The following is a 213,768-nucleotide window of genomic DNA, read 5'->3' as shown; positions in this document are numbered from 1 at the left end:
ACTATCTGGGAATGGTTTAAAGGTGGGGTCTGTTATATTTGTAAGTTTTTATTTATTAAAAAAAGTCTGAAACAAATGTGTTAGGATGTGGATTTCTACATTTTTGTTTTTAAAATAATTCATAATATTGTTTGGTCCTTGCCCTTAGAAGTTTATAATCTGTCTCCTGCAAAATATGACCACGTTAATTCATGCATATATGTATGGTTTAACAATGTATCAGTTTCATATGAATTTTACTGAAGTAATGATTTGTGGCTAGGCTTCCTTTACACACAATACAGTTTTAAAAAGACCCAGTTAAACACTCCTTTATTGCATACTAGGATCTTTTCTAGGCCCTGGGGATAAAAAAAATAATTGAAACAGGGCCTTAGCCATTTTAGAGTTCATTGTCTAGTAGAGTAGACATGCTGCCAAAGACTGAATGTTTGTGTCCCCCCAAAATTCATACGTTGAAACCTAATCCTCAGTGTGCTGGTGTTCAGAGGAAGCATCTTGGGGAGGTGATTAGGCCAGGAAGTCGAGCCTCCATGGATGGGATTAGTGCCCTCCTGAAAGAGGCTCCTGAGAGCTCCCTCATTCCTTTTGCCCTCTGAGGACACAAGTGACAAGATAGCATATATGAACTAGAAAGCCAACTCACCAGACACAGACCTGCCAGCACCTTGGTTTTGAACTTCCCAGTTTCTAGAACTATGAGAAATACATTTCTGTTGTTTATAAGCCACCCAGTCTATGGTGTAATTTTTATAGCAGCCCAAACAGACTAAAACATATGCCTCAATAAAATGAGAAAAAGGTACAAATTTAGTGCACAGGAGGCAATAATTCATCTCTGGCAAGTAGAAAGCATTCTTGGAGTAGGTGAACTGTCAATTCTCAATGCCTGATTTAAAATATATCTCCAAGTGACTCTATTGTTCAGACAAAGAAATTTTCGTAACAACCATAGTTCATTGTTTATTTCTACAAGTCTTCATATTCAAGGCAGGTAAGAATTCTTTCCTTTAAGTATTCACAGCATAGGTTGGAATCAGGTTTTGGGGAGCTTCAAACTTCTATAATTTGAGGGGTCTTCTGTTATTTATTTATTTATTTATTTATTTATTTATTTATTTATTTATATTTTAAAAATTTTAACGTTTATTTTTGAGACAGAGACAGAGTATGAGCAGGGGAGGGGCAGGGAGAGAGAGGGAAACACAGAATCCGAAGCAGGCTCCAGGCTCTGAGCTATCAGCACAGAGCCCCACATGGGGCTCGAACCCACAAGCTGTGGGATCATGACTTGAGCTGAAGTCAGAGGTTCAACGGACTGAACCACCCAGGCGCCCCAGTACTTCTATTTTATTACACTGTTTTACACCATGATTTCTTTTACTTAATTAAAATAAAGCAAGCATACAAAAATGCATAAAACATAAATGTGCAGTTTAAGTAGTTATGGAAAAATAAACATCTATATAACTGCTACCCGCATCCAGAAAAAAGAACTTTGTGGAATTTTTGGTTGACATTGCATTGAATCTGCACATTAACCTAGGAGAGAATAGACATCTTTACAGTACTGAGCCTTCTAATCCATGAACATGATATAGTTTTCAATTCATTCAGATCTTCTGTAATGTCTCTTAATAAAATTTTGTCATTTTGCACAAGTTTTGTATATCTTTTATTAGACTTATCCATATGTACTTGATATTTCTGATGCTATTATAAGTAGCATCTTTTTAATATTCCATCTTCTTTGCCAATGTATAGAAATTAAGCTGCTTTCCCCCCCCCCAAAAAATAATGTCTGGATTCAGCAAACTTTCCTATTCATGAAATTTCCTACTCATACCAATTTACCTATATATTCATTTAGATTATCAGTGCACTCAATCACATAATTTGCAAATATTGAGTATTGTTCCTTCATTTCTAACTTATTTGCTTTTCTTTCTTACTCTGCTACATGGCTAGGACTCCAGACCAGTATTAGAAAAGAAGTGGTGTTAGTAGGCATCCTTGTCCTGCTCTCAGTCTCAAAAGAAAGATTTTCTGTGTTTCACTACTATATATATATAGTTTGAGACAGATAATTTTGTCTTTTTCTAAATGTTTATACTGTTTACTTGCTCATAATATTCTCTTATGTTTTTAACGTACACAAGATTTGTACTGCTGTTTCTCCTTTCATTCTGGATATACTTTCTCTCTCTTTTGAAACAGACCTCACTAGAGTGTTTTATCAATTTCATTAGGCCTTTTAAAGGACCAATTTTAGTTTTCTTCATAGTTTCTATTTTTTTCCTCTCTTTATTATTTTCTTCTACTTTATTTTGCTATTCTTTTACCAACGTCTTTACAAATATGTGAATTAGAAGCTATATCATTTCCCTGTGAATACTCCTTTGCCTATATCCCACAAGTATTGGTATGTATTATCATCGAGCTCAAAATGTTATTTAAATCCATCATGGTTATTTTGTTTTTAATGTTTATTTATTTTGAGAGAAAGCACGAGCATGAGTGGGGTAGGGACAGAGAGAGAGGGAGAGAGAGAATCCCAAGCAGGCTTGAACCCACAAACAGTGAGATCATGACCTGAACTGAAATCAAGGGTCAGACACTTAACTGACTGAGCCACCCAGTCTCCTGATGTATAATTATTTAGACGTACATTTCTTAATTTCCAAACATATGCAGATAATCTGCTACCCTTACTGATTTCTAACATATTTGCATTGTCATTATAGAAATATGTATGACTTAAATCCCTTAAAATTTATTCCAGTTGGCTTTTTAACCAAGAATATGGTTGATTTTTTAAAAATATTCTGTGTTTAAAAACACTTTATATTCTCCTATTAGGTTAGTATTCTATTTATGTCCATTGGTCCTAGTAATTGTGCTATTCACTTTAATGTATCCCTAGAAACTTTTTGTCTGCTTGTTCTACCAATTAGTAAGTTAAAATATCCTATGCAGGCTTGTAAATTTGTTTATTTCTCCTTTTCATTCTGTCAGTGTTGGCTTTACATATATTGAGACCATGTTATTTAGCTGACACAAATTTAGAATTGTTATATGAACCTGGAACTGAATATTTTAACATTCTGAGATGAACTTCCTTATCTCTATGATGGTTTTATTAGCCTTAAATTCTATTTTGTCTGGTTGGTATTAATATAGTTACACCACCTGCCTTTTACTTATTAGCGTTTGCATGATATACAGTTGACCCTTGAACAATGTGGGGTTTAGGGGGCTGACCCCTCATGCTCATGCAGTCAAAAAGCTGTGTGTAACTTTTGACTTCCCCAAAACTTAACTACCAAGAGCCTGCTGTTGACCAGAAGCCTTACTGATAATGTGATAACATGAATAGCCGATTAACACATATTTTGTATGGGTGTATGTATTATATACGGTATTCTTATAATAAAGAAATGTTATTAAGAAAATTATAAGGAAGAGAAAATACATTTATAGCACTGTACTATAAAAAATCCCCATATACTTGAACCTGTTAAGTTCAAACCCACGTTCCTTAAGGATCAACTATTGTTTTCATCTTTTTACTCTCAGTCTTTCTGTATCCTGTTAACTTAAATGTGTCTCTAGAGAACATAGTTTGCATTTTTTAAAAATCTAGTCTAATCTTTGTGTTAGCCAGGGCATTTAGTCTATTTATAGTTACAAATTACTGATATACTTGGGTTTAAACCTACCATCATCCATCATATTTTGTGCTTTCTATTTGTTGTTCCTACTTGTTTTGCTTTCTTTTGGAGTATTTTAAAATAGTTCAGTTTCCTTGCAGTGAATTTGGAAGTTATAAACTCTTTTTCTATTCTTCTGATCCTAAAATGTACAGCATATATCCTTACTTTTTAAAGTCCAATATTAATCTTTACTTTGCCTTCTTTCCAGAAAGTACAAGGTTCTTTTGAGGATCATCTCCTCCCTGCCCCCCGCCTCCCTCTCCCCCAGCTTCTTTTGTTTTCTTTGTTTATTTTAAAGTTTATTTATTTATTTTGAGAGAGAGAGAGAGAGAGAGAGAGAGAGAATCCAAGCCGGGGAGGGACAGAGAGGGAGAGAGAGGATCTCAAGCAGGCTCCACAGTGACAGCATGGAGCCCAACGCAGGGCTTGATCCCAGGAATTGCGAGATCATGACCTGAGCTAAAAATCAACTCAAGTGACTGAGCCACCCAGGGTATTTTTAAGTTTTTCTCTTTGATTTTTGTGGTTTTACTTCACTAATATGCCTTTTCTTTTTTAAAAAGAAAAGTACTTCATTTGGCTTCTTAAATTACAGATATCTTTTTAAAAAAAAATTTTTTTTTAATGTTTATTTATTGTTGAGACAGACATAGCACGAACGGGGAAAGGTCAGAGAGAGAGGAAGACACAGAATCTGAAGCAGGCTCCAGGCTCCAAGCTGTCAGCACAGAGCCCGACACAGGGCTTGAACTCATGGACCATGAGATCATGACCTGAGCCAAAGTCGGATGCTTAACCGACTGAGCCACCCAGGCGCCCCTACAGATTAATATCTTTAATCAGTTCTCAGAAATTCTTAGCTATTATCTCTTCACATATAATTTCTGCCCTTATTCTCTCCATTTCTGGAACTCCAGTGTATCCCAATGTATCTTCCATGTCTCTTACTCTATCTTTAATATTTTTAATTTTTAATTTTATTTTTTCCTTCCCTCATTGTGTATTGTTTCTTTTAGCCTATCTTGCAGTTACTCATTCTCTTTAGATACGCTTTAAAATTTATCCACAATTTTTATACTTTTAGTTATTCTGTTATTTTACTTTACATTTGTCTTTGGTTAAAATGTGTCAACTTCTGTAGTTCTAGTTCCTGGACAAAATTTATAAGCTTGACTTTTTCTTCCATGACCATAGCAAGCAGAGTGATTTTTTAGATCATGTTTGTTATCAAGTCCGTGTCTTTTGTCTGTTGTTTCTACTGGTGTTGGCTTATTCTTGATTCTTCTTGCATCCTATTATCTTTGATTGTTTGCTGTTCATTTTATTTGAAAAATTAATTATAGAAATAATTTGAAGTATTGGATGATGTTATGTTTCTCCAGAGAGGAGTTTCATTTCCTTCTTGCAGTTGCATACGGGTGCCAATAGTCCTGCATCAATGCTTGAGGATTTCTGAGCCAACCAAATGATTCCAGTCCCCATCCCCATTTTTGGACTATGCTTCTTGGGGTCCTATCATAGAGTGGGCGTTTTCACTAGGGTTATTGCATATTGGACTCTAACCCTAGATCCGTGTGACTGCCAAGTGCTTGGTTTTTCCTCTCACCTCCTTAAGTTGCTTGGTTGTAAATAGTAATATTTATGTCAAAACAACATTCACTGATACTTTTTAGAGTGTAACATTTTGGTCAGCATATCACTGCTGTTTCCACTGTGATTTTCTTCTTACCAGAGCATGAAGCATACAGAAAGCAACGTAGTTCCCAGATAATGCTGGAGCTTGCTCGGGGTACAAAAATATATGTGGCTGACTACTACCAAGATGGAATGGTATTAATCATCAAAAAGGGACTGAACATAGCTTTAAATCCCCAGGATCAGAAAAGAATTCTTGGAACATCCCTTCATCCATAATCCAATGAGATCTCAAATGTTCCTGTACACTGTTTAGTTGCATGGGTTCAGGAAAAATAGTTTACTAAAATTCTTTTTTTTTTTCTTAGCCACAGAATAAAGTGCTACTTCTGTCTGAGATTCTTCCATTAAATTTTTTTCTACACTGTATGCCTCAAACTTCTCATCAAGACTAATTTGTTGCATTATTTCTATACATAGTCTTAAAGTCATAGCAGATGTGAACATCTAAATAATTGGCTCTAATTTCGCTACTGACAACTGTAACATTCTTGTTCATTACTGAGGTCAATAATCATAGTACTTTCAGAGAATTTCTTCAAATCTTTTGAAAACATGGGACAAAAATTTATTATACTAGCTTTCTTTAAGAACACAGGGTCTGCTTAGTTCTGAACTTTTTCATTCATTCTCCTTTGACCAACCCAGAGCAGAAAGGAGAGTAGAAATAAATTCACAGACACTGAATTTTCAGCAAACAGCTGGAGAAAACCCCAAACTCCAAAATTCCATGAATGCTACAAAAGGCAAGTGAGACTAGAAGCACTAGGCAGCAAGCCCATGAAGGAAGTCAAGAGAACATTTTGAGAAAGAACTGAGATTGAGCAGAATCCAAACACTGACGAGGGAGAGACAGAGGATAGAAAGTGCCTAATCAGAGATAGGAGATCTTAGAAAGCACCAGTAAAGTACTTTTCTAAAAGCAATAATATCTTTGAAGGCAAATTGTCTCCCTGTGGCCTGTGAATAAATCAAGAAGTCAAGGACTCTGTGTGGAACCCCTTCAGAACCGGATTAGGTAATGAGAAGCAGAGTAAGGGTGGCTTCATAGAGTTGCCATATTTTAAAGAAATAGTCTTTTGCCATAGCAACAGTAGAGAACCCATGAAAGATGATTTCCATAAAGCTACCCTGGCCTGCCTTTCTACTCCTGATTATAGTCCAAGAAAATTCAAGTCATTCAAATAGGAGGATTATGAAAGTCACTTGCATAATATCCACTCAAAAATACAGTGAGAAAACTGTGAGGTAGAGTAGACAATTTTCCTACAGAAGATGAAAATTTACCAGAATATTTTTATAAATGAAATTTATAATTCTATATCCCAACGTGAATTTGAAAAACTTACTGAAAGATTCATCCTGTGAAGTAAAAATCACAAAGAAGTAATAAAGATAAGACTCAGGTAGCAGGGAGCTAGAAAACAGGTTATTAATGTCTACTTTTTATATGAATCTAATCAGAGAATTGATTATTTTGACATTTTAGGAATACACAGTAAAGAATTAACTTTACTCAGAAAAGAGGTCTGGTCTTTACCCTCATGTCCTAGGAGGTGATCTCCAAGGAGAGTGGTTTTGTTTACCTGGAGCTTTGGGCCAGACTGGACAGTTTAACGATGTGATTTATGATGGGGGCTTTGGGGCACATGGAATCCTCTCTACCTCTGGAGGGGTTGAATGCTAAAAATCTGCCACAAGCGCAGTCAACCACACCTACGTAGTTGAGCCCCAATACAAACTATGGAAACCAGAGCTCAGATAAACTTCCCTGGTTGGCAGTATTTCCTATGTATTGTTGCACAGCATTTCTGGGAAAGTAACACTGTCCACAACTGACAAGGACAGGACAACGACAAGGACAGGACAACGACAAGGACAGGACAACTGGAAACTCCGCGTACGGAACTTTGCTGAACTCTGCCCTGTGCGCCAATTCCCTTGGCTGATTTTATCTGTATCCTTTTGTTGCAACCATAACTGTGTGTGTAACAGCTTTCAGTGAGTTCTCTGAGCCCTTTGAGTAAATTATCAAACCTAAGGGTGATCCTGGGAACCTTGAACTATGAAGTTGGTGTCAGAGTAAGGTTGTCTCATATAGACTTCTTCCCTAACTTTGCAGGAAATTTTTGAAGTTTTTGCCACAAAGCATATAATTAGATTTTGTAAGTCATGCCTAGTGATAGGGTATATTTTGTATTTATATGGAACAGACCCTGATGACTGTACGTGTGGACTATTTGTGTGCTTCTGTGAATTTTTGTAATACCAATAGTTCTTGCTACATTTATTTTAATCCTATCTTATCTTTGATATAGATAATAGGTTTGGTCCATTAAAAGGCCTGTTTAAAAAAAAAAAAATGAGGGCGGGGGCGGCTGCGTGGCTGTCGGTTATCCATTCATTCATGATTCCGCTGTTCCTGAGTTCGATCCTAGCACTGGGCTATCTGCTATCAGCAGGGAGCCTGCTTGGATCCTCTGTCCCCTTCTCTCTGCCCCGCCCCCTCATGCTCATGCACATGCACATGTGCACATGCATCCCCTCTCTCAAAAATAATTTTTAAAAAACGAGGGCAAATTAATGATACTATTCTGATACAGAAAAAGATAAAATATGTCTATTTTTGCCATTGGTATGTAAGATTAACAATTCAGTCTAGCTAGAGAAAGTGTCACTCCTATACCTAGCAACAGTGACTTCAGGACATATGGACATAATGAGAAATTAACATTCTTTACGAGTTTCCTTTTCTTCTCCTGTGTTCTGTCACTTTAGCCACTTTTGTTACCTTCAATTCCCTTAAAGACCTTCCACCTGCTTGGCAAAAATCAACCTTGTATCAGTCCAATTTTAGTTGACTGCCACTTCCTCCAGAGTGTTTCACTGCAGGTTCTTCTACCCATCCCTAGTTAATATCCAGTTGTCAATACTTTTTTCTGCCCTCTTGTTTTAACCCCAAAACCAGCCTGCTATTTAACAAAGAAAATTGATGCTAACCATCAGAAATTCCCTAGTTGTCTTGTGCCTACAAACAAAACAATCTGCATTCTGACAAATCTCACAGACTTCGTTTCATTTTGTTTTGTTTATTTTATTACCTCTCCTCTCCCACAGTTTTTTGTTCCATTAATTAGCTTTCCCTTTTTCTTTTTTTTTTTCAACGTTTATTTATTTTTGGGACAGAGAGAGACAGAGCATGAACGGGGGAGGGGCAGAGAGAGAGGGAGACACAGAATCGGAAACAGGCTCCAGGCTCTGAGCTATCAGCCCAGAGCCGGACGCGGGGCTCAAACTCACGGACCGCGAGATCGTGCCCTGGCTGAAGTCGGACGCTTAACCGACTGCGCCACCCAGGCGCCCCTCCCTTTTTCTTTCAGTCTCTTTTTACAAGCTGCAAGTTTCTCCCATGTTAAAACAAAGACCCCATACAAGCTAATACCCCTCCTTACCTCTAGGAGGCCCTCTAGATATTTAACTAAGCTCTTGGATTTCTTTAATAGTCAAGCTCCTTAAAAGAGTAGTCTTTGCCTCCCATTACTTCCCATGCTTAAAACTCCTCTTCCCTTTCCCCATCCCCATTATTTCCTGTCGTCTACAAGATGGTCTGAGCCCTTTATAAATTGACCCCTGCCCGCCTCTGTAGCCTCTTTGATACCACTTCTCACATTACATTCTATACTTCTGCATTACCCAGCCACCCTGAGCAAACCATACTGCTTAAAGCATGTGCGCTTTTCACCTGGTATTTCCTTTTTTGTGGCAATTGCCATCCCTTCCTATTACACTGTCCCAACCTATTCATCCTTCAGACCCTACTGTGGGATCATCTTATCTCTGAAACCATCCTTTTAGAAGTTTGAGGGAACCAAGAAAACAATACTAGGACTCCTCACCTTGAAAGCCAGCTGGGACTTCTATTGCCCTTGCATTGAATCTACAAATCAATTTGGATTCTTAAACAATATGTAAAATTTAACTTTTTTAAAATTTTTTTTTAACGTTTATTTATTTTTGAGACAGAGAGAGACAGAGCATGAACAGGGAAGGGTCAGAGAGAGGGAGACACAGAATCTGAAACAGGCTCCAGGCACTGAGCTGTCAGCACAGAGCCCGTCACGGGGCTCAAACTCACAGACCGCGAGATCATGACCTGAGCCGAAGTCAGACGCTTAACCGACTGAGCCACCCAGGCGCCCCTAAAATTGAACTTTTTATTATACATTACATATTATATTTGTTTCTAGTTCTTTTACTTTTTTTTTTTTAATGTTAAACTAATCTTGTTTAAATCTTGTTTAACTAATGATGTTACCCTTTTTCTGTGTTGTCAATATTTTGTTTAGGATTGCTGCATGTATATTCATGAGACACTGGCCTGTAATTTACTTTCCTTGTAAAGCCCTTACCAGGTATTATCATCAATACAGTTGCCAGTTTTAGCAAATAAAATATGGAAATACTCAGTTAAATTTGAATTTCAAATAAACAAAATGTTAGAGTATGTGGGTATCCTGTGCAATATATTACACTGGAACATCATTCATTGTTTATCTGAAATTCAGATTAACTGGACAACCCTAGTTACCACTGTTTTGTTTACTTCACAACACAAGTTCACAGTGTTTCCTCTTTTTGTATTCTTTGGAAGAATTTGTGAACTTCTTAAATGCTTGATAGACTTTACCGGTAAACCAATATATGCCTTGAGTTTTCTTCATGGGAAGGGTAATTAGGGACTAAAGTTATTAATAGATCAAAACCATTCAGATATTCTATTTCTTCACCTGTCAGTTTTGTTAAGACGTGTTTTCAAAGAATTTGTCCATTTCATATACATTTTCAAGTTGATTGAACATGATGTTTATCTTTTAATGTGTAGGATCTTTATATTCTCTTGATATGTTGATTCTTCTGTGAAATGTTCTTTTTATTTCTAGTAATATTGACACAAATTTGACAGATTCAGAATGTTTCCATTACAGAGATCTTTCATCTTGTCCTTTATGGCCACACCCCCTTGACCCCTGACAACCACTAAGCTGTTCTCCGTTTCTATAATTTTGTCATCTCAAAACAAAATATAAAAAAATCCATGGAAGTATACAGTATGTGACATTTTGGAATCGTTTCTCTTCATTCGATACAATACTCTGGAGATTCAACCAGGTTGTTGCCCATATCAATAATTTGTTCCCTTTTTGTGCTGAGTAGTATGGTATGGATGTAGCACAGTTTATTTAACCATTCACCTGATGAGGGACATCTGGATTCTTTATAGTTTGGGGATACTATGAATAAAGCTGCTATAAATGTTCATGTACAGGTTTTTGTGTGAACACAAGTCGTTTTTCTGGGCTAAACTCCCAGGTGTGCAATTGCTAAGCTGTCTGTATTTTCGTATTCAGGTGTTTAAAACTGCAGCTGTTTTCAGAGTGGCTGTACCATTTTACACTGTCAGCAGCATTGTATGAGCGATCCAACTTCTGTGTATTCTTGTCGGCACTGGGTGTTGTCAGTTTTTATTTTAGCCATTCTGATAGGTGTGTAGTGATCTTTCGTTGCGGCCTTAATTTGCATTTCCGTAATGGTTAGTCATGTTGAACATCTTTCCGTTTGCTTATTCACCATCTATATACCTGCTTTGATGAGTTCCTGTTCGTCTCTTTTGTTCATTTTCTAATTGGATTTTTCAAAAAGCTGTTGGGGTTTGAGAGTTCTTTATGTGCTACAGATATTAGTCCTTTGTCACATATGTGGTTTGCAAGTATTTTCTCCCATTGTGTCACTTGCCTTCTCATCCTGTCTTAATGTTCTCCACAGAGCAAATTTTTTTAGTTTTCATGAGGTCCAGTGTATCAGGTTGTCCTTTCACAGATTGTGCTTTTGGTGTTAAGAACTCTTAGCTCTGGATCACAAAGATTATCTCCTGTGTGTTTTTTTTCACCTAAAAGTTGTATGGTTTCACATGTTACATTTAATTATATTATCCAAAATGAATGAATTTGTGCCTGAGTGCGTAAGGTGTGACACTTAGGCTAAGGTTCATTCTTTTTTTTTTTTTTTTTTTAATTATTTATTTTGAGAGAGAGAGAGAACCAGTGGGAAAGGGCAGAGAGAGCAGGGAGTAGGGGGCAAGACAGAGGATCCAAAGTGGGCTCCGGGCTGACAGCAGTGAGCCTGATGTGGGGCTTGAACTTATGAACCATGAGATCATGACGTGAGCTGAAGTTAGATGCTTAACCAACTGAGCCACCCAGGCACCCCTCCCTTTCTTTTTTTAAATCTATGGGTGTCTCTTATCAGTTGTGCAAAATTCTTGGCTATTGTGTCTTCAAATATACCTTTCCCCCATTTTCTGTCTTTGCCTTCTGAAACTGGAGTTACATGAATGTTAGAGTTTTCCACGATGTCACATTTATCTCTCATGCTCTTCTCTGTATTTTATGCTTTTCCTTGTTTCTCTCTGTGCTTTTGACCGGTTATTTTCTTCTTACCTATCTTCCTTTACTCATACTGACACTGTTTACCTTTTTTTTTTTTTTTTTTTTTTTTTTTATGCTCATTATTCAGAGTGCCAGGATGGCTCAGTCAGTTAAGCATCCAATTCTTGATTTTGGCTCAGGTTATGATCTCACGGTTTGTGGGACTGAACCCTATGTTTGGCTCCACATTCAGAGTGCAGAGCCCGCTTGGGATTCTCCCTCTCTCTCTCTCTCTCCCTCCCTCCCTGCTTGCATGCTGTTTCTCTCTCTCTCAATAAATAAATAGGCTTGAAAAAAAAAAAAAAGAACTTGTGGCCATTAAAAAAAATAAATGCTTATTATTCTTTCTTATATTCCTACTTTATTTTAGGATTATTTTCCTTATAGTACCTACTTCAGAAGTCTCTCTTTAGAGCTAGTCTGTTGATCTCACAATTTTCCTTAATCTTAAAATATTTTTGCCTTTATCTTTAAAGTTTTGCTGGTTGCACACAGTTCTAGGATGGATCATTCTGTCAGCATTTGACAGGTATTTCACTGTCTTCTGGCTTCCATTGTTGCTATTGAGAAGTCTGCTATCAGTCTATTTTCCTTTGTAGGTGAGCTTTCTTTCCTCTTGCCTTTTTCAAAATCATTTATCTTTGATATTATGCAGTATCTGTGTTGTGGATTTCCTTTTATTAAACTACTTGAGTTACTTTATGCTTCCTAATTTTGAATTCATGTTATTTTTTATTTTAATGTTTTCTAATATTTATTTTTTTGAGAGAGAGAGCTGGGGAGGGGCAGAGAGAGAGGGAGACAAAGAATCTGAAGCAGGCTCCAGACTCTGAGCTGTTATGACAATACAGAGCCCATTGCGGGGGCTTGGACCCACAGACCGCAAGATCATGACCTGATTCAAAGTCGGACGCTTAACCAACTGAGACACCCAGGCGCCCTGTTATTTATTTATTTATTTATTTATTTAATTTATTCTAGAGAGAGAGCACGAGCTGAGGATAGGTGCAGAAGGCGAGAGAGAGAATCTTAAGCAGGCTCCATGCTCAGCACAGAGCCCAACATGGGGCTTGATCTTACAACCCTGGGATTGTGAACTGAGCTTAAATCAAGAGTCGGATGCTCAACCAATTGAGCCACCCAGGCAGCCCTGTCATTATTTAAAAATTCAGCTACAAACTTAAAATAATACCATTTCTTGCTCTCCTCTAGTCTTTTTTTCCTAGGACTCACCATTTTGGAATATTGATAAACATTGTTCTATTTTTGAACTTCCTCAGCTTCATTATTTATATTTTTATATCATTCTTCTGTGCTTCATTCTAGGTAATTTCAATAATATCTTCCAGTTTAATTTTGTTTTCAGCTATAATTGGTTTAGCCCATTCATTGAGGTTTCAACAATTATGTTCTTTATGTTTGAAGGATCCATTTGGTTATTTTTCAGATCTTTCTTATCATTCCTGATAGACACCTGTTGTTTCCTCATCTTTCTAACTTCACCCTTTTTCTTACTAAAAAAAGTATTCTTACTATCCTGAATCTAATGATTGTAATATCTGAATTACTTGGGTGTTCAGTGCTGGCTTTCTTCTTCATGTGCTTGGTCATCTCTGATTTTGTAGTTATATTTATTTGATCAATCTGTGATTTTTCTCTTAAGGTTAATTTCGGCTATTTTCCATAGTGAAGATTTTCAACGTTTATTTATTTTTGGGACAGAGAGAGACAGAGCATGAACGGGGGAGGGGCAGAGAGAGAGGGAGACACAGAATCGGAAACAGGCTCCAGGCTCTGAGCCATCAGCCCAGAGCCTGACGCGGGGCTCGAACTCACGGACTGTGAGATCGTGACCTAGCTGAAGTCGGACGCTTAACCGACCGCCACCCAGGCGCCCCATAGTGAGGATTTTCATATGTTTCTGCCAAGAGAAAAAGTGTGCTGCCGACATACTACCATTATAGTTTCTTTATTCAATGTCCCCACTTCATTTTCCCTTGTTTTGTAAACTGCTGCTTTGGGCATTTGTTCCCATGGTCCTCAGATTTACTTACCACTTAAAGGTAGCAAATTCTGAGTTTAGCTCATGGTTGGTGCCTCTCCCTGGCCCTTATTTTGCTGGCAGGAGGAAATTCCTTAGATATTTCCTTCATTTTTTGCCAAACTAATGCATTAAAAAGAATAATTTACCAAGAACTAATTTTTGGAGGAATGTAAAAATACCCAAGTATCTAGTTTATCATAATACAGAAAGCTGCAATCACATGTTCCTCTTTTACATGAAAGATGCAAATAATCCAGTTTGGGATCTGGGGATTGCTTTCAAGTAAAATCACTACTAATAATTGATTCATTCATTTAATTCAAATTTACAAGCGCTTACGTGCCAAATGCTGTTAAAGGAGGAGAAAGAACCATGTCTCTGCCTTCTTGGGATCTAGTTGACAGCATATGTACTAATAATGAACTAACTAATGAACTAATAAGCAAACAAATACATATAGTATTATAGGAGGTGATTAATGTCATAAGTGTTATGAAAGTTGGGCAGTGATGTTTATATGTAAGCTTAAACCTGAAGTGAGGGAGCCAGCCATGATGAGAAAGAAGGTAAGGGCATTCTAGACAGAGGAACAGCTTGTGCAAGGGCCTTGAGGCAAAAAATTTTTTTGAAGTGCTTGAGGAACTGAAAGATTATCTACAGAGTTACACCATAGTGAGAGGGAGGGTGATTGGAGATGAAGTTGAAGAGATGGGAAGAAGGCAGATCACAGGTAATGATAAGGTGTTAGATTCTGTTTTATGTAAATGGTAGGCCATTGAAAGGTTTTATGCTGGGAAGTGATTGATCTGATTTGTTTTGAGAAGATCATTCTTACTATTCTGTGGTGGATAGACTGTGACGACCAAGAGTTCCTGGAACTGGGAGACTAGTTCAGAGTCTGTTGCCATATTCTAGGTAGGAAATGACTGTGGCTTGAACTTGAACTTGTGTGGTGATAGCAGAGATGGAAATAAGTAGAGAGATTCAGAGAATATATTCTGGAGGGAGAACAGAGAATGTGTTTTTTTTTTTAAATATAGCTGAGGATGCAAAGTGGCTGTGTAGGAGGAGATCACACCTAAGTAGTTATGCTACATTAACTCATATCTGAAAGGCCATCATCTCACGACAAACTTCTCAGTGATATAGCCCTCCTGAGCTTCTTTAGATGTAAGTTTTAAAATGTCAAAGTGAATATTGAAGGGGAGAGCATAGGTAGAGGGCTGTGAGGAATACTGTGATCTTTCCTCAGAGGGGAATCCAGGAGGATTAAAACTAGAATGGCCAAACACTTAGTGCTCCTCTGGGTTTTCTGGTGAATTTATCGTAAATAAGTTACTCCAGAAATAAGATGACTTGTCTTGCTTGGGGTTGCAATGCAAAAGGGGAAAAATGTTGTTTAAAAAGTTATGAAACACTGGCTAGGTGTAACCGTTAATATTTAATAGGATTGATAGGAGTTTATTTTTCTGATGTAATAAGGCTGAGGGAAGATTGCTACTGGTGTTACTTCAGCAGTTCAACAATGTCCGGGTTGGCATCTATGATTTTCTTGCCTTTCCCTCATGCTACTCAGAGTAGCATTCTCATGATTTAGCATTCTCATGATTGGTTTGAACCAGCCATGTCAATACCCTATTTGTAATCAAGATATGTTTTAAAGGAACAAGGTTATTGGCTAGGCAATTAAAAAGTTCTGTACAGGGGCGCCTGGGTGGCGCAGTCGGTTAAGCGTCCGACTTCAGCCAGGTCACGATCTCGCGGTCCGTGAGTTCGAGCCCCGCGTCAGGCTCTGGGCTGATGGCTCGGAGCCTGGAGTCTGTTTCCGATTCTGTGTCTCCCTCTCTCTCTGCCCCTCCCCTGTTCATGCTCTGTCTCTCTCTGTCCCAAAAATAAATAAACGTTGAAAAAAAAATTAAAAAAAAAAAAAGTTCTGTACAATGGGAAGTGATTGATCTGATTTAAGAAGAGTGATAGAAGGAATAGAACAAGACCATGCTGCTTAAAATTCTTGAAACAGATAAAAAATTCTTTCAAAAGTTTACAAATTATTTATTGATGGTAATGACAGCTAAAAATAATCCCAGCTTTGTAAACCTACGAAATAATATGTTCAGGTACTCATTAAATTGACAAATTCACTCAGTAAATCTATAAGCCTAGAACATCTAGATAGCGGTGTGCCAGGTCCTGTGGATATAAAACAAGATACACATTCCCCGTCCAAGAAACTTCTAAACAATAATTCTTTCTATCATACTTTCTTTATAAAACTCTGTCATTTATTTGCACAACTGTGTGCAAAAGAAACTTTTATCTGATGAAGAAATTAATAGTAGGCCTTGTAGATTCTTGCCCATACCTCTCTGGCTTTTACCACTTCAGTGTTCTCAGGCAGATTTGTAGCTGCCAGTTTCTGGATCTCTTTTCTCCCAAGCACGGAAGGCAGCCCTGTCCCCGTGTAGTCAGGGCAATTTGCAGATGCCTGACAATTATTCACTCCCCATCTCAGCAGCCCTCACCAAATGATACCCCAGCCCTCTTGCCCCCCAGGTGGGATAACTTTGAGGTGTGTGTTTCATACCATTTTCCTGCAGTTTTCCCATGGGATTATGCTTCAGTCATTACCAGTGTGGTTGCTGGCTTGATAAGGTACCCTCTATTTATTGCCTTCCCTTCTTTGTCTTACTTTCCCACCTCCTGCTGCTGTTTCCTGAATCCTCCAGAAAAACTACCTGCACCCAAATCCTTGTCTCAGGCTTATCGTGGGCATTTCCACCAGGTTGTTTTCTCCATACCCACGCCTCAGCTAAAATGCTTAGTTCAGCGGGTGGACACATGATTCAAGCCAGTTGGAATCCTTCTCAGGGAATTTTGTTCAATCTGAAACAGGGAGAAAGGAGCTCTCTTCCCTCTTTTTTTTTCTTCTCCCCATTGTATTTTCAGGACAGTGCCTGGTATAAAAGTAGGATCTTGCTAAATATTCATTGAATATTTAATAAATACAATTCCTATAGTTTCTTTGCTGCCAGCTGCATTTATGACCAGACATTAATTTTAAAATGTATGAAATACTCTTGTGGTAGATCACAGTGTTATGGCATAGTATTGCAGTTGAGAGCATGGACTCCAGAGCCAGAATATGTGAGATTTAAGCTCTGCCAATTGCCAGTGGTTCAACTATGCTGGTGTGTCTGTTGTCTTTCAGCTCTTTCTACCCTCTCCTCTGTAGTGTAAGGGTACTGGAGTCCTAAAAATCATTTCCCAGATTCACTTGCCAGTTGGGTCTCCAGTTCCATTCTGCTAATGGGAGATTAAAAGGCAAGAAGAGGATGGAGGCATTTTTTTCCTTTCTTTGGGCTCCAGCAGCTTCAGCAACACTGTGCTCCTCTACTCTGGCCCAGGAGGTGGGGGTGGGGTGTGTGTGCATCTGAAGGCTGCTAGCTTCTCGGGAAGCAGGTAGAAATACTAGTCCTAATAATGCAACAGCTAAGTTCCAAATGCCTTAGAAGCACAGTATGTGTAGGTTTTGGATACTACTGTTTTCTTGGTTCCTCCAGTGGTAGGATGCTGGCTCTGCTTGCAGTTCCCTTTGGATAATGATACCTTCCTCCTTGTTACTTTTCCAGACTTTCTGTAAAGATTCTCTCAGTAAGAGGTAATAACATTACCTCTGAAATACCAAAATTGGTTTTTCTTTTCCTGACTGGATACTGACTGATCATGTGACCTCGGGCAAGTAACTTTTTGCCTCAATGACTTCCTCTAAAAAAATGAAGATAATAGTGTATTTATCTCATTGGCATTATTAGGATTAGATGAGTTAATGTTTTTAGTAATGTTTTAATACTTAGAACAGTGCCTGGCACAAAGCAGACACTATGTTAAATAAATGGTATTGTGTATCATATGCTATTGTTAAATACAGATGGTGTTAGCCATTAAGTTTATAAAATCTGATGTCCCTCTCTACACACCTGTCACTTTGTGCCCCCGCCCCATGATCCTCCCTTGTTATTACTACTTATCACTATCACTTCCCTACCTGTGACCTCTGTGCCCTATCTTCTTTGCTCATCTCTTCTCTCATAAATCAGCACGTATGGAGGCACCTGGGTAGCTCAGTCGGTTAAGGGTCTGACTTCAGCTCAGGTCATGATCTCTCAGTTCATGGCTTTGAGCCCCGCATCTGTGCTGACAGCTCAGAGACTGGAGCCTGCTTCAGGTTCTGTGTCTCACTCTCTGCCCCTCCCCTGCTCACACTGTCTGTCTCTCTCTCTCTCGAAAATAAATATTTTAAAAAATTTAATAAATCACGTATGTTTTTCAGTGTCTTTTTCTCTCATTTGTTTTAGATATGACATAGACATCTTGAGGTCCCATAGGTTTAAATTTTTTATGAGGTTATTGTATTTTAAGATGTGCAGTGCTGAGAGCGGTATGCAGGGCAGGAAGTGGGCCTGGCAGTGGAAGACTAGCACTAGAACCTGAAGATGAATCCTGAATCTTCAGAGTGGGATGTCAGAAATGCTTGAGAAATAGATTCTTTTAGTTAAATCTTGTCCATATTAAGACTATTTTACATTTGTATGGAATTATTTCATTGGCTACTGTTTTGGGATTTTGAGAATAGCCTTGTTTTTTATTTCATACTCAAAAGGGAGAGCAGACTCAGATTTTAGGGTTACCTTTACTCCATTCCCAAGATCCTTGAGACCAAATCCCCCCTGAAAACAAAATAAAAAAATGTGGGAATGAGATAGGCCTAGACGTTACTGGACAGACAAAATACTGCTGTGTCTTTAGAAGGGTTGGATCATTGTCCAGAGAACTGGTTACAGAGATTCCTAGAATGGTTGTTGAAGTTGTCCACAAAAAGGTCACTTCAATTTTTACTGTGCTGTAAACTTTCAGTTTGTCTTACTAGGCACAGAGTTTGTACAGGTATCCCCCACTTTATGAAAGTTTGTTACACCATTTCACTTTTAGGAAAGACCTACATCAGTACCTATTTTCACTGACCAAAAGAAACCCTAAGGGGATTTTCACTTTACAAAAAAAGCAATTACTATCCCATAAGCCTTTCATAAAAGTAAAGTGGTGTAACTTGAATTTTTGGAAAGTAGGGGATACTCTTCCCTGTATACTATTTCAGCTTATGGAAGGTTTCATAGGAACGTTTTACTATTGGATAATAGGGGAAACCCGTATTTTTTTTTTATTATTAATTAGTCCAATCTGCAACTATGCATAAGTGCATTCTTCAGTCTAATTAGAATTCTAGCTTTTAGATGGATATTTATAAAACTACATCTGAAAACCTGTTGCTTTGTAATAGATTATTAAATACGATCGAACTACAAAGCACAGTAACAAAATTATTTTTATTTTTTTGGTAACAAAATGATTTAGAGGACAAAATTATGCCACACTTGTATTCATATTAATATGAAATTTTAGTCATTACCAAACTCAAAACTATCATTGGCTATATATAAGATCAGTATAGTATTGATATACCGCAAATTAACTGGAAACACCTACAAAAAAGTAGATAATTTGAAAAGAATCTACAAGAGAATTATTTTCCTATTGTATGAAAGCCATAGATATTCACGCAAATATGGGCCAAAGTAACAATGCTATTATAATTCAAGAGCTGCTGACACTCTTAACTACTATTTCCTAAAATAGAAAAGTAGTATTCACTTCCTCTCAAGTGATCCCTACATTTTCATATTGTCTTCTGCAGCTCTCATTGTTAAAGTCTAAAGTTTTTACCATTTTGATATAGTGCTCTGCTAATGGAAAAACAAGTCACTGACTTAAAAAAAAAACATTCTATTGAGGTAAAATGTACATACATTTTACCCAGTATAGTGTACAGCTTAATGAATTTTTTTTGTTAATATATATAGTTGTGCAACCATCATTGTAACCCAGTTTTAGAATATTTCTATCACCTAAATAAGTTCCATCATGCTTTTATACAGTCAGCCCCTCTTCCCACCTCTAGCCCTAAGGCAACACTCTTCTGCTTTGAGTGTATATATTTACCTTTTCTTTTTTTTAAAGATTTTGAGTGAGTGTGAGTGTGTGTGTGTGTGTGTGTGTGTGTGTGTGAGAGAGAGAGAGAGAGAGAGAGAGAGAGAGAGAGAGAATATGAGCGGGGGAGGGGCAGAGTGAAGGGAGAGAGAATCCTAAGCAGGCTCCTTGATGTCAGCACAGAGCCCAATGAAGGGCTCAAACCCATGAACCGTGAGATCATGACCTCAGCCGAAATCAAGAGTTGGATACTTAACCGACTGAGCTACTCAGGTGCCCCTGTATTTGCCTTTTCTAGAAATTTCATGTAGATGGAATCATACAGTATGCTGGCTTTTGTGTCTGGCTTCTTTCACTTAGCATGTGTTTAAGGTTCATCCATGTTATAGCTTGTATTAGTGTTTCTATTTCTCATTTCTATTAGTGAATTGTATTCTAGTGTATGGATATACTACATTTTTGTTTACTTACTCCCCAGTTAGTGCACATTTGGATTGTTTCCAGTTTTGGGCTATTACAAATAAAGCTGCTGTAAATATTCACATACAAGTTTTTTTGTGGACATAGGTGTTTATTTCTTTTAGGTAGATGCCTAGAAGTGGAACTGCTGGGTAAATACATTTTTAATTTTTAGAAGCTCCCAAACTATTTTATATGCTGACTGTACTATTTTACATTACATACATAATATATGAATGTTCCAAATTTTCCACATCTTCACGAACACTTGTTATTTTCTGTCTTGTTAAATTACAGCCATCATAGTGGGTCTGAAGTGGTAATCTTATTGTGGTTTTCATTTGCATTTTCCTAATGATTAATGATGTTAAACATATTTCAGTATGCTTAATAGCCATTCATCATTGGCTTTTTTAGCATAGACTAATTTAAGACCTGGTAGCCTATGTACGGAAGGGTGAGTTTTTGCATGTACGTACACACACACACACACACACACACACACATATCTATGTAACTAGCATCCCAAGGTATAGCTCGCTGGGCATATGGTTTTATACATATTAACTTTTATCACTTTTTGAATAATGAAAGACCCTTATCCCTCTTACCATTTGCGCTATTGTTATATATTCTACTTACACAGATTATAAAAAACCACCAAGACATTATTATTATTGTGATTTTAAACAAGTAATAGTCTTTTAAAATTTATATAATTACCCTTGTGTTCTTTTTCTTTCCCTGAGGATATAGGATTATTTTCCTCAGTCAGAACTACTGGCAGTGACTTCTTTCAGCTTTTGTTTGTCCAAAAACTTTATTTTGACTTAATCTTGAAAGCTTTCCCCTAGATATAAAACAAGGTTGGCAGGTTTTTTTTTTCTTTAGCAATTTAAAGATGTAACTCAGTGGTCTTCTGGATTTCATAGTTCTATCGAAGAGTCAGCATCCAGATTTACTGCTTTTTAAAATTTACTCTTTTTTCTGGCTCTTTTAAGATTTTGTTTGTCTTTAGTTTTTAAATTTTATTTATTTATTTATTTATTTATTTATTTATTTATTTATTTATTTGAGAGAGAGAGAGGGAGAGAATCTCAAGCAGGCTAGTGTGAACCCTGACAAGGAGCTTGATTCCACAGCCCTGGGATCATGACCTGAGCTGAAACCAGAGTTGGACTCAACCGAGCTACGCAAGGGCCTGTTTTCAAATTTTTTATTATGATGTGTGCCAGATGATATCTTATACTAAGAGGATTTGACCTTTCCTCTGTTAGGCAGAATCAACCCCTCTAATAGGTAGAAGGATAAGGAGTTATCTTAATCCAGTGAAGGAATAAGCTGTATGTATCCAGGCTATGCTGTAAAGTTTTAGTAAGACCCAGTTCACCTCTGGCTCATTCCTGTTCTTCAGATATCGTTTCACGGCTTTTGATTGAGGGCTTGGTGGTCTGAGAGACCTGAGAGACTATGGAAGATTTCTGCTTTTTGATGGCTTTGAGTTTGTCTCTCTACCTTCCCACCTACACAGTTTCAAAAAATGGCAAATATCTCAGGAGGAGATCAGTCTTCTGTTTGTGACAGAACCTCTCCCTCTAGCCAGACTTTTATGCAGTAAGCACCATAAAACCTTGGGAGATTTCACTTTGTTTTTAGAATCCTCTGGCAAAATTTTCTAGCCTTCCATACCACCTCAGAATTTAGCCCATGTAGGTAGAAAATAGGTCATTATGTATACTTAGGGGTCCTCTGGTTTCCAACTGTGTTAACCCCACACAGCTCCAAAAGCATGCTGGGTTCTCTTTCCCTTAGTAAAAGCCCTTCAACCTGGGATGAGTCCGATTGATCCTCAGTTCCACACTGAAAATCTACAAATTGTTCTCAAAAGTCATCAGTACACCTAAAAAGAACTCTTCTGTGTCTGGAATTTCAGTTTGAATTATTTTCTGATTGCTTCGATAGATCTACAATGTACTTAAAAACATGATTTTTGCAGTTTGTCCTTTTTCCTAATTATGGCAGTGGAGGCTTTTAGAAAATAAATTACTTTATGGCAGACATCTAGTTCATATTGATTCATAAAAATAGTCAATAGTGTTTTTTTTGAAGAAAAAAAGAATAACTTTGTTTTCTTACCATTTTTTATTGAAAATGCTGGCAGTAGAATGAAAGACTTAACCTGCATTTCCCTTTCTTCAAAAACATACTGTTGAACTACATCACTAAACTGAATCTCTGGAGTCAGTATACAGTTAGGCCTCAGAACCAGTGGTCTCCCCACAAGTGGATGTGCCTGCTTGATAATACTCTAATATGCTTATCCTTCCCCTCTCTTTTAAAAACAACCTAAAAATATTAAATTTCAATGTAAGACTAATCTTTAAGACACTAATGTGTGTGCAGGGTAGTGGTTTTCAGTTTTTTTACATTAACTTGGCAACTTGAGGGAACAAGAATTATTGTATATGCAACTAACCTTATGGTAGAGAATATTTAATTTTAGCTAACTGTAGGAGTTAATTAAGAAATAAAAAATAATTATTGAGTTTATTATTTACTGCTTAGTGTGTGGTGGGGAGGGAATTTATTAAAAAAAAAGAAAAAGTATATAATATTCTCTTTTATCAGGATTTCCCAATCTGGTTTGATGACTAGATTATAAAACGTCCAAATTTTTAGGATAACTGAATGAAAAAATGATGGGAATTTCGATAGCACAACTCAGTGCATTGCTACACAATCCTGCTAGATTGACATTTTAGATGAATTCCAGTTTATCTACAGAAATAGCTATTTTATATATATATATATATATATTTATTTATTTATATATCTCTCTCTATATATACATTAGAAGGAACCTACATTGGAAACAACTTCAATCCTCATTCACAATTAGCTTATTGCTAAATATATAAGTTGTTACAATTGTAAGAAGCTGAACTCAGATAAAGTTTGGCAAATAAAGTTATATATTCGCATTGTCTGGGGGGAAAGAAAAACCCCTGGTTAAATAATTTTACCAGGAGAATAAAGTGACTAAGTAATATTGTGTAATCTAAAGTTTGGTTTATATAATTTATTACATTTGAACAGCTATAAACTCTTCATCAAATACTGTTTTGAAATAATTAGGCTCACTACTAATTGGTACTCATAACCTAAGGATTTCCTAGAACTTGAGTTATCTTTTAAAATTTTAATTATAATCTCTTGACCACCTAACAATTGCAAAAGTTCAAGTATTTCTTCCCACATTATGAACACGTATTCACAGAATTATAGAATCATACAACTTAAGAGCTGAATGGTACCTTAGAGATTATCCCCGAAACCTCATTTTATAGTTTGTCAATCAAAAGCCTAGAAATGTTCAGTGTACTGTTCAAGATCACAAGCCCTTGCTGGATTTTAATTTATGCATTCTTTATGAAAAACATAAACACTTTCCTTGTCATCATCTTTTAGGAAGATACATCATACTAATAATAATAAATTTTGAAAATTATTTTTTAAATACATGAAATTGATGTGTTCCTAAAAAGAAATGTCTTTAAATTTAAGTTTTAGAAAACAATCTTCTTTTCCCATTTAGAACCATAACAAGAGTAGAAACAGAGAAAGACCTTTAGTATTACCTATTTATGGGACATTTTAGTTTTCTGATGAAGTCAAAACAGTATACCAGGTAATCTGTAATAGTGAACCAAACCTTGAGTATTTAACTCATCTTTACAGAACTGGGACCAGATTTTGTGTGTGTGTGTGTGCTACCAGATTCTGTGTATAGGTTTTATTTAAAAAGAAAGAAAGAAAGAAAGAAAGAAAGAAAGAAAGAAAGAAGAAAAGGGTGCTTCTGTAACCAACAATTGTGTAGATCTCACTTACATTTTATTTATCACTTTACAGTGGCCAGGAAGTACAGCCTAAGAATAAAGTCTTAGCATCCAAATTAAAAGTAAATTGAATATGGAAATGTTTTCCTGTTCTCCACTGTGAGGGAGTAAAGAATGGAAATTGATGTGAGCAGGGTTGGTTCCTTCTCAGGGTTGAGTAAGATTCCAGGCCTCTCTCCTTACCTGTAAATGGCTAACTTCTCCCTGTGTGTTTTCACATTGTCTAACCTCTATGCTTTTCTCTGGGTCCAAATTCCCCTATTTATAAGAACACCATTCATTGGATTAGGGGCCTGTTCACCTCCATATATAAGATATACTTCATCTTAACTGATTACATCTGCAACGACCCTATTTCAAATAAGGTCACAGCCAGAACTGTGCTATAAAAAGCACATAAAAATCCAAATTAACAAATCATACTACATTATTCAAAGAGCAATAAACATTACACTTTAAAAATTTATTTATAAATTCAGTGGCATTAGTACACTCACAACGTTAGCAACCAGTATCCATTTCCAAGGAAAATACATTTTTAAAAATTTAGTTTTTCATAGTAACTCTAGGTAAAGAGCTGCTAGTTGTGAGTTATTATTGACTACGGTTGCTGTATATAAAACCAAACAGACACAGTCTAACAAATGCCAGTGAATTTACTGAGAAAACAAGAGAATATTTAAAATGTGTTGAAACCCAACAGTGCAACACGTGGGCCAATAGGAAAAAACAGACCTCAAAACTAAATGCGACACAGAAGTAGCATACTACGATGTCAGTGAAAGTCCTGCTACTTTAGGGAAAGCAGCCTGTGATGCTAGTAAGCAGTAAGGTAGCTTTGGTGCGCCCTGACTGAAACGAAGATTCTCAACCTGGGGCTGGAAGAGTGTGTAAAACGCTGCAAAATGCGCCTGGCGAATATAAGCAGTTGGTGGGTGCGGAGCCACTCATTGCTTTTATGGGCGTCTCAACAGATCTTTGATTTTAAACAATTTTTACATTTTCATATAAGAGGCACAAGACCGTGAATACCGAGGTGACACCTAGGCTAGGCAGAAGGGGCGGGTCAACGCCAGGAATCCGATTTCTCTGAGCAGCGCTCCCGAAAGGCTGAGCCGGGGCCAGCCAGGCGGGCCCAGCCGGGTGTCCAGACCCGGAGGGAGGGGGGCGGAGCCAGGGGCGATAACTCCCACCTCCGCCCCTTCGGGACCCCAGGGCGCCCTTGTTTACCTCCGGGTAAGGGGCACCCGAGACAAAGGGGGGGGGAGGGAGGGACCTGCCGAGGGAAACTACCGGCGGAAAACGCCTCACTCAAAAGTCGTTTCGTAACACCTTACAAGAGGGGGAACAGCCACCCTCCCGCGACCCCCGCGCCCACCCCCAGGTTCCCCCCTACCTCCGGTCTCGGGTTCTACCCTAGCCTCAGCGAAAACGGGAGGAGCTAGGCAATCGGCTCGCTCCTCAGCTTCTATTTGTTATTTTTTGGACCCTGCGGAGGTCACACGGCCCAGCGACTACAGCTCAGGAGACAACGCTGCAGGGCCTAATTGGGGCTGAGGAGACAGGACCTGGTCAGTGGTCGGAGAAGGGGTAGGGCAGGCTGCTCCTGTTACCTTAGCGCCTGGAAACCTTGCCGCCGCCGCAGACCCCTTGAGGACAACCCTGTTTCCTGACTTAGTATTTTTAAATCTGGCGGGGCTTTCCCTTTCAGGCCAACCACTCCCCCCGTTTACCGCCCCAGCCAGTCAGAGTCAGGCCCGCCATTTTTCAAACCCTTTTCCCGCCGCCAATCAGGATCGAGCAGTACATTCCTCTCCTGACCGGTTCTAACGGGTCTGGGAGTTAACGACCTGGGCGACCCACCGAACCTGCTAGGCTGGGGCTAGAGGGACGGGCCTGGCGAGACATTGACCAATCGGAGGCCTCTGTGGCGTGGGGGCGGGGCCTGCGAGGGTTTGAATAATCACCAGAACCAATCAGAGAGGTGGGGGTGTGGTCTGTGGCCCGGCTCGTCAAGTTACCGTGGCGCGGAGAACTCTGCAAAACAAGAGGCTGAGGATTGCGTTAGCGATAAACCAGTTCACGCCGGAGCCCTGGGAAGGAAGCGTCTCTGTTGAATCCGGCTCCTCCGCGGGACTCTGAGGAAAAGCTACCACCAGGCAAGAAGCCCCTTCAGCCCCACCGTGTTGGTGGGCCTGCCCTTCCCCCTTTCCTCATACCCTTCTAGCTGGGCCGGGTGCTGTGGCTCTCGGGGGTTCTACTCGGCGAGCGGAATCTGGGGTGCGGGCCGGTGAGGGCCAGGGACTGTGGAGGGCGGGCGGTCGGGGCCGGCGGGAGGGCGGGAAGCTCATCCGGGCCCGGTTTCAGTCGTTTTTTGTGTTTTTGTTTTTGTTTTTGAATGTCGGTCGCGAGGCGACAACTCTTTGAGTGGGGCCGGCGACGTGGAAGCCGGAGGAACGTTTGTGTCAGGAAGGGTGTTTCGCCGGCGCCCCCGGCGTTCCCTTCCTCAGCCGGGGCCCGGGCGGGGGCCGGGCGGCGGCGTTTCGGGCCTTCGGGAGAGACGCGGTGCCCGCGCGCGAGGAGCCCGGCCGCGGCGGCCCCGGTCGGTGCCGGGAGGAGGGCGTGTGCGCGGAGGCGACCGCCCGGGGCGGGCTGGCGGGGGAGCCGGGCGCCGGCCGCCTTCCTCGCGAGAGGGGGCGGGCGCGCTTTTGGGCGGGAAGCCGAGCCTCGCCGGCGTCCGCCCACCGCTCGTCTTGTCCCCGCTAGGTAGACGCCGTCTGTCACCATGGGCAAAGGAGACCCCAACAAGCCGCGGGGCAAGATGTCCTCGTACGCCTTCTTCGTGCAGACCTGCCGGGAAGAGCACAAGAAGAAACACCCAGACTCTTCGGTCAATTTCGCCGAATTCTCCAAGAAATGTTCCGAGAGATGGAAGGTGAGACCGGAATTCGGACAGAGCTAAGGGCTTTTCAGGTGTGTTGTTTTCTTGGCTAGGACCTTAACCAGGTAGGTCACTTGTCACCTTCAACTTTCCTATGGAGGGGGGGGGTGACCCGCCCAGATACTTTATTTAGAGTTTTGGGCAGATGGCTTTAGGTTTTTGTTGGCTTCTAAGACTGCTAAAAGTAGAAGGCTGCTAACTAAGGAAAATGTGGCCCTTAAGGATGATCTCGAACTTTTTTGGGGATGTATGTAGCTTACGGTTTTGCTGTACTTTGACTGCTCCTTTCATGCCCATAGACCATGTCTGCGAAGGAAAAGTCGAAATTTGAAGATATGGCAAAAAGTGACAAAGCTCGCTATGACAGGGAGATGAAAAATTATGTTCCTCCCAAAGGTGACAAGAAAGGAAAGAAGAAAGACCCCAATGCCCCTAAAAGGCCTCCGTAAGTTCATTTTAAAATCAGTCAGATTGCCCCTTTAATTTTCCATTCAGTATATTCACTGTTGCTTCCTTTCAGGTCTGCATTCTTCCTGTTTTGTTCTGAACATCGCCCAAAGATCAAAAGTGAACACCCTGGTTTATCCATTGGGGATACTGCAAAAAAATTGGGTGAAATGTGGTCTGAACAGTCAGCCAAAGATAAACAACCGTATGAACAGAAGGCGGCTAAGCTAAAGGAGAAGTATGAAAAGGTACGTTCCTAACCTTTTTAAAGCCAAGGTTAAGGTAAGATATTTTCCAAATAAGGATTTTAGAAATAGGTATGAACTACAGAGTTAGGAAGTTTAGTTAATCTTGTATTTATGGTTGTCAGCTGCCTATGGAGAAGGTCTAGTGAAAAATAACACACTTAACATAAGCGAATTGAAACTTCCTTTCTTTTAACTGAAACCGGTGTTGATAGCGTTGGTAGATTCCTGTATATGGACTCGTGTGTAGTTCTAGGTCTCTTAGTTTTAAGAAACGGAGGAACAGATATGTTGTTTTATGTAGATGTGTCTGAGATGTGAGGTTTTAAATGGATCTTGGTAGTGAAAGTTCTGACATGTTGTATATATAACCCCATCATTTTAAATCATTAGCCTTCTAAAGCCTAGAGGGAACAAATGCTCTCAACTGAGGTAGACTTTGAATACCTTTTTAGACAGGGTTATTGGTCAATAATCTTCAATTGTTTATAACTTTGTGGTTTTCACAGTTGAGTAATGACACCGGATGCTGATTTTATTTTTTTTGACAATATTTCAGGATATTGCTGCATATCGCGCCAAGGGCAAAAGTGAAGCGGGAAAGAAGGGCCCTGGTAGGCCTACAGGTTCAAAGAAGAAGAATGAACCAGAGGATGAGGAGGAAGAGGAGGAGGAGGAGGAAGATGAAGATGATGAGGAAGAGGAGGAAGATGAAGAATAAATGGCTATCCTGTAATGATATGTGTGGAGTGTGCGTGTGTGCTCAGGCAATTGTTTTGCTAAGAATGTGAATTCAAGTGCAGCTCAATATTAGCTTCAGTATAAAAACTGTACAGATTTTTGTATAGCTGATAAGATTCTTTGTAGAGAAAATACTTTTTTAAGAATGCAGGTTGTAGCTTTTTGAGGGGCTACTACATACAGTTAGATTTTAAAGCTTCTGATGTTGAATGTTTCTAAATATTTAATGGTTTTCTTAATTTCTTGACTTGTGTATTGTAGCACAGCAAACTTGTAGGAATTAGTATCAATAGTAAATTTGGGTTTTTTAGAATTTTGCGTTTTGTTTTTTTAAAAAAAATTTTGTAATAAAATTATGTATATTATTTCTGTTGTCTTTGTCTTAATGTGCTGTTTTCTCTTTAAAAATACTTATGGTCTGGAACTGTTGACTTTTTCTTGTATTTCTGCCTAATAGTTCTTAAACATTGATTTAGTTGATTTAGTAAAATATTTGGTTTAAAAGAAAGTTAAACATGCCCATATTCTGATTTACAAAGTGTTTTTTTAAAAACTGGAATTTAATGAACTTCTGAAGTTGGTGTGGTTTTACAAAATGAGTTTTGTTCTTGACACTGCTATTCATTTATTAGCTAACTTGTCCCTTGGGTTTTTTTTTTTTTTTTTTTAGCTGACTATCTTTAGGGAAACTTTAAAATGAGGCAGAGGAGCTGGTATATAGTGAGTCCATACCTAAAAACATAAACTTAAAAACCCTCATTAGTAACAGGTTAAGTTTTCTGTTATGAACTAGTTCAAAGCAAAGTCTTCAAAATTAGTGTGGTCTTAAGCTTTAGAATTTTGGGTGACCTAACAAAGCTTTCAAGGTGGTTATTGTGATCTGCCATGACTAAATTTCCTCAGGATTTGTATTTACAAGGAAGAGCAGTTATTTGAGAAATGCTCATTTGAGGGAACAATTGCTTCTATTTGAATTTAGATAGCTATTTTGAATAGTTAATCAGAGACTTCTAATGAAAGTTGACCTGTTGGCCAAGTGATCAGAGAACAAATCTATTTGTTAAATAGTTAAATCTGACAATCCTGGTTACCTATCAAGCTTAAAATAGCCAAAATTCAATTACCAATACTCACTTCACAGCATTTTAATATTAAAGGAAAGCATTAAAACTATTCAAAACCTATCTAAAGAGATGTTAAATAGTTGCTTCTAAAACTGAAATAGGGTAAAAGTCTGTTTTCTTAATGATTTCTAAGTCTGTAAGTTAGACCCATTAAGCAGATAATATCAGATTTCTTATCTTTCGGGGTTTTTCTGACTGCTTCAGTTCTGTACTTTGTAGTATAAAAACACCTCATGTGTCTTAAGGTGTGAACAACTCATTCTTGTAATTAAGAACTGCTCCACAGTAGGTTCAGGATTTGGGGTGAGTAATGTTTGGTATTTTCTAAGTGTGGATCAAAATTTCAAATACCTCTGTAAAATTACATCAGTAAATTTTCAAGACTAGGTGACTTCAAGGAGTGGTTATGTTGGAAAGCATTGAAATAGTGTTTAAGAAGTAAGTTCCATCCCAGACCTGCTGGTACTTGGAAGTGTTTATGAAAACTCTACCCCCTTCCTTTTTTTAATAAAAAAAAAAAAAATAGATTGTGTCTTGATAGAAAATGTAAAAGAGCTATGTTAATGGGTAACTTACACCCTTACTTGATTCCCAACTACCTGGTTCTCCCAAGAGGCAACCACAATAATGCAATAATTTATCCTTCAATAGAGATTTAAGCATAAAGAATCCTGCATATACATGTATGTAAATGCTACACAAATGGAAGCTTTATGTATTGTTCTGTCCCTTATTCTTATCATTTTAGAGATTCTATCAATACAGTATAATACTGTATTGATAACACAGTATAACAGTATAATACAGCTGCCACTTTTTATAGCTGCATGGTATCCCCTTGGATAGAGTATAATTTAATCTCTTATCTAGATTATATCTATCTATTATATCTATATAATCTAGGTATTATAATAATACCTAAAAGTATTTTAAAGAACAATATTGTGAATATTTTTATATGATTTCAAGAAATACACATTTTAAGATTTGCTGAGTATAATAGCCAAAACCTGTACAGTTGACCCTTGGAACAATATGGGGGTGATGGGCACCAACCCCTGCCCCTAATGCAGTCAAAAATCTGCATACAACTTTTGACTCCCCAAAAACTTCTAGCTATTGACCAAAACCTGTACTGGTAATATAGTTGATTAACATACTTCATTATATGTATTTTGTATTGTATTCTTGAAGCAAGCTAGAGAAAAAAATGTTAATCGTAAGAAAACCATAAAGTATATTTACAGTATTGTACTGTAAAAAATCCACGTGTAAGTGGACATGCACAGTTCAAACCTAAGTTTTTCAAGGGTCAACTGTACTTGGTATTTGCTAGGAACTGCTCTTATGTTCTGTTAACTTACTAAAGCCTGCCAAAATTGCCCTCTATAGAGATTGTACTAATATGCCACAGCAATGAATGTTTTAGAGTGTCTATTTCCTCACCTCAGCAACATAACAGTTACCAACTTTTTTTTTTGTTTTTTTTTGTTTTGAGAGACTGAGCAGGAAAGGGGCAGAGAGAGAGGGAGAGAGAATTCCCAGCAGGCTCTGAACTGTCAGCACAGAGCCTGATGTGGGGCTCGAACTCATGAAATTATGAGGTCAAGACCTGAGCCGAAACTGAGTCAGACGCTTAACCGACTGAGCCACCCAGGTACCCCAGTTATCAAACTTTTTAATCTTAACTATTCTGATATATAAAAAATGGTTTCTCCTATTATGAGTTTGAGCATAGTTTTACATTTAAGAGCCATTTATGTCCTTTGGTCTTCTAACTGGTCTTCGTATTAGTGATTTGTGAAGATTAAGGGAAGTGACCCTTTTGTGACCTGCATTGTAAATATTTGTCATTTGTCTTTTGACTTTATGTTTTCTTTCTGCAAGGATCTATTTTTATGTAGGCAATTTTACTCTAGTGGTGTGGGGAGGCCTTTCCCACTCAAAGATTATAGAAAATTATCTGCCTTACTTAAAAAAATTATTAATTAGATCTTTGATCCTTCTGGAATTTATTTTGGCTAAGGACTTAAGTGGCTCAAATTTCTTTCTTTCCAGATGGCAGCTACTATTTTTGGTCTTTTTATTTGTAAAAGGTGGGTTAGAAGATCCTGAGGTTTCTCACATATCAATGCAATCAGTTGCAAACTTGCTCCACAGATGACAGCATGCCTTTTTGTAATTATTTTAACTGCATTATTTACTAAGTAGTAAATCATAAGCTTGCCTTAATACTAGTACAAATACAGCATTATCTTAAACCTGACTATTACCACATATGTCACTAAAAATACTTTACAAAGCAGCAATGATTTTATTTTTGGGGGAATAGCAAGAAGAAAGAAAAAGGAGCTGTTAGGTCCCTGCATAAGATCCAATCCTTTTAAAATAAAACATCTCTCTAGAAATAACCCATTTTTGGATTCGTTTTCATAAGATAACTATTGGAGACGATGGCGTTTTCAGAGAAAGAATATTGGCAATAAATGCAAAGATGTATAGAGCATACACAGGGAAAAGGGCTGGATGTGGTGAAGTGATGAGCATACAAGAAAGTAAGCTCAATGAAGGCAATTAATTTTTTTGTTTTTGTATAATGCTCGATACCCTGTGCCAGAAACATAGTAGGTCTTCTATAAATATTTATAAACAAAATGCCCAAGAAGAGGCAGCTACTGTTTAACTTAGTCCTGTTGTTGGATGGAAATATGAGTGTCAGATTCCCAAATACCCTAAAATTTCAAGTGGAAACAAATCTAGATTTTTTTATTTTTTTTTTTTATTTTTTTTTTTTCAACGTTTATTTATTTTTGGGACAGAGAGAGACAGAGCATGAACGGGGGAGGGGCAGAGAGAGAGGGAGACACAGAATCGGAAACAGGCTCCAGGCTCTGAGCCATCAGCCCAGAGCCCGACGCGGGGCTCGAACTCACGGACCGCGAGATCGTGACCTGGCTGAAGTCGGACGCTTAACCGACTGCGCCACCCAGGCGCCCCTAGATTTTTTTTTTTAAGTGAAATGTGAATCCTAAATGTTGGCAATGAATTCAACAGGGTCAAAGAAAACATCTACAGGTAAGATTCTACCAAAGGGTTAACAGTTTGCCACTTCTGTAAATTAAATAGGTAAATGTAAGATTATTACTAATATTGAGTTAGGCCTCTTGATAAAAGTTTATGTATGCCTTCCAGCTGAGCATTGTTTTTGTAGTTGTATAAGAAACCCTTCTCACCCTGATAGGAAACTCCTGTAGCTTCTTATCGTATAGTAAAGGTACCTATAGACATTGTTTCTGAGGTCTTAGTGGAATTCCATTTTGTTCCTGGGCCTCTCTGTTCTTTTGGACTTACAGTGCGGACTCCCTCAGTGAGCCTCCTCCTAGGAATGAAATAGTGGGCTCAGGAGCAAAATTGTCCATTAAAAGAAAAGAAAAATAACTTTTAAGCAACATGTAGCATCAAACTTGAGAACTGGAAATGACCTTTATATCAAATGATCCAGTCTCCTTCCTCAAGAAGACATGGAAATCAACTAGGATAATATCCTAGGGCATCAGGTAAGACAATAAAACACTAATCCACTTATATTTGCTATGTTATCCTTTGATTCTTAACATTTTCCCAATGAAGATGAAATGGCTTATATAAAGGACAAATTAAAATACAGGGGGCACCTAGCTGGCTCGGTTTGGTTGGGCATGTGATGCTTGATCTTTGGGTTGTGAGTTTGAGCCCGTGTTGGGCATACAGATTACTAAAGAAAAAATACAGACAAAGGGAAAAACAGGGTTATGAGGAAGAGGAGCTTACCCTTGGGACTCAGAGTTTGAGTAGGTCTCTGTTTCTTACAGGTTTGATAGCATCAGACAAGTCATGTAACCTTTCAATTTCCTTATCTATAAAATAAGAAATTTGGAGGATTAAATGAGGTAATACATTTAAGACACTTAGCTTGGTGGCAAGACATAGTAAATAATAAATATTAGCTAAAAGTATACATAACAGCATGTAGGTATGGGTTAATATAGTTGCTATGGTTAATAGTATCAGGTTCAGTTCTGAGATTTTTCAAATCACTTTATTTTGGTTTTTTTTTATCATGATAAATGTACTCCCTATGTACTTCCCATCCCCTATTTCACCCATCCCCTAACCCACCTCTCCTCTGTTAACCATCAGTTTGTTGTGTGTTTCTTGGTTTCTCTCATTTCTTTTCCTTTGCTTGTTTCTTAAATTCCACATGAGTGAGATCACATGGTATTTTCTCTGACTTATTTTGCTTAGCATTATACTCTCTAGCTCTATCCATGTTGTTGCAAATGGCAAGGTTTCATTATTTTTTATGGCTGGGTAATATTCCATTATGTAAGTGCCACATCTTTATCCAATTGTCTACAAAAGGCCACTTGGGCTACTTCTGTATCTTTGCTGTTGTCAATGCTGCAATAAATATGGGGGTGCATCTATCCGTTTGAATTAGTGTTTTTGTATTTTTCTGGGTAAATACCTAGTAATGCAATTACCGGATCATAGGGTAGTTCTATTTTAAATTTTTTCAGGAACCGAGTTCTGAGATTTTTGACACTCAAGGTAGAGAGAAAAACGTTACATGGAAAACAAATTCCTCCCATGTGGTTCTGGAGGTACTGATACTGGAGTTATGTCCTTGCCTTTATGTCCTTATGTCCTTGACTCCCAATACTAAGTTTGAGCTTGGACAAGTTATTTAATCTATCACATATAGATGTGTGACTTCCTGTTTCGTTTGCTTTTGATTTTACGAAAGTGTTTGCTGATGTCTTGGGAATTGCCTTTTTCACTTAACATTATCTTACTGACTTGTTTATAGTTACTTCATTCAGATTCATTGCTGTGTAATGTTGATGGGTATTTAGGTTGTTCTTGGAGGTTTTGCTATTGTAAATGGCAGTGCTTTAAAAATTCCTGTACCAGTCTCCTGGTATTCAAGTGCAGTCCCTCCCCTCCAGTAACCTGCCCTGTAAATTCCAGCTGTCCCAGCAGCCCAACTCTATTATTTGCCTCTTCAGCTCAGCAATACCACCACTGTTTGCGCTCCACTTTCCTGTACCTTGATCACAAAAGTTCTCCAAGGCAGACATGGTAAACCTAGTATTCACCTTGCATGTTTCCTTTCCCTTGAGTATCATACTCTGCCTATTAACCAATTCCTCAAAACATGTCATGGCCAGAAATGGAAGTCTTTTCAGCTGTATTTTCTACTCAAAATTTTAGTTTTTTGTTTTTTTTTTTCTATGTTTAAGCATTAATACAGTTGGGAGTTTATTTGGCCATGTGAAAAGTCCAAGAGAAATTTCATTCATTAAAAAAAATTTTTTTAATGTTTATTTATAAGAAAGAGTGCAAGTGGGGGAGGGGCAGAGAGAGGGTGACGCAGAATCCAAAGCAGGGTCCAGGCTCTGAGCTGTCAGCAAGAGCCCAATGCATGGCTTGAACCTACGAACCGTGAGATCATGACCTAATCTGAAGTTGGACACTCAACCAACTGAGCCATCTAGGTGCCCTGAGAAATTTCATTTAAAGATAATGAAAGACTACATTATCCTAAACATGCTTCAAGACACACTTAGTTCTATCTGAGGGTTAAATTAGACCACTGAAAATTACATTTTACGCATGGAGGTGAGGTCAAGATCATTTTTTCCGGTATTGAGAAACCATTTTACCCCCAATTTAAGAAGCTGCTTAACTTGTGAGCTTCATTTCTTCATTTGTAAAGTGTGTGTAAATGTTAGCTCCTATATGAAACACAGGTACACACAAATAGCCTTTATGTAGGGTTTTCAGTGTAGCTGTCTTCTGATTAAAAACAAATTTTAAGACTTTGAAGCCAGATAATAGCTACTGTTTATATTACCTTGACTGTATGCCAGCAACTGTCCAAACCACTTTATGTATGTTCATACAATCCTAATAAAATTCCTTGAAATAGGCACTGTTATTTTCCCCCATTTGCAAATGGGGAAATTGAGGCATAGATAATTTTCCAAGGTCATATGAGTAATTTGTAGTTGGACAGAGATTCAAAACAGACTGGTTATCATACTATATTCATTCAGATGAGCAGGTTGTAATATCGTTCTATTATGAAAATAAGGAACCTCCCCATACCACCTCAGCTCAGATGTGAGGTCAAATATGGGCATTTCAAAATCTTAAAAAAGAATTGCAAGGCAATTATTGGATTTAGTTTAGACTCAGTCCTTCCTTTAACCTCAATTCCAGGAATAGCGGTCCACAAAAATCATTCTCTGACTTCTGTCCATTTTCCTGCAACCAATTCTGATGAACGATATGCATTTTCATAGTGCTGGGTACTTTTTAAATCTGCTTTCACATGGATTAATTTTCACGTACCCAAATGACTGGCCTACTAGGTATCTGGCTCAGGTCAAATATCTGTCATGTTTTCCATTGAATTATAAGTGGATTTTTTTTTCGATTACATTCTGTCCAGAAATGAAATATATTCCAAGATCCCCATGAGACTGTTTCTGAAAAAATAAATGAACTCCCATTAACTCCAGTCTGGTCCAATGTGACTTTTTAAAATTTCTATGGTATAGCAGCTGAGAATTAGAGGACGTGACAATAGCCAAGTCAATTGAGAGAAAGTTTCCCAAATGAACTCTACGACTTATTGGAATGTGAGCAGCCACATCCTCTTTTGAGATGTCGCCTGTTGTGCCAAAAGGTCCTATGGCCTATTTTTTGGTAGGCTTCACTTCTGTCTATACTCACTTATCGGTCACGTTGCAAAGAGTTTTGACTTAAAGAAATGTTTACTTTCAATAGGCAATCAGATAACAGAAAACACTGCCAAGAAAGATAGATGTTGCTGGGGTTTTTTATAATTGGATAAGTGATTTTTGTTTTAATTTTTAAAATATTTTTTATTTATTTTTGAGAGCGAGAGCAACAGCACAAGTGGGAGAGGGGCAGAGAGAAAGGGGGACACAGAATCCAAAGCAGGCTCCAGGCTCTGAGCTGTCAGCACAGAGCCCGATGTGGGGCTTGAACCCACAAATCGCGAGATCATGACCTGAGCCAAAGTTGGACGCTTAACTGACTGAACCACCCAGGCACCCTGGGTAAGTGACTTTAAAAAAAAAAACAAAAAAACTGCTATACATAGGCAACCAGAGGCGAAAATAAACCTTTGTTTCTTTCCTACAGATAGGTAAGCTCCGTGTATTCTAAGCACATTCTAAGCAGAATTATAACCAACATTCAAGCACATAGTCAACATATAACTATGGTATATATTTTAGCTATTATGTTAGTGTATCTGGTAAACAATAAAATAATTATTTCAAACATGCAGTGTTTGGATTTAGAAATGATTACGAATACTGAAAAAAAACATGGATTAAAATACAGTATTTTATTTTTTTCTCACCTAAAAAACAAGCAACCCAGAATTAAGATATACATAAACTTCTCAAATTTATCCCTAATAAAATCTGAATATTTATACAATTTCTACAGAAACATACAGTGTATCAAAATCTGCATAAATCAAATTTATAAAATGTGTAGAAATGCATAGTGATATTATCAACTTACAAAGCAAGGATATGGGAATTATTTCCAAAGCAGCCTACAGTAGAAAATAGTCCTATGGCAGCAGCTTCTGATGTTTTTCATGTTTGGTACAGTTTCTGATTTCAATATATAGAATCATTTTCATAGAGTATTAACGAATTGCACAAAGTACCCATTTAAAATTTACATGCACAGTTTATGTGCCACCTTTCTTAGGCCTATGCATAGTTAGCAAGGTTATAATCTATTCAACAAGGAAAATGGAGCCTATTTGCAGAGATACAAGTAATTGAAGTACCAATTGTCTTAGTTTCCTTTTTATAGTTGATTTATTTTGCAATTATATAAGCATATATAAATGTATTCCTTTTTAAACATCCCTAGAGATGAATGAAAGTTAAAATGGTTGATCACAGATCAGTAGCAAAATACAAATTGACAATTCAAAATTATAAATAAAATTCCGTTCAGGATGTTTAAATCTGACTCTCTAAATTTAAGAGCTAAGCTTGGAAGAAAGAACTCTGTAGGCTTTTCTTCTTTCCTTTTTTAAGCTGTAATTAAAAATAGTTCCCTCTGGCAGTAGTTTGTGAAATTCCTTTCATTGTAATGATATCATGATTACAGGATCAAAAATGCTTAATTTACTTGCCATTCCCCACTTCATCCTTTTTCTTTCTTTCTTTCTTTTTTTTTTTTTAAACTCAATGTAGCATTTTAATCTTTTGGGTAACAAAAGACTTTAGAAATTAAAACTGAATTGACCACTTGCACTGTTTGGTTTTCCTATATAGTAAGTCCTATCTTAATAAATGTTTAAATCCAAACAAGTCTTCTTTTTCACTGGAGAAATACTAATAGGAATATGCTTCCTAAAAAAAATTAAGAAACACTAGAGAACCAAAACCTAACCTAACAGAAGTTCATATTTGTTAATGAACTGTATTTTTAAATAGATTTTAATTTAAAAAATGTGTAGGGAATTTCATTTGGATGAAGATATACATGAAACATCCATTCACTCTTGGCTTCATAGGTTGCACAGCTTAGGTTAATAATGCACAGGAGTTTTTGTAAGGCTTAATCTAAAAAGGGCTTGGAAATTCTTACCTTGGTCAGAATGAAACTCTGATGTGTTTACAGTGGTGTTTTGTTATTTTTGTTACCCCCATATTTCAAGATTTCGAAACTGAGAATTACTTATAGTTTTCTATAGTGACAGGTACTGGGGAAAAGTAAATCCCAGATGTCAGTGGACAATTTTTCTCTAGTTGGTAGACCCTCTTGACTGATCTTGGGAATCAGTATCAACAGAGAGCATTGGGAATGCCAGCATGTAAGGAAGTTAATGCCATACAATCTTCAACCCTATGAAATAGCCTTGGGATGTTCCATACTGTATTTTCTTTCTCAAGCCGCACAACATTCAATTTCAGAGCAAATGGTAGCATGTAAATTCATTTCTGAGTAATAAAAGTATTCCTCATACAGATGACAATTCCATCAATACCATCCTAAAAATTTCATCAAAAGCTCTTGAAATATATACTGAGAAATGAAAGAGGCACTAAATGTGTTGAAATTCACCTTTCAAAAAAGCAGCATGACTGTGAAGGAAGGCCACCTTGGCTAAGAACCTGTGGCAGTGCTTCATAAAGATGTAAAATTAAATAAAGACACAACAGGTTGATAATCACCAAGTTATATATGAAAGTCTGGTTACTCCAACCTTTTTTCAAGTGTGTTAAAGAAAAAAAAAATCAAACTGCCTTTCAGACCCCTGAGTGTAATCCCAAAGAAGACAACAATGCTTTTAACTCTGTTCTAATTAAAACAGAGCTAAATGCACAAATTACCAACATCATCTTAAAACAAAACAAAAAAAGATGTAAACATCTACAAAGTTTAAGGTAAAAGCAGTTTTGTAAACAGTAACTGCAGATGATAATGTTATTGTAAAATCACAGTTTATCAACATCCTTCAAACTGATCAGGAGGTTCTGGGTTTGGAGCTGTACAGAGTTAATAATAGTTGCAGCAGGTTTCAGGCGGTTTTCAGTCCTGTATAAATTTATGTGTCAGTAGGTAGGTTATTGGTTTCTTTTATTCTTTCTAAACACTATGGATGTTATTCATTTCCCACTTTTGAGTCATTTTACTGGAGTCACAATTGGAGATGAACACTTGATGTAGGATGTCTGAGCGATCTAAGCACTTTCCTGAAGGAATGTGAGTAAATCTGTGCAGGTTCTGGAAAACAAAGGAGAAAGGAGTTTTAAATGTGCACTTTTTTTGATATCACTGACATTAGAAGAAGTCATTACCTGGCTTTCACAAGGAGATGGTTCTAGAAAATTGGACAGGCTTAAGCTAAACATACCTCAGACTTTGGAGTTTTCCTGATTGTCAGTCTTCTAAGTCCTTTTACTGTTAAGTCATAATGTACTGCTGGTACCATAAATTCAATGGTATACAAACTTCTTCAGTTCCCATCCTGGCTAATGACAAAACTATCCTTCGTGTCCTCAGGACAGAGGACTTTCATGCTACACTTCCCTTCATTCATTCTGTTTGTAGCAGCAATTGAGGACTGATAGTTGCAAAGTCTCTGATCTATCTCCTTTCCCACACGCACTGCATATGCCTTAGTTTAGCCCTCATCATCTATTGTGCATTTCTTCAATATAACTCAGGGCTTCGCATACTGTAGTCCTCAGACTAAGACTGGGCCCGTAAGGTCAAAACTATTTTCATAATAACACAAAGACCCTATTTGCCTTTTTCACTGCACTACCATTGATACCGATGGTGCAAAAGCAATGGCAGGCATAAGTGCTGGGGCCTTAGCATAAATCAAGCAGTGACATAAGTGTTGCAGTAGTCTCCTTATTCATGGCCATACATCCAAAGCTAAAAAAGAAAATGCTAGTTTTACTTCAGGATGTCTAATGATGAAACAGTAAAATGACTAAGTTTTATTCAATCTTGACCCTTGAGTATACTTTTAAAAATATTCTGAGCTGAAATGGAAAATAGGCATAAAGCATATAGTGAAGGCATAGGCATATGCATATAGGCATAGGCATATAGTGAAGTGCAATGGTTATCCTGAAGGAAAAGGGAAACGTGGGCACTTGTTTGACCTGAGTGTCCAACTAGCTGCTTTTTTCATGTAATGTCATTTTGACCTGAAAGGAAAACTCTAGACAAACTGTGATTATTCAAACTTGGGACTGGGTAGACATTTTCTGGACAATGAAGTAAGCCTGTCACTTAAAAAACAACACATCTGACAGTATTTGTTGCCACTGATAGAATTTGAGGTTTAAGCAAAAATTAGAGTTGTGGAAAACGTGTACCCACCACCATGAACTTGACGGCTTTACCATGAAATCAGTGGTTGTATCTGTGATTTTTTTTTTTTGATACTGTATGATGAAATGTGTCAACATATGGAAGACCTACATAACTTGGTGAATCAATATTTTCCAAACAAGCAGTGCATGCATGATATTACAAAAGCAGACATGGGTAAAATAGATTTTAATGTAATATAGGGCAAAATGTTCACTGACATGGTTTCAGAGTCTATACTGCAAATGATTTTTAAGAAAACTACCACTTACCTAGTTGTGGGGTGGCATCAAAGAACAGCTACAATGACCTGAAAAGCCTACTAAATGAACCCTCTCTTCTCCAGCTACATGTTTGAGTCTGATTTTCCTCATATATACTTCAACTAAAATGATATATCACATCAAATTGAAGGTAGAAACAATATGAGAATTCAGCTGTCTTCTATTAAGCCAGACATTTAAAGGGATTTGAAAAACTATAAAACAATGCCATTCTTCTTTGTTGAAAAACTGTAATTTGTCATTCAAATTGTTTATATGAATATGTAGTAGGGTTATTATTACTTTTACATGAATGAAAACATACATACAAATACAACAAAAATACATACTTACAAAATTTGTCAGGTTTAATTTGCAATCCAGAAGATATTGTTAGTTATAACCTAGATAAATAAAATCTGCGTGTGTGTGGGGGTCTCAATTTTCAAGAGTGTAGAGGGAATCTAGAGATCAGAAAGCTTGAGAACTGCTGACTGAGCTGATCTGCTTATCAGTCCATACTTTGCACAATGTTTCTAGAATTATTTTCCTGAAAGTATCCACTGTTTCCTAACACTGTGTTCCTCAAATAATGTCATTCACTTTCCAAAACTTACAAAGTGAAGTTGAATGTTCTTTCATGTGGACTCCAATTTAGGGATACCAAACTAAACATGATCCCTAGAGTTTTCTACAGTTTTACTCCATGCCTTTGTTCACCCAGTCTTCTTATTTATCCTCCATGAAAAGCCTTTTTATATCTCAAGACCTGGAACAATAATACTTCCTATATGAAACTTGTCAGAAATAATTCCTCCTATTAATCTCTTCTTTGTTAACCTAAAATATATACATTCCATTTTTTATCCATTAAACTACTTTTGGATGGTAGTTTCTGGTCTGCTAGAGCCTTCTTTTACTATTTTACTAATACCATTTTACTAATACCCTATCATTTATTGCTATTATTCATCTTTGTGGAAACAAATGCTCTGTTCTTCACGATTTATGTTCATGTTCTCCTTCCTAACTTGTTATAAGAAAAAAATCAGCAACTGACATATACTTACCACTTCATGGTAATTATCTGGGAATGATGATAACTGGGAATATTAAGCTGGGTCATAATACCATCACTACATAGCAAATAAGGGCTTGCCTAACAGACATGGTACGATAACTACTAAATGAGCAAATGAAGTTGAGAGTTGCCAGATTCTTTTGGTTTGGGGCAGCTTTCCCAACTTTGTGTTTCTCAATAAACTGATGTAGTCAAGTCTAGACTCTGAAAATTATACATCAATCCATTAATATGTTGGAATCTTCAACTTGGCAAAGAGCTTTGACTATTCACAGGTGAAAGAGCAAAACTGCTCCTGCAGTGTCAAGTGAATAACTAAACATGACCTTTAAGCAAGCAATAGGCAATATTTATCCAGTTGTGTTTAGCAAATAACGCTAATAAAGAGAGGTCACGAAGGCCCAGATTTCCAAGTGTTATTTGTTTGTCTCTATCTCCACCTGCTGGACAACATGAAATATAAATGCAATATTTTAAAAGATTTTATATACATATAATTTCAATTACATATGTAATTTTTAAATAATTTTACTTTAATGAATGACTCCTTTAGATTTAACAAATAAGATTTCGATATTAGAACAATGGTGATTACTGCCTCACAGAACAGATTTTTCCCGTGTTACTGAAATTAGCACTGGGTCTTCATAGACATTCTGTGACCTCATTACAGGACGTTATACCAGAGAATGAAAGTGATGCTTCATTATGGAACAAGGAGTCACTCAATGCTCAGGAAAACAAATGACTAACTAGAGGGAAATGCAAGTCAACCTGAATGCAGGTTTTAAGATTTATACATCTAAATTTCGTATGGTAGATGTTATTAAAATGAAATCAAAATAATATCATTTCAGGAGTTGAAACGCACAATACCTTGAAGTACTGCCATTCCTTAAATTCATTTAGATTACAGTGTGTAATCATAATTTTTGATCCATCAGGCCCCTTTGTCAAACACTGGTCATATTGCATAAGTTGGTTAGCTTCGTTGATTCGAAAAAGCTATTAAAAAAAAAAAAGAAAGAAAGTAACAGAGGCACTTTCTCTTCTAACATACATTATTTTATTTTAAAGATTTTACTGTTAAGTAATCTCTACAACCAACGCGGGGCTCAAACTCACAACCCCGAGACCAAGCCTCTCATGCTGCACTGACTGAGCCAGCCAGGTGCCCCAGATATACATTATTTAAAAGAAAAAAGAAAGAAAGGAAAGGAAAGGAAAGGAAAGGAAGGAAGGAAGGAAGCAAGGAAGGAAGGAAGGCAAACTTAAAATTAAATTCAGTGACTATCTTACTTTTCTATAATTTTTCTGTATGTTCAGAATTTTAAGTCCAGAGAGAAGAACTATATTCATTTTGATATTAACGAAGACTCCTATTAACACCTAAAGGATTATGTTCTTTAGCCTCTTGGATATAGAATGGGTCATTAACACATTTTTATTATGTACCAACAATGTAAGCAGATGAAAAAGTAGAAACAGAGCTGATGACATTTCACAGTCTAAGTCAGAGACAAGAACAATACCCATATAAGGAAATAAAATATATTAGTGAAATATACTTACTGGCAGTAACATCCTAGCTTATAAGGGGGAAATGTGGAATACTGAACAATATTTGCAAATAAAATTGTTCAGAGAGTTGGCTTACATGATTCTATACTCACACAGGAATATATTCTAATCTCTTATATCAGACATAAATTCTAGGTTCAGATTGGTTCTGTGAAAACCAATAATGCTGTCATCCTCCTCATCTAAATAAATGTTTTAGCACTGTCAATTTTTTTTTATAGAATGTTTTACTTTACCCAAACAAAATTATCAAATTAAAAAGCAAACTAAGCCCCGTGATCAGTAAGACATTCTGCTCCAATGCAGCAGACCTATAAAAACATAGAAATATGGTTATTTACCTGATTCCCTCCCATCCGGTGGCAGGGTCCTAGTTCAACAAAGCCTCCATTTGTTTTCCCCATGCTATCAATGCAGTAAACAGTTTCAAGGCCTCTGATCTACAAAAATGAACAAAGAGCCAAAGAGCAGGCAACAGGTTAGCTGTAATGCATTCTAGCTTCAGAGTAAGAGGGTTTCATGCTAAATACTGCTGTTCATGGTGGAAATCTGGGTGTGTGTAATGCCAGGTTTTGACGGTACTATCAGTCTTTGAGTAGTTTACAGCATACCAGTCATCTCTGAAATCATTTATGATCTTGAAGTCAACACTGGAATGGGCTCATCCCAACTATGGGCACTGGTCTATAGATTTTGATAAAATACCACAGAGGAAAGAAAATTAAAAAGATATCATTAAATACAATTCCAGATTCATGCTGATTCATGTGGATGAGAAGCAAATAGAGTACAGTTACCTATTACCTCAGTGGTAAGAGACACTGGCCCAGAATTGAATATGTAAGGGAACTCTTCCAAATGGCTCTGTGACAATTTTGGCAGCTGTCTCCAAGGGGCCTAGGGAGCAAAGATTATGGCAAATGGGCCAGGCAGTGAGACTTTTCCCTGACAATGAATAACGTAGGTGAGAAGCAAACACAGGGGATCATCTTTGGGACGCACATTTTGTGTAAAAATCACCTTTTTTCCTTTCTTGGAAATACTATATATTCGTATCTCAATTATAAATTACTATAGTATTTGGATAAAATGTTAAAAAAATGTTTATTCTTTCAGCAAATATTCACTGAGCACCTATGATGATGAGTGCTTTAGCAGATACAAGGAGAATCAAGTCATGGTCCAGGACCCTCATGTCCGTGAGAGACTGAGGCTAAGTGTCAATCAGGATGGAGGGTTGGGCATGTGAAAAAAGGAGGCTCTTGCCCTGCCTGGAGGAACTGTAAAGACTGCCTCAAGGAGACATGCGGTCTAAACGGGTAGGGGTTTACCTTGCAAAATGGAAGGAATGCTGAGAAGTGAGGTGTAAGGTACAGGGGCCAGGATGGGGATAGGGGTTAGAGTGAAGCTATATTTGGGGGTGAACTTCTAAAGGGAGAACAGAAAATTTCATCTATCCATTCACTCATGTCTTTATCTGTTCATCAAATATTAAGTGACTACTGTGTCAGGCATGTGGCAGGCTCTGATACACCAGTGAGCAAAAGAGATAAAAGGTCCTCGCCCCAGCGAACTTACATTCTAGGTAGGGAAAGAGACTATAAGCAAAAAACATAAACACGTTTGGAAGCAGTAAGTGCCATGGGGGAAAAGAAAAAGAAGATCAAGTTAAAGGTGGTGGCTAAGGCTGTTTGGGGGACGGCAGGCAGATTCTCATTGAGAAGGTAACACAGGTTGCTATAATATGCTCTGATAGAACATAGAGATGAAATAAAGAGTATGGGGAGGTACGTATTAAATCAAGATGTGCACAGCGTAAGTGTCGGCTTCTTTTATTCCCAAACTCTAAACGTCAGGATTCCTTAGGGATGCATCCCATCTTCTTTCATCCATCTCTGTTTTCTCCCTAGGTGAGTTCATTCAGTTGCATGAGACAATCTACCCGCTGATGGCTCCAAATGTACATTGCCTCTTTTCTGGGCTTCAATATCACGTAGTCTGTTATCTACTTGACAGCCGCACCTGGATGTCCAGTAGGCACTTCCCACAATCAGAAAGCCAATAAAGAACTTGCTATTCCCCCACGCTTCCCCCTCATCCCCTCCATCAGCATCCCAATCTCAGCTGCCACTGAATCAGCTACTCAAATAAAAAAACACAACTAGTCACCTTGGCCCTTATCCTTCACATACTCGTCTGTCAGCGATCTGCCTCCAGATGAATTATGTACCTTGCATTTGTCGGCTTGTCTCTGTTCCATTTTTGACATCCTCGTCTCAGCCACCATCGTCATTTCTTACCAGAACTACTCTACTAGTTTCCTAATTGGCATCCTTGTTTCTATTCTAAATCCTCACAACAGGGTGATTAAAAAGCAAGGCATCAGTCAACTTATGTTACCTGCTTAAAACCCTCCCACGGCTTCCCATACCTATAGGATAAAGGCCTCCCTCCTCATTAATCTCCTCTTTTCTGATTATCATAAAGGCAAAGCATTTCCTGACTCAGAGCCTTCAACCTCACCTTTCTTTACTTGGAACACTCCCTCCTGGCTCTCTGGTTGATCACTCAGATTTCAGATTAAATGTCACCTCTTCAAAGGTGGCTTCCTTAATCTGTCCCTAAATTCTCTTGACCGTCACCTGTTTATTTTCTTTGAGGGCCTTACCACCATCTGTCATTATCTTCTTTGTTTCCCTTTTGTTGTCTTTTTCCCCCCAAGGGGAAAGACCTGATGAAAGGGACCTGCTTGTCTTATGTCTACAAGAGTGACTGGTACATAGTAGGCCCTTGACCACTATTTGTTGAATACTTAATTACACAATGATACATAAGTTTGAAAGTTCATGGCATGTTTAATATACCCATGAGGCAGCAGCATTAGGCTCATGGGTGGGGGGACATGAGAAATGAGATTACAAACGCAAGTCTGAAGAAACAAAGAAATGACAACAGCAACCAATGCCTGACCTTACTTATTTTCAGTTACCATCAATCCATTCACTCATTTGACAAGCATTGTTTGAGTGTCTATTGTGTATGGGGAGGTCTCTGTGTTAGTCCATTGGGACACAATGGTTAACCAGGTCCTGGGTCGAGAGACTGGCTGAGAGATAGGCAATTTTGAATGTTATAAGAACCCACGGAAAGATCCAGAACTCAGTTTTTCTGACAGAGTGGGGAAGGATAAGAGAGGCTTTTCAGAACTGGTGCTCTCTAGATTGCGAGCAATAGGGTAAGTTGGAATTGGTCAGGAAAAGGAGTCAGAGTGAGGGGCAGGGAAGTGGCAGAGGCTGCAGGGAGTGGACAGTGCTCCAGGATGGAGAGCCAGGAGTCCAAAAGCTGAGAGCAGGGGACACAGTGGTCAGGTGGTCAGGGGAGGTGTTAACAGTCTGGTAGAAAGGTGGGGGAGGACAGTTTTTAGAGAAACTTTTCTCCAAGGATTTTTCTCTTTCACTCACACATTTCCATCTTTCTCTGCCTTCTCCCAAACTCAAGTCTCCAAACATACATAGTTTTTGAGATCTGAATACCAGCTGGTACTTACTTCTCCCCATTCAACATTTTTGGGTGGCAAAGGGTAGTGTGAAGTTATGTCATAAGCTATTTCTTCCATGAACCATTTGAAACTTTTGCAGTTGTGATCCTCTCGAAATTTTTTCAGCTCAGATATATCCCCATATGGTAATGCCTTTGATTCAGGACGACTGGCATAGAAGTAGTCTTTATATTCATCCCACCACACCTCTACAACTCGAACATAATTCTGTGAAAAAGAAAAGATGATGAGAAAGGAAAAGATCTGCAACGCTGTAAGCAGCCCATCTTAGACACATGAAATATGACCAACATATAATAAACTCATTTCAATAGGACCTGATATTTAATAAAACAAACGCAAGTGAGTTAACGACTCTAATATGTCAATTGCTAAGGGTAGAATGTAATGCATGTTCAACTAAGAAGTGATGGACACAGAATCTGACGTCAGATTCTGAGCTCAGAATCTGAGCTGTAAGATCGCATATTCTAAGATCATATATTCTATCCTGCTTTTAGAGGAAGAAGGTGAAGCCCAGAGAGGGTTTAGGGGAGGCTGGTGGAAAATGGGTGCTCCTTTGCCCAGAACAATCTCTTTCATTTAGAACCACACTACCAGCATGTATAGGGAAAAGGCTCATTTCAGGAACCAGCATGAAAAACAATAGCTCTGTTGAATAAAACACATTTTGTTTGCAAGTGGCTTTTTTGGTCACATTATGACTGTACTAGAACCACTTTGCTATAACCCAGAATTGATAGGATACTTTCACCAGTTGATGCACCTTAAGGGAAAGCAACTAAAGAACAATAAAATAAGTTAATACTGTGATAACTGACAAAGATCTATCTGCTAAGGCTTAACTGAACAAATGCCTGTAGGCATGAATGTTGTAACAGATTGGGTACATTCTCAATCTAGTCCCTTGGTCTTGTACGTTATTCATCAGCATATTTTCTCTGTAAAAGGCCAGAGATTAAGTATCTTTGGCATTGCAGGCCATACAGTTTCTGTAGCAACTACTCAGCCCTGTTGTACTGAGAAAGTAGCTGGAGACAATACGCACACAAAAGGATGCAGTGGTGCTCCAATATCAATCACTTTATTTACCGAAAAGGGCTGGATTTGGCCTAAAGGCCATAGTTGCTGACCCCTGTGTTACATCAGGAGTAGAAAATACCTTGCGTTCAGACTAAAATTCTCCTAGGCTGTAACTACCAAAAAGCGAACATGCTCCCACAGGCATGCTGTTGCAAAAGCCCGTAGGTTCAAAAAAGTTTTAAACGTGTAATATTATTGCTGAATATGTTTAAAAAATTTATTTTATTTATTCATTTTTGAGAGAGAAATAGCGCGAGTGGGGGAGGGGCAAAGGCGGGGGGGGGGGTGTGGTTGCGGAGAGAGAATCGTAAGCAGGCTCTGCATTGTCAGCGCAGAGCCCAACACAGGGCTCGAACTCATGATACCATGGGATCATACCTGAGCCAAAACCAAGAGTCGGATGCTTAATCGAGCAAGCCACCCAGGTGGCTAAATATTTTTAATTTTTGCAAATTCATCCAGAATTAGACACAGCCCGTGTCTAACGAACACGAAGCTAAATACTAATGAACATGAAGAATGAAACGTGCATACATAAGGTTATAGCAACACAAAGAAGGAGCATTTATTTGTTTGGGATGGAGAAGTCCAGAGGGCCACCATGGAAGGGCACTGGACAGCTGTGTCTTGAAGGAGTGGTTAATTATGTGTGAATGGTAGTCAGGGCAAAGAGGAACCCAAATGAAGTATGGCAAATCATGGTGCATTTGTAGTCCTAAAAGTAGTTTACCACAACTTACCTTGTCGTGTTTTGCGAAAATTAAGGAGTTAATCTAGCAAAGCATTTAGATTCGTGACTGGTACGTAATAAGTTGTCAAAAAGTGTTAGCTACTATTATTATTCTTTTCTAAAATTCTTTGAATTTTATCTTTTGGCTGACAGTCATCAAAAGGTTTTAAGCAGGTACAGGTATGAGATTTAATGATCAGGGGAACCACACTGGGGGTGAGTGGAAGACAGATTAAAGGGGATTGAGCCTGATGGTGGAGAGCCAAACAGGAGGCAATTCAATTATCTATATGGGAGAGATCTGAGGACCTGCATGAAGTATAGGAAGGAATGGATTTCGGAGATCATGTCTGAGGTAGACTCTTCAGGGCTTGGTTCAGTGGGAGGGAAGGGAGGACTACCCCAACATGACCAGTAAGTTTCATTCACGGGCAAACAGAGAATATAGGAAAGGGAACTGCTTTTGAGAAAAAGTTAAAAAGTTCAGCTTTGACCCCATTGAGTTTGAAATGTCTGAGGGTCATCTGAGAACAATTCTGAGAGGCAACTGACCATTAAAGTCTGAGGCTCAGAGAAGACACACGAGCTGAATAAGTCGACATAAACCATTATTAGCACACTGTGGTTGAAGTGGATGATGTTAAAGCTGGAGGAAAAAAAAGCACCTGGCACACTCTAGCACTCACTGAGTGTAGACTGAATGTTACATTTATCAGATAGTTTTTATGATATGTACAGTTCATTTTTAGAGTGGATAAATATTTCCCTCACATCTCTCTTCCTTGTAGCACAGGCCTTCATGAATCAATGTGATCTTTCATTCTTTGTGATTATGGGTCCAAATCCAAGGGCAAGTTCTTTCCTGTAATGCCAGTCAGGCCTGGTGTTAATATGGTGCCCTTTGCTTTAGCATGGACATTTTAATCTCATCTCCTATTCTGGCTGGGGCTCCCTTTGGCCATTTCTATGATAATTTGGCTGGTTAGAAAGCTTTGTTCATTCTTTAAGCCTTGTCATCTCTGCTTCGATTATCTATTTCCCTTTAAGGAACTATCCCAAGTTGCATCTGTAGCCAATAATAAAGTTCCTTCTGACTTCCTTTTGACTTGGTTAGGGGCTCCAGAAAATGAATGGAATCAGAGTCCTATGCTCTTAGAATTTATGGAAACAGCACAATTAAAAAATCTTCAAAGTTGTTTGGTCGAGAATAAAGGACTTCATCTCCTAGCCTCTGTGTGAAGCTTTTCTGGTTTGCCCCTGGTTTGAGGGACAAAAGATGTTAATCTTTTGCAAGCACTGTTCAAAAATTTGATTTTGTTTACTACACAAACTTCTAATATGATTAATTTTTTTTAAACAAAACAAAAATTATATTTTATTCAAGTGTGAATAATAGAAGCTGATATTTTCGTTTCAACTACTTTTCTACAGAGTGGTAGTCCTTTTTGAATTTATTTGAGATGTCTTTGTGGAGAACATTCAATATAGAAATCTTAATCTGAGTGGGATACAATGAATAATCTTAAAAAATAATAAGATCCCTGACAAACATAGATACAAAGAGCCTCAACAAAATATCAGCAAGCTGAATTCAACAATACATTGAAACGATCATACATGATGATTAAGTGGGATTTATTCTGGGGATGCAAGCATGGTTCAACATCCACAAATCAATGTGATACACCACATTAACAAAAAGAAGGATAAAAATCATATAATCACTTCAATGAATGCAGAAAAAGCATTTGATAAAATTCAACATCCATTTATGATAAAAATTCTCAAGTGGGTATGTATAGAGGGAACATACTTCAACATAATGGAGACCCTATATGACAAGCCCATAAGTTAACATCATACTCAATGGTGAAAAGCCAAAAACTTTCCCTCTAAGATCTGAGACAAGGATGCCCACACTTGCCTCTTTTAATCAATTTAGCATTGGAAGTCTTAGCCATGGCAATCAGACAAGAAAGAGACAAAAAGCATCCAAATTGGAAAAGAAGTAACACTCATTATTTGCAGATGGCATGACACATTACATAGAAAACCATAAATACTCTATCAAAAAGCTATTAGAAGTAATAAATGAATTTAGTAAAGATGCAGGATACAAAATTAATATACATAAGTCTGTTGCATTTCCATAAGAAATTAAGGAAACGATCCCATCTATAATTGCATCAAAAAAAAATCTAGAAATAAATTTAAGGAGGTGAAAGACCCATACTCCAAAAACTGTAAGACACTGATGATTTTACCATATATTAACTAACTAGAATTTAAATAAAAACTTGAAATAAAAAAAAAGACAAAAAAGACACCAATGAATGAAACTGAAGGCAACACAAATAAATGTAAAGATATACCACACTCATGGATTAGAAAAATCACTATTATTAAAATGTCCACACTACCCAAAGCAATTTACAGATTAAGTGCAATCTCTATCAAAATACCAATAGTATTTTTCATAAAATGAGAACAAATAATCCTAAAATTTGCATGGAACCACCAAAGACCCCAAATAACCAAAGCAATCTTGAGAAAGAGGAACAAACCGGGAGGTATCATGCTCCCTGACTGCAAACTACACTACAAAGTTACAATCAAAACAGTATGGTACTAGCACAAAAACAGATATAGACACCAATGGAACAGAATAGCGAGTCCAGAAATAAGCCTATGCTTATATGGTCAATTAATCTTTGACAAAGAAGGAAAAGGGGAAAAGACAGTTTTCTCAATGAATGTTGGGGAAACTGACAGCTACCTGCAAAAGAATGAAACTGGGCCACTTTCTTACACCACACACAAAATAAACTCAAAATGCCTAAAGACTTAAATGTAAGGCCTGAAACCGTGACATTTCTAAGAAAACACAGGGCTAAGCTCTTGGACAATATTATTTTTGGATCTGTCTCCTCAGGCAGGTGCGACAAAAGAAAAATAGACAAATGGACTACATCAAACTAAAAAGGCTTTGTATAGTGAAGGAAACCATCAATAAAATGAAAAAGCATCCTACTGAATGGGAGGATATTTATTTGCAAACGATCCACTCAAACAGGGGTTAATAGCCAAAATATATAAAGAACACACACAACTCAATATCAAAAAACAAACAGTCCAATTAAAAAATGGTCAGATGACCTGAACAGACATTTCTCCAAAGAAGACATACAGGTGGCCAACAGACATATGAGAAGATATTTAACATAACTAATCATCAGGGAAACAAAACCACAATGAGATATCACCTCACGCCTGTCAGAATGGCTCTTGTCAAGAAGACAAGAAATATCGAGTGTTGGTGAAGATATGAAGAAAAGGGAACCCTCATGTGGCTGTTTTCGAGAATGCAAACTGGTGTAGTCGCTGTGGAAAACAGTACAGAGATTCCTCAAAAAATTAAAAATAGAACTACTCTACAGCCTAGCAGTTCTGAGTATTTACCCCCAAAACACAAAAACACTAATTCAAAAAGATATATGTGCCCCTATGTTCACTGCAGTATTACTTACAATACAATTTACAATCACAACAACCAAGATGTGGAAACAACCTAAGTATCCATTGATAAAATTGATAAAGAAGATGTGGGGTATATAGATATATTCTCTCTCTCCCCTCTCCCACACACAGGATGGAATATTACTCAGCCACAAAAAAAGAACGAAATCTTGCTGTTTGTGAGACCATGGCTGGACCTAGATGGACGACATGGCTGGTGTTGTACTAAGTGAAATAAGTAAGGCAGAGAAAGACAAATACCATATGATTTCACTCCTCTGTGGATTCTAAAAGACAAAGGAACAAACCAAGCAAAACAGAAAAACAGATTCATAGATACAGAGAACAAACTGATGATTACCACAGGTGGAGGGCAGATGGGTGAAATAAGGGAAGGGGAAGCCTGTGTGTACAGCACAGGGAATATAGTTAATAATATTGTATTATTACAATATTATTGTAACAGATGGTAGCTGTTACAGATGGTGACAGATGGTGGCTAGACTTACTGTGGTGATCATTTCATAATACATATAATGCATAATGTATATAAATGTTGAATGCCTGTGTATACCGGTAACTTATATAATATAAAATAATATATATAATATGTCAACCATACTTCAAATAAAGACAAAACAAAACAAAAACAATAAGGTGTTTCATGAATAAGTTCAGCTCAAATTAAAAGGGGGAATCGGCATGAGTGCTTAAACGATTTATCCCATTCAGGGAGCTGACATTTAAGTGACCACCCCAGCATGTGGAACATAAATGTGCCACGTGTGGTACAAAGTTCCCTAGGCTTCTCTCCTTTTACCCAAAGACTCACCTTCAGAGTTGGAGAAGACCCAACATAAATGGGCGGAGGATTCCCTTGCCAACCCTCAAGACGGTAGATGTGTCCAACGCGCGAACAAGGGACAAACAGTAATTTGCCACCACACTGCCATATCTATCAGGGGGAAAAAAAAAAAAAACACGTGCAAGTTGTTTCAAATGATAAAATATAGTTGAAAATTTGTCTTATCAAGGTAAATATAAAATCTAAATTAGATACAGTGTCCATGGGGAATGCATAAACTAAGTAAGTCCTAAAATGATTTGCTTGTTTTTCAAACTCTTATAATAACAAAGAAGGCAATCGGGAATGCAGTCATGTTCAGCCACTAAGGGCCTCTTGTGTACCTGCAGCTTTAAACACCCTTTCCCCAGCATAACCTTTCAAAGTCACGCAGATTCTTGACTCCTGATATTATTCACTGTTTCCACTGCTAATGTATTTCCCACCTGGGTGATTAGTATAATAACCTCCAAACTGGCTTCTTCACCTCCAGCTTCTCTCTACTCAATGCTATCCTTATTTATAGTAAGAGATTATTCTAGCTAAAGGGCAGCTTTGGGTCATGTTATTCCCTTGCTTAATATCTTCAATAGGTTGCCACTGCTTATCAAGTTCAGTAAAAATCTCTTGGCTCAGCATTAAAGGCTCTCTTCCATACAGTCCTAACAAACTTGTCCACTTTATCTTCTTGGATGTCTTTCTCCATGCTGTCTGATTCTGCTAAACTGCTCCTGTTTCCTGAGTATAATCTTCATGTGCCCACTTTTGTACCTTTCCCCATTCTATTTGCTCCGAGGTCTCTCTCCTCTCCTTTTATCTCTGCTTATCAATACCATGCCCACCTTTCTAGTTTGCCTCAAATGCTACCTCCAGTACGATGCTGTTTCATTTTGAAAATTTTTTATGTTTATTTTTTTTGAGAGAGAGAGAGAAAGAGAGAGAGAGAGCAAGCTGGGCAGGGCAGAGAGAGAAGGAGAGAGAAATCCCACGCAGGCTCCGTGCTGCCAGCGCAGAGCCCGTCATGGGGCTTGAACTCATAAACCATGAGATCATGACCTGAGCTGAAACCAAGAGTTGGACGCTTAACCGACTGAGCCACCCAGGTGCCCCCACAATGCTGTTTCTTAATCATACCAATCGAATGCTCTTTACCTTCTCATCATATTATGAATTTGAGTACAATTCTAATCTCTTCTTATGAACTCTAAGTTCTTTTTTTTTTTTTTTTAATTTTTTTTTTTTCAACGTTTATTTATTTTTGGGACAGAGAGAGACAGAGCATGAACGGGGGAGGGGCAGAGAGAGAGGGAGACACAGAATCGGAAGCAGGCTCCAGGCTCTGAGCCATCAGCCCAGAGTCTGACGCGGGGCTCAAACTCACGGACCGCGAGATCGTGACCTGGCTGAAGTCGGACGCTTAACCGACTGCGCCACCCAGGCGCCCCGAACTCTAAGTTCTTTGAGAGCAACGACTGGGTTGTTCTTCCGTCTCTGGACATTTAAGACAAGAGACAATAAATATCTGTTTAACCCAAACTGTGATACAGTTCTCTTTCTTTTGGGAAATGGGGGTGGGGATGGGTCGGAGCATGGAAGGTATCCTTGTTCAAGGGCTGCCTCAGCAACAGGGCGGGTGCTGCAGGGAGGCAGCTCCAGGGTCAGTCTGAGGATGCAAAGTCATGGTTGGGATCTGTTTCTTTCCTGAAGCATCATGTCCCATAGAGATAAAGGGTAACTGTGTCAGTGGATGGTCAAATGTGGCTCCCATACAGTGCAGGTTCTCCAAAGGGCTTTTATAACAAACAAAGACTTTAATGCACAGAAAGCCTGGGGGGTGAGGTGGGGAGTGGGAGGAGGAGGTATTTTCATTTTTGAAGTTTGCTGGCCTCAATGTTGAGATGAGCCATATAAATATGCAACAAGTCTGGATTTTGCATTTTGCCCTATTTCCCCCCAAAGGCATGCATTTTTGTTAGTCATTCTTTATAATTCGGAGAAATGCATTAAATAGATCTTTTCCCAGAAAAACCAGCCTTATCTGAAAGTCACCAAAGTCAGTAATAACTACGTAGAAAACTGCATTTGTTTAAAGAAAACGTTACCTTGTATGAGATCTCAAAGTTTTCACCACCCCAAATCTGGAGACCTGGATCATACAGACCCAGTTCAAAGAAGAACTCTCGTTCAATGGCAAATAATCCACCAGCCATGGCAGGGGACCTAAGAAAAGAAACAGTGCAATAACTAATAAAGATAAATCCCAGAATCCCTTCACTAATAGACAACAAGCCTTTTTGGAACATAGTCTAAATAATGCACAGAAGAGACAAAACTGATGGCCAAACATTAAGAAATTACAAAGCCTTCACAAAACAATCGGTTTATAATTCTGTAATGAATTTACAATTTGTCTGAAATCCAATTGATAGTTCAGTACAAATTAGGGCGTTGCATCATCTTGCCATTAGAGGGTGCCTTAGTTCCTTTGTTGGTTTGAAAATTAAGCCTTGAGAGTTAGCTAAGACAGAATTTTCTTTCACTCCTCAAAATCCTGAGCCATACAACCATGGCCTGCTAACTGCTCCTACAATGATTTATGAGTCATTCTAGGATGAGTGAAACCATAGACCATGGAAGTAGTCTGTCATTTTTTAATTTTATAGCTCAGGGGCATGCCAAATAAGGGTGTAAATCATTGTGGAACAGCCACAGTTCATTCAGAGTTTGCAAATGTAGCAAAGAAACGACACCAGGGAATTAGACATTAGCTATTTACTGTGTCAGGAGGCAGGAATGCAAAACGGTGATCTGCGGAGCTTCCTGAATGGAATCTTGAATTGGGCACTTTCTAGGGACGAGCCATTCTCATCACTAGAGCAAGTGATAAGGGGAATCATTTTCATCCTGTTCCCCACCCCCAATTAATTACTATGTATCATGACTCTTAAGTAGACTCTCCGTCAGAGTACTTTCTTCCTCGCCACCCCTAAAATTTAATGTCACTAAATCCTACCGATTCTACCTTGAACATCTATCTATCTTGAGCCTGTGTTCCACTTTCCAACATCACTGCTGCTTCCATCCTAGACCAAGCTACCACTGCTTGGACTGCTACGGGAACACCCCGACGGGGTCTTTTCTTCTACGCTGCCCCCATCCCAATCTAATCATACAGCAGGCAGAGTGGACTCAAGCTGGGCCCAGGTGATGCCAGACTCTCCCGACTCCTGAGTGGGCTTCCTCGTCCTGAGTTCGTTCTTCTTCTCTGCTCTGCTCACATCTCCAACAAAACCAACTCTCTTCTATCTCAGGGGTTCACCTCTGCTGTTCGCTCTCCTGCAACGTTCTTCCTCTTTCTCCACAGGGCTGACGCCTCACCTTTCAAGCCTCAGCCTGCAGGGGGGCCTTTGCCAGGGAGGCTGTTGTGGCTCCTCCCGGCTGGATGAGGTTCTCCTTCCGGGAAGCTCCACGCACCCTGGGATTTTTCTTCACGTGACTTACTGCAGGTGCTGTTCCTGAGTTATTTGTGTAGTTATCTGTTTAATTTCCGTCTCACTCGTTACATTTTAGGTGTCACGAGAGAACGTACTTTTTACAAGTTTATCCCGGGAAAACAATGCCTGGCACATAGTAAGCACTCATTAAATATTTGTTGAGTGGATAAATAATAAATCAAGTAATACTTTCAATATGCATGGAAATCACATCAAGTAAAAGTCATTCTCTTATGCCTTCTCTTCTTAAGACATGCTGCCTAACCTGGTAATAAGCAGCACCAACATGTTCTTGGTTACTTCCTTGTCACATTTATTTAACTGTCGTTTACAATTATTATAACTATGCTTTTTTGATCTTTAAACATATTCCCATTTATCTCCGTATATCTTTTCAAATGCATCTTAACATGGAAACCACTTTTAAAAAAAATGTCTTTATTAGCTAAACCCAGGGAATGAGCAGAAATGTAAATATAATCACTACCCTTTATTTTTTACACCCAGAAGTATTCATTAAATCAAGTGGGTAAGCAGTAAATTCCTGAGTTGTTTCAAAAAAGAACTTGAAAGAGAAATTTGGAAAGTGTCAAAGACTAAAATTCTATAATTTCCTTATGTTTGCCATCTCAGTATCTTGTATCACGGCATGCCCAGATCCCAGCAGCATTTGCATGACATTAGAAACACCTTACCAAAAGAGTTCTAGCATCATCAGTAGTATAACAAGGAGAGAGAGACCAAAAGCAGAACCATAAGATCAGAAACACAAAATTAGACACACTTAGAAGCCTCTGCTAACATCTGACCAAACATTTCATTTGGAGTCACTTTGAAGGACAGTAAAATGTTTCGGTTTAGAGACCAAACGAATACAGCAGCAGAACTGTTCTATTTTATCCCGTAAGAAGGGACAAAAGCTGATTCTAGAATAAAGTTTCCTTTTAATCAAGTGCTCTTCTGAGAAGGAAGTGATAAAGGATTTCGTGTAATATTTTCCAAAGTCATTTTTTTTTTTTATTCATCAGATTTAACCGGTACAAAATTAGTATTTACGAGTTAGCATACAAAACACAGAGAAGAAAAAAAAAAAACCCAAAGAAATCTCTTGCTATTTCTACAGCAGGGATCCCTTTCTACAAAGGGATCAAAGTGGACATAAAACCAGGATTGTAAGTAATTTATGCATTTTAAATTTACAGAATGAAATTATGGTCAAAAGAATAAAACTCGATGTCTAGTCTACTAGGAAAGGAGGGCTAAGGTTTTTTTTCACTCGTATTCGCAATAATGCCATATAACCTCCTCCTGCCATCCCCCCAAAAGTGGAGCTTGCATTTAGAGAAAAAAACAATTACAAAGTAGTAAAGGTGAATTCAAACTTCAGAACTAATGTTAGGGGAAAAATCTGAGACAGCACCTACAGTGTTAGTAACAAATTTTTTAGCTTGGCAAAAGGTTAATAGGTTAGCAGCAACTGGAGAAAAGAAAAACATGTAAGTGATTTAGTGATTACCGATATGGTTCAGTTTTTGTCTTTCTCATTCTCTTCTCTCGAGGGGTCAGAGGCACCCGTTTCCAGAGCATACTCCAATCCCATGCTCCTCGGGCATACCCATCTTCGTCACCACCCCCTTGGGGTACAATTTCATATGTGTTGCCATTTATGACATCTATAATCGGCACAGTGCAAATGGTTCTGTATTGTGTTGATGATGGCAGCAAAGATGAAATGGAAGGTATGTATGGACCCACATATTTATACAAGTACATGGGGAAGGAAAAAAAAAAGTACTTAGATAGACATTCCACGTAAGAAAATAAAGTAGTAGTCTTTACCGATAAGGTTCAGTTTTATGTTTTCTTTTGGCCTTTTCCTTGTGGCTTAGAGGAATACGTTTCCATAGTAAACTCCAGTCCCAGGCCCCTCTGGCAAAACCATCTTCATCCCCACCTTGCTGTGGTTCAATGGAATAATCATTCCCATCTATGTAATCTATTAGAGGCACAGTACATGTAGTTCTGAAACATTTACAGAAAATGAAAAAGCATTTAAGAACCCAAAACTGACTAATTTAGCATGCCTAGCTGTATTATCTCTTTTTACTGTTGATTTTTTTTCCCCCATTAGGGAACTTTAATATCTAATGGGAAACAGAAGTAAATCAATGTCTTTAAAAGTCAAGGAGCCCTTTTCTGTAAAGGAAGGACACAGCAGATTTTTCCCTCAGCTTACAGACAAATGTTGAAGTTAATCATGTTTCCTCACATTTACTTTGGTCCTACGGGCAATTTTCTCTTGGTGGTTTTGCATTATTTACAAGATTTTCCTGACTGTTATTTTCCTCCTTATCCCTCCATTTAAAAAAAAATGAATACAGGGGCGCCTGGGTAGCTCCGTCGGTTAAGCGTCCAACTTCGGCTCAAGTCATGATCTCACAGTTTGTGAGTTCAAGTGCCCGCATCGGGCTCTGTGCTGACAGCTCAGAGCCTGGAGCCTGCTTCACATTCTGTGTCTCCCTCTCTCTCTGCCCCTCCCCTGCTCATGCTCTGTCTCAAAAATAAACATTAAAAAAATTTTTTTTAAATAAAAAAAATGAATATAAACGTGACTATGAGCGTGAATGTGAGTGCGTGTGCGAATGTGTGTGAGCGCGAATGTGTGTGAATGAGTGTGTGCATAGAGAAATAAAACCCACTATGTTCTTAGTGGTTCTCCCAACTTTCTGTTGCTTTCTATTCCTTTGGAAACAGTTACTATGAAAACCTGTTCCTGTTCCTTTACGTGATCTTCTTTTCCCTCTCCTTGGCAAAAAACACTGCCAAAAAGAAAAAACAAAAAACAAAATAACTACCGTATTATATTCCTGCATTTTTTAAAAAAGAAGAGGGAAAAAAACTCTTAAAAGCCCTTAAAACTTGCTGACAAACTTAAGTAGTGGCCTGAGAACTTGGAGCAAAAAAATATCTTATATTTGGGCTTCATAAAATGCTAGTTCTATACGACTAATTGGATGGAGGATCAAGTCTGCAAAGACAATTTGGCTTGTTTCAATAGTCATCCTATCAGAAAGGATTTTAACATGCAGTTCCCCAGAGATTACAGCTTTACATAACCATGTTAAGGTGCTTTTTAGATGTTTAGAAACCATCTAAAAACCTATAGAATTCTGACATGGGGGAAGTGGATTTGAGACAGATGCGGTATTCTCTGCGGACCGTGGATTCCCACGGGACGGTGAGGGTGGGGGGTCACCGGGGCGTATGTGGGAATGCCACAGGACCCTGCGGAAAACCACCTCCTTATGGTGCCTGAGGACTGCTCGTTTTCACCTGAAGAGGTGAAGGTGTGTTATCTTTCTTTACGATTCTTTACGATTCTTTCTTTACGATTCTTCACGATTCTCAGATTTCTAAATAAATAGTGTAAAGCGTCCCGGAGAGATCTCGGCTTGAGAGTTTATTGGCTGTTTGAATTGGGGCAAATTAATTAACTCCTCTAGGCCTCAATATCTTCTTCAATACAATGGAGCTAATAATATCTATCTTGCAGAGGTGCTGTGAAGATTGAATCAGCGTGTGAAAAATGTTCATGACAGGCTTTCAGACCAAATCCACGGATAATTAAACCCCCCAAAGTTCTTCCTTTGATTCACACCATTCGCCCCAGGGACAGATTTTATTTCCCTCGATTCTGAAACAGTCAGAATTCTGGACTAAAAGCAGCGAAGGCTTTTGGAACTAGGAGATTAATGCTGCCTTCTATTGTTCAGACGCTTCTGTAAATGTGGTGATCGCCACATTTCTACCGCATGGCTATTTCTAAACTTTAAAGTTTCTACAGGAACCCAAAGCTTTGACACGAGTAACAGCTGCTCCTTTGTATCTAAGATCGTAATTCAAAAAGGCATAAAAAACCAAGAGGTATCGTCTCAAAGCATGCGCCTTCAAGTCTTTAGCACTGTTATCACAGTGTAGAGGGAACAATTAACGTCACTCTCAGGCAAAGCTTTTGGACCTACAGGGTTGTCTGTTCACTAAGCCAACCACAAGATGATTCTTAAGTGAGACACCCTACACTTATCCCGAATGCTGGACTGCCTGCATCCGAATCAGCCCAAAGGATCCGTCTGGCTCCAGCCCAGAGAACCACCGGCCGAATGACAATGCTTAAAACGCAGCGCTTGAGGCGCTGAATGGAACTAGAATCAGGAGAAGGAGAAGAATATTATTTGTCCTTCTCGGGCAAGGTTTACTTTTCACCCAGGAAAGAAAAAAAAAAAAAAAAGCCAAGTAACGTTACCTGTCCTTAGATATGGGAGCTACGAGCGGTGCATACCAATTAACTGCCACCTCACAGTGGGCATCAAGGTATATCAAAACCTTAAAAAACAGAGGCAGGGAGAAAGAACACTCTTCACATATGGTACATCGCATATCACACACAATTTAACATTAGATGCTAGTAATACATTAGCATTAGAGTCCATTCTGACATAGAAGGTATCGGTTTAATAAAGCCAGCATTTCGTTTCAATTAAAAAAAAAATCTGAAGGGTACTTAAAAACGGATACGATCTTTTAGTTACCAAATCCAAGATGTTAACATTTGAAATAGCGAATGTTTCCTACCTGCCCAAGTTTAGCCTTCTGGGCACCAATACTTCGTGCTTGAATTAAACCTTCTCTTCTTTCGTTTCGAAATACCTTCACTAAGCCATTCCACAGCTTAATATAGTCATCTAGTTTTTCTTTTAAGTGTTCTATGGATAAAAGAATTCAATCAACATAAATTATATTTATGTACATAAACCGGTTAAACTCTAAATTTTCTCAAAAAACAGGAATAGGCAACAGGTACTTTGGGCAGTCCAGCTGGTCAAACAGATTGAATGTTTACAGAGAAGCAAGGTAAAGTGTATTATTTGAGTTCATTTTTTGCTTAATATGCCTACAGAGAGCTGGTTAGCCTGACAGTCATCAAACACTTCTCCAAATGTTAAATATATGATGACTATGTCAACTGACATGAAAACTTAAAAAAAAAAAATCTGCATATTAATGTCATATCTAAAATCCTTAAGGCAAACATTTTGGTTACTTTAGCAGAAGTAATGGTTCCAGAATTCTGAAGATACACGGGCTATAAACAACATTCTATAACTTTATTGGAATCTACATAGGGTATAGGTTAAAATTGGTCTCCGGGCCATCTTTCTCGAGCTATACTCAGTGGTGAAGGTTGAGGTCTTGGTGTGATAAATATAGTCATCAAGTTGCCAAATAATAACCAAAGGATCCAATTTTCTCTGTATTGTGGGTATCAACAAGTATATGTATGGCTTCATGTACATGTGTATGTATATATATAAGTACCATGTATACATACGTAAATATTTAAATATAAGATTTATGTGTAACAAATAAATATACACATATATTTGCAATCTGGTAGAGGAAACTTTGTCAAAACAAAGACACATTTGCCAAAGTTTTCACCTTGGTTTCCCAGTTGCAAGAGAATAACTTTTTTTTATTTTTTAAAACTGACATCCAAATTAGTTAGCATATAGTGCAACAATGATTTCAGGAGTAGATTCCTTAATGCCCCTTACCCATTTAGCCCATCCCCCCTCCCACAACCCCTCCAGCAACCCTCAGTCTGTTCTCCATATTTATAAGTCTCTTCTGTTTTGTCCTCCTCCCTGTTTTTATATTATTTTTGTTTCCCTTCCCTTATGTTCATCTGTTTTGTCTCTTAAAGTCCTCATATGAGTGAAGTCATAGGATTTTTGTCTTTCTCTGACTCACTAATTTCACTTAGCGTAATACCCTCCAGTTCCATCCACGTAGTTGCAAATGGCAAGATTTCATTCTTTTTGATGGCCGAGTAATACTCCATTGTATGTATATGCCACATCTTCTTTATCCATTCATCCATTGATGGACATTTGGGCTCTTTCCATACTTTGGCTACTGTTGATAGTGCTGCTGTAAACATGGGGGTGCATGTGTCCCTTCGAAACAGCACCCCTGTATCCTGTGGATAAATGCCTAGTAGTCCAATTGGTGGGTCGTAGGGTAGTTCTATTTTTAGTTTTTTGAGGAACCTCCATACTGTTTTCCAGAGCGGCTGCACCAGCTTGAATTCCCAGCAAGAGAATAACTTGTCTGTGTCACTATGAGCCCTTGAAATTGGTCCATCACAGCCACAACTAGCTCTTGGATCTCTAAAGATGTTTCTTGGGGACACAAAAATTATTTTAAGTTGTTTAAAACTTTGGACCATGAATACATAAATAACAAAGAAGATATATTTAGAGATGACCTAGTCAGACTGTACACTTAATACTTGACTCATTTTTAGGGAGCAATACACTTACACATGGGTGTTCAGGATTGAGAAGAAAAAATCAAGCTTTTTCTATTTTGGCATCCAGTTTTCATGAGTAGTATAAACAAAATTCTCACGCTGAATTATATTTTTTCCCCAGAATAATCTAGGTAATTTTTCCCTTCAATTTAAGTGACTTTTTTTTTTTTTAAATCTTACCTTCTTATTTTTTTTCAGCTTGGTACAATCCTAAATTACTTTTTAAAAGCACCCTCTGAATTGCATTTCCACGTTTTTTTAATTTAAAAAATTTTTTAAATTTACATCCAAGTTAGGTAGCATGTAGTGCAACAATGATTTCAGGAGTAGATTCCTTAGTGCCCCTTACCCATTTAGCCCATCCGCCCTCCCACAACCCCTCCAGTAACCCTCTGTTCTCCATATTTAAGAGTCCTTATGTTTTGTCCCCCTCTCGGTTTTTATATTATTTTTGCTTCCTTTCCCTTGTGTTTATCCGTTCTGTGTCTTAAAGTCTTCATATGAGTGAAGTCATATGATATTTGTCTCTCTGCATTTCAGTGCTCTTTTGACTGTGCAATCTAAATAAATTTAAAATAAATTGTTATGGCCAGAAATGAGTTGATGGCCTGTGCTTCAAATTTAGATTCTTAGTTAAGATGGTCCAAAAGGTAAGCTGGTCACTCAAATGACTTCTGGCTTCTTTGGGATCTCACACCGTGGTAGATTCCAATCATGTTCAAAACATTCGCCTCTCCTCGGGGAATAATTATTCTCCCCAGCCTGCTGAAAGTAGGCTTAGACCATGTGGTTTGCCATGGCCAACCTGCTGTGGACAAAATGATGTGAGGCACTTGTGAGCGGAAGTGTGAAAATCCCACTAGTGTTTCACCATTCTCTCTTCCTTTGCACAAGGCGGGCAATGCATGAGTTCAGGCTGCCTTGCAGTGAAGGTGTGGGGCATTGCTGGGGCTGAGCCACAGAAAATGCGTAGTATGAGCCAGAGAACTGTATAACTCTGTGTTGTCATGAGCCACTGAGAGTGTGGAGACTCATTTTACCTCGGCCCCACTTGGCCTCAGCTGGCTGACGTACAAGCATAGAGGAGTGTGCTCTATTTAAAGGCCCCAATTCTTGTTTAGAGAGGACACTGTGTTTTCCAGAAACCCCAGTGTTATAAGCAGCCAGCTCCTTGTGAGGTTTTATATTAGTAAAGTGTTTTGTCTTTAAAGGAAAAATGGTAACTCAAACTTTTGCTTTCTGAATATATCGGGGAAAGAACAAACCAAATGTTTGCTCATTAAGGATAGGGCTGACAAATTTTACGTTTGTTATGAAATGGGGAAAATTAAAGGCCTTCTGTACTTCTGTTCAAGGGGAGCGCCAGCAATGCCTCTCTGCACTCTGCAAGATAAGCAGGTCCTGCACTTGACTGCTATTAAACTGTGTTATAAGAGGCTAAATGTTAGAGCACTAATCACACAAAATAATTAAAGTCAAATGGACAAAAAAAACTGAAGTCCAAATTCTGTTCTCCTCTCCTGAAGCCAAGCAGTTATTTTAGGATGGGAACACATTTTGGTGTATCTGCACTTTTTATTAAAGGATATGCTAAGCCTCTACTTGTATTAATAACATAAGGCTTCTTAAAATCCACATAATCACATACATGAGATTTCCCAAAGTCATTTTTGTAGATGTAGGTTTTCGTAAATCTAAAATACTGTTGGTACCAACAATATCACTTCAAAACGTATTTTCAAATATTTATCTTGAGACAGGAATCATATTCTTAATGAAAGCCCTCCTGTCATAGAAAATTGCAGTCAAGATGTCTAAGGTAGAGGGCATTTGATAGGACTAAACATTTTAAAAGATTACACTTTTTAGTGCAATTAAAAGTGATTAGTTGAAAAAAGTGCTTAGTTGTACAAAGATGAGGGGAAAAGGAAATAGGCCTTATTTCTATTTCTTCTCCGTGCTGACATCTGTGTAGATCAATATTCTGATCATGTCCTTGCAAAAACAGCAGAGGTTTATCTAGACTGCGAGAGTTACAAATTAAGTTTTGGAGAAAGCTTGTGTAAAGCCATTCTGAATGGTATTTTCAGGCTACCCATGTTCTGTCTTCACCTCTAATATATTCATTTGTACACAAAAATTCTCTGCGAGACTTATTTGCCAAAAAAAAGCAAATACCTTGTTGTTATTGAGTAGCCTGAGTGGTTTGGTCAATTTTCAAAGAATCTAATTCAGTTTTATGACAAGCAAAGACTAGTAAATAGATATCCAGATCTGGGTTTCAGCAGCACCATTCTTTTTTTTATTTAGCATGCTGATTTGGGGTCTCAACTATAACATTATCTATCTTCTAATACTTGTGCCATTAAGAAGATATATTCTGCTTACAATAAATGTTAATTTAAAAAACCCACTTATCTGGGAAACCACTGCTCAATCTCTCTCTTGCCAAGTTGAATCAAGGTTAACCAACACCTCCCTAAACGCTATAATAGCTGGCTCCTTAAAAAGAAGAAAAAATACAACACAATTTCCTTTTAGTCAACATTCTAAATCAAATACAGAACAAAATAAGCTTTAGTAGATACTTCTATTATATATAACAATGGTCCGCGGAGTCTGGTCAAATTCAATATTTGTATCATTGTTCAAATGCAAAAATTAGGCTATTAAATAGGTGTATGGATTTCAGGTTGACGGCTATGGATGGAGCATCTGGTAGCAATACAACATAACACAATTGCACTTTTCAGTCTTTCAATAAATGATCTTCATGGCCCCATTTTTGCAAAATCCGAGGCCCAGAGAATTGGTGTCGTGTAAGATGGTAGTTAAATACACAGATTTATGAGCCTGTAGATTTGGATCTGTTAACTAGCACCTCTGTGACGTTTGACAAGTTACTGAACACCTCTGAGGCTCCCGTGTAAAATAAAGATAATGACAGTATCCATCTCAAGGATTATTGCCAGGATGAAACAAAATACTTTATGTATGATGCCTGGCACAGTGCCAGCTTGGTACCAGATGCTATCAGTAGATGCTAATTATTAATTTTTAAAGACTAATTATTTTAGAATCACACTTTGCAAGTCTTCATAATTAGCTTATTTCATAGACAGAAAGTCAATTTTCCACAGCCATTACCTTTATTACTGAAATCATCAATTAGCACAATTTCTGCTAAATATTTCCTTGGAGTCCTTTTGATGACACTGTGGACCGTTCTCATGAGCGTTGACCATCCTTCGTTGTGGAAGACAATGACAACGCTGGAAGTGAGTAGGTTTTCATCATAATGCCAATACTTGCACCTGTGAAAGGAACATTTAGTCATGTTTATTTAGAGGCAATTGGTAATGCGCGGTTTCAAACTTACTACGATTAGGTTTTCTGGTTGGATTGAATATTACTGACTTAAATGAGGGAAGTGAATGAAATGCAACCTTTTATATTTTAACAGAAACGCAAAATGGAAGAGAGAAGATGCTACGAGATGAAGTCACTCACAGAGCAGCTCCCTAACCAACTGGCACTTGCTGTGTGGTAAAGAGAATTAATTTCTGAATGTATGCGTCCCCGCCGGGGGCACTCCAGATTTTCACAGCAATCAGAGCTGGGCTTTTTTTTCCCCCATGACTTAGATCTCAGTTTACTTGCCTTTTTAAAACTTGAGTTTCTAGTGCACAGATTTATTTCACTTGCTGTGTATGAACTAAATACAAAGATTTGAAAGCTGTCCTGTTCTAATGTGGCCAAAACCTTCAGGAAAAAAAATGAAATAGGCTGACCTATGGCATATAGCAGACATTAAAAAATTAACTGTTGAATGAATTTTAAAAATCCTAGTAATCTGGGGTGCCCGGGGGCTCAAACATCCGACTCTTAATTTCGACTCAGGTCGTGATCTCATGGTTCATGAGTTCTCTCTCTCCCTCTCTCACTGCCCCTCTCCCACTCGTGCTTGCTCTCTTTCTCAATATAAATAAACTTGAAAAAAAAATAAAATTCCTAGTAACGTTTAGTTATTAGATTAGCTAAAGAAGATATTTAGCTATTTTACACAAAACTGACACAACTACAGTAGGAATAAAGTTGCCAGGAGCCTTTTTCTAATTGAAAGGAAACTCAGAACAGGGCCTGATAAAGACTCCAGGAGCCAGGGAAGGTTTAGTGAGTTTCACAAAAAATACACACACACACACACACACACACACACACACACACAAAGCATATATACGTATATATGTGTGTACATAGACACACACATTTATATTTCTGTTTGTTTTTTTAACGCCAAAGCTTTTCACGAAGTAAATAAGCTTGTTCCCAAGATTAAATTTAAAGCCATAAAAGCAGTAATTAACCTTATCAGCTTGATAACCTATACCGGGAATTAGAATAGGAACCATTATTTAAAATAGGTCCTGGTCTGATTCAGATGGAAACAACCTTTTCTCCAAGTGTGTATTTTCCTTTCAAAATTGTTCTAAATTATCTATGTTCTTAAAGGTTGATTTTTATAGAAATGCAGATTGAGTCCGGTAATCCACTTAAATCTTATTTCCTATATCTGCATTTTCTCATTAAAGGGGTATTAATTACCCATTATGCTCATGCTCTCATCTAGACACCAGAGCTACAGCACTGAGAGGACAGCACGGTCTCTGCCCTTACGGAGCCATGGTCCTACAGGGGAATCAAGGCACAGAGCAAATATTTGTACTTTCCAAGAGTGTCGATGCAAAAACCAGGGTGCCTAGGACAGGTGGACCTCACTTAGCCTCGAGACATGTGGTCAGGAAGGACCCCTGGAGCTAGTGATTTGATTAAAGATGATTAAAAAAAAAAAAAAAGTACTAAGCCCCAAGAGATGGGGAGGGAGTGGGGAGGAAAAGATAAGAGCACAAGAATGAATCGTGTGCATATGATTGCAGGTATTATGGGAACTTGGAAGATCTGTATCTTTGGAACATGTAATTAAAATACGAAAAATAAACATAAGTTAAAGAGGAAAAGTTACAAAGAGGGGCATTTGCGGTAGAGGAAATAACAGCATCTACTTATTATGTGCCAGGCACTATTCTGTGTTTTACTTTTATTAACTTATTTAACCTGCGAATACCACTATGAGGTCAGTACTATTAATATCCCCATTCAAAAATTTTTTTTAATGTTTATTTATTTTTGACAGAGAGAGAAAGACAGAGCATGAGTGGGGGAGGGGCAGAGAGAGAGGGAGACACAGAATCCGAAGCAGGCTCCAGGCTCTGAGCTGTCAGCACAGAGCCCCACGTGGGGCTCAAAATTACAGACCATGAGATCATGACCTGAGCTGAAGTCGGACGCTCAACCAACTGAGCCACCCAGGCACCCCTTAATATACCCATTTTATAGATAAGGGGACTGAGGCTCAGAAAGAAATGATTTGCCTAAGATCACACAGCTAGTAAGTAGTGAAGGCAGGAAATAAACCTAGGCTATCGTGAATTCATAAGAAATCTTATTAAACATAAACGTAAAAGAAAAAATACTAGCTATTCCTATGTATAAATGGCTAAGAACTGATCTAAGAACTGTTGATGATATTGAATATCATTTCAATACAAGGCACCCATGGAGCATATTGTTATGGGATGGGAGCCCTCTCCTCTCCTCCCCTTTGCAGCCAGGAGATGGACCCAGGAATGGGGAAGGACAGGTGGGGTATGGCACCCTATAGCAACAAGTTAAACCAAGAGGGCTTTCTAGTGTAACCCAAAGTTGAGAGGGTCCAAATATTCATTCAGAAGAGCAACTTAAAAAATACAGCAGTGGAGGAATGCAGATCTTGAAAGAAGATGTGATGAGTGCTTCTGGAGAGAAAGCAACCCAGGCAGATAGGTCTAATTTTAGACGGTAGGAATAACAGTCCCTCAAAACAAACTGTAACTCAGATGGAGGCTCAGGCAACCTTGTTCCTTCTCTGAGGACAACCACTGGGCTTAACACAGCAGAACCGGATGGCACAGACACCAATCAATTTATAACAGACACGAGAATTGGTGACAATATTCAAGACATGGGAGGACATTTGGGACTTGCTGATTTCTAAGGCAGAAGATGACAACTTGGGGAAATAAGCAGACAGGGACTCTGAATGGCAGACAGAAAGGAGTTGAAAACACACAGAGACTAGAGGAGGGAAGGCAGAGGTAGAGTGAAGACGGGAGAGAGGGTCCCATGAGGGGCACCGTCACTGTCCTGGGGAACTGCATAAGTGGAGACAGTTTAAAGATCTGGGCATGCTACCTTGCCTTCTTCCACAGGACAAGGGGACGAGAGAACTGGAACAGAGAGTGTTGTCTCGCCTCTCCATCTCCTCTTGCCTATGTACAGTTTGGAAATAACTCCAAAGATGTAAATGAGATTGTGTGCCAGTAACATCTCTTGGTGTATACTTTTCCTATTTGTCTCAACAATTACAAAAGCATTATATAACTTGTGCAACACAGAAGTTTATTAAGGTGGAAGTTCCCTCCCTTAACCTCTCCTCAACTATGTCAAATCTCACATCCTAGGAGAAATCACTGTTAATCGTTGGCTGTGTATTTTTAAACTTTTCTTATGCAGGCATATAAATGAGTATGTATGTGTGAGTATATACACACACACACAACATATTCAGATGAATATGTATAAATTCTTCTTCCATGTGAATATGTACAGATTTATCATATTATCTAAATCTTTTTAACTACTGCATAATATTCCATAGTATGGCCGGTCCATTATTTAACCATCTCCTTACTTTTCCACAGAAAAGGGAAGGAGAAGCTTTTCTAGTGAGGATGGGTAGAAAATCTGGAGGGAACAAGATGGGAATAAAAGCAGATGGAGAAAGGGACTTGTGCCTGGCCTCCAGTTCTGACCTTTAGGAGGAGACCACCCCACAGGGTGTGGCTACAGCACAGAACAGAAATAATTCTGATGTGTATTCAGGCAGAGAGAGTTAAAGACAATTCCCTTTTCCACCTATTTTCTGCAGGCTCCTTTGGCTCTAGGTTGGAGCCAGAGAGCCTAGGATGTCCACATGCTTTCCATGGGAACATGGAAGGTAGCTTAGAGTTAAGATCCACGGGCCTGCTGGGAGTCACCATGGTAAGGGGTAAGATGACATTTAGCAAAGTGATGGGGTAGAAGGCTTAGCCAGGGACTGGGCTGTGGGGTTCAGAGGATCCACAGTATCAGTGGAAGCCAATGTGGAGTGAGTCCCTGGAGTGGGGCAGATGTCGGAAGGGACCACGTGTCCCAAGGGCAGCAGGAGAATTGACCAGAAGTTACTACGGCAGGGGTTCCTTCAGCAGCAAGTGCAAAGACGTCATACACCTGGGAAGACAGGAGAAGGCAGCAGGGATGGAGGGTAAACAGACCAGAAGTACCCATAGCACCTCAAGGATGCAGGACCCTTCTATCATCTGGATGCTACAGAAGAAAGGAAGACGAGATGAGACCCTATGGAGGAGAAACAGCCCAGAGAGGGAGTTTGAACTTCAGGCTGATTGGCCACTAGCCGAAAGGAGACCTTTAAGCCAATGCAGATTGGGTGACTTTTAATTACTAGCTTTCACTGGCCACCATCAGCCTGAATGCAGGTTCATGAGAAAGTTTAGCTCTTTGGCAGCTTCTCTGATTTTCCATTGTGAGATGAAGCCATTGAGTGGAGCGTACAGAAAGAGACCTTATAATATACAAAGCCTTGATGTTAAGACTTATTATTGAAAGAAGCCCCCATGGTACTGTAAAACCCCCTATTTTGCATCCTTTCTCTCACTTTACTGGTGGAGAATTTGTAATCAGTTCTAATAAGAAGGACGGCCAACTGAAACAAGAATGCCACATTTAAGTGGATGGGTTATGTTATAGACTTTGGACTAATGTCTGCTCTCTGGCGCCTCATCTTCCAAGAGAGCTTAAAAATCCTCTAACATCAAGGACAGTAGTGCTTTAGCATCATCAAGAGACTGTTCTGGTCGCAAATATTCACATTCAGATTATGGGTTTGCAATGATTAAAGCTATAGTTATTCTTTAAAGTCATTTAACACAGTGTTCTCATGGGGGCCATGTGGGCCAGGTGCTGGCGATCAGAAGAAAAGATGGGAATAAAAATTCTCACAGTGACTCTTCTAGAACTTAAAAAAGTAAATTTCAACCCAAAAGTGAAATGCCTGTGTATAATTTACTTGTATTCCCTCAGTACCAGCTGTTTTTAAGATCAGTAGTTTGATACATGGCCTTGTTGTGTCTAGACTTTATCAACAAATAATATCGAATTCAGCAGACTATGAAAAACAGCATTTTAGGCTGCAAACCTCTGCAATCCATAGAAACTATCATTAATCTACAGGGGTGTGTGTATGTGCGTGCATGTGCACGCACATATATGCACGTTTTTAGGCATAGGAAACAAATCCTCAATTTAGGAAACACTGTTTTTCTTTATACACTACCTACTTTTATTTTTAAATCAATTAAGAATCTTTCCTGTCTCCGTCTAAAACCTTTTTTGCTCATTCCCATGATAAAAGGAAGTGGAAAATTGCTTATGATTTACATGAAACAGTGCTGACACCCAATGGTTGAATAAATTAGTAATGTAGAATATAAAATTTAACTCAGCATTCAGAAACCAATATACATTTTCAATGAAAGGAGAATTATCACTGTTAAACCCAATCACTCAAACTCAACAGGCTGGGGGGAGTGGAATTTTATCCAAGTGTTCAGTTTCTACGTACTTTGATTGGAAATGACACAAAGTAAGCCCCTTAAGAACATGCTATGGTGGATTTTATTCCTTGCAGTTCATTACACGTACCAAAATAGAGAATCTGAGCATCAAAGAAATTTATAAATTACACTTCCTGATCACCATTCTCTGGATATGCTCCTTTCGTCAATGTCTTTCCCAGAAAAGCCTGCTATAATCCAGATGTGGAATTGCCGACATAAAGGTGCAATCTTACAACCCTTAATCTGGCTACAATGCCTTTACAAATACAACTTAAAATTACACTGGTACTGGATATATTTTCTGCAACGGTATCACACTGCTAGCTCACAAACCCCTACAACTTTTCTCCCCCAATTACTGCTAAGCCTAGTGTTTCTCATTCTGTGTTTTTGCAGTTGAACTCAGCATAAAATACCTTGTTTACATTTATTTTGCATTTTTGGTTGGGTATGAGCTCCAGCAGGCTCTGCTCTCTTAACCATCCTTCCTTGTTTTCTATGTGGAAAATTGGATTAGTATGGTTTCTATCTCTGGAGCCACTGTTTATATGGACGAATATGAGAAGGTCAAATATAGTGCTTGAAAGCTATGTGTAATCCTTAAGAGGTTGCTATCACTCTACTCATCAATTTCATCTAACTGTACTATCATTCACACTATATTTCTTTACCTAGTCCACAGGGATCTGAGAACTTTACTCAGCTATCCTACTAAATCAAGACAAATTAGGTATCACACAGTCTCCTGGTCCACTAATGTAAACGCATTTTTTTTTAAAGATACAGTTACTAGTTGGTTTGATTCCTTTTCATAGACTCACACTGGTACCTAGTGAAGGTGACTTTTTAAGTATGAATAAGTGGTCTCTTCTAGGATCTTAAGAGTCGTACATCAGTGTCAAGTTTCCAGAACCAAACATTCTCTCTTCTCTTTGGAAAATGTTTAAGGCAGTATTTTCCCACCTCCAGTCCCCTAAAATCTCTCCTCTTCTTCACAATACCTCCGGATTATTGATGGTACTTCCTTTCAAACTCATCTGGTAAGTTCCTCAGTATCTAGTGCTAGACGATGCTTTAAAAGCCTCAACTAAAATTTAATATACTTAAGTGCCTCCTTATTCTGTGCTCATTATATTTGAATTTAATTCCCTCTTAACATGCTGTTATAAAACTTTCAATATGGAGATCACTCCTTAGGCATAGCAGCAAATACTTGCCCAAGCTGGGCCAGAGGCCCCTTCCTGGACTTTGAGCTTCTGAGATTCTAGTTGGGCTCTTGAATGATCTTGTGAGGCATAGGCCGGGTAGCTATTTTCATGGAGAAAGAGAGAAGTAGAGATAAGAGTCTATGAACTTCAGAAAGAAAGAGCATATGACTTTGGTTCCTAACTTTTCATTTCCTAGTTCAGTCAAGTGTATTTCCTGACCTTAGGTTCCATGAGATACTCCTACATCCTTTCTTCTTTTTTTAATGCTTATTTATTATTTTTAAAGGTGCTTTGTGGGAGATTTTATTTTTTTACACTCAAAAGACATTTTTGTAAATTCTGATACAGTCACGATTATACTATCAGAGTATTTCCTTGTTTATTACTTCAATAGAAGGATTTTACTTAGAACATTAAGAATAATATTTTTTCAAATGTGTGAAAGTAGAGTTTTATTTTATTTAAAAAAATTTTTTTAAATATAATTTATTCTTGAGAGAGAGCGAGAGAGCACGATCAGGGGAGGGGCAGAAAGAGAGGGAGAGGGAGAGCTCCCTGTCAGCATAGAGCCCGATGTGGGGCTTGAACCCATGAACCGTGAGATCATGACCTGAGCCAAAACCAAGAGTTGGGGGTGCTGACTGAGGTACCCGGGGCACCCAAGGCACCCAAGAGATACTCCTATATCCTTTCAGTTAATTGCTTGCCACCCCTCACCTCCACCATTTTTTCCTTTTTTTTTTTTCTTTTAGCTTAAGCTACTTGAGTAGATTGGTTTTTGGCAAATAATTCATGTTTAACATGCTACTCTTGATATTTTGGTAAACTTTCGGTTATTATGTATATTTCTTCACAGAATTAAACTTAGAGATTTTTCACTATCATTGAATCAATGAATCAATCTCTTAAAATTTGAAATTACCGGAGATGTTCCTCAATGATCATTGTTGAAGTCACAGAAAGATGAACTACAGATGGCCTTACTACAGGCCAGTATTATCTGGTACGTCCTAAAAATAACTTGTATGAACGTACAAAATTGAGCTTAAGAGAATTACACATGCTAACCAAATAGGCTGATATATTAAACTGATGTGAAAAAAAAAAAACCCACAAATTTTCATGTAACGTAGTCACCACTAAATAATCTGCCTACAAATTCTGATTACAATTGGAATGTTGCTTGGTGAGCATGGAATCTGACAGTCTTACTGGTTTTGAAAGCTCCATGCATCTTCGTCCACAATAGGGTTTGCTGAACAGAGTAAATTCCTATTGGCTGACTCAGGTCCCTTCTCCCATGGATAGCTGGGGGTATAATGATCACATAGTTTCTTTGGCTCCTCTATTCTCATCCCGTGGAGATGAATTCCTTCTTAGCAGTGTATTCTTTCTTTTACAAGGCACAATAAAATTGAAGCTTTTAAACAATGGAATACCTTGATGCCTTCAAGAGCTTGTATTCCTTTCCTTGATTACTAGAAGCTCTAAGATGATCTACTTCCTTTTCTTCAATATTCTTATCAATTCCTCGTATTACTCGCTCTTCCCTTGAAGGTCAAAATTAAGCCTATCATAATAGAACCCACTCTTCCTTAACCATCTACAACATGAAAATGTCAGCACAGCTAATCGTCAGAGGTTCTGCTCTCAGCCAAGACACAATTTTCATGTATTTTATTAATACTTAATACATATCGGATGATTTGATCTCAAAAAATTTTCTAGGAATACCCCTTTTCTCCATGTTGTACTATATTACAGAATACCACCCATTCTCTTAGTGAATTAGATATTAATGAACAAGAGAATAATAATCTTTAACTTCTGCTCTATTGGGGTTAAAGGTCAAAATCAATGAACACAGAATTAATGGTCGGGTCTACAAAAGTTTTTTCAAGTAGACCACCTTTCAGGATTAAATTAGGTAAATTGAAAACACACAGCTGTCTGCCACACTTGTTTTGGAGTTTGGTGCATGGTGCCATAGTTGGAAGGTGGGACACCAGAATGGGTATGAAGGAAAGGAAAATGGGTTGCTTTAGCTCAGAATACCCATAATCTCTATCAGGTCCACCCTCCCAATCAGCTCAATCTAAATTAAAAAACCCCACAGGCTTGCTGTGTGTGCCAGGTTTTAGGACAAGTGCCCCCAGTTCTGTTCAAGTAGTGTATTTAATTCTTTTTTTTTAATTAAAAAAAATTTTTTTAACGTTTATTTTATTTATTTTTGAGACAGAGAGAGACAGAGCATGAACGGGGGAGGGGCAGAGAGAGAGGGAGACACAGAATCTGAAACGGGCTCCAGGCTCTGAGCTGTCAGCACAGAGCCCGACGCGGGGCTCGAACCCCCAGGCGCCCTCGAGACACCCAGGCGCCCCTTAATTCTTTTTTTTTAATGTTTACTTTTGAGAGAGACAGAGAGAGACAGCATGAGCAGGGGACAGGCAGAGAGAGAGGGAGACAGAGAATCCAAAGCAGGCTCCAGGCTCTGAGCTGTCAGCACAGAGCCTGATGCAGGGCTCGAACCCGCAAACCACGAGATCATGACCTGAGCCGAAGTTGGACGCTTAACCGACTGAGCCATCCAGGTGCCCCAGCAAGTAGTGTATTTAAACTTTTCTTGGGATGGATCTCATTTCCCAGGGTAGAGATAAGGTGCGCAGCTTTTTATCATGTCTAAACCATTAACGTGTTAGAGGAAAAGGGGGGAGATTCTTGGCAGAGCAGAATGACTAGGACCAGAAACTCTCCAGCTCATCTCAGCTGATTCTTAAGGCAAGAAGCCACATTAGTAAAGTACTAATGCTTTACTAAATGCTTTACTAAAAGCATTAGTAAAGACCGCTGCTTTACGTAGCTTACGTAACAAAGAACAGGGCCATTATCTATCTGCCCAGACCACTTGTGAGCTCCTGGTACCCAGGGCTAAATAAATCTGTATTTATCTCCATTCTCTCTAACCTCTGAGGTTGCCAGTTTCCTGGCACCCCAAGTTAGCGGGAGACAGCTGTCTAGTCATTAGCCATGACAGCTCAGCTGCCAGTGATCCTCTAAACACAGCCACAGTATGGTTAGAATTCACAGCTCCAAAACCGCCGCAGGCCTCCTACAGCTTACATCATCTTTGGGCCACTCAGCGTATGGTCTCTGTGACAACCTTAGATAATATGTACAAAGCCTGGGACGGAAACCTTTGAGCGTGGCTTTGGAGAATACCTCCTTTTCAGCTCTTTCCACCGATGTTCCTCCTCAACGAGTGTCCTGACAGACCAGCCAGGCGTGAAGGGCATTTTCTCCATTTTGCGATACTCTCCGAGGTGATGGAGGAGAGAAGGTCACAGTGGACAGGGGTCCAGAGTGGTTCCGCAGGGATGAGTGTATGTCCCTTTGGTGAAGACGCTGGTGGCCTCAGCCCAAGGATTTAGCCCAAGGACCTCAGCCCAAGGATTTAGCGAGCACGGCCTGTGTGAGCAGCAATGGACAGGCCCTCACCTCAGCGAGCCACACAGAAGGAACCTGAGTGACCTTGAGCAACCCAAGGTGATTCATTCCCGAGCATGGGTTCAACAATCCCAGTGGACTCTGGGAACTCGGTGGGAGAATTTGAGGGCTCTACAATTCTAGCAGAGTGGACAGTACCTGAGCCAAAGAGTGTTTTTCTGCTATTAATTATTGTGATCTCATTTTATCCCAGAAACGTAGTTCTAACAGCTCTTCTAGTTTCCAAAGCACCACGATACACATCATTATCTCCTCTGCGTTGCACAGTAACCCTCCGGGGTACACAGGACAGGTATTAGTATTATTCAGTTTCTACATCAGGCCATTGAGGCTCCATGAGGTTATAGGACTTGCTTAAAGTCACCGTCAGTGACAGAGGAGAGATTTAAAAACGAATCCTTTGACTCTAACTTTAAGGTTCTTTCCTTTAAACCAAAGACTTACAAAAGGATTACTCGTACAATATATACTTAAAACAAAAAAAAAACAAAACAAAAAAAGGGGAAATGACTTCTTTCTTTTCACTCAATACCCAGGGGCTTCGTGGTCGCTAACAAAATGACTGCACACAGTTCTGTAGATTTCTGCCTGATTTTAAGGATTGAGAATACTAAATAAGACATCAGGGCAAGCTAAGAATGCTGAACTATGTCACTGGGTAACGGTCTTCAAATGTTCTTTTTTTTTTTTGAAAAGGAAAACGTACATGGACAGATGTGTCCACTTAATGATCTGAAATGTCAAACCATAATTTAAGAAAAAACCTGGCAAGGAATCCCATGAATGGACATATGTTCATGTGCATATCTCTGAAACTCTCTGGGAAGGGAAAATGAACATTTCACAGTGTGAGCCATATGTTTCTAGCTATATTGGACTCTAATTTCAAATATGAGCTTACATGCCATATTCTGATTTTATAGAGGCACCAGCTTATCAAATACCAATACCTCTGAGCTGAAACAACTAGTAACAGGAGTAAGGATCAAGTTGGGTGGGTGCCAGTGTGTGGGTAATGACACTAACAGCATGAACCAACACAGGTTTGCATTTGCAGCTTATTCATTTATGCTGTGCCTTATTCCACAAAGGACTTTGAGCAGCTTACAAACACAGAGAATGCAAAAATATTATGAAAGTTAAAAATAGGAGGGGGAAAATGGATAAAGAAAGGATGAGGGGGAAAAAAAAGGAGGAATCAAGAACAACGTGTTAAAACTACATACCAGTGGGCCAAGGACTCCTGTGTGCACAATTCTGAGGCACAGTTCACAAAGAATACCCTATGAATAGCACTGCCCTGAGCTAACCAACATGGGTGCCTTCCAGTCCCTACTTATTAATGGACAGGCCACAATTTGGCTTGAATTTCCTAGCAGGGAAACCTGGTCTAATCTGTGTTTAACAAACCAGTTGTTCAGAAGTACAATATTCTTGCTGTGAAGACCAGATGGGAGTTTTTTCTAAGGGGTCCTCCTTATGGCAAATGCAGCAGTGAGTTTCACTGGGCTGTTATTCATGAAGGCTGTCAATGGAGACCAATGGCATTATACCAAAATACAAGTTAGTAAAAACAGTTGTGCAGAGACCAAGTTGGGAATTTAAGTTCAACACAGATTTGAAAATCACACTTTGCAAACATTCTTTAAAATGTTTATTGAGTCATCTCCTCTTCCATGTTTCATCGTTCAGTGAGTATATGCCTTCTCAATGTACTCTCATTACAAGAAGGAAATCACATCGACCATATGGAGGACTTGTATTTCTAAGAGCAAATTTCGACACTGCTAATGACTAAAGAGGTATGAGCTTACAGTGGTAGCATGGTAACTTTAGGTTGGAGTTAGTAAATAATTTCCCAACAAAGAATTGCAAGATATTGAGAGAGTTATCAATATAGGCTGTATGGTATTTACTTGTGGAAGTCTTAAACATTGACTGATACTAATGTTCCTACAGCAAAATGAGGAGATGCACTAAATCATTTTTTAAAGACTCCCAACTATAAAACTATGATTACAGATGTGGAAAAGAGTGCATAATGTACAACAGTTAACATTTATTAATTCACAGAATATGCAATTTCTGGAGCTAATAAGAATATATTAACTCTTTAGTAATTTATCTTATTTAAGGTATTAGGAAGGTAGGTTGTTCATTTAGCATGTAATGTAATGGACACACGAGATGTTTAATAAGTATTGTGGTGAAGAAATCTGGTAATACTATTTTGAGAAATCATTAAAGTAGTCTACCTCTTTTCCTGCATTAACTGAATTACCTTTACTTCTCTCTTACATCTTTGCTTGGTTGTCATCTTCTAGAAAATCAAATCCTCTATTAGGAGGCTGATGAGTCACCAAAAGTGAGTTGGAGTTAGTTATCAACAAGTTTATGGCTTAGGGGCGCTTCAGTGACTGAGTTGGTTGAGCCTCTGACTCCTGATTTCGGCTCAGGTCATGATCCCAGGGTTGTGGAATCGAGCCCTGTATTGGGCTCTGTGCTGAGTGTGGAGCCTACTTTGGATTCATATTCTCTCTCTCTCTCTCTCTCTCTCTCTCCCTCTCCCCTGCCCCCACATACCTCTCCCCTGCTCGTGCACTCTCTAAAAGAAAAAAGTTATGGCTCAAACATGAGATAGAATTATAAAGTAAGAACTGAAAGGATATGCTAATTCCTACTCTAAAGACGGCAGAGGACAGGAAACCTCAAACCACAATTCTGGAAAACATTTTAGTTTTGGTTTTAGTTTTAGTTTCCTTGGCAGGAAACCCAAGAACTGAACACATGTGAACATTAGAAGTGAGGTACAGTCAATTGTCATCTGGAGACCGTACTCTTACCAATGGGTTACCTTCTCTCTTCAGAGTCCCTGCGGATAGGATAGGGGAAGAAAAAGAAGAAAAAAAAGGGGGGGGGTGGAGGAAGGAAAAGGAAAAGGAAAAGGAAAAGGAAAAGGAAAAGGAAAAGGAAAAGGAAAAGGGAAGGGAAAAGAAAAGAAAGCCAAACAAATCTGTTCTGTGTGAGATGGAAGCCTATAGAACAGCATAGACCAGGGATGCTGTAGACCATGGAGGGGAGACTCCAGAGTCGAAAAACACTACCAAGTAAAAGGAAACAGCAATTAATCCTTTGATTTAGTGATTCCACAAAGAAATCTGTCCAACTGAAGTAATCAGCAGTGGGCACAATAATTGACCCACAAGCTTGCCCAATGAAGCATCCTTTGTAATAGTGAGGAATTGGAAACCACCCAAATGTCCCCAAATGAAGGACTGGTGGAATAAATTCTGGTCATCCATGCAGTGCAATCTCTCTCTCTCTTTTTTTTTTAACCCTACCGGGGGTAGGTGATTCTTATTTTCTTCTTTTAAATTTTCTATTAAACATATGCTTTCCTTTTTTGAAACCTTTACAAATAAAATTGCTACTAAAGTAGCAACTACAAGTGAAAGAACGTTACTTGGCAGCTTTGTAATCAGCAACCCCTTGGCAAGTTATCTGTCCCGATAACTCTTTTCTTATTAAAACTATCACATTAAGGCTTTCCCCGGAACCAGAGCTTTACCTGTGTAACAGACTTAGACCAAATTTCGGCACTCGCTTTGTAGCCGGAATGCATCTCTTCTAAAAAGTGAGGGCATATTTTTAAAAAAACATTACTATTTGTACCCATTCACATTTTGATTCAATAATAGGCTATTTGAGGGATTGGCAAATCATACTTAAGGTGCCTCTGCATTTCATTTCTGCCAGTTTTTTCCTTCCTGATACTAGTTGGTTACTCCACCAAATTCCACCTGACTATAAAGCCCTTCTAGATAGTTGCTATCATGTCATGATAGAGCAAAAGCCCCCTTAGAGCAGAGCTGCTACGTCTAGACAAATGGGCCTAAGTGGGAAAGGAAAACACAAAGATATAAGAGATCTGTTGGAAGAAATCTTTTATGAGGGCCAGCGGTCAACTTAGGGAAGTTTATAAGTCTAAATAGGAAAGCCAGTTCTCAGTTCCAGTATGATGTTTCAAATATTACTAGATATGCTTGATTATCACCATTTCAGAAATAAAGTATTTCACGTGGTGCAAAAATGATACCTCTTTAAAATCTGCCAACAGCCTTAGAAATCCTGAATATTCCGAAGCAATTCAGGAAAGTCCAATTCCGTTTCTCAAGAGTAAAACAGTTTGGCTTTTCAATTCCTTTCTAGAGCTATGAGTGGACATCACTTCCCAGGAATCTAAGGAACTGTAGTGATTTAATACATCAACTGCCTTTTTAGTTCCTCCACTCTCCGAGGGCTCCTCTGATCCGCCGTGCCATTTGCTGACAGCCTGCTTGCATCTGAGGGCCCCAGATTAATGTCACGGTGCTAACCTCCGTGGTGATCTTTTGTACTGAAGCCTTCATGAAAGAAAGGAAGCCATTTCTGCAGCTTCCTCATTACCTGAGGTACCAGAACGCAGAACACCATTTTCCTCCTAACATTTTTATTTACAAAATGCTTGTCGCCAAAATAAAAAGCAATTTTTTTTTTTCAGTTGCTGAACTCAAGACCTTACAGGAGCAATTTAATTGAATCTCTTGGATACCTGAAGTCTTGCTTTTTGAAGCTGATGCCAATCTATTGAAGCTTTTTTTCTGGGGAGCACAGACACTGTAAGGGTTACTGCCACCTTTTAAAGGAGAAAAAAAGGGGCGCCTGGGTGGCTCAGTCAGTTAAGCGTCAGACTTGGGCTCAGGTCATGATCTCACGGTTCGTGATTTCGAGCTCAGCGACGGGCTCTGCTTCCCATTTGGTGTTTCTCTCTCTGCCCCTCCCCTACCTGTGGGCTCGCTCTCTCACTGTCTCACCCTCTCTCGAAAATAAATTAAAAAAACGTTAACAAATATTTTAAAGGAGAAAAAAGTATACTTCTTTCTATTTACCTCCAAGTTATTCCCACCTTAATTTTAAGAAATTTCTCTATGAAATTATCCATATTCTCACCTATTGGCAATGGCATTGTTAAAACTAGTGACTATACTTCAAAGCACATTTTATTAGCATTTTATATTTTCAGGTTCTGGTAGTATGCACACACTTACATTATCTTGTTCTTTTATCCACAGGAGTTATGTCAACAACTTCCCCCAAATCAGCTGTGGGACAAGGTCTCTCTAGTTTTACTGGACCCCAGGAGTATATAAACCCTTCCCGGATCATGCCTGCAACTACTTCTGATCCTCAAAAACCATTCATTCCTTCCCCTGCCATTATTACAATTGGACTTCATGGCCATGGTCTTTTAGACTTTGTTGTTTCTCTGAGACCAAGACTGAGGTAACAGGTGTGATATTCTTTTAACTATGTGCTTCCTGGAAAGAATTTATGTCACTTCTCCTGAGGAGGGGAGATAAGATTAGTAAGTATTCCTGATACAAGTCTAGGCTAGTTATTAGGAAATTAAACAGATTGAGTACAGCATCTAAACATTTAGGTAAGGGGATGCACTTGCCTGGGAGTGTCCTATCTCATTAAATGGCCACCAGTACCTTTGAAACTCAGATTAAGTGTGCTCATCAACAGAGAGTATTTCATCACTTTGTCTAATAAATATTCTGAACAGTGCAGAAAACCTCCCATGTTTCATTGCCCATGCCACTGACTGCAGGAGCCTCTGTTGAGCACATCCTGGCAGGATTCCAGATTCCTTCCCAAGATCATTTTAGTAGTAAGATGTAGTAAAGGAAGTGGGAGTGAGGTGGGGAAGGAGGGGTGGGAAGGAGACAAAAAAGATTAACTGTGGAGGTATATTTATAATAACTAGGCCAGTTTATGTCCATTCTTTAAATAGAAAAACCTAATATTCTATACTTTTTGGTCTTGACATTTCTAAAAGCCATTATCGTATTTCCTTTCTGGCATAAATTAGCAGGTAAAAAAATTTGGTTTACTAGAATTACCATTTTCAGTGTTCCTGAAATTTGCATTTACCATTAATGGGATAGTGAGCACGATGTTCTTTGACGATGTATGAAATATTTCTGTGAATAACCTGAGCTCCAGATTCATATATACAAATATATTCAAACATATTATGCGTGGAATCTGTATTTGTTAATTTGCGTACTCCCTAAATTTTATTTTCAACCCCCAAATCAATTCCTGGGACATGGTTACAGTCATTTGAGAACATGTGCACAGCAGCCAAAAAAAACGTGAATTGCAATTGAGTTGCCTATGTGAAGACACTAGAGGGTACTCTGCCTTCTTGTCGTCACTCTGACAACTGTAAACAGTGTCCTTTTCTTTGGAGGGTGGGTGATGGGTATTGAGGGGGGCACCTGTTGGGATGAGCACTGGGTGTTGTATGGAAACCAGTTTGACAATAAATTTCATATTAAACAAAAAAGATGTGGAAACTCTCAATGTCTGTCAATGAATGAATGGATAAAAAAAACTTTGGTATAAATATACAATAAAAAAATTATTCAGCCATAAAAAAGTAAAAAAAAAAATAAGCAGTGTCCTTTTCATAGTCTATTTAGGGCCATCTCCTTCTCAGTTTTGTGCTTTTTGTTGGTGATTTCATGGTTTAAAATGGCTCCCAAACATAGTGGTTAAGGGCCGTCTAGCGCTCAGAAGTGTGAGAAGACTGGGCCGTGCCTTATGGAGAAAATACTGGTGTTAGACTGACCTCCTTAAGGCATGAGTTCCAGCGCTGCTGGCCATGAGTTCAATGTTAAGCTGCAACACTATATGTTAGATAGGGTGTTCTTAGAAACAAAACACACATATATCAAGGTTAGGTATTGATCAGTTAATGAACCGATGTGACCGGAGTCTCACAAGAACCTAACCCTGTGCTTGCCCTAGGAGCAGTGCCTCTGTCTGTATGTATTCCTAGCCCCATGCTCACGGTGACTTCAGAGAACACAAATACCTTGGTAACAAGGACTGACTGCATAGCAAAATGCACACGAACAGAAATTCAAGTTCACCAATAAGGACGGCTACAAAAAGTCCGCTATAAAGTCTGTCATGCCTTTGCACCGCCCACTATAAAGGGAAAGCATGATAGGTGGATGAATTTTTGTCTTATGGGCTAATGCTGCCGGCTGTGTTGTAACTGCAAGCAACTTGCAAAGATTTAAGAGACAGAGACAATCACATTCTCTCAATTAAAATGAAATTCATGCTTTGAAAACAATTATGATGATGCCAGAGAATAGGACTTTAACCAGGAGGGCCATAAAAAGGCAGGGTAAGTGAGGAACATTCTGTAAACTACTCAGGGATACCTTATATAATAAGGAGGTGCCTGAGAATTACAGGAAGCTGCCAAGAGAAGCAGGACCGAGTCAGAGAAAGAGAGGTCTTTGCCACTGAGCGGTGGGAGTAACCAAGAGCCTGCCACTCAGAAATCCATCTGTTACACCGACAAACCTACCCTTTAAAGAACAGTGTGGTCTCTTGCTTAAATGACAGTCTACGCTATAAAGAGATGCTTAGAGTTAAAAGAAAAATCGGGTTAAAACATTTCTAAGTTTAGAAATGACAAAGGTGCTTATTATTATGAAATATTTACAGACCTAAGCCCTACAGCCCTGATGCATCTTCCTATTTTCTTCACCTAATGATACCAATGATAGATTCATCACCCAGTACTTTTGAGCAAGTGCTTCTTTACTGTGTGCTACATCAGGGACTCCCTTTATGTTTTCTCACTGTCTTTAGGACTATTCCTCCTCTCGCACAGTAGAACGGCAGGATGAAAGACAAAGACGAGGCTGGAAGCACACACCTAGCATGACGGGACCTATGTAGGAGACAAAGCTTCTTACCCACCAAGGACGAGGGTGGCTTCCAACCACTGGGACCTCCCTCCAAGCAGCAGGGCTCATGTTACCTACTGTTTTATGCCTTCACGTTCTTTGGCACATTTCATCCTCACGATAATGTTATGAGCCAAGTATTTTACCCATATTTGCTAGAAGAGGCCAGCAAGGTTCTCTAAATGTCAACTATCGTTCAACTCTGTGTGGGATCTCCAAGAGGTACTTCCTGTGCACTCATGAGCTCAGCACTCTCAGGTACAACATAGTGCCCCCTTTTGCCTCTAGCTCAGGATCATCAGGGGGTGCCCTGTGGCGAAGGGGACTCAGCTCCTGTGAGGCTGGTCCCACCGGTGCACCTGCTATAAGTCAGGGACGTGTCGAGGGCACCTGCCAGGCTGTTCCAAGGCCATGGTTTCGTGTTGTTTCAGGACCCGCCGGATGATGATCTGCCACCAGCTTCGACACACCCTCGAGCGTGGGAATCTGCTGTCCCAGAGTTCTGCAGACATTCTAGCGAATGTTTTTTCGTATCGTCTCCTTGGTACTTGAGTATAAATGAGTGCAGCGGCCAGGCAGGGAGCACGATCTAAATGACAGGCACTGTACAAACACTGCTCCTCTGCTCTGGGACCACACTCAGGTGCCTTTCTGTTCTCTCCTTGTGATGGCTGCTTCTACATTAGATTTGAGCAGAGACCCTTGTTGCAAATAGTTGGGATTTTAAACGCCTACGTTTGAGGGGACAGTCACTCTGGAACTTGGAAACATACGCTCCTTTTGTTTCTAAGTATAAAAACGTTAGTACTATAAAAATGTCTCAAATATTAAATTTAAAATGACTGCTCTGGGGGTGCCTGGGTGGCTCGGTCAGCTAAGCGTCTGACTCTCGATTTCGGCTCAAGTCGTGCTGTTGTTGCGTTTCCTGCGTTCGAGCCCTGCGCTGGGCTCTGCGCTGACAGAGGAGAGCCAGCTTGGGATTCTCTCTCTCCCTCTCTCTCCGCCCCTCCCCAACTCGTTCTGTCTCTCAAAATGATAAACTCAAAAATTGAAAAAAAAAATAAATCAAAATAACTGATCTGATAAACAGACCTTCCTGATCTTTTACCTGGTGTGGTAAATAATCCCAGAGACTTGCATGCACCCCTGGCCGCCACATAATCCTGGATGCGTACTCTTTGGACTTCCGGTTCCTTGTCCACAAAATGAAGAAATGGTACCGGAGACCCCCCTGGCTCCATTTAGCTCTAAAATTTTGAGTCTACGAAATTCGTAATGTCTTATGAGCACGATTCTTGAAGTGTCCAAGCCGTGCCCTTTAGAAGCTGCCACGTGGCTCTGAAAGTGCCATCTTGCGCACTTGGCTCCCGACCGTCGTGATCAGCAGCTTATCCGCGCCGTCTGAGGCGTGAGAGGAAATCAGACACCCGGAGGCAGGATGGTGACGGAAGGGGCAAAACCAAGGACGGGAGTGTGTGGGAATCCAAGGTAGCGTGAGAGGAGGAGGAGGAGGAGAAATAAGGGCCCACACCGCCATCGCTACAGCCATAAACAGCGCATCCTTGCTGCCTACGTGGTGTTAGCAGGGTGCTAACCGTACCATGAGCCTTAGGTCAAGTAGAAGAGGCTGGTGAGGGGTGGGAGGGAGGGGAGGATGGGGTGGGAGGGAGGGGAGGGCGGGTGATGGGTAATGAGGAGGGCACCTTTTGGGATGAGCGCTGGGTGTTGTATGGAAACCAATTTGACAATAAATTTCATATATTGAAAAAAAAAAAAAGAAAAAAAAAGAAAAGACTGCTGAGGCCGAAGCACAAGGTACGGAGGGAAGTATAGGGAGTGATGAGCTTATACAACAAGTTTTTGTTTTTGTTTCTTTAGGTTCAAAAAAGTGTGAATATATGTACATAAATGTATGGGAAAAGAACTTGACGAATATTCAGCAAACAGCAGCTGCCTCTGGAATGGGAGAGAGGGGACTCTCACTTCTTAATCGAGGTGGCAAAATGGGTTTCCTCGACTCCCCGGAGGTGACAGACAAAGGTCAACAGGAAGAGACATTCGCGCAGCAGGACTGGATCCTAGAGGTGCCAGCAGGGTTGAGTTTGGCAAAATAAAACGGCTGAGTGCCTCCTCGCTAATCCGTCCCGCTCCCCTTCCTGCTCCTGGGGAAACCAAAGAGGGCTGAGCCTGGTATCCTGGCAGCCAGTCTGTTCCCTCTGCCAGGCTGGGCATAGCGTTGAGGGGCTGGATATCAAGTGCAAGTGCTGCCAAACAGAGCATATACTGCTAAGGTGCGGGAATCAAAGCAGCGCTTGCCTCTGCTTGGCTACCGCATGGCTTAAGCTAACAGATCCGGTATCTATTGTTACTTTCCAAGAAGAGCTGTCGCACCTGGCACCGGCCCAGGAGCTGCCAGGCTCCTCAGCTCTTCCAGGAAGAAGAGGCAATGCCAGGACAGAAAGCACTCTGCTAAGCTGGAGTGGGAACAGCTGCACACCAGCTGCTTTGCTGGCTGGTTCTATTCAGCTTTTGTATCTAGAGAAACATTGTGGAAGACCCAGGGGAGAATGTAGTAACATAGAAAAAAGTAATTTGTAAAGGGAAGGGGCCTTGGAAGATGGTTGGTGGTTTCCAAACTGCATTCAGGAGCCTGGGGTTTCAAGGAGGTGCAAAGACCCAAAGCGGAAAGTTATGAAGAAAGTCACTTGAAGGAAGGATTCTGGGGGTTGTGTGGCCAAAAACACTGAAAATCCCTTTTTACAGATAAGGAAAATTGAGACTCAGAGAGGGCTACGTGGGGTGTGTTCTCAAAGAACTCATTCTATATGAGGACAGAGATATGAGAATCAATAACAAAAGTGTATACACATATATTGTACTTTATAGTGAACGCTGATGAGTAACAGACTTAATTCAACTGTCTTGTAGAGTTAGCTTTTTCTGATTTCATTGTGTATCTATTTAAAGTTTTACAGTCATGGGGCGTCTGGGTGGCTCAGTCGGTTGAGTGTCTGACTTACGCTCAGGTCATGATCTTGTGGTTCATGAGTTTGGGCCCCGCGTCGGGCTCGGTGCTGACAGCTCAGAGCCTGGGGCCTGCTTCGGATTCAGTGTCTCCCTCTCTCTGCCCCTCCCCCACTCGTTCTCGTTCTCTCTCTCTCTCTCTCTCTCTCTCAAAAATAAACATTAAAAAAATTAAAGTTTTATAATTATTAGAATAGGAATAATAAGCACCGTCTGATTACTCAGGTATTATACAAAAGATATTCTTTCAAAAATGGAAGGGTAGGATGGAGTGAAAAAAAAAATTAAAGGATCCCCTCCAGTCGCTAGATTTTCCTCATTAAAAATTTGGTCCTGGGGTGCCTGGGTGGCTCAGTCGGTTAAGCATCTGCCTCTTGATTCTGGCTCACGCCATGGTCTCAGGGTTTGTGAGTCGGAGCCTTGCATTGGGCTCTGGTACTGGTAGCCTGGAGCCTGCTTGGGATTCTGTCTCCCTCGCGCTCTGCCCTTCCCCCACTTGCTCTCTCTCAAAAGAAAAATAAACCTAAAAAAATTTGGCCTAAGACTAATTTTAACTTCATAACTTAATTACAATACATAGGATAAAATACCAATAAAATGGCTTTTTTTTTTTTTTTTTGGTCTAGTAATTTGCTAAAGAGTAAGGTTTTGAATGGAATGGCTTTGCACATGTGCCGAACCAAAGAGCTGGCAGTTTGGAAGCTAACTTAGCTCATCTGTATAATGTCTGATCAGAAATTATCACGTTACTGCTATTGGCCTCATTTTATGATGCACTTAGATGACGTATTGATATCTATCCTAGTATTTGCTCTAGACTTTAATAAATATAAATAACTTCTGGGCCCTCTGCTGTGAATTCCTGAAATATCAAAAAATGCTCAATACAAAAATATTATTATAACGAAGTATCTGGCCAATACATTGTTGAACTTTGAATCCTTGGTCTGAATTCCTGTTTACTCCCATGAGATAACTTCTGAATCATTTAAATGATTATGATACTAAGCTACTCCAAATTTGGAGGCTGGCTGCATCGTACTGTCTAAAAACATTTCTGTCCCAGGAATGGTAAGGCTGGCCATTTTTTTTTTTTATTACTTTATCCATCAGTCCCACGTAATTAGTCCGGTGATAGGATCTCATACTATCAGGTCATCTACCCTTTTGCAGATGTTCTAGCACTTCTGTAATATAAAGTTCTTTATCAGTTAATTAAAATAGCGTTCAATTAAGTTTTGGATTAGGTAAGCATCATAATTATCTGAATCATCACTAACCATGGAATCTGGTAAAACTTCCAATGAATCAGGTAGAAGAATTCCAGCTTAACTTTATAAAATAACATTATGATCTGTCAGTGATCAAACTGAAGACTTGAACATGACAATTATTTTTCTGAAGGCTCATTTTTATTATTTATCTAATTTATTCTAAAATCTATGACAGCGCTGCTTGAAGTATGATCCACACAGATCCCTAGCATCCCCAAGACCCTTTGACGAGCTTGGTTAGGTCAAAATTATTTTCATGATATTATGACCTCGATGCCCTTTTCACCGTGTTGATACTTAACTCTGATGGGGCTTTGGCTGATACAACGGCTGGGATCCCAGCACAAATCAAGGTAATGGCACCAAAAGGTACTTGTGTTCATGATATTCCTCATCAACACACAAAACAAAAACAATGCCATCTACACGGAATGTCCTTGATGAAGCAATAACTCTTCCTAGAGTTTTAATTTATTAATTTTGTTAAGCCCATGCCTTCTTAATATTCTGTGAGACAAAACGGGAAGTATGCTAAAAGGACTTCTGCTACATATCTAACTATGATGGTTGTGGCAAGGAAAAGCACCTGTGTAACTGAGTTCCAAGGTGAACTCGTCAATTTTCTCACAGCCTGCAATGTTCACTTGAAAGACGCAGTGGATTAAACTAAGGTCATTCAGACTCGGTTATCTGGCATTTTCTCAAATGTGAATGAAAGGAACCTGTCACTTCAAGGAAAACAACTGACATCATTTGTTTCTGAGGATAAAACTTGAGCTTTCAAGCAAAAGTCAGAATTTTGGAATTATGCCAGCCTCCCAGGAGATAAAGCCATTTCTGATGAGACTGATGAGGCTATATATGATGAAAGTGTCAAATTTCATTACATTTGAGTATTTGGAAAATCTGCATTACGCGGGATGCTAATATTTGGAAGATCTGCGTTACTTGTGATACCAGTATTTTCCCAGTGACAAACGCATGATGTTACATCACTCGAGGGTAGAAGACTCACTAACGTGCAAGATACACTAACAACAGAGTATTACTGTTCACCTGTATGGTTTCAGATTCTACACTGCAATTACTACTACCTGTTGCGTTTTGGTACAGTGTCAAGGAAGAATATCGACAATTATCTGAAAAGGCTATTAAAAATACTCCTCTTTTCCAATTACGTATATGTGCGAGGCCAGATTTTCTTCATATATTTCAACCAAAACAACATACGAGCATAGACTGAATGTAGAAGTAGATACTGGAGTCTAGCTACCCTCCATAAGCCAGGCATTAAAGAAATTGGTAAAAATGCAAAATAATTCCACTCTTATCATACTTTTTTTTTTATTTTGGAAATTTTATTTTTCAAGAAATGTGTTAACATGTCATGGGTTTATTATTAATTGAATAAAACTTCTGCTTTAATTTCAATATGGTCAGTTTTGATAGGTAGGTCCCACGTAATAAAAGCCTAATAATTTGGGGCTGTTAATAATTTCTAAGCATGTAAAGGGGGCCTGAGACCAAAAGGTGAAGAACTTTTGGTCCATAGGATCCGAACAGGCCAAGTCGCTCAATAGGTATTTTGTTATATGTTTTACTTTTACATCATTCGTTCTGATACCTGCTGATACGTAATTAAAATATCAGTGCTTTAAAAAATAATTAAAAAAATAAAGTATCAGTGCCTTACAATGGTCCTAGTAAGTATATTATAAAATTATCTTCACAGGTTAATATATAAGCATTGTCAATATTTTTCCTATTCCTTAGAATAATTCCCTCCAACGAGTATTAGTAATTATCCAGATTTTTTGAAAAAAAGGGCAGGGGGATAGAAATAAGAGATAATTCAAGAGGAGAATGGGTTGAACAACTTAGAAAAACGTTCAGACAAAATGCACCAAATTCTGAAAGTGTCATCAGTGGCCACCACTGACTGAAAGGTGGGATTAGATAAAAGGCAGGATTGTTTTGTTTTGTTTCAAATAGTGGAATAAAGGGTGGCTCCCTGCATCGAACCCCCCGGTATTTGTTACACGGAAAAAAAAAAAGTGAGAGAAAGAGGTATCCCTATATCTGTGAATGATTACTGTAATGCCACTGCTCATCTTCAGATATATTCTGCCATGATGTAGCCCAAGACCCCTCCCAGAATCCTCCAGTTCTAACAACTGATTGCATTTTACCAAGGACCAGGTTTTCCTATTGTTTGGCTCATTCGATCAACCTGTGCTTATTCTTATCCACAATGCTATAAACGTGATCTTGGTTCCTTCCATTGTATTACCACCCACCCCCCCACCCCAATGTTACCTTAGAGCCTCTTAATCAGGGGAGAGATTTTGCCCTACCCGGGCCATGTGGCAAACTCTGGAGACATGTTTGTCTTGTCACAACCAGAGACAGGGGTGTGTGTGCTACTGGCATCTAGTGGGTAGGTGACAGAGATGCTGATATACATCCTACAATGACAGCCCCCGTGACAAAGAATGTGATAGAGCGGAGACTGAGAAACCCTGACTTAGAGGAAAAAAAAAAAAGGTCTGCAAGAATGAAATAGAAAGTCTTTGCCTTTTACCTTTTCCTAACTTTCTCCATTTTTCCCTTTAAGAAAGTTAACACACTGTGGTGTCCTGTAACGTAACCCCTTGGCCATTGATTAGTTGAGCATCGCCAACAAGGCAGCGTGCTCCAGAAGCCAGATTTTGAATCCCGGAGCCACCATTGTACAGTTACGTGACCTTTAGATTACCTAGTCCTCTGAGCCTCAGTTATGGCACCTAAAAATACAGTGGAAAAAAAAATATATGAGGAGGTTTCAATATGGTGATAAAGATTGGAGACAGTGCATTAAAGCCCCTGGCACGCTGCCGGACATCCAGTAGGTGCTCAATAAATGGACAATGCTATTGATCCTGTCATTTAATGAGGACCCTCTGTCTTCACTACCTGCTACATCAGAGAAAGAAGGGAGCAAAGCACCGTCACAGTGACAGAACTAATTCCGTGCAAGTGGAAGACATGCTTACACTGCATTTCAAGGGACTGAGAAATCTTTCCAAAAAAACCCCCCAAAACAAAAAAACGCCCTACATATAAACAACTATAAATAAATGCCCAATGGCTGGAACCTGCCCTTCTGTGTCTTTTTAGGTCTATGTCGTATGTCCCCCAGCACACCCTTAACTCCAACCCGTCCTGCCCCGGCCCCCCACCCCCAATGTCAGGCATATGACTGTGGAGGCAGAGGCTAGCGTCACATGACAGAAGACAGAGAAGGTTAAGAAGTAGCCAGATCTAATCTAGACGGTTTCACTGATTGAGTTTATGCTTCTTCTTTGCTTGATTTTAAGTAAGACGACCTGGGGGCACCTGGGTGGCTCAGTCGGCTGAACGTCCAACTCTTGGTTTCCGTTCAGGTCACGATCTCACGGTTCAGGGGTTCAAGCTCCATGTGGTGCTCTGTGTTGACAGCATGGAGCCTACTTGGACTGCCTCCCTCTCTCTCTGCCCTTTCTCTGCGTGCACGCTCTCTCTTCTCTCTCTCTCTCAAAATACACACACTTAAATTTAAATAAGTACCTGATGGTACTTTCCTAATAAGATGTGGTTCACACACACCTCCACAAAAACTTCTATGAAAGAGTTTTTCTGTTTTCCTTCAATGCTCCTTTCCTATTCTCTCATTCAGAGAAGAAAGAGAGGGATAAAGATCTTCCCAGGAAGGGACCCGCACCAGCAGTCCTGTAGCAGAGTGTGTTGGGGCTCTGGAGGGAGCTCCTGCCTCACAAAAGATGAAACAGCAGCCGGCCATTCACATTTGCTTTCGGTGAAGACTTTACAGCTCTTTCCTTTAAAGAGACAGCAGTGCATCTCCAGGGTCTTAACATGCCGTTTAGATGCTCAAATCTTTCTTCTCCAGAGCCCTTTAGCCTGGTTTTTGATTTGCTCACTGGGACCTGCTATCCTGAAGAATGAGTGGATATTTTTCTTTTGGTTAGAATGGCAGTGCTCATTCTGAAATAAGTTAAAAATGTGATTTTCCTCCTACACATGGACTACGTTTTGGAGAGTGGAATCTCCCTGTCTGATGGCATGAGGAGGAAAGCAAAACTATGGGCCATTGCCTAGTGATACGCTAGAAGATATTACTGAATTTAAACTGCGGTTTTACATAATTTTAACTCACGCAATTACCTTGACTGCTTTTTACTTCTTAGCATGTCCACCTTACATGTCGCAAGAATGATAAAAAAGCAATTCTATTCATGACATACTAAGTGCATTTTTTACATGGTCAGCTTAAAGTGAGCAAAGGTAGGTTATAAGTGCATTTAAAAAAAATTTTAATATTTCTTTGAGAGAGACAGAGAGACAGCACGAGCTGGGGAGAGGCAGAGAAAGGGGAGACACAGAATCCGAAGCAGGCTCCAGGCTCCGAGCTGTCAGCACAGAGCCCGATGCGGGGCTCGAGCCCACAAGCCGTGAGATCATGACCTGAGCTGAAGTCGGACGCTTAACCGACTGAGCCACCCAGGTGCCCCTATAAATGCATTTTAAAAGTTGCATAACAAATTATTCATCTTACTACTTCTACAATCCTTGCTTAAGAAAAAAATATTGGTACTTGATGATCCTGCTTTACAGCTCTGCCCAGGGACTTGTCTTTACCCTGAGGGAGTGGTCAAAATTGCTCCACAGACTGAGGAGTAGATATCGGTTTGAAACTCAATCAAGAGGAAGGAAGGTTTTGAGCTGGTTCAACCACTTTTAAAGACTGTCATCTCTCCCAGATCCTACTTTTTGCTTCTCTCCCAAACTGGTCCTTTTTATCAGATATCCCAGAGGTATCTGCATGCGTATGTGTGAAAGGCGTGAGGCTGTCATCTGTGGTTTTTATAGCTTATCGTGGCAGTAGTGAGTTCTGGCTCTAAACTGGGCAAAGTTTTTCCCGAGTGCGTGGCCCAACGAGAGTATTCCCTTACTGAGCGCTATCTTCCAGAATGGTTGTGGGGTTTCCAGAATAAATAAGGGGTAAGGTTCTTCTTTTCCTTAAATGTTGATTTATGTGTGGCTTAGCAGTTAACCAGTTTCACGTACATAATTGATCTTAAACGTGGAAACACCTTACAATGACTTTGCAATCATACTATGCTCCTATGTCCAGAAGTTTAGCTTTAACTACCATTTAGGTAAAAATTCAGACACTTCAGCTACACTACTAGATAGGCAGACAGACAGACAACTCCCGGTAAAACTCTGTTTTGCAAAATCATGTATTTAAAAAAAAAAAAAAGGAAAGGAAAAGAAAATAGGACTTAAAGGAAAAATAGGGACAGGACCAGACCACTCAAAACTGAGGGAATGTTGGGACCACATTCCCCGAGGAAAACAAAATCAATCAGTGTAGTTAAAAATCACCACTGACGTGTGCACTTAGCACCAAAGGCCTCCTTTGCAGGCTTTAAGCCCACGGCTTGTGTTTTCCTTCCTGTAGGTCCCGGGACCTTCACCAATCAATTTCCTCTCAGCTTCTTTGGATGCACCGGCAGCTTCCCTGGACAGCTTAATACAGTGGCAAGTGTAGTGCATCTTGAAGCCATTAAACCCCCCATTTCTTGCCCGAAAGAAAAGTATTTCAGCAGGATTGTGGGCTTTGTTCTTAAGGTCTTCATAAATATATTGCTACGGTGGCCACTTTGTGAGGAGCCTCGCCCTCGATCACTTCCAAACATTAACATGCAGGAGCTCTAGGAACCGTCAGGACTTCCCCACTGAATTGATAACCATTTCTCTTACCGAACACACGAGAGCCCACATGCATTAAGGAGGCACACGCTGTAACGAGCAGGCTGTAGCTAATGGTCCTGGCTGCATCTGCTAGTCTGAGCTGCTAAATTACCAGAGCGGGTCATGCCAACCCTCTGCGGGAAGGGCTGTGTGTTGTGACAGCCACACTGCGCGTGGCAGGCCTGGATCAACGTCTGGAACTCTCCTTGGTGAGGAAGTGATAACCTTGTGGCAGAGGACAAGGACTAAACACTTTGAAATGACTGGTAGCTCCAAAACTGAGATGCTTTAGTAGGAGAGGGAACAAAAACCATCCCTGAACCATGGCAGTGCTCCTCATGGGTGGGAAACTTATCATAAAGAGGATTAAAAAAAAAAAAAAAAAGGCAAGATATTCCTGAAATTGTCTGTCATTGGGATGTTATGGGATATCTAGTGGTGCCTCCATATTTTTCTTTTTTTTAAATATTTACTTTTGAGAGAGAGAGAGAGACAGACAGACAGATAGTACGAGCAGGGGAGGGGCAGAGAGAGAGGGAGACACAGAATCTGAAGCAGGCTCCAGGCTCTGAGCTGTCAACACATAGCCCGACATGGGGCTCGAACCCACAAACTGCGAGATCATGACCTGAGCTGAAGTCGGACGCTCAACCGACAGCCACTGAGGGGCCCCTCCATAAATATTTTTCTAACTAGCCTGCAGGGAACTTATTCTGAATTGCTGGTTGGGGGCGGAGGGCTGTGAAAAAACAAAAACGAGCAACCTGAGTCTATAATTTTTCATCAGGCATATCTTACAGTTTTGTAAGGCTCGTGGTGGGGATGCGAGGGAGGGGGGCGCAGATAAGGGCAGGGGAAATGAAGCTAAGTCCGCTTTTAATAGAGCAACTTGGAAAATGACTAACGAATGGGAAGGACCTTCTCAACCAAATGAGGTCTTGGCAGGAGAATCTCGCGACCAAGGGAAGTGAGCCATCCCAGGACTCCAGCAAGGAGAGAGGGGCACTCCAGATGGCTGCTACTCTGGTAATCGTGGCTTAGAGCACATTCCCTCCATTTCCAGGTTTTGTAGGCTCACTTTATGAACGTGCTACCTTCTCAACTGCTGTTGAAATTGGGGTGACATAAGTTACCCCCGATCTCTGTAATAATTCCGCTTGGGCTAAAATCCATGTCGTCAGCCAGGAGCTTAGACAAAAATCAGCTGTGCCACCATCATTGAGAAAACTCCAAAGTGCAAAGCGTGTGTGTGTGTGTGTGTGTGTGTGTGTGTGTGTTCATAGGTAGGTGTTTAGAGGAAAAGGAGAAACTAAGCAACACAACACAACTTATTTTTAAAGTTAATCTGGAAAACCTCTGAACTCATAAAAAGTAGCTTCTGAGGGCAAGCATTTTCAAGCCAGTTAGAAAGTGATATTTTTGGGACAAAAAAGAAGGCATATGTCCATCACGGGTCATCTGAAACCAATTTCAAATGTGCTTCTTATGGCCTGGATCTAAGGTTGCCAAATTGTGGTTTGAAAAATGAGACATATCTTGGGCCATCTATGAGAGAAAAGGACAACGTGTTAATAATTGTGATCAGTGCAGTGTGAACGGGGTCCACCATATATTATGATAATAGAATTTGGGACAAAGTGCTGAAATACATGTGCATATATACACATATACACAGGTATATACGTGCATATATAGATATACATGTATATATAAATATATATATGATTTACATATTATTCTAATAATTCGTTTTGACCTCTTATGACCAGCTCCTTAGAGTTTTAGGTACCTCTCACTGAAACCTACGGGTTGTACGTGGAAACTGAAATTTAAAAACAACTATATCGTTTCAATTAACTCAATGTTTTAAAAATAGCATCTGCTTTTTCTGAATTTTTTATTTTAATTTTTTATTTTCAAGAGAGGGAGAAAGAATATGCACAAGCCAGGGAGAGCGAGAGAATTCCAAGCGGGCTCCACACCCACAACCGTGAGATCATGACCTGAGCTGAAACCAAGAGTTGGACACTTTACCCACTTAGCCATCTGGGCGCCCCCAAAATAGCATCTGTTTTATAAATTATAGCACTATATTTTAAACAAACACATCAGTGAGTGAAAGCTATTAACACGAACAGAGAAAGAAAAAAGCTCATGATCACAATTCACCTTAAAATTAGAGTAGAAGCATGAATATTTTGCTATCAGGTAAGAAGACAACTGTTTGGTGTATAAGTCATGAGTGTAAATGTAAAATATCTTTAAAAAAAAAACCCTTCAATTTCCCACAGACAAGCTTAAGAAAGGTATTAACAATTAATCATATTAACATTTGTATAGCTCTTAGAATTTTTGGAGCACTTTAACATCTCTGTAAATGCAATGAAGATAGCTTTCTACAAAATAAAAATGCAATTGGTGTGTAGGTAGGAGGAAAGGTTAAATATTAGAAGCAGATGAGTTTGCTCAGCAAGTCAAAATATTTGATTCATTTGTTTGAAACAAAATAGCTCAGATGATATACCTCTGATTGTCTGCCTTCTTGGGCAGAAAAAGGGCAAGAATAATTTCCATGTATTTGTATCAGCAGCTAGTTCATAGTCGGGGAAAGAAAATCCGGAGCTTTATTTCAAGGAAATCGAACATATTCACAAACAGACTTTTCTCCCTCTTCCCAGGAACAGGCTCCTCATCCTGATGGGTTGGTTCTGCATGAATTCATCTAAAGCTGGGGGGCAGGGCGCCTGGGTGGCTCAGCCATTAAGCATCTGACTTCAGCTCAGGTCATGATCTCACGGTTTGGGAGTTCAAGTCCCACATCTGGTGAGCTCCAGCCCCGCTTCGGGTGAGCCCTGCTTTTCTCTCTCTTTCTCTCTCTCTCTCTGCCCCTCACTCACTAGTGCCCTCCAAATGAATAAACAAACAAACAAACAAACATACATATATATAAAGCAAGCAAGCAAGCAAGCTGGAGGGGAAAAGTGGTTTAGATAACTGAGCTCTGGGCAGAGCAGTGAATAGTGCCATCCTTTGTGTTACTGCCCTTGGATTTATCTTTGATTCCTCCTTCCACTCCGTCAAGCTGCCAAGGCCCACTGATTCTAACTCTTCTATTCTCTTACCTCAAGTCTCCTTCTTCTGGTTCTGTAATCTTCGCTGAAGTTCCGGCTCTGATGCTACTAACCCACCAACGGGTCTCCACTCCCAATCTACTCTTGACACCTTTACCAGTCTGATATTCCTAAAGTTCTCTTTGTAACCTTCAGTGGGTCTTTCCTGACCACCAGTCGGTATAGACTTTGTGAATGGCACTGTGATCTTCCGCACATGACCAAACCTATCATACCAGCTTCTCTACATATACTTCCTGATCCCAGGTATACTATACCACTTGCTTTCTTTCTTCTTAGTCAATGCCTACCTTTACGTCTTCTGAACTTATAACTCTTCCTGGGGAAACCCTACGCATCCTCCAGGCTTTGTCCTTGGTGTCCGCCCCATCAAACTTTTTCTGACTCTCCTGTAACTTGACATGCCCCTCACTCCTCTGAACCATATCATTTTGCTCAGCCCTCTCCTATGACCCTTATGCTATGTATTTCTTGCCCTTCTCCCCAGGGGCGGATGGGGAGCCCCCTGAAGGCAGGGACTGTATTTTGTCTTTACTGTATCTCCTGATGGGTTAGCACAGTGTGTTGCTTATTGGAGATACTCAATATCTGTTGAACTGTGAAGAAAACGGAATGTGTTTTTTATAGAAAATACGTGTGAAGGCAGGTGAAGTCATCCTTGGATCAAGTCTCTAAAAAAGAAGCAGGCCTCCAGTTCACTCAAAATACAATTACTCACTCTTTTAACGAGCAATCAACAGCCAGTAAATTACTCAGCCAGTGCATGTAATTCAAAGCTGTAACATACATAAGTATGAGTCATGTTGGCAGCTGGGCAGTTCTGTCCTGCTTCTAAGGTAGAGAACATTCATCTGAAAAGCCTGTGGAGCAGGCACAAGAATGAACAAGTTAACCACAGGGTCAGATGTCACAGCTGGACAAACAGCCCCAAAGCTTGGTTTCTAAGTTTGGCAGGTGGCTCATTTAAACGTCCGATGGAAGCAAGAAAACAAGGCTGATAAGGTCTATCTGCCAAAGCTGCAGAAAGTCAGCAACACCAAGCCAGTCTCTGGTGGGCTCTGTGTAACGTATTTTCCGTGAGGGATGAGCGTGAGGGACCCTGTGTCTGTGTGATATGGATGCATGCTACGTTTTCAGTATGTTTCCAGTAAAAGAAGAAACGTGCTAATATGCAAATTGGATAAGACGCCAAATTTAGGGATGTTTTATTTGTTGTCAGTCTGTTTATAAATTCTTAAGACTATTTACATCCTAATTTATGAATAACTCTTAGAAATTATTATTCTACACTGAATTTTCAGCGTTCAAAGAGGAACGAAGCCTATCTCTCTTTTTTAACTCAAGTTTAAAAAATAATCTGGACTCAGTTAAAAAAAAGTTTCCGGGGGTTATAATGTTTTGAGTATTTTGAAGCATAAAAAAAAAAGTTTTCTCACTAACATAGAAATATTTAAGAGGGGCTTAGGAGCATTTGATGAGATAGCCTTGGGTCCTTTGGCTTGACTGGGGACACAACCCTTACAAGAATGATACACAGAAACATGCAATATCCTATTTCTAAGCACTTATGCAAGAGAAAAGAACATGGAAAACAATCAGCCTATGACATGAAAGAAGGAAGGGAGGGAGAGGAAAGTAAAGAAGGAAGGACAGATGCAATGAGGAGAGCAAGAAAGAAAGGATGGGGGGAGGGAGGGTGGGAGAGAGAGAGAGAGGAAGGAAGGAAGGAAGGAAGGAAGGAAGGAAGGAAGGAAGGAAGGACGGACATTATAGGAGAGCAAGGAGGACCCAGAGAGATGGGAGGTTCCAGTCGCAATTGCTGTGTCTAAAACATTTATCAAAGGAGAGGTGAAGGCTTTGCCATCATGGAAGGTACAAGTAGAAGTGAGATGAAGATAAGGCCGTGTGTGACATTTACATTTTCCAAAAAGCAACAGAGGACCTCAAAGTTAATAGTATCTGAAAATATTAAAATTTTGACATGAAGATATGTGATCTGAAGAAAGTGCCACCGCAATAATACAAAAATAATAATAATAAAGTCAAGAACACTTCAGTTTCTTTCTTTCTTTTTTTTTTTTTTTTAAAGAAAGGCAGACTGCCACGTGCAGCGCCTCATTTGGATGTGTCTGGAGTCTTGGAAGCTTGACTACCCTACGTTCTCCTACAAATGGACCTTGAGAGCTTGTTTGGAGGTTCTAGCAGGGGAGCGCAGCTACTCGTATACCCTTGACCGAAGAACGGTCCTCCTCTATCAGGGAAGGTCGTCCTCTTCGACCGAGCGCGCAGCTTCGGGAGGGACGCACATGGAGCGGTGAGAGAGGAAGGGGACACCCGCCTAGCCAGCCAGATCAGCCGAATCAACCCTGGCGATCAATGGGGTGACAGATGTCGCAGCCAGATCGCCCTCACATCCCAGAACACTTAAGTTTCTAACACCAGGCCTGTGAAAAAACACTTTTAACCTATTACGTCATTTAATTCTAGTGCCAATCCTGGGAGACAGGTGTTGTTAGACCCATTTTAAGGATCAGGTAACTGAGGGTTAGAGAGGGTAAGTAACTGATCTAAGATCTCACATCTGGTAATGGAGCCAAGGATTGAACCCAGCAGATTCCATTCATTCATTCACTCATTCATGGTCTCAACAGATATTTACTAACTGGGTGTCAGTTACTGGAAGCAACTGGTGAAGAAAAGAGATACATTCCTTACTACCTTATCATGTAGTAAGAAAGACAGTCAATAAACAACTAAATAAATCAGGATCTATATAAATTTGATCAATTATAAAATTAGACAAATACTATGAATGAAATGGCCAGAGAGCGGTATTAGAAAATAAAGCATGGCATTATCAACTAGGCAGCATGGTTGGAGAGGTTCCACTGAGACCTAAACGATGGCAAGGAGCCAGCCACAAGAAGGGGAAAAGCATTCAAAGAGGAGGGAAGAACACATCAAAGAGACCGGAAAAGGTCAGCCTGGCTAGAGCATGCTGGGCCAGGCGGCACAGTAACGAGAGGAGGTCGTCAAGGGAGGGAAGGGTTGAGGCTGCTGGTTAGAAGTCGGGGTTATATTTAAGTGCACTGGGAAGGCAAAGCATTGTTGTAGATAAGCTAGATCTTCATGGTTCAAAATACCACACTGGCTTCTGTGTGAATATGGAGGAGGAGAAACCATGAAGGAGACTCCTACAGGATTCCAAGGGAGACGATGGTGGCTTGGACTTGGGTGGAGGACTTGGGTGAATGCACCTCAGAAATAATCTGAGACATATTTTGGTGACAGGAGCTAGAAGCCTTGCAGATTAGAACGGATGTGAGGGGTGAAGGACAGGGAGACACAGAGGCGGACGCTAATCCTGTGTGCTTCTGCATTATAGGACATTTGATTTTCTTAGCATATTTCTCATATGGAAAAACGAGCTAGATTTATATTGGTGTTTTTAACAATCTTTTATAAATAGTTCACGTGCTAAAAATCTCTGTTTCTACACTTAGCTCACCCACTGACTGTAACGACGCACTGAGGCATATCACCTGTGAAAAGACATACGGTGAGGTGAGGTGAGGTGAGGTGTGGTGGAAACATAGGGCTTTCACACCAAACCACCTTGCGCTGAACCACGGGGCAAATACAAAGAAGTCAGAGCTCCAAGCTTCAGACTTTACTTACACAGGTAAGAACTCTCTCACAGTTTGGTTGTGCGAATTAAGAGAAACTATAGTAAGTCCTGGCAGGGAGTAGAAAGTCAATAAATGTTACTCGCTGCCCACCCCCTTCCCTTCCCTTCTCACTGATGAGAATGCCATCAATAGGTTCTCAGAGAACCTTCTACAACACAGATCAACAGTATGATTAAGTGCTATATTTTAGTTAACTGGGACACACTCCAGATAAGGGACTGCAGAGCCTCTTCTGGGTCCTAAAGAATACTGGCGTGGCAGTTCCAACTCTGTTAACAGCCACCCTTAGCCCCTGACTGGGGAGGTACAGGACACCCAGTTAAATTCAGGCTTCAGATAAACATCAAAGTATAAGTATGTCCCATACACTGTTTGGGATATATTTAGACTGAATGTTTTTCGTTGTTCATCTAAAATTCAAATTTAACGGGTGTCCCTCTATTTTTATTTGCTAAATCTGGCAACCTTATGACTAGGCAAGCCTCTACTTTGATTTGGAATAAATTGAACCCGGATGATTCTTCCTTCACAGTCCTTTGAGATGTTCTAGCTCTTCTCTGGAAAAGAGGTTAGGTATCTCGCCACCATGGTTCTATACTTCTATTCCTTCAACTTTCTTTGCACATTTCATTCACCCCATCTCACTCTTACAATAAATATATGAATGTCCAAAGTCTACTAAGTAGGACTACGTTAGGTATAGAATCTTTTCAGTGACAGTGACAAAAGAATGCTGTTGTGGGGTCTGCACGTGTGTGCATAAAGGTGTCAACCTCTTAAGATAAAGATATATGAACAACACAGCAGAATACATTGAGAGTTTTCTAGTAGCATGGAATTAAATTTGCATCTATGTTAATGGAGGCTACTTAGATCCTGTATGAGTAGAATCGGTTCAGAAAAAGGTTTGAGTTCATCCCATAACCACTGTCTATCACAAGTTAAGAGCTGGAAATCCTGTATTTTAAATCAAACTACATGAAAATAATGTGAAAGTTTATCTGTTTGGGCGCTCCTTTTGCATATGCTCAAGAGTTTCAATTTTCAGTTGCAGCACTGAGAAAAAGAATTAAGGGAAACATCAGTATCTAGTTAATTATGGAAGACATCTAAAGCAGCGTTACTATTTGTTATTATTCCACAACAAGACAAGGAGCTTGATCCAGAATGAAAATCAACACATCAAGAAAGTTTTGTCATTAAAAAATTGTCACTTGTACTAAACAAAGTATTTAACAGTTGGTTTACACTTTGGTACAAGTTCACGTTCTCATTGTGGATTGGTAACAAAAAATTCACGGACCGGTGCCAGTCCAGCGACATTTGCGTAGCACTGATGTAAAACCCGCAGAATTTTAGATGTCATACCTTCAATCTAATGGCATAAATGAAGTGATCTCCTCCTTCTGGCCATTTTGCGGACCGAAGAGCCTTTTACCTCCTTGAAATAAAGGCAAAACTATTTTCTCCATCCTAACAACCTAACTAAATATCTATCAAAACAATAGTTGCCCCAGTTTTAGAAAGAAGAGGATGTGTGCTTACTCTTCTTGTCGTAAGTCATTGACGCTGCGGTCCAGTGAGATCATGTCACTTGCCACCATGTTAAATCCAAACTCTTTAATGCTGGCTTGAACTGCATGTTTGAATTCTGGTCCCAAAACCAATGGCTTGGCTTTCTCTCCAGGGCCACCAACCACTCCATGAGGCTCAGGTTCTTTGGGTTCAAAGTTACCGAGGATCCCTGGGCGTAGCACAGGATCTCGGTAGGTGAATGTCTGAGGCTTAAATGTGAGATACTGCCTCTGTATTATGTCTTTCTGGTTATCTCCTCCAGCATGGTGCTCTTGTTCATTTCTCGCCTTGTTTTTTCTTCTAATAGACTCTAAGTCCACTTCTACTCCTTCAACATGAGGCCATGGTACCACAGGTTTGAATCTGTCATCCCCAGGAGCTAATCCATTGCCTCCTCGGTTAGGCATGGGGTTATTGACATCTCTGTCTTCCTATACAAAAGGGAGGGGGATATACAATGAGTACATGAAGGCAAACCACAGCAGAGTTTATGATACGAATTTTCATGTTCATAAAAGGTTGAGGCAACAATAAAATGATTTAAAATGTTAAACAGAAGCAGGCTATTGATCAGGACTTCCCATTAAAAGATATCTTTTGGTGGGGGGAGGACATTCCAAGAAAGACTCTTTCTTTGCCTTACCATTCCAAAATAAATGAATGGATGCATTTTTTTTTTTACTTCTCCCCTTCTAAAACAAACTTTCTATCAAAGACTTCTTAATAAAGCACATAGTTATGGATTAAAGCAATGGGATTCTAGGAACTTTGACAAAAAAAGGACATTTAATAGGTCATGTACAATATGTGGTTTTCCCAGATGTCTGGTATATGATAAATAGAACTATTTGTCAGTAATACAGCCATATGGTGGCAGTGGTATTAGATGCCACCCATCACTAGGCTGGCTTCGGGCCTCTAATGGCAGAGGGAAAGGCAGGGATATGCAGTCAACAGTCAGTATTTTCTACCAAGTGAGAGTGTAGCTGAATTCAGAACTATAAAAAAATGAACAAAAACGCTAATGACTAAGCAAGTCAGTTCAGGCTTTTAGACCACACCCAATACCTAGTTTGCCCCATTCCGGAGGCAGCCCAAGTCAAACCAGCTTTTGCACATCAGGATATTCCTTAAGGGCTGCCTCGCTTTTCTGTGTGGACCTTCCTCATCACCAATGCCAAGCTTTCCGTCAGAAATCCTGAGTGCTTCTGCTTCTGAGCTTTTCTATGTGAAGTTTTTGCTAAATCACTACCGTTCTTTGCACAGAGCAGTGTTTCTCAACATTAGCATCACCTCAGTGGCTTTAGACAATCCTGAGGTCTGTGTCCCACCCCCCTCAGGCTTTGTGATTTAATTGGTCTGGGCATTCAGAGTTTTAAAAGCTCCCCAAGTGATTTTACTATGCCTCCAAGCTTGAGAACCTCTACCTTAAAGGAAGAGCTGCTAGCTATAATTAGACAAGAGGATTATTGAGTATGCACAGCTGGGGAGGCAAGGTGAACTTAGAACTGCAAAATAGGCTAGCAGGTCGGCCGTTTCACTGCACACTACAATTATCTGATTCCTTCACAGATTCATAATCGAGTTAGTGCCATCGGACCAAGACGTGTCGACAGTGGTAGAGCTACCTTGAAGAGTTAAGTTAAAGACTTTAAAGAGTACAGAAGGTGCCAGGTATGATGTTGCGGCATAGGATGCTATCTGCTGGCAGTTTTAGAAACAAAGATCTCTTCAGAAAGCCAGTTAATCTGGGTTGCCCGGGGGGTTCAGTCAGTTAAGTGTCCGACTCTTGGTTTTGGCTCAGGTCATGATCTCAGGCTTCATGGGTTCCAGCCCCGCATCGGGGTCTCTGCTCTCAACGTGGAGCCGAGTTTGGATCCTCCGTCCCCCTCTCTCTCTGCACCTCCCCTGTTCATGTGCTCTCTCTCTCTTTCAAAACTAAACCAAGAAAAAAAAGAAAGAAAGAAAGAAAGCCAGTTAATTCAAATGTGAACTTAGTTCAAGAGTTGGTAATAAGGGCTAACGATTGATTTGAGGGGTGTCAAAAAGGAATTTAAAAAAATGTCTTTGTTTAGGTAATGTAAGCACATGATAGAAAATTCAAAGGATCCAAAAGGGCATATAGTGAAAAACAAGTTTTCCTGACCCCCCCTTCTATAGAGGCAACCATAGCCAGCACTCAGTGAATCTTTCTAGAGAGGTTATATGCATGTATAAACGTACATATGTATATGTAACACAACATTTTAACATGGGACATAGATTTTAATTGGCTCATTAATTAAAAAGGAAACCTGTACGATGTTACAAGTGGTTCAAAGGTGAATCCAAAGAACAAATATCTAAATATCAAGAATAGGGCGCCTGGGTGGCTCGGTCGGTTAAGCGTCCGACTTCGGCTCAGGTCATGATCTCGCGGTCCGTGAGTTCGAGCCCCACGTCGGGCTCTGTGCTGACAGCTCAGAGCCTGGAGCCTGTTTCAGATTCTGTGTCTCCCTCTCTCTCTGCCCCTCCCCTGTTCATGCTCTGTCTCTATCTCAAAAATAAACGTTAAAAAAAATTTAAAAAAAATATCAAGAATACTGCAAAGAATTTACAAATAGACACAAAACTGGTAACATGGGTTAATATCTATGAGGCAATAACCAATTGTACTCCACGGTACACAATTTCAATTTCAGGGGACAAGAATCTTTTGCATTACCATCAGTTTTCCATCATTTCTAGCACTGTAAAACAGCCCAAAGATACTGAAAGGGCAAGATAACCTAGAAGCTGAGCCAGATAGTACACCTAGTAATCTTTTGGGCCCATTTCAAAGCTTTTCCAGAATGTTCCTCCTGTAACACAAAACTAATTATAAAATTCACACTCAGCCTGATTACAGAAATGTGATACCTTTCTTCAGGCATGTGTAGGTAGATAAGGCTTCTGGATCAGCCTTCTAATCTTCACACACCTCAGGAGCAAGGACTTAGCTGGAGCCTAACCTGTGAGCCCTACTGATTCTGATGATGGAAAAAGTGTTCCATGTCTCCAATTCATCTCCTGGCTCTTTCCAGAAGAGAAGTGTTGTGGCAGTGTTGTAAGGAAATTCAAATAGAAAAATCATTACAGGGGCGCCTGGGTGGCGCAGTCGGTTAAGCATCCGACTTCAGCCAGGTCACGATCTCGCGGTCCGTGAGTTCGAGCCCCGCGTCAGGCTCTGGGCTGATTGCTCAGAGCCTGGAGCCTGTTTCTGATTCTGTGTCTCCCTCTCTCTCTGCCCCTCCCCAATTCATGCTCTGTCTCTCTCTGTCCCAAAAATAAATAAAAACGTTGAAAAAAAAAATTAAAAAAAAAAAAAAAGAAAAATCATTACAAAACTCTAAGATACTGGACCCAAACTGTTGATGTTGAACGAAGTATAGCACATACAGAAGAAAGACAGTCTCCCCAACCCCGACTTTTCACATCAAGACTCTAGTGAGTCATTAACTGGAAAGGTAAAAAATGAGGAGAAGGAAATGCCAATAAATACAGAAAAGTAGATTGGACAGGTCATTGGATGTCAACATCCACAACCATAGCATCCACTCTGTATGTTGCCTAAAATTCCATAAAGGGAAAAGTGCATATTGGAAGAGTATGACACACAATAGTACCTAAAATCTTAGTATGTGAATAAATGCATACTACGGTTTAAGCTGGCTTATGCTAATGGAAAACTTGCAAATTTAAATATTTCTCAAATTCGCCCACCCCACCAAGAGAATATTTAACGGATTTAAATGTCATGCTTATCTTCCTCCAAAAGTTGATCTTTTCTTTGATTTAAGGGTTCTCTTATATTCCACTCTTGGTGTCCTTTCTAGTTCTGTTAGAAGTCTACCTATCACTCCAGGGGCACCTGGGTGGCTCAGTCGGTTAAGCATCCGACTTCGACTCAGGCCATGATCTCACGGTTCATGGATTCGAGCCCCGCATCGGGCCCTGTGCTGACAGCTCAGAACCTGGAGCCTGCCTTGGATTCTGTGTCTCCCTCTCTCTCTGCCCCTCCCCAGTTCACACTCTGTCTCTGTCTCTCAAAAATAAATAAAAATGTTGAGAAAAATATTTAGAAGTCTACCTATCATTCCACCTTTATTCTGGGTTAGGTCATTCTTTTCCAAGCATCACGACCCGATTTACACTGACCATTCCTGCATCCCATTTCCTGAGCCCACATCACACTTCTATCTCCAAACCTTACAGTTGGTTGCTTCCTAAATTTCTACTTGTATCATTCTTATTATATCTACTTATATCAATCTGGCACTAAATTTCTACTTATATCAATCTAGTACCTAAGTTTAAGATACCCCAAACTGAACTTACATTTACTTCACATCACAAACCCATTTCAATTACTGTCTTCCCTACTTTGGAAACTGGAAGCACCATCCACTCAACTGATCAGATCCAGAGCCTGCATTTCATCCGCAGCTTCTTGTTCTCTTTTATCTACCCTACTGGTATCCAATCAATCACTAATACCTATTAATTCCTATTGTCTTTGTAGCTCCTGAATCTGGCCACTTCTGTCCATTACCCTCACTGCCACTGTTTGAGTTCAGACCACCCTCACTTCTTAACAGGATTACTATAAAAGTGATAACTGATGACTATGAACACTATGTTCTAAGTATTTCATATATATATGCATATATATTTCATATATTTCATATATATTTCATATATATTTCATACATATATTTCATATATTTCATATGTATTTCATATATATTTCATACATATATTTCATATGTATTTCATATGTATTTCATACATATATTTCATATATTTCATATGTATTTCATATGTATTTCATATATATATTTCATATATTTCATATATATATTTCATATATGTATTTCATATATGTATTTCATATATGTATTTCATATATGTATTTCATATATGTACTTCATATATATACTTCATATATATACTTCATATATGTATTTCATATATGTATTTCATATATATATTTTTTTTCACCAAGAGTTGGTTCTGTGATTACCATCCCTATTTTACTGATAGAAAATCTGACAGAGGGGCGTTTGGGTGGCTCAGTCAGTTAAGCGTCAGACTTCAGCTCAGGTCATGATCTCATGGTTCGTGAGTTCGAGCCCCGCATTGGGGTCTGTGCTGACAGCTCAGAGCTCGGAGCCTGGAGCCTGTTTCGGATTCTGTGTCTCCCTCTCTGTCTCTGCCCTCCCCACTCATGCTCTGTCTCTGTGTCTCTCAAGAATGAATCAACGTTAAAAAAAAAAAAACAAAAAAACCTGACAGCGAAGTTACTTAACATCAGAATCAGTACATGGTAGGGCCAAAATGTAAATCGAGAAGTCTGGCTCAAGAGTCCATGCTCTTAACCACTCTACTGTAGTGCTTCTCATTTTAATGCACGCACTTACTGTCTCTCTTCATTATTTATTCTACACAGCAGCCATAGTGACTTTCCTAAAATTCAAATATGACCATGTTACTTTCCCAATTTACAACACTCCACTGCTGGCCCACTTCCCTCAGGAGAGTTTATATTCTTTAACCAGGTTAATAAAGCTTTTCAGGGTCCAGCCTGCACTTACTTCTTCACCATACCCTCTAGAGGAGGAGTTAGTTAGCTTTTTCTGTAAAGGGTCAAGTAGTGAATGTTTCAGACCTTGCAGACCACAGGGTTTCCAATGCAATTATTCAAGTCTGCCATTATAATGCAAAAGCAGCCACAGATACATAAATGAGTGGGTATGGCTGTGTTCCAATAAAACTTTACTTACAAAAAGACAGGCAGTAGGATGGATCTAAAGCCACCACTCCCTCCCAACCCCTGCACTAGACTAAGTTCTGTGAAAAGGTAGGCGCCATGTCTAAAGTGTGAACCATCGCATTCCCAGTGCTTACCCTGGCACATAATTCCTCAATTATATTTACTGAATAAATTAATGAGTCCCAAAATTTCTCCTTTGGTTATGAGAGAGACTCTAAGAAGAAAAGGAAAAGAGAGAATGGAGAATATGGAATGGGGAAGAGGGGCTTGGATCCCTCCAAGCCAGAAAAACTGAACTTGCTCACTTCTTGAAGCCTGTTATGTCATTAAATCTGAAAGCAAATAGGAGAATGGTCTAACCCCAAGTCAATTAAAAATAGTCATGTCAAATCTTAATGTTATAGGATTCAAAAAATGGCCACAAAGCAGTGTAACACTCAATTTCCCCGAGAAGGAAAACTACATAGTACTTCTTCCTGAGAGTGAATGAGAATCAGTAGATGACTTTGCGACTCACTGGCACTATATCATCTTCATAAGCACAAGCTGATTTACTCTATGGTCAAAAATCAATAAATCACTGTTGACTAGACATGGAAAAGAGACTCGGTAGATAATTGCTTAAGATCACTATGTTCCTAAAGGTGGAAACTAAAAAGGATAATCACTCACCATCAGACGGAAATATGGGATTATCAGAAATCAGGTCAGACTATTTACTTTCCATCTTACAATTTACAAAGTTCCCCCTTCACCCCCAGATTCTACTTATGTGTGGTATTTTTCCAAGATGGCCATGCCTTGGTAGGAATATGAATACAAAGGGATTTAGAGAAATAGTCTTGAGATATAAGCTTGTTTGGATTTCAAATTATAGGTGAACCTAGAAGACTTAAGCTCTCATTGACAAGCTTCTGCAGTCACATGGTCGCCTGAGAAATTATAATTTAGCTTTAGGAAGTAGTCACCACTAACAACATTCACACTATTTGGTTATCATGCTGCATGAGCCACAGAACTTAAAAACATAAGTCAAGGGGCGCCTGGGTGACGCAGTCGGTTAAGCGTCCGACTTCAGCCAGGTCACGATCTCGCAGTCCGTGAGTTCGAGCCCCGCGTCAGGCTCTGGGCTGATGGCTCGGAGCCTGGAGCCTGTTTCCGATTCTGTGTCTCCCTCTCTCTCTGCCCCTCCCCCGTTCATGCTCTGTCTCTCTCTGTCCACAAAAAATAAATAAACGTTGAAAAAAAAAAACATAAGTCAAATTTAATTTTACGGTTTAAAAACCCTCTTGATAAAAAACACTTTTAATTAGAAAAATTACATCAGCATCTTTTCTCTAGCTCCACTTTCTTCTCCTTCTAGGTGAGTAACGGGGACAAAGATCAGGGACAGAGGTAGTAAAAACAAGGAGGTGCCTAAGTTCAGAAGACACAGGGTATGCCTGTAGGCTGGACCTCTCCAGACTCTCATCATATGTGGCAGAAGGTGGGTGGGAGAGTGGGTGCTCCAGCCTCAGTATCCTTGTCTCTCTCTGATTAGCTAGAGCTGGATTCTTAGCTAACTCATCCCCGCTGACGTTTTGTGCTGACTGAATTCATTCACTCTTGCTCCTTTCAAAGGACTGATAGTGACTGCATTGGGGGGCGGGGTCAGTGGCTCTGTTGGTCATGGGGGGGGGCAGGGGTCAAGTGATTTGTCTCTGTTTAATTAGAACTGAAACTAGAAAAATCCAAGGTTAAACCGAGACCTTACCAGTCCTTCAATTCCTAAGAGGTTCTCCCTTATGGCAAGAGACCTATTCCAAGTATGTTTGAAGACCCATAAACTAGGAAGAGATTTTAAGGCCAATGGCAAGGCCTCTGTTAGCAACTCGGGTAGAATTGAAAATGCAGAAGGGTGTGAGGGTGTGTATCACCCTTCTGAAAGAAACAGACCCACATAGTAGGGATTTCTATTCTCTACCCCCCTACAAGCCCTTTGTAAGTACCAGGCCAGGTTATAAACCAAAAGGTAACAGAATAGAGAAAACAACGTTTGACATCACAATAACGGCCCCACTGAAAGAAATCCAGGTCAGCACCTCTAATACTATGTTAGGCTTTGGCAGGGTAGCTACTAGTCACAGGCTAAGTACTGTACAATAAGCCAGACTGACCCAGACTTCGTCTAGGCACCACAACATCGAGACTAGACCGTGGAGACCAGCCTATCACATATAGCTAACGGTTAGTCCTTTTATTTTCTCTCAAAACTTACGATACCTACGGCAACCATAGTTACAATGGGTAAGTTAGTGTGGTTGTTCTAACCACCTAATGGAAAGATTTTACCAGGTTTATATGGGGGCATTTTGAGTCAATTCAATGCCACTCCTCCTTAACCAAATAAGCAAAATACAAAGTGCAGTATATAATACAGATCTATCCTGTACTATTGTGAACACTACTGAAATTAATAGGTGTTCTCCTAAAAAGTTGACTAGGTCATAATTTGAACATTTAGTCATCATAATAAAAGAGAGATTTCCGTTATAAAAGAGCCTCCCAATAAACTCCATAGCTGTGCAACTAGTCGGTTTTTGCAGATTTGGATTTCCATGCATATCACATGTTATTTCTGCGTCGACATAATTTTCTGAAGATCTCTGCACATCTTGAATAATCACGGTCAACTACAGAATATCTGGATATGGCAAATTTTAAGTCTTGGGCTCTTTTCAAAATTCAAAACAAAATTTAGCTCGACCAAAGTAAATGATCGAATTGGTGAAATTATAAAATCTACTTTTAAAAACCAGGTCAATGCATTGCATTTTTAAAGGTATCAGGCTAAAGTACAAAGTCCTCGGTAATAAACATTTTCAACTTTCAACATAGAAGTTCAAACCGTAATTGAAAAAAGGGAGAGTTCACATAATATCCTTCTCCATATGAATACTATTATCTCTAATGTTCTATGTCGCAAATGTGAAATGACCATTCAGCACCAGTAGTTCAAGCCAGCAGTTCTAAACTCAGGAATCAGCTCCGGATAAGTGCCCCCGCAGTCCTATGAATATTTCGAACACCGCTCTTCCTGAATTGCCTTAGTATCTGTTTACATGCTTCTCCCAGTCAGACTGAGGGCTCTTTGAAGACAGTGAGTGTGGATCTGCGTGTCCCCACACAGGGTAGACAGTTCATGTTCGTCACAGACTGAGTAAAGGGAGAACACTGAGCTGTGGGTCATCTCTTCCTATGTTAACGGAATGTAAACGAACTTTGGAGCCACTGTCTTGTGCCACTGCTTGGCTTGATTTAAGCTAGCATTTTGAGAATCCAAATGAAATAACTAAAAACATTACTTTCCCTACAAAAACACTGCAAATCTAAAATTCGAATAATCCTTTTTTTAGTTGCTTCTCTTCTTCAGATTTGGATAAATCATGTCGGCAAGTGAAATTTGTTACTTCATGGAAAATGAGTACTTTATTTAAACACGAGAAAGTAAATCTGCTGGTGTTCATCTTAGTCCTCTAAGCCAATTTATCTTGCAAACGGTTTCCAGCTAAATTTGGTGCTTGTTTTAAAACAGTAATAAGATACGGCTTCTAAATCAGGTCAGAAAAATATCAGATAATAAATACTCAAGGGGGAATAAATTAAGAGAAATAAGCAACTAAAGGACCCAAATATAGGTTAATGTCTCCACCAGGAAAAGAACAAATTGGTTATCCTTTTACAAAAAAACAAAACATTTTTATTTGGAAGACTGTTTAATGGTCCAGACAAGTAACTTGTCTATGAAACGTGAATTTTAAACATCTTTATGCAATCCAAATATTTTTTATTTTCCAGAGACCTTATGAAAATGCATGCCTTAGCTCATGAACTGAGTCATGTATATTTACAGGCTTAAAACAAATACTTCTCTTGTGAATATTTAATATTAAATCTTTAACTGATTTGAACTGAATTTTAAGAATCGAACATGAATATCAAGCAATGGTCAAGAGATCATTTTTCAGTATATTTCAAAATATACTGAACAAAGCCATAGCTGTCAAAGTTTATGCCATCATTTCAGTGGTAAGAGCGCTGATGTCAAGACAAGGCTATAAATACAAGGTACACCAATATCATTTAAAAGCTCCAACTCCCATAGGTACTAAAAGGCAGATTATAATACCTCTTAGAAATCATAAAAGGATGTAGAGAGTAGATTTTAACTCTCTCTGTTTGGGAGCTAAGCAATTACTGAGTTTTGAAAAGAAAGCTCCTAAGAGGAGCTTTTTCATTCTAAAAATTTTCATTCTAAAAATAGCAAATAAGTTACATAAAATATTTTAATAAAATTGTCAATATTTTACAATAAATATTCTAGTACATTATTACTACAAAATGACCCGTCTAAAAATAAGAAAGGTATTGAAAAGGAGGAAAAAAAATGAGAGCAAAGCAATGAGAGAGAGATTATAAAATGAAATCTGTGCAGATTTTTAAACACATGAATAATTTATGCATGCATATATATGATATATGCACATGGAGAGAGGAAATACACATTTAAAAACCAAATAGCTTAGTGGGATAAGAAATAAGAAATTAATCAGGCTGAATGGACCCTTCAAAAGAACATTATGACATTTCATCAGGTGGAGAAAGGAAGAACTACTTAAGAGCTGAATTGATTGAAAATGAGGTCCCATCTGCTCCTCTTCTGCCCACTCACTTGATGTTCTAGAATCTTCTTTCAGTTTATGCCAATTTTACTTTTTTACCTAGAAGAGCTAAGAATTATTCTTTACTCTCTTTCTTCGATCGTCTTCAAAAGAGCAATCCCTACATCAATCCTTGGGGATCACAGTGTTAACACTTTTTCTTAAACCGAGGAAAGTGTTTATTTAGTCCTATCCTTTGATTCATAGTTCCAGTACAATGCACTTCAGAATCAGATACCTGCCAAAGCTAAGCAGTTTAATTCTTAATTCTCCTTCACATCTAGCAATCCCAGGGAAAGCATATAATGATTTCCAAATCCTCCTGAAAACTTTATTGGAAATTATGTCACCAACAGAACCATTAATAATTCTTATGACACCAAGGAAAACATTTTACGGAGTGAGAGCAGAATGAGGTCAAATGCGGTATTTGTGTTGGGAGAGAAGGTCTGTAATACCCTTTTGAAAGCTGAAAAAGCAATGTCCTATTATCCCTCTAGGGGAGAAATTCTAGAATGAATACAGCACTTCCACACGAAGTGTTACTACTTTCTGCAGCTGGAAATGCATAAAACAACAGCCTTTCCTCTAGTGCTTCCTTGCATTGCCCTGAAGCTTGGCTTTCATAACAACTCAGGAAAAGGTACTTTAATGCACAGCTTCAGAACACATACATTTTGATTGGTGTCAGATAATCTTCTCTTGTGAATCTTAGGAAGAAAAATCTCCTCAAGAGCAAGAGTACCTCAAAGTTTTCAGGGTGGAGCTATCATTTAAAAAATTTTTTTTAATGTTTATTTTTGAGAGAGAGAGAAACCAAGTGTGAGCAGGGGAGGGGTAGAGAGAGAGGGAGACACAGAATCGGAAGCAGGCTCCAGGCTCTGAGCTGTCAGCACAGAGCCCGATGCGGGGCTCGAACTCATGAACTGCGGGATCGTGACCTGAGCCAAAGTTGGATGCTTAACCGACTGAGCCACCCAGGTGCTCCATGGAGCTATCATTTTAAAGCGCGATACAACATTTTACTACCACGTCATGACTAGATATCCACTTTAGGAGGATGGGTCAAGGAAACGGATTTTTTTTTTTTTTTCCTGTGAGACAGGAAAAATACATTCAGAGTAGACGGAGGTTATTTACGTAATAAACTTTGTCGCATTTTACTTCTCAATTATCAATTACTGATTTCAAGGGAGAATGCTTATCCCATGATGCTCTGGTTTATCCCAAGTGTTTCTTGGCATTCAGATTAGTATTTACATGTGTCATTAAAGGTAAAAGAACCGTTCTTTGAGTTTTCCAAATATTACAGGGCTACCGCCTGCCAGGCACTGCGTGCCCTACCACGGAGAGAGACACAGAGGTGGAAGGGAGGTCTGAGCGGGCTGTAAGTGACTGAATCTTTGCTTCAAAGCAGCGCACGCTCCCCCAGCACGAAGACGGTGAACGGTTGGTAGGCAAGGAGGCAGGGGTAGAAAGTGGAGTTTGGCAGCTATTCTAGACGGAGGCAAAAGCACAAAAGCACAAAAGCACAAATGGTTTGGTGTAACGGGTGCAGGGGACATATGGGGAGGTGGCAGGAGAGGAGACTTGAGATACTGGCAGTATCAGAGTGCCTCTTAAGACGTGCCAAGAAGTTCAGGCTTTATCCCCTTAGAAATGGGAGCCCTGAGAGGGAAGCATGCCAGAGCAGAGCTGAATTTTGGAATGAGTACTCTGATGGAGCAAATGAATGGGAAGAGGTGCCAAGATGTTTTCAGTGGGAGAAGAAAAACAAAAGCTTAGAAAATATGGGAGAAAGTAACGCAGGAGAGAATTTCAAGGAGTGGACAACGGGGCTAAAAACTGCAGGCAAGTAGTTACATCAATGAGAATTCCAAGGTCTGAAGGTACGGGCGATGGAGGTATTTTAGTCTCGGTTCTGCAGCATGAGTCACTCACCAGCTCTGTGCTCTACAACGCTGGCAGAGGCCCCAGGAGTGTGGATCTAGAGGGGCCTCGGGACTCCTCACAATCCTCTCCTACCCAGCTGCAGATGGAACTATCCTATTTTCTATCATCCAGAGCACCTGAGGCATTTCTGTGATCCTCCTGTTCTGCCCAAGACATTCCTTTGGAATAGTTTAATTGACGGATGCCAAATATGTACTGAGCACCTATGCTGTACCCGGCTACAGGGCTACGGTGATGCGCAGACACATCCCTGCTCTCGTGGAGCTTTCTGTCCAGTGGGGGACGCACAGAACTAGTCATAAAAATATGCTGTTGTAAGAGCCTTTTGGGGAGGGCTGATCCACCCTACTCGAGGAAAGGCTTCCTTGAGAATGAAGCACTGCTGAGCAGAGGTCTGAAGGAGGAGGAGAAGCGAAGTCAGTGAAAAGAGGAAAGAATATTCAGGGAGAGGACCTGCCACGCAAAGTCTTTATGGCAAGAAGTCTATGGTAAGGAGGGAGGAATACATGCGGCTGGAGTGCAAGCCTGGTGCCAGATGAGGCAGAACGCTAAGTAGTGGCCAGACCAAGCGGGGTCTGGTGTCGTGGTGGTTGACCTTGGTTGTCATATGGGGCCCTGAGCAGCCAGGTCAGTTTTAATGCTCCTACAAGAGATGGGAACATTCTGAAAAGAGCCGACTGGCTGGGGAGTGAGAGAAGAGACTGGAAGGAGGCCAGAGAGGATGAGGGTTAGTTAGGAAAAGGAGAAATTTCATGAAGGGCTGGATATGGGCAGTGTCAGGGATGGCTCTAAGGTGTCTCACGTACAACTGGATACTGTCTATTCACTGAGAGGGGAAGCTCTGAAAAAGACAGAAGTTCAAGATGATGATGCCATTCTTGGACATGAGGACGTTACAGTGCTTCTGAAACATTCGAGAGAAGATGGAAAAACAGAGTTTGTATCTCAGTGACTGGACTGGAGAAGATACATTTGGCAGACATCTTTATATAGGTAATAACTGACATAAGGACTTGGATGAGTCTATTCATTGAGAGGCCATAAAATGGGAAGAGGAGAGGGCCATGGACCTTCTCCTTGAGAAATCCAACCCTTAAAAGACTGGTGGAGGAGTGTGGGACTACCAAGCAGCCCACATAAGAGGAGGGCTGGATTTAGCGAGACCCACTCCAGTGGCGTAATGGAGTCAACAGCCCAGAGTCACTGGGCTGAGGTGTGGGGTGGCAGGTGTGGAAACGGTACCAGCAAAAGTAGGCTACGTTTGTGAAAAGTCGGCCGGTAAAGAGAACAGAAATGGAGAGGTGGCTGGAGGAAATGAGGTGGGGGGAGAGGTTTTGGTTTGTTTTTAATGGGCAACTCCTGAGCATCTGCAAAAGAAAGGCAAGAGTAAAATATTCAAACACATGTGAGAGGAGGAATCATCAAAGGGTAGGGAGTTTCTGACACTGGGGATAGGTGGGAGCCAAAGCAGAGGTGGGATTAGCCAGGTCAGGCGGAGGGCAGCCCTTCTGTTGTAATGCCAGGGATGAAGTCGGTGCAGTCACGGGTACTTTGCTCTTCCTTGGGATCCAAACCCTCTCTGCTGCTGTCTTTATTACTCCAACAGCCTTCCTGATCTAACCTATTCTACTACCTGGAATCAGACTTACCTCTGCTAAACAATGCTTTTCACAGTGCAGGTCAGAGATTTCTTTCAAAAAAAACAAAACAAAACAAATTGAAAGTCTTCCCATCTTTTTCTAACACATCAGGTTCAAAATCCTTTGCCTGGCCTTCTAACTGTCACTCTTGGTTACTCATTCAAGCTGTCCCCCATACTCTAGTCAGCTGGACCCTTTCAGGAGATCATAAAAGCACATCTTCAGCCCGGCCTCTAGTTTGGTTCACGCTGTCAGCCTTAGCCCCCAGCACTGCCCTGTCGCCCGCCTTTTTCTCTCTAGGGTTCAGTTCCAATTCCTTTGATGAAGATTCTTCTCTGCCATCTGTTCGGGTTCCAGTGATATTTTCCCTCTCATGAATTTTGACTCCTTAATACTTTCATAATTCTCTGATTATCCCATGTGCTAGTGTTTCTTCTCCAATCTGGTGAAAAGCTCTACATGAGGAGAGTATTAGTCTTTCACTCCTTTTGAGCAGTAAGAGTTTGTATTATGTATCTTCCTTTCTCCTAAATTCTCTGACATTTCTATTTTCCTTATTCTTAAACCCATATGCAAAATAACACCTATTCTATAGGAAACATGTTCCCTGGGTTCCGTATTTTAGAAGGGAGTTCTGCCTTATGTGGTTTAGACGGATCTTAGGTGAACAGCAATGAGAAGTTTGATTTAAAAAAAGAAAATAACCGGGGGCACCTGGGTGGCTCAGTTGGTTATGCGTCCAACTTCAGCTCAGGTCATGATCTCACGGTGTGTGAGTTCGAGCCCCGCGTTGGGCTCTGTGCTGACAGCTCAGAGCCTGGAGCCTGCTTCGGATCCTGTGTCTCCCTCTCTCTTTGACTCTCCCCTGCTCGCACTCTCTTTCTCTTTCTCAAAAATAAACATTAAAAAAAAAATAAATAACCAGACATAGGTAATTATGTTACATTCTCAGGGGGCTCACAACAATCCTACGATAGGTCCTATAATTTTATTTTCACATTTTATAGTTGAGGTGGTCAAAGATTAGAGAGATTGACATGTCCGAGGTCACATAATTCATAAGTGACTAATCTAGGACTTGAACCCTCATAACTACAAGTCCTGAGCATTTACCCACAAATGCTAAGCTACTTGACATACAACTGCTTGGTGATCACTTCCACTTTCTAGAAATTTATTTAAAAAATTCAGTTGAGAGGCCTTTAAAAATGTTCAACTAATAGACACTTTAATGTCTCTTTATTCTCCTTTTTCATCGCATTTATAAAGTCTGCCTTTGGCAACTTCTTACACCAAAGAAATGGCCCATTCTGACAGTCTAAACAATGAGATCTGCCTTGTCAAAGGCTTTTTCACTCCTTTAATGTGTTAGATGATTTCCCCTGACAGCGTGTGAAATAAGGGGAAGACATTTTGAACTAATTTTACACAAAGAATTAAATCAGTCTCATAAGTAAGGGCTGAAGTATTTTTGGTCCTGCTAAGCTGACTCTTGTAACCGATGTACTACTGTGTATTCTGAGCTGTTCAAACTCCCGCTAAACAATACTCTTGGCCTTTTTGTGACTAAAAAGCATTGCTACAGCCGTGGAATAAAACCAAATTCCTCACAAGCCTGTGACTGTGGCTTCAGTAATAGTCTACTCTAACCGAAAAATTATCAAATGGCTCCATGAAGATGAGAGAATTCTACCCTCAGGGAGGAGTTTACTCCTACATTTTTCAGGACGTGCTGCCCAGATACAAGACCAGAGCTCCATTTTTTTTTCCTTTTACAATGTAAGAGGTCTCACTTAGGGAGGGAAAAACCCTCCCAGAGTTATGTATCCACAAACACCACAGTCTGTCTTCTAGGATATGGGAGGGCGCTCACTATGAAATTCCAAGGAGGATTAGGAGTCGCTTATCAAGTCACTGCTTTCAGAGAGGATTCAGGGTGTTTCCCTCACCTATTCTGCTACAGCATGAGGTAGGTTATGTTTACATTAGAACATGAAAAATAGGACACAGTCAACTTTAACTTTCCATTTCTTCCCAGTTCCATCTCTTAATCTTGCTAACCACCATCTTTTAGAAGTGAAAAGCAGTATTCTCATTTTAGCATAACTATGTTTGTAATGCTTACATGTCTTTCTGGAAAACCTTAAAATGATAAACCCAAGAAACTTTTTGGCACTTTGGGAGAAGGCACCACAGCAGCTGTTGAGCAACAGGAAGCAATCCCACCAGTTAGCTGAGAGAAGCCGGTCAAGCAGATATATGCTAAGTTTAGCTGTTCTAACACATTCCAACCAACTTCATTTGGTCACACATAAGCTACCAAAGTAGTACAGCTGAAATCTGAGATCCTTTTGCAACTGAAGGTGAAATTCTGGCAAAAAAATATGCACAGTACTTGGAATGGTCAAGTCTCACCCAATACCTCAATTTTATTTTGACATAACCTTCTGATGACCCTAAGTCATTTTTGTTTTGTTTTGTTTTTCTATAAACAAGATTTCCCTTTACCTGGCACAATTAAGGTAAACAACACATTTATCTTTGCATCTATGAATGAATGGAAAAAGGAGGCTGTTACTATAGTACATCCAAAGATAGCCTGCTAAAGATAGCCTGCTAAGGTGTCAGTCATAAGCATTGTCAAAGTAGCAAAATTAGCAAAGAACCTCCAAAGCCTTACGCAGAAAAATGGAACAGATTTTAAAAACAGTGATAAAATCAGCTTATCACTGGAAGTATTTTATTGAATGCTGATTCAATTCACGATGATGATGATAGGGTGAGAAGGAGGCTGAAGAATCCTTACAATGTTAAAAGCGCTATTTCAAGTACATTCCACCCATCTCTTTTCATCCTTGAAATAACCCTTTTAGCCAGGTACCGTCATTATCCCATTCTCCAGATGAGAAAAATGAGGCACAGAGTTTAAGTAACTTGCTGAAAACCATACACTCAGGTGGTAGTAGGGACAGGATTCAAATCCAGGGTCTGTGGCTTCAGAGCCCATGCAATTAACTCTTACCCTCACGGGGGGGTGCGGGGGTGGGGTGGGGAAGGCATCCATAAGGTCTTTAGAACTTTTAGCTACATAAAGTGGTAGGTACCTTTAAGATTTTATAAATACCAAAACCTAAATATATTCCTTAGAATCAGTTCATTTCAGAAGTTCATTTTTTTTTCTAAGTTTATTCATGGGGGGGGGGTGGTGGAGAATCCCAAACAGGCTCCACACTGTCAGCGCAGAGCCTGATGCGGGGCTCGAACTCACGAATCAACAGATCATCACCCTAGCCGAAGTTGGATGATTAACTAAGCCACCCAGGCACCCCCAGTTCATTTTAATAAAGTTTCCTTTATGTTAAAACCAATATAATGCTCTTAACAAGAATTCGTAGAAAGATAGTTCAGAAAGGGCTATTTTATTTATTTATTTATTTATTATTTAAAAAAAAATTTTTTTTTTAACGTTTATTTATTTTTGAGACAGAGAGAGACAGAGCATGAACGGGGGAGGGTCAGAGAGAGGGAGACACAGAATCGGAAGCAGGCTCCAGGCTCTGAGCCATCAGCCCAGAGCCCGACGCGGGGCTTGAACTCACGGACCGCGAGATCATGACCTGAGCCGAAGTCGGCCGCTTAACCGACTGAGCCACCCAGGTGCCCCAGAAAGGGCTATTTTAATAGAAGTAAACTTCTGGAAATCCGATTCACACTTCAAAAAGTAGTAGTAACTAACTGAGGCCCACTAGCCTAGGTGAATATCAGGATGAAGGTAAATGTAATATACCTTAGAATGATACACTCATATGATTTTATTTCTACAGAGAAAAAAAAGAAATGATTTTCAGTTAGTCACTTTGGCACCTAAGACCATCAAACTGAGCTGCTATGCTTGCTCTTCTGATCTCACAGGGACAGAGAATGGTTTTCAAATATCGTCTCTTTGTCTGCCACTGGCGAATATGAAGTAGATAAAATAGGGCTTTTCAAATTGACACTAAGGAAGAGTTACCACCATCTCTACTCCCTGAGGCACGTGAGAGTTTCTGAGAGGCACCCTCGGTCTGATCACAGGCAGGTCTCACTAAGATCACATTTTCAACAAGTTTCTTGCACAGCTTCTTCAGGCTCTGCTTGTTGCTAGCCTTCTAGAAAGCTAAAAGGCAGTGATGACCTCAAGAATCATAAAGTCTTTTTAGCAACATATCAGTGGTTCTCAATCTTTTTAGGGTCATGAGGATCTTGGACACTCTCCTAGGGGGAAAAAAAACCCAAAAAATCAGTACAATGTTGGTAGAGTTCTTTGTAGAGCCATCTGACTGTATGTATCAAAATCCTTTAAAACGTTCATTTTTTTTTCTCTAACTGCCAGATTTCAGAGCTGGAAATATATCCTAGGGAGATAACTCTAATTACATAAAAGACAGTATGCATAAATATTCACTGCAGCATATACTAGCAAATATACTAGAAACAAATAGAATGTTTATAACGAGAGAATGGCCAAGAAAATGATGTTACCTTCATACCACTGGATAGTCTATAACTATACAAATGTTTGAGAAAAATAATTCTTTGGGAAAATTCTTATGATTTAATGCCAGTTTTTAAAAAGTAGAATACAGGGGCGCCTGAGTGTCTCAGTCGGTTGAGAGTCCAACTTTGGCTCGGGTCATGATCTCGCGGTCTGTGAGTTCGAGCCCCGCATTGGGCTCTGTGCTGACAGCTCAGAGCCTGGAGCCTGCTTTGGATTCTGTCTCCCTCTCTCTCTGCCCCTTCCCTGCTCACACTCTGTTCGGTCTCTCAAAAATGAATAAAATGTTAAAAAGTAGAATACATACATTGAATCTATATACTGCTTACACCATATAATCTCAAACATGAAAAAAAAAACAAAAATGACTACTAAGAAAGTTAAAAGTAGTGATTGTCTCTGGAGGTGAGATTTTAGATGATATTTTCTCATCCCTTGGTTTTCCTTATTTCCAATACTGAGCATATGTTTGTATAAAGTTGTTAAAAATTATTAGTTTCCTCCTAAACTTGTTTTAAAATTTACTGACAAAAATCCATTAAAAACAGTTTATAGTAGTAACTTGAGATTTTGTTTTCCATGAGGAGGATCTACATCAATAAACTGTAGAGCTGGTTGACTGCCAAAGAGGTCACCGTGCATAATTTAGTGATAAAGAGGGGATATACTACAAGCTCAGCTGAGAGATGGCTCAGAGAAACAATACTTATGATCACAAAAAGATTAAGCCGAAAGTTCATACACAAGGTGCAGGTAGCATATTTTTCAGTTGAGTACACTACCAAACTTTAGGGAGCGTTAAAAAAACAAAACCAGGGGCACCCGGGTTGCTCAGTGTGTTGCGTGTCTCTGCTTGGGTTTTGATCTCACAGTTCGTGAGTTAAAGCCCCATGTTGGGCTCTTTGCTGTCAGCGCGGAGCCTCCTTCAGATTCTGTCTCTCTCTCTCTCTCTCTCTCTCTCTGCCCCTTCTCCGCTCTTTCTCTCGCTCAAACAGAAACATTTTTTAAAAATTAAAAAAAAAAAAAAGAAAAAAGAAAAACAAAACCAAAGGACAGCTTTAAATTTTTTAAAAGTACAAAAAACAGAGCACAGGGAATTCAATGACTAATCACTTGGTCAGTTATCAACTCCTTAAAAGCAAAGAGGAAAGAATTATGTTGGAGGACATCCTCTAAAACAAGTCATTCACGAGGTAGAAGCCCAAGTGCTTTATGTGAGCATGCATACATCTCTTTCAAAAAGAATACTTTATCACACTGTTCTCTATTGATCTCTCTTGCTTATTCTTGCTTCCAGTTCATCCTCAAGATACTTCTTTAAAGGGAGTTAAATTTAAAATTTTTTTATTAAGTTAAAAAAAAATTAAAGAAGTTGTGGGGTGCCTGGGTGGTTCAGTTGGTTAAGTGTCCGACTTCAGCTCAGGTCATGATCTCACAGTTCACTAGTTCGAGCCCTGCGTCGGGTTCTGTGCTGACAGCTCAGCGCCTGGAGCCGGCTTCAGATTCTATGTCTCCCCGTCTCTCTGCCCCTCCCCTGCTCATTCTCTCTCTCTGCCTATCTCTCTGAAAAATAAACAAAACATTAATTTTTTTTTAAATTAAAGAGGTTGAATTAAAAGCACTTCATTTCTAGCTTACAGAATATTGTAAAGCAAAGAAATGTTGCTGGTTCCCAAAATTCAGTGCAATGAGAAATGATTAAGTTTTAAAAACTGCGGAACGAACATACTGAAAGTATTTCGAGTTCCTCCAACAAAAATGAAGACCAGATATATGCCTAAAGCAAGAAGATAACAAATAGTGCACTTACAAATGCAGGCTGACCTAATTCAAATATAAATCAAGCATTTCTTGTGCTGAGAACACTTACTCCCCCGCAAAGGGACGGGGTACACCCAGTAGGAGGGAAGTGGCAGTTGGTTGTCAATGACACCCTATTCCACCCCTTGCCATCCACAGCTCTAAACTGACAGGTGGAAGTGGGATCTCTGTGAACCAGGCCACTTCTCGGTCTCCAACTTCACACGGAGGACAGACTGCTGGGACAGCTGGGGAGCAGGCTAAGAGAGCAAGGAAAAAATCTCGGGATGACGGATGCATGTTAAGCGTCAAAAAAGAACAGTTTACCAAAGAACGCCTTGAAATTCAGGAGTTCCCAAACTTGAGTTAATGGGAAGACTATCTCTTGCACTGACCTGAGAACCATCCCAAACACGGTTACCAAGTGAGGTAGAGTATAATTCTGACGACTGAATGAGGGACGACAACCACGCGATGCCTCAAATGAACAGTATGAAAGTTATCTGCACGTAAGAATTTTGGCCCAGTCAATAGCATACAAGGTAAGGAGCTGAAAGCTGATTAAATTGGGTTAAAAAAAAAAAAAAAAAAAAAAGACTAGGCTTATGTTGAATGGCATGAGAACAAGTTTCTCTGAATGTGAATTCTTCAACAGGAAAAACAAAAGGATAGCCAGGAAGAAAACAATGGTCTTTGTCAAGAACAATTTGCTTTGGAGAAACTATAGCAAGTCCACTGGACACGCTGTGAACACTGCAATAATCACCCAGAACCCCTCCAGGACTTACGGACTTAACTCCCCCAGCTGCTGAGATTGCTGGTGGAGAACGGCCCTCACTGTCGGCCCTTGTTGGGATCACCCCTGCTGAAGAAACAGCCTTGCCCAAAGTCAAGCCTCCTTCAGGGACAGTCTGCATACAGTCATTGGTCGCTGCAGAGGTTAAAAGGGCCAGCCTCCCTGCTCCAAGTTGGAACAACTCTGAAGAACCATCCTAGCTTGAGAGCCCTCCATGGGGTTAGCTGAGAACATTGCAGAGACGGTTTCCAGCTCAACTTCTCGGTGTATTTGTGCTTCCAACCCGTTCCCTCAGAGGTGTTGAGCCCCAGACACCCTCTCCAATAGAACCCGCATCTGAACCTCCATCTCAGAGTTGGCTTCCCGGATAACCCAACCTGTGGCAGAAGGCTAGACTTGCATTTTCCTCGAAAAGTCATTCCAGAAGCAGACACTACATATATTTAAATCCATCTCCTCACTTATAAAAATGGAATAATATGGGAGTACAGAGTTACTGCAAAGATTAAATGCAGTCACGTATAAAATACTGAGTGCCTAGCAACACCAGATATGCAATATAATGTCACATCATTATTAAATATTAAAATGGTTTTCAAGTCAGGATTACTGTTTAACACCTTCTGAAGAAATGTAGGGAAGATGTTGTAGCAAACGGGACTTTGAAAATACAAAAAAAAGTTATCGTTCATTTTTTGCTTCCCAGTCAACATTTTCCCCATTTCTTCACATTTTTCTGTGCCAGTTATTCCACACTACATTGTGATCAAATTATGAAAATGTCTTAGGAGGAGAAAATGGAAGTGGGGATATTACCCAAAGCAAAACAGATCTCACACGGTCCAACACTCCTGAGACTGACGGGGGCGGTAGGTCCTGGATTTGTTATTTGAAAACACAAACCTACAAACTGACACCGATTTCTCCCCAAGATTCTCAGGCAAAGGGTCTGGGGGTATAGGAATTAATAGGTTTATCAACTCCTCAGGTAGAAGAAAAACTGCAAAGAAATCTTAAACTTCAGAATTTTATTTTTAGTAGCAATAATACTCATACTATATCATCAGCAATAATACTGACACAGTATCAGTATTTCCACTAATACAGTAACTTTAAACATACATACATACGAAGGAAGTAGGCAAATCTAATAAGAACCACAATTTTCAGAATAAGAGACACAAATGTATTCAAAAAAGCTGAAGTTAAATTTAATTACAAACATCAATATGATGATTAAAAAAAGTAAACATATTTCCTAGCCCCATCTGCCGAAAGGGCTTAAAAGCAATGAGGGGAAGGAAAAAGAAAAAAAAAAAAAAAAAGAGGTTAGAGTGGGAGAGAGCCAAAGCATAAGAGACTCTTAAAAACTGAGAACAAACTGAGGGTTGATGGGGGGGGTGGGTGATGGGCATTGAGGAGGGCACCTTTTGGGATGAGCACTGGGTGTTGTATGGAAACCAATTTGACAATAAACTTCATATATTGAAAGAAAAAAGCAGTGATATAAAAGAATGAACATGCCCAACCCTTAGAACTTGATTACAAAATACCATGCCCCACTGAAAGGAACTGAGCTGCTTGGAGAAGTGGCTGATTCTATGTCTGAGGCAAGAAATCACAAGGTAAGTCAACCTGGTTGTGTCAGAAAGAAAAGTAGCACTGAAAACAAAAATGGGGAAATTTGTTTAGTGAGATCTACTCCAAACAGGGTAATTATAAGGGAAGAATTAGACATTTACACCTTGACTTTTTAGAATGAGCTATAGACCATCCATGGTTGATGAAGGGAGGCTCACCTTTGCAGAAGAATGCCAGCTAACCATGTAGATGAAACCATCAATTCTGACTGAACAAGTCTCTGGCAGCGACCAAAGGATGCTGAAACCTTTGGGTAAAAGGTTGTTGGGGGAAAAGGATATTCACATGGTCCCAAAGTAGTGCTCACATGCGTTTGCTACCAAAAAAAAAAAAAAAAAAAAAAAAAAAAAAAAAGAGATCTGGCAGCTACCACTATAAATAAGTGATTCAATAGTATCATTAATAATGGAATCATCTGACATAATTTGCCTCCCAAAGTGAGGCAATATGAAGTCCACGCATCAAAGAAGTATTTTTAACAATGTTTTACCAAATCAAATCAAGACCTATAGAGGTAAGTCTACGTATACAGGAAGAAAGGGAGGGAGAAGAGAAAGCAAGCAAATTTGTCAAAAGATTAACAACTGTTGAATCCAAGAGGTGTTCACATGGATGCTCGTTGTATTGTTTTTTCAACCTGTGTGTGCATTTAAGGTGACATACAATGTTGCATTAGTTTCAGGTGTAGAACATAGTGATTAGACAGGTCTATATGCTCTGCTATGCTCATCACAAGTGTAGCCACCACCTGTCACTATACAACGCTATTACAATACCATTGACTATATTCCCTATGCTGGACCTCTCACCCCTGTGACTTATTCATTCTATAACTGGAAGCTTCCCACTCATTTTCACCCATTTTGTCCATCCCCTGCCCCGTTCTTGCATATTTGAAGAAAATTTTTATTATAAAACGCTAGAGAGTAAAAAGGGTTTTTTTTTTTGTTTTTTGGGTTTTTTTTAGTTCTTTGAATAATTTAGTTTGACATATTTTGGACTGGGGGGTCTCATTCATGGGAGTGTTAGTTTTAGTCCAAAAGGGAAGTAAAGGGATTCCAAAAAAAAAAAAAAAAAAAAAAAGCATACACAACACAATGCATTGCATAATTCTTTTTAATTCAGTAACATTTACATTATTGACCAGGCATACTCAAGAATTACACAATTGTTTTATATGAGAACCAGCAGGTCTGCTTTTCTTGGATCAAAATTAAACTATCACAATGAAAGCATACAAATCTTGCTGTACTGATAAGAAAAAAAAACCCTACTAAATTTACTCACTGAATTTATTGACATTTAACATGGGTTAGGATCAAGGCAAGATACAGGAGAAAAAAAAAGGGGTGGGAAGGACTACTTCATTTAAAATGTAACAAAAGGGGGCACCTGGGTGGCTTAGTTGGTTAAGCATCCCACTCTTTATTTCGGCTCAGGTCATGATCTCATAGTTCATGAGATCAAGCCCTGCACTGGGCTCTTGGCTGACAGTACAGAGCCTGCTTGGGATTCTGTCTCTCTTTGCCCCTCCCCCACTTGCACTTTCTTTTAAAATAAGCAAACATTAAAATAATAAATAAATAAATAAATAAATAAATAAATAAATAAAAAGCAACGAAAGGAATCCTATGCAGAATACAGAGACTGTCTGACTTGACTTTTATTTTTTTTTATTATTTTTTTAAATGATGAACTGATTTACTTATTCTACATTTTTAAAAGTAATCTCTACCGTCAACGTGGGACTCAAACTCACAACCCTGAGATCAAGAGTTGCATGCTCTACTGACTGGGCCAGTCAGGTACCCCTGTCTGACTGGACTTCTAAATGATCAGAGCAAGTATCAATGATCAAAATTCTCAGAATCATTTGGTAGACGCCTTTGAAGGGCTCCCCTTTTGTTAAAACTGAAAGACTGCTTATATCCTTAGGAAGCTCCATCTAAAAGTACAAGTGTCTCCCAAAATGGATTCAGAGAAGTGCTGAGGCTAGAACAGAAATTTTTTTCCCCTAAAGGATGATTCTGTCTGTGAAAAAAAATTAGAGTACTATTGCCAAAAAGAGCCAGAGCCAGAAACTAATGTTTGGTGCTTCTGACTTCAGCAGCAATTTTATTTAAAACACTGATGGAAGTCAATGGTAAAGGAGTTCAATTTCAGCTCAAAAGGAGGAGTCAGGAAATCTGATTTCCGGCCAGTGTCTTCTGCTAATTAGCTATATAATCTCGGGCAAATCGCAGTTAAGTCGTTGGTAAAACTGGGAAAATAATAAGTATCCAACCTCACAGGTCTGTCAAGAGGATCACATGAATTAATCTGTGGGACAGCATTTTATTTAAAGTCCTATTGAAATGTACTTAATCTAGAATGGGTAGGAATAGTTTAAAATTCCTAAAGAAGTGCTCAGAATGTAAAAATCTTTGTTTTATGCCCATAACTCTTCCACATAGCCAATTTAAAAGCAAATCAACACCAAACCTAAGTATAAGGTACAGATCATTAAAATAATATTGAGATCTTCTATGTGCAACAAACCCTCCATTCGTGAAAAAGTTCACTGAGGGACTACTAAGGAGGTACTGACACCACAGAACAGAACAATTCTGTGGAAACTGTGTCGGGGCTCCATGAGGAGGTAGGTACAAAGGTAAAAGGCAGCATTCACAATGTTTAAGCTAATTTTATGCCTTAATTTTATGTCTTTTCAATCTCACATTTTGAGTCTTTTCAGGCTCACATTTTGTATTTTGCTTTTTAAAACAGTCGTTTTTCTATTGATTCACTTTTACTGTATTATACAGAGTATCCATTTGTGACTGTATAGAAAGAAACAAACCAAAAAAACCCAAACAGATTATTTGAGGAGCCGTATTGGAGCTGTACTGGAGAGCATAAAGTGATGAAAACTGCCTGCCCCCTCCTATGACTCATGCAAAAATTTCAGTATCTCTCTCACTAGATCAATTTCCCTCAAGAGTAGAAATTAAAGAGTGGGAGGAGTCAGATAACTCAGAATGACACGCCACTGAGGTAAATGCAATCAATTAATATCCTTGCCTATTTAGTAAAGCCTAATGTGACAGCAAAACTTGCCAACATTTGAATCAGAGATGGGTCTTAAAACTGGAACCTGCCTTTTACCTTTTTCAAATAAAATTAAAACAGTGAATCTAATAAGTATTCAATAGTCAATACTACTGAAATATTCTTGAAATATTAACATTCTCAAGAGAGCAATGCCACGTAAAGACTCTCCCCAGTCTGCCTCTAGAGACTGCTATTTTAGATTGTGGTTTTGTTCTATTGGTGGTACCGTAACTTCAAATAGTCCCTTAAAAAAAAAATAACTCTCCCTGGGGCACCTGGGTGGCTCAGTCGGTTAAGCTTCCAACTTCGGCTCAGGTCACGATCTCACCATTTGTGAGTTCGAGCCCGGGTCAGGCTCTGCGCTGACAGCTCAGAGCCCGGAGCCTGCTTCAGATTCTGTGTGTGTCTCTCTCTCTCTCAAAAAAATAAAAATAAAAATAAATAACCCTCCATTGATCCCCCCATTGAAAAAAAAATGAGCTGAAGACCTTAACAGGCACCTCACCAGAGAAGATATACAGATGGCAAATAAGCACGTGAAAAGATGTTCCACAATATATGTCATCAGGGAAATGCAAATTTAAGAAGTGAGATACCACTGCACACTATTAGAATGATCAAAATCCAGAACACTGACAACATCAAAGGCTGGCAAGGATGTGGGACAACAGGAACTCTCATTACTGGTGGGAATGCAAAATGGTACATTCTGGAAGACAGGTTGGCGATTTCTTACAAAATTAAACATACGCTGATCACGTAGTCCGGCAATCATGCTCCTTGGTATTTACCCAGGAGTTGAAGACTTATGTCCACACGCAGCCTACACACAGAAGTTTACAGTAGCTTTACTCATAATTGCCAAAACTGAGAAACGACCAAGATGTCCTTCAGTAGATGAATGGAAAAAACAAACCATAGTACATCCAGACAATGGAATATTATTTAACTTGATTAAAGAAATAAGCTATCAAGCCATGAGAAAACATGGAAGGATCTTAAATACATATTAGTGAAAGAAACCAGTATGAAAAGGCTGTATGATTGCAATTATATGACATTTTGGAAAAGGCAAAACCATAAAGAGGGGAGAAAGATTAGTGGTTGCCAGGGATTGGGGCGGGAGTGGGGGGTGGGGCAGGAGGGACTAATAGGTGGAGAACAGACGATTTTTAGGGCAGTGAGAATATTCTACATGCTACTATGATGGTAGATATGTACACTGGTCCAAACCCATAGAATGTAGGACACCCAGAATGAACCCTGTTTTACAAACTTTGGATGATAAAGATGTATAAATGTAGGTTCATCGATTCTAACAAAGGTACCACTCTAGTGAGGGATGTTGATAATAGGGGAAGCTGTGCATGGGGGGAGGGCAGGGGGTATATGAGAAATCTCTACACCTCCCTCTTAATTTAGCTGTGAACCTAAAACTACTCTAAAAAATAAAGCCTATTAAAAAAAAAAAACTCCAATATTATTTCACTTATTAATTAGCCTCTCACCAAAAGGTTCGATCTGTATACTCGTATTATTGATAGCTCACTCTATCTAAAAAGTTTAGCTCAGTACTAGTTACTTTGTTATTTCATTCACATTGACTTATTAGTGGGCTGGAGAAAAACTCCATAAAGGAAGAGCTATATCCTTAGTACTGTATCTTTCTGTTATATCCTTAGTACTAAGCATATCTCCAAGAAGACAGATATTGATGAAAAGAAGTAAAAATAAAACAACCAAAATGACCAAGCCTTTGGAAGCTGGTGGCTCCCTGTGATGAGGGACCATGACCCATTCATCCTTGCACATTGAGCAACAAGCTGGACCTAGAAACAGCAACGGTTGGTAAATGCTTGTTGAATGGAATGAATGAATGAATGAATGAATGGGATCATGAGGCAACTGCCAAAATTTAAAAGAATATGCTTTGCAGCCTCTACTTAAGATATTTTAGTATTTACTCTGTAACTGTGCAGCAATTTTATTTTACTATTATTTATACTGAATACTATCAATCTTTCTACAATCAACAAACACAATGTGAACCGTGATGCTTAAACTAAAAAGAAACAAAATCTTAGTGGCTGAGCAACTTCCCTAAATTAATCTTCTTAGAGTACATGTATACAATTCCCTTCAAACAGCACTCAAAACATGCACATACACATACACCCTTCTCAATGGCTACTGTCAGATGTTGTTTCTATAGCAAAGGACACAAAATATTCAGGGGGAATTTTAGGTAAGTGTGATACTATCTTGATCTCCGTAATTAGAAAACAAAACAAAAAAATCCTCTCAAATTTAAAATAAAGCTTTATACCTTTCCGAAAATGTCTCACATTTATTCAATTAGAAAATGGTTAAAATAAAACTACTCACCCAACCCCTGAATTCTAACAATTGTTTCTAAGCCTGGGTTTGCAGAAGACTTTTTTTTTTTTTAATGTAACAAGCCATATTTCATTCAAAATGAGATGACTTCCAATCCACAGAAAACGTGTATGCTAAGATTTGAGATAAACCAGTCTGTTTAATCTATCTTTATTATCATTTAAACTTTTAAAGAAACTCTGCCAAGCCCAATGCCAATAGCTTAAGGTATTGGAATTTAATCGGTCTTCCTATCCTGTCTCCAGAAGCCAGGTGACAATTTACTGAAGTGATCCAGTCGGAGAAATTAAGGTTATTTATGAAATTTAATCAGAACCCTCTGGAGCCTGATGGCTTTATGACAGTATTTTATAAACAACTGTCAGCACCCTTAGTATTTTTTCCCATTAAGACAGAGTATCTAATAGTAGGGACTATCTTCAAAAAGCAAGGTTGCAAGTTTTTCAGCCCCACCTTCAATGACTGTCAGAGGGAAGTCAGGCTGCAAAACATTTGTGCCTCACCAAATCTGCACAGAAGTTCGTTGTGTATTAAATTTCATCCTCACTGTGTGCCCTAAAGTGCATACGGGGAAACGTGGGGAGAAAGGTTTAAGAAAAAAGACAGGGGCGCCTGGGTGGCTCAGTCGGTTGAGCGTCTGACTTCAGCTCAGGTTTCAATCTCACGGTTCGTGAGTTCGAGCCCCGCGTCAGGCTCTGGGCTGATGGCTCAGAGCCTGGAGCCTGCTTCCGATTCTGTGTCTCCCTCTCTCTCTGCCCCTCCCCCATTCATGCTCTGTCTCTCTCTGTCTCAAAAATAAATAAACATTAAAAAAATTTTTTTTTAAAAAGAAAAAAGACAAATGGCAAAAACACCACCTCCTGACATTTAGGTAAAGAAATGGAGAAGACTACCACCTGAATCTCTAGGCAACGCAGATATTAAACCCAATTAAAAAAAATTTTTTTAATGTTTTTTTTTTTTAATTTTTTTTTTCAACGTTTATTTATTTTTGGGACAGAGAGAGACAAAGCACGAACGGGGGAGGGGCAGAGAGAGAGGGAGACACAGAATCGGAAACAGGCTCCAGGCTCTGAGCCATCAACCCAGAGCCCGATGCGGGGCTCGAACTCACGGACCGCGAGATCGTGACCTGGCTGAAGTCGGACGCTTAACCGACTGCTCCACCCAGGCGCCCCTAATGTTTGTTTATTTTTTAAGCGAAAGAGAGACAGAGTGTGAGCAGGGGAGGGGCAGGAGAGAGAAAGGGAGACACAGAATATGAAGCAGGCTCCAGGCTCTGAGCTGTCAGAACAGAGACTGATGCAGAGCTCAAATTCACGAACTGTGAGATCATGACCTGGACCGAAGTTGGACGCTTAACCAACTGAGCCACCCAGGAGCCCCTAAACCCAATTTAAATAAGGCTTTTCTAGGAGATTTAGGCTGCTTTCTTTGTGCATTTTATTTTTAATTTAACTTTATTTTTATTTATTTATTTATTTATTTATTTTTGAGAGAGAGAGAGAGAGAGAGAGAGAGAGCGCGCGCGCGCGCATGACCAGGGGAGGGGCAGAGAGAGAGGCAGACACAGAATCCGAAGCAGGCTCTAGGCTGTCAGCAGAGAGCCTGACGCAGGGCATAAACCCACAAACCACAAGATCATGACCTGAGTCAAAGTCGAACGCCTAACCAACTGAGCCACCCAGGAGCCCCTCTTTGTGCATTTTAAAACAATTTTCTACAGAACTAAAACATGACTTCACTTCAACATTATGTTCTTAGAGATGTCAAATACAGGTATGCCTCGTTTTACTGCACTTGACAGATACTGCATTTAAAAAAAAACAAAACACAAATTGAAGGTTTATGGCAACTCAGTGATGAACAAGTCTATCGGTGTCATTTTTCTAACAGCATTTGCTCACTTTGTGTGTCTTGTGTGAGATATTGGTTATTCTTAGAATATTTCAGACTTTTTCATTCTATTTGTTATGGTGATCTGTGATCAATCATCTTTGATGTTATTACTGTAATTGTTTGGGGGCACCATGAACTACACCCAGATAAGGGCAAACCTAATAAATGTGTGTGTTCTGTTCCACTGATGATCCATTCACCTCTCTCCCTCTCTTCAGGCCTTCGTATTCCCTTAAGCACTACAATGCTGAAATTAGGTCAACTATTAACCCTAATCCTAATAAGCCTCTAAGTGTTCAGGTGAAAGGAATACTCACACACTGATCACTTTCAATCAAGAGCTAGAAATGATTAAGCTTAGTGAGGAAGGCATGTCGAAAGCCAAGGAAGGCTGAAAGCTACGTCTCTGGTGCCAAGCAGTTAGCAGAGCTTTGAATGCAAAGGGAGGGTTCCTGAAAAAAAATTTGAAGTGCTATTCTTGGGAACACACAAATAAGAAAGTGAAACAGCCTTATAGCTGATGGGGGAAACTTCAATGGTCTAGATAGAGGAGCAAAGCAGCCACAACATTTCCTTAAGCCAAAGCCTGATCCAGAGCAAAGCTCTAATTCTCTTCAATTCTATGAAGGCTCAGAGAAGTGAAGAAGCTGCAGAAGAAAAGTTGGAAGCCAGCAGAGGTTGGTCCATGAGGTTGCAGGAAAGATGCCATCTCCATGGGGCAAGGTAAAGCCAGAAGGGCTAATGTAGAAGCTGGAACAAGTTGTCCAGAAGATCTAGCTAAGAGAATTAGCAAAGGTGGCTACATTAACAGATCTTCCATGTACATGCAATGGCCTTCTATCGGCAGAAGATGCCATCTAGGACTTTCATAGCTGGAGGGGAGAAGTCAATGCCTGGCTTCAAAGCTTCAAAGGACAGGCTGACTCTCTTATTAGAGGCTGATTAGCTGGTGACTTTATGTTGAAGCCAAGGTTCATTGACCACTCCAAAAATCCCAGGACCCTTAAGAATTATACTACATCTACTCTGTGCTCTATAAAATGGAACAACAAAGCCTGGATGATAACACATCGGTTTACAACATAGTTTACTGAATATTTTAAGCCCACTGTTGAGAACTGCTCAGAAAAAAAAGATTCCTTCAAAATAGGACTGCTTATTGACATTGTACCTGGTTACCCAAGAGCTCTGATGGAGATGGGCAATGAGATTAATGTTGTTTTCATGTCTGTTAATGCAACATCCATTCTGCAGCCCATAGATCAAGAAGTAAGTGTCATTACTTAAGAAATACATTTTGTAAGGCTATAGCTGTCATACATAGGGATTCCTCTGATGGATCTGGGCAAAGTAAATTGAAAACCTTCTGGAAAGGATCCACCATTCCAGGTACCATTAAGAACATCCATGACTCATGGAAAGAGGTCAAAATATCAACGTGAACAGGAGTTTGGAAGAAGTGGATTCTAACCCTCGTGGCTGACTTTGAGGGGTTCAAGACTTCATTGGAGGAAGTAACTGCAGATGTCGTGGAAACAGCAAGAGAACTAGAATTAGAAGTGGAGCCTGAGGATGTGATTGAACTGCTGCAAGCTCATGATAAAACTTGAATGAAGAATTGCTTATATGGATGAGCGAAGAAAGTGTTGAGATAGACTCTACTCCTGACGAAGATTCTGTGAAGACTGTTGAAATGACAACAAAAGGACTCAGAATATCACATATCTTGGTTGATAAAACAGCAGCAGGGTTTGAGAGGACTGACTCCAATTCTGAAAGAAGTTCTTGGGGGTAAAATGCTATCAAACAGCATCACATGCTACAGAGAAATCGGTCATGAAAGTGTCCATTGATGCAGCAAATTTCATTGCTGTCCTATTTTAAGAAAGGGTCAGTCATCCCAGCCATCAACATTGAGGCAAGACCCTCCACCAGCAAGAAGATTACACTTTGTTGAAAGCTCAGAATAGGTTAGCATTTTCTTTTTCTTTTTTTTTTTAGCAATGAAGTATTTTTTAATTAAGGTATGTACATTAAAAAAAATTTTTTTAATGTTTATCTTTATTTTTGAGCAGAAAGAGACAAAGTGTGAGTGAGGGAGAGGCAGAAAGAGAGGGAGACGCAGAATCTGAAGCAGCTCCAGGCTCTGAGTTGTCAGAACAGAGCCTGACGCGGGGCTCGAACTCGTCAACTGCGAGATCATGACCTGAGCTGAAGTCGGACGCTCAACCGACTGAGCCACCCAGGCGCCCCAAGGTATGTATATTTTTAAAGATGAAATGCTACTGAACACTTAATAGACTACAGTATAGAGTAAATATAGCTTTTATATGCACCAGGAAATCAAAAAGTTCTTGTGACTCAATTTATTATGATATTCGCTTTAGTGTGGTGGTCTGGAACCAAATCCACAATATCTCTGGGGTATGCCTATCTTCACTAGTTATTAGTAGACACAAACTAATGGATTATACTGTCACATGATATAAAAATGAATTTTTGACGGACGTAGGATGGCTAAAACACCTCATTCATTTAGATTCTACTTATTTGGAATTGTCGATTAGTAACAAGGTTTAAGTTTACCTTTGAATTTTTTACAAATTAAGTGTTTGCTAAAGTAAATCAGTGGTTGCAAAAATATTAAAGGGAAGAGCTAATATTGAACCATCTTAGATAGAAACAGCATATGGACATCATTCTCAGTAATCATTAAAGCCAGCTTCAAAGTTATGAATGTCTGTAAAAATGCAGTTGATACTATCAAACCTAATTACTACAACAGTTTCAAAATAATTGACAAGAAAAATTATAGTTTTTAGATGGTTCTGTAATTCTAACATTTCATTAGACAGAAATGAGCCCCTTGATTTTAAAAGGTAAAGGTTTATTCTATCACATAACTAAAGAATTCTTGAGACTGGCATCCTGTCAAGATAGTTAAACCTACAGCAGTATTAAATTTTCTCTAACTAAGTGACCTTACTTCCCAAGGTTGATTTTTTTCATATCAACTTCAGTTGCATGTCACTTTATCCTTCTCATAAATGAAAACATAGGCATGTTTTCATTTTATGCCTTTGTAAGGTTGTCTGGAGAAACAGATTCACACAAAGGCTTTTTCTGTTTTGCTTGTTTTTTTAAATATAAGATTACTGTACTCACAGCTAGCAGAAGATACTAAGATCACCGCTGCTGGAACTGTAATCCCAGAATGCTCCTTGAAAGGATTCCTTGAGCCCAACAGTCTCCAAATCCCAGACTTCTCAGGTATTCGGGTCAGCAACAGGCTCTCCCCCAGCTAGCAGTTCTGATCCTTACTTAACTCAGTTCCCCTACAACTCAAGTGTATTAAAAAGAGAAAAACAGGGGCGCCTGGGTGGCTCAGTCAGTTAGGCGGCCGACTTCGGCTCAGGTCATGATCTCGTGGTCCGTGAGTTCAAGCCCTGTGTCGGGCTCTGTGCTGACAGCTCAGAGCCTGGAGCCTGTTTCAGATTCTGTGTCTCCCTCTCTCTGACCCTCCCCTGTTCATGCTCTTTTGTCTCAAAAAATCAATAAACGTTAAAAAAAAAATTTAAAAAAAAAGAGAAAAACAGGTTTCAGAGGGTTAATTCAGAACCTCTTGGAGAGCTGGATGGGCTCCTTCAACTAACCTCCTATGTGCACCCGCTATGTTCCTGGTAGACTCACCTCTGGAGGTAACAGAGATACAAATCATAGCATCTGCCTTTTAGGAGCTTAGATTCTGATGGGGGAGAAAGAAAGCAGGCACTTATGATAGGGTTACAGAAAGGAATGGGTCCACGCGTCCAAACCACAACTTGGCTACATGAACTGGCATGTGGCCATCAGTGAGGCTACAGGTATTCCTGAAGTACGAGCATGGCGAGATGCCAGTATGTGTTGGTATTAGACAACTGCCTCTGGTATTAGACAAGTGTTGAATAACATTTTGGAAAATACCATCCAACCGCTGGGGCCAGAAGGAATATAATGGAAAAAAATCCGTAAAACTGCAAATCTGGGAGCAAGCAAAGGACAAGGGTGACAGGTTACTACTTACTGCTCGATTCCTTCAAGGTATTCTACAAATTTTCTGCTGCCAAGTGCCAGTAACCAGACTCCCTACCAGACTTGAGAACCTGGCTTTGGATTCTTGGTTGGAATAGCTCTACTGAGAGTGTACGTAATGTGTACATGGACCAAACGTGTCACTTTTTCTTATAAGGGCTCATCTGGGCTCTGTTTGAGGATTTCTTCAACTCTGGGGTCTTCTTAGTGCCCTCAGTCCCCTGCAGACTCCGTTTAATCACACCAAGATCTTGTTCTTGCTCTCGGAACACACTTTGTGCCCCAAGGGAGCAGGCTAGCTAGAGATAAGAAGCCTGAAGCCACCATAACCTCACAGAGTGATCTGGGTCAAATCACAAGTTAATGACTTCTCTAAATAAAGCTTCTTAGGTTATCAAAATCCAAAGACTGAAATATCACAATGTGGACGCTTAAGAGTTTTTAAAGAGCTTTGTACTCTGTCTTTTGAACTTAACAGTTTTAAAAGAAACACTTGACCTTCTATTAAAACATCAAGAATAAAGGATATTAGTCTAATGATTACATCTTAGTTATGTTTTGCAAAAAATAAAATAAAATAAGTAACATTGGGTTGTGTACTATTTTCAGAGGCATCCTGATCTTTTTTGTAAACCAGAGACTGAGGCTGACTAAATTTGACTGGAGTAGTGTTAAAGCCTATATATTAACTTTACAAAGTAAAATACGCAACATTAATAAAGTACAGTATCAACATTTCAGAAAATGAAGAATCCATTTAAACTTCTCTAAAAAGCCCTCAGTCTAAAATTAAAGTTACTACGAACTATTACGAAGAATCCTTCTTAGAAATAATAGCAAAGGATGTTCACGTAATTCACTTAAAGAAAAAAAGACTTTTAAAACTAAAGTTGGTAAAAACAACTAGATTTGACGTGCTGTATGCATAGCAGTGCTTTACTATTTATCGGAACAGTTGTATTTTTGTCATTTAATCTTTAATTTCGTAAGACTGAATTTTATTACAAATTTCTTGGTTGGCAGCCTTTCAAATATTACTAAAAAGTAATCACCACGTAGTTATCAAATTATAGTTTTCAAGATATGGGCAAACAGTCTCCTTGATTTGATTGTGGAGTACAGTGCATAATAAAAATATCAATCTGGGACTCTTCTAAGACAATGTATGATTATTCATATTTGTTCATCACAGCTCGATTGTATTAGAGACTACTGCTCATTGCCTGATCAGTTTTTACAAACACTGCCAGAAAAATAATAACTCCTTTTTTCTTGCCGGCTTTCAGCCTAGTTCTCTTTAACATTCATAAATGGCAAATACTTAGCTTCTGACAAACTCCCAGGTTTGTGGGGAATCGTTCCTCACTGAAGAAGCCTGAATAGCACAGAGTTGAGGATCGGGTTTATCAGCTTTAAGTCTGCAGTGAAGACTGTGTCCAGAATAAAAAGAAAAATACCACTGGATAGGAAAACAACGTAAAAAGAGAAATCAAATTTTTTCTTATTTAGCTTAAGGATCTTGAATACGAAGAATACACCAGAGCACTCAAACAGCGTGTCTTCCGTTTATCATTTGGTCAACTGAAAACTAATATGTACATATTCTCAGTTAATATGTTAGCAGTAATTTAAGCAACCCTTATGTCCCAGTACATTATATATACAATTATGTACCCTTGCCCAGTGTGATTTCTTCCTGAAGTGAGCAAGTATTTTAAAAAAGAAAATCAGGGTTGTGGTCCCAAGATTTAGTACTTTCCCTAAAAAGCATTTTAAAGTTCTGGTTCCTGTACTCAGTCTTAAGAAACCTATTTTTGAAGAAATAATCATTCTCTGTTTCATGCCCAATGATGAACAGAATACCGATGGAATTTTCAAACACTGAAGTCACGCTATTATCTTCATTGTATTGTGTTTATAAGTTGAATAGATAGATCTTAAAACATTTTTAACGTTTTTATTTATTTTTGGGACAGAGAGAGACAGAGCATGAATGGGGGGAGGGGCAGAGAGAGAGGGAGACACAGAATCGGAAACAGGCTCCAGGCTCTGAGCCATCAGCCCAGAGCCTGACGCGGGGCTCGAACTCACGGACTGCGAGATCGTGACCTGGCTGAAGTTGGACGCTTAACCGACTGCGCCACCCAGGAGCCCCATTAATCATTTTGTTATTGCAAATCACATCTTAATAAGCTATTACATTCCAACAAAAGAGGCATCATAGCCAATAAAAAAGAGAAGTCAGTGAAGTGAGTCAGAAGATAGTGGCAGAACAGAGGAGTCTGTGTGTGACCTGCAGTTAATCTCTTGATCTCTTTGGATCTCAGTCTGAACTTTACATTTGTAAAAAGAGAGGCAAAACTAGATAGTAAAAAAGAAAAAAAAAATCAGTGGTTGCCAGAGGTTGGGTGGGGATGAACAGGTAGAGCACAGAGAATTTTCAGGGCAGTGAAAATACTTTATGATACTATAATGATAGATACATGTCATTATACAGTTGCCCCTTGAACAACAAGGGTTTAAACTATCATGACCCAATTATACATGGACTTTTTTCTCTTAATAGAGTACAATGCTGCAACTATGTTCTCTTCCTTACAATTTTCTTAACATTTTATTTTCCCTAGCTAATTTTATTATAAACAAATTTAATATGTGACACCTATAACATACAAAATACGTGTCAAACGAGTGTCTACATCAATGGCAAAGCCTCTGGTCAACAGTAGGCTATCAGTAAAGTTTTGAGGGAGTCAAAAGTTATATATAGATTTTCCACTGCCCAGGGATTGGAGTTACTAACCCCCCACCCCCTGCCGTTCAAGAATCAACTATACATTGTTCAAACCCAAGGAATGTGTAAAACCAAGAGTGAATCCTAATGTAGGCTACGTACCCTGATTATGATGTGTCATTGTGGGTTCATCAATTATAACAATGTGCAACTCTGGTCGGTGGGGGAGGTGTTAGTAATAGGGGAAGCTATGCAAGTGTGGGGTCAGAGGGTATAGAAGTCTCTGTACTTTCTTCTCAATTTGACAGTGAACCTAAAGTTGCTCTAAAAAGAAGTCTTTGGGGCACCTGGGTGGCTCAGTCAGTTGAGCGATCGACTTAGGCTCAGGTCATGATCTCACTGTTTGTGAGTTCGAGCCCCACGTCGGGCTCTGTGCTGACAGCTCGGAGCCTGGGGCCTGCTTCGAATTCTGTGTCTCCCTCTCTCTCTGCCCCTCCCCCACTCATGCTCTGTCCCTAAGAAATAAATAAACATAAAAAAAAATTTTTAAAAGAAGTCCTTAGAAAGAATATATATATTCTTTTACTTATATAATATGTGTGTGTGTGTGTATATATATATATATATATATTCTTTTACTTATGTAAGAATATATATATATATTATTTTACTTATATAAAGAATGTATATATATTCTTTTACTTATGTAAAGAATGTATATATATATTTTTACTTATGTAAAGAATGTATATATATATTCTTTTACTTATGTAAAGAATGTATATATTCTTTTACTTATATAAAGAATGTATATATATATATATTCTTTTACTTATGTAAAGAATATATATATATATTCTTTCTTATATAAAGAAAATATATATACTTTTATTTATGTATGTATTCTTTTATGTATATATTCTTTTATTATATATGTTTATGTATATACATATACACTATATATATATGTCTAGATAATCTAAATTCAAGACTCTGAACTAGAAGCCACATAACCATCCTGATCACTGTTTAAAAAAACTGTTTAAACAGACTGTTTCAACAATCTGGAACTTTAAGATGCTTTTTAAAATCTAGTAGTTACTTGTAGGGCACTATGGATACCATTACTTTTTTTAATAGTCCTTGTTAATTACTTACAATTTCTGTAGACTTGCAATGACTTTTAAGAAAACAGAATTATCGATTAAATAAGTTGCAAATATTTAATTGTTAAATTCACTCGCCCAAAATTTAACTTTTATTAATGTGCAGTCACTTCATATAAAATTAGTGTTAAAAACCACACATTTTTCTCCATATCCTCAACTAATCTAAAATAATCCTGGCGTTACCTTTGGATGACCTGAGATTTATTATTTTTCAGTGTAGTACTTGTGCTGCCCTTGTCAGCTCGACGTAGAAGAAAGAAGAAAGCTATTGTGACTCACCCTACAAAGAATGCCCATAAAATTACAGAGCAGTCAACCATACTGCCTGCTGATAGCTGGCAGTCTTGTCATTAAAGATAGGAAATTTTAACCTGAAATTCAAGGCTTGAATGTGTTTTTCACACTTTGAAAATTGATAGGCTGAAGAACTTTTATACCAGATCATGATGTCCAGGGATACATTAAAATAATTGCAGTAAATCCAACTGCTATTTCATTACAGATTTTTTTAAGACGTTTCAAAATAGTAGCCCATGATGCTACATAGACTCATGCTAACGTCTAAAAGACGTGGAGAATGAAAGTACATATAAAATCCAGTCATGCCCATCACAATGAAATTTCAATTAGCAAGAGTATTTAGGCAATGTGTGCGTGCATGCCTGCACACGTCACCTGTGTGGTATTCTTATTCTACACTTAATTTCCTCAGAAACTAAAGATTAATCTGAAAATCCATTTTGTTCCCAACCCCTGTTGTTATTGAAAATCCACACAATGTTAGTATATGGTACTTTCTTATCCGGTATGTTAGACATGATGAACAGTGTGGTAGAATACTGGGATGTCTGATTTGTCAGTGCAAGACAGGTTTATATATCATTACTCTGTGGGAAAGCTCATCGTATGGACACGTTCAGTCACAGGTAAAATGAAGAAACAGGACTGGTTCAGTGGTTTTTAAAGGTTATAATCAACGATGTACCTTCTTCATGCCCAGACTCACACACAGAGTTTTACCTCAGTAGAACTTTTTTGGGGGGGGGGGTACAGACAGGAATGCATATTTTTTTAATTTTTTTAAATGTTTGTTTATTTTGAGAGAGAGAGAGAGAGAGAGCGCACATAGGAGGGGCAGAGAGAGAGGGAGACACAGAATCCGAAGCAGGCTCCAGGCTCTGAGCTGTCGGCACAGAGCCTGGTGTGGGGCTCGAACCCACGGACCGTGAGATCATGACCTGAGCCAAAGTCAGAGGCTTAACCAATGGAGCCACCCAGGCTCCCCAGGAATGCAGATTTTAAAAAAGTTTTGAGGTGGTTGTAGACAAGCACCCTCAGTTAAGAACTCCTAGAAATGGTTATTTTCAATACAAGGACAAAGTAAGACAACCCAAAATTTAGAAAATCATCACATGTGGCTATTGAACACTTAACACGTGGACTAGTCCCAACTTGAGATGTGCTGTAAGTGTAAAATGCACACCAAATTTTAAAGGAAAAAAGAATTTAAAGGATCTCAATTTTTTAATATTGACATGCTGATCTGGCATTACTTTGGATATGTTAAGTTAAATAAAGTATGTTAAAATTAACTTCACCTCGGTTTTCAAAACTTTTGAATGCAGCTACTAGAAACTTACATCATATATGTGACGTGCATTTATTTTTCTGTAGGGCAGCACCAGAATAGTGTTTCAATAAACTATCTTTACAGAAAACATTTCATTTTCAACATTTTAATGTTTTGTTGAAGAATCAAAACAGAGGGATGAGACTAATATAGCAAATAGAAAAGGAAAAAGAATAAAAAGGATAAATGTGATTTTCTGCTCTCCTGGGCTCCTGATAAAGATTTGGGCAAAGGTTATACCACTTTTCATTTTGCTTTAGGTAGGTTTATGAAAGAGTCAATGTAGGTGAGTTTCCAACTGTTGAAATTCTATCTGCCTCAAACACATGCTCTCTGCCCACAGGGATTCCAAAGCATAGGTTTCTCGGCATCCTTCCTGCCAGGAAACAAGTGCTCATTCTTCTGGCTGGAATGAGTCATGTTTATGCTACAATGTTTCTGTGTAAGTATAATTAAATAAGTATTTCTTGAATTGTTGGGGGCCCGGCTCCACCTGGGCACAGAGGCATGCGAGGTCAAAAACTTTCTGTGCTGGTACCCTATGCAGGTAGGCTAGGCGTGGGCTGTCAGAGGAGGCGAGAAAGGAACCTGATAAAATGGCCTCAAGGTCATCTACACATTCCCGAGGAAGGCAGTGACGGAGGCTGGGTAAGGCTGCCAGCGATAGGGAGAGCAGATTAGGTGCTGGGGAAGTACTGGCAGGTGCCCGGGAGTGGAGTGCAGTGTTGACAGTGAAATCCAGCTAAGTGACCATTTTCCTTTTGGGGCCAGGTAACTACTCAAAAATGTCAGTGGGACACTGTACATGTTCACAGAATCAGAGAGGAGCAGGGTTATTGGCAACGTACTGCATTTTCCAATGCTGGTCTTGGGAGCAAGTGAGAACAAAACCGACAAGGAACTGGTGTAACATAGAAGTTCTACTTCTCCAGCCCAGCAGGAAAAAAAATACTGAATAGCTAAGAAATGGGTTGACCCGATGCAACCTCATTCAAACTGTATAATAATACAACCTTTTCTTCTTATAGAAGGGAAGACAGAACACATCAGCTAAGAATATTTTTAGAAAAAAGAACAATGATGGGGGAGATGGAGGTGGGGGAAGAGACTTGCCCTCCAGATATTAAAATGGATTTTGAAATCACAACAATTAAAAGTGTGGCACCAGTGTAGGTAAGAGACAGATTAATGAATCATGGTTTAGAAACAGACACAAATGCATGTAAGAACTAAGTATTTAATAAAAGGCGGTATTTCAAAACTTTAAATTATTTAATAAATTATATTGGGGCAACTGGGTAAAAGAACTCTAAAGCATCCCACCCACCAAAACAGATTCTGGAAATGAATAAAGATTTAAATGTAAGAAAGAATTCATAGAGGTATTGAAAGAAAACAATCTTAAATTGAAGGACTTTCTACACACGGCACCAAAGGTAGAAACCAAAATAAATAAATAAATAAATAAATAGGTTTCATTATAGAAAAAAAAATTTTTTTTTTAATTCTCAATCTCCAAAGCCACTGTAAAGTTTAGCTGGAGAAGGCAGGCTAGGCACATTCTCATCTTCCTGAGAATTTAATTTAAGACATAGGTACAAGAAAGGAAACTTGTAATAAGAGAAAGGCATAAGCAGAAAGGAGTCTTTCTGGAAGACAGGAAGCAGATGAGAGAGGGCTGAGACATGAACCAGGCTGAAAGAGGGGCTTTGGAGATGGATGCCAGTCCCGTGAAGACTACAGAGGACAGGGAAACTTCTGGAAAAGCTCTGGTCTCAGAATGCCCAGGTGTAGATGAGCAGGAGACTGAAGGTGGGTCGAAAGGGTACAGATGCTAATATTCTCATTTTATAAAGTTGGGGGTTGAGAGAGGCTGACAATGTAATACAAAAACAGGAGATGAGGTGTGTTATTTTGAGTCATAAAGAGAAGAACATTTAAAAATCTCAACTTTTAGGGGCACCTTGTGGCTCAGTTGGTTGAGTGTTAGACTTCAGCTCAAGTCATGATCTCATGGTTCGTAGGTCTGAGCTCTGCATCAGGCTCTGTGCTGACAGCTCAGAGCCTGGAGCCTGCTTCAGATTCTGGGTCTCCCTCTCTCTCTGCCCCTCCCCCACTCGCACTCGCTCTTTCTCAAAAATAAACATTAAAATTTTTAAAAATCTCAACTTTTACTAGAATCAGAGGTAAAAAAAAAAGAGTAGGTCAAATTTGCATCTTTTATATCAAGGAGCAAATAGAAAATTTCCATTGTTAAATCAAAAAACAGGAAGAATTGCCTATTTTCTAATGCTATTGGAGAAACAGTCTAGACTGTAGTTTTTCACTTTTTAAAGATTTAAATCTTTAACCATGAATAATATTTTAATTTAGAATATGAAAAAATGGTGTGTCTGGGTGGCTCAGTCAGTTAAGTGCCTGACTCCTGATTTTGGTTCAGGTCATGATCTTAGGGTTTGAGGGATAGAGCCCTGTATTGAGCTCTACCCAGTGGAGCCTGCTTGGGATTCTCTCTCTCTGCCCCTCCCCCATGCTCATGCATGTGCACCCAGGCTCTCTCCCAAAATAAATAAACTTTAACATATAAAAAAATAAAAATAAAAATGAAAGACAAAAAGCTGTCCAAGTATTTATAATATATATGGCAACCAAGGTGTTAACAGTCTTAAATCCCAGACACCCCTCGACCCTCCACAAAAAATCTCTTGCGAATTTTTAGGAAAAAATAAACACATCTATGGAAGAGAATGGGGGAAAACATAAGCGGGTAATTTACAAAAGATGACTTCAAAAGGTTAGCAATAAAAATGATGTCCAACCTAAAATTTTTTAAATGTTTATTTGTTTTTGAGATAGAGAGCTAGAGTGCAAGCCAGGGAGGGGCCAAGAGAGAGGCAGACACAGAATCTGAAGCAGGCTCCAAGTTCTGAGCTATCAGCAGAGAGCCCAGTGTAGGACTCGAACCCACAAACTGCGAGATCATGACCTGCGCCAAAGTCAGACACTTAACCAACTGAGCCACCCAGGTGCCCCTGCCTGACTTTATTAGTAATATAAAAACAAGATTTCTTTACCTACAAAATAGACACAATATGAAATGATAATGTGGTTTTCATTTATTAGTAAGAGAATAAACTTACACCTGTGTAAAAGGCATACTCTTTGACCCAACAATTAAAATTCTAGGAATGGGGGTGCCTGGCTGGATCAGTTGGTAGAACATGTGACTCTTGATCTTGGGGCCATGAGTTTGAGCCTCATATTGGACGTGGAGCCAACTTTAAAAAAAAATTCTAGAAATTTATCCTCAGGAAATTATAAGGCTACGGATGAGGGGAGATAGGCAACCTATGTACCATATATACACATATAACTCAGTCAGTTGAGCAAACCACCTCGGCTCAGGTCATGATCTCACGGTTTGTGGGTTCGAGCCCCGTGTCAGGCTCTGTGCTGACAGCTTGGAGTCTGGAGCCTCCTTCAGATTCTGTGTCTCCACCTCTCTCTGCCCTTCCCCTGCTCGCACTCTGTCTCTCTCCCAAAAATAAACAAAACATTTAAAACAACAACAAAAAAAGAACGTGTATACAAAATTAGCTATATCTCTTACAGAATGGCTTACAACAGCAGAGGGGTGGGAAACAACCTAAATAGAGCTTTGACTTAATAACTTTACTTCTAAATAATTTAGAAAGTATTGAATGAGGGGTGCCTGGGTGGCTCACTTCGTTAAGCGTCCGACTTCATCCTGCGGTCCATGAGTTTGAGCCCTGTGTGGGGTCTGTGCTGATAGCTCAGAGCCTGGAGCCTGCTTCAGATTCTGTCTCCTGCTCTCTCTGTCCCTCCCCCACTTGCGCGCGCGCTCTCTCTCTCTCTCTCTCTCTCTCTCAAAAATAAACATTAAAAAAAAAGTATTTAATGATATGGAAGAGAAGAGTTTTAAAAGAAAAAGACTGAATTATGGATGTAAAATGAGTCACCTCCCCTTTTTCAAAAGTGTTTATGTATTCTATAGGAAAAAATACATAGATGTGGGCAAATGTTAGAATAATATACACCCAAATTTAGCAAGTTACCTTCGGTTAATAATTCTTACTTTCTTCTTCATATTTTCTACAAAATCTTGAACCGAGAAAACACTTATGATGGGGCAACTTTCACGGCAGGATCGTTTTCGTGTTGCTGTAGCAGGCACATCACTAGCCTCAGTGACAAGGGCAACAGGTCCCCTTTGGAGAAGTTCTAGAGCCTACGACAGTCCCAGGTACCGAAAACAGTTATAACTGGGACAGCTAGGAGAAAGAAGGAGAGGGCAAACTATCGCATTCCAGACTCAAGTCAACACACGGGGCAACACAGAAAGACAGAAGATGTGGAGTCCGCTTACTGGATGGTAAGCTCCAGCACCCAGGGACAGGAGACGTAAATGGAGAAGCTGAGATGGCCACAGTGACAGACAGCAAAGCGCCCTCTTCCACGGAGGGCCCAGGTGACAACAACAGCGGTTTCCAAAGACAGCAGCAGCAGAGGCTATGTCACATCTTGGCTGCCAGCTGAGTTGTCTAAATCCAGAACTACTCTGTGGGAGGGAGACCACGGACTGGTCAGTAAGGACAACCTGTCCTCACCCCACCCCCACCCCCAGCAACAGGCCTCTCGGGGCTAGTGCACACTGTGCAGATGTGAGAAGGGTAACTCCCCTGCATCTTTCCATATTCCTTTCTATATTTGCCATTTCTTAGAACCCAGAAAGGCAGAACACTCTTGAGGAACCTACAGATGAGTCTGAGAGTCCAGATGCACACAGTGGCAGCAAGCAGGCCTCTGAATGCTACTTCGTGGTTTTGGGACTGGCAAGAGTGGTCATCTTTCTGAACCTCTGTTTCTTCATCTGTAAATTTGGGGCCACGATGGTACCAATCTCAAGAGGATGCTGTGAGATCAACACAAGCTCCTAGTGTGTATCCGACAAAACAATAGCCTTTATGAGGAGAGACCGGGCAGCATCCTGTCAAGGGCCAGATCATACGGCGGAACAGATGCCGTAACTGGCCCAGAAAAGAAGTTGTTGCGAGCTGGAGTGCACAGGTCAGGCTTCCTGGAGAAGAGGATTTGAACTAGACTTTGCCAGCTAGCTAAGAACGGAAAAGGCAGGAAACAAAGTAAAGAGGGTAAGCACGAAAGGCGACTGCATGATCAAAGGCGGGGAGACAGGCCCAGCCCCTCTTTAAGTGATTTTTCAGGCTCTAACCCCTGTAGATCTGCACTAGGAATCAACTCACAGGCTAGGGGAGAAGTAGGTGGCAGTGGTTTCTGCCTTCTACAATGTATGGTGCAGGGCTGGACCCACAACAATCTGTGCTTCTCTTTCAGAGAGTTCTCATTCACCCTAGCTGTCTGAGTAGCCTGGCGTTGAGGATGAGTCAGGAAAAGCACTTTTTAAGTAATGTTTGCTTCCCAAGTTTTCAGAAATACAAGAGTGTTTCCATTTGGCAGAAGGAAAATGGTTGGTATCATACAATATCAAGGCTGCTACGAAATAGCAATAATCACCATCAGAAGAAAAAAATCAATGCATATGATGAACTTGAAAATCAGACTTCCTGATCAACAATTCATAAAGATAGGATCTGTTGTATTTTCTTTTAGAAAGATTTTCCTCTCTTCCTCACTTTAGAAGTGCAAGATCAGACCTCCATTTATAATAGGGCTGTCCCTTTTCTCAAAACTTCAAAAGGCACAAGGACACCGAAGTCTGAAAGTTCTCTGCCTTCCTGTTGAGGAAAGGCTGCAAAATGGCATCCTAATGAGAGCTGATAAAAAGATGTTTGTAGGGTTCTGGACAACCTGGCCAGAGCGTTACTAGGCACTCCAAGCCAATTAACAGGGAAGGTTGTAAGACACAATCAGGAATTACTAGAAGAAGGGTGTTTTTTCTAAAATGTCCTCGTTGATATCACTTGTTGGTTATATGCTCTGAATGGGAGTTGGCATTTTCATTAAGTTAATACAATGTTGAAGTGAATCCTATAGACTGAAAATGACTTACTAGTTTGGCTCAATATAGAAATAGAATATAACCCAGTTCTCTTTGCTCAAAATAGATCATATTCTAGTCATACAAATAGCTGTGAATTCATTCAAAGCACTTAAAATTTCTTCTTTATTTTTGTCTGGATTCCATAAGGCAACAAGGTGCCTTCAGAACAGCAAGTACTTTCCAATTAATCATATGTGGGTTTGTATTAATGTTTGGCTCTTCCATTTCCGATCTGTGTAACTTTGGCCAAGTTTGTAATTAGTTCATTTATTAGTTTAAAAATTCTACCTCATACTGAAAAGAATATGAGGTGGCCTACCTAAAAACAGTTCATAAAAATATGATTTAAAAAAATATTAGGCAGAAAGGAGAAATGAAGGCAAGAAAATCAGGGGAAAAAATACAAAATTCATTCTAAAAGATATTACACAGTTGCTAAGGGTAGGTAAAAAAAACAAAATGGCTCTGAACTTAAAGACATTAAAATCAAAAAAATAATTTACAAAGCCATTAGGTAAATCACTTAATCTGAATAAATTTGAGATGGATCACAGATCATGACGGTTTATTGTAAGAATTAAACCCTCTATGAAAACACCTATCATAATCCTTAGGACACAGTAGCTGTCTCCTAAATGTTCTTTCTTTCCTTTCACTTAAGATTCTCTGTGATACATCTATTTTAAGCTGAGGTTCAAAAGTGGTATTTGAGAAAGACTCTTCTAATCTTTTTCCCATTTCGAACATTACTTTTGTCTCACTGAAATAAAAAGCAACACTCAACAGTCTACCATCTAGAATTTCAGGATTACAGAATCTTGTACTAAAAATATGGAAATAACTCTATCCTACAAAATATACTTCCTGCAACGTCCTTTATGAGTAGACATTCACTCCCACTCCTTAGCATATTCTAAAGACCAGACAGGCATATAAAAAAAAAAAATGCTATTAGCAAGCTGTGAAGGATACATGCTATTCAAATAACTAGAACAACACAGTCTTGCACATGGAACCCTAAAAAAATGTGTAGGAGGTTGTCAGTTCTTTGATATTAGTGTGTTAATTAGGATTCCCTAGAATAAAATGATATGTCAAGTGAGAGATTCATTTGTTTTTTTTTCTTTCTTTAAAGAATAGAAACCTACAGATTTTAGAAAGCAGTGTCCAAGAACAAAGTGGTCTTAGAACATGACAGCATGTATGACATACAGATAGCTGAAAATAGTTTTAAAACAGATTAATCTCAGTGGCTTTCTTTCTGCCTTAACTAAGCAAGGGAAGATCTGGCTCTCTGTAATGGAAAGACCTGACATTTTCGTTCTCTTGGCATAAAATTGTCATGTTGCAAAAGGTGAGTGACTTTCAATAGAATGCAATTAGATGAATTCCAAGGGCTGCTACAGAGTTAGACATATAATTGGTTAGCTAAATGGCTTCTTCCACGTACAAAATAGAAGTTTAATAATTTCTTTAGCTATATAAAAATCTCTCATTTTTATCTAAATGGTTGGGGAATGAATTCTTCAGGTTATGAATGTTTGTAACAACTGGCGTTTTTTTGTTCTATACACGAACTGCCAATTTTCTAAGATTTAGAAATCAATAAAATGCTACAACTATTCCAGATAAATTTTAACTTTGGTTGATTCAGAAGGGACACGGTGAATCTTTTAGTGCCTTAAGGTCACTTTGATCATCATTATTACAGAACTAGGATTCTCATCTAACCTAACCCTTTCCAGCAAGGCTGACTGCAGATTCCAATTTGTTCCTTCCTACCCTCAACCCTATTACCAACTCTCCCCTTGCCCACCCACCACCACCACCCCTCCCCGCCAAAAGACAAACTTAAGGCTTATGAATCCTTCAGAACTTTTTGTTGTTAAAAAAAAAAATTAACTTGGGTAGAAAGCAGATAAAGCAAGTTTTGATCTCCTTTGCTGAGTAAGAATAGTTCATACATAGTGAGTGATCATATCATATAGGACACTCATGGACAAGCCTGGGCACTATTAGTCTGGAATGAAAGATATCCAGGCAGCTGGGCTGTCTTCTATGATGATGATATCATTACCCTCTGATGATGCTGACAACGACCATGGCAATGATTTTGATAGGAATATCACACCATCATCATCTATTTTAGCAAGTGGTGCCTACATTAGGGGAGGCACTATTCCAAGAACTTTGCAAAAACTAACAGCTGAAAGAGACACTTCAGGGTCCCTAATATTCAGTCACAGAGGTTCAATAACTTGCCCAAAGTTATAAAAGTAGAATGAGACAGTGCTGGGATTTCAACTTAGGCAGTCAGGCTCCCTCTGGCCTCAACCACTACAACATGCTGCCTCCATCATACATCTTAGCACCTGTCCCCTAAATCTGGAGTCTTTCGCCTTTGAACTACTCTACTCTTTAAAACATAACTGTATTTGGGGCACCTGGGTGTCTCAGTCACTTGAGCGTCATGATCTCTCAGTTCATGAGTTCAAGCCCCACCTTGGGCTCACTGCTGTCAGCGCAGAGCCCACTTCAGATTCTCTGTCCCCTCTCTCTGCTCCTCCCCCGCTTGCACCCTTCCAAAAATAAATATTAAAAAAAAACAACAACGGTTCTGTGTCTGTAGCACAGAGTACCTGGCACACAACGCTAACAGAAATGAATGATATATGAGACACACAAAATTGGGATTACGAAATCTTTCTCACATGTAGGCTCTTCGCCTTTATTCTCCTCAAAGTGTGCTTCAGAAGACATGAATTCCTGTTTTGATTTTCTCTCTGCCTAGAGGGTTCTATCCTCAAAGATTTTTGCAAGTCTTATTCAGCTGCATGATTCCAGTTATCATGCAGACTCCAGCTCAAGTATCACTTTTTTTTTTTTAAACATTTATTTATTTTTGAGAGACAGACAGAGACAGAGCACAAGCAGGGGAGGAGCAGAGAGAGAGGGAGACACAGAAGCCAAAGCAGGCTCCAGGCTCCGAGCTGCCAGCACAGAGCCTGACGCAGGGCTCGACCTCATGGACCGTGAGATCAGGACCTGAGCGGAAGCCGGCCACTCAACCAACTGAGCCACCCAGGCGCCCCACAAGTATCACCTTTTAAGAGGCCTTTGATGAACATCGCTCAAAGACAGTTCTCACCTCCGGAACATCCGGGGGGCTCAGCCAGTTAAGTGTCCGACTCTTGATATTGACTCAGGTGATGATCTTGTGGTTTAGGAGACAGGTGCAGAGCCTGCTTGGGATTCTCTCTCTTCCTTTCTCTCTACCCCTTCCCTGCTTGCACTCTGTCTCTCAAAATAAATAAACCTTAAAAAAAAAATGGTTCTCACCTCTCACCCACAGCACTCACACTGCTTTAAGATGTCCAAAGCAGTCATCGTTATCTGAAATCATCATTTCAATCTTTTACCGGTCTCTCTCCACCTCCCCCAGCCCTCTCTGGGGCAGCCTGTGACGGTGTCTGCAGCACGCGCACGGCAAGTTCTCAAACAATATTTACTAAAATAATGGGATTAAAGTTAAATTTCTTTAAGACTTTTCAGACTTGTTAATTTATTTTTTTTAATTTTTTTTAACGTTTATTTATTTTTGAGACAGAGAGAGACAGAGCATGAATGGGGGAGGGTCAGAGAGAGGGAGACACAGAATCTGAAACAGGCTCCAGGCTCCCAGCTGTCAGCACAGAGCCCGACGCGGGGCTCGAACTCACGGACCGCGAGATCATGACCTGAGCCGAAATCGCCGCTTAACCGACTGAGCCACCCAGGCGCCCCTCAGACTTGTTAATTTAAAAGGGATGGGGAGGCACGCCTGGGTGGCTCAGACGGTCAAGTGCCTGACTTCGGGTCAGATCATGATCTCAAGGTAGGTGAGTTCAAGCCCCGCATCAGGCTCTCTGTTGTCAGCACAGAGCCCGCTTCAGATCCTCTGTCTCCCTCTCTCTCTGTCCCTCCCCCGCTTTTCCTTGCTCTCCCAAAAATAAACATTTGGGGTGCCTGGGTGACTCAGTCGGTTAAGCATCCGACTTCAGCTCAGGTCATGATCTCATGGTTTGTGGGTTCATCGAATTCTATGCTGACAGCTCAGAGCCTGGAGCCTGCTTCAGATTCTTTGCTCTAACTCTGCCCCTCCCCTGCTCATGCTCTCTCTCTCAAAAATAAATAAACATAAAAAATAAATATTCATAAATAAATAAAAATAAAAGCGATGGGGGTATAGTAAACAGTTTTTGCCCAACTTATCTGGCCCTAGCAATTTTTTGTATTGTTAATGGAGCCCCTCACAGGAGGGCACTCTGGGAAGTACCACAGAGATATATCTACTCTATGAGAGACTCTGGACACTGCTTAAAAAGTGGCTTTTTCCTCAAGCCTTTTTTCACTAAAGGAACAGGTTAAGTAAGATCACTGAAGTAAGTTAGCAGTAGTCTAAGGAAGAGAATTTGGGGGTCGCAAAGCTGACTAGTCAGTTAACTTATTTATATATCTCCCACTTGATAAACTTCCTTATCTAACCTTGATATACTTCCCTTTTCTCACATGTTTATTACTCCGAAAACTCAAAACCAACCAAAGAAAGGAGGGCTTTTCCTTTCGATATTTTTCTCAAGGGGGGAGAACAGCCAAATAGTAGCTGGCTAATAATAGCTAAATGCAAGAAAGACTATTTTCCTCTCAACTGGAAGTATTGACTCGTATATGACACTTCTTTGTGTTATTTTCCACAGTTGGGAAGTTATGAAAAGTAGGGTTAAGTTAGGGTTTATATTCCTGCCGACCACTTCTCACTTTCTCCCTTTCCTTCTTCACGCACACAGAGAGCCCTGGGCTTCTGCTACACCCAGTTACACCTGCTTCCTGTTTCCCCTAACCACTTCCCAGAATGCAATAGGGGTAAGGGAGGCCAGGAACCTTAACCTGGAAACATGCATTAAGCAATGTTTAATCCTCCTGGCAGCAATATGAGGTGGTACAATCTCCATTTTACAGATCATGAGAGTAAGACTCAAAGATTAAGTAAGATCTCCCATTACACCTAGGAACTAAGGCTGGACCAGGGCTCATAATCAGAATTTTCTGGCTCGAAAGCCCATCCACTTCCCACTATTGCGCATTCCACCTCTTCATCTCCCAGTTCCTCTCCAACCAGAGCCTGGACACCCCTGGGTCTGGGCTTTGGGAGAACCCGAGTGAAGCTGGCTAGCCATGAAGCAGCAGAAAGAGGATCACGTCTCCCCCTTGTGCTTATGCTGCTGCGTGTAAGGGTCCCAGACAAGAATAAACTGTGTCCAGAGTTTAATATTTGACAACATTAGGTACTACGGAATCTAAGCTAAAAAAAAAAAAAAAAAAAAGGAACACCTCTGATGACAACAGACATTTTTCATCCTTTTACAGTACAAGATTTGAGAAAGAAGAGAAAGGTCTTTTCCACATTTCCGAATTAAGTTAATTAGGAAATGAATTACTTTTATCATAAAAGTCTGGTCCAGGATTTATCAAAGCTATCCCTATTTCTTCTTTCCCCCCATATACATGAAATTTCTTTACTGTTCTCAGAGAACATGTTAGTAGGGTACCTGAGTGGCTCAGTGAGTTGAGCATCTGACTGTTGATTTCAGTTCAGGTTATGATCCCAGGGTCATGGGATACAGTGCAGATCTCAACAGGGGGCTGAGCGTGGAGCCTGCTTAACTTTCTTCCTCTCTCTTCCTCTCCCTCCCTCTGTCCCTTTCCCTCTGCTTGCACCGTAAAGTGAAAAAAAATGTTTTTCTAAAAAAGAGAACATGTTATAATAGGCTTCAGATGCCATATAAATTTATAAAAGCTTAGATTACAGAAATCCTGCATGGCAGTATTATTTGGTTTAAGAGGAATATAATTTCAGTGATAAGAGTCTGAAACTCTCGGGTTACTTTCCAGAGTTTGCAAAAAGAAAGCATTCATGGAATTCGATCCCGACTATCCATATCTTGACAATCCCAAACAATATAGTTCCTTCTGTTTCCCTTCTAAAAAAAAAAAAAAAAAAAAAAAAGGAGGAGGAGGAGGAGGAGGACGAGGAGCAGGAGGAGAATTTTAAAAATTTCACCTTCTTTGAAACACATATGCCTCTCAAATGTACCTCTGGCTGTCTGGGCAAAGAACCCAACTTTGATATACCTCAATCTGATATTTAAACAACAGAAATAAACGATGATAATATTCAGGAAGTAAAGCAAATTACAAACATGGAAACACGCGTGGAAAGCGCTCTGAGGTTAGGCCATTATTACACTACGTCACCATAATCACCAAACTAATTTGTTTTCATGACAACCAAACAACAATCTTCATATTACCAACTAGTAGTACCCATCGCTGCTCCAAATTCCAAGTTCTTTTTAGGAGGTGTTACGCAACACATAAAAAGTTTTCATTTTAAACAACTTGGACACATTCCAACTTAATGTCTCCATCATTAAAACATGAACTAGGAAACTATAATGCAGTTATATGTAATTTAATGTAATGCACTGTCCAAGAGTTCATTTTTCCTATTAATTAGTAAATTATCAAAACTAAGTATCTCGTTCACACGGGAAAGCAAGTAGAGTAAGCAGTTTGCAGTTATTAGCAATTTCCATTATCAATGTGAAGACAGTTACTCTTTGTATAATGTCAATAAGATGCACATTTTAGTTTTAGGGTTTACATTAAAATGTCAACAGAAGGCACATGGTGAGGTGTACTCTTTTTCCTCATTATTAAACCCCATGTGACATTTTTGAAAGCTTCTTTGGATTCCATGTCAGATCTGGCGTCTGTCTACTGTCTAAGAGACTGCACATCTGAGGAAACCAAATATAAATTCCTTTACCTATCTCATCCACGTCATCAGTTTAAATAGCTGTTTAAGAGGAACAACATTCATAGTATGCATGAAGCAATTTTTTTTAATTTTATTTTTTTGAATTTACATCCAAATTAGTTAGCATATAGTGCAACAATGATTTCAGGAGTAGATTCCTTAATGCCCCTTACCCATTTAGCCCATCCCCCCTCCCACAACCCCTCTACTAACCCTCTGTTTGTTCTCCATATTTAAGAGTCTCTTGTGTTTTGTCCCCCTCCCTGTTTTTATATTATTTTTGTTTCCCTTCCCTTATGTTCATCTGTTTTGTCTCTTTAAAGTCTTCATATGAATGAAGTCATATATTTGTCTTTCTCTAATTTTGTTTAGCATAATATCCTCCAGTTCCGTCCATGTAGTTGCAAATAGCAAGATTTCATTCTTTTTGATTGCTGAGTAATACTCCACTGTGTATGTATGTATATATATATATATATATATATATATATATATATATCTCACATCTTCTTTATCCATTCATCCATCGATGGACATCTGGCTTCTTTCCATACTTTGGCTATTGTTGATAGTGCTGCTATAAACATGGCAGTGCATATGTCCCTTCAAAACAGCACACCTATATCCCTTGGATAAATAACTAGTAGTGCAATTGCTGGGTTGTAGGGTAGTTCTATTTTTAATTTTTCGAGGAACCTCCATACTGTTTTCCAGAGTGGCTGCACCAGCTTGCATTCCCACTAACAATGCAAAAGAGATCCTCTTTCTCCACATCCACGCCAACATCTATTGTTGCCTGTTAGTGTTAGCAATTCTGACAGGTGTGAGGTGGTATCTCATTGTGGTTTTGATTTGTATTTCCCTGATGAGTGATGTTGAGCATTTTTTCATGTGTCGGTTGGCCATCTGGATGTCTTCTTTGGAAAATTGTCTATTCATGTCTTTTGCCCATTTCTTCACTGGATGATTTGTTTTTTGGGTGTTGAGTTTGATGAGTTCTTTAAAGGGTTGGTACCCAAAATCTATATCTGATATGTTGCTTGCAAATATCTTCTCCCATTCTGTTGGTTGCCTTTTAGTTTTGCTGATGGTTTCCTTCGCTGTGCAGAAGCTTTTTATTTTGATGAGGTCCCAGTAGTTCATTTTTGCTTTTGTTTCCCTTGCTGCAGGAGATGTGTTCAGTAAGAAGTTGCTGCGGCCAAGGTCAAAGAGGTTTTTGCCTGCTTTCTCCTTGAGGATTTTGATGGCTTCCTGTCTTACATTTAGGTCTTTCATCCATTTTGAGTTTATTTTTGTGTATGGTATAAGAAAGTGGTCCAGGTTCATTCTTCTGCATGTCGCTGTCCAGTTTTCTCAGCACCACTTGCTGAAGAGACTGTCTTTATTCCACTGGCAATTCTTTCCTGCTTTGTCATAGATTAGTTGGCCATACATTTGTGAAGCTCTGTGAAGAATGCTGGTGTTGATAGGGATTGCATTGAATATGCAGATTGTTTTGGGTAGCATCCACATTTTAACAGTATTTGTTCTTCCTATCCAGGAGAATGGAATATTTTTCCATTTTGTTATGTATTCTTCAGTTTCTTTCATAAGATTTCTATAGTTTTCAGTGTATAGATTTTTCACCTCTTTAGTTAGATCTATTCCTAGATATTTTATGGTTTTTGGTGCAATTGTAAATGGGATTGATTCCTTGATTTCTCTTTCTGTTGCTTCTTTGTTGGTACGTAGGAATGCAACCGGTTTCTATGCATTGATTTTATATCTTGCCACGTTGCTGAATTCATGGATCAGTTCTAGCAGTTTTTTTGTGGAATCTTTTGGGTTTTCCATATAGAGTATCATGTCATCTGCGAAGAGTGAAAGTTTGACCTCCTCCTGGCCGATTTGGATGCCTTTTATTTCTTTGTGTTTGTTGTCTGATGGCTGAGGCTAAGACTTCCAATACTATGTTGAATAACGGTGGCAAGAGTGGACATCCCTGTCTTGTTCCTGACCTTAGAGCGAAAGCTCTCAGTTTTTCCCCACTGAGGATGATATTCGTGTTTAGTCTTTCATATATGGCTTTTATGATCTCGAGGTATGATCCTTCTATTCCTACTTTCTTTAAAAAAACCCTTATCGAGAAAAGACGCTGTATTTTGCCAAATGCTTTCTCTGCATCTATTGAGAGTATTGTGGTTCTTGTCCTTTCTTTTATTGTTGTGATGAATCACATTTATTGTTTTGCGGATATTGAACCAGCCCTGCATCTCAGGTATAAATCCCACTTGATTGTGGTAATTTTTTTTAACATATTGCTGGATCCAATTGGCTAATATCTTGTTGAGGATTTTTCCATCCCTGTTCATCAGGGAAATTGGTCGATAGTTCTCCTTTTTAGTGGAGTCTCTGTCTGGTTTTGAAATCAAGGTAATGCTGGCCTCATAGAAAGAGTTTGGAAGTTTTCCTTCCATTTCTATTTTTTGGAACAGCTTCAAGAGAATAGGTGTTAACTCTTCCTTAAATGTTTGATAGAATTCCCCTGGAAAGCCATCTGGCCCTGGACTCTTGTTTTTTGGTAGACTTTTGATTACTAATTCGATTTCTTTACTGGTTATGGGCCTGTTCAAATTTTCTATTTCTTCCTGTTCAGTTTTGGTAGTGTATATGTTTCTAGGAATTTGTCCATTTCTTCCAGATTGCCCATTTTATTAGCGTATAATTGCTCATAATATTCTCTTATTGTTTTCATTTCTGCTGTGTTGGTTGTGATCTCTCCTCTTTCATTCTTGGTTTTATTTATTTGGGCCCTTTCCTTCTTCTTTTTGATCAAACTGGCTAGTGGTTTATCAATTTTGTTAATTCTTTCAAAGAACCAGCTTCTGGTTTCATTGATCTGTTGGGGTTTTTTTTTGTTGTTGTTGTTGTTTTTTGGTTTTGATAGCATTAATTTCCGCTCTAATCTTTATTATTTCCTGTCTTTTGCTGGTTTGGAGTTTTATTTGCTGTTCTTTTTCCAGCTCTTTAAGGCATAAGGTTAGGTTGTGTGTCTGAAATCTTTCTTTCTTCTTTAGGAAGGCCTGGATTGCTATACATTTCCCTCTTATGACTGCCTTTGCTGCATCCCAGAGGTGGCATGAAACAAATTCTTAATGGTAATTAGATTGTTCAAAGAGATTCATCAGGGTAAGAACAACTCTGTTCCTACACTGAGAAATTATCTGCGGGACCCAATGTTCCCAGAGAAGAAAATATGTTTCTGGACTATATTCAGATATTGAAGTCATTGGGAAGGGGTTGTTTTTATTCCTTTGCAGAATGATCCTATGATCCTGGAAGAGTTATCAAAGAGAACCAACTCAAGCATTTACAGGTCTTCTGCAATGAAAGGCACTAGGTTCAGACAACTGTTCCAAATATACAACTCCCTTCAAAGTAAGCCTAGAACTAGACACACTCAGATCCCTTTCCATTTTTGGAAGATTGTTGCCTATCCATGCTATCGATCATTTTAGTATGCTTCAAGAAAGAACTAAATTTAGTTATAAATACTCAGAGATGGGGACGTACATGTAAAAATAAAGTATGACAAACTTGTTGAAGGATACTTCATCAAGCCCAACAGTCAATTCCAAATCCCAAAGGCACTTTGTATTTTGGTCTTGAAATTGAAGGAACCAAATGGTTTTGGGACACCTGAGTGACTCAGGTGGTTGAGCGTCCAACTCTTGATTTCAGCTCAGGTCATGATTCCAGGGTTGTGGGATCAAGCCCTGCACCAGATTCTGTGCTGAGCATGGAGCCGCTTAAGATATTCTCCCTCTCAGGTCGCCTGGGTGGCTCAGTCGGTTAAGGGTCCAACTTCAGCTCAGGTCATGATCTCACGGTTCATGGGTTTGAGCCCTGTGTCGGGTTCTGTGCTGACAGCTCAGAGCCTGGAGGCTGCTCCAGATTCTGTGTCTCCTTCTTCCCCCCACCCCCACCCCCAGCTCATGTTCTGTCTCTCTCTCAGAAATAAAAATAAACATCAAAAAAAAATTTAAAAAGATACTCTGTCACCCTCTGCCCCACTTGCACACACTCTCTCTCAAACAAAAAAGGAAATAAATGGTTTTATAGATACTTTTAGTGTGTGTGAAAACAAATTTTATAAACACGTTGAGTTTGCATTACTAAACCAGCACTGAAAATTAACATATGCTATTTAACCACTGATTCTAGGTTGAAATTTAGTGAAGGAGATCTGAGCCAGAAGTTTTCAGGTTGACAAAACCTTTCATTGATCTCTTAATAGCAACAAAAGATGGAAAGGATGTTTTCAGGATTCAGATTGGATGCTCCTATGGCTAAAAGCCAGACTGCATTTATCTCCTATAAGATAAAATCTTAAAGACTCACCTGAAACCACCTCCCCAAAAGTAATTTGATTCAAAACCTGATATTAATTTCATTTCATTATCGGCAACATCATCTCTCCCTTGTTTCTGAAGATAATGAATTCTTAAGTTTACACGCAGGCCATGGAATATGACTGATTGTAAAAAGTATTGGCAAACAAAATTCCCCAACAGCTTTCCAGTTTTTAAAGAGCTGCACTGTGCTGTATACTAACCCTCAGGCAGTTAAGACAAGCTTTCCATGTTGATAAGTAAATTGCCTACTTCAAATTTAAATGCCCCTTAAAACAACCCAAGACATGTACAAAGCAGGCCTCTATAAATACTGTTTATTAACATATTATATTAAATCTGACAATAAGAACTCCAATTAGTTTATATCATAAGTCTCCTTAACATTCCATTACCTCTTAATGTTTTTAACATTCTGCAAAGTGAACACAGTAAAATAAGTAATAAAGTCATGAAACAATTAGTTGAACTATTAAAGAAATATTTAATTGGTTCCTAGACAATCAAAAAAAGAACTTAAACCCATTTACAAATAGGAAAATTGAAAACTAAGCCTAATTGCTTTCACAGTACAATTCTAGAACTCCATAGTATATGAACAAAATTTATATTAGCCCAAACTCGGAGTAAATACAGCAATAAATTATTATTGTTAACAACTGAATATATTTAGTCTTTTTAAAAACTTACGAGTCTACAGTTTTTGGTACAATCATCTATTTTATAAGTCACTCAGATACCTCCCTAGTAAATGACAGATTTCTTTCAAAGAAACATACTTTTCCTCAGCCAGAAAAAAACAAGTAAGTTTTGAGATTTTGATTAAAGCAAGTGCGCTACTCATCAGCAATAAACTAAATGTCCATAATTTGGGAGGTTATGAATTCTTTTTTTCTACTTTGTTGTCTTCTGGGTTATCATTCACTTACAAAAATTTCTCCAAATTTCCTATGATATATACTGTATACAGTCATGCTGTATATCATAGTTAACGACTGTATTGTCAAAAAAGATAAACAAAAGGCCATACATCCTAAATTATAGAAAAAAAAGTTTTACTCTTATACAAAAACATGCTTCATCTTCCTTGGTCATACCTCAAAAACAAATTCGAGACAAGACAGAGATAGCAATAGATATAAGGCACGGGCAAAACAACTTTCTGTATGTGACTTAAGAGCCTTACTCAAAATCTTCCTCTCTGGCTTATAGATGAAATTTCTATGATGGTATCCATTTGTTATAGAAGATACAGAAACTCATTTAAGTAAAAGGGGACTTATAAGGATTCAGGCAAATGTCACAGAACTTAATCTGTAGTTAGAACAGGTAGGTCTCATGGAAATTGGAGGATCTTAAGGCAGAAATAGCAGAAATAGAGTATTTTTGTCTGTCCCTCTCCATAACATCTTTCTTCTCTGCTTCTAGAAATAAAGTTTACTTCGTTCCTTTCTCTGAGGACGGGTTTCCTCAGTCACATATAAATGTGACTTCGATGCCTAAGGAGCTGACCATGGTGCTGTGTCTTACAGACCAGCTCTGCATCATCTCTTAGGAGACAACACCACATGACTCAAAAATCCTAGCACCAAGAATATAACTGGTCTAGCTTAGATACCTCTGTTCGATTACCTGTGTCTATGGGACAGACCTGTCCCTTCCGTGCCACGGATAGAGACAGAGAACCGAGACCGGGATGTGGCTTAAGATGTTATAAGATCTCCTTAATTGTAATGTTATACAGAGGATAGAGAATATTAACCACTGGCACAAACAGGAATAGTGAGGGAGAAAGGCTCAGGCAGGTGAATTTTTATTCTTTCGCTACAATTTAATTCTGTTCCCTTTCAAGACAATGATGACCACTCAAGAACTGTACATGTAAAAGTGACCTGCCTCCTCTAGTGACATGGCAGCAGCCAGGGCCAATATTTCACTGGTTAGAGATTCCGATACTCAAGATAACCTTTTACATAGAGGGAGGCTCCACATATAGATGGTCAAAACCACTTTGTGAGGGACAACTAATATACAAACAGATGAGCCAGCTTCAATTTGAAAGTAAAGTAAGATAAGAATTTTTTGCTTATAAAAGGGGCTTATCTCAGCAAGAATATGGCTGAAGCGCAGAAAACTGTAATAGATGGGGGCAGGAGGGTGGATGCCTAGAAAATTCAAAATTCTGACACAAGGAGAATCCCTCGAAGACAAAACAAGGACATTTTTAGAGCAAGTGAATAATGTTACTTCGTACAGAAACTGGTAAATATATGGCAAATGCCACTGTAATAAGTATTTCCTTCTTTCCCCTCAAATTCATAGCTTTTGCTTGCTGCCCTCCCCCACAAGACACGCCAACCTATACACGCTCCTCCCACAGCCTGCCAAAGCCCTACTTTTGAACAGGAGCTCAAAAGCTAATTCTCCTCCCCAGGCCTGTTCTTTTCCACTTTCCAGGTACAATTCATTCTATTTTAATATTTAACATGTAATATTACTATCTTCCCAAGTGCCTTGTACCACAAACTAGGTTGTTACTTCCCCTGAGGACACAGACTGTATCTTAGTCATCTCTGTATCCTCAAGGCCCAACACAACGCAAGACACCTAAAAAGTCTAGTTTTTTTAATGAGTCACAGATACTAGAAATAAACTCAAGAAAGCCTCAAGGAAATTTATAACAGTTTCATAACGGGTTTCAAAAGGAAAGAAAAGAAAACCTAAGCTGCATCCTTAACCCAGGAGAATAAAAGGATGGGAGCCACGCTCTCGTGCATAAAAATAGCTCTGGTGTGGCTGTAAGACAGAGTTTCAGACTGGGCAGACCACCGTTCTACTTAGGGTGCAAATAAGCGGCACTTGGCAAAGAAAGTTTATTCTTGTCTATATGAAGAAGTCAGATCCATATCACGTCCAGTCCAGATCTACCTAATTTCTCTCACAGTACTATTTGGCCCCAAACCTTCCAGCATGAAGTTTCCAAAGGAAGACTCTATATCCAGTACGTTAGCTCTATATCCAATAGCGTTAGCTATTAAACTATTGTCTCTCGGCTCCAAACCCACTATATTTATATACACATATATCCACATATTTACGTACATATGACATATGTAGTTCTATATTCTTCTTTGTGGTTTGGAACTCTGCAAACATTTCTCCTTTACCAACTGCCTCCCTGTGAGGCTTCGCCAACAGGGGTCGTGAGAGGGAGACAGCAGATTCCTCCTTTGCTTGCTTGCTGTCCAAGTCCAGGCATTTTGCCAGGGCAGCTGAAATGGTTCTGGTCTCCAGCATTTATCCAACCTGGCTCCATTACGGATTTCTCCCAAACAGCCTCATTACATTCTAGAGTTACAACACGTAGCTAGCCAGGGTCCCACCATGCCACCCCCAGAGATCCAGTCTGCTGGCCCTTCCTGCAAGCTTCTGAATTCTGACAATCCCAACCTCTTCCTCTTACCATGCCTTCCCCCACTGACCTGCCCTGCAGATGGTAGCTCTTTTAATCACTATCCCTGGGTTTCCTCTATATCCCAATTTTGCTTTTTCAATTCTCCACTACATCTTGACCACCCTGAGCCCTACCTCTTAATGTTACTATGGGAAATGATAGACTTCCGCTAACTCCTCCAACGATCCATACTCCTTCCCTGGTCCCCTGTCAACAGCAAAGGAGTCCAAAAGTGACTTTTTAGTAACACATCACCAACCCCGACAATTCCATGCCTCTTCTAGATTTTTGACAGTGGATAGAGAGTTCTGATGCAAAGAGTAGGGACTGTTCCCATTGTTGGGGGGGGGGGCGGGGGGAGAGGCAAGAAACCATTGAATCTATTATCAAATAAGAGGCAAAATTTTAATAATCCATGATTCAACGTGATATAAAATTACTGACCATCCATAAACATTGTTTGGTGATAATGGGTGTGCAAGAGAAACTTAAAATCTGGTCCTGTTGATAGGAGTTTAGCAGACAAGTCTGAAAAGAGTCTTGGATCAACAGTTAATGAAGTAATGCAAAAATAAATTTTAGGTTTGGGTGAGAAAACCAAACTTACATCAGATACCAAGATAATTCTGATCTTTCTAGGGAAGAAGCTGAGTAGAACTAAAAGTTGAGCTACCAAGGGACTTTTGATGTTTGCTCTTATAACTTTATAATTAAAAAACTTACCTGCTATTTTGTGGGAAAGGCTCCTCGACCTCCCAACATTCTTCCTCTCCTATTTACCACCTCCCTAACCTGATTTTTAGCTATGCAGATGGCCACCCAGAATATACATTTCTAACTTCCCTCAAAGTGACTACCTATTGGCCAATGGAACGTGGCTGAACGTGCTATATACAGGTGGAAAGATGGAAGGAAACCCCCCTTTCAGTTTCTTTCCTTCCTACTACTGGAATGTGGGCAAGGTGGTGAAATCTCAGACCACGTAGAGGATAGCAACTCTCTAGGAACGACAGAATAACAAGGGAGAAGGGCATGGATCCCTGATGACATCACATAGGTCTCTGAAGAGTTGCCAGATCAGTTTGGCTATTTACATAGAGGGGAAAAAAAAAAAATCCAGCTTTCTGGATTTCTCTGAAAGTCAAATCTGTATTTTAATTGATATAAACACCAAACATCTAGTTACCACCCCTTGAAATTCACAGAGAGCCAACAAAACCGACTGGTAACTGGACTTTTGGTTTTGCCCTTCCCATATTTCCCCAGGGAAGGTTGGGGTGGTGGTAGAAATCACTGTTTCCCAGCAGGTACCACTCAAAGACCTCCGGAGGCATTTGTGCACACCAAATAGAGAGTGAAAACAGTCAAGACAGAGGATGCTAATTTTGTACACAGAAGTTGCTTGGAATAAAGGAAGAATATCCTTAATTACTACAGGGAGTTTCTGGAAGAAAAGGTAGTGCTTTCAGTGTAAACTTTATTAGACTCATATTTTAAGAAGCCTCCCTCAATCTTGCCTATGCAGAAAAATTTATCCACATAACATACTCAATATGACTTGGGTTTTATGTGCCTGAAAAATATTTATAAAAGCATTTAATTGGTTTGGGGGAAACTGTTTTTGATATTTTCATGATACGAAATGAGTTTCCAGTAACTGAAACACAATTTATGCACTGGACATTTCCATACGAATGGTGATGATCAGTAGGATTTTTCTGCAATTATAAAATACTTACTGTGCCTGAGAATTTGCAACAGAACTAAAATCATTTTTGACGAATAGAGCAAGATCATGGAGTTGTGTCCCACTGGAAAGCAACACAGGGAGCAGGCCCACCAACGTCAGTGTGGGAGGATTCCATGAGTTCAAGTCTGAGGATTAAGAATGAATGCAGGTCTCACTGGGAGGTCACTACCAGGGGACAATGAGGATTTGCCAACTGCACAAAAGCCACCAGAACAACTTGGATCTCTCTTTTCTAGGACAGTAGGACCAGAGGCTAATTGGCAGAAAACCAAGAGAGCGCTGTAAAACAGGGTCTTCCCTCAAGGAGCTTACGACCAACTGGGGAAACAGCTATGTGCTAACCAGTATTATAGTTATTTATAATCATGTTCCACAATGAGGAACCTTTCTGATATTAGAGATATCCGAGCAGACTGAAGTGATTAAAGAAAGCTTCAGAGGGGCACCTAGATGGCTCAGCCGGTTGGGCGTCCGACTTTGGCTCAGGTCATGATCTCACCATCCGTGAGTTCGAGCCCCACTTTGGGCTCTGTGCCAACAGCTCAGAGCCTGGAGGCTGCTTCGGATTCTGTGTCTCCCTCTCTCTGCCCCTCCCCCCGCTAACACTCTCAGAAATGAAATAAAAACCAAAAAAATTAAAAAGAAAGAAAGCTTCAGAGAGGTAAAACCTGGATGGATCTTAAAGGATGGTAAGATTCAGACAGTTGGAGAAGGACGTGCCAAATATGAGCATGTAAGTAACAGCCTAAAGGCAGAATTCAACCAGTCCAGACAGCTAGATTCTTCCTCTGGAGACAGGTGTATCTGTCCACACAGCATGTGCCAGTAACATCACCGAAATAACTCCCTGATTTTGATTCGGCTATTAGCAAACTCTTTTCTCAGGACACTAGAGTTCTTTATAGACCGAATCAGTTACCAGGTCAATTTGTGAAAGATGAGCTAAAAATCTTAAAATTTATTTCCTACAGGACTTTTCAGAGCTTTTAACATACTGATGTGCCCTGAGAATCTCTGCACGCAACATTTCTCAACCTTATTGACCCAAGAACCCTTTTTAAAGTAACTCCCACTAACGTATCTTGGTTCACAGAACATGGCTCAGGAAATGCTACTTGGTGGTACTGAAGGCAGCCTGAAGGGGTGGACTCTTCTGTCAGACTGGGTTTGAACTCTAGTTCCATTACCTACAAGGCCAGGTGACAGGCAAGGCATTTAATTTCGCTAAGCCACAAATGTCCTCATCTGTAAAATGCCAGAAGGTTAAATTGGGAATGTAAACACACCTAGCAGAAGGCATAGTAAGATTTCAATAAAAGTTCCTTGTCAGTATTTGATGTTCAATCCATTTTCAGACTAGATTTCCAGCCCCATGGTGAACTGTTACTATACTGCACCAGAATAAACAAACTGTGTGTGTATGTGTGTGTGTCCTTAAAACAAGTTTCAAGGAAAAGAAAGAGCCTTATCACTGCTCAGTGACATAGGTGGAGTCCAACTATGCAATGACTAAAAGAAAGGGCATAATTTTAACTTTTAAATGTTAATACGGAGAATAATCTCTAAGAAAATCCAGGAGTGGCTGAGTTGAATCAGCTGGGAGAAAAATTATTCTTCGCAACAGAGACAATAGGAACAAAGATAATAAAATTAAGAAAACAATGTATTTACTAAGCCTCATAATTAAACCCATGGCAGGGGCTTGGATTTCTTAATACTTCTCCACTAAGCAGAAGTTTAAAAGCTTTGGAATGTTCAGCACCCACAGCTCAGAATTAAGTTGTAGACTCTGCTTGGGGGAAGAAAAAGGAAGAGACAGTGAAAATAAATAACTTCAGTAGTTGTTCTTCCAGTTTCGTTCTCCCTTAGATCACTTCTTTTGCTCCATTTAATTGGTAGGTTAGCCAGAAGCACCTAAAATTAAACAGCAAAACTTGGAATCAACCTGTTTTTTTCTTTTTGTTTTTAAAGGGGCAGGTGGGAGAACAATTTTGCAAATACAGTGCACACAACCAGGTAGGATCTGTAATTCCCAACTCGGGTCTTTCTTTCTTTTTTTTTTTTTTTTTCCTTTTTCCCTTAATGTCCTCTTCCTTTTGTCCTGTGACAAAAGTCACAGTCTAGGAGAGAAGACTCGTCCCTTTAGCACTTATAATTCAAAGTTGTGAATTCATAACAAATTCGTGTATTTTCCTTCTTTTAAGCACTCTTGATGCTGTGTACAAAGTATTATGCTCATCCAAGAAGAGAAAGAAGGGGAAACAACTGTAAAATTGCAATTTAAATGCTCTCCTAGGAGCTCTGGTAACCTTAACCTGATGGAAACACAGGAAGAGTGCTGCGTCCACTTTACAGATGAGGGAAAGGAGGCTTGGAGAAGTCAAGCCACCAGGCCAAGCTCACTGAAGCTATTAACAGTATTTACAGCAGGAATTCAACTCATATACAAGGAGATCAGCTTTTATTTTAAATCCACCAGCTTGAAGGAACTACATACCACACAGTGATTTTAAATATCAATATAATTTCCCCAAGACATTTAGTATTATGGGGATTAATATTCACAGTTAACAACCCAATGTTTTGTTTTTTTTTTTAAATATTTTTGAGAGAGAGAGAGAGCTCGCGCATGAGCGGAGGAGGGGCAGAGAGAGGGAGACACAGAATCTGAAGCAGGCTCTAGGCTCTGAGCTGCCAACACAGAGACCAATATGGGGCTCGAACCCACAAACCACGAGATCATGACCTGAGCCGAAATCGACGTTTAACCAACTGAGCCACTCAGGCACCGCTCAACCCGACTGTTAAAAAAAAAAAAAAAAAAAAAAAAAAAGGTATGTGGTTTTAGATCCCCATCCTTCCTAATACACACTCCCAACACAAATGATTGTTCTAAACCATGTCCTTGTACTGTATATATACAAAGCTCATCCTTTTAGATGGCACACCTTCTCTTCTTCCTACCCCTTCACGCTCAAACGCTCTGCCCTTCCCTCAAGCTCTGGTAAGGAATACTATAATCAACTTGAATGTACCTTCCCTACAAATCTTTTTATTATTATTAATTATGGACTTACTTAGGTTTTTCAAAATCTCAATGAGACGGTGGCAAGAAAATACCACTAAGATATCAGATTATTCCAAAACCATGAGATTGCTGAATTTCTCAAACCTAAACAGAGTTTAGCTCTCTTACTGGACTCACGTGCCCTATACATAACAGAAACTGTTACAGTTCACAAAACAGTAAAATAAAAGATGGGCAGGGGCTAAGGCTTACAAACAAGGAAATAAAAAATTTCCCCAGCAGCACAGATTTGACCTTCCCTACTTCCTGATAACTAGCCTAGAGTAGGAAATTCTACATTTAGTATTCCTGAGCGGTAGCTTGTGCTAAATAGCCAACACATTTTACTTCACTCCGTTGCCTGAGACAGGAAGCAATGTTGTATTATAAAAATCACACAAATGTAGTACCCGTATTCTTAGAAGATCAAGGAATTTTCTCAGTGAAGAAATTGTAGTAATCCAAATCCTAGAGGACATTAGCTTCCCCTCCCCAGAAGGAATTTTTCTATTTTTCTTTTTGAGACCGATTCATCTTCACTCCTAGCAAGAAGTTAGGCATATAACAGACGTTGTCCTTTCAAGATTCCAGGTGCCATTAAGTGCACCATTCACTCTTTAAACCTATTTAATGAAGTCATGCACACTGCTACATGCTTTCACGGAACAGTCAAGAGAATTCAACCAACCTAAGTCTTCTGTGGGCAAGGCAAAGGTGATTTCCAAGTGATAACTGAGCAGACTGAAACACAGCGAATTTCTCATGCTTTTTACTTTACCACAAACCAGTGAAAGCACGATGGTTTTGGTTTTGGTTGTCGTTTTACTTTTTTTGAGTCATCTAACAAATTAAAGACAAATGTTTTTAAGTGTACACTTGGGATATCCTAAACAAAAACAACTAAGAGTATCAGTACTGGCCCATGAATTTAGGAAATAAGTAAATCAAATATATATCTAAATGGAAGGCACTAGAAATAAATCAGGAACCTGAGTTAATAACTGAGTTAAATTCACACTGAATTTTCTGATTTTTTTTTTTACACCACTTAAACTCTGACAAATGGACCACCACTTATAGCCACCTGATGAGAGATGAAAGGAATGGAAAAAAGTAGATTGAAACTTCAACTTTCAAAATATTAACATTTCAAAGTATCAACATCACCATTCTAAGTTTTTTTCAGGAAAATGTTCCACCTAGTATTTTAAGTTTGATTTGATTTTCATCACTGCATATATGAGACATTTTTTTTTTTACTCGTTTTTTTGTTTTATGTTGTTTTTGAGGGAGGAGGGGGGGCGGGGAGGAGGAGGCAGAGAAAAAGGAAGACAGAAAAGAAAACCCTAAGCAGCCCCGTGCTGTCAGCACAGAGCCCAACACAGGGCTGGAACTGGCAATCTGTGAGATCATGACCTGAGGCGAAATCAAGAATCTGATGCTTAACTGAGTCACCCAGGTGCCCCTATAAGGCAATTTTAAATTAAGTCCATGCTGACCAAGGGAAATCTGCCATCTTCTGACTGAAAGCAATCTCCTGCATGAAAACCAAAACTCTAATTTTTCTTCCATTCCTAGTCAATACTCAAAGAATGCAATAGCTTCTTAGAGCAGTTTGTTAAAATGAGACACGTAAGAGAACGGCGGGCAGGGAATATAGGAATTACAGAAATAGCAAAAAGTTTTTTTTTAAGTTCATTATCTCTATTTGAGAAATGAGATTTTATTTTTTCATGAGTGCTGATTCACCACAAGAGTTACAGGTATGATAAAGAACTGTGAAGGTTTAGTTATCTTTAATTAAAAAGATCTGGGTATATTCAGAAAATGAAACCAGTGTGTTAGAAAACTATGAGTAAGCTGCTGGCTTCATCATTCAGAAGCAGCATGCTGTGTGCCCAAATGGCAGGCGTGGTTTTTCTAGCTACCTCAAGGTCAATAAACTATATGGCTGACCTTTAAAACCTTGAAGGAATCATACTCATATTAGGCACCCACTGGGACCCAAAGAAATGGACCAATTGCTCAACAAATGCCTCATAATCAGCAAAAGGAATCATATGTCCCAAGGGAGAAAAAAAAAATAGATTTCCGTTATTTTCATGAAGAACTGAAAGAAAATACTAGGGGAGTTATCGCAATTCACTAGAAAATACTGACTACACAGATTGCCTTTATTGTTCCCTTAAGTTTCTGATTTTCTACATTAAAAATCTATTCCTTAATTGCCACTAACAATTTCCTTTGAGCTACTCTTTCTTCATTTCACCAGCCCTTCTAAGTCATAAATCATTGCACAAGATATATTTGCTCTTAAACATAAGCACCTGTTATTTAAGCTAAAGAAGTAGATGCAAATGAGTACATGTTTCAAACCACTCACTGTATCTTGAGGAAGTGAATTTTGCCAACATTGAACAAAGATTTTAACATTTACTTTTCTCTTAGTGTTACCAGTTAATTGAGCAGAGGTCAAGGATGATAACTGCCACTTATGAAACATGATCGTACCACGGTGGAACTATTTATTACACTCTCTGGCTGAGATGGTCTTTGGTTTAGTCACAGGTGTAGGCTGCTCAGGCAAGAGTGGCTGGCACTCTTCCTGGGGTAGTAATTCATGGAGAGTAAAATGAAGCCACGTTCATTAAAACCTTGCTCAGATTTCAAAGAGGACGCTGAAAAAAATAATGAGAAGACCCATGTAGTATAGATGTATTTTGACCCATACTTGAGATGATGCCAGTTTTTAGGAAAGAGCATGATCTGGGAAAAGGTGTGGTATTTTGGGCGCTATTATCTTCACAGGCTTGATATCACTCTTCAAAACTTTCAGTTAATAACTATGATCACATGTACTCTACATTTATGTATTCATTCATTGTGGAAAAAATGTATTTATCTCACCTTTTGCTGGCCAAGTCAATGGCTTTGGAAATTTGCACAAAGATTCTAAAAACTAGCTTTCAATGCTTGTTTTCCAGGCAAATGAACTTTATTTATCACAAGCTAGAGCTCTGCTCTCAGTTACTGAGAGCTCTGCTAGGCTGGATATCATCTAAGCCCGGAAGATGCTCCCTGCTATCAGTTTGGGGCCCACCGTGGTCAGCTCCAGGCTTCGTCCCCAAACCCTCCAGGCCATGAAGATGTTGTACTCTACATTTGTTTTAAAACAGAAGAAACAAGGTTAAAACCATGTGCCATGGTTTGGAATCTAAATGTTAACTATGATAAAAAGAGTAAGAGTTATCCTAATTTCATACAGAAAATGTATTTCTTTAAAATACCAAGGCATTTGGAAATCACGCTATTTTAGCACATTTTTAGAAGACAGAATTTCAGAAAACTATTTGTGAGAAGTATTTTTCTCTTTGCCACCCACCAAGGTCTCCCTGAACTGTAAGCAAATTTAATTGACCACCACAATGGCAACACTCTTCCCCAACCTTCTTTTACAAACACTGGACTTCAACTTTCCTCAGACCATCACAGAGAACAACAGTAAATGAAACTGCATGCCTATATTTCCCCATTCCACCAATCCTTTGCTTAAATGTTAAAATATAATTATGTATTTTAAATAATCAAAATTTCCAATTTTGACAGTGATCTTCTAGTTTAAAAAAACTAAACACTCAACAATAGTAAAAAACCCTGCATGTGTAATGTAGTAAGATTTCAGTCATTTCCATTCCATTATTCTAAAAAGCACTTTGTAGTCATTTATTCTGTACCATAATTGAGAGCTTATTTGCCAAAAATCTAATGGATTTTTTATTCATTTTAAATCACCCTGGCAAGAGTTAGCACTCTTTTGAACAGGAGGTTTTAAACGCTTTCTTTCAAAGAAAAGATGTAAAACCCTGCAAACAGACTGTAAAGGTAACAAATACTGACTTACATAGGAGATACCTTACTGTATTAAAGATTAAAAGACTAATCCTGTCGGATTAAATTTTAAGAAGGGTAATGATCAAATTGTCTACTAAGAACTGCATAGCCTGGGTAGTGTATGTAAGTGATGAATCACTAAATTCTACACCTGAAACCAATTTTACCATATATGTTAACTAACTAGAATTTAAATTAATACTTGAAAAAAAAAAAAAACAAGAATCGCATAGCAAAATATTCAATTGCCAGAGAGGTTTGGATGGAAGTCCTCCCAAGTAAGCATAATTAAAACTTATACTTAATAAGCCAACTATTTTAGAAAATGGCTTAAGACCAGTTTTGAAATGGCTAAAGTGAACCTTTGACTGCATAGATACATGGGCTGTTATCGACAAAAAAAAAAACTCCAGTTGGTACAATATATTGCATGGTAAATTTTTCAAAGCAAACATCTCCCATCACAGATATGTACCATAGCTGCATTTAACAATCAAGCAAATAAAAAATTCTTAACTGATTTAGCCCTTACTAGATTTCTCCTGAGTCATTTTTGAAATGTTTACACAACTGACTAATAAACTATATGTCTCAAGAGAAATGGAACCCACAGATCATGCTTCTTCCCAGTTTTCTGCATCTGAACATCTTTATCCAGATATCCTTGATATAATCTGGCAAAACGACACTTACATGACTCACTTTAGTATACTGATCATTTTTGGTTTTTGCAAGGGTTTTAAGAGAACTATTTTTCCAATAACAGATGCTAATAAAATGTATATGAAATATTTACTTTAAATTCAACAGAATAAAATTTAAAATGCAGTAGTAAGTGCTGACAAAGAACCCCTACAGCACTTCAAATATCATGACTTAAGGACTTTTTTTTAGAATATAAATTGGGTATTGTTCTATTTTTTTTCCTATTTAGCCTTCTAAAAAAATTATCAAAAAAGAAATTCTCAGAAGCATAAAGATATTGTAATGATATTACTTCAACAAGTGTTAATTCTTAAAATTCTATGAAACTGTTCAAAAGTGTCTCTTACACTACATTATGAACCTGGGACTACTGTTTCACTTCAATAGCTAGACTCAATGGGTTAGTTTGATATCAAGGGTTCTAGCTGGAGGAGTTAGGCATTCATACAGTTGTAAAAGCTATTTGTAAACCTTGCTCACATCAAAAAGAGTATCTTATCAACCTTATCAACCAGTGTGTGTGTGTGTGTGTGTGTGTGATGTTTCTATTAAAAAGAAAATCAAGTCAAAGGATAATTATAGACAATCTAAAAAATAAAAATCATGGCACACCCACCTTCTCATAAGAGTGATTTAAAAAAAGCTTTGGCAATTTCTCAGTTAACGTCTCCTTAAGGCTTACTCTTTAACATTACCAGTGAACATGTAGTAGCAATTTTTTCTTTTTAATGTTTATTTATTTCTGAGACAGCGAGAGACAGAACAGGAGTAGGGGAGGGGCAGAGAGAGAGGGAGACACGGAATCAGAAGCAGGCTCCAGGCTCTGAGCTGTCAGCACAGAGCCTGACACGGGGCTCGAACTCACAAACTGTGAGATCATGACCTGAGCCAAACTCGGTCGCTCAACCGACTGAGACACCTAGGCGCCCCATAGCAGTTTTTGAAGTACTTCAATACTAAGGTGCTAATGAAGATTGTAAAATATTTTATAAAGGTAAGAACTACAGATGCTAAAATTATGTTTAAGCCAGATAATCATGAAGCATGTAAGTTTACTATTGAAGAAAAGTAGCATACCTCTTGAGGCCCAAATGTATTCTTAAACCCAGGGCCTCAATAAAAGATTAAAAAATGATTTGGTCATTTATTTTATTCTCCTACAGAACTGCTCCCAACAGTATGTGATTTAATTTTAATTCACCCATTTTAAAATATCCTTGGTAATAACAAATTCCAATTGCTTTGCTTGGAAGCCTATTAGCAGACTAGTTGGTATTGATATAATACTGCAGTTAATTGTACCTTCTAGATTTGGGAAACCAGGCTGCTCTGCAGCAATTCTATAAACCTAATTAGATAATGCAAAGTTAATTTTTTTTTTCCTCAAGTTTCAGCGTACTAGTTCTTATAGTCGGTGAACTGAATCAGGTCTCCCTGTTGGCATGTTTAAGTGCTTCTCGGGAGTAACGCTTTAAAATGCTACCAAGCCCAGAAGGGAATTTATAATGGAGCAGAAATGAGAACATTTCTCATTTTGAAATATTCAGGATTCTTAGCAAATGAGGCAACTGAAAGCTAGTCCTTCCCTCTCCAAAGCAGCCTTAAGCCCTGGGTAACCGCAGCACACGTTACTGAACTGAAATTGCACTGCTTTCGGGATCACAGGACTGAACTAGAATTAAACAGTAGACCTCACTGTAAAAAACAAATGTTACCTGAAGTGCTGAGCAGGGAATTTGCTATTTGTTTTTTCCCTTTAGTTATACATCAGGCAAATTAACATATGAACAACTAAAAACCACTTAATATTCCATGGATAAAGTTTCTTTTCCAACTTTAAATATTAAAATGCTGTTCTGGGGGCGCCTGGGTGGCTCAGTCGGTTAAACGTCCGACTTCAGCTCGGGTCACGATCTCGAGGTCCGTGACTTTGAGCCCCGCGTCGGGCTCTGGGCTGATGGCTCAGAGCCTGGTGCCTGCTTCTGATTCTGTGTCTCCCTCTCTCTCTGCCCCTCCCCCGTTCATGCTCTCTCTCTGTCTCAAAAATAAATAAAACGTTAAAAAAAATTTTTAAATGCTGTTCTGGTCACAGCTGTTTAGAAGTTACTGGATTCCAGACCAGAAAGGTGCAAAAAATGCCTCCTATGAATTACGATCATTTTAATATAATGTGTACGGAAGTATATATTACCACAACCACATCATTATGGTTTAGCTTAAAATATATATGTACAGATGCGTCTAAGTACACACACAGTGCAGGAGGGGTGTAGAGAGGCACCTAATTAAGGCAGAGCAGATATAATCCAAAATGTCTCAAGTTCCTCTTTGATAGTTAAAGTCTCAAAAAAACAAAACAAAAAACAAAAACAAAACCTTTTCCCTTCTTTTTGTGTTTTTCCTCTAGTGAAGGTGATTATTCATGAGACACTCGAACTTGTTTTCCTTCTGAACCAGTTTTCCTGGGTCGTCGTATAAGAGGCCACTGCAGCCCCTCCCTAGACCCCAGGACTGCGTACAGGTTAGTTTAGCAGGCAGGTGAAGGAGCTTCCACAGCCACTTACGGCATCCTCAACTGTGATCAATTCTCGCCCAAATGTTGCGATATTTGAAATTGCTGATGGTCCTGTCCTTAAGTTATCTTTGCCCAATGTTTTCTACAGGGCAATATTCTCTAAATCATTCTAGTTCAGCCTATGCCTCCTTTCATCCCTCCCTCTCCCAGGACCTGAAGGAAGGCATGTTCCAGGTTTCTTTTTTCCTACCCATGTTTTTCTCCTCTAGCCGTGCATATGCCCTTCATTTACCAATCCAGTCCTCAGGCTTCAGACGTATTCCTACCACTGATCTGCATACTTTGCATCCAGTCCTGATCCTATTCTTAGCTCCGTCTACCTGGTAGACACCACCTACAAAATATGACATGCCCCTCCCCCCTAAAAATACTACATGCCCAAACCAAACCAAAGTTTTGTGTTACAGCCTCCAAATCGACACAGCCTCTAGACCAGCACTTCTCAAAATATGATCCCTGGACCAGCAATGGCGGAACTGGATACAAATGCAGATTCTCTGCCCTACCTCAGGCCTATTGATTCTGGGCAGGAGGCAAATACTTTAACACACCCTATAGGTGAGGTGAGGCCTACTGAAATTTGAAAAGCCCTGCTTTAGACAGTTCTATTCCTTAAAGGCATCAGCATCCTCCCCTTCTAGGTCCATCCAAAGGTTCCTCCTCCCACCAGCTAAGTCTACTTCTATAATCTCTCTCCTTAGATTCACTGTCTTGTTCCCTCTCCTATCTTAGGCTTCATCATGTCCTATGAAACATTTCTCTCCTCACTGAAATTCAGCCTGTACTGTTTCCAGATTATTCCCCAAAGCCCAGCTCTGGCCATTCACTGTATTTAGTCTTCCAGGGTTCAGATTCTGTTGGTCTTTCTAGGGTTCTCTGTCCCATTCTTCCACACCCGAATCCCATCTTCCAGCCACACACTCCCCAGGATTTGCTTCAATCTTTCATGCCTTTGTACATACCATTCCTCTGGCCTCACACACTTGTCCCTCCAACATGCCCTTTCTAAGGGTCTGACTGCATCCAGTCTTACGGACTAGATGCGGCCTTCTCTGTGATCCCACAGAACCCAGTGGACTTAGCTAATACAGTTCTTGCCTCACCACTGCAACCTGTTGCCCAAAAAGTCATTACTCGTTTTGTTTATCTAGGACCACACAGTGAGTGAGAGGGCCATACAATTTATCACTCAATCCAAGGCCCTGCTTACATCTGCAAGCTTATCAAGTACTGTACTCCCTTTAAACTCACCATGCGAACCTCAGGGGCTTTGCACTTCCTGTTCCGTCTGCCTAGGACATTCTTCCCTCAGAATTACATTAGAGACTTATTCTTTGGGCCTCTGCTCAGCCACTGCCTCCTGACCTTCCCTGCATGATCCCCATGCCCCTTTTTCCTTCATGTTATCCTGTATTGTCTTCAGTGTTTCTATTTGAAATTACCTCCCTACTGTCTTTATGTCCCCTTTTCAATGTAGTACACTTTAAGTGAGTCTAGTTTGTTAAAATCTGCGGTGTTTGGTCAGAGAGCATCACTCTGAGGTCCAAAAATGGGAGATTGAATCTGGCTCTACCACTTACTAAGGAAGTGACCTCAGGCCAAAGAGCTCACCTCTCTAACTCAGTGGTCTCCTCCATAAAGTGACGATGACATCAGACTTGCATTAGAGGGCTGTTGTTACAATTAAACAACATAATACAGGTAGAATGCTTACCTGGCACAAAGGATTCAGGTATGTTATCTATTATCACTGCTATTATTACTTGCTGCTCAATGGTATCTCCAATGCCTCGAGCAATACATGGTACTTAGTAGACAAGCAATAAATATTTGAAATACTTGAGAGTTGGTAAGTAAATGGATGTCACCACCCCCTCAACTCCAAGCTTTCCAAAAAGCTCCTCTAAGTGCTGAATTAATGACACCCCAACCCTGTTCCTTGGCCTACCTTCAAAATGTGGCCCGAACTTACTTTCCCAATCTTACCTTCCATCGCTTTTCTCCAATAAAAACCAGACTTTTCTTCTGGTCTCACCATATTCTTTCAGTATACAATGTTCTTCCCTGCGTCTCTCCCCCAAATCCCACCGCCACCCAGGTCTAGACCAACGCCATGCTCCTGCTTCTTGCCTCTGAACACCCGCCTCCCACAACCGTGCGAGAACTTCCTTTTTATGACTGTTACATATTCACACAGATGATCTCACTTAGGAGAAGAGCTCTGAGTCTGTGTCCTTTTGTCATTTCTCCATCTCCACTGCCCAGCCCAGTGCCTTGTGGAAAGCCCTCAACACGTTATTTTGAGCAAATGGATGGTTGGAAGTTGGGAGCCTCTGTAAAAAGGCTTATAGATTAACCAGCCTTATATATCAAAAGAAAACTGCAATTATTACACCTACTGTGTGGTTATCAGGTCAAGACCTGAGGAGCATCTTTATTATGTCAATACATTTTACCCTCTCCACTGTACCATATAGCATCTCTAATGTCTAGAGCCACGGATGGCATTTAGGAAACAATAAATACATGACATCTCCTAGGGGTGCCTGGGTGGCTCAGTCGGTTAAGCCTCCAACTTCAGCTCAGGTCATGATCTCACAGTTGGTGGGTTCGGGCCCCACGTCAGGCTCTGTGCTGTCAGCTCAGAGCCTGGAGCCTACTACAAGTTCTGTGTCTCCCTCTCTGTCCCTCTCCCTCTCATGCTCTGTCTCTCAATAAATAAATAAACGCTAAAAAAAAAATAAAAAAATATATATATATCCTAATTCTTAAAGGATTCTGTCCACATCGTTAATACATATTTCACCCTCTCACCCATCCCCCTCTTCCACCATACAAAATCCAACTATAAAATCATTCCTTCCATAGACTCAAGCTATGTCCTTTTTATCCTAGAAACTCTAAATTCTTAATTTAACCACTTCTCTCCTTTTGCCAGATTGTACATTCACTCTTCAGGGATGAAAAGTCAGAATTCAAAACACGAACAAAGACAATGATCTAGGTGGAAGTCAAGTAATCACAATCATTTTCCTCCATTCAAGAGCCACTCAAATCTTGCTGTTCTTCTAACTCGAGTTAGAATTTACAAATATTCTGTTTACAAATGGTCCGAGCTCAGAATTCTGATTTTTCACGTTGCATTATTTTCTTTCTCCTTCTGTCTCCAATTTGCGATTGCTGATCTAACACAGCTTATATTAAAACCAAATCATAGCCTACAGCTTATCTCCCATTCCATGCAGCCAGTCTCAGTCACAAATTAGTTATCCAAATTCAACCGCTATTTAACAGTTCTCATTCTTCTCTTTCTAATAATTGTGCACTCCCTGGACGACTATTCTCCACCTTCTCCGCCTACTGATCTGGCTATTAACAAAACATATTCTGTGACAACCCTCTTAGTGTTTCCTTATATTGCTACTGGATTAAGGAAGAAAGGAAAGAAACCAGGCTGTGAGAGTACTGCACCTTATTCTTTAACTAGAATGAGATCCCTTTACAGCAGAGACTTTTATTTGAGGTATTCTTGGTATTCTCCAATGGGGTCTTCCTGGAAGGAAGGTGAAGATTGTGGTAGTTAACAGGATTGATGCCTGACCTTTGACCACTGGGTGGGCAACACTTCCACAAAATCCACAGATTTAGAATTCTTAGGAATTTGTGCATTTCTAGGATGCCCAGACCTAAAGGGGGAGACATAAATGAATGCTTCAGCACCTTGGTAGATGGGGAAGATACTCATGGAATGAGCTACCCCAAGAAACATAAATCCTGCCTTCAAGGCACTCGTCAGTGGTTCGCAGGGATATGTGAATGCTTCTGATTCCCCGCACAGAAGAAAGCACATGTACATAAAAGTCTGCATTAATTTCAGGAGATCTATAAACCTTAGATTTCTTAGTCTTGGCAATGTGGGAGTTTTCATTGCAGGTGTGGAGGCAGGACAGCAAAACAGAACAAAAACCAATTCTGAGGCATTTCCACTGGGGAAGTGAGACAACAGTGACCACTTAAGATGCTACACTTCTCCTAAGTGATAGCTCCATTCCTAATAACATAAATGGAGCTTTCATTTGGAATAAAATCTTAAGGTCAAGGGCACCCTTTCAGGTTGCAACAAATCACCATGGAGATAAAGGGTCAGGTAAGGTAGAATTTGACTGTGACTGGGTAATCAATTCAGTCACTCCTCCTCATTCAAGCAATACTCCTTTCAAAGGGTCTTAGCTTGCTTATCACCTAAAACCTCTCAGCCCAGGGATGATTCCTGAATTAGCCCCACTACGCAGTACATAGAATCATCAGTACACCTGCAGCTTCTCATCAGCGCCGAATTTGCTATAACCAAACCACTGAAGATCTCTCAATATTTCCATTACAAACCTTTACTGTCAGAGGCTTAGGATTCAACGTGAAACACTCCCGGCTAAAACCTGGGATATGGGGTCTGGAGATACTATAATTTAATTAAAGGAATGCTCTGTACTTTGCAAGTACTAAACAGATGGCCTTAATAAATGCTGACCTGAAACTATCCAGAAGACAAAGCCTAAAAAAAGCAAGACTTCCCATCACCATAAAATATAACAAAAATGTAGGAGTGCTTGGCCTCAGAACTTTCAGTGTAGCAAGTAATCCATCATCCTAAACCTCCTGACACCTTCTCCTCCCCTCCCACAACCAATCACCTAGTCCTGACACCTTTGCATCTTTAATAGTTCTTGAATCAATTCTCCACTTCCACTGTCACCTGGCCAAGCCAAGCAATATCATGTCCCACCTGAACTATTATAACCTCCAACAGGACTCCTACTATCTGCTTTGGCTGTAAATCAATTCCTACTTCCTGCAGGCAGCCAAAATGATCTTTCCAAAACACAAATCTGATCACATCTCCCCTACTTAAAAATCCTTCAATCGCTTCCTGTGGCTCTAAAGGCCTAATCTTTAGCATGTCTACAAGACCCATACTACCTTTGCATCCTCACTCCACCTCTCCCTCTTACTCTCTGTGTTCTAATGGTATTGGTCTTCTTCCAGTTCCTCAGTTCACCATACTTTCTCCTACCTCAGGATCTTTGCACATACTTCTCCCTCTCAGGAATGCCCTCCTCGCACATCAGATCAACAACTATCTGTTCAAATCTTCAGATTTCAACTCAAAAGTCATTTCTTCAGGTAAGACTTTTATGATCAAGTTCCTGTTTTCTTCTCCCCTATGGCTTTTCTTCACAGCATGTAGTATTAATTTTTATTTGCAGATTTGTGTAGTCTTATTAATGTGTTTTTTTATTTCCCCACAAAGCTGTAAAATCTAGGAGCTTGGGGTAAGGCATATTTCCTCAACAACTAGCATTACTACATAGTAGGCACTCAAAAATGTTAAGTAAATCAAGTCAAACACAACAGAGTACAATTTGAACAGTAAGATTACCTTTCACGTCATTCACCTCAGAGAAACGGCAAAAGGCCTAGAGATAGGAAGGAAATAAGAAATGTGTTTCTCCAGGCACATGGGTGGCTCATTCGGTGGAGAGACTGACGTCAGCTCAGGTCATGATCTCACCATCCGTGAGTTTGCGCCCTGCGTCGGGCTCTATGCCGACAGCTCAGAGCCTGGAGACTGCTTCAGATTCTGTGTCTCTCTCTCTGCACCTCTCGCCCACTCACAGTCTCTCAAAAGTAAATAAACAGTAAAAGATATATATATTAAAAAAAAAAAAAGAAATGGGTCTCTCATCCTGACCGTGGGTAATATGTTTTGCAATAATGACCTCATCCACTGGACAGATATAAAGAAGTAGTCCAGGTTGAAAAAGAAAAGAAAAAAAAGAAAAAAGACCAGGTTGCTACAGACTTTGTTGCCTAGATCATTGAAAGTACAAGACAAAAAGTGGCACAGGGTGGAGCCATGAGAACAAGCTTGCCAGAGTAGAGGCAGAACCTTTATTTGGTAGATTGCTCTAGCCTATTTCAAGCCATTTACAGGGATTTATAGGGATCCAAAAAGCCCACATGTGGATCAGCATTAAAGGAGAGGCAGGTGTCTCACAGTGGGTGGAGATGTCTGCAATCATAATCAAAGGAAAAGAAACAGAAGGGGGAAGGGAGAGAGTCAAAATCTGAGTACTTGTCAGAATCTTCCCCAAAAGCAACGTTCTTCTAGAGCCAGATCTCAGAAGTTCTTAGGACAGTTCTTAGTAAAAGGAGGCAAAAGTCCCTTGTTTATGCTCTTAATGATTTATAAGCTATGCCTTAAATTGCTTAGTTAACGTTTGTCTGTAAAATTAATAAAATGGTTTGGCTTTCCTGATACGTGATCATTCTTTTCAATGTTAATTACATTTAAAAGTCTTAATAAGCTAGCTTCGGTCTTTGGCAAATGGTAGAAATTACAATGGACCCAATGACAAACTATCGAGAAGGTTGGACCAAAAATCAGGTATCACCACCCGCTACTGAGCGATTAGCATCGTGGCTGGGCACTTATTATATACCCACTATAGTGAGGTATTTCAAAAGAGAGAGGCTTTGGTACAGATCCTCCACCGCCTCTTTAAAAGACTTGTCATTTGAACTGCAAGACATTCTGAATATGGCAAGTTTTGTCAAACTGTCCTCAGTTTCTCTCCCAGAAAATGGGGCTTTAGCCTTTCCAGCTCTCTGGAAAAAAAGGCCATTTGATGACTTAAATTACTCTCCATTGCAATATTGTTATCTTTTATCATTTTGAAAGCAAAATCAAAGAGAGGTCACCATCGGTCCATGAGATCCGAGAGGCTTGAAACCACAAAGACAATGAAGAGGGAAACTTGGTACTTTGCATTATCATTAACTTAGATGATACAGATAGGAATCCACTCTAGATACCATAAAGAGATTCCAAGGCAGTGAAGTCTAAAAAATACTAAAACTTAAAAGGGTAAATCTAATTTCATCATATAGGGTGAAACTGATACGGAAATCTCTTCCTAGCATTCTTATTCTTGAAAGAGAGCCTTCTCACCCAACTTCTGATGCTGTTAGTGCTAAGTTAATAAAGGAGATCACACAGTAGGTACTATTTACTACAGAGCACAACTCCTCCCAAGGCCCTTGGGCCGCTTCAGTGGCCCTGAACTCTTCACTTCACGCCTGTCTCACCCCGCCAAGGGCAGCTGGCCCAGGGGGCTCTCCGGGCTCCGGGATGAGGAAGGGGAGGGGTGCGACGGGTTCTCTTCTGGGAGCGGATCAGGCCGGGGGCCGAGGCCGGTACGCAGCCAACCAGCTGGGTCGGCGAAGCCGCAGTCGCCGCGGCCCCTTCCCGGCGCGGCTCGCGGTAACTAACGTTCCGAGGCGCCTGACTAAACCCTCAAAAGCAAGGGAGTGTCAAAGCTAACACTCGCGCCTTGGGCGGCAAATGCGTCCCAGCGGAGAAGCCGGGAGCTTCGCGCCGCGGCGCCCCTCGGCGTCGGGCTGGGCGAGCAGGCAGCCAACGCCAAGCGGCGGGGCGCCGGCACAAGTTAGTTTTCCGGCCCGAGCAGCCCTGCCACCGCCCGGGAAGAGGAACCGGCCCCACGTCCCGCGGACAGAGCCGCCGGGAGCGAGCGAGCGGGAGGGCGACGCCGCTCGGGAAGAAGGGACTTCCCCCGCGCGGCGTGGACCGCCGTGGAGGGGCCCCCCGAGCCGGCGGGGACGCCCCTCAGCCACCCGCGGCCAACCGTCCCTCCCCTCGCCGGGGAAGCGAGAGGAAGGGCCGGTCCAGGGCGAGGCCTCCGCCGCACATCGCACCCCGTCTCCCCGCGACCGGAGTTGGGAGGGGGAGGCGGCGCTCTCCGTACGAGCCGGAGGCGGGGCGCCATCTCCCTCCCACTCCCGGCAGGCAGGCGGGCCGGGGGAGCCCGGGGCTGCGAGCATCCCGGACGGGCGGTGGCGGGAGGGAAGACTACACCGAGGGGCCTGGTCCCGAACGGCGGTGATGGTAGCGGCAGCATCTCGCCTCCTTCGGGCCTGCACGCGCCACAGGCCGCAGCCTGGACCAACCCGGCGTCCCCCGGCCGCGACCGCGGCGGTTCCCGCACTGAGGAGTCTGGGGTCGGGGGTCGGGCGGCCGCGGCCCCCGCTCTCCTCCCGCTCCGCCCCGCAGTCCCGGCGTGGAGCGCGGCCGCGGCCAGCGGAGCCCCGGGGCGGGGAAGCGCGGGAGGAAGGGGCGGCGAGGGGGCGGGCCGGCGGCTGGTAGCGGGGGACCCGGTGCGCGGGGCTCGGCGCCCCAGATCGGCCCGCGCTGCGCCAGCACCACCTGCGGAGCTGCAGCGCAACGCCGCGCCCCGACCCTGCCGCCCCTGCTCCCGCCACGCGCGCGCGCAAACAAAACAAGTTGCAGGTCGCCGCCGCCGGAGGGGGCGGGCGGGTCACTCACCCTCATCCTGCTCAGCGGGCTTGGGTCGTCCGGCCGCGGGGACAGGGAAGACCAGAGGACTACTAGCCCCAGGAAGCTTCCCACCACCAGTAAACTGCGTAAGATGAACCCAATCTTCAGCCTCATCTTCCTCCGCCGGCGAGAGACACAGAGCCCGGCGCAGCCGCCGCCACAGCTCTCCCCTCCCTCCTTCCCCCTCCTCCGGCTCTCCACCTCCTCCCTCCCCCACCCCTACCGCTTCGGCTGCCGCCCTCTCCGCTGCCTGCCCTTTCCAGCTCCAGATCCGGAACTCCCCTTGGCTCTACCTTCCCCCGGGCTCTTCCCTCCGCCCCCTCCCCGCGGCTCGCCGGCTCGGACCGCGCTCTGCCGCCGGCGCTCCCCCCGCCTCCCTCCGGCGGCCTCCGCAGAGCTCCAACCGACCCTTGTGCCTCGCTCCTCGCTCTTCGAAGCTTGCTTTCTGTGTACCTACCCCCTTCCCGGTCTGCAGTCCCCTTCTTCTCTCACCACTGTGCCCAAGAACCCCCCTTCACAATTCCCTGTTACCTTAGAACTAACTTACACTTTCCCCAGGTCTGGTCCTTAGCCTTTGCCCCACTGCTCAGCTCTTAAAGCTTCCAGATTCCCAAACTTTTGGTTTAATTATGGGCCATAACTCTGTCCTTACCACCCGTGCCCTCCAGGATCCCCCACCCCGCCGCCACCCACCCCTCTACGCCCAGAGGACCGGGAGCCGCTCTCGGCTGCCCCTCCTTTTCTTACACCCACTACCCGGAGACCCCAGCCGCAAGGCTTGCAGGAAGCAAACCAGGAAGTCAGGGCTACCGCTGCCGCAGCAGCAGCTCCACGTGGCTGATTTATTGCTGGGAGGGTTTTTTCTTATTGATTGTTCTTGCTTTTTCACACGACTCCTTAAGGAGGTGGATTTGTAACCGAAAGGCCCAAGTGTGATGTGCAAATATCACTGGACTGGAGGGACTCACTTGGAAAGCCAATATTTCACTTTGTCTTGAGCTAATTGGAAGAAAGCCAATCTCGTGCTAATAGATATCAACCTGGTTCCTGGGCTGTTTGTATTCTGAGGCAGAGGATTTGGGGTTTTTTTAAACAATGCCCTACCCTCGTTGCCTCCCTCAGACCTGATTTTTGCCACTTGATGGAGGTTCCTTGATTTCTGTTTTTCAACCCCTCTTCCTAAATTATACAGGAAAGGATATTGACAAATGTTTAGCCAAATGCTTCACGCTGAGGGAATAATTCTGTGCCCACATCTTCCAATAAAGATGCCAATCACTTTATTGCCAAGTGTATGTGATTACATTATCAGTGTGCTGTATCTTAAACTGCCTTATTTAAGTTGAGCAGAATGTTTAATATTTTATCCTAATATTTAGGATGGTAAAAGTTGATCCTTTTCCCTAATGTTGACTCATATCAGAAGGACTTTAAGAAAAGGAAAACCTGGTTATTTAAATTTTTTAAATGAAGTAGAGAATTTGAATCATCCAGATAAAGATTTGTAACAAACTAACTTCATGTGCTTCGGTAATTTGGGTTACACTACCTAGTGTATTGGGGAATTTCGTGGATGCCATAATTTCGGAATTTCCACAAAATATCTGAAGTGATATCCTTGTGAACAAAATGGGGAAATGTAGAATGGGTTACAACAGAGTTAGGTATATTCTTGTCTGGCTGAATCATTGTACACAATTGGAGTATAAGCCTAATATACAGACCACCTGGAAGAGGCAGATCAAGTGTTGACCACATATCCCCATCTGACTCAGCATTTTATCAACCACTTAAGTTAAAAACCAGTTGCTTTTAATGTAAGATGAGGGAGATTTTGCTGAAGACTTGTGTGTGTGTGTGTGTATGTATGTGTGTGTATGTGTGTATATGTGTGTGTATGTGTGTGTGAAAAAGACCTGGATATTTAATTGATTAAGTATGAACCTGTTGGGTAATATAAAAAGCTAACGCCTGCTGCTGGGTCAATTCAGGTCAATGTTGCAACCCAGAAATTGCCTGTTAATAAGGACTCAGGTGATTCTGATCCAGATAAGCTGTGCATCACCTTTGGAGAAACAGTGAAAGAAAGAGGTGCTTGGGGAAAGATTTATGTAGGTTTGAATAGGATCAATTGTGGACCCAACTCGAGCTACTCAGAAGGGAGGAGGGGCTCCTTTTGCAAAGTGGACAGTTCCCTAGACAGAGACTGGGCTTAGAACAGGTGACCTTCAAGGGATCTCATTCTGATCACATGAGAGAATAATTCCATTTGAAATCGGCAGCTGTAGTCCACCAGCAGTAGTTAAACCTTTCATTTGTGCTCTCATTTTCACAGTCCGAGGAGACAGTTTATTATTATTACCAAACTAGGAAGTTTCATTTTTACTATTATGAGCATAGCTTGGCAGATAGGCAAATTGAAAGTGGTGCTTATTACTCACTAAAGTAAAGGGAATGATTCTTGGGTCAAAACAGCATTCAGAGAAGACCCTGCAATCCCCCGTTACTTTTGCACATAGAGAACTTAAAATTTCTGTGAAAGGACGTAAAGTTAGAAATCGACAAGTGGATATATAGTTGTAAAAGCCCATGTTTCTCTGAGTCCTAGCAATGTTTAAAAGAAACTAAAAGTATACCTTAAAATATATGAGCACTGGGGTGTCTGGATGGCTCAGTCGGGTAAGTGTCCAACTCTTGATTTCAGCTCAGGTCACCATCTCATGGTTCTCGTGAAGTTGAGCCCTGCATCAGGCTCTGTGCGCTGACAGTGTAGAGCCTGCTTGGGATTCAGTTTCCCACCCTGTCTCTCTGCCCCTCTCCCACTCTCTCTCTTTCTCAAAAATAAATAAATGTGTGTGTGTGTATATATATATATATATATGTACACACATATACACCCACCGTAACATTTGCTGGGAGGTAGCCTCTGTAGAGTTGACACAATCTGTTTAGAACATGAGCTACATTCATGGGGCGCCTGGGTGGCTCAGTCAGGTAAGTGTCCAACTCTTGGTTTTGGCTCAGGTCATGATCTCACGGTTTCGTGAGTTTTAAGCCCCACATCGGGCTGTGCGCTGACTGACGGTGCGGAGCCCGCTTGGGATTCTCTCTCCCTATCTCTCTGCCCCTCCCCTACTCATGCTGTCTTTGTGTCTCTCAAAATAAATAAATAAACTTAAAAAAAAAAAAAAAAGAACATGATCTACATTCAAAGCTTATGTCAAGGTTAGTCACTTAACCTCTCTGAACCTAGGACTCCTATCTGCCTAGCAGTGATTATAATACTTCACAATATTATTAAAAGGAATAATGGAGGTCAAGTACATATGCAATAAAATATAAAGATGCACAATGTAGGGATAGTGGGATAGAACAAGTCTCAGTTGTATATGGGCATAATTTTTTTTTTTTTTTAATGAATGCTATAGTAGTTGTATGACAAGGATTTTTATGCTGGAGTACTTCTGGGTTGTCTAATCCGGGTTCACTGAGGAAGAGGGTAGAGATTAGAACTGCACCAGAGGGACATAAAAGATGGCCAAGACACCATTGTTCTCAGTCAGGTGGTGGGCCCGGACATGGTACCTTTGGCTAGGAGGCCAGCAGAGAGGGCTCAGAAGCAAGGTAAGGGGAGGGAAGAGAATTTTTGTGAATACCCAATGTGTGCAAGATGCTTCATTTAACCTTTGCACACCCTTGAGTGTGGCTGGTATTACTGGTCTCAATCCGGGGTTCAAAGCAGATCTTTCTAACCTTGAAATTCTTGCCACTACATGCATACTCCTCACCAAGCTGTGCTAGCATATAAATAAGTGTTCTCAGACAGGATGCAAAAGGTCAGGGCCTAAAGATTTGTTCATTTTTTTTTAAATTCTTCCTGGTGTCTGCTCTTTTAAAGGAGAACCCACCAGAAGGAATTGTGTCCATTCTTGGATTATAGTTTAGAGGTGCAGTGCACCTCCGGGGCCCTCACCACACCTGTTTCATGCTGCAATCAAGCTGAACCTGAGTCTCTAACTGTATCTTGAACTCCTTGCCTTCAGGCCTTTGTACAGGAGTTCCCCTGAAATGACACCTTAATAGAAGGCTTTCCCCCGCTCCCTCCCACATCCGTCCCCACTCCCCATGTCCCTCTCTAACCAACGGACTGGGATAGGTACCCTTTTAGGTGCTCCGGCTGCACCTTGCACTTATCCTTCGCTGTGAATGACCGCTACATTGTAATTGCTTAATTTCTTTCTCCACTCCCAGATTAAAAGGTACATGAGGGTGGATGTCTAGATAGATAGACAGATAGATGTCTATCTAGTTCATCATTATATTCCTGTGTCTAGTGTGCAGAAAGGGTTTAGTAAATATTTTCTGATGAAATGCTGAATGAATAATTGGATTGAGAATATGAAGTGAAGAAGAAAGGTAGATGAGGAGTCAGGGTCATGTCACCTGCTCTTCTTCCTTCTTAGCTGGAGGTTCTCCTTCTGAAGGTAAAACTTTAGAGGTTTTATTTAATTAGAAAACTGATTACTTTGCATGTTGTCAACAGCAGCAGCTGGTAGACTGATGTTTCCCCTTTAATCCGCATCCTACTAGGGCCACTCAGGACAAAAGGAAAGGGGTAGTTTAATTTAAATAGAGATTTTTGCATCTACTAAGATCCCCCCCCCAACCCTCCCAAAAAAGAAAGAAATTAAGTTGTATTGAAATGGCAACATGTAGCCATGGGCAATTACCATCTGCAACCAAATTTCAATTTTCACTTTGTCTGGCTGCCAATAACTTAGGTTAAATTAGAATCAGTGACCTATAAATTACTGGTTAAATCTCCTATTATCTACTCTGTAAACAATCTAATCACCTCTTTTCAAAGATGAACACCAGTGATAGTACTTTTAAGTCAAGAATGTATTTTATCTTTTTTTAAAAAAAAATTTTTTAATGTTTTATTTGTTTTTGACAGAGAGAGAGAGAGAGAGAGAGAGAGATCAAGCATGAGCGGGGGAGGGGCTAAGAGAGAGAGGGAGACAGAATCAGAAGCAGGCTCCAGGCTCCGAGCTGTCAGCACAGAGCCCAACGTGGGGCTCAAACTGACGAGCTGTGAGATCATGACCTGAGCTGAAGTCGGAAGCTCAACCGACTGAGCCACCCAGGCGCCCCAAGAATGTATTTTATCTTTTAGAAAAGAATTACTATTTGGGTTTTTTTAATGTGCTGATAATTTTAGTTTGTTAAGAATATATTAATTTGTGCCATGTTCATTAGCTATGTCTTACCTCGTAAAGAACTACCCCCAAATTCAGCACTTTAAAATAACAAACTTTTGTTGTCTCACAGTTGCTGAGGGTCAGGAAAGCGGGAGTGGTTTAGCTGGGTGGTTCTGGCTGAGGGTCCCTCACGAGGTTGTTGCCAGGCAATCAGCGGGGGCTACAGTCATCGCATGGTTCAACTGGGCTTGGAGGCTCTGCTTCTAGGTTCACTCACAAAGCCAACAGGCAGAGGCCCTGGGTGGCTTGGTGGGTTAAGCGTTCGACTTCAGCTCAGGGCATGATCTCAGGGGTCATGGGTTCGAGCCCTGCATCGAGTGTGGAGCCTGCTTCAGATTCTGTGTCTCTCTCTCTCTCTCTCTGCCTCTCCCCCAGCTCACACTCTGTCTCTCTCTGTCTCTCAAAAATGAATAAGTGTTAAAATTAAAAAAGAGAAACGTTTAATTGGCTTATAAATGTAACTCAGAATTATAGACAATTGAGGGAAGGCTGGGTGACTCAGTTGTTGAGTGTCGGACTTCAGCTTAGGTCATGATCTCATGGTTCGTGGGTTCAAGCCCTGCATCGGGCTCTGTGCTGACAACTCAGAGCCTGGAGCCTACTTCAGATTCTGTGTCTCCCTCTCTCTCTGCCCTCCCCCACTTATTCTCTCTCTCTCTCTCTCTCTCTCTCTCTCTCTCTCTCTCTCAAAAATAAATAAACTTAAAAAACAAAAACAAAAAGCCAACAGGCAGGTCTCACTTCCTCACTGGCTATTGGTGGGAAACTTTAGTTCCTCATCACAAGGGCCTCTCCACAAGACTGCTTATGATGTGGCAGCTGTCTCCCTCCAGAATGAAAGATCTGAAGGCAAGAGACAGAGACCTCAAAACAGAAGCCACTGGGAATCAAGTATCTGGGTCAGAATAGTAGTTTTTTTCATTTATTATTTGTAGCGACTCAGTTATGTGGTTTTCATTATGAGATGCTGAAATCTTTCAAAAGGAATCCAGATCTTAAATAATAACTTATTTCTGATTATCTCGTAGAGAAATAGTCTGTCTACTGTCTCCAACTATAAAATAAAGGAGTTGGACTGAATGATCTTTAACTCCTTTCAATATTGAAATTCTAAGACTGTCCTGTCATGTTAATGCGTGGTTGAAACTTTTAAATCTATTTATTTATTTCAATCTAGTGTGAATACAGCAAAGTAAAATTCTGCCTTTAGACAATTTTTTTCTGACATGGAAAAAATTTTCTATTTTGAAGGCAAAAACGCTTATTTAGAAGCCCTCTTAGATTTGACACTAGCAGACTCCTCATAATTCAGCACTGCTTTCGGACTCCCGTAATTCAGAAGTGTTCTTCCGATTTTAACCATTTATTTAAGAGGTGATTGAAACAAATTTTATCTCTTACTTCCCTTGTGTGGAACCTGTTCAGCAGCTTACCACTGCCTGTAGTATGAAACCCAGATTTCTCAACTTATTACAAAGACCTTTGTGAGCCTGCCTCTACTTACCCCCACAGCCTCGTGGCCGGTCAATGACCTCTGCGTTTCCAACTTAAACTATAGCTACGTTGACCTTCTCCCCATTTCTGGAACAGGCCAAGTTCTCTCTCATGTCTAGGCCTTCGCGCATGTTTTTCCCTTACCTGGAACACTCAGTTTCAGCACCGACTCCTTCCTACCAAACTTCTGATCATCCCTTCAATTCAATTTATGTATCAGTTCTTTCAGAAACCTCCTGACGGTTCTCTTCAGACCCCACCCACCCTTTGCGAGATTAGGGGCCCCTGCTTCGTGCTCTCAGAGCACGCAGTACATCTTCTGTCCTGGCACATAGAGCTCTTGTAATTGCTCTTTCAGTGGTCTGTCACCCCCATTAGACCAAGTTTCTTAAGGACAAGGGCCATGTTCTTTCCATGGGTTGTTGTAGTCCTAGATGTTCATGGTGCCCAGCACACAAGAGATGCTCAGAATGTGAGAGCAAATGGGTGAAAGTGTATTTCACATGCTCACTCTGGGTTGTAGGCATAGGGAAGTGTGGACGCGTTGAGTAATAGAAGAGATATTGCATGTAGGTACATAAAGAGAAAATGTACTTGTTCATTGCTCAGTTGTTAAAAAAATAACTGAGGAAAAGGTGAAATTTCCAGACACTAGCAAGATGCAGTATGGCACAGTGAGGAAATACAAAGTTTGGAATTAATTACTGGATCCGTAGTCTTGTCTCGCCTCCAATTCCTGGATCATTCACGGTGATGTCTCTGCATAATCTCTCTGTAGTCTAAAAATCTTTTTGTGTGTGTGCAACTCTGCTTACCTCCTCTGAGGTGTCTGAAAAAGCTTCTAGATATAGTCCATCACTAAAAATAACCTAATCTTACTTATAACTAATTAAAAATATGCCAGGTAGTTCTGTCACTAAAAATACAGATCTTAGGAACTGAAGCTCCCTTCTTGCTACACACTGTCCCCACTTCCCCTCAGCTTTGAAAATCTTTGCCTTAGTTTTCCCTAATCTCTAGCAGGAGTTTCAGTACAGCTTGATAGTGTGATTAGAAATGGAGATACTTTTTCATCCCCATGTTTTAATAATTTCTAATAAACAGATCTCAAGAGAGGATAATAGCTAAATGTTTTTGCATATTTTAGAGTTGAGTGGCTTTGGCCTTTTTTGGGAGCCGGGATAGGAGGGGACACTGTTTTACATTTTTATCTGACCAAAATGAGTACTTTAATTCCTAGATAATAAACTGATAGCTGTTTGAAACTACCTGTGTGTTCACTGATGCCGAGGTTTATATGCACAAAGTGTAATAGGACTTGGAGTGATACCTTCACAAATTTCAGTTTTAAAGGCTTCTTTCATGTCATTTAACCACACTCTGCTGAGAACTTCAGTCTTTCTTCAGTGAATTTCAAATTTTAGCACTTGAAGGGAAATTAGACATTAGAGTCTAGCCAAATCTCCCATTTTACATATGACAGGTGGGGTTCTCTGTCCCTCTTCTGACATAGTTTCTTTTCATCCCATCCCTGTTGCATCAAAACGATGCTCTGAGACATTATCAGTATTATAGAAACAGAGGCTAGTTTGTCTTGAAGGTATCAGGTTGTGTGTGTGCAACTCTGCTTAAAGAATGTGAGATTCTGAGCAATGCATTTTGCTGAATCTCGCTGGTCTGACCGTGATGGTTGTAGCTGGATAACAGGACCTCTAGAAGGATGTGAAGATGGGTAGACCAGGAGGGAGGAACCAAGGAGGAAGGGACATTTTTTGTGCTTGTCTGAGGCGAACTACAACCTAAAAGGCATGTGACAGGAACAACGAAGAAGTTCTTTGCATCATATTCTGAATTTTTTTTTATTAATTGTAAGTGGGTTGTTTTAAGTAATGGACTATGCCTCAAAGCTATTTCAGACATTTCAAAGGAGCTAAATGAAGTTGCATGCAAATAATCCATCACTAAAAATAACCTGATTTTACTACAGATTATAGTCTTACTACAGCCTGTGTAGACCACAGAGACACATGCAGAAAGATTATCCTAAATGATCCAGGAATTACGGGCTGGGCCAGGAGTAGATATCTAGGAATTCCAAACCTATTATTTCCCCACTGTGCCACACTGCATCTTACTGATGCCTGGAAACTTTATCTTCTTCACAGTTATTTTCTAACAACTGAACAATGAGTAAGTACATTTTCTCTTCATTTGAACGTGTGGTCCTACATTAACTGACTATTTGGAGAGTCACACCTAGGAGATGTGAGCCAGGAGTGCTGATCTTCAGAGAAGCTCAAAATACTGTCATTTAGAGAAAGGTACCTTTTGGCATATTGCAAGGAGTTTTGAAATTTGGATTTTAATTGCATTTCTTTTTGGAGAATGGTCTTTGAGGACTTGGTCTCATAGGATGTCATTCTATTTCTCAAACTGTGTTAAAATGACTTTTAACAAATTGAATCAGTTTCTATGATCTTTTATTGTATATTTGTGGATATTTCTATTCAAGTTTTTTTTTTTTTTTTGAGCATATATCGTGCTAGGCATTATTCTAGATGATGGGATATAGCAGTAAGCTCTAAGAGCAGAAATCTCTGTTCTCATGGAGTCAGACAATAAACAAGATATGTAAATCATTATCTATTATTATCCAATAAACTGGTGCATCACTTATGGGCCAAGCATTGTTCCAAGAGTTTACAAGATTAACTCATCTATTTAGATAGCATCACAGAAGATAAATGCTAGGGAGAGAACTAAAGCAGGGAAGCAGGATTTATCATGCTGGATGGGAGTGAGGGAAGGTTTCAATTTTAAGGAGTCTGAGAAGGTCATTGAGAAGACAATACCTGAACAAGACCTAAAGGGATGAGACAGCAAATGAAATGGATATCTGAGGGAGATGGCCCCAGGCCAAAAGAGCAACAAGTAGAAAGGCCCTTAAGGAGAACATTCCCTCTCAGTTTGGGAAAAGCAAGGACCGAAGGAGAGCTATAACTGAGAAAGTGAGGGGTGACTGTTAGAACCCAGTAATGACTGTGGCTTTAATTTACAGACATATGGAAGCCATTGACAGTGTGGAGGGGTGGCTGATCTAATTTACATCTAAATAGTATCACAACCTCTGGCTTCTGGATTTAGTGTGGGAAGGAAGAAAGATAAAAGGAAGGAGCCTATTTTGAATAATCCGGATGGGACTTCCCGGTAGTATGGACTAGGATTAGGACACTGGAGATGGTTAAAATAGGCCAGAATATGGATATATTTTGATGATTCTTCAACTATTATGTTTCCAAATAATCGAGCTTGTTGTTTTGCTTCCAGACTCTCTGCAAGTAGTTAAATTAATAGTCTGTAAAACAAACTCTTTAAATGCTCTGGCAGTACACATTATTTTAAAAAGCTGTGTAAGCAATTACTTGGCAATTTGTTCTAGATTTTCATATATACAGTATATTTTAAGTGGAACCACTCGTGTTTGGAAATAAAATCTCCCATACAACAATGGCAGTTTAGATGTCAGGACCAACCGATCTGATGAAAACAACTGAAAATGCCAGGTAAAACATTTTTTAAATCTTTCTAATGCATCCTTGGGTAACAAGAAAATGGAGAATATTAAGGTCAAGATGGAGGAGAGAGGGGTAAGCTAAACACCAAAGCTGGTGTTTTGCCTTAAGGGCTCAGTCCAAACCTGAGGTGCCTGAGTATCACTTACAGGCTGAGTTAAAGGATTTAGGAACAGAAAATAAATTCAGGACCCACCAATGAAGAGTCTAATGGTACCCCCAAAACTAGGATCCGCAAAGGGTTTCATCCTCCAGGTGAGGGGGGATTAACCCATTCTCCTTACCACCTGAAGAGAAACCTTCCTCTGCCCACATCCCACACCAACTATCTAAGAAATCAGTCATTATATATGAGCCATCATGCTGGTTTGCCAGAATTCACACCACCTGGATGTGACCACCTAGAAAACTCTCAAACCAAGAACTTAATTTAAAGTGGTCCTGGACCAATCATGTCATAAGCATCTGAAAAGCAAACATAACTCTTTTTTGAAAGAACCCTCTTTACCTCGTGCTTTGAAAAATGTTCTGGGGGTGCCTGGGTGGCTCTGTTGGTTAAGCGGTCGACTTCAGCCCAGGTCATGATCTCGTGGTTCATGGGTTTGGGCCACCTGTGGGGCTCTGTGCTGACAGTTTGGAGCCTCGAGCCTGCTTCGGATTCTGTGTCTCCCTCTCGCTCTCTCTTTTCCCCTCTGCCGCTCACACGCTCTCTGTTTCTCTCAAAAATAAACATTAAAAAAAAAAATGTTCTGTTCCTGTGGTCCCTAAGAAAATGAGTTGCTCACAGCTGAAACAATATACTGCAAAATATGCTGCATAAAAAATTTAGCATTTGGAATTATCGGACACTATAAAATAATCATATTTAATACATTTTAAGAAATGAAAAGAGCTCTGAAAATACAAATGAAATTGAGAAAAGATCTAATTTCCAGAAATGAAAAAATATAGATAAAAAATTTTAAGTTAATGGATGGATTGAACAGCACATTAGAATTGTTATTGACTTTTCTCATCCCTTGGCTTCTGGCCTCTTGGTTCTTTTTCCGTCTTTCAGCCACTCATTCTGTCTTGCTCACTAAATTCTATAATCTACAAGGACAGCATCATTTAGAACTCAGTTCTAGTTCTTTTTCTTTTCCTCAGTTTTTAATATTTGCCTAGATTGACCCATTTACAAGATTTCGACTATGTTAATAATTGCCATACCTGAACTTTTAGCACAGACTTGTTTTCTGAGCATTAGACCACAGGACATTTCCTACCCGGAACTTATGAGTCAGGCTTTCCAGAGTATAATTCATTTGTTTTCTCACCAAATCATCTTATTTCCCCTAGGCTCCTGACTTAGCCATTGACACTTTAAAAAGAAATTTCTAAGACAACTTCCATGGTTTCTTTCACTTTTTCCTTCCAGACTCAGGTATTAACAAGTCAGGACCACTCTATCACTGATATTTCCTTTCGCATCTATCTATTCCCGCTGCTATGATTCAGTGTCCCTTGCAGTTTCTTTATCATGTTCCCATCTTACAATCTCTTGTTTCTTAAAGCCATTCTAACCACTACTAGAATTATTGTTCTAAATATAAGTTCAATCATTTCACTCCTGAAACAAAACCTTTAGAGATTCACCCTCAAAGGTGGTAATTTGTTGCATCCTGGGAAGTAGAATCCCCTCAAATAAAGGAGTCAAGTGTAGTATCAGTGACCTGGTTGGAGTACCTCCTAAAGATTGTATGTTTCACGAACATTTTGACACGGCATGTTAGAAAACTAGATAGATGGTGGAGAAGAAGATCCTGAGGTATCTTATCAGATAAATCTTTGATAGAAAATGTGTTTTATTGGGCAGAATCATTCACAGCAACCTACTCTCCTGCTTTGGATTTGAGAAGTGGCAGTAAGTGAAATCGAGTGCATTCACGCAACCAGTTGACCACTAGATGAATGACTTCAGTGAGATTAAGTAAACTGAAAATGTCAAGGTAAGGCCCATAGAGGAAGTGCTACAGAAAGAGGGAACACGATTTTGGAAGTTTTCAAGACATAGGGGAAGAACATAAATGAATTTGGGTGGGCTAATTACTATGAAAAACAACTCCAAAATTTCAGGGACTTCGTACAATAAAAATGTATCATGTCACAGTCCCTTCCTCTCTGGTGGTTGGTTGAGGGGTGAGGAAGGGACTCTGCCTCCATGCAGATCTCCTTTAGAGATACAGGCTCTTCCCGTTCAGTGAATCTACCATCTCCTAAATAATCCACATTCTCTACTGTATTCTTTGCATCCAGCTGGTAATTTAGGGTAAAAAGAGCACACACAGGATGCCTAGGAGGTGTTTTAAAAGCCAGGTTTAGGGAGCGGTGGATATCCCTTTTGCCCGATTTTATTGGCTAGAACTCAGCTACATGTCTATTGGTAAGTGAATAGGTAAATGGTGTATTTGGTCCTTCAAACCATGTTCTAGAAAATATTTGGTAACACAAGAAAATGGAAACAATAGAATATTAAGTGGGGGGAAAACATGATACAAAAGTAAATGTACTCTGGTTCCAACTCTATTAACAAGGGAAATAATGATTTTCACTTTTATGAGACTATAAGGTAATAACCCATTAGCATTTTGATCTCTATGTGAATAGTGGGATTGTTGGGAATCTTCTCAACACTTTTCTCTCTTATGTAAATTATTAATAATGAAAGTGTTACTTTTAAAAATAAACATCAAAAAATGTAAAAAGAAAGAAAATGGTGTGTCTTTAAAAGATTTCTATATTCCTGGAAATTACCCATCAGAGGCCTTATACACAGTAGATACCTAATGCATATTCATTGATTGAACCAGTATGACTGAATGGAATAATTAAATGGAAAAGCCTTAGAATAAAATGTTAAGGAACAGTTATTTCCTTAGTGATGCTATTTAAATGTGGCAACTGATTAGCTGAATTACCACACTTTCTAGGGTACTGTTTACACCATTTAGTAATATATATGACCATTTAGTCATACCTGGAGTAATATATATATATTATTGCTTCAATATTTTTTGTTAAAATTATATACTTTTATAAAATTAGATTTGTACTAAGCAATGATACGAGTAAAATCATGGGATTGTGGTATTAATTTTTTTAATGTTTATTTATTTATTTTGAGAGAGAATGAGAGCAGAGGGGAAGGGCAGGGAGGGAGAAAGAGACAGAATCCCAAGCAGGTTCCATGCTCAGCACCGAGCCCAACTCGGGTCTTGATCTCATGACCTGAGCAGAAATGAAGAGTTAGTCGCTTAACCAACTGAGCCACCCAGGCACCCCGTGGTATTAATTTTTCTATACATATTAAAATAAATACGTAATTAGCAAAATAAAAAATATTTGTGTTCTACTTAATTATCCCTACCCCCCAAGTCTACCTCCCTTTAGAAATAACTAACCTATCATCGCTTCTCAGTCTTTTGGCTAAGATCAAGTGTAGAAATAACTGACCAATCATATGTTATATTTCCTATTGCATGTTTTAGGTTCAAGCTTCTATGCGTAGAAGGGTTTTTCCACCCAATAGAGTATCTAGTTTTATGATTTATGAACTAGTTTTGTGATTTCTGTTCATATATAGATACCAGTGAATGTTTAATCATTATATAAGTTAACTTATCTTTTTGGCATTTTTTTTAAACAGTGAATACTCTATCTCCCCTACACCCACCCCATTTTTAATGGAAGCCCACTGGTGTGACATAGAATGTTTCTATGACAAAATAGAATAAGTTAGTTATATATGGGACATTTATTTTAATTTTTATTTACTTAATCTCTACACCCAATGTGGAGCTCAAACTCACAACCCCAAGATCAAAAGTCACATGCTCAGGGTGCCTGGGTGTCTTGGTTGAGCATCTAACTCTTGATTTTGGCTCATATCATGATCCCAAGGTCGTGGGATCAAGCTCTGTGTCAGGCTCTGCATGGAGCATGGAGCCTGCTTAAGATTCTTTCTCCCTCTGACCCTCTCCCCCACTTGTGCTCTCTCTCTCTAAAAACAAAAAACAAAAAACAACAAAAAAAGAAAAGGTCACAGCTCTACCAACTGAGCCAGCCAGGTGCCCCTCTATGGAGCATGTTTTAAAGACCAGAAGTTTTTGGTTTGCACATAGCTGAAATGAGTAAAGAGATATCTGTTTCTTGAGATCATAATCCTATTCCCAGAGATGATAAGTAACAAACAACAACAGCCATAAAAGCTGGTCCATAATTTTTACACTTTATATGAGGTTTCCTTTTGAATGACAAGAGACAAACTTTGGGGTTTCTGTCACTAAAATAAAAAATACAGAGGGAATTGTAGAATCTATGTCTGGGGAAATACTTAGGCTAGAAACCTGTTTGGGATGATTTATGTCTTGTTCAAAAGTAAGGGCATGGTTTCTTTGTTACTTCTGGCTCAGTAGTCATTATTATTAAGTTTCTCATTTTTTTAAAGCCAAGTGTTAAGAAAGGGATGGGAACAAGTAAAGACAGGGCAAAGTCAGCAAAATAATAGTTGAGATCTATAGCAAAGCAGAATGACTTAATAGGTTACATTAGGTAGGTTAAGGTGAAAAACCTACAATATTTTCTTTTCTGGTATTTTTAAAAGAAAATGAGAATCTTCAACAAAAATCCTATCTACAAAGACTTTGGATGATTCCATAGAACAACGGCTGATGTACATTAGCATTCATTGTGGGGCACAGACTTTGGGAATAAACTCTTTCCTGAATACTGATGACCGTAAACACACCAGCTGAGCTATTTGTTATTATTACGAATTAGATGTGACTGAACTTCCATTATATATATAACTCGTTCCATCATGTAATTTGACCATTGGGCGTATTTTAATTATTGAACCAAGAAATGAATAACTGGAAAGGATGACACCTAAGAAGAAATTAATTCAAATTTTTCTGGATTGGCCTACCACTGAGGAACTACGAATTGGTTTTTTTCCCCCTTTTGTTATCTAAAAAAAAAAATATTCATACATCTACAAGATAGAGGTAAAGGGCAGGAAAATAGAGGAAGGAAACACTCTGGATTGAGGACCTACAGTAAGTGTTCCATGTACCCCATGTTTTACATGTTTGGACCCTAAGCCCTATTATATGTTGTTTGCTCCAGTGATCAGATGTCCTGCTGTACTGTTCTCCCTCTCTTCTAACGGTATCTGAGCTTTTCTGTTGTCACTACTTGATTTAAACAGCCTGTTCCACGCGTTACTCTAAATTGCTTCATCTTTTTTGAAGTAGGATGTAAATTATAAATAATAAGTGGTGAATTTGGCCAGTTTTGACTGACCTCGTTAGACTTTAAATGGGAATCATAGAGACCCACAAATGTACATTTCAGTTGCTTTGGCGCCGAGGGGTAATGGCTAGAGTTCATAAATAAAATAACAAAAATGATTCTGTCTTGCGTGCACTGCAGGGGAAGCAACAGAGAGATGTAGTTCTTGGCCCATTCTGGTCAGGAAGCTGGGAAATCACTGGGCTGTGTATCCCCAACAGGCAGACCTGCAGCCCAGCCTGTTAACACTGAGCAGCTCCAACTGCACGATCAAGGGCAGTCCTCACGATGTGGGAAAGACTGTGGGAAAGACTATTGTTTGATTGTTGGTCTTCTCAGCCACATTGCACCAAAGTATCTCTCCTCAATTTATTAGAGTGCAAGAGTCTCTTACCTTCACAAACTTGGATACGAGCAAGCTAAATTAACCTATTTTACTTGCTTTGTTGGAAGAGGGGGACCAGGGTCAAAGTAACCTAGCCTGAAAGCCCATTGTGCTGGTAGTAAGGATTTGAACCCATGCCTACAAACTTCCAGTCCAGGGTTCCCTTTACTTCTATTTCAAGCGGAAGACATGTTTCATTTGTTCAATTTAGTGAAGTGGTTGTAAACTGGGCATGGGTGCTGGAGATACAGCTGTGGACAAGACAGAAAATCCCCTGCTTTCACAAAGCATATGTGCCCAGAGGGAAGGTAGGCATTAAATTATATAATGTGTATTATGATAAGAAATACTTCAGATCCCGGGCATGATTCCGTGGAGGCACCTAATGATCCCTAATCTAGTATATCCAAAGACCTCCTGAAAGGCATGGTGTTTAAGAGAACACTGACAGACTAATGGGCGTTACCCAATCAAAGAGGTGGTGTGCGGCAGAGCCTATGCAGACTGCCTGAGATGAGGTAAAGAAGAGAAAGAAGTCCTTAAGGTTGGCGTGAGTGTTCCAGGATGGGCAATCACTACACCAAACCAAGGCTTTTAGAAGTAATCCTAAAGACGAGGGGAGAGGGAGGGAAACAGGTTGCCAATGGGTACGGACTGAAAGCCGCAGAGAGCGCTAGCTTTAGCTAAATACCCCAGAATATGCATATTTCAGCTTAGATCCCCTCGGCCTCATCTCACCTGATAATGTGAAGAAGGCACACATAGTTATTTTCCTAAATGTAGAGTGGGGGAAAGAGAAGCCAGTGCTCTCCTACTTGACGCTCTTCTTCAACTTCTTCAACATATGTCTGTGAATAGCTGCTGTATTCAAAGGCATACACGCCTTGCGCCGGGCGCTAACGAAGATTCAATGGGCAAGTGAATTTTGTGCTGAGTGCTTGCTTATGGCACTCTCAGAGCTGTGGTTACGGGAGGGCTTGTTTACACTAATGCGATGAAAAAAGGGGACAGAACTAAATGAGATGGTCTGTCTGCAAACAGACATTCTACAGATGGCTTAATGTTTTAATAAGCAACTAAGTTGGTCTCGGGATCATATCCAAGGATAAGAGAACCGGGGAGTTTCGATTTTTAAAAAAGATTACCCCTGAATGTCAATTTTATGGTACCAAATTACTCTTTGCTGAAAGATAAGAGTGCCAACCATATGCCAGATGCCCCAAGTTTGCCTTCTGTTTTAAAAGGACTTAAATAACCTATTCATAGTATTAAGGGAATTTATATAGCTTTCTTCTTAACATGCTATACACCAATTTTCATATCTCAACACGAACGGGTTTCTTGTTGTATTTGAAACATGCTAAGGTGTCATGTCTTACCATTCTTATATGATTTCATTGATACATTCACTCAACAAATACTGAGTGCCTCGTTGTACCAGACGGAGGATGCAAAGTCCTGTTCTTAAGGGGTTTATAGCCTGGAAAATCGGAATGAAATGATTAATGGTTATGGAAAATATTTCTTAGCCATTCTTCTTACCACTACCTCTACTAAAAAATTTAAAGTTGCATTTTATAAACATTTTCAAATCTCTCTTTTTTTTTCTCTTAGAATTGTGTGAAAATGCTCTTTTTCTGGGCATCTTTCACTTAGTGTTATGCCATAGAGGCTCACATCATGAATTAACAAGGAGATTCACTGCCATGATTCATCTTAGTTAATTCTTTATGTTTAAAAAGGAAGGAAGAAAGGAAGGAAGGAAGGGAGGAAAGAAAGAAGGGAGGAAAAAAGAAAAAAAAGAAAGAAAAATAGAAAGAAAATGCTAATGAGCATAGCTCTCCATGAAACTCTTTATGGATAATGTATAATAAGAAAAAAATTAAGCAAATTTTTTGGGGAACAGCAATTTAAGAGCATAGAAAGGAAAAGTGAAATATAATAAATAGAATTGTACAATAATCAGTTACTGTTAACCAAAGTTGGGAAAACAGGAGATTAATAATCTGTCCATACAATCTAAAGAAAATCCTCAATTACATAAGCTAAGATCTTAAATCAGACATGTTATGTAGAGGAAATAACTTACTGCAATTCCTTAATTCAGCATTAAATCATATTTCAGCCACCAATTGCCCTTTTGAAATCCACCTAGTGACTAAAGGTATGTCTCTTGCCTAGAAATAGGTCAATTAAATAACACATTGCAAATGAATATGTGATATCTGATTTCATAAGTCATTTAATGCTTAATAAGACAAGCAAATCAATCAAGGGGAAAAATAGTTCAAATCTGTTGATGCTGTGGATTTTGTTTTGCTTCTTTAATTTTCAAATCTCGGTATTACAAGTCAGAATTTTTCATTACATTTCTCTTTTCTTGAGTCTCAAGTGCCGGGTTATTGAATCCATTGTGTTATATATGTAAATTTTAAAGTGCAAATTGTTTTTATTTCATGTGCTTTTAAAAATGTTGATTGCAGATAGAAGGTGCTATGGATAAGAATTTGTAACTGCATACAAGTAGGCATTTTAAAAAACTGTGCATCATTTTATTCTTTTTTAAGTTTATTTACTTATTTTGAGAAAGAGAGCAGGGGAGGGGCAGAGAGAGAGGGAGAGATAAACTCCCAAGGAGGATCTACACCATCAGTGCAGAGCCCAATGTGGGGCTCAAACTTACGAACCATGAGATCATGACCTGAGCCAAAATCAAGTCAGTCACTTAATTGAGCCACTCAGGTGCCCCCAAAACTGTGCATCATTTTAAATATGCATGCTCATACTTTAGGATTAGTGAATTAAAAGAGGAACATTACCATTTAGAGTTTCCATAAACTTGCATTCACTGATTGCCCAGAGTTTAAGCACAAGTGATTTTAATAATATCACAACCTCACTCAGTAACTCGCAGCAGCTCCAGACTCGTCTTTTGTCTTTATTTGGGGCCTATTGTCTACCACCCAGTTCAGAGCTTAGTGGTAGTTTTTTTTTTTTTAAGTTTATTTATTTATTTTGAGAGAGAGAGGCAGAGAGAGGGAGACAGAATCCCAAGCTGGCTCCATGTTGTCAGCACAGAGCCTGTTGCCGGGCTCGAACCCAGAACTGTGAGATCATGACCCAAGCAAAAGTCAAGAACCAGATACTTAGCCAACTGAGCCACCCAGATGCCCCTGAGATTATTGGTAGTTTTAACCAAGATTCAGTAAAGTCCTTTGTTAATTCTATAAATTTTAAGAATAATTGTTTCAAAGCATAAAATACCAGAAAATTATAAATTGAAAAACTGAATACTAGAGTTTTATGAGAGGAGTTTCATCAAAGCACACATTCACATCCTGCAGGGAGCCTAATGGTGGTACCTCACAGAGACTCCTCCCTCCTCTTTTCCTCCTGGACACATACAACTTTAGCATATTTCCTAGATGCTCTTCTTGGGGTCATGTGACTGAGTTCTGGCCAATGAAAATTATGCACACCATTTGTAGGTTTGCCCCTAAAAATCATCTTGCACAGGCCTCCAAGTCCTGTCTTTTCCTTTGAGCATCGGATGCACAGAATTCAAGGAAAGACTGAGGTTTGGGGGATGGAAAGGCCACTCTGAGGAAGTACATGGAATATTTTTCCCCCTCTCCCTCCCATTGCACTTGCACTGGATCGTGACTGGAGCAGGAAATGAACCTGTATTGCATTAGGTCCCTGAGGTTGGGGGTTGTTTATCATAGCAATCAACACACAACGTGTGATACAGTTGGTAAAGGGAGATAGTGGGTAGGAGAATGAGAAAGCAAATATCCTTGCTTTCTAGTTTGCCACTAATGCTTTATTATTGTGTGGAAATGAATATAGCAACAGCAAAATCATGTGATATGAGTGCCAGACACAAATAAAAAACTTACTAAACCAATATATTAAGGTTCAAATATAGTTGAGTATCTTGCTACCATCTTGTTTTTTCCTTTTCTTCAATCAAGTTCTGCATATCTGTGTCTGCAGACATACCTGTGTCTGCATATCCAAATTCTGCATATTTCCCCAAACATATATAGCTGTTGACTTGTCCTTAGAACCAATTATTCATGTCTTCACTCAATATTCCCCCCCCCCCACTGATTATTTAGCTCCTATCCTCCACTCCTTTTCTAAGTTCTTAAAATAATTTTCTATGTTGGGCGGCGGGGTGGCTCATTTGGTTAAGCGTCCAACTCTTGGTTTCCGCTCGGGTCATGATCTCACGGTTTCATGGGGTCGAGCCCCACATCAGATTCTGCTCTGACCCCATACAGCCTGCTTGGGATGCTCTGTCTCCCCCTCTCTCTGCCCCTCTCCCATTCATGCTGTCTCTGTGTCTCTCAAAATAAATAAGTAAACTTAAAAGAAAAATAAATAAAAAAAATTATTTTCTGCTTTTCATAAGTTGTTGATGACCACTGAATTTGCGAGGGGAGGAAGACGGAATCAATTATTTCAGCATAGAAATAAAAGCCAGTTTTTAAAAATCACAATTTTTTATCGTTAAAAATTAACTTTTTTTCCTGTTTTTTTTTCTACCAGATATTACAATATGTTATAATGTTATGGTAATCAAAACCAGAATAGTGATAATGCCACAACAGACAGATCAATGGATTGAAGTAGAAGACCCAGAAGCAAACTCAAGTATACATAAATGTCACTGTTCTGTATACTGAAAGTATACAAAAAACGTGTGTGTGTTTCTGAGCCTTCAGAGTGAACATCTCTGGTTCCCTATATTATGTTTTATTTCCTTTCATTTATATCTATCTATATCTATATCTATATCATCTCTATCTATCTATCTATCTATCTACCTAGTAATACCATGGTGCACTAGCAAAGCCTCCAAAGAGGCTCCCAATATTCCCCACCTCCGGGTTCACACCCAGTGCTCTTGGATCACTTGCTCTGGGGAGGCAGGCTATAGTATGAGAGGAGGCTCCACGCAGCCTCTGGACCAGCCCATGTGACAAGGAACCGAGGGCTCCAGCTGGCAGCCAGCAAGCAACTGAGGCTGCCAGCAGACATGTGAGTGAGCTTGGCAGTGGATCCTCCCACAGTTGAGCCTTCAGATGACTGTGGTTCAAGGGACAGCTGACCCCGAAACGCTCAGCTCTGCCGCTCCCAGGGTCCTAACCCTCCCATACCGTGGGAGATGATAACTGTTTGCTGTTGTAAGCTGCGCTGCTCAGTTTGGGGGGTAATTGGTTACACAGTAGATAATTAAAACACATGGCATATAAGTGAAATCAGCAAAACCAGGGTGGGTCAGTGATTAGTAAGTTAGATGCTTTGACGGGTTTTGACACTTCTGGTGCATCTTAATTGTTTTCCTCCGAAGTGTCCCCTTTGGGTAAACAGTGTTAAGAGTGGTTACCAACAGGACATTAGAAAAATTAACAATTAGCTTTGGGAACTAAAGTGTAACCACAGCATTATTTTCCATTTTATTAAACGCATTAAATAGTATTGCAGTGTATTTGTTTCTATTAAAAAACATGATATTGGACTCCGGGAGAAAAGCTATTGCAAATTAGTCTGAAAACTCTCATTTCTTTCATAGCAACGTGTAATAATATCATAATTGCTTAGTGGGAGTTCAGAGATGGACTGACTTTAACATATATTTAAGCATACTATTATAGACAAACAAGTTCCCCTGCAGTATTTGAAGATAGTCATTTTCTTGTAAACATCCTCCTTTATGTTACTAAGATGGTTTGCAGTCTCTGTCACTGTTCTTGGCAGAAAGTCAAACTTAGCAGAGTAACTGTGTGGATTCTAACAATGTCTGAATTAGTGAAGCCCCAAATAATGAAGATTTATTATGTGTAAGGGAATTAGAAAAGTCTAAAATCCCAAGTTATGAGTCAAGGCAATAGCTCCCAGCTGCCTTGTGACCCTTCCAGGATGATATCCCCGGCATTCTCCATGCTTCACTAAGGTTGGAATTCAGCTTTTGGTACCAAGTTGTCTCAATCTTGGCCACAGTGGTAATTTCATTTTCCCACTTGTTTTCCCTCAACTAGAAGGACTAGGGGCAATTGATTTTTCCATGTAGAAAAAGAAATTGGATTCTTACGTCACAATCTAAAAAAACAAAACTTTTTTTCCCACATGAATCAAGGGCTCATATGTAAAAAGCAAAACTTCAAGAATTTTAAAAGCAAATGTAAAAATTATCTTTATGACCTTGGAGGAATGTCTTTATCAAAAACACAAAAGTTGCAAATCATAAAGAAAAAGATGAGAAAATTTAACTGCATCATGAGCTATTCTCTCTCTCTTTCTCTGTTTTTACTCTTAAATATTACATTACTAATAAGCATTTTTATGGAGAGCAATGTGATTTAATAAGCTTCATTATTTTTGCAATTTAGGTATAAAATTTAGTAATACAAAATAAGGAATGGGGCTCTAAGTTTAATGTGTGTGTGCGTGTGTGTGTGTGTGCGTGTGCGTGTGTGTGTGTGTGTGTGTGATATTCTTGGTTGTAATGGCTATCCTAGTCTTATTTTCCTCATTCATATTTTTCTCAATTATTTTCTGGATTTTCTCAATTATTATTTTCTTTTGGTGCTGTAGTATCTTTGTAAGTTACATCAAAACTAATGAAGTAGGGAACAAATAAATAAGTTGAACAAACCATTAGATTCAATTTATGCTCCCAACAAATAACCATTTATAACTCAAGCCTTCAAAAAATTATAACAATTTCATAATGAACAATGGATAATTTATGGAGACTTTGTGGCAGCAATGAATACAATTATGGGTAAACTGTCTCCAACAAATAACTTCTGGAATATCCACACTCCTTATAATCTCAGAAACAGAATAGCAAACCTATCAGTAAGAGATAATATTTTCTAGTCATTTGAGGATTCAGTTTGTTAGATTATGTCGTTAACTTTATCAGGTTGTGTCTTATATTGCATTCGCTAAATGGAAGACTAGCTACTCAAACTTTACCTGAGGTTCCTGTAAGCCTTCTCAGAATACAAAGAAGGATGCGGGACCAGCTTTTGTTCTTCACAATTCCATGTTGTTATATGATGCAGAAGTTACAAAGCTTTCATCAACAATTACTGACTACTTTCATTGTCATCCCCATGTGGGAGTTCTGAAAGACCGTTTGAAATTCGCTCGAGTAACAGAAGAGAGTGCACAGTGCAGCCTTCTGGATTAAACAAAGAATAAGAGAAAACATCTTCACTTCTATCAAAGGTGCAAGCAATGGAGGGAGCATCAATACAAACAAAACAGGCATCAGCCAGAAAGCCTATAGGAAACCATGGGAGGAAGATCAAAATCAGATTCTTAGAAGGTGAATGGTACAAAGAAAATGCAATGTTATTTGCAACCGAATTTTTACAAAAGAGAGACAAGTCTGAATAGACTATTATTAGCTAGACACTTCTTCCCAAACTGAATTTCAGACAGTGGTTCAAGTTACAAGGAATCCAGCAGTACCACATACAATACTGAGCAGGAGTTCACAAAAATATTCTGCCACTAGTGTCTTCAGACCAACCCAAATCATCCACAATCAGTAAATTGCTAAAACCGAATTTATGGAAAAATCACGAGTATCTCATACATTTTTCTAAAACGATTAGGGTTTAGATGGTTTATGCATGGGGGTGCATCAGAAAAATTCCAAAGATGGCTTAATAATCCCTTATTACAGTTAATTAATGTCATTATAGCGGTTGAGAAAATTCCAGCTCAAGGTGAAAAGCCCACATCATTCTAGACTTAGTCACACCTTTCAGGGACCTAAGTATCTTATATCAATATCATTCTATTTTAAATGTACAAAATGATTTACTTCTTTGACACTAAAAAAGTGAAATGTCTAATTAGAGAATATATTCAAGATTTATGATGACACCTGACAGATAATATAAGAACTTCCTAAACTTAACGCACTATTATAAATTGTACCAATTGATCACATTAGCATAAATGTCAAAGTAAGATTCTGAATACCTGAAAGTAATCTTACTTTGGGAGGGAAGAATCTAATCAGTGAATGGAACTCCTGTGATAATCATTATGGTGGTTCACATATTCCAGGCTGTCTCTCTTTCTCAACACACGGTAGGATTGTATTTCCTTGTGCGCTCGGAATTAGGTGTGGCAAGTGATTTCTTTGGCTAGAGAAAGCAAAAAAGGCAGTGTCTCCTTCCCCACATCCGTTTTCCCCTCCGGCTCTGTGACTGACAATATTTAAGACGGCAGCTGTTCAGCCAGCTGGGAGCCCGGAGAGATTATCAAAGGCAGAGTCCGACTTCAACCTGCACTAGAAATAGAGCAGAAGCAAGAAATAAGTCAAACTGATGCTTTAAGCCACTAAGATTTTGGAGTCTGTCACTGTGTCACAACCTAACCAATCTTGCCGCGATACCATAGGCAGAAGTATGCAAAAACATCATTATCAAGAGTGAAATAAAGAGATTTTTGGTGTTTATTCTCTTTGAAGAATGACTAGTAGTTGTTAGGAGAAAGATAGTCCAAATTACGTCAGTTTGTTTGGATGTAACAAAGATGTGGCTGCTGAAGTAAGTGGGGTATAGATGGTATATGTTATGATACACAATAAAAGGGACAATGCAGGGCGCCTGGGTGGCTCAGTCGGTTAAGCGTCCGACTTCAGCCCGGGTCACGATCTCGCGGTCCGTGAGTTCGAGCCCCGCGTCGGGCTCTGGGCTGATGGCTCAGAGCCTGGAGCCTGCTTCCGATTCTGTCTCCCTCTCTCTCTCTGCCCCTCCCCCGTTCATGCTCTGTCTCTCTCTGTCTCAAAAATAAATAAACGTTAAAAAAAAAAAAAAAGGGACAATGCTAGTCATGTCACAGGCAACTATTGTGCATTCTTTTGCGTTTATTTATATTAAATGCATAGGAAAAAATATTAAGAGTTTATTTTTTAGAGTAATTGATTCTCGTTCCATTTGGGCTCTGATATTTATTGTCCTGAAATGAGCCAAGGCAGCAATTTGGGAATCCTTTTTTTGCTTTGTTTTTAAAATTCAAATCATATTGTAGATACCCATTGACTTTATTTAATGGTTTTTTTTTATTATGTTAACTTTATGAGGGAAGGAACATCGTTGTTTTGTTCAAAGCTCTGTCCCCCATAACCTAGAATAGTACACATAATAAATAGACTTAAAATAAGTATTTTTTGAATGAATGAGTGAATCTCTATTCTTGCTAGAAGTTTTCACTAACTGCAAGGTCAATGTTAGCTCACGGTCTGAAGTGGCTCTTCCACAATCCAAATACCATTTTAAACTTCAGTCAGAGAAGTACAGGTATCTTTCACTTTTTGAATGTTCACGTTCCACTACTTTTCCTTTATGAAAAACCTACATTAGGAGTATGGTACTGTCCCTGTTTTCACTAAAGAAAAGAAACCTCTAGAGGACTTTGCTTTTACGGAAAAGGCGGAGAGCGAAAATAGCATTCAACATTTATTTTGCAGTGAGCTGTTCCAGGAGCAGCTTGCGCCCCGAGCAGAGAGGAAGAGTGGCCACCCCAAGCCCCTTCCTGGGATCTACACTCAGCAGCTCAGCCTCAAGCCACTGTGGCTTTGAACTGTGACGGTGAGTGTCTGTGTTTTGGCTTAATTTATTCTGTGCATCCGTTAGCAAGATGTGTCCTAAGGAATCAGAAAAGCTTAAGGGAGTTTATTTTTTGGATCTGGAAATGCTCAAAACAATTTCCATAGACATTAACGGTAATTGCTTCTCTGCTTTCTGTCATTTGGGGTTCTGAAAGCTTTCGGGGGGTACACTCTACTTTGGGGTAGCAGAGGAATCCTGTATCGTGTCTAGAAAAAATGAAGGCTCTCTACTCTTCTTAACCTTCTGGAGTATAACATTTAGTTAAATTCTAGTACCGCACAATAAGACCGACATTAATAAACTCAACTGCAGTGTTGTCTGAACTTTTTTTTAATACCATGGTGACCCCAGAAAATGATAATATTTGTAGGATACAAGTCGGGGGGAAATGCCTTGCTGGGCCACTCTTAGGCCTGAGGGACTAATACACTGTCAAGAACTAACGTATTTCTCTTAGAGAATATTTTGTTTCTAACAGAAATTGTTGTTTGAATGCTGATAACGAGAGAATATTTACATGACGAGGAGAGAGACCTTTGTTATGTTGACGAACTCTTCCGGACCCAGGAGAGGACATACAAATGAACAAGGTGCTTCTGTCACGTACATGCCAAGATCACCACAGCACCCATAGGAAATGATAAGATTTTGGCACACTTGTGATACACTGTTTGCGGAGTTCTGCTCTGTTGTGTCAGGAGAAAAACAAGTGAGATGGAAGGAGAGGCCTTGAAGCCACAGCCTTAATAATTAGACTAGCCCCAATTAATTAAGTACCTCCAATAAAAGGCACTCTGCATGTATTGGCTTATTTAACCCCTTTAACAACTACATGGGATGGGTGTTATTTCTTTTCCTTTCCATTAAGGAAATCAAAGCTTAGACATTTAGTGTTATATTCAGGTCCATGGGAGTGGTAAATGCCAGAGCCGTGTTTTGAATCTAGGCCGGACCCCCAAATCCCACATTCTTTTCTCCGCAAACAGCAGGACATAAGAGGCTTCTGTGTGCCTAAGTGTCTTCGAATGTTAAAGGACTCTTATGTGACAGAGAGAATAGAAAATTCTAATACTGTAGGAGGTCAAGCTAGTAGCTATGAGTGGAATCGTGAAGGAAGACAGGCTTTACCTCAGAATAAAGAAGAAATGATAATCTCATGAAGGTAGAACTTCTCCCCCCATATGGTATTTAGCAAGTGATTACTTCTTAGGGAATTTTAGAGGAGACTCTTGTTTGGATGACCTCTGCTTTCTTCCAACTTCAAGAGTATGATGTTATTGGAGTATAAAAAGCATGAGAAGATCCTTTTACAAATATCGTTTCTCTTACATGAACTTTCTAAGGAGGGATTTGTATTTTAGATTAACTACAGGTGGATGAAGAGCTCATTTGCGTTCCTGATCCGAGAGAGAAGGATCAATAATTCTCCAAAGAGTTTACAAGTGCCTTTGTTAGAAGACTGCCCTATTATTCTGCACCTTCCAGGGCCTGGGCCTGGAGTTTTCCTTCTGAAAAATCAAAATACAGTCTGCAACTCCCACCACCGCAGGACTGAGATGGACCAAAGAGTATCCATTACTTTCCATAAGTCTTCCCAAAGAAGTGAATGGACACCAATTAGCAAGAAATCTTGAAATCCATAGATTGTCCTACTTTGGGGAATGGTTTAAGTGTTTATTTCTTGTGATTTTGTTGGTATGTGTAAGAGAAAGCACTGTATTTATTTTCAGATTTTCTCCTCTTTTTTTTAAAGAGGGCATAATACCTTTTTCATTTCCCCACCACCTCTTTAATAAACACACTTCCAGTTTTTACTTTAGAATAGCAACTAGTCTGATAAATCAAGGGTTCTCTAAGAAGAATATTTGTATCCTAGGGGCACCTGGGTGGCTCAGTTGGTTAAGTGTCCAACTTCAGCTCAGGTCATGATCTCACGGCTTGTGAGTTCGAGCCCGGCGTCGGGCTCTGTGCTGACAGCTCAGAGCCTGGAGCCTGCTTCGGATTCTGTGTCTCCCTCTTTCTCTCTCCCCTCCTCAGTTCATGCTCTGTCTCTCTCTTCTCAAAAACAAATAAAAACATTAAAAAATTTTTTAAAAAGAAGCATATTTGTTTCCTTGAGTGATTAAAATAATTTGCCACTGACGTGGTATAGAGAACATGGAAGACCAGCCAGCATCTCTGCTTGCTATCCCCCACCAGTGTTCTCCCAGGCTTTGTGCCTTTTCTCTCTCCTCTTTACTTTCTTTCTTTGTCTCTTTTTAAATGTTTATTTATTTATTTTGAGAGAGAGAGAGAGAGAGCGCACAGGGGGAGGAGCAGAGAGAGAGGGAGACAGAATCTCCAGCAGGCTCTGAGCTGTTAGCATGGAGCCCGATGCCAGGCTCGAACTCACCGACCCCAAGATCATGACTTGAGCCGAGATCAAAAGTCAGATGCTTAACCGCCTGAGCCACCCAGGTGCCCCTCCTCTTTACTTTCTTTAGGAGTCCCACAAAGAGTCTGAAACGATTTTGGAACTGTAAATGTTATCTCCTTGATCTTCATTCTCCAAAACCAAAGGTGATTAAGAGACAAAATCTAAACCATCACAGGGAAGGAAATTCTAAATAGAGATGTGACTGTTCAATCACTTGCAAATGATCTCCCTTTTCCTTGACTAACAGTATCCTTCCTTACAAGGAAAGAAGAATGATTGAAGACACGGAATGTCTAGTGGATCTGGATTCTAGATAATTCTGTCATTAATAGCATTAATCATTTGTTAAATGAAGGTGAACACAAAAAATATCAATAAAATTTGCTGAATGATGTCTACCTAGATAAAATATCTATATGATTTATTTCCTGTCGCATTTTTCCTACTATTTTTTAAAAGCCAGATCATAGACAGGTGATCAAAAAATGCTTGTTGAATAAACAAATGATATATCATGATTGGGAGATAATGGTAGAGATAATTATAATTGTACAGGTGATTATAACTCCATAACCCTTGATATCCATATTTAAGATAACTGCCTGGTAAGTGAAACCACCTTAAAACTCAAGTCTACTCAGTTGCGTAGATTCATTAATAAGTATCTAAGACAAACTCAAAATCTTAATTTTGCTTCAAAACAATAGGACCAGTGATCATTTCTTCTTTGACAAGCCGAGAAAATGACAGAGTGTTTAAGAGTGCAGGGACGCCTGGGTGGCTCAATCGGGTAAGCGTCTTGACTTCAGCTCAGGTCACGATTTCATGGTTCATGGGTTCAAGCCCCGCATTGGGTTCTGTACTGACAGCTCAGAGCCCGGAGCCTGCTTCAGTTTCTGTGTCTCCTTGCCTTTCTGCTGCTCCCCGACTCATGCTCTGACTCTTTCTCTCTCAAAAATAAATAAAGATTAAAAAAAAAAAGAGTGTATATTCAGGTTTGAGACTGTTGGAATCCAGCTCCATCACTTCTCAGCTTTATCACACTGAGCAAGTTTCTGATCTAGGTTCTCTCATCTCTATCTATAAAATGGGGATAACTCAGAGCGCTATTATACATGGGATAAATCTTGTAAAGTACTTGGCATATTTTAAACCCATATACTATCTCTAGAAAGTATAGTCAGGGGCATCTGGCTGGCTCAGTCGGTAGAGCATGTGACTCTTAATCTCAGGGTTGTGAGTTCTAGCCCCATGTTGAGTGTAGAGATTACTAAAAAAAATAAAAAATAAAAAAAATCTTAAAAAAAAAGTGCAGTCACTATCTTTTATTCAGTACCAGAAACTTTGTTATTCTGAAGTCTGGGGACATAATGCCATGGAGGTTTGTAAATGGGTTGATGAGTGCTTCTAAGCCTAGGCAGAGTTCAGAATATTATCCTAGAAAATAAAGAAGAATACTGTGTAAATGGAGTTGCAAATCTCTTTGTATTGAGCTGGCCGTTCAGTACCGTAACAATCTTACAGACGCTCAAGTTATTCAAGTTTAAGACAATCCCTGATGAATTAGTTCAATTGCTGTGATGTGG

At 39.8% G+C, this 213,768-nt stretch overlaps 2 protein-coding genes across 4 annotated transcripts; one reads left to right on the top strand and one right to left on the bottom strand.

The window, feature by feature from the left end:
• Positions 1–26,392: 26,392 nt before the first annotated feature.
• HMGB2 (high mobility group box 2) lies at positions 26,393–29,076 on the top strand. 2 transcript variants are annotated; one of them, XM_047091719.1, is made up of 5 exons: positions 26,393–26,496; positions 27,104–27,272; positions 27,578–27,723; positions 27,799–27,973; positions 28,530–29,076. In XM_047091719.1, the coding sequence occupies exons 2-5, from the start codon at positions 27,123–27,125 to the stop codon at positions 28,689–28,691; spliced, it is 633 nt and encodes a 210-aa protein (XP_046947675.1). In that variant the 5' UTR covers positions 26,393–26,496; positions 27,104–27,122; the 3' UTR covers positions 28,692–29,076. The 2 variants fall into 2 exon arrangements, with proteins under 2 accessions (XP_046947675.1, XP_046947676.1); XM_047091720.1 differs by having other exon boundaries at positions 26,400–26,496; positions 27,108–27,272.
• An 8,163-nt stretch (positions 29,077–37,239) lies between these two features.
• On the bottom strand, positions 37,240–184,233 carry GALNT7 (polypeptide N-acetylgalactosaminyltransferase 7). Of its 2 annotated transcripts, none has more exons than XM_047091031.1 (12): positions 184,065–184,233; positions 103,057–103,517; positions 66,445–66,611; positions 61,557–61,687; positions 61,228–61,307; positions 58,764–58,946; positions 55,533–55,650; positions 53,419–53,541; positions 47,246–47,464; positions 44,040–44,138; positions 42,994–43,122; positions 37,240–39,669 (listed from the first exon to the last, which is right to left on the bottom strand). In XM_047091031.1, exons 1-12 carry the CDS (start codon positions 184,188–184,190, stop codon positions 39,532–39,534), a joined length of 1,974 nt encoding a protein of 657 aa, XP_046946987.1. In that variant the 5' UTR covers positions 184,191–184,233; the 3' UTR covers positions 37,240–39,531. The 2 variants fall into 2 exon arrangements, with proteins under 2 accessions (XP_046946987.1, XP_046946986.1); XM_047091030.1 differs by lacking the exon at positions 58,764–58,946 and adding an exon at positions 58,441–58,623.
• Positions 184,234–213,768: the final 29,535 nt, after the last annotated feature.

Source organism: Lynx rufus, unplaced genomic scaffold, assembly GCF_022079265.1.
Source record: "Lynx rufus isolate CCGP_SWC_20201006 ecotype Redwood Valley unplaced genomic scaffold, mLynRuf1.p SCAF_3, whole genome shotgun sequence".
NCBI classification, from domain to species: domain Eukaryota; kingdom Metazoa; phylum Chordata; class Mammalia; order Carnivora; family Felidae; genus Lynx; species Lynx rufus.
This window is presented reverse-complemented; position numbering and strand designations above follow the sequence as displayed.

Excerpts from the sequence above, each read along its gene's own strand:
- GALNT7 (XM_047091031.1), bottom strand. The coding sequence starts at position 184,190 with ATGAGGCTGAAGATTGGGTTCATCTTACGCAGTTTACTGGTGGTGGGA. Across the intron at positions 61,688-66,444 it reads TGATGATTTCAGTAATAAAG|AACACTTAAAAGAAAAACTA; the intron begins GTAATGGCTGTG and ends TTTTATCCATAG. Across the intron at positions 53,542-55,532 it reads ACTTTGAGATCTCATACAAG|ATATGGCAGTGTGGTGGCAA; the intron begins GTAACGTTTTCT and ends TCCCCCTGATAG.
- HMGB2 (XM_047091719.1), top strand. The coding sequence starts at position 27,123 with ATGGGCAAAGGAGACCCCAACAAGCCGCGGGGCAAGATGTCCTCGTAC. Across the intron at positions 27,273-27,577 it reads AATGTTCCGAGAGATGGAAG|ACCATGTCTGCGAAGGAAAA; the intron begins GTGAGACCGGAA and ends TCATGCCCATAG. Across the intron at positions 27,974-28,529 it reads TAAAGGAGAAGTATGAAAAG|GATATTGCTGCATATCGCGC; the intron begins GTACGTTCCTAA and ends ACAATATTTCAG.